Source organism: Meles meles, chromosome 12, assembly GCF_922984935.1.
Source record: "Meles meles chromosome 12, mMelMel3.1 paternal haplotype, whole genome shotgun sequence".
NCBI lineage: Eukaryota > Metazoa > Chordata > Mammalia > Carnivora > Mustelidae > Meles > Meles meles.
In genome coordinates this window covers 72,125,214-72,413,571 of record NC_060077.1, presented here as the reverse complement: position 1 = coordinate 72,413,571, position 288,358 = coordinate 72,125,214, and the positions used below count along the sequence as shown (strand labels likewise).

The window sequence follows — 288,358 nt, the reverse complement described above, 5'->3', positions numbered from 1 at the left end:
TTGAAAAGGAGGTAAGACGTTATCTGGGCCCTCAAAGAACAAAAAGTAAAAAGATAGGAAGAAAAACAAGGTGTATTTTGGTGACCCTGAATTTTCAACAGTCAGGCTATATATTTCAGGGTTTATATGAGAAGATAAGGAGAAGTTGGTTATGGTAGGTTGGGGCCAGATAAGGGACACTCTTGAATGCAAAATTAGGGAATGGGGCCTTTATTCTGTATCCGATGTAGAATCCCTGAAGGCTTTAGGGAAGGAAAGACTCTCTTTAGGAAAGACAGAATGCCAGTGACATGCAGTATATACTGGTGTGTGGAGAAGTAGCTAGGAGGCTCCTGTGGTATGGGGACAAGAAAATCTGAAGGAGAACCCATGGGAAGTTGAAGGGACAATCATGAGACATTGGAATGAGCAAACAGAATTTGATGAGAATCACCTGAGATGTAAGGGGCAAACTGTTCAAGTGCCAGAGCAATCTGGATGACCAAGAAGACACTATCTGCTTGTCCAAGGGAGGGAGGTGAGGGACGGTAGGAGATGGCAATTTCTGGGAAGAGGAAAAGTTTAGTTTAGGATGGTCAACTCTGACTCTGAAAAAGCATTAATTTTCTAGTATCTTCTACATCCGAGCAGTGTAAAAGGTGGGCCGAGCTGGATCACGGAAAGTTTGGACTTTACCCTAGGACAGCAGGGAACCCCAAGAGATTTCAAGCAACAGAAAGACATGATTAAGTGCACCAGTTTTTAAAAGATGAACATGAAGGTAAGGTGGCAATGAAATGGAGAGGAGAAAAACTGGAGGCAGGTTTAGAAGCATCCCAGAGAGAGAGGAGGCTCTGCAGAAAGGCTATGGCAGCGGAAGAGAGGAGATATATCTCTGAGGCATTTAAGTGGTTGTACCATCTGGGTCTGAGGCCTGACGGACTCTGCAGGGGGCTGATGGAGGAGGAGGAAGAGTCAAAGAGTATCAAGAACAAAGTTGTGGCCAGAGTGTAAATGTTGCTGCCATTAATAGAGGCTGGCTAAACAGAAGACGGGCTATTTGCTAAGGAAAGGAATTGTTTCGAACACGAATGTGAAAGAGAAACAGAATGTCTAGATGGAGGATTCTGGATGCTGGCATCAGAGAGAGGCTGGCCTAGAGATGGGTTTTCCTGGCTTTAGGAGTCACATGCCTAGACTCATAGCTTCTGTGACTCACAGAGAAGGGAGCTATGGACTCATCCTCATTTAATAAAAGTGAGCAAGAAGAACCAGTGAAGATGACAAGGACAGAAAGGGGTGAGAGAAAGACCAAGCTAGGAGAGCCTTTTAGGAGTTAAGAGAGAATTTCAAAGATGAAGAAGTAGAAAACCTGATCAGGTGCTGCAGAAGTAGAGAGAGAGGAGGATCCATGGTCAGTGAATCTGAAACGTGAAAGCTGCCCAAGAGTCACAGGAATGGTGGACGTGAGCCCCGTTGTCAAGGGCTGGGAGAGCTCAGCAGTGAGGGTCTGGCAGGAGCGGGGAGTGCAGACTTCCCGCAGGAGGTCAGACAACTCAGGAGAGCAAGGCAGAATGCGAAAGGTCTCACCAGTATCAGCACACCTAAGCAGGCAGGACAGACCCCAAGCTCTCAAAAATGTGTCTCCTTCTATGCATCTTTATCAGAGATCAAGGAAAAACTGTGGTTCCTTTCTTTTATTAATTAAAGATGCTTTCATTTACTCCAACTTAAAAAAAAATACCTGTCAGTAATGGCTTTCATAAACTCATCAATCAGGTCATCATAACGTTGTGATCGATCTCTTTTCTGATATAAGCCCATGTAAAATGGATCTTTTAAGAGTGCCTATAAAATAGACCAAACGTAAAAATAAAATCATTTTGTTACACAGCCAGCTTAAACATATTCTATAAAAAAAATGCAAAATAAAAAAATTACTAAGGTAACTTTTAAAACCTTACTAATTTTTTCAAGAAACTCTTAATAGATTTAATTTACTGTTATTTGTATAAATATTAAAAGCACAGTTTAAGAAAAGACTAACTTTAATCATGAAATTTTCCCATCTTATATTATCTTTGAGAGAAGAATGTCATAAAGTTTTTGTTTTTTAAATATGGGAGGAATATCAAAGGCAGAAAATGGTTTTACTCACTGGATTATCAGTTCCTACATCAATACACACAGGCAGGCATCCATCAGGCCGTATTCCTGCACATGCTGTATACAAACAAAGTTTTCCTACTGGAATTCCCATTCCATAGACACCCAGATCTCCAAGACCCAGAATTCTCTCTCCATCAGTCACCACAACAGCCTTAATTACAAAAAAATATATAAATTAAAAGTTGTCAAAAGTGGGGTACTAAAAAGCATTTGAAAAAAGATTCTCTTTGTGTATTTTCACTCTCACTTTTAAAAATAAAATTATTTCTTGACTAACTTCCAAAGTAAACCAACCAAGCGTATTTAAAATTCTAGGATTTCTAGAATCTAGGTGTGAAACAAAGATGAATTAGATCTGATTTCCCTTTGTCTTTGGTTTAGAAACAGAATGTTTCTGACTCTATCTTCACAAAAACTAAACTGGGGAAAGGCAGGCAAACTTCTGATACAGATTAACCAGAAGAGAAAAACAAGGTTAGAATGGAACGATATGCTATTCCCACATAATAACCTAGGCCAAACAAGAAACACCTTAACAACAGTGGGGGGAAGAAGATCTAAAATAAAAAATATACCTATTTACAAGGTTTAAAGATCATACTAACGGTTTAATTATCTGGCCAAATTTTTTCTAGATTATTAGAGCTCATGATTATTCATCGAAGATTATTTTGGTGAGGAAGACATGTTATAAAGTCAAGTAAGATTACTGCCTATAACAAGCACTAAAGCCTGCCAAAAGATCTTAAGTAAATCACTGGATTTTATTTTATGAAAGACAGTCACATGGACCAAGATTTATATTTATTAAATTCGAAACTCTACAGAGTTTTATATTTGCTTAAGGATCTAAATCCATCTGAGATTTACAAGAAAAAAGTGTCATAAATCCTCTCACCACCCACAAAAATCAAAGTTTTTAATGGCATTTTAATGTGTTTTCTCTACCTAGAATAATATCAAAAAGGAATACAGAGAAGGCGAGAAACACCATGGTATCAACAGTGACAGGTTCACCTTGTGAACTAACTCCCATTTCGTTCCCAGAGTCGAGCTCTGTACTGGTGACCCATTTTGCAATTATTACTGTCATGATCTCCTCAGAGCACTAAATCTGCATGTATGCAAGTGCAAAATAAATCAGAGCAACAATGAAAACTATTCATGGAAATTCAGAGGCAACTTACAAAGAAGGAAAAAAAGTTATGAAGAGGAAGGTTGTGCTATTAGTAGTACCTTAACATGATTTTCTGGCCAGTTATCCACAATTGATCTAACATGACCTCTGTCTGAGATTGAAATAAATAATCCCCTGCAACAGAACAAAAACACCTTTGCATTTCACAACAGTTTTTTGTTTTCTCCTAAGTTTTGTTCATAACTGGAATATTTAGGTATTTTAATAAAACATCAAGACACATTATCATTTCCAAGCAGATTTAGCTAAATCACACTGGATTATTTTCAACTACTCCAAACTGTAACTGCATTGCGCACACAGTAGCTGCAACAAAGATCATTATTAAATGACATGACTGTTTTACCCAAGAAGAAACTCGAAACACCTGCGGTAAAAAGCAGTGTAAAAATAACCTGCCAATGCAGGACAGCATAATAAAGCTATATAAACTACTATTAAAATTCACTAAAACTGAAAATGTGAAATTTGAAGGAGCAGGAAGGGAAAGAAGAAAAGTACAGTAACTTCACACAAAAGAGGATGTCTCTGAAGCATTAGGAAAAAGTGAAGTTATTTTCAACACAGTGCATATTGTTATCCAGCTGAGATAAATCTAGATTTTTAAGAAAGAAGAGAGGAAGGAAGAAGGGGACGGGGTGGGGGAGAAACACAGGTTGTAGAAATGTGTGTAGAAACACAGGGTTAGGTAGGGATGAAGGCCAACAGGCCCCCAGTGCCTTCAAACTGGCTCTTATACTTGACTTTCTCACTAGCGTCTCAGCTTTGGCATTGCTATCCTAACTCGTATCAGTTTGAACAGTTCCTCAACTGTAGCTGCATAACACAATCATCTGATGGGCTTAAAAAAAAAATATGCCAGGGGTCCCAGCAGCAGAGATTCTGATTAAACTGACCTGGAGTTGAGATCAAGATTTACTGACCATCTTCTATGCAAAAAACACAGTATCTGTGTCGCCCCAAAGCCCTGCTCTTTTTGCTTCATGTCGGTTCTGAGAGCGGGGTACACATCAGAACGACACAGGAACTTTTCTGGAACACCTACCCGGGGCCCAGCTCCAGACTGACTGAATCAGAATTTCTACAGGTGGGGCCCAAGCATAAATATATTTTTAGGTTTTTGCTTGTTCTTTAATCTGGATTGAGAACCACTACTCTGAATGAAAAAGAAACTATAAACAAACTAAACAGCCGGGTTAACTTAAGGAGTGTTTAACACACATTAACTGATGGCAGCACATAGGACAGAGACTGTTCTCAAAGTGTCTTCCAGGGAACACCCGCAATACTGTCACCAACCGCGTTCATTAAAATCCAGACCTCCGCATCTTCCTCTTTTTCATTAGAACCTTAGGAACGGGAAGGACAGGAAGGTTGGCTCGGATCAGCACTTTAAGTCCCACAGGTGTTTTGTACACACATTAACATGGGAAAGCCACGAGGCTAGATGAGGGGAGACTGAAGATCGATGCTATCATGCATTGCCGGAAGGTCTCCACCATTTGCATCCATACGTAAGCGGGACATGGGAAAGGGTGAGGACTGTTGAAAATGCTAATAGATTAGAGGAACGCGACAAGAAAACACAAATTAATCGTAAGTTTACAAAGAACTGTTCCCATCAGTTCTTCATCTGACCTTCTCTGCCGCTCTTTAACAGGCACTAGCATCCCTATTTTACGAGAAAACAGATTCAGAGGGAGAAAGTGACTTATGGAAAGACTTAAGTAGATGCCCATTCCCCTACTCTCTCTATTTAAAATATTTGAGGCGCTAGAACTATTTGATGCTAAAATTTGGAGAAGCTCATAAAAAAGAACAAACAATAGAAATTAAAGCCAACAAAAAAAATGAGAATCTTTTAATTTGGGCAGATTGTCAAACTGTTATTAATGATAATTCTGGAGAACCTGCCACCAAAATCAAGAGTAATCCCCTTTTTTTGTACAGAAATGCACGGTTCTTCTACTAATCATAATAACTTGCAGAATTAGAATGTTGCCACTTCTACTACAACAAGATATGAACATGCTGGGCTTTTATTAGCCCCTTCTTGTCCAAATTAAGCTTTGGTGAGGAGGGAACAGTGATTGACATAAGATGGCAATATATAAAAGAGAAATGTAAGAGCTGTTAGGGAGTGCCATTCTTCCCATACAATAATCATTTACAAATTTATGTCTTTAAAAATAAGCCTTACTTAGGTCTCCTAAAGATGTGTCCATATTGGGAGCAGGCAAGACCCACTGTTGGTGTGTATACAATTGGCATCAGACTTTCAATATCATCTTGCAGAATTCTATAAAACAACTTCTCATTTCTTTCTTGTATTCCCATTATATAGATGTATCTGAAATTAAGCACAGTAAATAATGTCCACATCAGTCAGCATTTACACTCAAAGTTTTGGCCTTTAGAATAAGAAGTTATATGTAAACATCTAAAACAGGACTCCCCTCCCTACCAGAAAACAAGACTCGAAATTATCATTATTTAACACCAAGGACAAAAATTAACAAAAATAAAAATGTACTTAAATGGTAGATAATGATAACAAAGAAGAGGGGAAGAAGGAGAACAGCAGAAACAACAGCTAACATTTACTGAGCCCTCACTGTGAGGCAGGCTCTATACCAGGCACTAGAAATGCAAAGACTACCATGACACCACCCTACTCTTTAGAAAATAACATTTGGGTCCTGGGTGGCTCAGTTGGTTAAGCGACTACCTTCTGCTCAGGTCATGATCCCGGGGTCCTGGGATCGAGTCCCACATCAGGCTGTCCCTGCTGTGGGGAGCCTGCTTTTCCTCTCCCTCTGCCTGCTTGTGCATGCTCGCTCTCTCTTTCTGTCAAATAAGTAAATAAAATCTTTTTTTTTTTTAAAGATTTTATTTATTTATTTGACAGACAGAGATCGCAAGTAGGCAGTGAAGCAGGCAGAGAGAGAGGAGGAAGCAGGCTCCCTGCTGAGCAGAGAGCCCGATGCGGGGCTCGATCCCAGGACCCTGAGATCGTGACCTGAGCTGAAGGCAGAGGCTTTAACCCACTGAGCCACCCAGGCGCCCCATAAGTAAATAAAATCTTAAAAAAAAAAAAAAAAAAGAAAAGAACCTTCAAGGTGACTGATATGTAAATACGGAAGCAAAATAAGGTGGCATTCATTCAAATATTTACTAAATACTATGTGCTAGGCACTATTTTGGGCTCCCGGTTGTAAGAATTGACCCCTGTCCTTGTGGAGTTAGAATCCAGTAGGTTTAAGGCATTATAGGGTCTATACAAAGTGCAGAGGTACCACAAAAGCAATGGTCAATTAGCACACATATATAAATAATGGCTTTTCAAGAATGAAGTTTAGAAAACTGGGAAATGTTCACTCGAAAAAACCAGTGACTGGGCACCTGGCTGGCTCAGTCAGAAAAGTATGTGACTCTTGATCTGGGGGTTGTAAGTATGATGTTGGGTAGAGAGATAACTAAAATAAATAAATAAATAAAATAAATCAACTTAAAAATACAAAGCTGTAAGGGGCACCTGGGTGGCTCAGTCTGCTAAGTGCCTGCCTTCAGCTCAGGTCACAATCCCACGGTCCTGGGATCGAGTTCCACACAGGGCTCCCTGCTCAGTGGGAAGCCTGCTTCTCCCACTGCCTGCCACTCCCCCTGCTTCCCTCATGCTATCTCTCTCTGACAAATAAATAAAGCCTTTTTAAAAATAAATAAAAAGCCGGAGGTTATTTTCCTATTAACAAAGAAAAAGAAAAAAAGCCACCAATCATCTTGAATTAAATATGCGTAATATAGACTTATTACTTTTTACTCAAACTTGTCTGTCCTCCTGTTATCATCTGACCCAATTCAAATCTGAGATCCCATTCCTGATTTCTTCCTCGCCCACTCTGTCTTACCCTAGTCTAATAAATCAACAAGACCTACAGTGTCCACCAGCTAAATAGTTTTCATATATATCCCTATATCCCCCTTCTACCTGTCCAAGCCAGCATCATTTCTCACCTGGGCTACCTCAAGAACTTACTTTCTTTTTTTCTTTAGAGGTGGCAGAGGGAGGAGAGAGGATCTTAAGCAGGCTCCACGCCAGCACAGAGCCCAACTCAGGGCTCAATTTCACAACCCTGAGATCATGATCTGAGCTGAAATCAAGAGTTGGGACACTTTACTGACTGAGCCATGTAGGTGCCCCACCTCAAGAACTTTCTAACTAGTTTTTATACACACAATTTTGCCCACCCCCCGCTCGAATTTATTCTTCTCTTAAAAAAGTAACTCTAGGGCGCCTGGGTGGCTCAGTGGATTAAGCCGCTGCCTTCAGCTCAGGTCATGATCCCAGGGTCCTGGGATCGAGCCCCGCATCGGGCTCTCTGCTCCGCAGGGAGCCTGCTTCCTCCTCTCTCTCTGTCTGCCTCTCTGCCTCCTTGTAATCTCTCTCTCTGTCAAATAAATAAATAAAATCTTTAAAAAAAAAAAAAAGTAACTCTAACCATTTCTATTCTCCTTGATTGTCTTCCAAACACCCATTAAATAGGCTTATGCTTCTAAAATAGTTACCAAGATCTCTGCCTACTTCCTAGCTTCATCCTCCTACTGAACTTACTTCAGTTTCTCAAACGCCCCACATCTCTTACCTTGGTGTCGCTATACACCAGACACCCTTTGCCTGGATCACCCTCTACCCAGGTGGCATGCTCTCCCTTTCTGCCCGCTTCCCTCCCCCACCACACATATATACACAGATTTCCCTGTTTTCAGGTCCCTCAACACCCTAGTCCTATTCCTGCAATTCTCAGTCCACTTCCTGACTTTGTCTTCCCCCCAGCCTGGATGATATTATGAGCTAGGGACCACTGCCTTATATAAATCTATTATTTCCAGTAACTACCAAAGTAAATGCAATATAAGTGGTGTGCAAATATTTGGTGAATAAATAGAGAGAAGTGATTCTATTTATAAAAGGAATAATATTTTCTGTGTAGCTACTGCAGGCAGAAATAATGCCAGTAGATAGCAGAGGGAAGGCAATGGCTCCTCGGGCTAGGGAAGAAAACAAACAGTGAAGATGGACCAGCTTTATGAAACAGACAGCAGAGACGTCAAGAACAGATGACTTATCAGGCACGTGTGATTCACTTTCACCTTCCTTTCACTTTGGTCACTCCTCTGAATGCTTCCCACTGGATCTTGTCCTCACCGAGGACTATTACAGCTCAGAAATCCTGAATGGCACGAACGCAGTCCTCTGATTGCAACCCTCCCAGCTTTAGCTGGCTATACAATGCCCTACCTCACAGTTCAGACAGAGAGCCCTGGCTCCTGGATTGCTTCTAACTAGTTCTATTAGTTCTATTGGGCTCCCTGCTGGCATCTCTTCTTCCTCCACTCTGGATCCACGATCAAGCCTCTCACCCTAAACAAATCCTCACCATTGCGGAACACCCCGCACCTTTATCACGGCACTACCCTGCCACGGTGTCTGTCTTTTCCAGCCATGAACTCCCTGAAGGCAAAGGCTGGAATTTCTCATTTTTGTAGTTCTAGAGCTTAAAACAATGCCTGGCACATAGGAGCCCTGAATGAATATTAGCTGAATGAGTTAATGTAGCATCGTTGCCAGCCCAGCAAACCCTAAACCTGAATTACCATTACATTTCATCTTTTCTGAGGAAAAAATAACATTGCTGGGCAGGGTAGCATCACTAAAAATAAGATTATGCTATTAGGCATTCCGGGCCTACCCAGGCCTTTAATCTGTCCTTGTTCAGCTTCACTTTTGGCTAAATGGCTATTCTAAACATTTATCACTCCCCTCACCAATCTGTCTAACCTTGACCCTTACAAATCTTAGCCAAGACCTTCATATTCTACATCATAGAAAATCAAGGTCATCGGGTGGGATGGGATCTCACAAGCTCTGCTCCACCACCTGCGAGGTTTACCCCTACCTGTGCCTGTATTTTATCTTTGCTCTTGCCTCAGAGAATGAGCTTTTCTTTTTTCTTGTTCAAGGCCAGCCTCTACCTCTGCACTTGATCCTATGCCCTCTATCTCTGCCTTTGACTCTATGAGCTCTATTTGCACTTGTCCCTCTGGGATCTTGTTCTATCAGTTACCCTTTCTTCTGGGCTCATTCCTCACAGTGTGAGCACCTTAAACCTCCTGGCCTGAAATATACCCCCCCAAATATAGTCCCCAAGCAGGACTAGAAACCCAGGTCTTGCTTTACTTAGTGCTCAGTGTCCTTCCTATCCCCTTATCTAACTTCTTTTTCTTTTTTTTTAAAGATTTTATTTATTTATTTGACAGACAGAGATCACAGGTAGGCAGAGAGGCAGCCAGAGAGAGAGGAAGGGAAGCAGGCTCCCTGCTGAGCAGAGAGCCTGATGCGGGGCTTGATCCCAGGACCCTGAGATCATGACCTGGGCCGAAGGCAGAGGCTTTAACCCACTGAGCCACCCAGGTGCCTCCCCTTATCTAACTTCTTGAAACAGTCTGGATTTCCTTTCGTCTCAATCATTTCTCAGTCTACTGTTCTCTTCCTTTTGCCCCATCAGATCAAAGAAACTACTCTTACTAGTCATCAAACAATAATCTCCTGTACTTAACAAATCCAAAAGATATATTTTTCAAAGATTTTATTTATATATTTAACAGAGAAAGAGAGTGAGCGAGAGAGGGAACACAAGCAAGGGTGGTGGGAGAGGGAAAAGCAGGCTCCCCACTGAGCAGGGAGCCGTTGTAGTGGGCTAATCCCAGGACCCTGGGGTCATGACCCGAGCTGAAGGCAGACACCTAACAACTGAGTCACCCAGGTGCCGACCCTCAAAAGATATATATTTTTAAAGATTTTATTTACTTATTTGACAGAGAGAAAGATCACAAGTAGGCAGGGAGGCAGGCAGAGAGCCCAATGCGGGGCTCGATCCCAGGCCCCTGAGATCATGACCTGAGCTGAAGGCAGAGGCTCAACCCACTGAGCCACCCAGGCGCTCCCCAAAAGATATTTTTAATTCTGCATTCAGACCGATCTCTCTACGCAGAATACATTGCCCTTCTTTCTCATGTTACCTATCCCTTGTAACGTACTGTTTAGAATTCAGGCATCACTTCCTCTAGGAAGCTTTAATGTACTCTTTAAGCTCGGTTAGTTACTCTTTTAAGTTCAGAATATCCTCTGCATGTACCTTTTCTCTGCTGCACACTGCAGTATAGGGTATGATGATGATCACAGTGTAACTACTGATGAGCTCCTAGAACGCAGGGCTGTGTGCTACTGGGTGGCAATACACTCTGTTTCACCTGGGACAGTTTCAGTTACTTCTCTTTTTCACTCCCCTGGATTGAATGACATATTAACTGATCACCTATCTTTTACTTACTTTACAACCTCAGTGACGAGTATAGTGACACACTCAAAGTAGAGGATTAATAAAAGTTGTTAAAGAGAAAGGGTACAAATCAGATGACAGCTTCTGCGTCTAACATTCCAATCAAGGCTGAAATATTCTGTGATTTTAGGCTTAAAAAAAGAGATTGCTGGGGCGCCTGGGTGGCTCAGTGGGTTAAGCCTCTGCCTTCAGCTCAGGTCATGATTTCAGGATCCTGGGACTGAACCCCCGCATCGGGGGTCTCTGCTTAGCAGGGATCCTGCTTCCCCGCCTCTGCCTGCCTCTCTACCTACTTGTGATTTGTGTCAAATAAATAAATAATAGATTTCTGCTAAATTTTACCATAGTGAATACAAATATTCAGTGAAATAAAGGAAACATAATCATTATAAAAATAAGTTAACTGCCTAAAACACAAACTTCATTATAAGACTGCATATTTCTTATGCAACTATAACCATAATGTTCCCAATTTTTCTGATCAGAGCATCAATAAAGAACTAAAGATTTAATCAACTCTTACTTTTCCAAAGGTCCATTCAATTTCTTTACGTTTCTATGAAATCGTAAAGCTTGAATATCTTGTGTCTCTATTTTGGGAGGTAGAAGTCCTTGAAGACCAAGCATTTGTCGTTCTTGTAATGTAAATGCCATTCCCTAAAAAGGAGAAAAGGATGAAAAATTATTGCTTACTGAGGTTGCAATGGTGCTATCCTACAAAATGTAATTTAAGTGTAAATTTTTAAAAAATCAGTATGATATCACTTTGCCCACACTGTCAACAACCTGTAAGACTGGTCATCTCTAATAATGGTAATCGTGTGGTAAAAGAGTTACTCTCACATACCATTGCTGGAACAATGGTTAAAAGTTAAAAGTTAAAGCTTAAACAGATTTAAGTTTTTTAAAACACACCTTAAAAATATTTTTAAATTTTAATGCACATACACTACATCTAGACAGCCATCTTAGAGAAATATTCATACATAAAATAAAGACAATTATACAAAAAGACTACAGTACTGTTTCTAGTTTTCTTGAGTACTACAAACTAACTAAAAGCCCATCAATTATGGAACAGTTAAGGAACCTATGGTATTTCCATACCATGAAATACCATACACTTAAACACAGATATCCGGTTATGTACAATTACCTCCCAGACACATAGTTAAGGAAAAAAAGCAAGTTGCAAAGCAAACACACTCACTGTTGACTGTTATGTTCAGAAAACCCTCATAAAGTACATATACACAGATACATGCATACATTAGAAATGAAATTAACAGAATACAGCTTGAAAGAACACAGACCAATGATGATAGAGCTACCCTAACTAGAAGGAGAGGCTAAGTTAAAGAGAGCAAAGGAAGCAATGGTACTTAGGAAAGAATTAACCTATGTCATAAGAAAATACTTTCCAATTTCTGATATTCAGTTGTTAAATTCTTTTCATCGAAGTGATGTCAGTGAAAATGCCAGAGCAAGGATTTCACAAATCTTTTCCTCTATAAAAACGGTAAGAACATTGGCCATCAGAATAAACTTCTTTGGAATTCTGGAAACTAATCAAAGGCTTCAGTAATCAGGGAACATTTTATTCAAGAAAAACAGCTGAATTCCCATAAGAACAGCAAGCTTCATGACATTTTTATTTGCCTTATTTCTATGCTTCCCTCCCCAGCTCCACAGTAGCCTAGAAAACAGCAATCATTATAAAACAATAAGCTTTGAAAAACAGAGCCTGGCAGCTACTAAAGAGAGGTTGGAGATAATTCTACAGTCCCATACTCAGGAAATTTGTCATTATTTGACCTGTCTGGTGGTTTAGTGGACAACCCCACTTGCACACCCAGTGTGAACAGGTTTTTCTCCAGAAGAGCTTGTTGAAAATAATCAGAAGTAATTATTTAACATGGCAGCTGCCTAAGGCAGTGGATAACAGCTGAGGGAAACAATAGGCTAACCAAAAAGCTGAAAAGGAAAAGCCGAGGAACAAAATGTCCACAGAGTGGGTGGGAATTTGAAAGCTTCAAATATTCCCAAGAATCTAGATGATCACCAGGAGCTATAGGCAAGTCCCGAAAGACTTGGGAAGGCCCTTAGCTCCCACATCTGGTAATCTTGAGGCTCTGTGCAAGCAGGAGGTGAAGGCTGATGTGTAGTTGTAAGCTGCCTAAGTACTAAAGACATGCCCCCAAATGTACACAGAACCCTTAGGTATTTAAGTCTCTAATTACTAGTTGATGACTAGGCCAACAAAGCAGACTTTAGTGGACATATCAAAATAAGATAAAGATTTTATATAGTTCAAGTATACTTTACACACCTTAAAAGCATTAGTTCATAAATGTCACTAAATAGGCAATAGCAATACAAGAAACCCTGGAAGGAATATCTGGTTTCCAGAGTAGTCACATTATTGAACATGTCCAGTTTTCAACAAAAAATTGAAAGACATGCAAAAAGACAAAGTCTGGCTCATACACAGGAAAAAGAATAGTTAGTTCATAGAAACTGTCCCTGAGGAAGCTCAAACATTATACTAACTAAACAAAGACTTCAGTGATTTTGAATATATTCAAAGACCTAAAGGATACCATATCTAAAGAACTAAAGGAAAGTACAAGAATGATATCCCACTAACTATAGGATATCAATGAAGAGATATAAAAAAAGAACCAAATATAGAAATTCTGGAATTCAAAGTGCAATAACTGAAATAAAAAGATTCAGAGGGACTAAACAGCAGATTTGAGCAGGTGGAAGAAAGGATCGGCAAACATAAAGAAAAGTCAGTTGAGATAATCCAGTCTGAGAAGAGAGAAAAAGCAATAGTAAATATGAACAGAGCCTCAGAGACCTTTGGGACATCATCGTGTGCCAATGTATGCGTAATAGGAGTTCCAGAAGGCAAGAAGAGAAAAGGACAAAAGAATATTTGAATAAGTAATGCCCAAAGGCTTCTCAAATTTGGTGAGAAACATTACCCCTAGAAGAAACCCACATCCTAGAAACTCAACAGCTCCAATGAGGGAAAAAACTCAAAGAGATCTACATCTAGAAATATCATGTTCAAACTATTAAAAGCCAAAAGAAGAAACTTGAAAGCAGAGAGAAGTCACTCAACATGCACAGGTGAGCTTCAAAAAGAGGAGCAGCTAATTTCTTAACAGAAACCACAGAGGCCATAACGCAGTAGGATGACATATTAAAAGTGCTTAAAGGAAAAAAAAAATACTGTCAATGAAGAATTTCTAAATCCTTACAAAATTATCTAAAAATGAAGAAGAAATTCAGATGTTTTCAAATAAAGATAGAGTACTCATTGTTGGCAGGCCAGAAGGAATATCAAAGGGAGTCCTTTAGGGTGAAAGAAAGACACTGGGGAGTAACTCAAATCTACGCAAAGAAATAAAGAACACAGGTAAGATCACCATATAGGTAAATATAAAAGTCAGTATGAATGTATTTTTTTTGTTGTTGTTTGTAGCTCTTTGTCTCTCCCACCTGACTGAAAAGACAACTACATAAAGAAATAATTATAAATCTGTATTGATGATCAAACGATGTATAAACATGTAATTTTTTTTTCCATTTTATTTTTTCAGCGTAACAGTATTCATTCTTTTTGCACAACACCCAGTGCTCCATGCAAAACGTGCCCTCCCCATTACCCACCACCTGTTCCCCAACCTCCCACCCCTGACCCTTCAAAACCCTCAGGTTGTTTTTCAGAGTCCATAGTCTCTTATGGTTCGCCTCCCCTCCCCAATGTCCATAGCCCGCTCCCCCTCTCCCAATCCCACCTCCCCCCAGCAACCCCCAGTTTGTTTTGTGAGATTAAGAGTCATTTATGGTTTGTCTCCCTCCCAATCCCATCTTGTTTCATTTATTCTTCTCCTATCCCCCTACCCCCCCATGTTGCTTCTCCATGTCCTCATATCAGGGAGATCATATGATAGTTGTCTTTCTCCGATTGACTTATTTCACTAAGCATGATACGCTCTAGTTCCATCCACGTCGTCGCAAATGGCAAGATTTCATTTCTTTTGATGGCTGCATAGTATTCCATTGTGTATATATACCACATCTTCTTGATCCATTCATCTGTTGATGGACATCTAGGTTCTTTCCATAGTCTGGCTATTGTAGACATTGCTGCTATAAACATTCGGGTACACGTGCCCCTTCGGATCACTATGTTTGTATCTTTAGGGTAAATACCCAGTAGTGCAATTGCTGGGTCATAGGGTAGTTCTATTTTCAACATTTTGAGGAACCTCCATGCTGTTTTCCAGAGTGGTTGGACCAGCTTGCATTCCCACCAACAGTGGAGGAGGGTTCCCCTTTCTCCACATCCTCTCCAGCATCTGTCATTTCCTGACTTGTTAATTTTAGCCATTCTGACTGGTGTGAGGTGATATCTCATTGTGGTTTTGATTTGTATTTCCCTGATGCCGAGTGACGTGGAGCACTTTTTCATGTAAACATGTAATTTTTATGACAAAGCAGACAAAAGGAAAGGATGGAACTATACGAGAACAGTTTTTATGTACTATTAAAATTAAGTTGGACTCAGTCTGAATTAAATTGTTATGAAAATGGTAATTATCATCCCCAGAGCAAACCACTAAGACAATAATTCAGAAAAAGGCAGTAGAAGAAATGACAAGGGAATTAAAATGGTATACTAGAAAATATAGTTTAACACAAAGGAAGGGAACAATGGAGAAACAGAGGAACAAAGAAAGACAAGACATTTAGAAAACCAACAGCAAAATGACAGACATAACTTATATCTTATCAACCACTATATAATGTAAATGGATAAAAATCTACAATAAAAAGGCATGGATTGGGGCACCAGGGTGGCTCAGAGGGTTAAGCCTCTACCTTTGGTTCAGGTCATGGTCTCGGGGTCCTGAGATCGAGCCCCACATCGGGCTCTCTGCTCAGCAGGGAGCCTGCTTCCCCTCTCTCTCTGCCTCTCTGCCTACTTGTGATCTCTCTCTGTGTGTCAAATAAATAAATAAAATCTTTTTTTTAAAAAAAGGTATGGATTGGCAAGTTGGAGAACACAATCCAATTTTATGCTGTCTACAGGAGACACAGGTTGATTCAAAACACAATTAGGTGGAAAGTAAAAGGATGGAAAAAGATATACCATGTAAATAGTAACCCAAAGAGAGTTGGAATGGCTAAATTAATAACAAACAAGATGATTGTGAAATACACATTGTTCATAGAGAAGGGCATTCTATAATGATAAAAAGGTCAATCTATTAAAAAGATGTAATAATTATAAATATATATGCATCTGTGAAAAAAGCCCAGAATACATGAAACAAAAACTGACAGAATCTAAGGAAAAAAGACAAGTTGGAGACTTCTATACCTCACTTCCAATAATGGAGAAAATAATTACACAGAAAATCAAAAGGAAACAGAAGACCTGAGCAACACTATAAAGCGACTAAACCTGACAGACACGTATGGCATATTTCACGCAATAGCAGCTGGAAACACATCCTTCAAACTGAGTGCCCATGGAATTAAACATAAAACATAGTCTTAAACCATAAAACAAGTCTCAATAAATTTAAAAGGATTTCAATCCAAATATGATCTCCTACCATAATGCAATGAGATTAAAAATCAGTAATAGAAGGAAATTTGGGGAATTCACAAATATGTGGATTTCAAACAACACACTCCAAAATGACCAACTGACCAAAGAAGAAATCACAAAGGAAATTAGAAGATACTTGGAGATGAATTAAAACACACATACCAAAACTTATGGGGATGCAGTGAAAGTAATGCCTACTAGGAAATTCATAGGTATAAATTCCCACACCAAAAAGGTTGAAAGAGCTCAAATCAATAATCTAAACTTATGCGTTAAGAAACTACGAGGAGGGCACCTGGTTGGCTCAATCAGTTAAGTGTCTACCTTCAGCTCAGGTCATTATCCTGGAGTCCCAGGAACGAGTCCGACATTGGGCCCATTGCTCAGCAGGGAGTCTGTTTCTCCCTCTGCCCTTCACCTTGCTCATGCTCTCTCTTACTCTCTCTCTCAAAATAAATAAATAAAAATCTTAAAAAAAAATGGAAGAAAGAAAAGAAACTAGCAGGAGAGAGAAAAGGCAAACTAAACCTGAAGTAAAAAGGAAGGAAATACAAAAGATCAGAGTGAAAATAATTGAAATAGATAACAGAAAAAAACAACTGGAAAAATAAATCAGTGAACCCAAAAGTTGGTTCTTTGAAAGGATGTACAAGATTGACAAACCTTTAGCTATACTAGAAAAAGGAGAAAGGGAGAAGACTGAAATCTCTAAATCTTTGCAACTCATCTTTCTCCTCCTAAGATTTCACCTAAGGCTGGGATATATAAAAGAAGTAATAGTTTTTTTTTTAACATTTTATTTATTTATTTGACAGACAGAGATCACAAGTAGGCAGAGAGACAGGCAGAGAGAGAGAGGAAGGGAAGCAGGCTCCCTGCTGAGCAGAAAGCCCGATGTGGGACTCGATCCCAGGACCCTGGGATCATGACCCGAGCCGAAGGCAGAGGCTTTAACCCACTGAGCCACCCAGGTGCCCTATATAAAAGAAGTAAAACCCAAACTGTCACCCTTACTTCCTTTTCCCACTCTAGTACAAGGCTAAAGTGGAAAAGCTAAACTTTATTTTTTTAAATTAAATTACCCATTTATTTAAGTAAGCTTAAATGCATTGGGTGCTTCAATGCAGGGCATGAACTCATGACCCTGAGATCAAGAGTCACATGGTAAGCCAGCCAGGTACCCCTAAAATTTAGATTTAAATGATTTAAATTAGTTCACTTAACGCTGCCTTACCTACCCTACCGCTAAAGGTAAATGACTTGGCTACACAAGGTGTCACTGCCTATCTCCTATCGAGGTTCAAGGGACACTCAAAAGTTAGGTTGAAGGGACACTCAAAAGTGTATATTTGGGGTGCCTGGGTAGCTCAGTCAGTTGAGTGTGCAATTCTTTAGATTTTATTTATTTCTTTATTGAGAGAGAGAGTGAGTGAGCAGTGGGAGGGACAGGAGAGAGAGAATCTCAAGCAGACTCCAAGCTGAGTACAGAACCCGACATGCGGCTCCACTGCATGACCCTGAGATCATGACCTGAGCAGAAATCAAGAGTCAGATGCTTAACAAACTGAGCCTCTCAGGAGTCCCAGTGTCCAACTCTTGACCTCAGCTTGGGTCTTGATCTCAGAGTCATGAGTTCAAGCCCCACGTTGGGTGAGGAGCCTACTTAAAAAAAAAAAAAAAGTTAAAAAAGAAAGCATTTTATTTATAATGCAGGGTAGAAATTAAAACGATTTAAAAACAGTTTTATATAGTAAGTATTTAAGTTAGTAATTGATCAAATGCTTAAATTTGCTAGCCTGGTATTAACAAATGAAGCAAGCCCACAAAGATGACATTAGCTTCAAATGAACGCCTCGATCAGTTCTTTACCGGTCCATTTTTCCTCCTCCTCCATCTCCCCGGGTCACCTATTTCATCATGTCTGCCCTTTTCTCATCTATGCCACAGCAATGCCGTCCCGTTTAGCAGCGTGGAAGTGTGTCTTCTTTGGCTGATCCTGAAATATCCCCTGAGCTATTTTCCTCTAGACACACTCAATTTCTTCACATAAGCCAATACTGATAAAAATCCATTAACTAGATTTGAATATACAGGTAAACATACTGGGAAGAAAGAAAAAGCCCCTTCTATTTGCTTCCCTAAGTGTTAGAATAAACCTTCAGGAATTAAGAAGTCACCAAATACCTACTTACAAAACTGCTAAATAGTAACTAACGATGCATAATGTCAAGACTGAAAACAGTATTCAACAATAGCATCATGACTAACCAAATTATAAAACATCCCCTGAAGGGAGTAACTCACACTTACATAGAATTTACAGTGCCTAAAGTAGCTTTACAATATTCCTTTTTCTCCACAACAGTTTAGATGAAGAAACTGGGATCTGGGAGGTTGTATCTACACTGAAGATCACGCAGCCTGTAAGGGTCAAGCTGGGTCTCTCTTCGGTCTCTGTGAGTCCAGACCTACCTACTGGACTGTGATGCAGCCATATATAGAAGGCTTATGAGGCATCATAGAGATTATTTATAAAATACTCTTCCCGGTAGGAAAATGGCATGTAAAATTGTATCCTATGATCTTCAAAGTAAATATACTTTTAAGGGGCTTTGGCAAAATAAAAACAGATGATATACTGGGACGGTAGGAATGTGATCTTTCTTTCTTTTATTAGTTGTAATGTAATTGTTACTTACGCAAATAAAAAAAGAAAATTTTGAATTAGTTTACTATTAGAGGTGTAGCCAGGGGAGTTAAAAACAAACAAAAACCCTCACAGAACCAAGAACCATTACGCCAGAGCTCCAGGTACAAACTGGAAAGTGCATACTTCTTACAGGACAGGATGCAGAGATGAGGTTCAAAAAGGTATCTAAAACAGTTACCAAATAAACATGAAGAGAGAAGGGGAAATCCAACCTTCCACACACACAGCCTTTTGAACATTTCAAAATGTATCACCTACATGATTTAAGTGAGAAAACTGAGATCTGGAGAGGTTAAATAAAGACCCAAAGTTTCATGGCTAGTGAATTCAAATGTGCACCAGAACACCTGCATATAACCTGGCACGATGATGTCCAATCCTTTAACGTATAAGGACTTTTTAAAAATGTCATTAAGAATTTCATATTCATACTAGAATTGGCAAATCTATAGGAAGAGAAAACAGATTTGTGGTTGCCAGGGGCTGAGAAGATAGCGGTGGGGGGGGGGACAGGGGGCTGTGACTGTGGAATGGCTTCTGGGTTTCCATTTCAGGTGATGGAGGCACCACACTGAATGTTCTTTTTTTTTTTTTTAATATTTTATTTATTTGATAGAGAGAGATAATACTGTCTAAAATTACTATTCTATTAATCGTAGCAGCAACATATTCTTTTTTTTTCTTTTAAAGATTTTATTTGTTTATTTGACAGACAGAAATCACAAGTAGGCAGAGAAGCAGGCAGAGAGAGAGGAGGAAGCCGGCTCCCCGCAAAGCAGAGAGCCTGATGCAGGACTCGATCCCAGTACCCTGGGATCATGACCTGAGCTGAAGGCAGAGGCTTTTACCCACTGAGCCACCCAGGCGCCCCCTACAGCAATATATTCTTAAAACATTTAGCATACGATGTTTGAAGCACAAACCTGATGTCTTTCAAGTTCCCAAAGATTTCAAGACCCTCAAATCAGGAATTATGTTCCCTCTTAAACACACACAACAAACTCTTCCTGATGTTTAAGGGGTTTCCAAAAATTATCCTTCAGTGAGGTAACCTTACAGATGCCATCCAACTGGCGAGATCTCAGAGGCCCGCAGCATTAGATTTACTATCTTTGCAGAAGTACTGTGATGCATTTTAGACTACCCTCCTCCTTAAAATTAATTTGCCACTTAAACTACTTAAAAAATTTCTCACAATTCCCTCATAGTACGTTTTAAGTAGTTTCTTTAATGATAAAAATAAAGTAAGACCAACATAATTAGCAAATATTTACTATGCCCATGGCATTGTAAAAAAAAACATAAAATTTTGGAAACAAGATGGGATTGGGAGGGAGACAAACCATAAATGACTCTTAATCTCACAAAACAAACTGGGGGTTGCTGGGGGGAGGTGGGATTGGGAGAGGGGGAGGGGGCTATGGACATTGGGGAGGGTATGTGCTATGGTGAGTGCTGTGAAGTGTGTAAACCTGGCGATTCACAGACCTGTACCCCTGGGGATAAAAATACATGATATGTTTATTAAAAAAAAAAAATTTGGAAGGGGAGGCAAACCATAAGAGACTATGGGCTCTGAAAAACAACCTGAGGGTTTTGAAGGGTCAGGGGTGGGAGGTTGGGGGAACAGGTGGTGGGTAATAGAGAGGGCACGTTTTGCATGGAGCACTGGGTGTTGTGCAAAAACAATGAATACTGTTACGCTGAAAAAATAAATAAAATGGAAAAAAAACAAAAAAACAAAACAAAAAAAAAAAACATAAAATTTTGAATAGTCCCTGACCCAAAGGAACCTGAAATACAGGTAAGAAATATAAGTTCATGAAAACGTAAATACCAACAATTACTTCAATGACAACTTAAGGCATGAAAGGAAGCACACAGCAAGACGTTGATTACTTGCTACGGGAACAGGAAAACCTAAACTGCTATAGGGCTTCAGAGAAGGGAGCCAGTATTCCAGTTTATGGCATATGGCATATCACTACAGGAGAACTGGACTTTGAATGAGTTGCATCTTGAAGAGCAAGCAAGATCTGGAGAAGTGAGGCAAAAATGAGAGCATTAGAATACCCTTCAGGGGCGCCTGGGTGGCTCAGTGGGTTAAGCCTCTGCCTTCACCTCAGGTCATGATCTCCAGGTCCTGGGATCGAGCTCTGCATCCGGCTCTCTGCTTGGCAGGCAGCCTGCTTCCCCCTCTCTGCCTGACTCTGCCTACTTGTGATCTCTCTCTCTCTCAAATAAATAAATAAATAAATAAATCTTTAAAAAAAAAAAAAAAGAATATCCTTCATTAAGCTTCATTCAATTCACTACTGCCTGCTGAATTCTCATTCTGTCTAAGGTACCAAAAATGCAAAAATAAGGCAGTCTGGGGGACCCCTGGTCAATTTCCCTTTGTAGGCTTGAAATCCTTCAAAACATATCACACTGTACAACTAGTTATCCTCAACCCCCACCATGGGAAATAAAGAGCATTGGCAAATTTCTGATGACCGTTGTTTTAAAATAAATCATACTTTAATCTGTATGCATTATTCCCAAGAGGTAAATTTCACCCATTACAATGAACTCAGTGTATCCTCTTACAAGCTTTTGGTGAGAAATCTCTTTCTAGAAATACATGTACTTACTAATTACTATCACCACTAGAAAATAGAGAGGGACTTGCCCCCTGAACACAGCTTGGCCATGGAGTAAAGGCAAGACTAGGAATCAATAATGCATCACTTCCACCCCAAGAGTATAAAGAGGGGGCTGGAAGTCTCTCCACCATGAAGCAGTACTGTGAGATTAATGGGCAAAAGAACTTGTGTGCAATGGTCTGTGTCCAAGAAGCTGGGTAGAGGTGCAGACATTAGACAATAGTTCATTTTGTAATTTTAGCCCCATCTTCAAGGGCTCAGTTAGATTTGACTGGGTAAATTTAAGTATCCCCCACTGCCCGAAAGTTCTGGGCAGACGGCTATTCTACGGATATTTCTGAGCTGAAACCAGGAAACAAAGTCAATCTTTTTCTGGTAGTAGAATTAGAGTGGTGAAACAGACCCATCAAGTAGCTGTGATTCTTGCCATGTGGAGAAAAGTGCGAAGTCATACAGAAAGAACAAATACCTCTGAATAGTTTTAGTATAAAACTACAAAATTTAGAAAGTTCATACTTTATCAGCCTAAAATATATCAAACCTTTACCAGGAAGAGAGAAAATGTTATGTTAGTATTAATGTTACTAACCTTGTTTGTTCTTGGGTTCAACATGAGTGTCTTGCCTTTTTCTTTTATGTGCATATGACGACATGCTAGAGTACAGGGAGTAGCAACCATTCTTAACCGGGACAACATCTTTCCTTTCACCTGGGGAAAAGGCATCAGATAACGGATGAGAAACACATTACAGAATGCATGCACATCACGCATCAGTTTTCAAAAGCAGATACAGAAAGCTTAATTTTCCACACTTGACAAAGCTTTACCAAAGCACATTTATGTTTCTACGCGTTGTAACCATTGTAAAAAAGTAACTGGGTGAAGACAACAACTGACTTTTCCTGACAATGCTCTAAGTCCCTGGTTAGTCACCATTGCTATTTTGTATGTACTGTATACTACAGTGTGCTAAACACTTATTCTTTTTCTAAGCCACAAGTGTGGCAAGGTATATATCTCCTGATTGTGAGAGAAAGAAAGAAATCTAGCAATTAAGAAACAAGGTAACATCTAATAAACAAAGGCATGTGGTATGGTCCATTAAATGCTTATGGGAATTTAGGTTGAAGGTGGAAAAGTAAGTTACCAGGAAAGCCTGGAGCATAAACATCCAGAAGAAGAGAAGCCATTCAAACTCTTAATCTAGCCAAATAATTTTAATGTATTAATATAGTCAGTGTTTAAAGGTAATATACTAAATATTTTTTCTTTTCAAAAAACCTGTTACTTAATATAAAAAACATGCAAATTGGCTAGAAAACATGTTTTTGCCTTTTCACGACCATCACAGACACATGGAAATTTTTCAAAATGGAAAACTCCACATAATACATGGCACATTAAATATTTAAAATGAGAAAACAATAGATTCTTCTGCATATCAATTCTCCCACCCAAAATGAACGTGCAAAGCCCATTTATCTTAATCATTACAAATCATTGCAATTATCCCACAATAAGTTTTTTACTGGAATTTTTATTTGCTTAGAAATCAAAGTTTGTATACGGAGTGCAGCAAACCATTACAGTGAGATTTTTTTTAAGTTAATTTTTATGGAAGTGAATTCACACAACAAAACTTGCCATTTCGAAGGGAACAATTGAGAGGGATTAGAAAATCCATAATGTTGTACAACCCACCTCTACCTAGTTCCAAAACATCTTCACCATCCCAGAAGGAAACACTACCCATTTCAGCAGTTATTTCCCTCCTCCAGTGCCCGCAACCAGCAACTTGTTTTCTGTCGTTATGGACTGACCTATTCTGGATATTTCCTATAAATGTGATGCATAAATGTGTCCGCAAAAACAAAAAATCTATATAATTACAAGGACATCAAGAATCATGAGAGATGGGGACTGGGGGTAGGAGGACAGGACAGATGTTTAAAGGTACAAACTTGCAGTGAGAGTCCTAAGAAATAATTACTCCTAAAGATCTAAAGCATAGTATAGTGAATATAGACAACATTATATTATAATCATCAAACTTTTTAAGAGACTAGGTCTTAATTGTTCTAACCACTAAAAAAAAATGATAATTATATAACATGAGAGGTGACAATTATCACTACAATGGCAATCATATTATAATATATAAATATATCTAATTAATGTTATATGCCTTAAACTTATACAATGTCATATGCCAAATATACTTCAGTGATAATAAAAAAGAATTATGAGAGATATACAACAAAATAATTGGGTCACTTTAAAATGTTAGTGAAAGACAGACACTAAGGCACTACTGCAATTTAAAGAAGACTGAACATATGGCAACTAAATGCAAAGCCTGAATCCCCCCTCCCCCCCAAAAAAATGCTATCAAGGACACTTATTGGGACAACTGGCAAAACTAGAAGATATACTGTAGCTTAAATAAAAGTCTGTAAAATTTTAAATTTTCTGTATTTGATAACTATATGGAAGAGATATACTTGTCCTGAAAACCCAGTGAAGTATTAAGGGGCCAAGAAGTATGATATATGCAACCAAACCCTTTCAAACCCTTTCAAAATAAATTTCAAAGACTGAAATCATAGCACTGATTATGTGTTTGTATGGTTCTTCCAGGAGAGATAGCATTATTTGTCAAAATTAAAACTTTGGTACCAAAAAACTGGATTAGTATTCCAGTATATTGGTGAGGTAGGCAAATCTACGATATAGGATAGAATATTTTTTATTTAAATCAAAGACAATCTGAAAAAAAATTATTTTGTCATCAGTACTTGTGGTTTATGACAAGAAATATATCTGGGGGGCTCAGTCAGTTAAATGTCTGACTCCTGATTTCTGCTCAGGTCATGATCTCAGGATCCTGAGGTTGAGCCCCAAGACAGGCTCCAGGGTGGAGTCTGCTTCAGATTCACTGCCTCTCACTCTCCCTCTGCACCCCCCTCCATGAATGAATAAATAAAATCTTTTTTAAAAAAAAAAGAAATATATTTGGTTTTTGTCCCCAGTTTCTGGAACAGAGCTCCTAAAAATCTTTGGAATTTCCTGAATGATAGGAGTATTTTTTGTTACTCATAAGAAGACACTTTTGATCACATCTGAGTTTATGCTTGTGAGGTGACCTATGGTGGACCACTGCAAAGCCTCAGACAGAGCTGGTCACCAGAAACACCAAGTGATTAGAGAGTAGAAATTTATTGCCCCACTCCAGAACCTCCAGAAAGGGAAGTGGACAGGGGCTCTTTTTATTTTTTATTTATTTATTTTTTTTTTTTTTTAAAGATTTTATTCATTTATTTGACAGAGAGAGAGATCACAAGTAGGCAGAGAGGCAGGCAGAGAGAGTGAGAGGGAAGCAGGCTCCCTGCCAAGCAGAGAGCCCGATGCGGGGCTCGATCCCAGGACCCTGAGATCATGACCTGAGCCGAAGGCAGCGGCTTAAACCACTGAGCCACCCAGGCGCCAGGGGCTCTTTTTTTTTTTTTTTTAAAGATTTATTTTTTTGACAGATAGAGATTACAAGTAGGCAGAGAGGCAGGCAGAGAGAGAGAGAGAGGAGGAAGCAGGCTCCCAGCCAAGCAGAGAGCCCGATGCGGGGCTTGATCCCAGGACCCTGGGATCATGACCTGAGCCGAATGCAGAGGCTTTAACCCGCTGAGCCACCCAGGCGCCCCAGGGGCTCTTTTTAACAAGAAGATCTGTTGAGCTTTCATGTTGGTAAACACATCTAGGTGTGGGGGATGGCACACTCAGGTAGGACAAGTAAGCTCTATGCCTCTCCACCCCCACCCCATCAATACGTAGTTCTATGTATCCCTTCCATCTGTTCCTGAGTTGTATCCTTTTATAATGAACCAGCAAATGTAAGTAAGTCTGTGTGCCATTAGAGCAAATCATCAAAACAGAGGGGGTTGTGGGAAGCCTCAATTTATAGAGAGTTGGTCAGAAGTATGGGTCACAACCTGGGATTTAGGATTGGCATCTCAAGTAGGGGCTGTCTTTTGGGACTAAACCCTTAACCTATGGAATCTCAAGCTATCTCCATATGGACAGTGTCAGAATTAAGTTACATTAAAGCAAACCCAATCAGCATCTGCTGAGAATTGGAGAATTGCTGGGTGTGGGGGTGGGGGAGTCCCACATTTAGTGGCCAGAAAAATTGACACTGCGAGTAAGGAAGATTAAAGTTTTTCCTTTCAGTAGTTAAGAGCAGCATTCTAATACATGAAATCTATTTTCAGTTCCTGGTTAAAGTTTTGCTTCTACCTAATACTGAATTTAGTCTGTATAATAAACACCACTTGTCAAATCTACCTTATAGATAATTATGATGATCAAATGAGACTATATGCAAAAAAGTATTATAATTACAGAATGTTTAATCACTAAAATTACTTTGTTAGTGAGTGATAGAGAGTAAAATAAAATGTAAAGGTAATTTTAATAGTGTCTTGAAAACAGCGGTCATAAGTTAAAAAAAGAATTAAGGAAAAAAAATCTGCCAAAACTAAAACCAAGGAGTAAGAGAGAGACAGGGAGGCTTAAATGCCAGTAATGAGAACAATGAGAGGCAACAAGATAAAACATTGTTATGCAGGTGGGCTGGAAGGAGACCTCTGAGAATGAGTGAAGTAAAAGCAGGTACCAAAAGGCAGCATTTCTAATTTTTAATTGACACGTAAAATCAAGCCGCTTGCTTCCTTGACAGCCTCTGGAATACTGAGATCTGCCTCCGGTTTCTCCCCCTGGTGTGTCATTCACAGAGGCTTGCCGGGAAACTTGCTCTCTGCTGTTTACAAGCTGGACCAGGACAGGAACTGCTAGGCCACTGGCTGCTGGAGACGACTCTCCCCGCCCCCTACTTGGGGTTAAAGGAGGTCACTGCAAGGGAGACAGAAATTAGAGGTCGTGACTGTGTGCAATGAGCACAAGCTCAGAATCTGGACTCAGCTCATCACCACTTTGGATGCGGTTGGGTCACTCACCCAGGCACTCCCAAATGGCTTCTGAATTGGTGTTAGCCTGGAACACATTTCTCACTGCTGTGTGGCCAAATGAGAAGAACTGAACAATGCAATATAGTCCTTTATAAAACAAAATTTATTCTCTTTGTTTTCCTATTCTAATTATGATCTTCCTATCTGGTGATAAAAACATCTTTTCCCTTATGAAAAGATGGTGGTGGTGGATGGCAATAGTTCTTAAATGGGTCCTTAACCTTGACAGAATTAAAAGTTGGCAGTGTATGTCTGGTGCCAATTGTCCCCCTACACACACCTGCCCATCAAGTCCAAAAGTCTCAGGACTGCCTTAGAAGTCCCATTTCTCTCATCAATGAAACAAGGGAGGGGGAACGCTGTTTTGCAGAGCTATGTGTAGTAATGATGATATTTACAAAGTATGAAGTAATTAAGAGCTTTATCATCATCATAAAGAGCCTGACTAGTTGACATGAAAGTCTATTCAATAAAAGCCATACCCAGGCAGTTTAGCAGAGTAGTCAAAGGCAAGCTCTGGAATCAAACTATCAGGTTTAAATCCTGCTTTTGCCAATTCTTACTCTGATTTTGAGTAAGTCTGTTGCAGTTTTCTCATCACTCAAATGCGGATAACAGGACCTACTAAACAGTGCCTTTTTAAGATTTTAATTAGATAATCCATGTAAGATGCTTATCACAGTGCCCTCTAAGTGCTCTATAAATGTTAGTTCTTTTTTTTTTTAATATTTTATTTATTTGACAGAGAGAAATCACAACTAGGCAGAGACGCAGGCAGAGAGAGAGGAGGAAGCAGGCTCCCCGCAGAGCAGAGAGCCTGATGCGGGGCTCAATCCCAGCATCCTGGGATTGTGACCTGAGCCGAAGGCAGAGGCTTTAACCCACTGAGCCACCCAGGCGCCCCTATAAATGTTAGTTCTTTAAGCACTATTAGTAGCAGTGACAGACTCTCGTGGTCAGAAGATGTCTTCTGAATGCCTGTTAGTTTCTGCATCAACATCTTCTACTGTGAAATCCTTGAGGCTATAAGGATACTCATGGTTAGCTCTTATTTAAACTATTTCAAATTAAATCTCTAGGTCAGTAATTAGAATTTGTATGGTATACAGAGCCAGGCAACATCAAATGTCATTCTGAACAACATCTACAGAAACAACATAGTATTTTTCATTACTTTTGCAATTTGTATATATTGATCAAAGGAAATATAATATATAGCCATATAATTAAAATGGTGATGTTAAAATAAAAGTTAACTTTTTATAAAATAGATTTTTAGGAAATTAAATATACAATGATTTTGATAGTATGAATTTTGTCCTCCTTCTAAAATTTATCCTCAGTAAACAACTATAGGTTTCAATTATTATTTATGTTTTAAAATATGACTAAATTTGGGGTGCCTGAGTGGCTTTGTCAGTTAAGTATCTATCTTGATTTTAGCTCAGCTTTCAATCTTAGGGTCGTGAATTCAAGCCCCAAGTTGGGTGTGGATCCGACTTAAAAAATAAATAAATAAATGAAATATGACTAAGTTTGTCAAAAATTCACCAACATAAATTAGAATTTATTTTAGTTTAACTTAATATAAAATTTAATATAGTTAAGAATAGCTTTTTTTAAAATAGGAAACTTGATACAAGTTATACATGAGCAGCTTTATAGGAATTCTATAAAGAAATTCTTAAATGGTCAATTAGTTTTTCTTTTATGAATTTTTGACGTATTTCCATAACAAGTGTATTTTAAAAGACAAAAACACCCTGTAAGACTGGAAGCTGTGAGTAGTTCTTTCTCAGAAGTAAGTACTGAGCAAGAGTGTATTTAATTCTCAAGAGAATGAAGAACTTCTACGAAAGCATAGCCCAACATTTCCTTAATATATGATAAAAGTTCTATCAGCATATCTGGGCTCTATGCTTAACTTTTAATTAAGTCTTTATAACTACCATTAGGGAGCCAAACACAGATTGCAAATCAAAGTTCAAAGCTAATTAAAGGTCCAACAGTAGAAGACAAGAGTTAAGCTGTTTTTTCTGTATTTCTGCAAACCATGTAACATAGTATCATGTAACTTAGTTTTAGTAGTTACACAATAGATTATACATACACATACAAATACACACACAGGGGAAGGTGGGGAGAGGAAAGTGCAGGCAAATGTTTCTTCTCTAACTTCCAGGATGCCTGGAAACTAAAGAATAAATTCATGAGTAAAGATTAAGAGTAAAATTAATTAGTACAACATTGCAATTACTTGAACTACATGAACAATGCTTAAGGAGCGACTGAGCTGGAGCTGTTTTGTTAAAATTGCCCGAGTTCAAATCCAGACGCGGCCACCTATAAAATCCGTGATCTTGCGCAAGGTACTTAACCTTCTTAAGCCTTAGTTTCATTTGTTAAGTAGAAGTAACAGTACCAACTTCAAAGAGTTATTTTGAGATGATTCATGTACAGAACAATGTCAGGCCCAGAACTGACAATTAAAACGTGCTTCTATTGTTAGCAATTGCAACACTAAAAGAAACAACAATGCTATTAACTATTCTGCTTAGAAGCGGCTGCCACACGCATTAGGAAAATAAATCAGATAAGGAGATAACGCATTTTGTAAGGAAGCACTACTGCTAAGATGTATCATTTTCATTATGCTTCTCATCAAAAGGCAACATGTTTTCTAAAATTGTTTTTGTAACCACGAAATAAGTCAATTCCTGGACTGCAAATGTATCACCACCACACAAGCAGAGGTGGTCATCACCAGTGTCAAAGAAACATCTGCCAGTTCTGGTCTATTTATGCCATTTCACACGAATGGGCAGAACTGTCCAAACGTAGAACTTTCTAGCTTGTAGCAAACTTCCTTTAAAGCGAGGAACGAACAAACGCGCGCGCGCACACACAGACACACAGACACACACACAGCCTAATTCCTGTCATTAATTCACCCCTGCAGAAGGAGATTTGATAAAAGGTATCAAGCCACAAATCGGTCTTTAAAGGGCGCGGGAGAGAGCGACGCTCGCGGTCTGGAAGCCACAGGACCTCATCCCAGGGCAGCAAGGGCGCCGCCCTGGGACCAGCGGGTCGAGAAACGGGAAAGTCGCGCCCCGAGACCGTGCCCGGGAAAAAGCCGCGGGCGTTCGTATTGGGGACCGCCGCGACCTGACCTCTCCCCCGCCTTCCCCCGGGCTCGGGGAGCCGCTTCCCTTCGCCTCGCCCCGCCCATCCGCCAAGCGGGTCCTTGCCGGCCGCCCGCGAAAAAGCGGGCGGCAGGTCCGCAATCGGGTGGGCGGGCCGGGCGAGAGGAGGCCGCCCCCGCTGCCCTACCGGACCTCCCGCCCCGGCCCCGCCACGCCAGGCCGCCAGCAACCGCGTGCTGCGCGGAGCCTTACCCGAAGTCTCGGCCCGCGACAGGTGGTGCTGCGGCCGGAGAGGCCGCGGCCCTGCCGCCCACACAGGCGATGCTCAGCGGCTGCCGAGTCCGCCCACCTCTTCCCTGAGCTTCGCGGAGCTGGCGCTAGCTCAGATCCCGACAGGCAGGGGCGGCAGACAGCCGGCGAGGTAGCCAGGCAGGCGGCGTAGTGAGCCAGGGAGGCGGGCCGCGGCGGCCCGGGGGAGACTGACGGGCGCGCAGACCAATGCGGAGGCAGAAAATCGTCCCGGGGGGCGGGGCGTCGGCCGCCACTTCGCGGCCAGCGCGCCCGCGTTCCTTCCCCCCCCAACCCCCGGACCTTCCTGGATCTGGTTCTTCGAGGTTACAGTTTAGAGGCCGGCGCGCGTCGGTGGCGACGCGATCTCGAGGAATGCGAGAGGGGCCATGTAGAGTTGAAGGAGTCCGCAGCAGACCCAGATGACGCCCGTTGTTCCACGAAAGGAGCGGGGGCTGGTTTACGGCAGACCCCGCATCCCCCGAGGTGTCGGGGTACTCGAGGGGGGATGGCTACACGTTCGCGCGAGAAGAGGCTCTGCGCAGGCGCGGGCGGGCCCGGGAAATCCGCGGGTACCAGTCTCCCAGCCCCAGGAGGCGAGAGGAAGGCTGGGAGTTTAGGTCCTTCGGGGACAGCGAGCAGAAGCAGGCAGAAGATGGAGAGATTAAGAGCTGGATACAGGTCAGGTGGCTGGAGAAGCTGAATAGGTGGCACCGGGAAATGGGAGGCCTCTGCACTTAAGGAACGCTTTCTGTTTCTGAGCTATTTTCGTTTGTGTGCCTAGGCCTCCATCTTCTGCAGAATTATTTGCCACTCTCCACGCCTGCTGGCACAGTTACCGGCCCGCAGGGGATTTACTAATCTCTATCATCACAGTTACCATAAATACATGTTCAATGTCCTCTCTCAGAAAAGCACTGGAACACTAAATTGTCATCTTGAGAGCAGCGGGGACTGTACCTTCGTACCCCTTGACCCACTCACGGTTATGACATTGGAGGATTTTTCTTCACTCTTGTTTCAGAAAGATCTTATCACCAAAAATTCTTTGCTGTAAATGAGTTTGTGCACTTTAAAAGTATGATAATGATAATTTTATTATTTTTAAAGATTTTATTGTTAAGTAATCTCTACATCCAAAGTGGGGCTCAAACTCACAACCCCGAGATCCTGAGTTGCATGCGCCATGGCCTGAGTCAGCCAGGCGCCCCTGGGCATGATAATCTTAAGGTGAAGATGTAAAGGATGCAAAAAGAGTCAAGGAAGATGGAATAAGAAAACTGAAAGTGATGGAAACGTAAAATAGAAAAAACTGAGTGGAAGGAGAGAATAGTGCATTGTCCCTTCCTAAACACTGACAATTACATAAAATCTGGAGCAACCAGGCCACAGGGAACATCAAAGGGCGGGCATGTTTGGGAACACTGTAGTTAGATGATAAATGATAGGTATGGCTGCTATAGTCAGCACCACAGTAAAAAGGACTGTATATAAGCATCACCTCAAATAACCCTGCTCGCCAGAAATTGTCAAGAACATCAAACTGAGGGAAATTTCAAAAAGTACAAGCATCATAAGTACTTCATTAGGAGTGGTAAAATTGTTTTGTCTTTGAAAGCCAGTTTGTCCTACATTTGAATAACCCTGGTCTGAAGGGTTGTAGAGAGCTATCATGGATGGGACTGATTTTGGTTCAATTCAGGTAATTTCATTCCTTAAATGAAGTATTTGCTACTGTCAAGAAGGCAAACACTGCTATTTGGATGGCCCACCCCAATTCATATATCCTCCTGAGTCATTTTGGTGATTGGCCTGAGGTTTCCTACCCAAGACAGTAACATATGGCTATTGGGCACTTGAAAGGTGGCTTGTCTAAACTGAGGTACAGACTGACTATGAAAAAATACAAAAAAAAAAAAAAAGAATGTAAAATGTGTATCGTGATTTGATTTTTAAAGTATTAGTCACACATCAGAAAAATTTGGGGGTATTTTTGGTTAACTATGTTATTGAAATTAATTTCCTCTCTTTTTGACTTTTTTAAAACATGGCTACTAGGAAATGTAAAATTTTATATGTAGCTCCCAATTGTGGTTTGCATTATATTTCAGCTGGACGGGGTAGTCCAAGAGGAACCTGTTCAAGTCACATTCATTGAAGCTGCTGGGTGGGACTTACAGAAACACTTTAAAAAATGGGCTCAGCTGGTGTGTACTTTGGCTTTTTGCTTCATTCCACTTCTTGGCAGAAGAGTTTGAAGGCATGGCACCCATCATTGGCGCATAAGATGACGAGCAAATGGATGAAGGCATATACTCCAAGGATATTGGCAGAATTAAAGACCTTGGATCCCTGGTAGTATTGTCGAGTCACACTCAGCCTTGGCTCCTAGCCTTATATTTCTTACTTTGTGAAATAAGCCTCTGTATAAACCAACTCAAATAGGGTTTTCTGTTTGGGGCTAAAAATAATTTCTTTTTTTTTTTTTTTTTTAGTTTACCATTTTATTTATTTTTTCAGCGTAACAGTATTCATTGTTTTTGCACAACACCCAGTGCTCCATGCAAAATGTGCCCTCCCCATAATTTCTAACAAATACTGTTAAAATGCACAAAGATCTTGTTCCCTGCCATCATGTCTTAGTTTATACTTCTTTCTTTAGAATAGCTCAGAACTCAAATGGAGGATAGCAAACCTGAAGTAGTAGTAGCAGCAGTAGTAGTAATGATAAGAATAGGTTTTCTACACATCTGTTTTCAGTTATGTGGGAAATTTGCCACCAGTTACAGAGTAACAGCCACGTCATGTAACCTAGGAGCTGTATCCTTCACAGTCGTTCTTACCTGTAGAAACCAGTAGAGGAAACCTTGGGAGGTTTTAGGCTTTATGTCTCTATTAATGATTACTCATGTTTTCCAATTACATTTGTTTTCCTACTCTTGTATTGTCCAGACCAAGAATATAATACACATAAGAGGTCACCAAGTACTTGTTACATGAAAGAACATGTTAATTGCTATATGAACTTTTCCATTTTGTATGTGTGCGTTGAAGAAGAGAACTTTCTTGTTCCAACTAGTTTTAGGTTTTCCATTTTCTGGATGTTCCTTAAGAGAATGAAAGAACTTCTCCTAAAGGCAGGGTTCTCTCCAGTAAACGGAGTTATCTGACAGTCCTTGACTAGAAATATAGCTGAATAAGAAATGTGGCTCCTGGGGTGCCTGGACAGCTCAGTCAGTTAAGCATCTACCTGCCTTAGGCTCAGGTCATGATTCCAGGGTCCTGGGATCCAGCCCCACATCGTTGGGATCCCTGTTCAGTGGGGAGTCTGCTTTTCCCTCTCCCTCTGCCCCTCCTCCCAGCTTGTGCTGTCCTCCTTTCTTTCTGCTCTCTCTCAATTAAATAAATAAATCTCTAAAAAAAAAAAAGAAAGAAAAGAAAAGAAATGTAATTCCAAGCAGAGTACAGATTATCCACCAATTAAATGTCCCCCTTATGGATAACCTGGGAATGACAGAAGGAAGATTGTTGAGATTCCTATGGACCTGTGTCTAGGTAAAGTGGAGTATGTGTACAAATTAGCTGAACAAATGCCTCAGTTCTTCAACAGTTTTTTGCTTTTGTTTTTGGTTTTTGTTTGTTTGCTTCCTTATTTTATTGAAGGAACGAGCACACTTTGGGAGTTTGAAACACTGGAGTTCACGTACTCTTGCACTCTTTTAAAAAGTCACTCCACAGCTTTCTCCTGTCATGTAGGCGCTAGTAAACTTTCTCTACCTATTGCAAAGGTCACTGAAAGGAGGAAGTGTGATAAAAAATATACAACAGCTTTGGGGTGCCTGGGTGCTAGAGTGGCTCGGTCGTTAAATGTCTATGTCCAGCTCAGGTCATGATCTCAGGGTCCTGGGAACAAGTCCTATATGGGCTCCCTGCTCAGTGGGGAGCCTGCTTCTCTCTCTCCTCCCCGTTCCTGTTCTCTCTCGCAATCTGTATCTCTATCAAATAAATAAAATATTTTTTAAAAAAGACTTTAAAAATATACAACAGCTTTGTAAAGTCAAAAGAATACAAATGCAAAGTATTCTCATTCTGGTTCCCTCCCTGCCATATAGATGATGTTCAATAAATAGTATTTAGCATTCATTGAGCCCTTATTTGCTAAACATTATTCTAAACAGTGTTCCTTATTTATACTAAGATCATTTAATTGTCTTTTTTAAATTTTTTTTATTTTTAAAATATTTTATTTATTTAACAGACAGAAATCACAACTAGGCAGAGAGACAGGCATAGAGAGAGGAGGAAGCAGGCTCCCTGCAGGGCAGAGAGCCCAATGTGGGGCTCAATCCCAGGACCCTGGGATCATAACCTGAGCCAAAGGCAGAGGCTTTAACCCACTGAGCCACCCAGGTTCCCCCATTTAATTGTCTTGACAATACTATGATGTAGGTATAATTATTATTCCCATTTTACATATGGGAAATCTGAGGATTTAGAGGTTGATTCGTCTAAGGAAAAAAAGGATACAGGGGCGCCTGCGTGGCTCAGTGGATTAAGCCGCTGCCTTCGGCTCGGGTCCTGATCTCAGGGTCCTGCGATCGAGCCCTGCATCGGGCTCTCTGCTCCGCAGGGAGCCTGCTTCCTCCTCTCTCTCTGCCTGCCTCTCTGCCTACTTGTGATCTCTCTCTCTGTCAAATAAATAAATAAAATCTTAAAAAAAAACAAAGGATACAAACTGTGTTGTACAAACTCTGAATATTTTTGAACATTTTTATGTACAGGTCAATGTCTTGGAAAGACCAGAAAATGCATTTGGAGTTTTATGCCACCACAGCCCCCAGCCTAGGAAGTGGGAAGACCCTTCCCACTTAAGCTGTCTATTAAAATCTTCTTCAGGGGCACCTGGGTGGCTCAGTGGGTTAAAGCCTCTGCCTTCGGCTCAGGTCATGATCCCGGGGTCCTGGGATCGAGCCCCGCATTGGGCTCTCTGCTCAGCAGGGAGTCTGCTTTCCCCCCTCTTTCTGCCTGCCTTTCGGCCTACTTGTGATCTCTGTCTGTCAAATAAATAAATAAATAATAAATAAAAAATCTAAAATCTTCTTCATAACTCAAGGACAAATCCTAATCTCACCTCTTCAGTAAAGCCTGGTGTGATGGTATGTAAATACACATTGGGATTACCTGGGAACACTAAAAAAAAAAAAAAAAAAGCCTATTCTATACTAATTAAATAAAAACTTCTGATATGGGACTCCAGCACTCGTGTTTCTTTTTTTTTTTAAATTTATTTATTTTTATTTGTTTATTTACAGCATAACAGTGCTCATTGTTTTGGCATCACACCCAGTGCTCCATGCAGTACGTGCCCTCCCTATTACCCACCACCTGGTTCCTCAACCTCCCAACCCCCCCACCCCCCCGCCGCCCCTTCATAACCCTCTAGTTGTTTTTCAGAGTCCATAGTCTCTCATGGTTCATCTCCCCTTCCAGTTTCCCTCAACTCCCTCTCCTCTCCATCTCCCCATGTCCTCCATGTTATTTGTTATGCTCCACAAATAAGTGAGACCATATGATACTTGATTCTCTCTGCTTGACTTATTTCGCTCAGCATAATTTCTTCCAGTCCCGTCCATGTTGCTACAAAAGTTGGGTATTCATCCTTTCTGATGGAGGCATAATACTCCATTGTGTATATGGACCACATCTTCCTTATCCATTCATCCGTTGAAGGGCATCTTGGTTCTTTCCACAGTTTGGCGACCGTAGCCATTGCTGCAATAAACATTGGGGTACAGATGGCCCTTCTTTTCACTACATCTGTATCTTTGGGGTAAATACCCAGCAGTGCAATTGCAGGGTCATAGGGAAGCTCTATTTTTAATTTCTTCAGGAATCTCCACACTGTTCTCCAAAGTGGCTGCACTAACTTGCATTCCCACCAACAGTGTAAGAGGGTTCCCCTTTCTCCACATCCTCTCCAACACACGTTGTTTCCTGTCTTGCTAATTTTGGCCATTCTAACTGGTGTTAGGTGGTATCTCAATGTTGTTTTAATTTGAATCTCCCTGATGGCTAGTAATGATGAACATTTTTTCATGTGTCTGATAGCCATTTGTATGTCTTCGTTCGAGAAGTGTCTGTTCATATCTTCTGCCCATTTTTTGATATGATTATCTGTTTTGTGTGTGTTGAGTTTGAGAAGTTCTTTATAGATCCTGGATATCAACCTTTTGTCTGTACTGTCATTTGCAAATATCTTCTCCCATTCCGTGGGTTGCCTCTTTGTTTTGTTGACTGTTTCCTTTGCTGTGCAGAAGCTTTTGATCTTGATGAAGTCCCAAAAGTTCATTTTTGCTTTTGTTTCCTTGGCCTTTGGAGACATATCTTGAAAAAAGTTGCTGTGGCTGATATCGAAGAGGTTACTGCCTATGTTCTCCTCTAGGATTCTGATAGATTCCTGTCTCACGTTGAGCACTCGTGTTTCTTAATAATTCTCCTATATTTCTTTTTAAACTACTCTTATAGTAAAAGTTCCATGAGAGTAGGGGTTTATAAAAATTATAAAAAATTATTTCTCCCTGTATTTCTTTCAAGCCCTCACATATAATTAATAGGCAGGTTTGGAAATGTCAAACATCTTCCTTGTTCCAATGAAGGAATTCTCAGAGTGTGAATCTAGATCACCATCATCATAACCATCACCACCACTACCACCATCATTTGGGAACTTGTTAGAAAGGTGCTACTTGGGCCCTACCCCAGAGCTACCGAATCAGGAATTCTAGGGTAGGGGTCCAGCACTGTGTGTTTTGACAAACCCTCCAGTTGCTCTGGATACACACTCAAGTTTAAGAACCATTGTCTGCTGCCATGCATTGATCCAGAATCTAATTTATGTTTTTGTGTAGCATTTCCTACTGAGAAGAGCTCATTGGGAAACAAGAATGAAAAAGATACAATGCTCGCCCTGGCAGAGTCCACATTATAATATGGAGACAAATTTACTCATGTAAGTGTAATTAAATAAGCAACGAGTTGTTAAGTATTTACAGGTGAGGTGACAAGATCATGATGTCTTGGGTTTGTTTTAAATGATTCTAGGGAAGGTTGGCTGGGTGGCTCAGTCAGTTAAGTGCCAACTTTTGGTTTCGACTCAAGTTGGGATCCAGGATCCTGGGGTATAACCCTGCGTTGGGCTTCAGGTTCAGCACAGGGTCTGCTAAAGATTCTCTCTTCCTCTCCTTCTGCCCCCACCCCGCCACTCACTGCCTCTCTCTCTCTCTGTCTCTCTCCCCCCCCCTCTCTCTAAATGAATAGATCTTTAAAAAAAAAATTATTCTAGCGGTAAAAATGGGAATTGATGAAACAAGACTGGCAAAATGATATTATTGAGGTTTGGTGATATCTTTAAGGGAGTTTATTTTACTATATTCTCCACTTTTTGTATAATCGAACATTTCATTATAAAAGAAAATTTTTTAAAGATTTTATTTATTTATTTGATACACAGAGAGAGATCACAAGTAGGCAGAGAGGCAGGCAGAGAGAGAGAGAGCGGAGGAAGCAGGCTTCCTGCTGAGCAGAGAGCCCGATGCGGCGCTCGATTCCAGGACCCTGAGATCATGACCTGAGCTGAATGCAGCGGCTTAACCCACTGAGCCACCCAGGCGCCCTCATTATAAAAAAATTTTAAGGCGGGGCTCCTTAAGCAGGGAGCCTGCTTCCCCCTCTCTCTCTGCCTGCTGTTCTGCCTACTTGTGATCTCTCTCTGTCAAATAAATAAATAAAAATCTTAAAAAAATGTTTTAAGGCAATATGTGAAAAATAAGCTCAAATTGTTGTAGTAGTTCAAAAGAAGCAACCATTTCTTATACTTGGATTACCTAGAAAGCTCTGTGGACGATATAATATGAGAGCAAGACTTGACTTAGGTAGAAAATTTCCTTAAGTAATGTATTACCTACAACTCCGCAAACTCTTATCCATAATTTTTGTGGTGCCGGAATTTATTTTTTGGCAAATAAGAGTTGTCACAAAGCTATTTATGGTCTATATTTCCCCAATATAATGTAAATATTTGTATTTATGCTACTGTTCTTACCTATTTGTATTTTACATATTCTGTGTAATGACTAATGTTTTTATGAGGCACGCTGCCCAAGATCCCACTGCAGGTAGAATTTAACATACAGTATATGCACCTTTAATGTCTTTTTGAATCCAGAATTTTCCAAGTTCTCAAGTCCAACTGCCTCCAAGGCTTCATCCATTTGTATGATCCAAAAATGCAGTCCTTAGGTACAATAAATTAGTGGAAGGTTATGTATAGTTTTTAACTTCAGTTTTGCTGGAATTAAGCTGATAATTTATAACTTAAATATTGTTTATTATAATTCTCAAGCTAAATTTATTGTGCATTCACAAAGAATGTCATGACATTTTACTTGGTGCCGTGAGCACAAAAACGACTGGGTGAGTTATAAGAACTTAGCTTTTAAGGAGAAATTGTTGACAATGGAGGTCAATAAAGTGGTTAGCTTTAAAGATTTGTTTATTTTAGGGACGCCTGGGTGGCTCAGTGGGTTAATCCTCCGCCTTCAGCTCAGGTCATGATCTCAGGGTCCTGGGATCAAGCCCCGCATCGGGCTCTCTGCTCAGCTGGGAGCCTGCTTCCCCTCCTTCTCTCTCTGCATGGCTCTCTGCCTGCTTGTGATCTCTGTCTGTCAAATAAATAAATAAAAATCTTTAAAAAAAAAAGATTTGCTTATTTTAGAGAGAAAGAGAGCATGAACGGGAGAAGCAGAAGGAGAGAGAGAGAGAATCTCAGGCAAACTCTGCACTAAGCCTGGAGTCCCTCTCGGGCCTTGGTCTCATGACCCTGAAATCATGACCTGAGCAAAAACCAGGAGTCGGACATTCAAATGACTGTGCCACCTAGGTGCCCCAAGAGGTTAGCTTTAATGGGGGAGTTGGGGTTGGCTGAAAAGAAACAAGGGAGCGTCTATATCTCAACCTGCATGATGACTACACAGGTGTACACGTAGCTTAAAGTTCATCACACTTGAATGAGGTGCTTTACACACCTCACTGCGTGAATTTTAGATCTACCCCAACCAACATATAAAATAAACCATTTTCATTGTGCATTGCTATTTCATTTTGAAGTCAATGCCTCTGAACTCAGTTGTGAATCCTATACCCTCATTTTGGGCTTCTTCCTTGGTGTCCTCCACTGGACCCTCTCAGAAAAAGCAGGGGACCATTGCTGGCGGTCCGGAGTGTAGCTCACCAGGCCTTGCAGAGTTGTCAAATGACAGACAACATACAAGCCTGGAAAGAAGGCACCAGCTCTTCCAAGAAAGATAGATTACAAGGCAGGGGATCGGGGAAAACAAGGTGCCAAGACCCAAATTAATGGAAAAGTAGGAGGAGGAAATAGGAATAGGGCTTGGTCACTAAACAAATAGAGAAGGACATGGGTGTGGCTAAGTTTGTGTGAGTCCTGTGGTTTTGGGAGCTGAGGCTGCCATCTCAGGCTTTGTCACCGGTTTGGCTAGTTCACCTGTGAAGTGGGAGGAGCCTTAAAGGGACAGACTTCCAGGAAACACCTGGTCAGGTAACTTCCCTATAAAGCTCTTCAACAGGCAGCTAAAGTGTTATATATGCCAGTTATCTCAAGATGGACACACTTCTGCCCACCTTTCTCAAAATTAAAGGAAGATGCTTGGAAAAACATCAGGACCAATTACCACGAAAATAGAGCAACTTTATCTCATCTAAGCACAAGTGTGTTTTCTTAAGGAAAATCCATATGACTGTTTTCAGAGAGTTACAGAAGGTCATTCTCCTTATAAAGAGAATATATGTGGTAGACGCGTTGGTTTAGGTTGGCACATTGTCTAGAGCAAAAGCAGATAGATTGTACTCATCACATGTTTAGGTTTACACAACTCCATCTGCCTTAGACTAGGAAACATTAATAATGAATGCTGACTGCACCACTGGGAATTATCTTTCAATAAATTAGGGTCATTAAAAATGCAAACTCTTTAAAAATACAAGAGAAAATAAACAGTATATCTGAAGGCATTTATGCCAGACACTGCAGAAACAAGTTTCCAGTCAGCCTAGTTTGGAAGTGACACAAGCATTTGATGCTTAAAAAAAAGAAAGGCATTTGGTATAGGTAAGTACTATCATTAAAAAACAATGATGTTTTAAAATACAATGAAGTACCAATGATAGTAATTACTGCTAAAAAGCAGTACTATTTTTTAAATAATTAAAATAATGTAATTTATCAGGCTGTCTGGTAAAAGAGTTAAACTAACACCATAATAAGCAGTAATTAATACCATAATAAGCAGTCCCTTCATTACCAAAAATATCTTAAGGAAAATTCTAGAAGCTTTTGTGAAGAACAAAGAAGTTACTATCATAGCTTATTAACAATAGAAGGATCTTTACTCCTTAAAGAAAATAACATTTTGGTGTTTATGGATAATATTTTACCTCTTGATTTTCCTCTAGGAATTAGGTAATCAGGAGAGAGTAAAATTTGCTAGTGTCATGTCGTTGTGGAAGTACCTTCTTGCTTTTACGAAGGTAATTCAGTCTTCCTAATGCCCCCTCTAAAATTTTCTAAAGCCATTGGCGCTTGGTGTTAACTTGTTCTAAATCCTAGTCTGGCTCCATCATTAGCTATAAGCTCTTAAGAGAGGACTGGAAGAGCAGCAACATTGGCATCACCAGACTGTTAGAAAAATGAAATCTGGGTCCCACACAGACCTACTGCACCAGAATCAATCCAACACGGCCAGTTGGTTCCATGCACATTAACATTTGAGAAGCACAAAGAACCCCTGAAGTTCTAGATTCTGTGATTTCATGTTGCTGTGAATGAATTTTTATTTCTAGAAACCTATGAAACTTTATCCTCAAGAAGTTCCTGTGCCAAAACAAATGTAGTTGTTCTTTGCTTCCCGTACTGAGAATATGTTATGCTTAAACCACGAGCAGCACAATTTTATTCTTCATTCAATAGACATGTAGTCATGGTCTAGATACCAGGTAGAAATGTGTACCAAATAGAATGTAGGCAAGGTCTCTGTCTGATGTCAGGGGGGAAAAAAAGTCCCAGAAATATTTGCCTTGATCACCCAAATAGCATCCCTGGTATCTTGAGCATTACTGTACATACAGTAATAGACCCTGCACACTTCATAGTTCTTAGACTACATAGGATAAAAATGTACCTCTGAGATTCTATCTCTTGGGGGCAGTACTGGGACATTTTTCTACAAAGTTTTCAAAATTTCTGTGGCCAAGAGAGTAGCTACGGGGCACCTGGGTGGATCAGTCATTAAGCATCTGCTTCGGCTCAAGTCATGATACCAGGGTCCCGGGATTGAGCCCCACATCAGGCTCCCTGCTCTGTGGGAAGCTGCTTCTCCGTCTCCCATTCTCCCAGCTTGTGCTCCCTCTCTTGCTGTGTCTCTCTCTGTCAAATAAATTTTTTAAAAAAGAGAGAGAATAGCTACAATAGATACAGTAATTTAAGAAAGCCATGAATTAATAAATTGGGTTTGATTATCCAATATATTTTTCTACTGAGCAGTAAATGGTGGATTCTTTGGCACAGGGGATATCAGGATCCTAAAAACAGCTTTAATATTGTTTAGTTGAAGATTTCATATCTTTTAGGTCAACAAGGTGTGGTCTAACCATAGATGAAATCTGCCAGGCATGCCTTCCCACCCTTTACTATTTGACTTTAGACCTGCTAGTTTTCTGAAATGTTTCTCAAAGTGAATCATCTCCCCTGCCAGCTGCACTCCTCGGCTGGGAATTCTTCCACGTGTCCTTTCCATGGCCATTGGTTACCTCATGAATGTCTGGGGCCTCCAGGGCCTCCCTGGAGATTTGACTCAGTGCTGATGTTTCACATTAGAACTTGGCCATCTTGGGGTCTGTACCAATTCCAGCTATTAACTGGAGAATTCTGTGTTAATAGGCATCCAAAGGGAAGTAGAATATCTTTTCTTCTTTGCACTTGAACCAAAAGTATACTGCACAGAAGAATAGAGAATAAGGGACACCTGGGTGGCTCAGTCAGTGGAGTGTCTGCCTTCTGCTCAAGTCATGGTCCCAGAGTCTTGGGATCACCCGCAAGTTGGGCTTCCTGCTCAGCAGGGAGCCTACTTCTCCCTCCACCTACCACTCCCCCTGCTTGTGCTCTCTCTTGTACAAATAAATAAATAAAATCTTAAAAATAAAAGAAAGAATATAGAATAAAAGATTAGCCCTAAACAACACAATTTTGGAAAAATTATATCTAGATTCCAGCTTATTAAGGGCACCAAATGGTGCAAACATAATCTCTTGTTCCTATTTTTGTGCCTGCAACTCGAAATGAACCATAAGCTTTATTCATAAAACACCAGATCAGAGTGTCTTCATCTTCTGTTATGCAATGGACATTACCAATAGTCTGGTGAAGCCTAGAGATGCTTCAGAATGTTTTTTTTTTTAATTTATGAAATAAAACATGTAGAATAACCAAAGAATCTAATTACAATAAAATAAGATTATCAAAATATTTTTTAAAGATTGTATTTATTTGAGATAGAGAATGAGAGAGAGAGAGTACGATTTGGGGGCAGAGACAGAGGGAAAAGCAGGCTCCCTGCTAAGCAGGGAGTCCGTCTTGGGGCTCAATCCCATGACCTGAGCTGAAAACAGATGTTTAACCTACTGAGCCACCCAGGCGCCCCCGAAATATTTTTAAATTCTAAATTTCTGATACAATAATGCATGTACTACTTTATAATACATTAAATAAGAATCTAGCAACTAGTAATATAACTAGTAATATAACTAGTCTAGTTATAGACTAGCTATATAGACTAGTCTAATAACTAATAATGATGAGTATAAATGAAATTTGGAAGTATCTGCAATTGTAAGGTGGTATGAAAAATCTGGGGCTTCTGTTAATCCTAGCAGTTTGTTGCTTTCATCTATAATTGAACAAAATGCTAAGTTCCAGTTAGAGATAGTGAAAATAAACACTTTTCTCTCTTTTTTAAAAATTTTATTTTTCATTTATTTGAGAAAGTGAAGGAGAGCGAGAAAGCACAAGTTGTGGGGGGAGGGTAGAGGGAGAACCAGACTCCCTGCTGAGCAGGGAGCCCGATGTGGGGCTCAGCCCCAGGACCCTGGGCCATGACTTGAGCCGAAGGCGGATGCTTAACTGACTGAGCCACTGAGGTGCTCCAACATATTTTTCTCAATCCAATTTCAGCTGCCACCTGTTGTTAGGAAGCCCCTGGAGGGGCGCCTGGGTGGCTCAGTCGTTAAGTGATCTCGGGGTCTTGGAATTGAGCCCCACATAGGACTCCCTGCTCAGGGGGGAGCCTGCTTCTCCCTCTCCCGCGCTCCCTGCTTATTCTCTCTCTCTCTCTTTCTGTCAAATAAATAAATAAAATCCTTAAAAAATTAAAAAAAAAAAAAAACAACGACAAAAGAACCCCCCCCCCCCCCCCCCCCCCCCGCCGTACAGGAGAGTTTTTACTCAAGTTCAGCTAAGAACCTCCTTCTACCTGTCAACAATTTAGGAGTTCAGCTTCTGATACTGGAAAATAATTTCCTGTAGCAGTTTCTTTGGTCAGAGCTCCAGTTTCAAGGATATGCAGAGATATTCCCTGTCAACAGGTCTTTTGTGACAGTGAATTATACAGTAAGTTCTACTCCATTTCAGTTTATTGAGCTATACCTGGGACAGTGCCACCTGGGCTTTCCTGTGGCCCAGTGACTCGCCATTACGACACAAACTCGGATTTACCTGGTTCGCATTGTAGAGGTTGCGAACTTGAACTTGAAAACTGGCCAAATTTCCCAGCCTCCCAGGTTGATAATTTAGGAAACTTCCCTTAGTCATCTTCTGCTCCTCATTAAGAGGAATTTGTTCATGTCTCTCCTTGTGCCAGAGGCACATACTGCTAGACCTGTTAAGAAAGTAATTTACTACTGACATTCTCACTCTTGGAGTAATTGTTCTAGAATACATTTTTGAAAGCCTGCCACGAGGATTTTTTTTAAAGCATTTTACAGTTTTTTTCTTGATAGAAAAATGTATCTTAGCTCCTTTTGTGAAGAAAAATGACTTGTTCATATTTTTTATTTCATTCACATTTTCTGAGTAGACATGAAAAGTAACTATCATCCTTCTGTAAGTTTGGAAAGGGATAGGATTTTATTTCACACCAGCTGTGAAAATAACATTCAAAAAACATTATGTCAACAATGAGAAAAGGGAAACTGAACTATATGGTCATGAATTCAGCCCATTCTGTACTTATTAGGGTGGAAAGGAGAAGTGAGAAGAAAATAAGAGAAGGAACATTCTGGTACACATTTTACTCCACCCAAATGGGGGAGCTTGACTTGTCTCCACAGTATTCAGCCATTTCAACAAAGAGTCTACAGCTGTGCTTGCTCCTATGAAACCAGTCCCTTCCCTTTTTAAAAAGAAATTAAATTCAATTAACATATAATATAGTATTAGCTTCAGAGGTAGAGTTTAGTGATTCATCAGTCTTATAAAATACCTCTTATGGTTTCTCTCCCTCTCTGGTTTCATCTTGTTTTATTTTCCCCTCCCTTCCCCTATGATCCTCTGTTTTGTTTCTTGAATTCCACATATGAGTGAGACCACATGATAATTGTCTTTCTCTGATTTACTTATTTTGCCTAATATAATACCTTCTAGTTCCATCCACATCATTGCAGTTGACAAGATTTCATTTTTTTGATGGCTGAGTGATATTCCATTGTATACATATGCCTCATCTTCTTTACCCATTCATCTGCCAATGGACTTCTAGGCTCTTTCCATAGTCTGGCTATTGTGGACATTGCTGCTATAAACATTGGGGTGCATGTGCCCCTTCAGATCACTACATTTATATCTTTGGGATAAATACCCAGTAGTGCAATTGCTGGGTCATAGAGTAGCTCTATTTTCATCTTTTTGAGGAACCTCCATACTGTTTTCCAGAGTGGCTACACCAGCTTGCATTCCCACCAGCAGTGTAAAAGGGTTCCCCTTTCTCTGCATCCTGGCCAACATCTGTCATTTCCTGACTTCTTAATTTTAGCCATTCTGACTGGTGTGAGGTGGTATCTCATTGTGGAAACCTTCCTTATTGTGTATAGTCTGGCTTCCTTCTCCACAGCTTTATTAAAACTGCAAAACTTGCTCTTTTTGGTGGAATTTAGGCCTTTTTAAAAAGATTTTATATATTTGTTTCTTTAGCGAGACAGAGAGTGGAGGGGGGAGGGCAGGACAAAGCACGGAGCCAACATGGGCCTCAATCCCATGACCCCAAGATCATGACCTGAGCCAAAACTAAGAGGCAGATGCTCCCCCACTGGGTCACCCAGACACACCAAACCCTTTTTTTAATCCTCAACTTCCTTATTCTTTGAGCAAAATTTGCCCCAGCTGGCCCTCCCCTCCTTCTTGAAACGCTTCCTTCGGCATCTGTGGCACAATACTCTCCATCATTGGCCTCATATTTGCCATCTCTTCCTCCTGTTGCCCCATAATGAAGGGTGATCCCCGAGGTCCGATGCTAAACTAATCCATCATGAAGGCTTACGAGTCTGGATCCTCTGCTGCAAATTTTCACCTTTGATCCTGGCCTGTCCTCCCCAAGTTTCTGTTCATTCAGAAAACATTTTTAGAGTGCCTACTTGCTTTCACACAAAAAACTGCCATTTAGGCAGCTTGTGAGTTCCAGGTAGGCAAGAGGAAAGTCTGACTGGACACTGAGGAGGTTGTGAAGTGGACAGGGGAACCGAGTGAAGGCCTGAGCTGGGACAGCGGTACAGACGGAGCAGAGGGGACGGAGGGCACTGCAGAGGTATTTGGGGGGTGAAAGAGCCAGTGAAGTGAGGAGGACCCCCCAGGCTTCTGGAATAGCTCCCTGGCAGAGATGAAGCCACCCGCTGAGACAGGGAACAGAGGAGTAGGAGCAGGCTGATAACAAGCCTGTTTCCTTCAAGAACAACCAGGGTGGAGCTTTCTAGCCTGCAACTGAAGAGACAGCGCGTCTGATGCTCGGTCAGAGGTCGGCATTGGGTGGGCAGATCGGGGTGTCAGCACCCACAGGTGGTGGTCGGAGCTGTAAGAGCTCGATCCCAGGAAACCGAGACCACTCCCGGAAAGGAGACTGAGGGAGAAGAGTGGACCCAGGGTGGAGCCCCGGCTGGTCATTTGTGCCCTGTCACTCAGCTCCCAGTCACCCTCTACGGTGCTCTTAGAGGCCATGGCCAGAGTGGCAAGTGGCTTGCTCCCCAGTCTCCCTTACCAGGTGGATGCCCTCTGGCTTCTGCCCACAGAACCATTAAGGGAAAACAGGAAGGTATGAAGAGGACAGAATGGACTCTCTTCCTGCTTCTAATTGTTGTCATTGTCACTCAAGTCACAGAAGATGGCCACAGTGCCAGCCTCAGGCTTCTTCACTGACTCCCAGCACTGGCCGATCGGAACTACCAGCATCCGCAGGCTAAGCGCCATGCGTGAGGGTCCAAGCACCATGCAGCGGAGCAGGGCTTCCTGAGAGCCTCTCGTCACCAGCGTCAGTGGCGAGGGTCATCCTCACCTCTTCCTTTGTTGCCCAGCCCTGTGGGAGGAGCGGCAGTGACTGACCGCGCAGTCACTGGTTGGGGCTCCCTCAACATCGCCCTTCTTACTCTGTCAGCCTCCCAACATCTACGGAGCCAAGAGCCCACCTAACACCCTCTCTTTGGAAGGTGGTTTCTGTTTTTCTAATTGGATGCTGATGGACACAGACCACTAGGGCAGGCAGAGGGAGACCTTGGAAGGAAGGAAATGGAGAAGGTGGGAGGAGGAAGGCAACAGAAGGAACTGGGAGTGAGAATGAGGACAGTATCTCATGGCAACAGTGTAGCAGAGAGCCTCAGGAAGGAGGAAATGATAAACTTAAAAAAAAAAATGAAGGAGATGATATGATCCAGCAATACTGCTTCTGGGTAAGCATCTGAAAGAATTGAAAACAGGGTCCCGAGGAGGGATTTGTACATGTATGTTCATAGCACACAAGTGTCCATTAACAGATGAGTGGAAACACAGAATGCGACCCATACATACGGTGGGATATGATTCAGCTTTAGCGAGGAAGGACATTCTGACCCATGTGACAGGATGGATGAACCATAAGGACGTTTTGCTGAGTGAAATAAGCCAGTCACAGAAAGACAAAAAGGTACGTAGAGCTGTCAAATTCATAGAAACCAGAAAGTAGAAGATGGTTGCCAGGGGTGGGGAGAATGTGGTACAGAGTCAGTTTTGTAAGGTGGTTACGTAACAGTGTGAATGTACTTAAACTTCTTAAACTGACACTTAAAGATGGTTAAGACTGTAAATTTTATGTGACGTGGATTTTACTGCAATAAAAAAAGTAGAGCAGAGAGCTCCGGGAAAATAAAAATTATACATATCCATTCGTAGGAACGAGACTCTATGACTTAGTGGAGGAGAAAGTCCGATGGCTGCGGGTTGAGAAGCAAGTGTGAGATGAGGAAGTAGAGACTGACTCTTCTGGGAAGTTTGGACAACCAGGGAAAGAGAAGTTGGACAAAGCCTAAGAGGACGGTGAGGCCAAGGGAGGTCAAAGAAGAAAAGGTGGAGAAAGTTTAGGAGCCGAAAGAAAGGGGCCTGCAGAGGAGGAGAGGTGACCTCTGGTGCTATGAGGGAGCAGAGGAAGATGGGGCCCGGCCTGGGGGCCTTGGGCAGAAGGGATGCCTGATTCTCTGTTGTGGGAGGACAAGCAGGGAGGAGGGGGACATCCTGATACATGGATAGATGCAGGGACATGGGGAGAGCATGTGTGATGGTCTGGAGGTTTTCTCTACAACATTGGCAACAGAGAGGGACCGTGGGCAGGTGAGTTTGGGATCACAGGTCTGTAAGTACTCTCTGCAAGGCGGAGAAACTTTTCTCTGGAAACTAGCTAAGCGTGAAGGTGGATGATAATATTGAGCCAAGGTTGGGGTGTTGTCTGAGAGAGGTTACGAAGAGAGGGAGTATAGGGCAATCGGAAGTGCTGGTAAGAGCGGGATTTAGATGATCAGCCACGGAGTCTAGGGTGATTTGGGGAGATGGAGAAACCTGGGAGAACTAATAGAAGGTTGAAAGAAAAGAAAAAGCTCAAGGGACTGATGTTTCCAAAAGGCCAAAGCCATTTGTAATGGGAGTAAGAGACCTGGAAGCTGGGGAGGCTGGGGAGTCACAAGAGAAAGTGGGCTGGGGAGGGCAGAGCATTTGTCTGAGATGGTACCATTGGTGCCACTCAGGGGGACAAACGCACTGGGGGTCACAGGCCCTATTGAGGGGCTGCGTTAAAGAGTTGGGATGGAAGGCAAGACGGAGCCAAGTCAGTAGAGAACATCTGCAACTGGATGGATGTCTCCCTGTGGCTCGTATTTGTGGGTCCACCATCAAGCCCAGCATACTTCCCCTCCATGGGCCACTCCTCTCAACTGTGCCACTTCTCTGTAAATGCCACATCTCTCTAGATCCATCGTGTCATGAAGGAAACATGGGTCTAGGAGTTAGGACAGCTGGATTCACATTCCGCACTTATTAGCCGGAGACCGCAAATGATTCTCTCAACATCTCTTATAGAACTTAGCTCTGCATGGTTGCTCTGAAGACCAAATTAAATGGGCATGTGAAAGCATGCAAGTGTATAATTAGAAATCTGATAAATCCTCAGTAGATAACAATGCAACCTGACTATGATTTTACCTTCACCCCCGACATTGAATGCCTCACCAAGGAAGACCTAGTCCCTACTCTTTACAGTGCCTTCCTTGGCCCTTACGAATTACCTCCCCCACCTTCTCCACCGCCCCCGGACCCCAGCTAACTGGTCATGTTTTTGTCTCCCTCCTCTTCCAATGCTCACCATTCTTACAAATGGCTGCCTAACTTATCTTTCAAAAACAGCACTGATAAAAAAAAAACAAAAAACAAAAAAACAAAAAACAAAAAACAGCACTGATGTCATATCATGCCCCCATGTCAGGTCAGTGGAAGGAAGCAGTCGCCTCCAAATCAAGAGCCTAGCAAACGTTATTTCTCTCATTTAGGTTCTTCATCTGCTGAGATCTGGGGAGGTGCAGTAAGAAACCAGCGCTAGTGAAATGCCAGCATGAATTTGAGGAGCCTGTTAGTCCAGAGGGGGCCTAGAATCTATCCTCTATCCAGATTTGTAGCTGGGACATTATTGTTGGGGGTCCTGAAATATTTTATTTAACTCTGGTGAACCTACTCACTGTCTCTATCTGTCACCCAACTCCTAGAGTACTCACTGTGAGGCTTGATGAGATAAGGGAGGTTCTATAAAATCCAAAGTCTGATGTTCTCTGCCCTCTTCTTCCTCCTGTTATCTCTTTCCTCTGTCAAGGTGAGATTTCACAGCCGGACTCCTCAGACTCTCCACAAGTTGGCTTCATTTTATTCCTTCCCTATTTTATTCCCCAACCTAGATATTAATTTTCTTTTTCAGGTGTGGTAGTCTTTCCCTCCCCATTTGGGCTCCAGGCTCTTTCTCCCCACTTCCCAGGGATGTTACAAAGGCACTCACTCAGTGTGTCTACTCACTGAGTGAATGAATTCCTACAAACCCCAGCCTTAGAGCCAGAAAGAGCCTGTGGTTCCCTAAGTCTGACATCCTTACCATTCTCTGGAGGTGCAGTAAGACTTGGACAAGTGACTAAACGAGTCCCCTGAGGACCCGCAGTGGGCAAGACCAGCTAAAACCCAGCTGTCCTGACTGCTGGTCCAGAACTCTCCCTTCCACTGACCACACTGACAGGCCACGAGCTAGCTGTCTTTGGCATTGTGTGTACAATGCCGGCCAAATCTTACTGTGTATTAATCAGCACCTTCATGGCTGACTCACCAGCTGCTCAGAGAATCCTACCCCAGGGACCCACCCAAATCTTTCCCCCAGCCTTGCAGTGTTCTATATCTAATCTCTGCCCTCATTTACTGGGGATCTTGACTGTGTTCCTCACCCATCTGCTCTCCTTCCCTCCCCTGACGCACGAGGAATACCAAGGAGTTGGTTCTTATGTAGAGGGTTAAGTAGGCGTGACACAGTTATCTGGACTAAAACTCGCTTGGATTTGTAATTAAAGTCCATCCCCATATAGACTAACCTCTGGACTGAGAGTATAATTACATAAGAAATGATTAACATAATTTCCTGATAAAATATACACAAATTCAAAAAGGTGGTAGGTTGAAATTGAAGCTACCTACCTATTAACAAAAGTTGTTAAGTAAATTTTATGAGGAAATGTGTGAGGCATTGAAAGGGATATAAAAATCCATACAGGTCCCTGGAGCTTATGGAGTTTGCATTTCACAGAGGAGATGGAATGCAAACACCAGTTACTGTAGCACTAAGCCTGAGGTGACAAGTGCTGGGAGGAGGTGCATGGGAGTGCCGTGGGCCCACGGAGTACAGGGAGAGCATTCCAGACAGGGAAAAGTTAAGAAGGTTTGCGTAGCAGGCTTCATTTTATCTGAGCCTTCAAAGATAGCTAAAGGTTTTTGTTTGTTTTTAATGGACTATTTTTTTTTTTTTTCAGAGCAATTTTTGAGTGGGTCTGTTGGTTAAGCGTCTGCCTTCGGCTCAGGTTATGGGTCCTGAGAACGAGCCCCACATCTGGCTCCCTGCTTGGCAGGGAAACTGCTTCTCCCTCTTCCCACTTATGCTTTCTCTCACTCTCTTGCTCTCTCTCAAATAATAATATCTTAAAAAAAAAAAGAGCAGTTTTAGGTTCACAGCAAAATTGAGGGGAAGGTACAAAGAGTTCCCATATAAGCCAATCCCTTCACCGGTATAGTCTCCACCATTATCTGCCATTATAAATAACATGAGCACACTTGTTATGATCAGTGAGCCTACATCTGTATAGACACGTGACCAGCACCTGAGGTCCATAGTTTACACTAGGGCTCATGCTTGGTGTGGACTTCCTGTGGACTCAGACAATAAGTAACATGCATCCCCCATCATAGTACCATACAGAGTACCTTTGCTGCTCTAAAAATTCTCTGTGCTCTTGCCTAGTCATCCGCTCACCCCACCCCACCCCGTCTTGGCAACCACTGATCTTTTTATGGTTTCCAAAGTTTTGCCTTCTCCAGGTTGCCATATAGTTGGAATCATACAGCGAGTAGCCTTTTCAGATTGGCTTCTTTCACTGAGGGACATGAGTTTAAGTTTCTTCCATGCCTTTCATGGCTTGATAGCTCGTTTCTTTTTAGCGCTGGATAGTGTTCCATTGTCTGCAGGTACCAGCTTGATCTACCCAGTCGCCTACTGAAGAACATCTTGGTCTCTTCCAAGTTTGGGCAATTATGAAAAAAGCTGCTGTCGACATCCATGTGCAGGTTTTTGTGTAGATGATTGCTAGGGTTTTACTAGGTAGACGTGCATTCCACACAGAGGTGCATTTAAAATCTCGGAGCTTGTTCCATTGGCAGGAATTTAGAGTATGAGAATGTAAGAGTAGACTGGCAGGTTGGGAGCAAATGTGGAAGTTTGACTACCATGCTAAGTAATTTTGTCTCTGCTTTGTGAGTAATAGGCAGTTACTGGAAATTTGGGGGAGGGAGTAAGAGTAGTAACATGACCAAAGGGTGCTTTAGAAGTATCATTCTAGAGTGGTATCAGAATCAGGTGACCAGTTAAGAGGGTAGAGCAAGAGCCTAGACTAGTTAAACCATGAAGAGGGCCAAACCCAGGACAATGGGATGGGAACAGAAAGAAAGGGGTAAAGAAGAGAGCATTACAATTTTGAGAGGAAGAGGAAAGAGTTATTCTAAAGTTTTAAGACTGGTTGGTTTAAAAAAAAAAGGTGTTAAGAAAATGTAAAGTGATCTTCTTTGGGGGGGCGCCTGGGTGGCTCAGTGGGTTAAGCCTCTGCCTTTGGCTCGGGTCATGATCTCAGGGTCCCGGGATCGAGTCCCACATCGGGCTCTCTACTCAGTGGGGAGCCTGCTTCCTCCCCCTTCTCTCTGCCTGCCTCTCTGCCTGCTTGTGATTTCTGTCTGACAAATAAATAAATTAAATCTTTTTTTAAAAAAGGGATCTTGGGCGCCTGGGTGGCTCAGTGGGTTAAGCCACTGCCTTCAGCTCAGGTCATGATCTCAGGGTCTTGGGATCGAGTCCCACATCGGGCTCTCTGCTCAACGGAGAGCCTGCTTCCCTTCCTCTCTCTCTGCCTGCCTCTCTTGTGATTTCTCTCTGTCAAATAAATAAAAATAAAATCTTAAAAAAAAAAAAAAAGGGGATCTTTTTTTCATCAAGCAGAGTCCCAGAAAGAGGAGATTCTTAGAAATACAAACCACGTGCTTGAGAGAGGGCAGCTCTTCTATTCTGTGAGACTTGTACACTCTGGGCTGAAGGTCAGGCCAGAAGAAAGGGGAACGGTGAGGTCTGGGGAGATTTACTTTTGGAAACAGAGACTGAAAGCCCCTTTAGACTATGATCTTTTGAATTCTATAAACTATGTGTTGTTTTCTTACAATGAACTCTTTCCTGTGCCATGGGAGTAGCTATAAAACTCTTCCTAGGAAAAGTCATTCACTTTTCTTTGATTTAATTTTGGCTTTGGTGACAAGCCTGACATGAGGAGGGGAACCCTGCCTCCATCCCTGGAGTTTGCAGCAAAGATGGGAGGAGACTGCAGTCTCTGAGTAAGCCCAGGAAAGAGCGAGCCTTGGGGGCTGGGTAGTAGAAAGATCTGAGGCTTCCTGACCTGGGAAATAGGGATGTTTAGCAAAGACTGAGAAACCAGGAAGAAAAGCATACCTGGTTTGTGAGGAGGTGAAGGGTCATTATGGACAACTTGGGTTTGAGGTGCTGGCTCTACGAGGACAGTCTAGTCATGAGGAGCCAGATCTGGACTAATGGGCTCAGTGGTTGAAACCAAGCTAAGGACAAAGGAAAATAAGCTCTGGGTTGGGAGGGGTGGGCATTGTGTGAGCGACGTGACTTCTCACCCAATCAGAGACAGAGGGTTTGTCTACTGCCCCTGCTGACTCAGGCTAAGTTGATTTGACAAGAGATGTCCTGGGTTGGGGAGGAACAGCCTGGCGTAGGTTTCCTTGATGCAAAAGGAATTTGGCTGAACAAGATGTTCCAGTGATTTCGTTGCAGGAACAAATCTGTGCATTTGCAGTGGAGAAAAGTTTCTGCTTCTGTCAGTTGATTGCTCTCAGAGAGATGACGCTTACATTCTACGGAAGGAATTAATCTTTCTTGTTGGAGTTTAAGCCTGCCTGTGGTTATAGCATCTCGCTACCTCTCACCCCCTTAAGGGCAGCAAGTACCCACTCATCCAGTGGACTTGAGAGCAACAGGTTAGGGAAGAAGGAAAGTCAGGCTATGAAGTATCCCCCATAACGATAACACGTTCCCAGACAGGCCTTCACCCCAACCTCTGCCCCTTTGTTTAGGCGTAATCCCTTTCATTGATGGGTTGGCTTTTAACTCAGATCAGTTTTATTTTCAGTTTCCCTTTGTCTTGAACATTCCCTTAAAGGTGTTTTCCAGTAGGAAGGCCTCTCCTATATAACACAGACTTTTTTTCCTTCTTCCTTTGCTTCCTTTCCTTTTTTTTTTTTTTTTCATTCTTCCCTCAATATACAGGGAATCTGATTCCTTCAGGATACTCTGCTAAATGTGTTTGGCCTTACATGAATATTCAAAGACATAGCTCTTGACACCAAGGACTTTGCAATCAAATAGAGGAAATAAGATTTTTCACATATTTTACCATAACACAAAGGTAGAAGAAACTGGAAAGTAGTACCATAAGACATGGTCAAACACCATGGAGGAAGTTCAAAAGATTGTTTCTGGCAGGAGAGATGGGGAAGACTTCCTGGAGGAGAGGACATTCGTTGAGCCTTAAAAAAACAGAGGCAATTTAAACGTGCAAAAACGGGGCATTTTATCTGTATTATGTCAAACGTATACACTTAACCACTTTCATGTTTCTCAGTCTCATTTCAGAGTGGGTAAACCACTGATAAGGGACTTGTAAAAGGGAAGCTGTTGGTAAATAAGCATTTTAAAGCACAGCACAGAGAGAACTGCCCAGTTGTCAGCAGTCAGTTTGGATAACTGTCTATAGTGGTGTAGTCGAAAGAACATAAATATCTTTCTGATGGATGGCTGGACCCAAGTACCTTTACCTCTGTTTACTATACATCCCAGTGCTGAAATTTTAGACTTTGTCATCCTTGTGGATGATAAAATGGTGGATTTACCCTTATCCCTACGTTGCAGTTGGGGAAGTTGGGTTTATTACAACGTAGGTCACACAGAGGAATCAAAATGGTAAGTCTGGATGTCAACGGATATCAGTCTGTGACAAGGTTGTCGCCAGTCTGTGGCGGAATGAGAAAAATAGGCAGGCTGCAATGAATTTGGTATGAGGCACAAGGATTATCTTTTATGCAGAGATTAAATTGCTGGTCTTAAAATGGCTTGTTAAAATGTCATGATGGTCATAACTGGTAGGATGGAGGTATTAAAACTAAAAAACTTCTTCCTTGTCAAAATAAAAGGCTCTTCGCCTTATGAAGAGTCCACAGAAAATCACGGGAGACAAGAGCATTTTACTGGCCCATGAGATCTTAAGACTAAATGCTCAAAGTAATAAACTTGCTGCTTTAAGGAGCAGAGGGGTTTTCGTTGTTGTCGTCGTTTGCTTGTTTGTTTTCATAGAATAAAATAAGAATTGAAGGGAACATGGGAATCATCTGCTGCGCAACCTCCTCATTTTACACACGAGGAATCTGCGGCTCAGAAACAACCAGTGGCTCGCCCAAAGTCACCTGTCCTGGTATTTTTATGTTTTCAAGTAGCCCTATTTATAGTGTTTCTGATCTCTGTGTAAGTGCTCATGATTTAAAAAAAAAAAAAAAGGTCCATGGGCTCTTATCAGACGGGGTGTTTATAATAACTGCAAATTATATATAGTAAACTTTAAGACATTTTTGACACTGATTCCTCTGAGTCTGTGCTGCTATTTATACATATTCATGAAATAATTGTGCTTTATTGTTCTCACTCAAGAAAGATCTCAAGAGCTTACAAGATGAGGCAAAGCCCTGACCTGTCAGAATGCCCTTCCCATGCCTTCTCACCTGTACAAAAGCAAAACATTCAACCACTCATTAACTACTCTGCCCTAATAATTATTTTGAAATGGGTGATATAACCGGCTCCATGGGCTTCAAAGTGTGTGGGTTCATTTGGCTGGAATTTACTTCCTGCCTCCTCCGTGTTGCACACTGTGCCAGTCCACCATGGGATCAGTAAGACCAGCCTTGTCATCTAGGAAGTGGAAGGCTAACGCAGAAATCTCAGCGGTGGGTTGTAGATGATGTTGGGGATGCCAGAGGGCTGCCATGCTTTGTGTTTGCCCTGAAGAATGACTCAGTGAAGATGGCATTTCAGGGACGCCTGTCTGTGGTGTACGAGGCAGATGGGATGGAGAGGACCCAAGGGTAGGGGTTGTCATAATCAGCATGTGATTACCGAGTCCCTGCCCTGGCTGAGGACAGAAGGGAGGATGTGAGAATTTTCAAGGAAACAGTGCCTATAAATTGATGACTTCGGCGATAAGGGAGATAAGAACAGTGAGTCAAAGATCCCCCAAATTTTGGAATTTTAAGTGATTGAGAACTGGTGATAGCATTAGACAAGACAGAGGAGTTGGGAAGCAAGCCTCCACCTTGCTGCACCCGATTGGGTCCTAGTACAGCTTGCTTCTTTTTGGTGTGAATCTGTCTGTACTTTCAGGATCCTATATGTCAGTGAATTCTTCTGAAAGCCGATACCAGCTCTTAATGGTAGCTTCTTTTTAAATTTTTATTAATTATAGACAATTGCGTCATAGAGAAGCAAAATGATCTGTTGTAAATTTCTGCATTATTCTTTTTGACTGCCTCGGTCAGGAGTCGACAAGGTATGCATTTGTTTTGGCCGGCCAGAGAGGCATAGAGCCTGGGTGGAGGCAGGGAAACTTGCAGCATCCATGTCTCTTTCCAGAATGAGGGTGGCTCGCGTCTCTAGTTCTATTCTTGGACATAAGAGCTGGAAATTTGGGTGTGCACTGCCTTGTCAAGCCAGAAGCCGCATGTATTGGAACAGGGCTATAACAACAACTTTGACCGTGCTCTGACTTTTGACTGAAGAGATGTTGGGCTTGTTTCCAGATTTTAGGCCTGGAAAATCTTCGCACTGCAAAGCAAAGCCGGAGTGTGATGATAGTTCTTTCTCACTGGCCGATATTTGACTCTGATAATTAGGCTTCATTCAGCCTTCGTTCTGTAACCGTTTGATGTGTCTTAAACGCTCTGATATAGTTAAAGAAGGACTAACAAAGCATAGTTGCATTTATGACAATGCAGAATATATTATTCCTAATATTTTTGAGGCCCTTAAATCTAGTAAACTAGGTTCCACAAAAAAAGACATTAGCTTGGTTGAAAGGCACTCACTTTCACTTTTATCAACATTTACCCCACACTGAGCTGTGAACAGCGTTTTCCATATCTCGTAATTTTTGTCCCCTATAATGCTTTCTTTTATGGGAAACCTTACCACCCCAGAAATAATTTTACTAATTTGTTTCATTTGTTTATTTTACAGAACAGTAGTATACTGAGTGGGCGTCTTCAAACCCCACGGTGATAGTGCTTGAAATTTATAGGGCTGGAAGTCTGAAGGTAGCGGCTGACCACTCTGCTTGAAGTTACTTTAGTGAAAGTGAAAGTAAGAGTAACTAAACGTCAAAAGTACCCAACAACTTAGGGACTCACATAACTGGAAGGGAAATCCCCCTCTCCTTGTGTTTTGTTTTTTTCAACCCAAGAACCATATACCCATCACATACTTTGTCTTGACATTTCCCATTGTCTTTTCTAAATAACGTAAATAAAAGAAGTTGGTTTGTCTCTTCCACGTGGGGATATTGTGGAGGCATTTCTGAACAATTGATATCGTAGTTATTTGCTGGCATTCGTGTTAAGAGCTAAACCTTGGGTCTGTGGGTGAAACACGAAAACTTCTGGCTTGGATAACTTCACTCTCTGAGGAGGGCGTTCTGCATCTGTTTCTCGGGGGTAGTAACATTACGCCGGAATATCGGGTAACAAGCTGATGAACTAGAACAGCAGAAGCGCAATTCTAGCAGCTCAGTCATCCAGTTGGTTCAGCCGTGAGATTTATCCACAGATGGGAGCATTCTGGGGGACACTCTTATTTTGACACTTAAAGCTATCCACTCCGTGGTACCTTGTTATGTATGGCAGCCTGCACTGGTTCCTTTTATGCGTCCACTTTGGCTGGACCACAATGCCCTTGTATTTGGTCAAACAGTATCTCGAACATTTCTGGGAAGGTGTTTTTGGGATGAATTAACGTTTGAATCATCGGACTTTGAGTAACCTCCTAATGTGGGTAGGCCTGGTCCAGCGAAGCCCTGCGGAGAACAAAGACGGACCTCCCCTGTGGGAGAAGGAGTTCTGCCAGTAGACTGTCTTTGGGTTGTAATTCTTGCCCGGGTTTCCAGCCTGCTTGTCAACTCTGCAGTTTTCGGACTTGCTCCTCGCAGTCATGTAAGCCAATTCCTGAAAATGAATCAATAATCAATCTCTCTCCCTTTCTACACACGCGCACACGCACACACACCTGTTGTTTCTGTTTCTCTGTGGAGAGCCCTAATATACTGCCCTAGCAAGCTAATACCGTATGTTTATTATATCTCAAGAAAGCTGTTTTAAAAAAATCAGAAGATTACCTCCAAAATGTTAACAAGAATTACTGATCTGGAGAGTTTTCGGTTTATTATTCGGTCAAGCTCACTCGGACTTGTGGATTTTTTGGTGACTGTGTTGTAGAGGCTGCTTTTAGGCAACAGGCTTAACCTATGGAAACTTGAGCAAGGCACAAGGGCCCCCAGCGACCCCCCAGCTGGACACAAATAGGCTCATTAAGTGACCTAACTTGAACTAGCCAGAGGCCCTAACTAACCAATGGGCTACTTACAACCAGACAAAGTTACCACAGAAGGGAAAACTCCATAGGTTCCTCTATTTCCACACTCCACCCTCTAGCTGTGGCCCCTCACCCCTGCCCTGTCACAGACACTCACTCCTTAGTTGTCCTACCTGCTGCTCCCTTGTGGTGTATGCAGTAAACCCGGATCTTCTTTGTTCCGCCTTGGGTATGTTCTACTGCCCGCAGCCCCAGCCGCCACCCGGTCAGTGCGCCCCCGCACACATGTGTTACCGTATAATAATTTAAGAAAAGACTTCCGGTCAGAAGAACGTTTAGAAGCGAGGGTAGATAACACAGAACCCAGAGGACCTACGGATCTGGCGGACCGCCTCAAAATACCACTTGCTACAAAGACTTAGGTAAACAGAAACCAAATTACACCTACTACAGTGAGAAAACCTCAGCATCTAGCAGAGAGCTCACAGGACAATGGCTAAGGTTGCCCCCTGGAACACGAGCAATGGAAGAATTTCATTTTTCCCACCAGCTCTGTTTCTGCCATTTTCAGTTATTCTTTCATTCCACCATCTAACAAGCCTTTACTGGAGACCAATTGTGTCCGAGGGGTACAGGAAATACCAGAGATTGAAAACGAACAAAATAGACTCATTGTATACTCCTGTGGAGGAGACAATGTGGTACAAGGTGATAAGGACTCCCACGGGGTAAGAGAATTGTTGGTGCCCAAGGGAGGTGCTGCCAGCCCTGGAGAGTTGGGAACAAGATGAGGCCTCTTAGAGTTAATGAGAATTACTCTGTTCTGTAGTTGAGTGGATGGAGGCTCAACGAGGTTAAGTAATTCGCCCATATTTCTCAGGAATAAGAAAGGAGTGTGAATTGCATGTTCTTTCCATCATGAATGTTCTATGGCTCTAATGCATTGTCATGTGGACAAGCAAACAAGTAGAACACACAGGAATATCTGAAGTTAGGACCCAGCTCTATATACTCTGTGTCATTTGTCTCAGTCTTAATTACCTTGTCGCACTCTTCCATCGATTCTCGCACGGGCTACGAATACAGCAATAGTTAACATTATTAATTATTAATGTTAATGTTATTAACATTAACAATAGTTAACATGTATTGTTTCCTAAGTGCCCGCTGCTATAGTCAGCGCTTAGCATAGGTCCTCTCAATCAGTCCTCATTACAGCCCAGCGAGGCGGGCTGTGGTCATGTCCCTATTTTATACACAGGGAAACTGAGGCTCCAAGAGTTAGGGAATGTTAAGTGGCAAAGCAGGGATTTGACCCCAGACCAAATTCCAAGGACAAGTTTGTTTTTTGTTTTTTTTTAAGATTTTATTTATTTATTTGACCGAGAAAGACACAGCAAGAGAGGGAACACAAGCAGGGGGAGCTGCAGAGGGAGAGGGAGAAGCAGGCTCCCCGCCCAGCAGGGAGCCCCATGCAGGGCTCAATCCCAGGACCCTGGGATCATGACCTGAGCCGAAGGCAGACGCTAAACAACTGAGTCACCCAGGCGCCCCCTCCAAGGACAAGTTTTTAACCATTTTGCTGTGTGCCCAAAACCAGACAACTGACAGCTTAAAAACTCCTTGCCAGTTGCTGAATTTTTTTAATTAGAAGAAAATTCTCCAGTGATCAAAACTATTCTCTTCAGGTTCTGAAGAAGAGCTCCTTAAGGGAGTTTCAGCGACTCTATTTCATCTAGAATATTTGTGTATTGCTGCATCCACGAGTGGCCCACACAGAGGTTCTAGAACTCGGGGTTGCCCTGAAAGACAGACACCGGCCTGCTGCGATGTTTGGATTTGGAACCAAGGGGACCCACATGGAGCCTCTGCAGATTCTTTCCTGGTAGCAGGCTCGAGCATTCCATTCCACAGAAGCCACCCCTGCTGCTGTTCTCTGCTCTCCTCCCTTGAAGGCCCGGACTCTCCACAGAACAAACCAGGCAACATCACAGTGACGAGCCCCTAGGGGGGAATTGTAAGGGATGGAAGAAAGGGCAAGCTGTGCTTCCTTGGACAGTTCTGGTCCAGCTGCCTGTTGACTGGGATGCTCTTTTCCTGACTCAAGGTCGGAATGAGCTCACATGAGAGGGAAGCACAGAGGTCCCTGGGACTCCAGGGCTCTGGGGCAGTCAAGGCAGAGTGGAGGAAGGAGAACCAGCCCTCCGCCGGTTTTGATTGGGGACGAGGCTGAGATACACCCGTATGGATCCACTAACCTTCATGTAAGGTGGATCTGGTTTAGGACGTAGGAAAAGATGACTTTCAGAGTGTTGATTGTTTACTGTGAAAGCATTCACCCCTTGCCTGTGCACCAGGGGGCCAGAGAGTTCAGGAATGGAACAGTCTAGAGCTAGCTGACTTAAGCTTCAGGGCTTATGGTGATATGACCTTCAAAGGCAGAGTGGGGATGTGATAAGCCCCTGCTCCAGCCAGCGCTCCCACAGGCTGTGGCAGAAGCTGTGAAGCCTTAGAGCCCTGGTCTCTTCTGGTGGGCACAGGTGTGTTCCTCTTTTGGAGGGGGGAGGAAACTGCCGTAGTGGTCACAGCATTCTTTTTTTTTTTTTTAATATTTTATTTATTTGACAGAGAGAAATCACAACTAGGCAGAGAGGCAGGCAGAGAGGGAGGAGGAAGCAGGCTCCCTGCGGAGCAGAGAGCCCGGTGCGGGGCTCGATCCCAGGACCCTGGGATCATGACCTGAGCCGAAGGCAGAGGCTTTATCCCACTGAGCCACCCAGGCGCCCCGGTCACTGCACTCGATGCCTCTGCCACCACTGGGCCTGCTTGTCTGCGGCAGGCGGAGGGCTCACGCACCTGCAGGAGGAATTACCACATGCAAGCAGCGAGACGGAAGAGCCGATCGTGTTGGGCCAGATCTGGCAAGCTCTAGTCTCCTGGGCACAGCACGGGACCCTCTGGGGCTCATCTCGAGCACCGAGAACTGCGATGGCTCTGGACAGCGGGGGCTCTGCCCACAGAGGGACAGTAAGGATGTGGCTTCCAGGAAGAGCAAAGCCTCTGCTGGCAGTGCTGGTGGGCTGGGGAGTCATTATAGCCAGAAAAGGTAAGCACTCGGCACCCAAGACCTGAAAAAGAGCACTGGGGACAGGAATCTGTGAGGTCATCTCTGCCTGGGGCAAGGACACTGTGCAGACCGGCCCCGACTGACCTTGTTTGGACAGATGAGGATCTGAAGGCCGTGTTTCCTAAGGCCATTTGCATCTTCTGTTTTCCAAAGATCTTTTTTGACTATCATTTGGAGACTTTGGGGTCTATTTTGTACAGTAGGTGGGGGTTAAGCCAGGTTAAAGATTCTGAGGCAGTCCTAGTAAAAGGAATAGGGAGCCGTTGCAGGGCTCGAACTCAAGACCTGAACTAAGATCAAGAATCTGATCCTTAACGACTGAGCCACCCAGGTGTCTCCAGTAAAAAGAATAATTTATCCCTGAAAAAGAGCATTTGTAGAATTTTAATGAAATACTAGTCAGGGAATTTGGGGCTTATGAAAGTAATTCATTTGTGCCCAGAATAAAAATATAGTGCCCCCAGATTAATGAAAAAAATACACACAGGTCATCCTTTAAGAATCACTGAAATGTACAGTGAAATAACAAATGACTCACAGAAAAAGGAACTAATGTTTACTGTGTATTGCCACTGGCCTGGCTCTACACCACATGTCTTTACATGTACTCCTCGCAAATCTCACAAGAGGTATTATCTTCTCTGTTTTGTGGATGATAGGCCTGACCTTTACAGCTGTTAAAATAACTGTGGCCCAAGGTCACACAGAAAATTTTAGAGCCAGGAATTAGGCATAGAGAATTATTTTAATGATCTCCAAATGAATAAAATTTTATTTATTTTGCACTAAATTGAAGGGGATCTGAATGAGAGGGAAAAGTTCAGTTAAAAGATACATAAAGGGGGGGGCACCTGGGTGGTTCAGTGGGTTAAGCCCCTGCCTTCGGCTCAGGTCATGATCTCAGGGTCCTGGGATCAAGCCCCGCATCAGGCTCTCTGCACAGCAGGGAGCCTGCTTCTGCCTCCCTCTCTGCCTGCCTCTGCCTACTTGTGATCTCTGTCTTTCAAATAAATAAAATCTTTAAAAAAAAAAAGATACATAAAGGAAATGGATTTGGATTACTTAGAAGTATGTATGGGATACCTCAGTGAAGGTATTAGAAGTCTTAGCAGATTACCTTATTAATCTTGCTTTGATAAATAGATAAGATTTGTTTCTTAATAATACACCAGTTATTTTTTGGTAAACGGTATCCCAGGCATACTTGAAGGTGCTCAAAAAATATTTGAGTTTAAAGATATTTAAACCTCCCCCCATTAAATTTGTTGTGTATTAATTGTTGCTATTTGTCAATAGTAAAAGTCAAACTTCAGATTCTCCATAAGTTCCAAATTATGAGCATCAATTAAGTTTTACTACACACAAAAATATACTGTCTAGATAAAAGGAGCATATCTAAAGTGAAGAGACAGAAGCTAATTAGCTCAGGACACCACAGGAAATCTTTAAAATAGGCTTTCATTCTCTAGAACTGTGTCTTGAACATAAAGCCTTGTTGACTGGTGCCATTGTGATGATGATCTTTAATGAATGAACAATGACAGGGAGGCTGAACCAAACAAATGCCATTAGAGCGATGGTGGGGGGGGGGGGGGGGCTGAGCTGCCCAGAGTAGGAGAAGGTCTGGGGGGAGATGGAATGTATACAGAAAACGGACCATGGAGATAAGGTTGGAGAGATAAAATGGGGCAGAGCCTGGAAAGTTTTGGTCATCAGTATGAGGATCCTGAACTTGATGTTGAAAAGTTCTGGAAGGTTCTGGAGGATTAGTTAGAGTCACACTGCAGGATAATGTGAAGTGCACAGAGAATGAAGTCAGAGAAATTCATTTTGATTTTTGAATCTATAAACTTCTCAAAAGCAGAGGCTTCAACTTTTATCTATATGTTACACATATGTGTATAAATCACATTATGTCCAAGATATGCACTCAAAAACTGTTCCTCAAAATTGTTTATTCAGCCCAAACCAATGAAGTGACAATATTACAAAGAAACACATGCTCAAGGCGAATCACAAGGTGATTCTGGAATTTTTTGCAAACCTTTGTAGGATCTCCAAGAACAAATGAGCAACACTTGGGATGGGTTACTTGGTGGCAGTTGACCTGTACCCGGCAGTTACTCTCAATCTAGTAATTTTGTGATAATCCTAATTTTGGGTTGTGAACCCACTGAGGCAAAGAATAATGGAATGTGTGGTGGCAGAGACAACGTCCAAGCCAGAGGGCGAGCTAGTCTTCTTTCCGTCATTACCAGTCCAAATGAGGGACATCTGTATAGATTCCCCTCATCACCTTCTCTATGGCTCAGGTCTGTATTTAGGGAATCTGAGTCTCAAAAAACTAACCGGCTGGTTGGCTGTCTTGCTTGCTTGATTATTTGGTGTTCCAATCCAACTTTACTAATGGACACTGAAATTTAAGTTTTTTTATAATTTTCATGAGTCATAAAATACTTTTTTTTTCACTACCTTCATCCATTCCTCTCTCTGATTTCTTTTATTCAGCAAAATGGCCCTAAGGTCCATCCACATTGTTGCAAATGGCAAGGTTTCCTTCTTCCTTCAGATAAATACCAAGATGTGAAATTGTTGAATCATGTAGTGGTTCCAATTTTAATTTTTTGAGGAACCACCATACCTTTATAAAGCCCTAAAGTCAAAACTTGGAAGGCAGATAAAATCAATGATTCTTCATTTATATTTCCTTTAACACAACTCCCCCATTAACTAATTTTTTAAAAAATCTCATTGATCTGACAGAATTTCAGTGTTTGCCCAGCTAGCTGTCCAGAAGCCCAGACACTGAGTAGTGAGTTTCTCTTCATTTACCCTCCAGCTACAACATAGCTGCATTTCAAGTCATGTCTCCTCAATGCATGCCGGACTTCCAAGTTTGAAATGTTCCTGGTTGACAGTGTCTGCTTGGATTGCAGTAAAGTCACCACGGACCAGAAAATCCTGCCGCGTTCCACATTTAGCACGTGGAGCTCATTCTGATTTTTACACATCCGAGGTGGAGGGGGTTGACGCCTGCATGTGCAGGGAAGAAGTAGAAGAAACATATCACAAAGGGCTTTGCTAAGACCGTCCAAGAAAGATAAAGGTTCATTCAGTATTTTGAATTTATTTGAAATGTTTTACTGGAGTTGCTATAACGCCAAGCTGCTTTGTGAAATCACACCATGAAGACAAGTCTCATACACCAGGTCCTTTCAGGCAAACAGTAAGAAGAGGGAATGGCTACTCCCTAGTTCCGATGATTGTACAATTTCAAGCTTTGGCCATTCAATCAGTTCCAAGATGGATTTCACAAATGCTCAGGGTGGGGTTGATGGTAGGAGAGTTTTGGTAGATAATCTCTTCCATGGCCTTGTATAAAGCAAATGCCACTGGTAAAATTATGCTAAGTGTCCCAGGACACTCACTCCTCCAGGAGACTCTTGCTGTCATTACGAGTTGCCTGACTTGAACAGGGTCCACAGTGTCAGCGGCTATCAAGCCATTCAGAAGCACTGTTGCCTGAGGAGTGGCTGTGTAAAAGATCTTGTCTGCAGGAAGAGAAAGCCTATTGTCATTACAATTTAACCACAACCTCCTGCCCCCCCCCCCACCTCCCTACATCCCTACACACAAACAAAATTAGCGCTAACCGAAATGTCCATTTACTTAAGCTACTACTGTGCTTAATTAGCTGCTGGGAAATACCCAAAAATGCCCGCCCCCCTTTTTTAAAGCAAACAAACTCATTGTATTTCCTATTTTGCTTTTGTATAGTTAAATTTGAGTATCGTGAGTGTCTCCAACCAATGTTTGCTTTTGTTAAAATAAAAGAAACACTAAAAAATGTGCTGAAGGCTATAAAGATTCAGGTAAATGGGGGAATCGTTTGCTAAAAGCCCACTCGATGGACCGAGTGTGTGTGTTCCCCCCAGAATTCCTATGTTGAAACCCTATGGCTAAATGCCTTTGGGAGGTAATGAAGTCCTGAGAGCCGGGCCCTCGGGAACAGGGTTAGTGCCTTTACAAGAAGACACAGGGGATAGCGCCCTTCCTCTCTGCCCTCTGCCCTGTGAGCACCCAGCCAGAAGACAGCCATCAGCAAACCAGGAAGCAGGCCCTTACCAGACCCTGCATCCCCTAGCGCCTTGACCTTGGACTTCCAGCCTCCAGAACTGTGAGAAATACATGTCTGTTGTTAAGCCCCCCAGTCTGTGTTTGTTTGTTCTAGCGGCCCGCAGGGACTAGGACACCCACCCTGTGTAAACACTGTGCTGGGTGCCTCGGGTTTGGAGGGATATTCCACAAAGACTCACAACCCAGGGGCGGGGCAGGGGGGTTTGGGGAGGTGGGTTCCTATATAATAATTTGAATACTAATGGGCCAGTGATAAAGGTCATAGCAAGAGTACCTGTACGTGGGAAGAAATGGATCAGGTGCTTAGGTCTGGGGCAGACTTTCTGTTGGGGGGTGGGGAGGTGTGTGGGGGGGGAGGGGCTGGGGGGGTTTGAACACGACTAGGAGACTAGGATAGCTTAGAGGGAGAGTTGCATAGCTCTAGGCATAAAAAACAGACCCTGAGGGCAGACATTTTCAGGGAAGTGAAAGGAGCTGAGTTGAAGGCGACCGTGTCAGTGAGTTGGAGGAAGGGCAGCAGAAGAGAAGAGGAGGCCATGTGGGAGGTCAGGTGGCAGGCCAGGGAACTGGCAGGCCAGGACGAGGGGGAAACCAAGAGCCCTGGAGCTCACCATTTGCCGAGGCCCTGCCTCTCAGGCACCCACCTGAGAGGCACCCACCCATTCATCGACATACTCCTGAGAGGGAAAGTCTCCTAAAATTTTGTCCCACGTTTCTCTCCCCTTCCTTTAGCCCAGGTCCGGATTGTACTGAACAAACCTCGTAATGGACATTGGACATAAGAGCCCATGGCCTGGCAGCTTGTGAGCTCTCTGAGCACAGGGGTCATATATTTTTATCTGTATAGTTATCTTTATATTCCCTCATGCCCTAGTGCTGGGCTGAGAGCCTGGCACTGAGGAGACTCTCAATAAATGTTTACTGAATGAATAAATACTTGGTTAGTGACACAGTCAGGGTAACCAAGGCAAATGAGGTAAGCAAACAAACACTGGGGCTCTAAGTTATCAGTCTCCAGACAGAAACTCAGCGAGGTATAGAAGGGTATTTATTACATCAGTAATAAGAGAAGACCTTGCCCGGGAATCAGCTCAGTATTTAAAACCCATTTCCCAACGTGTGGAGGAACAAGAACGTATGCAACTTATCATCAAAATATGCATAACTCGTAATCAGAATCAAGGTCTGGTACCCTTGACACTGGAACAAAGGCGTGATTCAGAATACGAAGCCCCGAAGTAAAAAAATACTCTGTGTAATTTATAACATTCAGAGTGCTCTCCTCCTACATCCGTTCCTGAAAGGAATTTTTTTCTTAAGAAATACAAATAGTTCTTTTTTTTTTTTTAAATATCAAAGTCACTGTACTGTTAGATTTGGGATTGCTATATTACTTAATTATATTAAATGTCATTTCTGCTCATCAAAGACGAAATCTTTCTTTTCAGACTCCTGTTTTTGGAATAATGTATGTGCAGCCTAAATCAATATTCATTTGCGGAAATAGATTTTTTTTTAAGATTTTATTTATTTATTTGACAGAAGGGGAGATCACAAGCAGGCAGAGAGGCAGGAAGAGACAGAGAGGGAAGCAAGCTTCACGCTGAGCAGAGAGCGCGATGTGGAGCTCGATCCCAGGACCCCGAGATCATGACCTGAGCGGAGGGGAGAGGCCCAACCCACTGAGATACCCAGGAGCCCCAAGGAATAGATTCTTTTTTTTTTTTAAAGATTTATTTATTTATTTATTTTACAGAGAGAGAGATCACAAGTAAGCAGAGAGGCAGGCAGAGAGAGAGGAGGAAGCAGGTTCCCCGCTGAGCAGAGAGCCTGATGTGGGGCTCGATCCCAGGACCCTGAGATCATGAAATGAGCTGAAGGCAGAGGCTTAACCCACTGAGCCACCCAGGTGCCCCCCAAGGAATAGATTCTTAACATAAAATTTGTGACAACGAATTAAGCTTTACTTTTATTCTAACATGTTTAAAATTTTAGGAACAAATAGAAAGCTAGAATTTGCTTTTCTCTAGGGATCAAAGCCAAAGAGAAAGACAGCTAATCTCATTATTCTACCCCGTCTTAGTACCATACGATGAAGGAAGCACACAATGAGTAGCTTTCTAACAGACCCCTGGCAACTCTGGACGCCCTGAGTTTACACTCAACTAGACCTGAATCAATAAAAGGTGAGATTCATGATACTCTTGTTCTGTGATTAAATATATTAGTTGTCTAATGGAAACAAATTTCAAACAAGAACTGAAAGGTGGAAGGGCACAGAGAGGGCTCTGCTCTCCTCCTTCTCCTCCTCAGCCCCTTTGGCTAGAAACAAACAAAACCAAACAACAACAAAACCAAAAAAAAAAAAAAAAAAAGAAAGAAAGAAAGAAAAGAAGAAACCACCACCACCACCACCACCAATAAAACAACAAAAAACCCCAAACAACCAAAAGCCAAGAAAACTGCGGTTTATTTTTAAATATATTCTGTTGGGAGATGTGCACAGCAATCAAAAAACATTTTTTTTTAAATAAAATAAGATAAAAACAAAGAGGGAGGCAAACCATAAGACTCTTAAATAGAGAAAACAAACTGAGGTTACTGGAAGGTTAAGGAGGGCACTTGTTGGGATTGTACCTGGTGTTATATGTAAGGGATGAATCACTAAATTCTACTCCAATACTACACTATATGTGAACTAACTTCAATTTTTAAAAGATGTAAAAAAATTTTCTTGGATTTTTTTCATGCTTAAAAGTGCAAGGGAAAAAAAAGATTATTGGTTTATCTCTATTCTTTTTTTTTTTAAAGGTTTTATTTATTTATTTGACAGACAGATCACAAGTAGGCAGAGAGGCAGGCAGAGAGAGAGGAGGGAAGCAGGCTCCCTGATGAAAAGAGAGCCCAATGTGGGGCTCGATCCCAGGAGCCTGGGATCATGACCTGAGCCAAAAGCAGAGGGTTTAATCCACTGAGCCACACAGGCGCCCCTGTTTATCTCTCTTCTGATATCTTTATTCTGATTATCCCTGTTGATTGTTTAAACTGGAAGTAATAAATGTTTTTGGTAAGAAAATTCAAACAATGCAGAAATGTATATAGTTGAAATAAAAGCTTTCTTTCTTGCCAGTTACTCTCCTCCTAGAAGGTTCCTATTAATGATTTCTTGAATGTCTTTTGAGAAAAAATGTCTTTTGAGCAGAAAATTGCTGATAGAGCCAAATTTTCCTCAATAGACATTCACATACATTGAATTATTAATATAGTCTCCTCTGCACCTTACTTTTTTCATTTAATAATACACCTCGAATATTTTTGTATCAGCATACATAGGCCTACTCTGTTTTTTTAATACTGCTCCCTAGTATTCCATTGTATAAAGGTCCCCTACTATATTTATTTAACCTGTCCCCTGAGGATGGACATTTGCAACAATTTTTTGGTATTACAAATAATGGTTCTATGAATACTTTTTACACATATTTAGATGTCATCCTTCATATGTATTCATAAGGAACTGGAGCGAACATATACAGTTGCATTGGTTGTATAATGTACAAAGTACTTCATCTATGTGGGCAACAGTATCTTTGTAGATATCATAACTTTAAATACTTATTATAATAATTTTCTGGCAGATAGCATAAAATGTCTTAAGGAAGGGTATCTTTTCCTGATTTTCACAAAATCACCACAGCACCTGGGGCTAGATGACTATCAACAGAACTACTATGTCAAAGGGCATATCCACAAGGACTTTTGATAGATATTGTCAACTTACCCTATAAAATATTTGTACTAACAGGTATCAGTTTTGACAGAGAGAGCAGTGGATTCTTTTTTTTTTTTCAAGACTTTATTTATTTGACAGAGATCACAAGTAGGCAGAGAGGCATGCGCAGAGAGAGGGAAGCAGGTTCCCTGCCTAGCAGAGAGCCTGATGTGGGGCTCGATCCCAGGACCCTGGGATCACAACCCGAGCTGAAGGCAGAGGCTTTAACCCACTGAGCCATCCAGGCGCCCCTGATAGCAGTGGATTCTAAGGTCAAAAACTTGCTGTGTTGTTTTAAGCCATGATCAATGTTCGTTTACCTGAAATTATAAGAAAGAATGAGAACAGGAATACTCAAAAGCTACCCAAAAGGAGTGCCTGAGTGGCTCGATCTGTTAAGAGTCTTCGGCTCAGGTCATGATCCCAGGGTCCTGGGACTGAGTCCCACATCAGGCTCCCTGCTCAGTGGGAAGTCTGCTTCTCCATCCACCCCTCCCTCCTTCTCATGATGTCTCTCTCTCAAATAAATAAAATCTCTTAAAAAAAAAAAACTACTAAAAAAAAAAATCCCAGTGGGTATTAGGTGATTTGCTTATTACCTACTTTCCGTTCTTCTCTGGAGACAATCTAATGTATAGTCTCTTAAAGGCACAGAGAGATCAGTGGGAGAGAGAAGAAGCTGCTGGAGACCTAAGGCCCACAGAGTTGATTCCTGTCTGTTGATAAAACTGTCTTCTCCTGTTCTTTTCTGGAGGAATTAAATGAGCAATGCCGGGAAAGACACAATCAGCTGTGATGGACTTGCGGTGAGAGGCTGGGATCGCGGGATCAAAGACCGGATTAGGAAGTGGGCCATGTAAAAGACGTCCCAGCACCATAGCCTTCTCCAGTCGCTCAAGGAGGCGTCTGCTATCCCAATCACAGACTGCGTTTCTAATGACAGAAGCACACATTGTCAAGCACTTCTGGACATGGGCGCATTGTTCTGTTGGTAAAATTGTGCCTGAAATCGTGTCGTAAAATGCTGACACATTTGTCACTCAGTGGGATTCTACCGTAAGTGTAAATGCAATCCCGAGACTGTCCAGCTTAAGAAGAAGGACTATACTAAGCAGTGTCCACAACGAACCGAAAATGGACACCAGGAAGGTGGGGCAGAGGGTGGAGAAGAAAGGGATGGGGGAAGGGATAGAAGACCTCCTGGAAGGAAGGCCACAGAGAATAAGAGTGGCCTCTAGAGGTGAGTGGCCAGATCCACGGAGCTGCTAGGTGGTCAAAGCAGGAGAGGAAGCAAAACATGGAGTCTCCAGTCCCACCAACTGGCTTTGAGACTTCCGGCAAGACCCACTCACTCTGCCTGCCTCTCAGTTTCTCTGCTTGTCAAGGAGGCATGAGAATGACCCCCTTTCCCCCCAGGACTGTGAGGACAGCATGACAAATAGCTTAACAATGCCTCGGGCCATTAAGAGCAGGGACAAATTTTGACACTCAGTCTTACTGGTGGAATGGATTTGGCGTCTCATGGTGATGTCTGCTGTTCCGGTTCCCTTCACCAATAGGTACACGTAGCTTTCTCAGGGGGCCCTTGAAAAGTAGGAAACTAACATAAGAATCCTCAAAGTTTGCAAAACAGCAAGGCCCGAAATGTATCTCTAGCAATTATCAGGGGTAGATAGCCTAAAAAGGTCTTATTATGTATTTCCCTCTCGTGATAAAACTCAAACTCATTCTATGTTTCATGTTCAAGGACAAAATGCAGCTTGGCCAGCCCCACGCTTGGTTAGAGGACTGCGATGTTCCTGGGATTGGCTACATTCACCTCTGGTCAGGATGAGGTCTGAGGCAGAAGCCAGCCCCGCGGCCCTGCTCACTGCCTAGCTCAGGTAAGACCACACAGAACATCTCCTGTATTCAACCGATTCCAAACTCTACAGTTCTATGATTGCTATAGATCTATTTATTTGACAGAGAGAGAGATCACAAGTAGGCAGAGAGGCAGGCAGAGAGAGAGGAGGAAGCAGGCTCCCTGCGGAGCAGAAAGCCCAATGCGGGGCTCGATCCCAGGACCCTGAGATCATGACCTGAGCCAAAGGCAGCGGCTTAATCCACTGAGCCACCCAGGCGCCGATTGCTATAGATCTAACCAGTTAGCTTGAAAGATGTTTATGTGCATTTATGATTATTTTTTTGGAAGTCCGGGCATTGGTGATGGTGTGGGTGTAATTCGTGAGTCAGATAGGAAAGGTGTTTGAGCTTGAACTTTTTTTTTAAAACCTTTAGTGGCATTTATCTTATGCTGAATTTACTCCTGGGCCATCAATTTTTGTTTTTCCAGTTAATTCTGGGGTGTCTTTTTCTTTGGCGCAATAATCTGCTCTGTTTCAGTAAGGGTCATTTCAGTGGGCAGAGGAGCTTATGGGGGTTCATCTGACCGTGAGTTCTGAAATCCCGAGGTGCGGCTCTGGGGCCTCATTCATCTAGATGAGTCCAGTGACTGATGAATCAAGGTCTAAATTCTAATTTTTTAAAAGATTTTATTTCTTTATTTGAGAAAGAGAGAGAGAAAATGAGTGGGGGGAGGGAAAGAAGGAGAGGGAGAAGCAGCCTCCCCACGGAGCAGGGAGCCCAATGCGGGGCTCGATCCCAGGACCCTGAGATCATGATCCGAACTGAAGGCAGATGCCTAACCGACTGAGCCACCCAGGCGTCCCTCAACATCTAAACTCTTAAGTTCAGCATTACTCTCTCCATTTTTAAGCATGTGCAGCCAAAACTCAGCCCTCTTTTGGGGCCACTGACCCTATGTCTAGCCCCATTGTTTGGCCTGAGTCCCACACCATTGTAACGATGCAGGGGGCATGCATGGCTTCTGTAATATGACACCTTTCAGAGACTTGGTGGCTTTTCAGAGACGCATACCTTTGATCTTCTGGGCTGTTTCGTGATGTTCTTAAAGTAAACACAGAGATTTGAACCTCTTGATTTGCATGATTGGTTAGGGTTTTTTGGGTTGAGTAGAGAACAATTTTCAGAGATCATCTCAGGCTACGTAGGGAAGAGCTGGAACTTGTTCTCACATTCCGGTACTAATAATGCCTGTCAAGTAATAAAGTTGGGAAAACAGCAGGCAGGACAGCCAGACAGCGGGTAAGACAAGCAAATGGCTGACGGCAAGTTTCTGCTCTTCGAAGCTGTCGGGCTGGAGAATCTCCACTCCACTCCCCCACCTGGTGTCAGGAGGCTTCTGCTTCCCTGTGCGAGGGGGTATTCGAAGCCAAGGAATTAACTTGGTGCTTCTCCCTATGGCATTTACTTATTCAAAGATTTGAGACAAAAAGACCATGGTTTTTATGTGGGGGGGGGGGGGGAGAAAAACCCAGATACATAGTAGAGTGGGAAGTATCCAGTGCTGAAGTTTGAAAAGAGCCTCTCACGGGATAGCTGCTTGCAGCTGGAAGCTCTGGGCTCCAACACTGCTGCGGGTGGCTTCTGGAAGAATCTGAAAAGGTGAGGTTCCCTGGCTCACCTGGTTCATCCATCTGGGCTCCTAAACCTATGCCGCACCAGCCTCCTAGAATGCCTTTCTCTTCTGTCTGCCTCTGCTAATCTCTGTTTTCTGGCAAGCCCTGGGACAGATGCTCCTTCCCTTACAAAGGACATCCTGACGGACTAGGCTTTGACTCTGTGCTCCTTGTCAGCTCCTGTCTACGGCACATACGGATTCCTCCGAACACACCAGACCATGTCTCAACTCCTCTCTCGGTTGGCTCTCCTGGAGAGCACAGTCTGAGTCGTGCCACCTGGAGAGCACCGTGCCGTGTTGAGAGTAGGACCTCCATAAACATATGAAGGATGAACAACGGGCGAATGAGAAGTGGGTATTGCCCATTTGTGACTGAGCAAGCAGCTGATTTTATTTCTTTCTGGAAGTGAAAACCAAGGGGGGAGGGTTGGCCTGAGCTGGAAGGGATTTCCTAAAAGAAGATGAGAGGGAGGAAATGGAAAACCATCCCTTTAAGACAAGCTTCTCACCTAGACGATGCACTGACACAGAAGGAGGGAACTCTGAAAATGCTCACACTGGAGAAAAACCATGAGATCGGTGACGATTTGTCCTCATTTCCCAAGTCTAAAGGGAAAGTGAACTGTTGGTGATTAATTTAGTTCTCCCTGTTGCCCTTTTCATCAGTAATGCAGGCCAAGTAATTATCCTCTTTGATTTTTCAGTTACATCAGCCCCAGTAATGGACTTTTGCTGATAAGGAAATATTAATTGAGAAGGAAAATGGAGTTGTTTAAGCAATAAAATTAAACGATGATGGCGCGGGAAGGACATCGTGTCATCAGTATATCAATATGTTGCAATCAAATTATCAAAGACACTTCCTCTCTCTAATTCCCTTTAGAACGGTGCTGTGTCCTAAGGCCACATTAGGAGAAGCTGAGCTCTGTTGGGTATCACATCCTAATGTGGAGGCTTCCCAGCTTTGTGCTGCGTCTGGAACTCGCTGGGGCTATTAGCTACTCCTATGCCCTTTGTGGAAAGTGTTTAATAGAACTGGAGTTGGATGGTTCTGTTTCTGCCCGTGATCTTCTCTGTGGCTTTAAGCCAAACAGGGAGAACTCGTCTGCCTTTTAATTTTCCCCTTTGGCAGGCAACGAGAACAGTATTTATCTGTCAAATGCTTTAAAACCTGAATAGAAAGCAGACTTTAAATGTAAGGAGTCATGCATTGTATCAGCTGTGCTCCTGTCTGTGCAGTGGGTAAATTTCAGTCCTGGCTCCGGGGGTTTCCCTTCTCCAGCCACCTCCATTGCCTGGTTTAATTTTATCGGCTTTTTGGTCATTCTGAGCACTCTATGGATTAGTTCACCCTAAGAAAATGTCCTCCCAAGTCTTATTCCCACTCCTGGCAGATAACCCAACTCTGGTTTTACTGAAAAGATTAAGGCTCACTTGGAAGAATTAAACTTACTCATCTCTGTGGCTGCCCCCCAATTTTGGATGAAAGGGGGGGCCTCTCTCTCCCTTTTCTCCAGAGCTCACCCTTGCCCCTGTGTCCTGGACTGACCTCCTCTGGGTTTTATGTTGTTTTTGGGGGAGTGTTTTTTGTTGTTGTTGTTTGTTTGTTTTGGTTTGGTTTGGTTTGGTTTTGCCTCTTCCTCTTCCACTTTCCAGTCCTTGCATGAGCCAGGTCTCCCTTGCAGCTGCTTTCAAATGCACCCAGTCTCCATTCTATTCTAAAAAGCACGCACAAACACCAGAAAGCCTTAGCTTGACCTTGCTATCTCTTCCAGTCTATTTATTGCCTTCTTCCTCTACTAAGACATCTCAATTTCCTCTTCCCAGAGGTTAGTGCTATGGCTTCCTTTCTCTGTCGCTATTGAAATTGCATTCTCAGAGGTCACCATGGGTGCCCAGTGGGCCCAGGCCAAAGAGGGTTTTGTGTTAACCTCATCCTTCTTGTTTTCTCAAAAGCATCACTTTTCTTTCCCTCCACTTTTTCTTTCACACTTCCGCTCTGACCTGCTTCTCTGCTTACACTGTGTGTGTGAACTAATTGTGTTTCCTAAAGTTGCCCACCACACAGCATCGTGGCTGAGTCTGAGCTCCGACATTAACCTAAGGTTGAATTCTGACTCTGCCACCAGTTAACTGCATGACATTTGGCAAAGTCATCTCCCAGTGCCTCAGTTTCCCCATCCTTAATATGGGGATCATAATAAGAGTACTTACCTTCGATTTGTGGTAAGAATCAAACAAGATAGTCTACGAAATATTTACCTGAACGGTTGGCACGTAGAAATATCCAATAAACATTTATTAGCATAACAATACACTCCAAGAGCTTTGAAAATGTGACTTCTTTTCTCTCAGGACATATATAGCCTGCCCACTTTTTCCAAACACAAGGCCAGACGATAAATAATTAGTGGTAAATAGATTTATAGGAAGTCCAGGGAGGGAGGAGTGAGGGGAGGAGAGGAAGTCTCCAAATTTGCAAGTACAATTAATTCCCAGTTTTTTTGTTTTGTTTTACCAATAAATCAACAGTTTTGTTGAGTTTAAAATCTGTCCTTCCAGCACCGATGGTGTTTGTAGAGCAGAAGGGGGCGTCAGCGTTAAAGCTGTAGCTGTGGGCTCACCAACCAATCACAGAGAAGCTGCTCCGCCTGGAACACAGTGTCCCATCCTTAGATTAATGCTGCTGGAACTGGGTTAGGGAAGGAGGCTTTGCAGCTGTGCGCGGAGCCTGGAACCCGTCCATTGAGTGATGCTGCCATCTAGTGGTACCATTGGGGAACTGCTCTGGGCAGAGCCCTTCATTTGGTGCAGGGGCAGAGCCTCGGAATTGCAGTCCTTTCTTTACAAAGTGTGAGTGAGACCCGAACGGAGGGAAGAATAAGGGGGAAAAGACAGCAAGGGGAAGGGGGAACGACACCTCAGCACAGTCTGGGAAAGTAAAGGACACAAGTGATGCTTGCAACCACTAAGAGCAATCTCGTCGGTATTCGAGCGCAACTCCCTCCCCCACCGCAATGCGGTCATCTAAACTTTGTTTCCCCCCCTGGGATTCTCAGTTTCCAACACTCGGTGCTGACCCGTTATTCCGAAAAGGTCTTCTTTCACCTTCTCATTCCCCTTCTTCTACGTTAGGAATTCAGAGCTGGGAAAATTGAGCCTAGTCACCCCACCTGGCGACCACAGCGGATCCGACCGGGGCTCCAGCCGCACCTGCCGCAGCTGACCACGTGACCGCCGCCAGGTAAGGGCCCGCGGGGCTTCTGGCAAACGGCCCAGGGGCCGGAGGAGGCCGAGGTCGATCGGGATTTCCCGGGAGGTTTTGGAATGTCACTCGGGTCCCTGACATCAGGGACAGTTGACATTGTCTTTGTAAAACTGAAGTGGGCAATGTTAGCCATAAAGCCAATCTTTCTTCTGTTCGCAAACTGTCAGTCCACCTCTGTCCAATAGGTAGATTATAGGTCATTATATCAAGTCATCAAAGAGCTTTAGGAAGCGGGAGGGGCACTGAAGGCGAGATGCTGGTGCCAACATGTGGACACAGCATGTCCTTCTCCTGAGCACGCAGGGCGCCGTCTGGGGACCGGACATCCGCCTTACACACGGTGATACCCTGCACACGGAAGTACAGGTCATGGTCTCTGCTGTGTCCTTACTAGCGATTTGACCTGAGTTGTTGACCTTGCTCTAAGCATCATTTCCCTCTTTTCTAAAATGGACCTAATTAAACTGACCTCTCAAGATTACTTCGAAGATTAAATCAAGTGCAAGAAAAGCCCCTTATTTGGGAGACTGAACTGGATTGGAGAGAGCTAATGGAAGAGGGTTGTTAAAGCAGAGAATCAGAGAAGGCAATACACGCCTCACATAGTTTACCTTAAAATATAGACTTTCCTGGTCTTTAATGTAGAGCTGTGGTCTTTTCTTTGAATATGGATCCACGAGCTGGTGGCTTTTGAGGCACACACATCATCTGTGAGTTCTGATTTGGGTTTCATTCAGTGGAATGAGATCTGAAAGGCACCTGGGGAGACCTGTATAAAGTCGCTTCCGCACGGTCATTCAGATCCCAGTCATGATTCCAGGAAGACTCCTCTGCAGTGTTTACTGTCCACACCGTTTCTAAGTAACAGCAAGGTTTGCGCAGCTTCCCCTTGTTGGATCTTTCCAAAACATTCCATTTTGCATTCATAGAAACAACTTCCTTTCTCTGTGTATTCATTTTTCATCAGTTTCTTGAATGCTTAAATGCCACAGTTACGATAAGAAGTACAGGTGTCAGAAACTGGTTCTTGGTCAGCGTAAAAGGAGAAGTGAGGAGTGGGCACCATCAGCCACACGCACTGGTTGGTGCAAGTCACGAGGGTATGGAAAATATGGTTCCCCTGGCAAGCTGGCTCAACAGAGGTCAGCTGAAACGGTTTTCCCTGCAGTGTGTACAAAGCGCTAAATAGGGTACCTAGCATACACAGTACCCAATATGTGGTAGCTGTTAATATTATTATGATGATTAATAAGTTCAGTGTTGGGAGGGTTTTTAAGAAATCTACCAGTTTTGGGGAACCTGGGTGGCTCAGTCGGTTAAGCACACGACTCTTGATTTCAGCTCAGGTCATGATCTCAGGGTCCTGAGATCGAGCCCTGCATCAGGCTCAGCATTTGGCGTGGAGCCTGCTGGAGATTCTTTCTCTCCATCTGCCTCTTTTCCTCCCCTCCCCTCCTAAAAAAGAAAAAAGAGAAATCTAACAGTTTCTTCCCCTTGTTTTACAGAAATGATCAAAGTGTTTTATAATTTTGGCCTTCATAATATACCTTTTGGCTTCACTGAATAAAAGGATTATTGACCATAAACCTAATATTTTGAGTCAGAAGGATTTAAAATTACAAAGGCATTTGGGAGTCAGCCTAAAGCACAAAGCAGTTTTCTAGGTCTCCCTAAATCCATGTTTGTTCAGGAAGACCAGGAAAAATCACACCATGGTGATGAAGATAAGCTCCAGGCTCTCAGAAATGGTGAAAACCAGGGCACAAGGCATTAGCACACCCATGGAGGACTTCCTGGAGGAAGCAGAACACGAGGAAGAATGCACACAGGGATGAAGGAAACTATAAGCAGAGCCGTACCTTTGGCTTCATTGTGGCCAGGTGGCCTCCCAGACTCCATCACACTGGCCTGGGCATCTGGGATGACCTGAGAAACCCACCAGAAAAACCTAATCCCTCAAAGCAAAGTGTGGGGGTGAGTGGGCTTTGCAGCTCCAGTTAGAACACTTAAGAAATCTTTGACTCCACAGGCCGTGTTTAAAATCCTCCTCTCTGAGATCCTGCATGACAACAGATGGAAATTGTCCTTTTGTTTGGTTGCATTGGGTCTAAGGGACTTATGGGTTGGAAAGGAGAAGGGAGGAGGACACTGCAGGCAGGAAGGAGGGCCCGTGGGTAGGGGGAGCAGCAAGCTCACAAGCCACGGAACTCCGGGTGAGGGGCTCTGGGACCCCAAGCTAACTTTTATGTTTCTTTTCGCTTTTAAGGGAACTTTTTATTTGGGAATAGTATCCAAGAAGAGGGTACAAATCGTAGCCTGTACAGCTCAATGTAATTTTTATTGTGAAAGAAATTCAAGGAGCTTCACGAACACATGATGTCAATACCGTGTCCTCTGCAAAGACCCTGACACTCTCTCCTCTCTATCCCCTTGGCTGCAGCTGCTCCTCTGACTTCTGGGGTCTCTCCCAAGGTGTGGGGTATGTCAATTCTGGAGTTATTTAAGTTCCACTGTAAAGGCAGAGAAAAAAAAAGAAAGAAAGAAAGAAAGAAAGAAAGAAAGAAAGAAAGAAAGAAAGAAAGAAAGAAAAGGCAGTGCTGGGGTCGGGTCCTGTGCGCTCTGAGATTCTGATCCGGTAACGATGGGGTAGGCCTGGGGTTAATACCCAGCACTGCGGGGGATTCTAATGTCCGAGGCTAGGCTGACACGGTGAGAAATAGCTTTGTTTTTCCTACTCCAGAAATGGAGATGAGCCCTGACAAGCTGTGCTTGTCTCATTTCATCTTGTAATGAGAAGGTAGGGCGGTAGGAAGGGCCTGTTAGCAGAGGTGGTGATCTAGACGCAGAGCCCTGGGCATTTTCCTAACTTCATACCGAACCTACCAAGAACAGCACTCAGCCCTCACGGACTTAGCACTGCGTGAGAGCCTCCCAGCACCTTAAATTTTGACCTGACTATGAAGAAGTGACGGGGCTGGATGCTTGGTCTCTGAAGCCTGGAGCAGACGGTTTGGATGGCTAAACCCCTTATCTGCTCTGCCAGTCCGACAGGAGAAGTCCAGCGTGATGAACAGGGAACCAGCTTTGCTTTCCTTCTCCATGGAGAGAAGCCTCTGGTGTGATTTTCACGCATCATAATGGAGATACCAGCTGTCTTATAAGGAGGCCTCCTTAGTGAGCAGCCCCCAGCTCGACCATTTTGTCTTTTCAGCTCCCCTGCCCACAGCCACGTGCTTGTCAGCTCTGATCAGGAGCATTCAACCCTGTGAGGGGCGGGTTCTACTGAAACAGAAGGTTGTGTGGACAAGAGCCCCAGAAGAAACAGCCAAGCCTGTCCGGCCTCAGTGTGAATTTTTAAATCCCTTCATTCTGGAGAAGACTGGCATAGGAATAGTGTGGTTTCTTTCTCTTAACGCAGTGGTTTTCTTTTTTTTTTTTTTTAAAGATTTTATTTATTTATTTGACAGATAGAGATCACAAGTAGGGAGAGAGGCAGGCAGAGAGAGAGAGAGGAAGAAGCAGGCTCCCCGTCAAGCAGAGAGCCCGATGTGGGGCTCGATCCCAGAACCCTGGGATCATGACCTGAGCGAAAGGCAGAGGCTTTAACCCACTGAGCCACCCAGGCACGTGGTCCCCAAACCAGCAGCACACCGGTATTACCTGGGAGCTTGTTAGAGATGTGGATCTGGGCCCTGCTTCAGATGCACAGAATCAGAAACTCTGGGGATCAGGGCTGGGAATCTGTGTTAGAACAAGTCCTCCGGGTGATTCTAGCCCATGTTCAGGTGTGAGAACCGCTGGCTTCATGGAATGGAGAACTTATGGGAATGCCTTTATTCAAACAAAGAAAATATTGCTGATTGGTGGGGGCGATTTTTTTTCTGGGCTTTTATTTGAGATCCTCATTGTGGTAGTGAGGGGAGCTCTGCTGACCAGAGATGAAGAAGAAAAAGAGCCTAGGGGGTGGAGAGGAAGAGGTGTTTTCATGGATCGCTCCAGCGTCTTCTGACCAAGAGAGCATCATAGGAACCCGCAGGGGGGGAGGAACAAAGAGAGTGGAGAAACCACTCTCTTTGAACCTCCATGTCAAACAGAGTCAAATGTTCCAAGCTGTTTAACGGGGCTGGGTTTTGTCAGCCGCCCGTGTTTAAATAAGTTTGCAATTCAAGTACAGTAAGTCGGGTGGCCAACATGTCCAGGTTTGCCTGACACCTCCCTGGTCTTAGCATGCAAAATCCCACATTCCAGGAACCCCCCCCCGCACCCCCGGGGCCGGGCTCCAGTGTGTGTCTTTCTCTCACACCACCAGTCAAGTCTCCAGTTCTCAGCAGATACCGACAGGGCGTCTCGTAATTCAATTCACTTCTGACACCCGCGGGTGACCAACGACCAACCAGCTAGACTGGATGTTCCCTCGGGTCTCTCCTTGGGTTTGAGGAATTTGCCAGAACGGCTCACAGAAATCAGAGATACATTTTACTTACCGAGTCACCGGCTTATTATAAAAGGATATTACTCAGCAAAAGCCAGGTGGGAGATGCACAGGGTGACGTATGGGGATATATGGGGAAAGGGTATAGAGCTGCCACACCACGGGTGTGCCACTCTCCCGGATCACCACGTGTTCAACTGCCCGGAAGCTCTCTGAACCCCAGCCTTTCAGGCTTCATTTTACCTCTGCACAGTTTATTCAGTCATTGACCAGGGGTTGTCTCCAGTCCCTCTGGCCTCCCAACAGGAGGGGCGGGGACTGAAGTTTCCAGCCCTCCAGTCACAAGGTTCGTCCCCTTGGCAACCAGCTTCACCCTCGGGTAAGAAGAGGCTTTCAGAGAGTCACCTCATTAACATGACAAAGATACCCTGATGGCCGTAATCACTTGGGAAATTCTAACGGGTTTATAGGAGCTCTGTGCCAGAACAGGGACAGAGACCAAGTATATATTTATTATAAGTCCCCATACTGTGGGGCAAACCAAGGTGAATGGTCGGTACTCACCCTCGTTCAGGGACTGCCCATTGGAATTACTGGGTGAGCTATAAGATTACTGATGACTCACCTCCAGAGATGGCAATAGACTTCGTCCCAGGCACCACCAGGACATCTGGGAGATGGAAAGTTCCTCAGGGGACTTCATTGTGACAACCCCTGCTGCTCCTTGCATGTCATTCCTCCCACTAATTCTTTTTTTTTTTTTACCAAAACAAAAGTCCGTGGTTCTGATGAAGCGAGACTCCTACCACATACCACATACAAAAATGGACTCAAAATAGATCAATAATGTAACTACAAGAGCTAAACTCTAAAAAATCTTGGAAGAAAACATAGGGGAAGTCTTCATGACTTTGGATCTGGCGATGGATTCTATTATCCTAGTCCAGACTAGTTGACAGTTGTACCTCAACTCAACCACGGTGGATCGGAAATACTTCGTGAGCTGTATTTACTTATAATACATATTTTAAACAATATATACTAGCAGTGAAATTACAAAACTGTACATATAAAAAAAGAAGTATGAAAAAGAAAGTGTTCTTCTCACCCTGGTTGCTCAGATCTCTACCCCACAGGCAATTTTTGTTAAAATTGCTTGGGCATTCTTCCCTGTTCTATGCACGTGCAAACATATATGTACAAATACGTTTCCCTTTCTCATACTAACAGTAGCATACCGATTTTCACTCAACAGCATGTTTTGGAGATCATTTTAGCATGGGTGGGTCTGCCCAGCATTCTTTTTTTTCCTTCCAAAAAATTATGTTATCCATATAGATTTTTCTTTTTTTCAAGTATGGTTTTAGTGTCCCCCCCCTCCCAGTATTCTTTTCAATGGCGGCATTGTGGTCATCTGTAGTTGTGTAGCTGTGATATATAGGTCTAACTTATTTATATTAAATAATTAGTCACAACCATCAAAGGACATTATAGATCGTTCGTTACAAAGTGGCAGTGCCTATCCTATACATCTGTGTCTGAGTAAATGATGTACCAGTGTCTCTGTGGGGTCCAAGAGTGGCTGAAAGACATGCACATTTCAGAATTGTAGGAGATGAAATCAAGATCCCCTCTAAAACGCAGTACCAATTTACATTCTTGGGGAACTTTTAAAAACACAGAGTTTCAGGCTACTTTTTACTTTCACTCATGAGAATCTGGGTAGGGCCCGAATCTTTGTTTTATTTCCTTGGGGATTCTGATATAAGAAGGCTCCGGGATGGAATGGGAGCCATGGGTGCGGATGGTCTGGGTTCCTCTGCTGCGTTTCCTCCTGCTGTTTTTCTCCTGCTAGGACAGCTGCGTCGCCCCACCAAGGGGACGGGGTCCTAAAGGACAGGCCTCAGGGATATTGCTTCTCTGTGTTCTTACCCTGGCACCGTGTTTTGTATGACACTGCTTGTCGGTGACAAGTCTTGGAAGAGTGTTTGTGGCTCATAGGATGATTCTATTTTCTTCTAGTTCCATGGATCAAACACAGAGAGGAATCCTGGGCCAGCCCGGGCTGGTCCCCACCGCCCAGCCCAAGAAGAAAAGGACATCGGTGATGTCTTTCTTTTCCAAGGTCTGTCACAAAATGTTACGAACAGAGGTCCCTCCCCAGTAACCACCTGTAACAGTGCCTGGTCTGCATCGGCTGTGGTCGCTCCGCTGAGGCGCTTCTAGAAAAAGCTTGATGACGCTTCTTATAACACAGACCGCAGGTTCATAGGGTAACACGAGATAAGCAGGGAGGAATTTAGCTTGCTGCAAACTTAATCATAAAAGTATAGAAAGAGCTACAACGCATGCTGAGAAATAATGATGAGACCTGGTAGTCACCCAAATACCGAATAGGACTGTGGGTCCGGTCTGCAGGCCCTCGCGCCCCAGGACGGTAAGGAGGTGGCTTTTCCTGGATCTCGCCTGGATTGTCTTTGTTCTGACATCAGCGTGTGTTGCTGTGTTGTGTGAGACACAGAACACTGCGGCCTGCCTGGTCTCATAGGCTCACCGCAGAGGGGACCTGGTTCTTGCCCCGCAGTGACAGTTAGTTCCTAATGTGGCTTCCTGTGCTAGCCACATGGTGTTTCCCAACTCGCCCTACTTATGCGTATCTGTTCTGAATCTTAGTTGCTCCGATATATGCATTCTGGGGTGGGGCAGCCTTTAGGTGTCCTGAAATGTTTGTAGGTGTGCTTTGCTAGTCGGGCCAAATGCTGGCAAGAGGTTGAGGAAGACGAGCACTGAGAATTAACCCTTGGATTTAGGCACGTGGAGGTGGGGGGTGGGGGCCACCAATCTGACTGCAGAAGGTTCAAGAGATAAAGGAGAGAGGAATTGTAGAAAACAAGTGTAGACACGTCTTTCAAGGTGGAGCAGGATAGTGGGGAAGAGCTGGAGGAGGACAAAGGGTTGGGAAAATGCTTTTCTTTGAGATGAAATCTGCCCAGCATTTCTCATCCTGTGAAGGATCCCTGGTCTCAGCTCACATCAACTCTCTAAAGCCCCCTTTCTTTTTTTTGTTAATGATTTTCTTTATTTTTTTGACAGAGAGAGAGAGATAGCAAAAGAGAGCACAAATGGTGGGCGGGGAACTCAATGTGGGACTCGATCCCAAGACCTGGGGACCATGACCTGAGCCCAAGGCAGACACTTAACTGACTGAGCCACCCAGGTGCCCCTGAAGCCCCCTTTCTTCTGAGTTCTAGCACACCCTCAGTGATCCTAGAGCACCTGTCCCCATATTTCCCCCAAGCTACCACAACACCTGCATTATTCATCTCTACCTCTCTTCCATCCATTTTCTTCATTATGTAGATCAAACTAATGTATTTCCAGGAAAAACCAGGTGGGTTTTTAAAAAAGATTTTATTTATTTATTTGACAGAGAGACACAGCAAGAGAGGGAACACAAGCAAGGGGAGTGAGGGAGAGAGAAGCAGCCTCCGCCTGAGCAGGGAGCCTGATATGGGGCTCGATCCCAGGACCCTGGAATCATGACCTGAGCCGAAGGCAGTTGATTAATGACTGAGCCATTCAGGCACCCCAGATCAGGTGTCTTTAGGTGGCGAAAGAAGGGCTGAGTTGAGCAGACCACACAGGGTTTTCTTTAGAGGGAGGGGTTGGAGTAGGTATGACTGAACACTCCCCAGATCAATACATTTTTTACTTACTACACAGGTCTCTTGGACACTGAGGTTCCAGAAGCAGGAATCTCTGAAGAAAGTGTTTTCCATCTTGGCAGAAAGAGCCCAGGACCCCAATGCTAAAAAGCGCCACATGGCAATGAGAGGCCTGGGAACCATGGCCTGTGAGACCCCTGACAAGGTAGGAGGGCAAGGTAGCACCCAACTGGCCCTCATGGCCTGGAGTCCCCAGGACTGGGAGACGGTGCTCCATGTATCATTTATTCGCTGCTGTGCGACAGATCACCACAGACCTAGCATTCATCCTCTTGCAGTTCCCTTGGGTCAGGAGTCTAGGTATAGAATAGCTGGGTCCTCTGCCCAGGATCTCACAAGGCTACCACCAAGGTGTGGGTCAGACTGCGTTCCTTTCTGAAGCCTGCGCTACTCTTCCAAGCTTCTGGAAGAATGCGACTCCTTCTAGGTGTAGGACCAAGGTCCCTGCTCTCTTGCTGACTGGCCACCTCAACTCCTTGAGGCTCTTCTCTCACAGCATGTGAGCTTTCTTCTTCAAGTCCAACAGGAAAGCTTGAACTGCTCATGCCTGCTCAGATGGACTCTTACGTAATGTGATACAACCATGGGAATGATATCCCATCCTTGTCGGATTGTAGAGGCTAGAAGCAAAGTCACTGCTTCCTTCCACATTCAATAGAAGGAGATTGGACAAGGGCATGACTCATTTGGGGTTATTTGGGGGATCTTCATACCTCAGTAGTATCAGCCTTGGGAAACAGAGTTGGCAGATGGGATTAACACACACCTGGACATCACCTTCTTGGGTGAATTTAATTTATTTTTGAGTAATTTATGCCTCTGTAGTAAAAGATGTTTTCCCCACCTCTTTTAGCAACTGTCAACTTCAGTGGTCATTTCATCTCACCCCTGATAAAAGTATCTGCTGTGCCCCAGAGGCCTAGATCATCTAGCCCACCGCACTCCTTGATGCTCCCTTCCCGGCCTCATCTGCTCATAGGCCAAGCTCCAGACTGCTCTTCCTGTTGTTCTTCCAAGACTGAGCTGGATCTTGGGTCAGGTTAATGGAAAGCATTTGTATTTCAAAGAGTGTTGTTGCCGTAGTACCTGAAGAAAGCTGTACTCTCAGTCCAAGTCCTAGGTTATTGGAGGATTAGAAGTAGGATTGCTTTTCAACTTGCAGGGAGCAATTTCTGGACTGCTCATGCTCTTCAAACTTGTTAACAGGTGAGAAAGTATAAGAAAATTGTCCTAGACCTGCTGGTGCATGGATTGTATGACCCTGTGAGTGCTGAAGTCATCCACGAGAGCTTGAAGACACTGACCATCATCTTGGGCAAGATCCAGGGAAAAAGTCTGGGCTCTTTCTTCGTAGACATCACTCTCCAGACCAGGACTTTATTAGATGATGTAAGTGAGACAATTCAGAAGAATTCTGGATTATTAAAGTTGAGGTAGGGTGAGATATATATATGAGCCCTGGCTGGTGTGTTGCTCAGAGACCATGGTCTGTATTATTCACTTCTTTATTAAGAAATCATTGAGAGACTAGTATCGTACTGGTGGTTATGCAAGACATATAAAGAAGGAGGAGATTTTGTAGATCTGGAGAAGTGAATATATACGCACCGATGATGAAGATGGTGACGAAGATGATGGTCAAGGTGATGGTAACAGTGCTGACATGTATTGAGTGCTCTGTTAAGGTGTGACGATAACACTAGTTAGCATTTAGCGAGCCAGTACTGTGTGCCAGGCCCAGTGCTAGGCAGTTCTCGTGGGTTATCCCATAGAAGCTTCTCAATAACCCTGTGAGGTAGGCACTATTATTATCTTCACTTTAAAAATGAAGAAACCAAAGCACAGAGAGGTTAGGTGACTTGCCCAAGACTCACAGAACCAGTGAGCAGATATGACCCCAGACTTTCTGACTACAGGACCTGGGCTTTTCACTGCCACTGGACAAGGTGGGCTAAGTAGAAAGTGCACTGATCCGTTGTTTGCTCTGAAACTGTGGGGACTCTGAGATACATTCCTTTCAAGCTGACCAGTTAGCCTGCTGAAGACACACACACACACACACACACACACACACACACACACACACACCCTCTAACAGAGAGATAATACCTGTAGAATAAGAAACAGACCTACAGACCTTTTATTTACTCACAAAGCACCTTGCGTGAGTTCCCCACACCGAATTCTCCAGATGGACCTATGCCACATGAGAGGAACAGAAACCTTGAAATTATGAAACTCAGAGTTTATATAGGAGCTTTCAACCCATTTACCTCTCCTCCTGCTCAGAGAGACAGAAGAGACCTTTGCTCTGGAATGCAAACCAGTCATCTCTGTGGGTAGCTGGGAGTGGAAGGTCTTTACCTCCCTGGAATGTAAACAAATATCTCCAGAGAGATGTCTAAATCTCTCTGCAGGTCCTATCTTAATTTCTAGGGCTTGTTTGCCATGCAATCACTTTTTTATACCCAGATGCACTATAATTTTTGACCAGAAAGCCCTGGGTGTATAGTAACCTGAAGATACTTGTGGAGAGTTGTTTCCTGACAGTGTATATCTAGTGGAGCCTTCTTGACTGCCCACCTCACCCTGTGCTCTCTCATGCATGAGTTCCCTGTCAGATGATTGTCAGGCCCCGAGCAGGCCAGGCACCCATCTTATGTGTCTTGTACCTCTTAGAGCGGTAGGGTAGCAGTGAATTGAATTATGCATACACACACACACACACACACACACACACACACACACAGTGGTAGAACAATGAAGAAAGTGCACCACTAAAGCAATTTGTGTAAGTGTCCCATGTGCTAAAAAATATTTTTCAGTTCTTCATGAAATGGTCAGTGGTCTTTGGTCTTGCTGAGTGTCTGTGACCCCCAGTTCTAGGTGCTTCTTGCCCCTGAAGAGGCCCAGCCCAGCTCAGTTCCTCCTGGTTTGCCTGGAGATTTCATGGGACCAGGAAACACTGATATAAAATCCCTTCGCCAAGAGTCAGGAGACTGGGTGCTACCCTGGTTCTTTGTCACCCAACAGTGAGACTTCCACAAGTCACTGAAATGCCCTGAGCCTTGATCTACTCGTCAGGAAAGGGAGATACTTGGACCAGACCTCTCACCTTGGAGAACAAGAAAGGACTGCACGCACTGAGACGCACTCAGAGACCAATCAGCTAACTAAAAGCAGGGAAAGTTGGCAAGGTGTCAGGGAAGAAACAACTGTTATTTTTACCATAGAAGCGAGAAATTCAGACCAGAAGTGACGGAGATACCCCAGTGGAAACACTGGGAATAATCAAAAGGGGATGGGTCAAATGAATTAAATGCAGCTCCCCTAAATTCCTTCAGGCAGTGACGTGGGAAGAGCTCCCAGAGAGATCATTTGATGAAGAATCAAAGTACATGACAGTGGGGTGGTGTGCTTCTGTTTGCCTAAAAATGTGAGAAAGGACTATATGATACATATTTTATTCTTTTTATTCTTAATTTTTTGGAGGGATACGCACAAAATTTATAACTTTGCTCATTCATGGGAAGGAAATTGAGTGGCAGGCAGAAAGGGGTAGGAAGGAGACTTACTTTTGTTAATAAAATGAATGGATTATTTTGAATTTTGAACCATACAAATGTATTCTATCTCCAAAACTTTGAATAATAAAGAACAGAGTTGGGAAGCTTGGATTAGCACACTGATTCCCCCAGTCTGCTTGCCTTGTCCTCTGGAGAAGACAGTCGGTAAGACTCGGCCGTCTCCTTGCTGTCCCCCACTTCAGCCAATTAAGTGCTTTAGACTGGATCTCGTGATCCACACCCACCCATGCAACAAAACACAATGACTATGATGTCCTCTGATGCAGTGGCCTTTTGGTCATGACCTGGGTTCTGTTGTTTTGTTCACGGGGATCCACAGGAGAACGACAACCTGAGATACTCAGCCTTTGTCTTGTTTGGCCAATTGGCGGCCTTTGCTGGGCGGAAATGGAAGACATTTTTCACCAGCCAGGTCAAGCAGACTCAAGATTCCCTCCTGATACATTTACAGGACAGAAATCCCCAGGTTGCCAAGGTAAGTCTGTGACAGTCCCACCGGCTGCACTAGAGCTCTGGCCATTCCTAAAAGGGGCTGTGGTGGTGCCCTGTTGCGCTGAGCTGCTAGACCTCTTCCTGCCGGTTCCATTAGGGACACTCAGAAGTGTATCCACGTGGGGTGCCTGGGTGGCTCAGTGGGTTAAAGCCTCTGCCTTTGCCTCAGGTCACGATCCCAGAGTCCTGGGATAGACCCCCACGTCGGGCCCTCTGCTCGGCAGGGAGCCTGCTTCCTCCTCTCTCTCTGCCTGCCTCTCTGCCTACTTGTGATCGCTGTCTGTCAAATAAATAAATAAAATCTTTTTTAAAAAAAGGTTAAAAAAATAAATAAATTAGTGCACACAAGAGAGAGAAAGAGACAGAGAGAGAGAGAATTTGGGAATTTAGGAATCCAGAACTACTTTTGATGGGATGATAACCGGTAGTAAACTGTAAAGTGTTGCTCTCCTCACCAGCCCCAACTTATAGACACGGTCATTTTAGAAGCAAAATCCTTTAAGGCTGACGTCTTCAGACTTTCTGGAAGTTACTTTCATGCCCTCAGTGGCTCCCAGACCACAGATCCGCTGCAGTGCTCTTCCTCAGTTGGATTCTAGAACTCTCTAATGTTTTTGACAATAAGATGGTAATATTATTTCTCTCAGGCTTGCAAAACAACATTTCGAGCCTGTTCTCCATATCTGAAAGAAGGAAAGGAAACCGGCTTCCAGACTGAAGAAGATCAAAGGAACCCTAAACTCTGCCGGCAGCTGGTGAGTGAGAGAGGGTGGGAGAGAATTCTCCCGGAGGTCTCTGCCCTCCTGGTGTCAACCCAGAGGGTGGGCAGCCACACTTGGGGGTTACTCCCCATAAAAGAACTCAGGCCAATTGTGTTTCCCTTGTAACTAACCCATCATGCAATGTAAATGACAAAAGGCCGAGGATTACACACAAAATCTATTGGCACTCCTAGCGTAGACCGTAGACCGTTGATGAACACAGGCCACCATCTCCACCTCTGAGAGTCTGAAGACTGATCGTCCTCACGCTCTGCCTTTGACAACTGCCTCGTTGTAGAGTCAAGGAGTTGTGTTGAACCCACCCCTCACGAGCGCTTTTGCTGATTTCTTTCAGAGCCACTATCATCCAGAGCTCCTGCAGTTCTTCTATGCAAATAAGATTCTGTAAACACAGAGCCAGCAGGGAAATTGTTCCAGTGAGCACCTTGCTGGGAGGCTGATAGTCCCCCCTCTTTTAACTCTTCGGATGCTTCTGCTTGCCTCTTGGGATTGTAATAGAAAACGGGATGCTGGGAGAACAATTGATGGCAATTGCATGGAATTGTATGATTCTATCCGAAGTAAATTCTCAGTTGCTTTTATGTATCTTTTTTCCTCCCCATGCAAATTTGATGAGAAGGACCTGCTTTGTTGAAAACATTGAAAGCATATGTAGATTTGGTGGTTATTGTTCTTTTGCTTCTTAAGTTCCTCTCTGTCACCTATCTTGTATTTTTTATTTTATTTTTAGTTTCTGAGGTTTAGGAGAATATTACCTCAAGTGATTTTTTTTTTAAATCTGTCATCAATACTTTGCAATTTGTTATGGATGACTTTATTGGCAGGATCTATTTAAAGTTGGCGAAAGGCCCAAGAAGGGGGTTTAGAGACTACCTTTAGCGTCTCATAATCTTCAATAGTCATTGCTTCCAAGATCATCCCAAACGCAAATTAATAAAGAGAAAAAAAAAAATCTAGAAAGTGTGTGTTGAAAAACCTCAGGCTAACAATAATGTAGGGAATAATAAGTAACATTTATAGAGAATGTTTATTGGACACTAAGCGCTTTGCAAGTATTATTTAATACTTACAACAACCCTATGAGAAAGGTACTATTATTATCCTCATTTTCCAAGTGAGAAAAACTAAGGCACAGGGGAATTAAGTAGCTTGCCCCAGATGACCCGGTGAGAGACGGAGCTGGAATTTAAGCCCGGACAGTCTAACTTCTGGAGCCCATATTCAATCACCATATGATTCTGCCTCAATGTAGAATAATTGACAGATGGCTAGAAACATAAAAAAAAATAAAATAAAATAAAAGACAAGGGGCGCCTGGGTGGCTCAGTGGGTTAAAGCCTCTGCCTTCGGCTCAGGTCATGATCTCAGGGTCCTGGGATCAAGCCCCGCATCAGGCTCTCTGCTCTGCAGGGAGCCTGCTTCCTCCTCTCTCTCTGCCTGCTTCTCTGCCTACTTGTGATTTGTCTGTCAAATAAATAAAATATTTAAAAAACAAAAAAAGACAAAACAAAACAAATTAAAAAAAACACTCAGCTTCTGCTCTATTTAACTCAGTTAACTTTTGCTTTTATATGTACTAAGTACACATCTCTATTAATTTAATTGGTGGTCTAAGTATATATTTTTACTTGTCACCTCTTGGCTAATTATGTCAATTTTTTTGGCAGTCAATTCTAATTCTAGGAGGGATCACATGGCTCATGTAAAAAGTTTCAAGAAAAACCTCAGCCCCTCCTACGTTCCCTCCAACCAGTTTGCCTCCCAAGCTTTTCCTATGGAAATCCTGATATTATCACCAAACTTGGCATTCAGGCCATACAGGACGACTGTGTCCAGTTTGGGAACTGGAAAACACAGGAGGGTCATAAGTGCTGCAGAGGGATCTTAATATTGTTCGGAAAACTAGGAACTTAATCTTCTGCTCTAGCTTTCCAGAGACGGGACTGTGTAACACAGATGAGGGGTGTCTCCTAGGGGAGACAAGAATGTGGCAGATGGCAGAAGGGGAAGCAGGAACCAGGCATGAATGGATTTTCTTCCTTCCTATTTATGAATGGATTTTCTTCCTTCCTATTTTGAGGCTGGGGGACATGACCCAGGGACTTGAGAATGACAAAGACTCTGGAGCAGGTGGGATGGTTCTGAGCTGAGAGCCCTCTCCCTTCCCAGATGTTGGCCTGTTTGAAACTATGTGGCAAGGTCCCAGTAGAATCTGATGCTTTCTACTAAGCGATCAGTGAGTGGCCTGAGAAACAATTGCATCTGGCCAGCATTCGACGAAGCTGGAGGTGGAATGGGCAGGCAGGTTATGTGCACTAGAGCAGAAACATCTACGTACTTAACACCCCTTAGTTGAATAAAATTGTGGAAGATGCTATTGAATTGGCTTTAGGATTTGTGGTGGACTGTTCACTTGGGTGGCCTCCAATGAATCATGTCTCCTCACACTCATGTCCTGTGTAGACCCTTCCTGTTGCCTCTGGGCTGGCTTTGTGGCCCACTTTAACCATGAGAATGTGCTGAAAATACCAGTATGCCAATTTCAGGCTATTCTGTAAGAGCCCTGGCAGCTTCCTTTTTTGTGCTCCAGGTGAAGTCAGCCGCATTGTAAGAAGCCAGATTACCAGGAGCGAAGAAGAATGTCTGAGATCACCATTTTGGAGGGAAGACCAGGCTAACTGCATGGGATGCCACGTGGAGAGCTGAGGAACCCAATCCACAGTGAAGTCTGAGGTCCAGACGCATGACGCGAGTTGGCCATTCCAGTCAGACTCCGGCTGTCCACGTGACCCAGCTGACACCAGCTGTCTCCATGAAGCCCATCCCAAGTTGCAAAATTGTAAGCAAGTGAATCAAATGATTGCTGCTTTAAATCGCTAACTTCTGGGATAGTTTGTCACTCGGCAATAAGTAACCAAAAGAGGTTCCTAATCACTAATTTTGTCATTTGGCCAGTTTTGTTTTGCTCTTAATAAGTCCTCTTTGAGTTTTGGGGCACCTGGGTGGCTCAGTGGGTTAAAGCCTCTGCCTTCGGCTCAGGTCATGATCCCAGGGTTCTGGGATCGAGCCCCGCATCGGGCTCTCTGCTCAGCAGGGAACCTGCTTCCTCCTCTCTCTCTCTGCCTGCCTCTCTGCCTACTTGTAATCTCTGTCTGTCAAATAAATAAATAAAAACCTTTAAAAATAAAAAAAAATAAGTCCTCTTTGAGTTTAAACTATATTTCTAGAAAGTTATGTTACGATGGAATTCTGCGGTGAGAGCAAGAGATGCCTTTTTTGGACCTTGTTGGACCTTCGGATGCCTTGTTCTCCTTTTTCTATCTCACCCTGTGCATCACAGCACCCAGCTCGCAGCAGCTGATCCAGAAACATTTGCTGAATGACTAAATAGTTGCAAATTGCAGCTGGAACAGAGTCCAAACTAGTTTGCTAGTCTGGGCTCTTAGCCATGGGCTCACACTCTTCCTTTCCAGCTTTTTCTTCTGTTACTCTTTTTGCTTTAGCCAAGTTTGGCTCCTCTCTCTTTAAACCCTTCTCGGTCCCTTATGCTCCTTTGCCTTTGCTCAGTGTGCTCCTTTTGCTTTGAATTCCCTCCCCCAGCCATGCATACACACATCTCAGGTGTATATCTTCTCTGTACTCTAAGACTGATCATTGCCCGATCCCCTCGATCAGGAAAGAGCTCGCATCTCTGAATTCCCAGAACATTCTAGCAGTCTTATGCTGCTTGACATGTTTGATCTCTTTGAAAGTTTTTACCTCCATGTCCTTGTCCCCCCTGGTTCAAGTGAAGCTGCTGAAGGAGGGATCCTATCTTGTATAGCTTTGTGTCTGTCACGTGACCTCAAAGGTACTCAGTAAGTGCTTAATAATAAACGTGGATTGGGGAGGAAAAAGTCCGGAAGTCATCTAAAGCTACATCCCCCTTGGGAGAAGCCCATTTTGTCAAATGAAGACCATCATTTCTCTCCTTATAACCCATCTGCCGGTGACTTTTATGCTTGTGTACTTAAGTAACCCTTTCCCTGTGAGATGCCTGTTAATTTGCTAATCTAAAGGTAAGGCTTTGACATTTTTTTTACTTTTAAATACTAGATCTGCAACAGTTGAGTGAATTAAAGAAAGAAAAAGGAATGTTCAGGTGCTACCGTGCTATGTGCTCAGGGTAGAGATCCACATAAAACATGGTCCCTCCTTTCCCGTTGCCCACATGATGGACCTTTCTTAACGGGAAGGAGAAAGGAGAGAAAGACAAAGAAGGAAGTAGAAAATTTAACAAGTAATCAGTACTGGAACTCACTGTGAACAGAATCCAGTGGAATTCCTGTCCATAATGTTGAGTTATACAAAGCACGAGTGTGTTTTACAAGGAGAGAAATAGCAGCTGTGCGGACAGCTAGCAGATAGTGCTAGAAATAAGGCAAATACGTATTTGTGCTTTTCTGCATTTTCCAGGTTTTCAGCAATAAGCATATATTACTTTTGCAATCATAGAACACATGCAGAAATGCTCTTTAAAATAAAAATGGACTGTGTCTTGGTGTGTAAGGGGCGTGCTGCTTATTGGCGTGTAAGGCGGCATGCTTTGGAGAGCCTGGAATGGTTTTCGCTCACTCTCGGTAGCATGTGTTTGCCTTTGTCCTTTTGTGACATTGTCGTTTTAGCCTATTGATGACAAAATGACTTATGGTTGCTTATCAGTGTATTTATGTTTACTGACTTTACATTCTTTTGGTATGACCATAGGAGAATAAATCTTTTGTTCCTATTTTTATTTATGTATTAAACGCTCTTAGAAAAACATTGAGTTCTAGAGAAACTCAGTGCATCCCAGTTTACTGAAGAGAGAGAGTTTGATATTGCAAAGGTCCCTTTAAATTATTGAGTTAAGCAGACTCCCAAGCCTGACACGTAAGATTCTTCATAATGGACACCAACTTATGATTTCCCTTGGCTCTTCCTAATTCCTCCTGACCTGGAATGCTTCACCCTCCATTTGCTTGTTTCTATCCACCATTCACTGGGTGGGGATAGACCATTCCGGGTGTCCTTCTTTTTCAGAGGTAGAGCAGAGCAGTTAGGAAGATGGAAAGATGGGTCCTGATCAGGCCCTCCTCGTTGTGAATCTGGCTTTGCCACTTACTGGTATAAACTTGGTAAGGCAGCCTGCGAAGCCTCAGTTTGCTGATCAGTGAAATGGACATAATAAGCCTACCCATAGTGGTGGCATGCTACAAAGATTCAACTGTACAACGTCAAACACGTTGCATAGTTCTTGAAACATAGAAGATGCTCAGGAAATGTTGGTTAATTTTGCTCCTGACCTCCAACCAGCTCTCCAGTTCCCGTTCCTCCTTTTCTCGATGCTGCCCAGGTCTCCAGCGAGGCCCATCCTGGCTTTCAGTGTGGGATTGGAGTATCATCTTGATCCTCCCCAATGAGTGATGGTAGTCCTAGAGTCAGCTCTGCCTCTTTCTCCTCCCCACGTCATGAGGACGTTGAGCCTTGCCCACCATGGGTGTTCAATAAAGAATATTGAATTTGTGGAGATGCTCATACTGGTGTCTTGCCTGAGCATGAAACTAGCTCCTCGCGGCTGGCTTTACAACGGCCCAATGCATTTTCATAAGAATGAGAATCGTAACTGAACGAGAAGAGCTAGTCGTTTTCTCCCACTGGGCTCTTGTTGGGGTGTCATGTGTGTTCAGAGCAAGAGCAGTGGCTTTTTATGCTCCATGGCCGGCTTCAATAGGCTCTTTTCATTCCGTCTGAACGGCCCTAGTGGCTCTGTTAATAATTCTGTGTTGTATCTTTTGGGCGATCTCTCGTTAATAATTAACACCCCACCTTCTGTTTCTGAGTGTGATTACTGTAATCATGTTCCTTTCAAGCTAATGAATTTCCTGCAGCACTTTGCAAATGTTAACCAGGTAATGGCCCAAATGTCTCCCTGCAAGAAGAAAATGGTTTTCAGAAATGTAGATCAGAGAGTTAAAATGTCATTTCCTGAGCCATGCGGCTAGAGGCACATGCCTCTGCCCGGGCGAAAATGCGATAGGAAATCCAGGGCCTTTCGACATGCTTGCATGGACTGACTACATCAGCAGGCATGGTTTCCTTGGAGAAGGAAAGCAGCTCGGTCCCAAAGGTGATGTCACGTGTGCTGGACGGACACATGAGTTGGTGTCGGGAAACCTGGTCTTGCGCCAGTTACCTTCATCAAGCCACATAACCTCTCAGCGCCTCAGGGTTTTCATCTGTGAAATGGGAGGAAAAACCTACCACCCAAGGTCCCGTGATGGTAAAATGAGATAGTGGGTGGAAATGGTACGGTGTTAGCCCATGATGAGGTGTGCTCCTGGGCACGGTAGCTACTGATCAATGGAGCCTTTTATATAAGGGAATTTGTGGGAAGAAGGAAAGACAGCATTAACAGAGACCCTGATTTAAAAGTAATATGCAGGGGCACCTGGGTGGCTCAGTGGGTTAAGCCGCTGCCTTCGGCTCAGGTCATGATCTCAGGGTCCTGGGATCAAGTCCCGTATTGGGCTCTCTGCTCAGCAGGGAGCCTGCCTCCCTCTCTCTCTCTGCCTGCCTCTCCGCCTACTTGTGATCTATCAAATAAATAAATAAAATCTTTAAAAAAAATAAAAGTAATATGCAATATTAAAAATCTTAAAAATATAAAAACATTAAAATTGGGTATAATATATTGTTCTATATATCAGGGTGCTTCTCCAGATAACAAGTCCCCCTGTCATAATGTGAATTAGGATCAGTTTACAAGTTTAACATGTATCTATTTTATATAATTTAGTTACACCCAAACTTTCTGGATAAGATATAATGACTAACATTCAAAAATTGTGGAAACCCTGGCAACTCTTTCTTTGGACTATTCTAATATTGGGATCAAATTCAATTCAAGATACTTAGGACTCTGTTAGGGAAAAATGAAAATCTTGATCTGTTTGGATTTAAAACTCTCAGAGTGACAGTTTATTTACTAACCCTTTACAAGCCTGAGGAGACTAAACCCAGGGATCTGAGATTTTCCTGACCAGCAAGAAAATCTACACAATGTGCAGAGTCCTGGATTAAATGAACTCAAAGCAAATGAGCTCATTTTCTGACTTTAGTGAGCAGATTCAATTTCATAAACAAAAATTGTATGACTTAAGAGAGCAAACCCAATTTCCTGTATTAAACAGGGGTTACATGTTTAGATGGTTAACCTATCTTATTTGTAAGTGTTGCTTCTCATTAACTCTCAGTAAACAAAGAAAGGATTTTATCATGAAGATAATAGAATATGCACAGTTAAGTCTGTTTAATCTTTTTTTTTAAGATTTTATTTATTTATTTATTTGATAGAATAAGAGAGATCACAAGTAGGCTGAGAGACAGGGGTAAGCAGGCTCCCTGCTGAGCAGAGAGGTGGATGCGGGGCTCGATGCGGGGCTGGATCCCAGGATCCTCCCAGGACCCTGAGATCATGACCTGAGCCAAAGGCAGAGACTTAACCCACTGAGCCACCCAGGCACCCCCAAGTCTGTTTAATCTTAAAGGCCCTTTGACCTACCTAGATCTGTGTTTATACTTCAACATAACTCTTGGTTGACCTCCTTGCTCTTACCTTTCCCAAGAAAAGGAAAGGCAGGCCTCGCATTTTGGATTTCACATGACTTTTTCTTAAATCTGATTTAAACATTTATGTCAATAAATGAAGTCAGCCTGAGAAATCAAAGCCTGGTATCTTTTGGTTTCCCCAGTGTTGGCTCAGGACTGTCCCCACCTGGCTTCAAGGAAAGCCCTTCTCTTCTGACTAGAATGGGGAGGAGTCTGAGGGGGAGGATGGTTTACGTTCTCTCTCAGGGGCATCCAGATCGTATCCTCTCTGCTTCGAAGTGTTCCTAGAGCTGGAGCCTTCGGTGTAAGCAGAGGGAGGCAGCTGAAGGCAGAGGGTTCAGCTTCCGGATGTCTTTCCCCCTCAGAGTTCTTCAGTAAGAGATCATTAACGGTGATCTCTCTCAACTAATGAGAGCAGAGTCAGTAGATTTATTTTTTCATGGCTGGGCAGAAAACAACCATTAAAAATAAACCAACCAACCAACCCAACAAACAAAAAAACACCAGCTGACACCCCCCTTTGCCTCATTTCCGGCTCACGCACCCACTCTCCTTCTGGCCCTCCCCTGGCGGCACTGAGGGAATACATCTAGCTTAGCGAGGTGTGGTATCTTGTAGAAAACCACGGTGGGCAAGGCATCACGTACAGCTTACTGTAAGGCAGGGGTTGGAGACTGTGGGATTTTCCTGCTGGGTATGTGCCGTGAGGTGATGGAAATTATTTCTGGCCTCAAAGCTTAACTGTTCCCTCCCCTTGAGGAACACAGCCGCCCCACCCAGGGCCCCACCAGGCATGCTTCCTTGTTCTTCTAAATGCGGCCCTTTCACTGGAGGCTCGCTCTGTCAGGGAACACTAATCACTCAGCTGAGACTTTGCACTTCTCTGCTGGGTGATTCCCTGTAGCCCGAAACCTCCTGCAGCAGGTTGGAAGGCTGCCTCGAGAACTCCGGATCCCTCCTGCTGCCCTGCCCTTTCTAAAACTATCAAGAAGTGTGGCTGGTATCATCGGGGCCTAGAATCCACAAGGAGGGCAAGTGCGGTCAGTCAGGATCACTGTCCCCGGCCCGTCGCGCCATCGGATGTCATTTCTAACCAGACGGGAGCACATTGCTTTGCTTGACTTCTCAAACACTTCAACACAACCAAACGCCGTTCATTCCAAAAACCTGTGGAGTGTGTGTGTGTGTGTGTGAGTGTGAGTGCACGCATACAAGTATGTTTGGGCAACTGGAGAGAGAAAACCTCTAACAAATACACACTACTTATCAAAGAACCAGGGTTTCAAAGAGGTTGCTGGAAAGTTCGGTGGAGCTGTTTATAAACCACCACCATCCCACCACCACAGAGAGCCCAACATTGCCAGGGTTCCTGTTATTTTATAGATTTTTCCCCTGAGGCACTTGAGATTTTAACCTTTGGGCTCTAAGAATCAATCCCTTCTCTGATCCGTCATTACAGTCTTCAGAATTCAGGGCCCTTAGAGACCCGCCAGGTCCTTTGTGTTCTTTTGATCTCTTCAAGAAGGTGTTCCCTGTTAAGATCTGCCCATCTCTTCCCGGGCCCCGCACTTGGAAGCGCTGCCTGACAGATTCTGCTTCCATACCAGTCTGCTGTAATGGCCTCTGTGGAATGTTCCTGGGAGGAGAGGTGCTCTGTGTGGGATTATGGCTCACGGAGATGTCAGCAGGCAGCCTCAGCTGAACGGGGAGGAAGGCACACGTGAAGTTCTCCTCACTTCTCTGTACGACTCTACGACACCCCTTCTCACTCCCTTCTCCTCAAAGTCCTGCTCACCAGGGGCCCTCCGTCCTGTATAAATACCCTTAGCAGCGCCTTAGCCTGCTGTCCCGGACGGCGGACCCAGGCAGAGAGTTTGTAGTGTGGGTCCCCGGCTCCGCATCAGGTGGTGGCAGCAGCCCCACGGAGTTTGAATTTGCTTTTCTTGTCCTGGCTTGACTCCTCCCTGCTAAGACCAATAACGAATCGTGGCATATCCTATTTTGTGAAAACCCTGTTCTCTCTGACCTTCAAGGGGTCAGAGTTGTTGGAGCAACAATCCCTGAGCCGTGGTTGTGTGGTAATCCTCCTCCCAGGGATACTTGCATTGCGCCCTGGGCCCATCGTATGTGCCATGCAACGTGGTAAGCACCAGCCACATATGACTCCTGAATACTTTAAATACGGTTCATCTGAGGGGCACCCGGGTGGCTCAGGTCATGATCCCGGGCTCCTGGGATCAAGCCTCGCATCTCAGGGATCCTGCTTCTCCCTCTCCCTCTGCTACTCCCCCTGCTCATGCTCTCTTTGTCTCTCTCTCTCACATAAATAAAATCTTAAAAATAAATAAATAAGTGTGATTCATCTGAACTAAGATGTGCTGTACGTGGAAGACATACTGGATTTCAAACACCGCATATGAAAAAAAGAATGTAAACTATCTCATCTCAATGTTTTCTACCGATCACGCCTTCAATGACAATATTTTAGCTATGTTGAGTTAAATAAAAGATACTTTTCGAAATTAATTTCATTTGTTTCTTTTTACTGTCTCTCAGTGTGGCTGCTCGGAAGTTGAAAGTGATCTCTGGGGTTTGCGTTTGTGGCTCACCTTCTCTTTCTCTGGGCCTGCTCCAACTGGGGCTGCTCCAATATACGCTTTCAAAGCCAGGCAGGCCGGGAGATGGTTTTGAGATAGGGATTTCCCTGCAAGCAGATTTTGGGGACGGTCACCTGCGCTCTCTAAGAACAAGGTTGCTCTGATGGGTAGTGAGTGTGTTTGGGTTAATGCAGCAGCCTCTGTACCATAACCTGTGCGGCCGGCAAGAGGAAGGGAGGGACAGAGGGAAGTAAGCCATTGGTAGGGGCACCAATTCCCCAAGCTGGAGGAGATGGTTGTAGTCGAGGCTCATGGTGGCCCTCCTTGACTGAGAGCCAGGGCTGGGAGGCCAAACTCAATTTGTCCCTCTGCTTCTGGGAAATACCAACTAAGTCATTTTGGCACCTGGGTGGTAAAGAGCCAGGCTGGGGCAACACTGCCCCTGACAACAACTCTGTGACTTTGGATGAGTCACTGGGGCTCATTTCGCTGATCTGGAATCAGGGGAGGTGTTAATACAGGACCCCCTCTCGTCCTGCACCCACTATTCTCTTACCCATCACAAGTTCGCCACCTTAGTGGTGTCCCCTAGAGTGACTGATCACCCCGGTCTGCCTGGGATAAAGGGGTTTCCTGGGTCAGAGGACCTTCAGGGTTAACCTGGAACAATCAGGGTCACCCTGCCTGGGAGAGCTCAGCTGGGACTAGAAAGTTAAATAGCTGCTAACTGGCCAGTGTGGGGGAGGGTGGGCGGTGCATGGGAGGCGGTGAGTGGAGGAGTGAGGACGTGGGCAGATGAGACCACACTCCCTGGTGCCTTCCCTCGGCTTCCCCTGGAGCAGCAACTGTCCCTGGGAAGGGACACAGGAGTGGGGAGAGATTGTATTGGTGTTCTGGACAGTGCATTTATTCCCACGCCTCTCTCCGCCCTCAGGCAGCTGGAGGTCGACACCAGAGCTGCTTAGATCCCACTCTGAGGAGGTTACAAGAAACAGAATGTCTGCTCCTGTAACCTCCCTCCCCAAATCGGATCATTTCAGAATCTAGTCTATCACAGGAACTGTGAAAATGATCATTCTCACTCTAAAAAAAAAAAGTTGGAACTTCTCTCAGCTTTCTCTCCTTAAATAGTCTATTTTCCCCATTCTGTTTCCACAGTACCCAGGTGGGACAGCCCCTATGCACGTCAATCCCTGATGTGGGGTCCAGGTGGCATGCTGAGTTCCCACACTCCCCCAGCGGGGCGTGATGTGGGACAGTGCTTCCCAGAGGCTTCTCAGCTCCAGGATGCCTGCTGGGAGTCACTCAGAGTGTTGGTTAAAACAGCATATTCCTGAAAATTCTGAATGAGTTGGTCAGAGGTAGGACCTGGGGGATCTGGGAGCATCTCAGGTGAGTCTGATCTTCGAGCATGTGCAGCCTGGCCGAACATTAGAATCCCCTGAAGCATTTTAAAATGCCAGGTGACCTTGAAGTCGGGCTTCCTAGGGGGAAGACCCAGGCATCAGTGCTTCTTAAAAAGCTCTTCTGGTGCTTTTAAAGATAGAAAAAGGTATTGATGAAAACATTATACAACGTGAAATAAAACAGAAACAAAAAGACAAATAACTGTATCATTGCACTTTCGTGAGGGACCTAGAATAGTCAGTTTCATAAGGGTTGGCTGGGTCTGGGGGGCGAGGGAAATGAGGAGCCATCTTTCCATGGGAAGATGGAAAAGTCCTGGAGATGGATGGTGGTGATATTGCTCAGGAATGTGAATGCGCTTAACGCCATTGAACCATATGCTTAAAAACGGGTAAGATGGTAAATTTTATATTACATGCATTTTACTACAATTTAGAAAAGGAAATATTGAGTAAAATGTGACTTTCTCTTCCTTATCCCCTCATTCTCTTTCCCATAAAAATCATATCATCAGTTTATTGAGTTTCCTTCCAGGCATATTCTGTGCATCTATAAACACATATAAATATATATCTTTATAGATCTACATACTTCCGTTCAAATGGAAACATTACACTGTACGACCCACTACCGTTTTCACCGAACAATAAACCTGGAAGATATTTTCCCATTAGAACATAGTAAAGAGCCTCATTGCCAAAAGAAACTCATGACGTTCTGTTGGTGGTTGTGGTGTGATTTATTTGACCAGTCTCCTAACGATGAACGTCAAGGATCTCCCTCTTCTTCTGTTACGACAAACTGTGTTGCAATACACAGCCTTGTTATCGGATCCACGTACAAGTACATCTGTAGAATAAATACTCGGAACTTGAATTGTTGGGTGAAAGCATCCGTGTATTTAAAATTTTGACAGATAGTGCCTGTTTACTCTTTGTAGCGGCTGTACCAATGAGCACCTTCGTGTGCAACGGATAGGGAAGTGTCTGTGTTTGTCCACTTGCTCAGTGACATGAGGAATTATCAGACTGTTGGATCTGCTCCAGTCTCGTAGTGAAAAATGACATCTCTGAGCAATTTTATTTTGCATTTCTCTTAGTTGTGAGTCGGAGCATCTTTCTGATGGACTCTTCGAGGTCAGCTAGTAAAGGAACTATCTTTGGGTAGGCAAGATAGTGAAGATCTCTCCGGGTACCCTGAGCACACAGCTCTTTAGCTACATGAAGGCCAGGCCGTCTCGGATCCAGAGGGAGGGTGGACATTCTGGTGAACTGGACAGCACACCCCGTTAGGTCTTCATGGAGGAAATTAGACCACCCGAGACAAAGGGACACGTTTTGCCTAGTCCGATCTTTATCACCAGCCTGGGGAGAGGGAATTTCTTGGTGAAGAGTCCATCTGGCCCTGGGATGATTGTAGGATGGGGTGACAGGGTGTTGGAGAGTTCCTTCCTCAGAACCAAAAGCTGGGGTTCCACCCAGCCCAATGTATCACTTGTAAAGGGGGAAGCCAGGCACCCTAAACGGGGAGCATTATATCTTCCCAGGTTCTCCATAGAGATCAGCAATACACATGAAAAAGGGCACGAACTTGTCTTTCAAGCAGTGATTAGAGGAACATGGGTGTCTGTGGAGTCATATGGGAAAGGTGGGCAGGCTGAGACCCAGGAGCCTGCTTTGTGGGCGGATGGAGGGTCCAGGAACGCCGAAGTGCGTGTGGAGCGGGTGAGGACGACAAGGAGGGTGCTAACTTCATGACCCCCGGTAGTTCAGCTCTCAGACGTCTCAGGACCCAGCTCTGCACACCCAGCAAGGCGAGACTGCCCAGCCCGCTCCAGCCTGTGGTTCCTCTCCCCTTAGAGGGAGTAAACCAAAGCCGCTCAGTGACCAGAGGAGGGCGACAACGTCCTGCCTTTGACCCTGTAGGAGCCATTCTCTGGTCAGGGTAAAACATAATTTAGGATTTCCAGGCCATTTAAGAGATTTTGTTCTCCCCCGCAGTCAGGGGAGGGGGAAGGTATCGCTCTTCATAGCGCCGGCAGAAAACATCTTTCTTTCATGTCTCCAGACTTTCAAGAAGAATTTTTTTGAAGACCTTTGACGTACTTGGTTAATAACTATCTGTGGGTCACTCAGCCTTGTTATGTGGGAGCCACACGTGAACCTCTGGACCAATGAGGTACCCCTGCCCTGTGCCTCAACCCCACTCACCGCTCCCAGACCTGGGGCTTTCCCACAGAAACCACCTCTTCCGGGGCACCTGGGTGGCTCAGTAGGTTAAAAGCCTCTGCCTTCAGCTCAGGTCATGATCCCGGGGTCCTGGGATCAAGCCCTGCATTGGGCTCTCTGCTCTGCAGGGAGCCTGCTTCCTCCTCTCTCTCTGCCTGCCTCTCTGCCTAGTTGTGATTTCACTCTGTCAAATAAATAAAATATTAAAAAAAAAAAAAAGGAAACCACCTCTTCCAGTTCTCGGGCTGGCTCCTACCCTCCCTTTGCAGAGCCCCTTCCCCTTTGTCTGCTGGTTTTTTGGTGGTTATATTCATATAATGTGGAACTCACCACTGAGATCATTTTATTTATTTATTATTTTTTTTAAATTAATTTATTTGACAGATAGAGATCACAAGTAGGCAGAGAGGCAGGCAGAGGGAGAAAGAGAGGAGGAAGCAGGCTCCCTGCTGAGCAGAGAGCCCGGTGTGGGGCTCGATCCCAGGACCCCAGGATCATGACCTGAGCTGAAGGCAGAGGCTTTATCCCACTGAGCCACCCAGGTGCCCCCACTGAGATCATTTTAAAGTGTATAGTCCAGTGGCATTCACTACATGCTCCACGTTATAGAATCACCAGAATCTAGCTCCAGAACGTTCTTCCCAGTGATCGAGAGCTTTCTACCCTTTAAGCAGCCTCTCCCGCTTCCCTTCCCTCTCAGCCCCGGGCAACAACTAATCTACATTTTGTCTCTATGGAATCACCTATTCTGGACATTTTATATAAATAGAAATGTGCCATATGCATACACACACATATGGTCTCTTGTGTCTGGCTTCTGCTCAGTGTAGTGTTTTTGAGGTTCATCAATGTAGCATTGTTATGACTTTGTGAAGTTAACCTCTGTTAGGTAGAACCCAGGGTACCCATGGGGAGCCCTGGTTTGACAGACCACATGAGGAATTGAAGTGGAGCCGTTGATGACTCTCAGGTCCTGGAGGAAGGACAAAGCACACCTCCAGGGGCCACACAAGGAGGTCGAGGCAGTGTAGAGAAGGGCACGACCTGAGCCGCAGGCCTCTATTAGGGTCTATGGGTGAAGTGCTTTGGGGTTCCTGAGCTAGGGCTGGATTGCTCAGTTGAACCCTCCAAAGCATGGGTTTGGTAAGCCCCACGGGGATCTCATCTAAGAGATACATAAGTCAAACGGGCACTGGGAGGCGGGAGTGCCTGCTGATCCCAGCGACTGTGGCAGAAATCCTATAGGGAGCTTTCATGTTCTCAAGACTCTGCGGGCTGCTATCAGGTCATGGGCTTGCACGAAGGGGCTGGTGTGGGTTTGAGGTCCCCAAAGGATGCCCGACCAAACAAAATGTATGCCAAGGCCGCAGTACCATGATGTAGTTTAGCTAAACTCTGGACAATCATGCATGAGGTCTTCATACCTTTTTAGGGCTAGGTAGTATTGCATTGCATGGGCATACCATAGTTGGCTTACCATTCATCTCTCTTTTTTTTTTTTTTTTTACTATTCATCTCTTGATGAATGTTTATGTTGTTTCCATCTTTTGGCCATTATGAATAATGCTGCGACGAACACTGGGCAACAAGTAGCTGAGTCCCTGCCTTGGGTATACTCCTAGGAGTGACGTTGCTGAGTTAACCCAGTAACTCTCTGTTTAACTTTTTGAGGAATTTCCCAGCTGTTTTCCATATAGTGGCTCACCATTTTACATTCTTACCAACAATGTATGAGAGTCCCAATTTCTCCACATCTTCACCAACGTTTGTTCTTTTTGTATTATTGTTATTATCTGTAACATTATTACTATATCTGTCCTAGTGGGGGGTGAAGTGGCGTGCTTTTGTGGCTTTGATTACACTTCCTTAATGACGACTGGTGGGGAGCATTATTTCATCTGCTGGTTTCATTTGTTTACGTCTTTAGAAAACTGTCTGGTTAAGTCCTTTGCCCATTTTTAAATTATTGGGTTGGTTGTGTTTTTATGTTGAAGTTTAAGAGTTGTTTATATGTTCTAGATAGTAGAACCTTATTAGATATATGACTTATACATATTTTCTCCTGTTCTGTGGGTTGTCTTTTCATTTCATTGAAAGCTGCATTAAAGTTTTTAATTTTGGTGATACCCAATTTATTTTTTTCTTTTGTTGCTGCTGTTTGGTGTCCCATCTAAGAAACCATTGCTAAATTCAAGGTAATGAAAACATTAGCCCTTATGTTTTCTTTTAGCAGTTTTATAGTTTTAATAATTATAGTCAGGCCTTTGGTCCATTTTTAAAAAGCATTATCCAGGAGCACCTGGGTGGCTCAGTCAGTTAAGCATCCGACTCTTAATTTCGGCTTGGGTCATGATCTCAGGGTTGTAAGATCCAGTCTCATGTTGGGTGTGGAGCCTGCTTAAGATTCTCTCTCTTCTACTCCCTCTGCCTCCCCCGCCGCCCCCAACGCTTGCATGCGCTTGTGTGTGCTCTCTCTCCCTCTCTCTTTAAAGTATAAATAAATTAATTAAATAAAATAGAAGTGTCATGCCTGTGGGTTTTAAAAATCGAGGTATCATTGACATGTAAATTACGTTAATTTGAGATACAGTGTGGTGACTCAATATTTGTATTTTTGATCCATTTCAAGTTAATTTTTATATATGGTGTGAGATAAGGGTTCAACCTTATTCTTTTGTATGTGGTATCCAGTTCTCACAGCACCATCTGCTGAAGAGACCTTCCTTTCCCCCATTGAATGGTTTGGCATCCTCATTGAAAATCAGTTGACGGGGCGCCTGGGTGGCTCAGTGGGTTAAAGCCCAAGATTCTGCAATGTAATTATTTGTGTAGACAACTCTTTTTCTGACCTGATCGCCCAGTTCTCAAGCCTCCTCTCCTGTTGTACTCTTCCCCCACCCGACCACGGCCACCAGCTTTCCACTGCTGTTCCCTTGTCCTTGTCCTCACCCATAACTCCACTCTCCATAACCATAGTTTCAGACATCCCAGACTCCAAAAACCACCTTGTATTTATTAGAGAACTGTAAATTAAAACAGTGAGACACCACTACACACCTATGAGAAAGGTTAACATCCCAAACACCGAAACACCAAATGCCAATGAGGCTGTGGGGCAATAAGAACTTTCATTCATTGATGATCAAAGTGCAAAATGGTTCAACCACTTTGGAAGACACTTTGGCAGTTTCTTACAAAACTAAACATAGTCTTATCATATGACCCATTAATCACCCTCTTCGGTATTTATCCAAATAAGTTGAAAACTTATGTCCCCACAAAAACATGCACAGAAATGTTTATAGAAGTTTTACTCATGATTGCCAAAAATTGGAAGGAACCAAGATGTCCTTTGATAGGTGAATAAACAGTGTTGCCTTCAGACAATAGAATATTATTCAGCAATAAAAAGAAACAAGCTATTAAGCCATGGAAAGGCAGAGAAAGGAATCCTAAATGCATATTACTAAGTTAAAGCAGGCAGTCTGAAAACCCACATCCTGCATGATTCCAAATATAGGACGTTCTGGAAAAGACAAAACTATGGATCAGAAACTTGAGGGGAGGATGGGAGAGATCACTAGGAGGAGCATGGAGTCTTTTCAGGGTCATGGAGGGATTCTGTACGAGACTGTAATGGCGGATACATGTCATTACACATCTGTCAAAACCCAGAGAATGGTACAAAACAAAGAATGTGTCTAATGTAAATTATGGATTTCAGTTAATAATTTGTCAATTTTTGTTCATCGGCTTTAACAAAAGTGCCATAGTAATGTAAGAGGTTAATAATGGGAAAGACTGAAGGAAAGAGAAGTATGTGGGAACTTCAGTTCTTTTGTAAACTTAAAACTGCTCTAAGAAAGAGTTCAATTAAAAAAATTTAAAATCTTGGGCGCCTGGGTGGCTCAGTGGGTTAAAGCCTCTTCCTTCGGCTCAGGTCACGATGCCAGGGTCCTGGGATCAAGCCCCACATCAGGCTTTCTGCTCAGCGGGGAGCCTGCTTCCCTTCCTCTCTCTCTGCCTGCCTCTCTGCCTACTTGTGATCTCTGTCTGTCAAATAAATAAATAAAATCTTTAAAAGAAAAATTTAAAATCTCAATAGCAGGGCACCTGGGCGGCTTAGCTGGTTAAGTGTCAGACTCTTGATTTCAGCTCAGGTCTTGATCTCAGGTTTGTGTTTAAGCCCTGTGCTTGCTCCATGCTGGGCAGGGAGACTGCTTAAAAAATAATTTAAAAAAAACTCAACAGAAAAAAAAAATTTGTTCGAAGATGTTGAAGGTAAGATTAAGCATGTAATTGCCTCATCTCCAGAGTTCTTATAAGAAAATAAATCATTGTGTATTACTTTTAATTAGTTTTCATTTGCCTGCAGTTGAGAACATCCTAATTCATGTATTAATTGTGTACATAGGTAAACTGAGGTCAGGAGAGATTCAGCTACTTATCCAAGAACACAGAGCTAGAAAGTGGAATGGCTGGGCTTCACATCTGGTTTTCCTAACTCCTAATGCTCCATAGTCTTTCAAGCTAATGTGTGCTTTCCTTGAGTGTGGACAGGACATGTGATTTGCTTTTAGCCAATGGAATGTGGCAAAGGTGTTAGAGGAGCTCTCATTGCTGGCTTGATGAAGTGTGTGGCCATGTTGGAGAGGCAAAGAATTGCAGAAGGCCTCTAGATGGTAAGAGTGACCTCCAATGAACACCAAGCAAAAATCTGGGTCTTCAGTCATACAGCTCAACAGCAGAATGAGCATGGAAACAAATTCTTCCAGTTGAACCTCTGTGAGAATGCAGCCCGGTTAATGCATTGATTACAGCCTTGTGATCCCAAGCAGAGGATCCCACTAAGCGGTGTCTGGACACCTGACCCCCAGAAATGGGGAAGTAATAAATGGGTGATGGTCTAAGTTATTAAGTTTTGGTGTATTGTTATGCAGCTATAGAATACTATTAGCCCTACCTATACCTTGCATGAACCGTATATTGATTCTCTATAATTATTTAAATTGTGTTTTACAAATCCTGACATTGATGCAAATGTTAGACTTATGTTTCAGATGGGTAAATCATGATCCTGGAATAAAACAGTTCGCGAGCCAGAGTTCTTTTCTTTTTGTTTTGAATTGCAAGAAAACAAAAAAAGAAATGTGTGGCATTTGAACAGAGCATAATTCAATTGTCTTTCTTGAGACCTTGTGTCAATCTGATTTGCAAGCAAATTGTTTTTTCTTCTGGCTCCCTGGGCGGTAAATATTCTCTATCTTCGAACTCCTTTTTCCAGAAGGGATTTATGTGTGTGTGTGTGTATGTGTGTGTGTGTGTGCGTGTGTGCATGTATGTATTTATGTATGTGTGTGTGTACGTGTGCATGTAAGTTACATTAGTCACCATACAGTGCATCATTAGTTTTTGATGTAGTGTTCCGTGATTCACTGTTTGCATATAACACCCAGTGGTATGCGCAATATGTGCCCTCCTTAATGGGCTCACCCATCCCCTTACCTCCTTCCCCTCTGAAAGCCTCAGTTTGTTTCCTATAGTCCATAGTATCTCATGGTTCATCTCCCCTTTGATTTCCCCCTTCAGTTTTTCCTTCCTTCTTCTAATGTCCTCCCAGCTATTCCTTATGTTCCACATATGAGTGAAATCATATGATAATTGTCTTTCTCTGTTTGACTTACTTCACTTAGCATAATCCCCTCCAGTTCAATCCATGTCGATGCAAATGGTGTGTATTCATCCTTTCTGATGGCTGAGTCATATTCCATTGTGTGTATGGACCATATCTTCTTCATCCATTCATCTGCTGAAGGACGTCTTGACTCCTTCCACAGTTTGGCTATGGTGGACATTGCTGCTCTGAACATTAGGGTGCATGTGCCCCTTCTTTTCACTACATCTGTTTCCTTGGGGGTAAATACCTAGTAGTGCAGTTGCTGGGTCCTGGGGTAGCTCTATTCTTAACATCTTGAGGAACCTCCATACTATTTTCCAGAGTGGTGGCACCAGCTTGCATTCCAACAGTGTAACAGTGTAAGAGGGTTTCCCTTTCTCCACATCTTTGTTAACATTTGTTGTTCCCTGTTTTGTTAGTTTTTGCCATTTTAACTGGTGTAATGTGGTATCTCATTGTGGTTTTGATTTGTGTTTCCCTGATGGCTAATGATGTTCACTTAGAAGGGACTTATTACACAAAATAACAAAGTACTTTCAGATCCAAACAACATGTTTCACATTTCTCTTTTAATGAGAAGCTTATCCCACTTTCAAGATACCCAAGCATCTGATTTTGTACTCTTCTTTCTAAAATAGAGACTTATTTATGCTGATTCCATAAACTTCATACAGGCAACTCCTGTTAATGGTCTTCCACTGGACAAAGGGTAAAGTCTCCTTTATTGTAAAAATGTAAGCTCAGGAGCAAGCCAGAGGGAAGAATTATAATTTCCTAGTCTGGTCACCCCAGTTTGCAGGTTTGACTTACAAAAGTGGGCAGCCTTTGTTTTTATCATTTATTTGTTTGTATTGAACTATAGTTGACACACAGTGTTACATTTGTTTGGAAAGGTGGGCTTTCTTTAAACCTAGGTCCAGGGGGATGAATAGAACATCCAGGACAACTCCAGGCCCAATTCTAGATCATAATATTAAAACTAGCCAAGAACTCTGGTTTTGAGTTATGAGCATGTGGCATTGACTAGAAATGGGCCAGAGGTCTATTACATTTTAAGGAAGCTTTACTGCCAAAGAATCCCAGAGCTGGCAGGCAATCGCTAGATTAGACATCAAGTTGCTCACATAGAATAGGCTGTTGAACCTGCAGGATCCTCAGAAAGGACATTCTTTTACATGCCCACCTGAAAAGTGGTCATGAAAGACAAGCTTCAAGGGAAGTCTTCAGGAAGCAGAACTGAGGGCAGCCAGACTGGGCTGACACCCATGCAGGGAGTCCCTGCTATTTCTGTTCCAGCAGTCCCCATGTTCTTTCTCCCTTTTCCTCATGGGAGTTTGTATGGCAGTTATCCTGTTCTCATTCACCACTGGGTTTGGGCCATGCCTGGATAGATGGCTTATACTTTAGCCTTTGGTCATTGACCTGCTCCACCAAGGTCTCTCAGAGGATTGCTTATCTATCAGAGATCCTGCATTTGGAGGTGGATGAAGCAACTGACTCATTCTTTTGGGGAGGAGCTGAGCAGATAGTATATGACCCGAGCTTATCAGAAACTGTGGCTTATGAGAAGGACATAAATGGAGATCGGGCAGCCAAGGAGTGAGCTACATTGGAAAATTTCTGGTTGTCTCTCTGGCTTCTAGGTCCTACTTCACTCTTCCCAATGGTCTCAATTTCCACTGAGGATCCTCTGGGCTAAGCTCTTCTGAACCTTCCTTCCCACTGACCAGAGGAATTGGTTTTGACCAGCTTAGTCACTGTAATCAGAATGCTTCTCAGGACTTTTGTGGAGAGTCTGGACTTCAATTATTTTTTTTGCTTTCCAAAATGTGGTATACAGATATGAAGCCCAAAATGGTGGCTGCCCTCTTGTTTTCATGAAAGAAGCCAGTCTGCAATGAAACTGACACATCAGGAGCGCCTGGGTGGCTCAGTGATTTAAGCCTCGGCCTTCGGCTCAGGTCATGATCTCAGCGTCCTGGGATCAAGCCCTGCATCAGACTCTCTGCTCAGTGGGCAGCCTGCTTCCCCACCCCTCCGCCCCCTCTGTCTGCCTCTCTGCCTACTTGTGATCTCTCTTTCAAATAAATAAATAAAATCTTTAAAAAAAAAAAAAGAAACTGACACATCAAGAAGAACACGGCTAAGAGAATAACAGATAACTAGAGCCTAATCCTGATCAAACCATGCCTGAAATCCTTCTACCTTGGGGTGTTCTTGTTATAGAAGCTTATAAATTCCCCTAGAGTTTAAGGGAATGTGCATTGCATTTTCAGTTATTTGCAACAAAAAGCATCCTCATTGGCCCAAGATGTCTGGTTGCTACCACAGTTCTGGGAGGAAATTCCAGGATTTTAGAAAACCTACAAAGCTGGAAGGGCAATGTAAGTGGTTTTATAGGTAACAGGTAAGTCTAAGGAAGTCAGGGGAAGCAGGCAGGGCCACACAGGGCCCAGGAGGTCAGGGGTTTGGTTAGAACTCCATTACAGAGAAGTCAGTAAAGGTGTGATTTGCTCTTTCTAGAGACATAGGTTCTACTTTTTTTCCCCCCAAGACTTATTTATTTATTTTAGAGAGAGAGCACAAGCATGAGTGGGGGGATGGCAGAGGGAAGGGGAGAAAATCTCAAGCAGGTTGCCTGCAGAGTACAGAGCCCATAGGGCTCAATCCCATGACCCTGAGGTCATGACCTGAGCCAAAACCAAGAGTTGGAAGCTTAGCCAACTGAGCCACCCAGGTGTCCCTATTCAGGCTCTACTTTAATTGAGAACAACTAGTGGGAGTCTGAGTGAGGGCCCTTGGCTGAGGGGTGGAGCTCTCACCTTGATTGTTGGGGATAGGTGAGAACAGGTGCCACTCATCACCAAATGTGTCACAGCCTTGCTTTCACGGTGGTTCTTCCAATTCTTCATAACCTAGTCTTCATAAAGACCATGGCAAGGCACTACCCTAGCAGTCCCCCACTCCTCTTTTTCCCATCTTCCCCCTTCCTCTGCCTAAGATTATCCCTTTGGACTGTGAGGTGAGTTAATGGGAGTCACAAAGAAATATCTTGCACCATCTTTTGGAGGCTGAAAGTGTCCATGACTATTATAACTAGAACCTGGTCTCTTCCGGTAACAAATGATTTGGCCTGGCTTTCCAGACACTGGAGCACATCACAGGGCTTATAGACACACTGCATGTCCTTGAATGCTTAGCACACTGTCACCTTGGGCTTTTGTACTTGGTGTCCCCTTGGCCTGGAATGTTGTGCCCCACCCGCCCACAGAGCTGTGCCTTCTCTTCCTCAAGATGACCTGATTAGGAAGACAGACTTCTTAAAATAAAATAGCACCTTCCATCACCCATCTCCATCTGCCAGCTCTTCTAAGCTGCACTGTCTTCTTTATTTTTGTCTAATATTTGCCATCTTCGGCATACTACCCTGATGATTGTCTATCTCCCCTCTTTAGAAAGCAGGACTGAGACCTCGTCACTTTTTTTCAGTGTTGTGTCTTGGGTACCCAAATTAGGGCCTGATGTTCAAGAAATACTTGAACAACCTATTCTACAGCTAGGAAAATTGAATTTTTTTAGTTTTATTTCTTTAAGTAATCACTACACTCAACGCTACACTCAACACTCAGTCACTACACTAAACTCATGACCCCGAGATCAAGTGTCATGTGCTCTTCCAACTGAGCCAGCCAGGTGCTCCAGGAACACTGGATTTTTACAAGACACACAAGGGAAAACAAATGTGCATCTTGAAAAGTTGCTTTTTGTTATTTTTTTTATATTGATTGGTTGATTGACGGATTGATTGACTGACTGATCTTTCTGCTCTCAGTGCAGTGATCAGGAATTTTGGCTCAGTCGGGTTCTGGCTCCAACTCTCTTGAATGTGGAACAACCTAAAATGTGGGATAACGGGGTGTAGGAGATATGAGAAGAGACGCTGGAACTTTGTCCTGGCAGAGGTATGGTGAGTGTAACCAGTAGCCAGGAACCCAGTTCCTCTGGAGCACAATGGGAAAATGGCATTGTCATGAGGTGAGTTACCAAGACACAGTGGGGGGCGAGGTGCCAGAAAGAAGAGAGAGAGCCTAAGGAAAAGTCCGCCTACAGAATGGCACAAAATCCAACATTATGGGAAGCACCAGTTAAGAAAGAAATCTTGGAAATAAAACTAAAAATATGTCAAATGATGGGATGATGAAGTTGGAAAGTGTCCTAGAACGTACAGCAACAAAAAGAACAATGAGGAAGTAGAGATAAAATAAAAGACCATTCCAGGAGGCTGACATCTAATAGCCACTCTAGAAAGAGAGATCCAAGAGAACAGGAGGAAGGGACTTAGCCAAAAATGCAACAGTATTGACCAGAAGGGAAGTGAGTAAGTGTCAGATCAAAAGTGTTCAGCAAGAGCCTAGATGATAAATGGGCGGGAAATCCTTATTCAGGCATGCCACTGTGAAATATTGTAACAGCAGGGATAAAAGAAAATCCTATCAACTACCAGGGAGAGAAGGAGAGAAAAATCCAGCAATGACAGTCCAGCTACAGAACGTCACCACACAGACGAACCTGAGACTTTCCTGCAGCTCGAAGCTGCCGGATTCTCCAGAACTTTCTCCTCAAAATTCTGGGAGGAAATTGTTTCCCATCTGGAGTTCTGGTCCCAGACACTATTGATGGAGTATGAAATGCAAGAAAGACATTTTGGGACATACAGATTGTTTTCATGTTATTTTTTAAAAGATTTTATTTATTTATTTGAGATACAGAGAGAGCAAGATTGAGAGAGAAAGAGAGAGAGAGAGCATGAGCAGGGGATAGGACAGAGGGAGAGGGAGAAGCAGGCTTCCCACTGAGCGAGGAGCCCAACGAACCCTGGGATCATGGCCTGAGTCGAAGGCAGATGCTTAACCAACAGAGCCACCCAGGTTCCCCATGCAGATTGTTTTTAAAAAAATTAACCTCCTGCAAAATGTCGTTAGTGCTGTTCATCCAGTATTTCTTCTCCGTTTGGGAACTTCCCCTTTGAGTTACTGTGGCTGTGAAATAGTGTACCTTCTGTAGGTGTCCCACAGTCCTGGGATTTTCTTTTCTTTCCTTTCCTTTCCTTTTTTCTTTCTTTCTTCCTTCCTTCCTTCATTCCTTTCTTTCTTTTTTTCTCAGTCTTTGCTCTCTATGCTTTTTACTTTTGGAGGTTTCTGTTGAGATATCCTCAAGCTCAGAAATTCTTTCCCAGGTTGGTTCCAGTCTACTAACAAGCCCATCAAAGGCATTCTTTTTTCTGCTACGATATTTTTTATCTCTAGTATTTCTTTTTGGGTTCTTTCCCAGGATTTCCTTCTCTCTGCTCACACTGTCCATCTGTTCTTAAATGCTGCCTACTTCAACTTTGAAACCCTTCATACATTCATCATAGTTGTTTCAAATTCCCAGTCCAATAAATCCCACACCCCCGCTGGGTCTGGGGTCAGTAGTATTGGTGCAGAGTGGAGCAAGAGAATGCAGAGCTCCAGGAGGGACCCCAAGGAGAAAATGGACCCGACAAGTTATCTGATAAAATGGTTTGGGGATATAGACATTTTGAATGAGAGCTGTTATACAGAATGGTTGGAGTTTGTGGGGAAACTTACCCACACGTTTAAGAAAATGACTGCATTTTAAAAAGAGACAGTTATTAACTTCCAGAAGAACAAAATCTAAGAAAAGAAATGTAATTGTAGAATACCACTTAGCTCAGTGATAAACACTGTCAGTGATAAATTCTAAATATGGACTTAATTCAAAATCATAATTTCATTGGGGGCGGGTCTTTCACGGGTGGAAGCAGAAAAGGATGTGGTATGAGGTCTTAAATTTTATTTTATTTTATTTATTTTTTTAAATATTTTATTTATTTATTTGACAGAGAGAGAGGTCACAAGTAGGCAGAGAGGCAAGCAGAGAGAGAGGGAGAAACAGGCTCCCCACTGAGCAGAGAGCCTGATGCAGGGCTCGATCCCAGGACCCTGAGATCATGACCTGAGCCGAAGGCAGAGACTTAAACCACTGAGCCACCCAGGTGCCCCTTAAATTTTATTTTTAAAGAGTTTATGTATTTATTTGAGAGAGAGAGCACACGCACGTACACGTGAACAGGGAGGGTGAGGTGGGGCAGAGAGAGAGGGAGAAGCAGACTCCCTACTGAGCAGGGAGCCTCATGCAGGGCTTGATCCCAGGACCCCAAGATCATGACCTGAGCTGAAGGCAGAAACTTAACCCACTGAGCCACTCAGGTACCCCTCAAAATTTTACATATTATAATAAGTCAATAGATAATGTTTGAAGTTGCTAAACCCAGAGAAAGCTGTGGAACTGTATTAGACATGGTCAACAGACAATAAATATTGACTATAATCATCATCATCTCTACCACTAATAGCTGTCTTTATTATAGGAGGTTGTGAAAGTGTTGTCAAGCGGCTTCTCACATCTCTGGTGCTACGTGGCTTCCTTAGTGCTCATGCTCTCCTGGTGGTTGTCCTAGTGTGGCTCAGTGGTCAGTGATGTTGCTGTTGTGATTATCTTCCCATTCACTAAGCATGGTTCGCAGGAAGGGATCCAGACAGTTCAGAAATGATGGGAGTGGTCTCCTCCACATTGTCTCCATGCCTGGGTGTGGCTGGGTTGTAACTTGCAGGGATATGACTTTGGAGTTGTTTCCCAAGTTGAAGGGGATGAACACCCATTATCCTATTTCAAAACCTTGAGATGACTTTCAAGCAGAATAAGTCTTTGGGGGATCACATTTGCTGGGCAGAATTGAAACCAAGGAGTGAACTGACTGTCACCTTCTCGCACCCACATAGGACACTTGAGAGCCACAGGAATGTGCGTGTAGTAACCTAGAAAGGCAAAAGAGAAGCAGCAACATTGAGACTCCTGTAAAGGCATGACGACTTGTAACTCCCACAATTTCTCATGAGTACTTGAGTGAGTCTTGAAAGTGGATAATGCATCAGCCTTGAGCCCGTGGCCAGCTGTCAACAGTAGTAGATTGGAAAGACCAGGAAAAATTGTAAGTTGTGCCAGAGGGGGCAGAATGAGGATGTGATGGAAGGAGTGAGGATAGTTCTGTTGGGTCCAGAACTGCCCCCAGGAGCAGGAGGCTTGGGAGTAGGGGCACTCAGGTAGCCCGAGAGCTGGGTTTGTCTCCTGGGAGGTAAATTGAGTGCTATCTGACTTGAATGGCCAGGAAAGCCTCTGGTGTTTGGAGGATGAATCCCAACTGCTCTTTGAGAAGCCTCCAGAATCAACCAAACTGCCAGGTGGTCTCTGTCAAATTCAAAGATGTGGTTCCCATTCCACGCCTGAAGCCCCGGAGTCTCACAGTCCAGACTACCTCCAGACAGCCCTCAAAGTGCAGGGCCCTGGGCTCCATGCACTGAAGGCAGGCTGGAGGAAGGTGAGGGAAATGACTATATCAGGGGGAGCAAAACCTTCAAGGGAGGCATCGGCTCCCCTCAACCTCCCTGTGCTTTCTTCACCGTATCTTTGTTTGTTCAGAGCCTGCTTCCAAAGAAATCAAGGTTGATTAGCCATCTCGACTGACACCTGCTTAGTTGTCGCCCCTCCATCCAGCCATGGGCATGTATTTCTGGGTGGCACAACTGTCTGTGTCTTGGAAGTGGCCACGTTGCCCCTGCTTGATCTTCCGAAGAGTTTAGATTCCTGTCAGTAAGTAAGAGGTATTTTACTGTTGAAAAATGAGACACAGGCTGGGAGACTTCTCTGCTGGTCAGCCGGCCTGGGGCAGGAGTGGGGGGAGCAGCCCAGGTAATTCAGGCTGTTGTTAGCAATATTTGCCTTGCTCAGCCAGAAGCTAACGTGTGGTTTTTTGCTTCATTACTTCCAGAGACCAGAGAGAGGGTCTTTTGGTTCAAAGTGCTCTAGAGGCAGGGAGCTCTCTGAAGCTTTTAATATAATTTATTCTGATATAATTTAATATATGCTTTCCTTTTAATATAAATAAAACCCAAATACACAATGTTTGCCTACACTGCACTGATTTTCTTTAAGAGGTTTTAAGTATTCCTTGTAAGGATCCAACCTCTTGGTTCATTATTTATTTTTCACCTCATCTGTGATTCAAGTGGATGCTCATCTGATAATATTTCTTCAAGAAGTCGACCTTGGGGGTGCTGGTGGCTTGGTTAAGTGTCCAACTCTTAATTTCTGCTCAGGTCATGATCTCAGGGTTAAGGGATAAGGGTTCAGGATAAAGGTTAAGGATTAAGGGAATCCCCGCATCAGGCTCTGCACTCAGGGAGAAGTCTACTTCTCTTCTCCCCCTCCGTCTGTCCTTCCTCCCTCTTCCTCTGCCCTTCCTCTCTCTCTCTCTCTAAAATAAGTAAATAAATCTTTAAAAAATCTTTTAAAAAAGAAAGAAAGAAATCAACCTCTCTCCTGTCATTTGTATCACCTTAGAGGTTATAACTAGTAAGCTAGGTACACAGTCAGAGAGATCTACAGAATCCAGTTAAATGTCATTTTGATAGGTTCAAATGGATTCATGGATTATAGGGAGACTATGAAAGATTTCATAATAGAATCAGGTAAACAGTCAAATCCCATCAAGTTGCTGTGTCTTAGGTACAGAGTCGTTCAACTGAAGAATGAGGTCATGTGCAACTTGAATTCAAGCAACTTAGTACGATCACCCTGTCAGACTGTGGCTAACGTTAATCTCTTACAACCACTTCACAAATAAATGCATGTTGTTAGAAAAATTATCCCTTTAGCTATATTCCTAAGAATATAGCTATTAAGAATATAGCTGTTAAGAAAACTGGTTCAATCTTTTTGAGTTAGTTTGAGCCAGACAAATAATGTCATAGTGAATTTGTCACCAAGATTGTTGGGAAATGGGCGCCTGGGTGGCTCGGTGGGTTAGGCCGCTGCCTTCGGCTCGGGTCGTGATCTCGGGGTCCTGGGATCGAGTCCCGCGTCGGGCTCTCCGCTCGGTGGAGAGCTTGCTTCCCTTTCTCTCTGCCTGCCTCTCTTGTGATTTCTCTCTGTCAAATAAATAAATAAAATCTTTAAAAAAAAAAAAAAAAAAAAAAAAAAGATTGTTGGGAAATACCAACTTCCTGTGACAAATGTAGCTTATAACTCCAAGTGAACAAACACCATTTTCTATCATAAACATTCTCCCAAATGTAGTTCATGTTAGTCTTAAGATTGTGAGTCAAAATCCTTGAGATATAAGAGTAAAACATTCAGCACTTTCTAGCAAACTGGACAGGATTTTAACTCTGATGACAAGATGCAGAAAGTGGGTAGAATTAGCTTACATTATTTGTTCACAGGTGTGTAAATATTCACTATTATTTCTTCTACCTAATAAGATTTAATGGTTACCTCAAGACTTGTTTATTCAGAGCACCTGTATCAACAATCGGCAATTTTCCCAGAATTCTTCTTTAGCAACAACTAACTGGGTCTTAGAGATTCTGCTGCCTCCCACATTTTCTAGCCAAAGCTGAGTGAAAGAATTTGTGCTGTACGATGTGTTTTACAATCCCATTCAGAACGCATGGACTTGGACTTAGACTCACATTGGCGCCATGATTATAGAAGATGGCTCTGTTTCTCCTTGTCCTGGAGAATGACAGTCCCTGTTCTTGTATCTTCCCACAGTCTCTGGCCAACTTGCAAAATGGCCATCTTTAAGAAAACCTCAGAGTTTGCTTGGAAATCCTCTCATTGATTAGAATTACTTCATTGCTCCCTTAGTGGGTGTTAAGACTGAACTCTATCCTCCAAAAAAAAGATCAATTCAAGGTCTAATTTCTAGTACCTCAGAATATAATCTTATTTGGAATCAGGGTCTTTGCGATGAGGTCATTCTAGTGTACCCTAATCCAATATGAGTTGTAACCTTATAAAAAGGGGAAATTTGGACACAGACACATACAGAAGGAAGATGATGTGAAGACACAGGGAGGCCATGTGAAGGAGGAGGCAAAGATGGAAGAAGGTAGTTATAAGCCAAAGACCTCCAAGCATTGCTAACTGCCACCAGAACCTAGGAAGAGGCAAGGAAAGATTCCACTCAGAGTCTCAGAGGAATGACAGCCCAGCCAACACCTTGACTCTAGACTTCTAGCCTCCAGAAATGGGAGAGGATAAATTTCCACTCAGTTTGTGGGACTTTGTTATGCCAGCTCTAGTGGGTCCTTGAAACCTGAGGAGAACGCACAATTGAGAACAGAGATTAGGAAGCCAACCAAACTCACGGTATGACTATTGTGTGAAATCTGGGAGTAACTTGTATAGCCGGTATCTGTCCTAGCCTGCACTCCCCCCCCTAGAAAGCAGAGCTACAATGATGGCTAGGGGGGTAGGTGGTTTATTTTGACAAGGAATCCCAGGGAATAGAAGTAAAACAATAGAACTGGGCGCAAAAGTGAACTGGTCATTGCCGTGGGTAACTGAGGCTCCATCCTGCTGGCACCTCTGAGGAACATTCTGGAATGCGCCATGGATCTGCCAAGGAACGGTAGAGAAGTGCATCAAAAGAAGCCCTGGTGGGGCGCTCAGTTGTTAAGCGTCTGCCTTTGGCTCAGGTCGGGATCCCAGAGTTCAGGGATCAAGCCTCACGTTGGGAACCCCTGCTCAGCGGGGAGTCTGCTTCTCCCTCTCCCCTCTGCTCTCCCCTACACCTGCTTGTTCTCTCCATCTCCCAAATAAATAAAATCTAAAAAAAAAAAAGAAGCACTGGTGTCTTTTTCCCACTGGATTTCCTCTCCATGTGCGTGTGGGAATGTAGAGTGGCTCCCAGGAGAGATTTGCTCTGGGTCTGAGACAAGGACGAGAAGCAAGAGAGGTGCTCCCCTGAGAGGAGCTGGTGGGCTGCAGTCATGGCTGAGTGTGGCTGAGAGGCTGTGGTTAGGGCATGAGAGTTATCCAAAAGTACTTGGAGATTTTGTCTTATTAGGGTACTGGGCAATTAATTCATTTAGATTTTAAGCTAAAAAGTGCCAAGAGATTTTTGGCCTATAAACAGCACTGGAACACTGAGAAGAGCTTACCCATCATTTTTATAAACTTCATTTATTAGATTTGTAAGAATTGTTGAAGAGCTTGCAAAAGCTGTTTGGTTTGCCAGACAATTGAATTAGTTCAAAAGGGAAATTGAGTGCATTTGATTTATCAACATGGTTAAAATATTTAAAGGAATTTAATTAAGTTACAGAAGTCTCCTTAAAAATTATTGTGAACATTTGCGAAATTTATAAATAGAATTTTTCTCTAAATTGAACTTAAAAACGTAGGGGAAACTAGACCTTTGAATGATTTGAACATTAACCTTCAATCTCAAAGTAGCTCCTGAATATTCTTTTCTATACAAACAAGATACTCCTAAAGACGAAAACAAAAATCATAATTTTATCTTCTAGTGCTATGGAAATCTTTTTTTTTTTTTTTTTTTTTTTTTTTTTTTTTTTTTTTTTTTGCCTATTCTGTTCACCCAAAAAGTGAGTTCTTCAAAAGTGGAATAAATACAAGATAGCCATTCATTTTGCAACTTAAATTTTGTATCATTTGGGGTTCTTTGGCCGCAAACAAGGAAAATCAATTTTGGCAAAGCAAAAGGAATCTACTGAAGGATTCTGGGCAGCTCAGAGAATTAATGAAAAGGCTGAGGTCCAGGCTCTGAAATGGAGGCGTCCAGTCAGCCCTGGGACTCTAAGCAAGTGTGTGGACTCTGTCCTAGGCAGATTCATCTGCAGGTCTCAGAGGCCACTCTGGCTGTTATCTGACAAGGGGACTTAATACTGGGAGTTGGGTGCTAGCCAAATTCATGAAGGCCAGAGGAGTGGGTTGTAGACCACCACCACAAGGCTGACCTCCTCAGGAAGCCCTCATTCTGTCACTGCCAGAAGTCTGAGGATTCTATAAGCCATCCTTCCTCCCCCGCCAGCCTCGCCTTTTGGAGGACCAGAGCATCTAAGTCTCCCACAGGTCTCTCCTGCTGCTAGAATGACCAGAGGTGCAGCCATGTTCTCCCCGCATGCATTGGAGAGTCTTCCTCACCACTTGGGGCCAGCCCAGCAACCTCAGCCCCCGCCCTGACTTGGTTCTGGTTGCTCCATTGCTGTAGAACCACGGCCTGACAACTAGCCGTGTAAGACCACGAGCAGGTCATTATGTCACTGATTCTGTGGGTCAAGAGTACAGATGGCACACAGAGGATAGGGCTGTCTCTGCTCCGTGCGGTCTGGGAACACTCGAACAGCTGGGCTCTGGAGGCCCCGGAAGGCTTCTTGGCTCACATATCAGGGGCCTGACTGAAGGACAGCTCCGCAGGGGCTGCTGACCCGAGCACGTGCATGTTGTCTCCTGGGACGCCATCTTGGGAGGTGGAGTTTCTCACCTGGAGGCTCGGTTCTTCAAGTGCAGGCTCCACTGAGCAAGATGGAAACAACTTGGCCTTTCGTGACCCAGCCTTGGAAGTCACTACAGCATAACTTCCACTCTGGTCAGAGCGGTCAAAGCCTGCTCTGATTCAGGCGGAAGGATGCAGACCCCGCCTCGGCATTGGAGGAGTGTCAAGAAGTGGCAGCGTCATACTCTTCTGAGGTGACACTCGTCGCGAAGAGTGAAGCTCCACTGCCCCACTGGCTGTAGATCAGCCTGTGGTCTTCCGCCTGGAGTGTCCCAGCCAGTGGGCTACTGCAAGTGGGTTACTGCAGCACGAATCTTCAGGGCCCGGGGGTGGGGCGGTGATCCCAGGTCAGCCAGAGAATCTGGGCTAGTCCCCTCTAGCCAGGTGAACCTCATCGTTCACCCTGCTATGCAACATGCATGTTCTCATTTCCTAGGTGTACACGAGGTGGGAAAGTCGGGCTCTACTGCACTAGACCACACACTCCTTGCAGACGAGAGCTTTGTCTGCTTTCTTCATCACTCTATCCCCATGGTGCTTGACCCGGAGGTCCACAAACAGTTGTTGAATGAATGAATGAATGAATGAATGAATTTACTCCGAGGCTCACAACGTGGAAGCAGCATTACAGCTCAGCCTGGCTTGGTCTGTCAGGAAAGAAGGGCTCTTCACAGGTAGTTACCAGGAATTTCCTGAGGTAATGGGGCTGCTCTCCCCCACTGGAGGGCTTTGACTCCACTGGCCGGTCGCTTCCACCCCTTTATCCAAGGGCTCTGCATTCTCCCCATTACTTTGGGTCCCACTAGCAACTGGTGCCTCCTGAGGCTTCAACCAGCTGAGAAAACAGGAAAGAAACAGTCTGAGGAGGAAGAGAGGCAAAGCAGAAGCATGTCAGCTGAAAAGGCGTTCTCTTCAGCTCTCCTCGTTCCTTCTGGGCCCCTCTGCATCCGCATAGGCCCTGACAGGCCCTTCATGGAAATGTAGGCTCTTCCTAGCAGGAAACCCCAAACCCTTCCAGCTTCTACCCTGCACCCAGTTCTAAATCTGCTTCCACATTTTTAGATATTGGTTATGGCAGCCCCCCACTTCGTGGGCCAAATTTTGTTTTATCTTTTTTAAAAAATATTTTGTTTATTTATTTGAGAGAGAGAATGAGAGAGAGATAGTATGAGAGGAGAGAGATCAGGGGGAGAAGCAGACTCCCTGCTGAGCAGGGAGCCTGATGTGGGACTTGATCCCAGGACTCCAGGATCATGACCTGAGCTAGAGGCAATTGCTTAACCAACTGAGCTACCCAGGCGCCCTGGACCAATTTCTGTTTTAGATCGTCCAGGCTGCTCTAAGAGAAATCATAGTCAAGGTGGCTTATAAACAACAAACATTTATGTCCCACAGTTCTGGAGGCTGGCAAGTCCAAGATGAAGGAGCCAGCAGATTCAGTGTCTGGGGAACACGATTCCTCATAGAATGCTGTCTTCACACTGTGTCCTCACATGGCAGAAGGTGTGGAAGCTCTGTGGGATCTCTCTTATAAGAGCACTGATCCCACACCTGAGCACCCATCTTCATGATCTAATCACCTCACAAAGGCCCTACCACCTAACACCGTCACCATCAACGTATGAATGTTGGGGGACTCAAACATCCAGTCTATAGAACTTACCCCCCCAGCCCCATCATAGGCTACCCCTAAATCTCGGACCCGATTCCATACCCCAGTCCAGCCACAGACCCGCTGTGGGGTCATGGCCAGAGCAGGGAAGCTCTGCTCCCTTGGTGTTCCCATCTGGAACTTTCCTGCCTTTCTCCCTGTCTGGGCTGAGGTCATACATGAATGTTCTCTCTGCAAGCTCTGAAGTCTTCTCACAGGGAAGGAGGACATGTGCTTTTGGTTGTTCAAGGACTGTCATTCTTATGTTATCCCAGCCCTTGCCCCAGTCCTTGGGATATAGCAGATCCTCACCCCATGTTTGTTCATTGAAGGAATAATTAAGGTATTTATGTATGTATGTATGTATGTATTTGAGAGAGAGAGAAAGAGAGAGAGAGAGCTCCCGAGAAAGTAAGAGCAGGAGCGGGGGAGGGGAGGGCAGGAGCAGAGGGAGAGAGAAAAGCAGACTCCTGGCTGAACAGGGAGCCCTTGGGGCTCAAAGCCAGGATCCCAGAATCATGACCTGAGCTCAAGGCAGACGCTTAACCAGCAAAGCCACCCAAAGGCCCCTGAAGTAATTTTTAGTTGTCCTGGTTTTGCAGGTCAAGAAACAGAGGCACAGAAGGATGACCTCAGCTCACAGTGGCAGAAAAACTTTCAGACGGCCACTCGCCCAATTGCCAATTACCTCTCCGCCTCCAGATGTCCTCATTTCCTACTGTCTGCGTCAGTTGGAACAACGAGGCCCAAGGATCAGATGGGAACGGCTGCAGCAGGGCACCACCTCTATAAACCCGGCATCGCTTTCTCCGAAACTCAGTCAGTTCCTGCTCATTTAATTTCTTCCCTGATTCTGAGGGTGGTTTGGCTCCAGGTGCTGCGTCTGCAAGTCAGGGTCAAGGAGGCGGAACGGACATTTCTGGCCTCCCAGAGCAGGGAAGAGCAGAGACCAGCGTGCTGGGGGTCAGATGAGCAGTGCCGACTTCTCCGGCAGGAGCCCAGGGCCAACAGCACGCAGGGCTCTCCCACATCTTTCCGCAGTTTTTTATAAGTCGGTTTTCCCGCTTGGTGGGTGTGCTGTGCGTGTGTCTGGATAGATCTCCGTCCTTGGCCTCCAGAAGGGCAGGTCGCGAAGCGTGGAGCCGGCTGGGAGTGTGCCATTAGAGACGAATAGCTCGTGGGGGTAAACACACAAAAACCAAATTGAGTGACATTCTAATTTGCAGGAAAACAAGTCCCTTTGCCGCTCGTGCCAGATGAGGTAAATGGAAAAACATGATGTCACTGTTCGGCAGGAGTCTTTCTGGCGCCCCTCCCTCCCCTTTCCTCTGGGTCTCCTCTTTCCATCATGCCTTACTATCTCCCTCCCTCTCCCTGCTCCTTTCATCTCAGGATCTGCTCCCTTCCTTGTTCTCTTGGGGTCATCTTCTCTCCCTCCCCAGAGCCCTTCTGATAAGACCCAGGCAGGCTCTCTCCAGCTCTTTAAGAGAAACTCATCGACAGTGAGAGGCAAACCACTGATAGGGTACCAAATCCTTTGGTTTCCAAGGGCACTCCATTGGCCTTTGGACAGGTGATAAGCATCTCAAAGCCCCCTCCCCCAGGAAGAAGGGGTCTCTAACAGTGGAGCTTCCTTCTCCACCTTATGAGTGGGTGAGAGGCTCCAGGGGCCCTTTTTTTGGAGTCCTTGAAATCATGTCCTACAGATCCGAACTTCAAGGCTGGCAAATTCCAAATTCTGCTGAGTAGAAGCATTTGGGCAGGTGGGAAAGGAAGCAACAAAGCCAGCTTGGCTCAGAAGCAAGTCTGGCCCACGCGTGGCCCGTGGGACTGTTCACTGCCCCCTCCAGCCAGGAGCAGGTGCTCAGCAGACACAGACAGAACTTCTGCCTTCGCTCAGTCCAGTCAGATCTCATTATCCCCTCCTTTGCCGCAGCTGCTGGCTGCTTTCTCCTCAACTCTCCCCCTCCCCTGCCTGCTGCTCACCCCTCAATTTCTCCCCACACCCACAGTCAATACTCCCTGTACTTCCTGGTAATTCCATCACCAGGCATTTGACCTAATTTGGGGTGCACAGCTTACCAAAATGGCAGATGGAAGGCATCTGAATCCCCAAATGAAGAGCTGGCTCGGCCATTTGCCTGAGTCAGGCGATGCTCGAAGCATAGGAATAGCCACGGTGGGTGCATTTCCCACTCCGCTCGCTGTGCTGCGAGGTCCTTCCGGGCAGGAGTGGGTCGGCTCTGTTCATGCTGCATCCCAAGTGGGCACTTGGCTCACTGTGCCAAGCCCCGTGCCCCGTGGGCATTTTATGGGGCATGTTGTTGCATTAACCACATCTGGTCTCGTCTGGGGCTCCTGTTGTCTTAGAGATTTGCTCCGAAGAAACCTCTTGAAGTTGCCGGAGGCTTCCATCCAGGTGTGTGTCCACCTGAATTCGTCCTTTTTAAGTAATGCTTTCCATTAAACAACCATACGTGTGTACCAGACCGCATAGTATGTTGCCCTTCTGGACCTATCATCTCCTAGGACCATCTTTATTGTGCCATGTGGACAGACAGGGTCCCCATTCCCCATGCTGCAGGCAGGCGGGGGAAGCACCCAGAACTCCTGTCTCCTGGCCTGTCGTCTGCCTGCTACTACGCGTGCATGTACCCCGAGCCTTCTTCCCCACATTTCCACTTCCCTGCAGTCCCTCTCACCTGGAAGGGAATCCACTTTCCTTCCCTCTATCCTGACCAGGCCTTCGGGTTTCAGCCCGGCCCTTCGTCTGATCGCGCTTCTCAACCAGCCCTTGCTTCCCTTGTCCCCGCGGCTCAGGTTCCACGAAGGTGGACCAGCGCCCCTCTCAGTCTCAGCCAGGGTTCCCATCCCTGCTCTCACATCCCTCCCACCACAGCTGAGGCCATCTCGGGGGCTCAGGCCTGAGAATTGTCCTTGCCCTCACACCACCCCCACCTTTTCCCTTAAACACTCATTTTGAGGCTGTTTTCCAGCAACCATTCAGCTTTTTGAGATATCAACTTTTCTCCATACATCATCACCCCCCACCCCCGGCTGGCTAGGAACAAAACAGCAGCAAAGGTAGAAGCCTGTGTTTCCCTTAACAGGGGTTGTTGTGTCTTCCATTCTGCCCTCTCTTCTCCCAACAGAGGGAGCTGGGAGGTGGGGGGCAGTGTTGCTAGAAGGTCAAGGATGCTCTGGGCAGGTGAGTGCACTGTGGGGACAAGGTGCTCCCAGCGGGAGTCTAGAGTGACTGCTCGGGGTGGGGGGAGGGGGCTGCCTCACCCTGCAGTGGTTTGCTGAAGACTTCCCCCTCTCAGTTTTGAAAGAGATAAGAATATGTCTCTCACGAAATATACCACTTGGGCATAAAGATTATTTTGAGCTGAAGGCAATTGAGAATCAAAAGATGCAGAAAGAAACCTTCTCAGAGCTTCCCTTATCTGACTCTAAAAGCAATAAAATCTGGGAAATAAGGCTGCGATAAATTCCTTCTTCAGGCCAGACCTACTCCCAGAAGGGAGGATGTGAATAAAATCTACTCCAATCCCTTCTTCAGGGTGGTTTTAAGGCCCTGACAGAAACAGAAAGTTCACTCATAATTGTTTAGAAAGATGCTATCATGAACATTATCTCTTGAGTGTTCTCCTAAAACCCATTTATTTTCTTCTAAAAGCCTTTTCTTCCCCCACCCTCTCTCCTACTAAATTTGGTGCATAACCTTCAGCGTCAAGTATTTAAAGAGCCAGCTACTTCTTCTGTCAGCTCCCATGTGTATACAAATAAATCTTGTCCTCTCGTTAATCTGTCTCTTGTCAATTTAATTCACAGACCCCAGACACAGAACCTAAGTGGGGAGAGGGAAAGTTTTTCCTCCCCAGCAGTTGCACATCATGACACGGAGAGTGACAGCCAGTGGCTTGGCTTCTGCCTGCTGTTGGCAGATGCTTGGTCTGCAGCAACTTCCAGTCTATGGGCACCTGCTGATGATTTTCACTTAGAAGAATACAATCTGGGGCGCCTGGGTGGCTCAGTGGTTAAGGCCTCTGCCTTTGGCTCGGGTCATGATCCTGGGATCCCATGATCCCAGGATCGAGCCTCGTGCCGGGCTCTCTGCTCAGAGGGGAGCCTGCTTCCCTTCCTCTCTCTCTGCCTGCCTCTCTGACTACTTGTGAGCTCTGTCTGTCAGATAAATAAAATCTTAAAAAAAAGAAGAAGAAGAAGAAGAACACAATCTTCCTTTGCCCATTATCTCAGCCCCCAAACTGAATATATTAGCCTTCCTCTTAAGAGGTATACAGAGGTCATCTCTCTCTGTCAAATAAAAAAAAAAGAGGTATACAGAGGTCAATCTATATACAATTTTTAAAGAACTTTCTGCTATATAATCTCCACACATGACAGCCCTTACTCACACTCATTATTTCTCACAGCATCCCCGAACTGGAAGCATAGCCATTACAATCAAGGCCTCCAGCAAGCAAGGGCTTGTCACCAAGTCCCAGTCTGATGGTTTTTAATTCATCCTTGTTGGATTCCCGTTAAATCTCTACAGTGCTAAAAGTCACACAAACCCAGTTAAAAAGAGGTACGGCGCTCTCCAGGGGAGGTCAGGGGCTGATCCCGCCATAGTGGCTGTAATGGCGTGAGTGGTGGCCTTGGAGAGGGTGAGATGCCGGAGGGGTGGGCGGTCTCTGGAAGACTGTCCTCTGTTACCATCACCCTGGCCTTTGGTCCAAGAATGACACATTCCATTGCAAATCAGGGGCCCCACGGGTGCAACGGTCTCACGGGGTTATTCCAGAGCTAGTTACTCCTAAACAAATCCCCTTAAACGGAAATCCCTTTAGCATATGTGAGTTCACCCCTATGGTAGTCCTCGCTGGTCCCTTCTCTTGTCGCTGACTTGTTACTACAGACAGTGGAAGGTCTGGCATTCTTGGGTGATGTGGCCACATCAGGGCACTAGCCAGAATTTTCCCGGCGGCTCTGAGACCCATTTGACAGAAGATAGGGCTGAGTCCGCACTTGAGGGTAGAGCATTCCGAGCCCAAGTCGGATCTGTCAGCCCAGCCTACTCAAGGAATCCTCTCCTCGTGGAAAAACCCAGATCCTGGGATCCCAGGCCATGAATATTAATGGTCGTTCTGTCATCCTGCTGGTTTGTGCAAACAAAATGTCTCCCCCAGACTGGGCTGAAGCAGGTGGGGGCGTAAATGATGGGGAGACACGGAGGTGATGAATTCTGGCCAGCGGCCCCCACAGAGGAGTGTGAAAAGAGAAAGGAAAACAGACATTGCACAAAGCGATCTGGAGGCTTTCCCGGCAAGCCGCCAGAGGTGTTAACAAGTGAGAGTTGTCCGCTAGGAACCGCTCTGGGCACGGAGGCCAGGATCGTGCTTTGCCTTTCAGAAGCAGAGGGGGAGGCTGGAGGCGGAGGCTGGAGCGGGCGGCCGAGCAGCTGGTGGGCTGCAGGCTAACTGCCCTCACAGCCAGGCTGGGCTCCATAAAACTTTAATAGCGGCTTCACAGAGCCTAATCCTATAACCCTAGCAGGGTTTCCCCCTCCCTCTTTTAAGTCAATAGGATCTCTTTCTGGAAAAGAGGAGCCAAGGGGTAACCTTGCACAGCAGAGACTCTGGCTTGAGCCCCAGAGAGAGGGAGGCTGACTGACGGGGAGGGACCCGCTGGCCGTTGGTTTGCCTCAGGGAACCAAGCCCCTCTCCTTCCCTTAGTCAAAGGGAAGGGAACCTTGACCCAGGAAGAGGCAGCAAAGACAGGGTGGCTATACTTGGAGAATTTATGAGTGCCTCTGGCAGTCCCCGGAAGAGGTTTTGTACGGGTTTCCCCCATAACTTTCCTGCAGTTACCACAGCCCCCGCAGCTGCCACTTGGCCATTAGGTCTGAGGCCTCCATTGCAGTCAGGCCTTGCAGAGCCTGAGCTGATGGGGGAGGACATGGTAGGTGGCAGGCGTGGCCAAGATGGCTTCTTTGGTGCCGATTGTTGGTGGAGAATTTGATGAAGGCTAGAAGTTCTGCATTACCAGGCTAGACTAGAGACAAAGGAAAGCCGTCCTTTTGTTCAAGGCCAGCTTAGCTCTGAGGCCACCAGACATGGGAAATGAGGTAACATAATTTTTAGAGGGAGAAATCTGCTCAGGCTTTGCTACCAAGGAAATATCCACTGTAAGACTTCAGACTGTAACCAGGCCAACCCAGGGAGGCAACATCCGAGCTGCTAAAGGCTCCTGGGGCCGAAAAGGGAAGGTCAAGCTCTGGGGCCTCACAGTGCCCGGGGTTTCCCGTCAGAACACTCCTCCTTCCCCACCTTTACCCATCCACGTGGTCTGCTTCCTGCGAGGTTCCAGCTGACCTTCCCTCTGCTGATGAGGGATTTCAGATTCTCTGTCCAGAAGAAAAAACACTTTCCCCAGTGGGCCCTTCTCCACCTCTCCCTACAGGAAGCTCGCCTCCCCTTCATTCTTTCCTTCCCTGAGTGGTCCAGGATCCTCCCCCCTGGTTTCCATCTCTCTTTCTTGGAAAAGAGATCCTCATGGGGAGGCAAAATGTTACCTCTACCCATTTAGGATTTCAGTGGGGACTCAAACGAAAAGACAGCTTACCAAGAGGGAACAGTTTATTAATACAGTGGTGACATCATGTAGGAGAAACGTAAAATAAGGAGTAACTCGAAGTGGCAGCCAGGGCTACCAGCAGCTTCAGCAAGGAGCACTGCATCGTAAAGAGACGACAGGACAAAGGCAAGGGGTCTCGGGCTTCCAAGGGTGGTGAACCGTGCGAAAGGCGACTGTGTGGGAGGAAACACATGGAGTAGTTTGCAGATTCTTCTGGTGACTTCTCTGGGCCGAGAAGAGTTTGTCTGCAGTCAAAGGGAAAGTTATACCCTGCCTTTAGGCAGAAAGGAGGAAAGGTAGAGAGCGCTCTCCTATGGTTGCTGCTTCCTAAGCGCCTTCCACTCAAAAAGAGGCGTCTTTCGGGCTGGCATAGTTCTGCTACGCTACATTCTGTGGCCGGTTTACACTGTTACTGCCCATCTCAGCCGGCGTCAGGAAGCTCTCTGCCCCTTTCTTCAGGCTGTGCTCTCAGGCTAGGTAAGCTGGTGAAGTCTCTCTGGCTAGGGCAACGTGTTGTTCCTTCCAGGTAACGTGGTTACAGGTACTAGTGAGATGCAGTGGGGGACAGATGTCGGGGCCCTGGGACGGACTTGAGTGGGAGGGCGGGGGAGGCTTCTATCTGTGGACTTTGTTCGTTCCACCTGGGGGGCACCTGCCTTTCTCCGGCAGCTTTTTTTCATCCCACCAGGTCCTGTTAGGTTTTAAGGGATGAGGTTTTGTTCCTACGATCCCCCTCATATGCAGATCTTTGTGACGATGAGTTATCATAAGAGTGTTCCATCCCCTTCGGCCTGATTCTGCAAGCCAGAAGCTCAGCTCCTGGAGAGGGAGGGGGGCTTGCCCTTCATTAGAGCAGTGGCCAGCCTTGGCATAACATCTCCACTTTCGGATTTGGGCCGAAATGTCTTCTGTATGCACAAGGCAGACTCGTCTCATTGTCAAGTCTAATACATAAATCGCAGCTCAGAGCCCCGAGACCCCGATGTAAAATGCAGTGTCTGGCACCACGAGAGATAACTGTATTACCTGTAATCGGGAAAGCGGGTCATCTTGATCCTCCACTCCGCTCTGGTGACTCCAGTGATCGATTTGGCTAAACTCCGATGGAGCAGAAGGACGTGCAGGTGCAGGGCTTCAAGTGAAATGAAAGCGACTGAGCCAAGAGATGAGATCATGAAACTCTTTGCGAAAGGAGGTGAACAGAGGAACTGTGGTTCCTGGCTCCCCAGGGGCTTCTGCTGAGTCCTTCCTGAGCCCTGCTTTGCTTCTTGACTTCAGAACTTGAGAGACGCTGTTCTATCTGTTTAAGAAACACGACTTTTTTTTTGTTTGTTTAGGGCCGTTTAAGTGGGTTTGAAAACCATCTCTGATTTGACCTGAAGGTGATCTGCCCACAAAGGCTGCCTGGGGCCTGGATGACCCAGCGAGATGAAGACCTCGCTGAAGCGAAATATTACCTTTTTAAAAAAAAGATTTTATTTATTTATTCCTCAGAGAGAGAAAGAGAGAGAGCACAAGCAGAGGGAGAAGCAGGCTCCCCACTGAGCAAGGAGCCTGACACGGGGCTCGATCCCAGGACCCGGGGATCATGACCTGAGCTGAAGGCAGAGGCTTTAACTGACTGAACCACCCAGGAAACCCTGAAGTGAAATATTATTATAAAAGGATGAAGGCCAGCATCAGCCCATAGCATTCTAGAACTGTGCTATCCAACAGAATGTGGGGAAGAAAAAAAAAAAGAAGTAGAACGCAGGACACCCACGTAACTTAAAAAGTTTGTATTAGTCAGCCACATTTAAAAAGTAAAAGAGACGAGTAAAGTTAGCCCTAATATATTATATTTAATACAGGATATCAAAACTTACAATTTTAATATGCAATCATATTAAATATAAAAATACGCAGTCAATTAAAAAATATAAGGGTATTTTCCATTCTTTTTTCGATTTGGGGGTCCCAAGTCTTTGAAATCTGGTGTGTATTTGACACAACCGATCTCCACTTCAACCAGTAACCTCTCAAAGGCTCAGCAGCCACATGTGGTCATGGCTACTAGATTGGAGAGCACAGACTGGGACTGTCCACCAACCAGAATTTCAAAAGGGCAGGGCAAGTACATGAGAAGAGAAGAGGAGAGACCTCCGTGAAATAACGGCAGAGAAAGGGATGCTCTTTATCTAGCTCAGTTCTGAGTTCTAAGCGCCGTCTGTTCTAGAGGGGCGGGGCTCCAGGCAGGAGTACAGAATGGAGAGGGTGGTGCTCTGTGGGCTGGACCGGGAACACAGCCTCCTGGGGCTCTTCCCTCACCGGAGCTGCTCCTACCCTCCTCTGAGAAGGAGAAATAGGACCTGAAACCATGAGGGAATGGAGCTTGCCAATGCGCATGTCTCTGTCTTAATCCTCAGCAAATGCCAAAGGTGGGAGACAGGAGCAGGCAGGAAAGCCAGGGAGAAGGACTTGAAAAGGGGGAATGTAGCTAAGTATCTAGCAAAGATCTAAAAAAATTGGCAGCAGAGATGGGATGGCTGGAGAACTGTAGATTAAGGACACAATAAATAATGCAAGAGGGTTTCCCCCGGGGAAGGTTGGGGTGAGAGCCAACACTTGGCTCTTTGTTGAGTCTACCAAAGAGCTCAAACACTCACTGTGGTTTGGAACTCTTTTTTTTCTTAAACAGGACAACTCACTTTTTGGGAAAAGATTTATTTATTTATTTTAGAAGGGGAAAGCATGAGACTGTGGGTGGGGGGGTGGGCAGAGAGAGGGAGACAAGCAGACCTCCCTATTGAGCTGGGAGCCCAATGCTGGACTGGATCCCAGGACCCTGAGATTATGACCCGAGCTGAAACCAAGAGTCGGGTGTTTAACTGACTAAGCTACCCAGGCACTCCAGGTTTGGAACTTTTTGCTGCTCATATGTTCTAGGAAAAGCCAGGTTCTTTGCAATAAAAGGTATAAAGCCATGTAGAAATATGCCCTTGGGGTCAGCCGTTGTGGTCGCAGGCGTGTAAAGAAGTTTGCCAACTGCAGGTTTTAGAGAATGGGACAATAACACTTCACCAAGGATCTACCAAGCTTCGGGAACCCAAACTGCAGCCATTACGGGAACGAGGCAGAACACCATCGTGGAGGAATCAGCAACCTTCAAATAATCCTTATATTCACTGGGATGCCTACTACCACAAGTGAAAGAAAATTGTAACTGAAGACTAACTGGCTCAATCATAAGGATATTTACTGTTTTTTAACTAAAAAAGTCTGAACGTAGGGCCGCCCGGGTGACTCAGTTGGTTAAGCGTCTGCCTTTGGCTCAGATCATGATCTCCGGGTCCTGGCATCAAGCCCCGAGTTGAGCTCGCTGCTCAGTGGAGAATCTGCATCCCCCTCTCCCTCTGTCTATTCCACCCCCGTATTTAAAAAAAAAAAAAAAAGTCTGAATGTAGGCAGTTCTAGGGCTGGTTCTGCAGCTTACTGACATCATCACAGACTTGAGCTCGTTTGATCCGACGTTTTCACCTCCACAGTCTGTTTGACTTTTTGTCCTTTGGTTTGTTGCCTCATAAGTTCAAGATGGCTGCTATAGTTCCAGCATTGCATCCAAATTCAAAAGTAGGAAGCAGAGGGTAAAGGGTTTTCTTCTCAAGATGCCTTTTAACCTAAGTATTGAGAAGCTTCCCAGGAAATATTCCTTTATCTCTCACTGACCAGAACTGGGTCACATGGCCGTGGATCATTTCAAGGAAGTCTTAGGGAGGGAATCAGCTTTTGGATAGCTAACTATAATGAATGCCTCAGGTCCCAAGATAGGCATCATGCTGTAGAAGGAAGAGCAGTACCTTATGAGCCAGGAGCCACCAGCTTGCTATGTGACCTGTCCTTGTCACTTAGTCTCTCTGAACCTACAACCTTATCTCCAGGGTGAAGAATTGGATTCATTAGATGGTCTCTTTCTGCTACAACACTTTTGATTTTATTAAAACTCGTTGAGGGTGTTGAATGAGCTGTCTGGGGTAATATAATTAATTTAATGAGATCCATTTGGTAAAAAACAGCTGTGGCTCTTCTTCCTGTGGTCAGGGCACATTTGTTGGCTGGATAAATTCTCCTGCTCACAGATTTTGATGAAGTTTAATTACACCAACATCTTGGCGTCCTTGGTCTCTCTGAACGCCAGTTCTCAGTAGAAATGTCAGACCCTGTGTGTTGTGCTAAGCCAGAGGGACCTCTCCTGGCCTTGATTGACCTTGATCAGCTCTGCCCAGGTTGGGTCAGCAGAGGAGACCTCCCCTCCCATCTGGCATTCATTGCTCTCTCGAGTTTCTTTTCACCCAGCTCTGGCCTAAATGTGGGCTTTATCTACATCTTTCCCGAAGCCCTTCACATGACAAAACTACTCAGTGCCCTCCCTTTTCTCTAAGCACTGCTTGACGGGAATCACTGTGATGTTATGCTGGTATGAATGGATGCCGAGGGGACAAGGCTGCCCTACACACGGGTCAGGTACGGGGGTTTCCTGCATGGCTCCTGCCGGCCAGGCTGGGGCGGAGAAAGGCAGGCGAGTCAAAGCTCTTCTCAGTGGCCAGTAACAGAGTCCACTCAGAAAAGATGTGGGGAAGCCGTGCGGGATCCGATGAGAACCAGGTGCGGGGGGTACCGTCAGGTCCCTACAAGGGACTGGGATGGGGGGAACTGCCCCGCACCTGGGCAACTTCTGTCTGTCTCCTGCTTTCTTCTTCTCGCTCTGTGGTTAGCAACACTTGATTACCCTGGTCACCCCACAGTTCCCAAGTTGGCTTGCCCTCAGTCCAAGCAACAGTGAAGACAGGCATCTCTGCATCTTTTTTTTTTTTTTTTTTAAGATTTAATTATTTGTTAGAGAGAGAGAGAGCATGAGCATGAGCAGGGAGTGGGGCAGAGGGAGAGGGAGAAGCAGACTCCCCCACTGAGCACAGAGCCTGACACGGGGCTCAATCCAGGACTTTGAGATCATGACCTGAACCAAAGATGCTTAACTGACTGAGCCTCCCAGGCACCTTGGAAATGTTAATCTCATCGGAAAACACTCTCATAGAAAAATCTAGGATAATATTTGACCAAATATCCAGACACCTTGGTCTAATCAGGTTGGAACATAAAAGAAACCATCATCTCCTCTAATTCTACCTAGTAGGCGCCCATATGTGGGGACTCGATCTTTTCTGTCCTTCTCACCTCTAGAGGAACCCCCACCCCTGCCAAAACCCATCTTCTGAAGGTGGGAGCTGGATGTGGCTCAGCCTGACTCTTGACATCCTCATTCCCTGTCTTGCCTCTTGCTTCATGTGGCCAGAGACCTCTCTCGGCGGCAGAACCCGGTGTCCTGAGCTTGGCATTCCAGTACGGCTCCGGGGGAAGCTGGTAACACCTGCTTCCTACAGCAGTCCGTCATGCCTGCAGCGTAATTCCCCCAGTGGAAATCGGCACGTTGACAGAGTGAGTGGTTTGCTAGCTTGCTGATCTGTCAGCAGGCTTGGCTCTTACGAGCAGACCTTGATGTACTAAGAAAAGGGATCTCAGGTGTTAGATTGCCTGACACCGGCCTCAGCAGGCATGCTTCTATTATTACTGTATTTTTTTTTTTTAATTTATTTGACCGAGAGAGAGAGATCGCAAGTAGGCAGAGCAGCAAGCAGAGAGAGAGAGAGAGAGAGAGGAAAGCAGGCTCCTTGCCGAGCAGGGAGCCCGATGTGGGGCTTGATCCCAGGACCCTGAGACCATGACCTGAGCCAAAGGCAGACGCTTAACCGACTGAGCCACCGAGGCGCCCCTTATTACTGTATTTTAATAACGCTGCATATTCTTAAGATCTCCAGGATACAGAGCTCTGTTGCTTCGGCTTTTTGCTGTAAAGTTCACATAAAACAGACTCTCACGCGACTTTAGAATCGCAGGAGGCACAAATCCATCCAATGTGTCACTAATAGACTTACCCTGAAGAAGAGGGTTCACCTCCCAGGTCCTCGTCTCTCAAACCCTGTAAATTCCAAAGCATGGCCTATCTTCAGAAGGACTGGCCCTTGGCCGGCTCCTGGGAGCGATTCTGGAACCTTTGGATTCTCTATTGTACAGCTGAGGCCAAGGCCATGTTTTCCAGCTTGGACCTGGGTCGGGGTGCTGGGCACACAGGAGCTCAACATTAGTCCCACGGTCCTACCCAGCTGAACTGATGCTTAATAAAAATCCTGGGTGCCAAGGCTGGGATGAGACCCACTGGTTGTCACACGTTGTTGCTGGGAGAATTAGCATGTCCCCATGCCACTTCCTTGGGAGAGGACCCCCTGAAATCTTGGTTTCTCCAGGAGTTTGGCTGCCCCTCTTTTCTCTTTGCTGATTTCTTCTGTATCCTTTCACTGTAATAAACCATAAGTGGAAGTGCGACAGCTTTTCTGCGTCCTGTGAGTCCTTCTAGTGAATTATTGAAACGGAGGATGGTCTTGGGAATCCCCCTCCGAACAGTTCTTGGCAGAGGACTCTGTGGTGGGGGGCAGTGGTGGAGAAGTGACTTTGGGGACCGTTAACAGCGGGAAATTAATAACGAAAGGGCTGGAACTGGCCCTGGAGGGCTCCCTGGGGGGCCAACCTTGGCGGTCTCTCATTTCTCCCTCTTTGCCCCCAACGTGCCTAGCACACTGTCCTGCAATGCAGATGGTGCCCTGCCCAGATCCCATTCAGCAGGTGCACCGAGGGGACCCGTTGCCAGCTGCTGTGGGTTTTGGCTGCCAAGTGGCTCCTAGGAGAACTGGCCTTGGCTGAATGGGCTCTTTCCTCCACTCCACCCCAACAGTCTCCAGTCACTAGCTGACATGGGGGCACAAACGCCTCTTTCCTCAACGTGGGATCAAGTCCCTAGTGCCATTCATTCTCCAGAGCTCTGTGCGGTGTCAGGCTGGAGCTGGTCTTTACCCAGACCTTGTGCTGAGCGTTCTTCCCCAGCCTTGACCTGCTTCCTGCCCTCCCCCTCCTCTTAGCGCTTTCCTTCCAACAATCACTCGTGGAGAAGCCCCCTCTCAGGGCCTGATTTGAGGGAACCAATTCGAGACAGTAATGACCCAACCGTCATGGCTGTTGGAACCCCCACGACCATGTTTTATACCATGCCAACGGCCTGAACCAACACAGTGTGGCTCCCAGTGTCCTTGTTTCTGCAAAGGCATTTCTCAGTCATATTTAAAACCCTTATCATCGAGCCCATGAATTACAGTGGAGGAGATGTAAACCACTTGTTAGCAGCTCTGGGAGACCAAAGGGGAAACAATTGCTGAAGAGGAGGTTTGCTCTTGGCCACAGGCTTGTCATTCACACGCTTCCTCCTTCCCACAGTCGTGACTTGCACCGTGACCAGCTTCCTTCCCTTCCCCGTCATTTCCCCATCACTCTAGCTTCTGAGCTCATTCCTCCCACTCCCGAATGACTTGCCCTTGATTTTTTTTTTTTTTTTTTGGTCTCAAGATTTGCCTCTGAAGGAAGATAAGCCAGTGCCCCATCCGACTTTCCTTACTGTATGCATCAGCCCCCAAGCTGGGCAGAAGCTATCTGGAGGGGTGGGACACCACGTCCAATGTCAGAGTACAGAGAACCGGAGAACCGTCTGGCGTGGAAAACTCACAATTGGTGTCACAAGTGTTGTGGGTAGAAACACGCCTTCACAGGAGACAGGATCAGACAATATGTGAATGGACGTACGGTTGACCCCTGAGCATGGGGCTTGGAGGCACCGACCTCCCACAAAGCAGGAAATCTGCATACGGAACTACTGACTCCCCAAAACTTAACTGCTAAGAGCCTACTGTTGGCCAGAGGCCTCACCCATAACATAAAGTTGATCAATACATATTTCGTATGTTATGCGTATTATATGCTACAGTCTTAAAATAAAGTCAGCTGGAGAAAAGAAAATGTTAGAAGAAAATTGCTGAAGAGAAACTACATTGCCAGTCTCGCACCATAAAAAATCCGCGTCCGAGCAGGCCTGGGCAGCTCAAAGCTGGAACACTCAAGGGTTAACCGCAGGCGGCTCCCTTCTTAGTTTTTCTTTCCTTTGGTGTTGTTTGCTCTTGGGGCTTCTCAAACCCTACTTCCCACTACCTACCAGCACCTCAAATTGGGCCTCAAGGTCAATGTAAGATTTCTACCAGGACTCTGGCCCCGCCCCCGGTGCTCTCTTCATCCACCTCTGCCCCGCAGAGATGGCTGCTCTCTGCTGACATTTTGGAGAGAATCCCACAACTCCCTTAACGGGGCTGCTCCTCTTGGCTCAAATGCACCTTACCAGTAGAAAGTTCCTTTAATGCAAGGGCCTTTCAGGGAAGTCCGAATTGACAGAAACACATTTTAAGAACCCCCTCCATTGTCTTATTTTATAGTTGTTGAATAACAAATGAGGTCAGGGCTAATGTCTGGCCGGTCTTACAAAGCGGTGAACTTCAGTTGAGGGGGCTCTCGGGTACCTGTGATGTGTGGCTCAGGGGGCTATTTGTGGGTGTCAGCTCCCCCAAATCTCATGATGTTGGCCCCTTTGGGGCTGGACGAAAGGTTTAGCCTTGCTCAGAAGGATTGGGGTTAACTCCAAGATATGGTTTGAAATCTATAGGACGGACACCAGGCCCGACCCAGGCGGTTCTGGAATCACTCCCCCGACTACCAATCCATATAGATTCTCCGCTCCCCTCCCCTCCGACGGCAAGCCCTCAAAACCCTGCCTTCCGGGGTGCAGGGAGAAGCCAGCCGCACTCCAATGACTCAACCACGGCCCAAGACACGATCAAATAATACATAAATGAATGAGAGCATACTTTGATGAATAAAGGACTCCGTGTTCCAATAAAACTTTATTTGGCCCATCCTGATCAAGTTTAATAGATCTTTTGAAAACATGAGTAGTTATAACAATTCCTCTATAATAACAATTATATATGAACTCTTGGTCAAGGTCAGCAGCTTGTTCCTTTACCAAAAAAGTAAAGCCGCCCTCTGAGGACAAATGGCACATGAGGAGCGGTGTGTCTTATTTAAAAAAAGAAAGAAAGAAAGAAAGAAAGAAAGAAAGAAAGAAAGAAAGAAAGAAACTCAAACACTTCATATTTACATATTTTCCATTAAAAATTATGGTCAGTGTGATTAATTTTGTTTTTAAATATAAGTTTCTAACGTGTTGCAGCTTTCAATGTACAACTCTTATAAGGTTAGCTGATAAGTTTAAGGTGCTGTCAAGGTGAGGGTGAACACAGCCCAAGGCCAACACTGGGGAGTCCTCGGCAGACTGGCTAGACCTCCCATGGCTATCTTTGGGGGTGCTGGGGGAGCAGAATACCAGTGGTGGGAATGGCAGAACATTTCGGGGAATGGACTCTGCTTCCGCAGAGGGCTTGCTGTGCCCGTACACCATCACCCCAGGCTCTGAATGCGAGGACACCTCTGGTGTGCACGCCCCAAACTCAGCCTGAAGCTACGAGGGGCATGGCTGCTTGGAAGCCCTTCCTGTGTCCTGGGGTCTCTACGCTGGTGCCTGACCCCTGAGGACTTTTCCTGTTGGCACCCCGCCTTTCCCATCTTCCCACCTTGCTCCCAAGGCCACTTGCTTTCCATGCATTTCTTTAGGGACCACTCTTTGCCAGGGCTAAATGGATGATCAAAATCAAGGTCAGTATTCACGAAGCATGATCGGTCCCGTGTGAAATCTTCTCTCCTAACACATTTGCTCTATGGTGGGCACCTCATGGCCTTGTTTACTCCAAAGGCGCAATCTATGCCAAGAACATCAGTTCCCAAGGTCGGCTGGGAGAGGAGTTGTGTACGTGTGTGTGTGTGGGTTCCATGTATGTGGCTGGGTGTTGGGCTGCAGGCGTTACTGCAACTGCTGTCTTCAAACTCACCTGTGTATGACACTCCCTGGGGAGCTGAGGCCGTGACCTTGCATCCGTGCATGTGTCAGGAAAGTGCATAGGGAGTTCTGGAGGAGGTGTGTGCCCAGGTCTGGAAGATGAGCTCTTGGACCACAGATCCCCCACTGGTCTGACCTGAGCCAAGGTCTTCAGACCAGACAGGGATGAGGCAAACAGGGGTGTGGCAGGTGGGGATACTGAAGTACTTGAGGAACCAGAAAACATCTGGTTGGTCTGTAGGGTAAAACTAGCTCAGTTTCCCATTTTGGAATATAAAGCAACATTGCTCTGAATAAAAGATGGGATAGGGCAGATGGTGATGGGCAGGGAGGAAACACCTTGGACCAAGGTTTTTGATTGGAAAGCTACAGGGCCCCCAGCAGAGGAAGACAGTTTAGAGTGGACAGACACTGGCCTAGGAGACCGGGCTCCCAGCCTTGCCCTGGGGGTAAGCACTTCACTTGGCTTCTCCTGACCTCACTGTCCTTCCTCTGTCCGTGAGGCTAGACTGGCCAGATGGTTTCAACCACCGGCCAGCAAGATTCCTCTGCACCCGGCGGGGCTTGCAGGCTGCTGTCTAAGACACACTGCTTCCCGGCAAACCGCCACCTAGCAAGTGCCCCCTCTTTGCTGGGAAAGTGATCAACCCCTAAACTAGGCTCCTGTTCAAACCTGCTCCCAGAGGTTAAAGGCTAGTTATTAAGGCAGTTTAAGAAATGGACATTCCTCTCCCTCCTCGGATCCTTCCTGTGTTTTGCTACCCCCAAGGCAGCAGAGAGGGGTGCAGGGGGCGGTGGAGATGCCGGGGAGGAGGGCCAGCCCCTTCTTGCCAGGCCGGGCTTTCCCGGGTGGCCTCCGCTCGGGGGTGCCTGGAGCTCCCCCTCTCCCTCACCACCTTTCTTTGGAGAAGGCCTCGGTCTGCACAAGATCGCCAGGGTGCTCGGGCAGGCACGCACCGTTGAGGTCACCCAGTTTATTGTCCGGCAGGTCCTCGGGCTTGCTGCAGAGCTTCAGGGCGCGGGAGATGAACACGTCCAGGTCGAACTGGGGGCTGGCGCCCCCGTCGATGGGGGCCGGGCGGCCGGGCGGAGAGGCAGACAGGCGGCGCTCAGGGCTGTCGGGGGGCGGGCTGGCGCGCTCCGGGCCTCCTTGCGTGCTCTTGACCCACTGCGCGATCTCCAGGAAGAGGTTGGCCGGCTCGTCCTCGCGTGGCCCGGCGTCCGCGGCCACTGTGGTGCTCGGGGGCGCCCCAGCCGCCTGCTTCCAGTGCGACAGGTCCAGGATGAGCTTGGGCTCGGAGTAGTGATGTGGCTTGCTGTCGCGCCACAGCAGCTTGTCCAGGTAGGAAGGCGAGCCCACCTTGTAGTCGCAGGAGCGCCCGTAGTCGGCCTCGAAGGCGCGCTCCATGGACGAGTGCGAGCGCTCCAGGAAGCGCTCCGAGCTGCTCTGCGAGTCCTTGCGCGGGTCCACCTGCACGTCCTCCGCCAGCGGCGCCGAGCCAGCGCGCGGGTCGCGCTGCACCTCGCTGGCGTCCTGGCACCGGTCCGGCCTCCACTCCAGGTCCGAGGACAGGCTCACAGGGTACCTGCAAGGGTGCAGACAGACGGAATGGTGAGTTGCCTTCTCCGAGGGAGCCAAGGCCCCGCATCCCTGTCTGCCTTTCCATTTCTTTCCTGTCTCTCTGGTCCTGTGACCGCCCCCACCCACACCCCCCAGGGCTCCGGTGGAGGGACTGATTTTTTTTGGCTTAACCTTTGTATTCTTCTGCACTCATTCAATGTCCTATAGATACTTCTTGAGCACATTATTAAGTGCAAGGCACCGGCATTGCCAGGTACAGCAGTGAACCAAACAACAAATTCCCTGGCCTCGTGGAACCTCCTTTCAAATGGACCCACAAGGCAGTACTCCTCAGACACGCATACAAATCCCCTGAGACCCTTGCAAAGTGGCCACTCTTGATCCAGTAGCCCTGAGGCGGGCCAGAGAGTCCGTGGTTCTAACCAGCTCCCAGGTGATGCTGATGCTGCTGGTCCAGGGACCACACTTCGAGTAGCAGAGCCCTAATGAGTGCTCTTGGTCCTGGCTCAGATTAGAATCACCCCACACTCTGATTCTGCAGGTCTCCACTGGGGCTCTGCGTCTGCATGGTTTTAGCACATCCCCAGGGGATGCTAAGGTATGGCCTGGGCTAAGACCTCTTGCCTTAGGGGCTCTGGTTAGATGCCTCCCACCCACAGCACCCTGCGACAATGCAGTGCAGGTGGGATCTCTGGAAAGGTTCTAGACACCTTCCGGAGAGGCCAAAGATCCTTGGAATCCTGCCTTCTGTCAAGTGCCCTGCAGCCACGGAGAGCAAAGTCAGCTAGCCAAGAGCAAATGAAGGGCAGGTGTGCAGGCCATCGGCTCGAGCTGGGCCCTCTCTTCCCCATGCCAGGTGCTCCGTGAAGAACCATGTGGAGGGAAGCAGGGAGCACAGGGAAGGCCGTGGCCCACAGCTGGCTGCTCACAGTACAGGATGCCCAGAGCTCACACAGGAAAAGCCGGCGCACCAAGGACGGGCAGGTTTGGCTGTGAGAGCACAGACACAGAGGAGCGGTCCGCACGATGTGGTTTACGAGACACAGGGAGGCCCCAGGACCGCCGCCCTCTCTCCCAGTGACACCACGAGGGCAGGAGTCCCTCCCAGAGGCGAACACCGCCTCTTTCCACAAGGGTCCTAGAAACCGCCGAGATTTCTAGGAGGAAGAACTTGAGAAGACCCTAATCCCTGGCTGCTACGCACCGGGAGCCAAGCGCCGGTTCTCGGAGGTCTCAGACGAGACCCTGTGGAATCAGCATTATCATGCCACTTTCCCGATGTCCCCATTGGGACATGACGCTGGCGCTCATCCAAGGTTAAGCCATTTGCCCAAAGTAGGAGGGCCTGTAGGAAGGAGTCTGCCATGGATGGCCCATCTCCATTAGGAAGGTGTGGTGGCAAAGTCGGGAGCAGAACTCTGTCAGGCTTAGAAACGGGCAGAGCTGGTGGGCAGTGGCCAAAGAAACCCTGCTAGTTTTCCCCGCCCCAGCCCTGCACTCAGCCGTGATAAGCACGGGGTGGGCCTCCCTGGGCCAGTGCTCTGAGCCCTTGAGCTCTGTGGCGCAGAGGAGGAGGGGCTGCAGGGACCACAGTCAAGGGCGGGAAAGGCATGGGGGTGGCAGAAGGAAGGGTCTTCATTCATCTCTATTTGCTGGCAACTCTTGATAACAACCGACAACAACAAACCCACAAACCTGTCCAAAAATAGCAACGCTGCCCCGGCCCTCCCACTGCCTCCTTACGCTGAAACCTATCATCTGTCAAATGACTGAAAAGGAGAACTTGCTCATCTGTCACTTACGTAACTCACTGTCACATCCCCACAGCAGCGGGGCTCCCACTTAGGCCTCCTCAAAGTCCTAGCTGCTAAGCCCTTGACTTCTATTTCTAAACTGAGCAGCTCTCAGCTCTCCCGACCCCGGATTAGCAGATGGTGACGCCCAGATGTTTAGCTGCCTGAGCTCAACGTCAGAACAGGAAGGGTCCCGAGAAATCATGCCTACACAGAGATTGTTAAAAAATGTGTGTTCTACCCAATGCTGAATCACGGTAGTGACTTCCGGGTACACTGTGTTGGGAGGGATTCGGAGGCTCAGCCCAGTCTGGCAGGCCAGAGTGCTGTCACTGCTCAGCAGTGTCTGACATAGAAGCAGATGCAGGAGGCCCCCCAGGAGGCAGGCGTTAGCTGTGTGGCCTGACGCTAGTCTGTACCCTCTCTGAGCTGTGGCTTCATCATGTGTCACTGGGCAGTAGTGATAACGGCACCCCCCCTTCATGGCACTCTCGGGAGATTTCAATGATGAGGACCATGCGGTCATAAATGTCACAGTGTCTCCTCTCTGTGCGCTGGCGCAGTCTCCTTTTCTAGGGCAGACTCCCAGTCTGCCAGAAGTGAGTTCCAGTGACGGGTACTCCTTAAATGTCGCTGAACCTTGGATTGAGCCCTGGCTCTAGAACATTCAGGGTGGGGAGGACAGGGGTGGTGGCCGTGTTGCACAAAGGAAGGTTCCCGACCCACACATGCTCACCTGCTGGGAGTGCCTGGGGACAGGAGAGAAAGGCAGAAAGCTAAGTGGGGAAAGAACCCCACAGGGTAAAGAGCTTGGGAGGTAGAGGGAAAGGTCACAGAGGATCAGAGGCAAAACAGAAACAGGAGGATGAGAAAGTGGATTCTACACGCCAGAGCCGGAGGCCCCTGGAACCGCACCTGTCCCAGTTGGAGAGCTGGCTCTGGTTGGCAGCCATCAGCAGGATGTCATCGATCTCATCTTCAATGCGGAAGGGGTGCTGCGAGGTGGGCTCGTCCTCCGGGCACGAGTACGGGCTCATGTAGGGGTGCTGCAGCCCCATCTCTGCTGTTAGGCGATCCATGGGGTTAAAGGTCAGGATCTTCTCCAGAAAGTCAATGGCTGCGGGGGGCAAAACAGGACAGGAAAGTCATTCACTGCCCTGCGTAGCAGAGACATTTTTGGTACTTTCCCATTTGTAAAAAGGTTTTCAGCCATTCTCCTTTCTTGTGATCCTCACCACAGTCCAGTGACAAATTCAGAGTAGATAATTGCTTTTCTGATTTCACAAATGAATAAACAGAGGCCCAGCGGGGAAAAGTGACTTGTCCCAGTTGCTGTTGGTTAAGAGCCGGTACAGGGCTAGGAGTCTGCCTTAGGCTGGTGTGGGCTGTAGGCGTGTACGGGGTGACGCTCCCTGGAAGCACTGGCAGGGAAGGGGGCTGTGCGCATGAGCAGGACACCTGGCGCTCAGTCCCATTTGGGGGGGCAGGCATCCTCTAGGAGTCAGCATGGGACACACCTCAGAGGTGGTTCCCTTGTGGGGTCGGGGGGAGCTGCGGTGTCTCTACACCCACTCCCATTGGCTACAGATTGTGTGTTGCTGTGGTGCCCGGGGGAGCCTTGGCTCCCAGGTGCCGGCAGTGACCCATGAGACAGGCCACCGAAAGGTGAGGCAGGTGGGACAGGCCCGATAGCCCAGGGCTCCTGAGCCCTGCCTTCCTACCACGGGCTGCCCCTGGAAGTTTGACAAACAACAGCAGGCGGGCTTGATATTAAAATATTTAAGCACCAAGCTGAAGCCCTCCTGGGGACCAGGGTCCAGATCAAGGGGAGGTCCTAGGCAGCTGGAACCTGGGGACAGGAAGGGACACTCCGAAGCCTTGTACGGTGGCTGGCTGTCCGCCAGCATGAAAGTACATCGAAATTTCAGTAGCCAGTCAGGCGGTGTGGGTACGCAGTGTCCACACACCAGCTCTGCGCACAGGACTGGTGTCCTTTCTCCAGGCGGGGCAGGGGCAGCCATCTGCCTTGTGGGCTCTGCCCTGGCTCATCTCAGCACCAAGGTCTAGCCTGGAGGTTCGCATCACGTCTCAGCGCGGGAGAGCCCACCTGAATTCTGACGGGGCTAATCGGTTACGGCCCACGTGGCAGGGGAGAAACGCTGCAAGCCAGCCACTACTGCCCTGCCCCTCACACCAGCCCTGGGTCTCTCTGCAGGAAAATTCATCAATGATTCAGGAAACTGATGGATCCAGGAGGACGCGGTGCGGCTCCGTTAAGCCCAGACGGCAAGATCAGTAAAGCAGCAGGAATTCCGCCAAGAGCTCCGAGGCTCAGGGGGAGCCTCTGGGTCAGGGCTGGGGACCTGAAAGACCCTCGCAGATGGGTGGGGCCGGGAAGAACGGGGCCCTGCAGCACACAGTCCACTCTGGCCCTGCCTGACTCTGGGCAGGGTGAGCTTCTCCCTCTTTGGGCTGCCGCCCTCCCTCCATCCAGCTGATTACTCTGGACCTTCTGACAAGGACAGGAGAGAGCTGAAGCTCTGGACATGGGCAGGCATCATCACCGGCATCCCTGTTGTTAACAAAGCCCAGCGAACCCTGAAGTGCCCCCCACGGACTCTAGTGCAGATAAGTCTCCTCCTTCCTCTTCCTGACAGCTGGTCTTCCAGCAGGTGCCAGACACTTCCAGAAGCCTAAAGACTAGAAAATCCCTTCTTATCTCTAAGCTAAATCTGCCCCCTTTAACCTCCACCCCCAGGCCTAGCTCTGTCCTCTACGGGTCTCCCATGTCCAGTCCCCTCAGGTTCCAAGGCAGCAGCCAGGTCCTGGGCAAGGCCCCTCTGCCGGGCACACACTGGCCTGGCTCTCCCAGCCGCCCCTGCAGTCTGACGCGGCTGTGGGATGGGAGGCTGGGGGGCGGGGTGGGAGTGACGTGTGCACCCCACTTCCAGGCTGGATGCATGAAAGTCTCCTGTAAGAGTCTCTCGCCTCTCTTCCCCTGGCTTAGGCTGGAAGTGGGTGTCCAGGGGACCCTGAAGGCTGCGTGTTGAAGAGGGCAGACACTTCTCTGACAGTCTGGGTTCCGGGAGAGCCCCAGGCTCCCCCACTCTGTCCAGACTGGAGGCGAGGCGTGTCTACACTGCCAGCAGATCTTCCTGGAGTTTCCGCATGTATCTGCCACGGCACTGGCTTTGTTTTTCTCAATGCAGAAACGAAGCCCTCCCACCCCCCGACTCCTCTTCTCTGGGCTCAACCTCCCCACATTTTCTGAAGGCATTTCGTACCATCTTGTCACCTTTCTGTGGCCCAGTGGACTTCAAACGGGACTTTCCAGAGCCCCCGGGGTTCTGGAAGTATCCTCAGGGGCATCTTTGGTGACTGAGAGGCAGGGGGGCCCTGAGGCCCCAACCCTGCTTCACCCAGAGCGCTCCCAGTAGATCTGTCACTTGTGACACCTCTACTCTGTAGGGTAAGCGGAGCTCAGAACCGATGCTTCCATATGATGGTCCCGGGGTCCGTCTCCCTCGTCCTGCCTTGATGGCTCTGTCAGCCACTGAGGGACAGAGTCACCCAGGCTGCCCTTTGAGCCTCTGTGGGCTACAGCCAGAGAGAGACTCTGCCTCTTCCCAGGCCTGCAGGGCCTCGGATGCACAGAAAAGGGAGGGCCTGCCAGTCACCAGCTGGCTCTCCTAGGTGGGTGCCTTGTTGCTCTCCTCCGACCCCTAGTTCATTCTGGGGACCCCTCATTCTCCTAAAGCCAGAGGTCAGCTGGAGACCTCCTTTCAAGGCCAGCTCTTCAAGGCCAGAGGCGAGGGAGTTTTGGTTGGAGTTGAGTTTTGGCACACAGGGAGAGAGGAGCAAGTCCAGCTTCAGTGAACACTGTTCAGCTACAGGATCAAGTCCAAAGTCATTGGCCTCTCGGCCCTTCTCACCTCTCCAGCCTCGCTTCCTACGTACAGGTCTGTGACTCGTCCTGCTGGTCTGGGCCTCACCATGTCCCCCCCGCCAACTTCCCTGTCCCTCTCCACTCCCTCTCTCTCCACTCTCGTTGGCCCCTTAGGATGTGTTCCTTAGTCTTTGTTCTCCCCTCACGTTTTGGTTCTCACCCTCTTCCCAGCGAGAGTACCTCTCGTGTCTCAGAACTTCCACCCCTGACTGTGGGGGCTTAATGCACGTCGGGGGATGCTGCCGGCGATAATGAGGGGCTTCATCTCCTATCAGGACCAAGTCTGATTTTGTGGAGACACAGCCCACCACTCTGAAAGCCAGGGCACCGAGGGGCTGCTGTGTGTGCGGCTGCTTGGGGGAGGGGACGTGGTGACACGTCCCTGACCCAGAATTCCTGAGAGGTGAATGCCCGTCCCGTCTTGTGGTGGGGTGTCTACAGGGCCCTGGGACTCAAATACAGATGGGCTGAGTCTTAATTTGTGGTGAATGAAATGATCCTTCCTCCCCTTTCATGAAGAGAAAACCGAGGCAGCTTACGATTGAGTGGGGATCATGGCCACGGACATTGTTAGAAGACACTGGTGGTCCAAGTTCTTGGTCTCTTGATGGTCTCATTCGTAATAATGGACAAAAGTGGCGTGGAATAAAACCTATTTCACCACCTCCACCACAGCGAGCTGGGGCCACGGGACTGAGTTCTGGCCAACAAAACGTGAGTGGAGGTGAGGTGTCCAAATTCCTGCTTATGACCTTAAGGGCAAGCAGACCTGCCCCCCTTCCCGACCTTCCTCCAGGTAGTAAGGGCAGCACCCTAAGATGGCTGAACAGCAGGATGGAAGGGGCCTGCGCCCCTGGATGACTTTGCAGCAGGCTCACCGTCTTGGCCCTGGACTGTCTGCTTTGTGATTACTACAGAAGAGAAGAATAAGCTTCCTAACTTCTTTTTCCTTAAATGAGAAAGAAATCTTATGTAAGCCATTAGGAATTTGGGTGTCTCTTCCAATTGGCTGAACCTGTGTCCTACCTAACACAGGTAGGGGTCTCCTCAGGAAGCCTCTGGTAGGTGTGACATCCAGTGATAATGTTAACATTTTATTTAAAGATTTTATTTATTTATCTGAGAGAGAGACAGAGCAGAAGCAGGGAGTGGGGCAGAGGGAGAGGGAGAAGCAGACTGCCCGCCAAGCTTGGAACCTGACACAGGGACTCCATCCCAGGACCCTGAGATCATGACCTGAGCTGAAGGCAGACACTTAGCTGCCTGAGCCACCCAGGCGCCCCTGATGTTAACACTTCAGCTGAGGGAGCAACCCTCCTAGGCCCAGGGCTTTACACATTCTATTTTACTCACCCGTCACGTGTCCCCGTTACACGGATCACTGAACTCATCTTACAATTAAGGAAACAGAGGCAGAGAGGTTAGGAAACTCATTCAAGGCCAAACAGCTACTCCCCAATGGAACTGGGCAATGAGTCTGGGTCTGGGTCTGAAGGTCATAAAACCCACGTTCTCCGCACCACACCATCAAAGGAAACAAGGAAAGGGGAGATGAAGGAGGAGACGGAGGAAGGCAAGTGAGAAAGACGAGAAGGAAAAGGAAGCAAAGACAAGGACAGACTCTGGAGGACGCCAAGCTTTGCCTTGAGGGTCTCCTGGCGGCCGAACTCTGGGGGCCAGTGACGCTCACTCTGGAAGGAACTGGGACAAACTCCTGGTGTAGTGGCATGCCTTGGCCCCTCCGTCTAGGAACTCGGCATGGTCGTTCTGGAAGCTGACCACCTGCCCAGGCCCTGGGAGAAGCCAGAGCGCAGCCTCCCAGAGGCTGGCCTGGCCCCAGGCGGAGGTACCTTCGCTGTTCACTTCGGGGAGCAGTTTGCGCAGCGGCCTCTTCACCTCCCAGCTGCTGCTGACGAACGAAGGCATCACCCTGAGCAGCTCGTCTTTGTCCTCCTCGCGGATCACGGGGATGGTCTCTAGGATGAGCTGCATCTGCTCCAGCTCGTGAGCCCCTGGGGAGCCAAATACCATGTGGTTAAGAGCATTGCCCGAGAGGCTGGGGCAGTGGAAGCCCCAGGGGGGTTCTGGAAGGACGGTGGGAGCAGCACCGGGCTGGCAGCCAGGGGACCCGGGTTCGGGTCTTCACTCGGCCGCTGACTTGCTGTGTGACTGCAGGCAGGTTGCTTGCCATCTCTGAGGCTTGGCTTTGACAAGTGTCTCTGCCTCTGGAATGGACCCGTCTGATACAGACTGAGTCAGCAGAGCTAATGTGACGGGAACAGCTGGGCCCAGTGCTCTGTCCCAGATGCCTCTGTGTGTTCTTTCCTGGGCTGGGCAAAGAAGTGATTTTTAAAACAAGGACTGAGTCTCACCTTTTGGCTATCCAATTAGAAGGACCCTAATGAGGAGGGGGACAATCAGAAATAACCAGCTGGCTCTGGAATGCGGCTTGTGTTCCCTAAGGCAGAGGGGAGGAGGACAGGCTATGCCAGGTGTGTGGGAGAAGGTGCTGGGACAGGACGGAGTCGGGCATTTATTCACGCCTGTGCTCCTTCATCCCTTCACCAAATATCGACTTACTGAGCACCCTCTCCCTGGCAGGCTGGATGCTCGGCCATAAGAAGCTTCAGTCTTTATGAGTCTCCGAAACGCAACTCATCTTTGCCACCCAAGCACTGACGCGCTCTCGGCGCGGCGGCACTGCTGGTAGGGGTCAGGTCTCTCTCCTCGCTGTGCCCCCGACCTCCAGCTGCTCTTACTCCCACTGCTTCCTTTTCCCCTTTTTGCTTGCTAGCCTTTCCACTTACTTCCACCAGTTTAAATCCTTAAACAAGACTTTCTATCTTCAAGAAGTCCCCAGATTTATGTAGCTGCTCTGCGTGCCTATCCCTTACCACCGATTCCAAACTGCCGGAAGCTGGCACCCTATGGTGGGGCTCCTCCGTGTCCCCCAATGACGCCCGGTGCAGCCCTGAGCGGACGGGATTACTGCGATGCTGTCCCAGCAAGGGCCTATGGCTCAGGCGGTTTGGAAGCGGTCCCTTTGGCCTCCCCGTGTGCGGGCTCATGGAGGGTCAGTTCAGGGACCCTGGGAGCCCCCTGCACAGTCCCCTCCCCAAATGAACACTCCAGACTGGCTGGTCACAGTGGCAGGGAGAGAAGAGGAAGAGTCTGAAAATGTAGGATGGGTGTTCCCAGTGGTCAATCCCAAGGTGTCTGAATAGAAGTCGTTACTTGACTTTGAAAGTTCTGCCCTCAAAAGGCTATTTTTCAGCCTCTCTGGTATCTTGCCAGAAATGATAAGGGGCTTCCAAATAGGTCCATAAAGCCATACATGTCATTTTAAAGAGAAAGACTAGGATGCTTTGTGGTTAGCATTTTTTTTTTTGGTCTTATTTTGTTTTGTGTGTGTGTGTGTGTGTGTGTGTGTGTGTGTGGTTTTTCCTTTTTTTCCCCTTTCAATCAGTTCTCCCTTTTTATAGAACATCAGAGAAGGAAGATGGCATGGGCAGTGACTTACCAGCAAAGAGCATTCTCCCCGTGAGCATCTCAGCCAGGATGCAGCCGGCGGCCCACATGTCGATGGCTTTGGTGTAGTTGTTGGGGGAGAGGAGCAGGCGCGGCGAGCGGTACCACTTAGTCACCAACCCTTCCGACAGGTAACCCTGGAAGACAAAACCCCCGGCTCTGAGGAGCAGCCATGTGCTGATATATCCTCTCTCCCCAGCACCTTCTTGTTTCTTTCCACCTGAAGACAGCACCCCGTCCAGGATCCTTCCACTCTGGAGCCTTCCCTGAGGCCCAGCGGTTCTCCACTGTGAGTGGGGAGGCAAGAGACCAACAGTCTGGAAGGAAGGCTTTCCCACCCCAACGTGACATCATCCTGCCAAACAAATCTGCCCTCATCTAGTCAGAAGCTGGGCACCTAGGAGCCAAACTCAAGTTCATTACCATCATCAACACAGTGATGACGAGAACTTGGAATTTCATTGATGCAGCGGCTGAATTTCAGCAATGGCCACACCTCTGAAATCAAGCCAGTTACTTTGGTGCTGAAGGTAAGAATTAATGCAGCTACAGAGCTGGTGAGGCCAAGCCCCTGCTGACAATGGATAAAGCCAGCTCTGTAATGGGTGCAGGTGAAGGGCATACGGAAACACCCTGAACGGAGAGTGGGTGCAGCTTGGGTTGGCCCAGAGGATTCTGGGAGCTCCACAGTGTCCTTTTGAGGGCGTCAATGTACTTGCTGATTTCAGCCACTGCTCAAGGATTTGTGGTCTGGGACAGAAGCCCTCCCTACAAGATGTGGTGGGAAGCTACGTGGTTTTGAACAGAATGGAAAAGATAGATGGGCAACTTGGAAATTGTTCTTTACATGTTGGGCCAGAAAGTTGGCCCAACAGTATGACCTGGGAGGTGTCCATTTGGATGACCCGGAACAGTCTCTAAACTGAGAAGGCAGACCCGTCTGGGGGTTAAGGTGAGACAATTCGGACGGAAGGGATTTGGTGGGAGAGCCTAGGGATGGTCTTGATATCTGCTGATGAAACTCCCCATTCAGCATTTGAACTGCCCTTTTTCCTGATGTAGGAACTCTCACAGACCCAGGCTCACGCAGATGAAAAGTTAAGAAGCCCCAATACCCACTAGGAGCTTTTGCTCAATTAATCCAGAATCTCTCTATTTGCTCAGCAAAGATCTGTTAACCATTTCAAACCTTCTGAGAGCCCTACAGTACGACGGCAGTTCTCTCTCCTCTGTGGTAGGTATTTCTTCAGAGTAGGGACCCAAACAGGTGGAGGGAAGGGGGAAAGAGGAAGCAACCACAGCATACCCTTTCCCTCACCTCAGTGCTCCCACCCAAATGAACTCCTTCGATTCCCTCATGTCCCTGTCATGTCACCCATCCCCCACCCCCTGGCCCCAGCCCCCTAGCGATCACGGTTCTCTGTCCTCTGCTTTTGCTTTGTATGGAATGCCATATACATGGAGTCCTAGCCCCTTTTTGAGTCTCAATTCCCTCACTTAGCAGGATACAGCTGGACTCATCCGTGTTGCTATATGTGCGGTGGTTTGTTAGGGGTTTAAGTGTGATCCTAAAAGTTACAGATAGACTGGGGGGGTCTTGCTGCCTCAGTCCGTGAACATGCGACTCTTGATCTCGGGGTTGTGACTTCAAGCCCCATGTCAGGTGTAGAGCTTACTTAAAAAATAAAATTTTAGGGGCGCCTGGGTGGCTCAGTGGGTTAAAGCCTCTGCCTTCAGGCTCAGGTCATGATCCCAGGGTCCTGGGATGGAGCCCCACATCAAGCTCTCTGCTCAGCAGGGAGCCTGCTTCCCCCTCTCTCTCTGCCTTCCTCTCTGCCTACTTGTGATCTCTGTCTGTCAAATAAATAAATAAAATAAAATAAAATAAAATTTTAGGGGCGCCTGGGTAGCTCAGTCGGTTGAGCGTCTTGATTTCGACTCAGGTCATGATCTCAGGGTCGTAGGAGTCCCTCATGGGTCTCTGTGCTCAGCGGGGAGTCTGCTTGAGATTCTCTCCTCCCTCTGTCCCCACCCCGCTTGCTCTCTCTCTTTAAATAAATAAGATCTTAAAAAAAAAAAAAATTCTTCAAAAAATCACAGCCGCAAGCCAAACTGTAGAAGTTCACTTTTGGGTGGGCAGGTCATCAGTAAAGAATGGTTTGATTGATTTTCCAGTCAGAGGCTGAGGCAGCCAGAGGGGAGTTTTCTCTGAAATGTAAATGAGCAGTCCTCTATGGGATGGAATTTCCTGTCATTAACACCTGCCAATCGGGCAGCACAGCAGCACGCAGGACTGAAGTGGGGACACAGGGAGGCTTCCTTCTGAAACACCTGCCTGGAAAGTAAAATAAAGATGTTTGCATGGGCAAGGCTGCCTCTGAGCCAGAAATGAGGCCCAGCCCATGACCACCGCTGAGAAAGTTCGTCCAACAGCTCTTCCTTACTTCGGAATGAAAACCGAGGTCCTGCTGCTTCCCCACGGTCACTAGTCCCTCAAGCTCTTTTGAAAACAGAGGACATACTGATGTGTTTCAGGAGCCACAGGGCAGAGGAGAATTTGGGAAGCTGCAGTGTCTTCTGTCAGGTGCTGGAGCAAGAGGAGCCCTGCAGAAGGGGGCGCTGGGAACAAGAGGAGGCTCCCTTTCTGGAAGGGGAGGCGGGGCAGGGCAAGGGAGGGCAGACATGGGGAAGGAGGTGGTGGCAGGGGTCCTGCCCTCAGCTCAGATGAGCCCTGCGTGTCCAAGCAAGAGGCTCTGGGGCCCACAACATGATCCCGGTGATCTGAATTCAAGAACATTTCAGCGGAGTGGGTGGGGTGAAAGCCAGAACTTTCTAGAATAAAAAGAGGGTAAAGAATACCCAGGAATGGAGAGTTTCTATCAGAAGGGCTCGCAAAACAGTAAGTAGATGGGCTCAACAGATATTTCTAAATGGCTTTACTGTCAGAGCCTGCAGGGTGTGCAGAGTTTCAGCTCCATCGGGATGTGGAGGAAACCTGTCGTCATACCTGGTCTCCCTGTGGTGCACCACTGTGTGGGGCTCTGAGGAGACGGGACACCAACACTCCCACGATTCTCCATGGCCCCCCCTCAGCACGTAAGAGGCAGGACTGGAGCTGCCCTTTCCCGAGGGTCCCTTTCCTCCTGCCACCCTGTCTGGAGGTGCTCCTGGGAGGCAGCTAGCCAGGATTCCCTGTCTAGACCCTGCCATGGGGGCCTCTGGGCCTTCTTCAGCGATGGCTCCAACCAGCCAGTGTCGCTTCCTTTTAGGGTCCAGTACAGCCAAGGGGAGGCTTTGATTTTAAAAGCACAGGAGGTGTTTGGGAAAGCAGCTAGCAGTGGCTGCCCTCTGGCGAAGGTAATCAGGGACCCCCAACAGATCCAGAGGGAGGGTCTGATTAACGCTCTGAGCATCCCCTGGGCAGAGGGAGCGGGGACACTGCATGCAGTCCCAGCTGCCTGCCAGGGAATCCAGAACAGCCTCGCTCAAACTCACTCCAGAAGGGTGGGCACCGATCCGCGGCAGGCACGGGGTGGGCGGGCTCCAGCTCTGTGCCTCCAGAGCCTGACCCCTTGTGTCTGGGACACAGAAGCTTAGGGAAGAAGCCATGTTCCACCTTCTGGCCCCTCACAGGGACAGGAGAATTGAAACGGGGACACATCCTCTGAAGAATAAAAGCCCAGTTTTGGGGTGTGTGTGTGTGACAAGGTGCGAAGGCTGGTTTCTCCCCTCATACTGAATGGCTGCTTAGGGCTGTCCCCACTTCCGGGCCAGGGTGGTGGGGACTCGGACTGCCTCACCTTCTCTACTGGAAGTCTGTGGCATGTGGTGTCCCTGTGCGGTGGAAATGAAGGTGATGATTAAAACCAGCCCTGTCTTCAAAGATGAAATAGTCAATATGGTTGTCAAAAGATAAGGAAATGACCTAGGTCAACATTTACGTGGGACCTACTCTGTGCTGAGCACTATGTTAGCATTTGACCTTTTTTTAAAGATCTATTTATTTATTTGAGAGAGAGAGAGGGAGTGGGAGGGAGGGGCTGAGGGAAAGGGAGAGAGAGCCTAGAGCAGACTCTGAGCTCAGCACGGAGCCCGCGGGGCACGATCTCATGACCCTGCCATCAGGACCTGAGCTGAAACCAAGAGTCGGACACTTAACAGACGGCGCCCCTGGATTAGCATTTTGCACGCTTTCATTCTGCCATCCTCCTGTCAGCCTCTGGATGCAGGCTCTCCACAGGGCAGTACCGCCCCCTGCCCAAGCTCGTATGACTGGGATGTGGCCTAGGGTGTCCCACTCCGGAGTCCTCTCTCTAACCTGCACATTGCTGGACCACCACCAGCACACGCACCAGAGCCCCCATAAGCAGCAAGGAAGAGGACTGCTTAGAATGCACAGGGACAGGCTTTGTTTGGCGGTGGGTCAGTGAAGGCTTCCTGGAGATGCGGTCCAAGCTGGTCTTGCTGGAGGGGACATCTTGGATAGTTGGGTGGTGACAACGGGCACCAGTGTGAGTCAAGGTAGAGGGTGGGAAGACCTAGAATGTGCTCAGGGGACAGAGAGACATCTGGGCATATGGACAAAGGGGCTGAGGAGAACGACCTTCGTTCTGAAAGTTAGTGGACTCCCAGCAAGGAGAATCAGGAGTGCTGGTGAGAGGTACAGATTGCCCAAAGCTGCTCACCTGGAGCCATTGGTCTTTATCCTGAATGAGCTCCCCAGGGAGCCTGCGTGCCCCTGCCCAGTTTGAGAACACCAGGAAGAACCAAGGCAGCCATGGAGAGTTGTGGAGTGAGGACGGAGGGGTTGTGAGTAGGATGCGAGTTTCATCAGAGGCTGTGAGAGGCTGCTCTGTTCTTCCTGTTCCCCCTGGACAGGTCTGCGTCCTCTGGTAGGGCTCCTACAGGTTCTTACTACCTGGGCAGGGTGTTGATGGAGCAAGGTGGTTACCGGCTCTGCAGTCCCTGTCCCTCGCAGCCTAGAGAGCCTTGCAAGCCTGGCTGGCACCAAGATGCTACTCTCTGGACAGCAGGGGATCCTGGGGCTCAGGAAGGCCCCCGGGGACCACGCGTCCTTGCAGCACACAGAGGCTCCCCTGTCTGAGCTAGAAGAAACTAGTTCAAGGGAAAAAGAAATCAGGCTACGGAGAAGTAAAATTTTTAGCCTTAGGGGTCCGTGCAGGTTGCTGCATGGGTGCTGTAACCCTTACAGGCGCGCTCGTTCCCAGAAGATCTTCCGGGGGGCGTGTGGTGGAAATCAAAGGGATGTCACACAAGGAATGGGAAAGACGCGGGATTTTAGCCTGGAGAACATAAAGGGGGTGCGTGGCATGAGAGCTGCCTTTAAGTGTTTTTTTTATTTATTTGAGAGAGAGAGAGATTGCATGGCCGGGGGAGGGGCAGAGAAAGAGGGAGAGAGAGGAGGATCTTGCAGACTCCATGCTGAGCGCAGAGGCTGACGTGGGGCTCGATCTCACCACCCTGAGATCCTGACCTGAGCTGAAATCAAGAGTCAGATGCTCAAATGACTGAGCCACCAGGGGCCCCAAGAGCTGACTTTAGATGTTTGCAAGGTTGTCATATGGAAGAGTTAAGCTTGTTCCCTGAGGCTCTGGGGACAGACATGAGCCAAAGCAGGAGACAGAAATCTCTGTAATAGGATCATACCAGCTAACATTCACTGAGCTCGTCAAACTGTGCTGCTTCACATGGATTAACACAGTTCATCCTCACAACAACCCAGGGAGACAGGGACTTTCACTGTAGCCATTTTACAGGGAGCAATCTAAGGCACAGAGAGGGTAAGCAATCTCTCTGGGGTCACACAGGCTGTACCGGGCAAGCTGAGATTCCACCGCAGGCTATGCCGCTGGGGTGCCTTCCATCTGACTATGCAGCCCTCCTGCCATTGACATCAGAAAAGCCTCTAAAGCCATCAGGGCTGTCAAAGGCGTCGGGGGTGGGGGGAGAGTGGAATGACGGGGAGAGGACTGGTCTCCTAACAGGGAGCAGTGTCCAGGCACAGCACGGAGAACCCTGACACCACTCCCCTGGTGGACGTCCAGAGCACCGCTTCTCGGACTTTGGCGTGCACTTGGACACTTGGGGACCCGGACTGATTCAGTGCACCCTCAGGTCATCAGGTGGGTGAGGTGATGCTGCGAGGTCAGAGGGCCGCACCTGGGCCAGCAAGGCCCTACTCGTCTTGCATATCACGACCAGCCTTAAGGACTTGTGATCTGCCTCGCTCACAGGCCAGGCAGATTTCCCCATCAGAGCAGCAGGCTGACCTACGATGGGGTTAATTCTTTGTGTTACAGACACTCATCAAAGATCATTTAGAAAAACAACACCTTCCCAGAGGCCCCTCTAAGCAAAGACGTATGGCCTTCCTCCTCCAGTCTTTTCCCTCCTAAGGTATAATTCTTACTTGTGCCAATATCCTCATCAGGCACGTTAGAAGCCTTTTTTAAAAGAAGTAACACCAGAGCCAAAGAGCCTTTCTTATTGCTGACTCCAAACTCATTCTATTAAACTCATTTCCATGAAAATATACAGCAGGGAATCGCTCAAGGCGAGGAAAGAAACACACAGTCTTCGAAGCCCAGTGCACAGCACAGTCGCTGGTAAGTAATGGGGTACGCTGTGCTCATCCAGCTCCGGTGCACACGGCTGAACAAAGAGTAGGGCTCAGTCGGCTGCACAGAGCGGTCATTAACTTCAAGATGCCCTCAACGCTGGTCGGCTGTCCCCGTTCGTCTGGGCTGCTCCTTCCCCACTCTGTCCACAGAGGGGATCCTGGCCATGAAATTCACAATCTCTTCCTAGGTTTCCATGGAAATCAACCAAAGCCCAGTTAAGTGTAAAGGCCTGAAGACTCCATGTGGTTATTTCTCTTTATAGTTAAATAATAATAATAATAATAATAATAAAAAATGATGAACTCATGACCCTGAGATCGAGAGTCGAGTGCTCTATGGATTGAGCCAGCCAGGTGCCCCAAAAGAATCATGGCTCAGTCGTTGGGCATCTGCCTTCAGCTCAGATCGTGATCCCACGTCCTGGGATCAAGCCCCACACTGGGCTCCCTGCTTGGCGGGAGACCGGCTTTTCCCTCCATCACTCTCCCTGCTTGTGTTCCCTCTCTCTGTTAAATAAGTAAGTAAAAATCTTTAAAAAAAAAATTGATTTTCAATTGTGGCAAAACACGCTTAACATAAAATTAGCCACTTTCAAGCGTACAATTAAGTGGCACTGAGTACATTCACGATGTTGTCCAACCATCACCACTGTGTGTTTCGCATAGTGAAAACGGAGTCTGTACCCATTAAACAAGTCCCCAGGCCCCGACTCCAACCTTCCACTTTCCTACCCAAACAAGCGTCATCATGTCCTTTTGTGACTGGCTTGTTTCACTCAGCCCAACGTTCTTCTTCTTCCTTTTACTTTTTATTCATTGATTTTTAAAAAGATTATTTATTTATTTGAGAGAGGGGGCGGGAGCGGGGGAGCAGAGGGGAAGGTAAAGAGTCTGAACAGACTCCAGAAAAGCCCAGAGCCCAACGCGGGGCTCCATTCCACAACCCCGAGATCCTGACCTGAGCCGAAACCGAGAGTTGGCTACTTAACTGCCTGAGCCGCCCGGGGGCCCTTTGCCTCTTACTTTTAAACTGCAGGAAAGTGGGAGCCATGGGGTGGGCTTCTTTTTAAAAAGCGCCTTCTTGAAATGTGGTTGTCTTCTAATAAAATGAGAGCTTCTGCCACAGATAAAAGCTCTGGACGTTGTCCTCCCAGGGTCCAAACCACGAACTCGCAATTCTATCACAGGTCAAAGACATGGCAAAATGTTCTGTTTGTCTGGAGATGTACCAAGATCACCAGCACTATCTGCACTGTCCTCGCCAGGGATGGGCCCCTGAGCTGGTTAGAGAGGTGGATGGAGGGAAGGCTTTGGTTGGGCTGCTTCAGCCTCAGTTTCCCCTCTGTTTGCACTCCTGGTCCTCAAGCATTCCTCTGTGGGGCGTTAGAGTCTTGGGATGGGCACCACAACCGCAACCTTTAAACCTGCTGGGCCCAAGTGACTCATTTTCAGTGGGCTGGTCTGTGAGCAAAGACTCGGATTAGGAAGACCCATTAACTGCCAGGCCCTAATTAGGCATTTGTCTCGCTGACCTTCGAGGGGAAATCTGGTGGCCGCCTGGGGCAGTGGCTCTCAAACCAGTTATGGTGGACTCTCCGGTGGGGGGGCAGGGGCAAGCATCCATCCTTTTTACAGTTCCCCACGTGATCCCACTTTGGAACCATACTTCAGAACCAGTGCCCTACAGATCAACTGCTTGGAAAGGTAAGCAGTATTTTCGAGGCTCCCCAGTTAGGGCAGCTTCTGTTTGTAGCCCCACTGGGGATGAGATGAATCCTTGAGCAGCCACATACGCTCCCCCGGAAGGCTGAGCCGTGGGAAGCAGACCTTGCCTGGAAAGCGACTAGTCGTAGCAATGGCTGCCATTTATTGAAAAACCTAACAATATGCCAGGCTCGGTGCCAAGGGCTGCTTTATTACTAGTGCATTTCATGATCAAAATGACTCTGTGAGAAAAATATAGAGTGGTGAGCAACTTGACCAAGGCCAGGTCGGCTAAAAATGGGCAGTGCTGAGACTCAGTCCCAGCCGTGCAACAGAACAAAGTCCCTGTCATCACGGAGCGCACCTGTTGGCCAGAAGGACAGCGGAACAAGCAAATGGATGATATGTCCCCTGGAGATGGGGCAAGAATAAAAAGCAAGCAGGGTAAGGAGACAGAGAGATGGACTAGGTGGGTGATCCGGAAAGGCCTCTGTGATAAGGGGACATTAGTGATCCTTGTGGCCATGTGGGGAAACATCAAAGACGTCCATCTCTGAGCCCCAAGTCTCCCCTTTCTGTCCCCCAGCCCCACCTCCAAATGAGGGCAGCACTCCAACCTTCTCCCCTCCCCTCGCAAACCCTCCTCTGAGATCTCTCCTTAACAGCCAGGTGCGCATAACAGAGCATCTTCCAGGGGGCGGGGGGGAGGGAGCCACTGCGTGGAGCTACTATGAGGCACCAGGGGTTTCTTGCCTGCATTAGCTCAGCTGAGCTCATGACAACCCTGGAAGAGAAATATTTATTTTTTCATCTCACAGCTGGGGAAATTCCTGCAGGCCCGACCCCCTCTGCCTGGCTTACTGGGCAAGCCTTTGTGTTCCTGGATCCCGTCATCTCTAAATGCACAACTCCGAGGAGCAGGGGAGATCCGGAAGGCAGGGGCCAGACATTCTCTCTCCACCTGCGTTGCTCAGGGGAGATGCTCACGTTCAATGTGGTGAATTAATGGAATGAATGTAATCTGGAGGAATGACCGATAGGCCCATAGCAGAATTTCTGGAAATGACCACGAGCCAATAAATTATTTTGAATTTTGTCGGCCACAAGAAAATCACGAGGCAAGAGCAGCAGCCATGTTTAAGTCCAGCCCTCTGCAATCCCGGGGCTCCTTTCCACCTGACATTATCTTGATGCTGCAACACGGGAGCTGGGCCCCTTGGGCTGCGGATCTTGCTGGGGGGCCAAGGTGGAGGTCAGACTCAGCGCTGTGTTCCAATCCTTCCACCTCCGCTCTCAAAGAGGACGGACCTGCAGGATGGGCACTGTCACTGTCCCGGCTCTGTGGCGGGGAGCTCAACAGCACAGGCCCAACATCGAGTCCCACAGCAGACAGTTCCGTCCCCATTTCTGCCCCTCCTCTCACGGCTGCTCATGTATGGTCCCTTCCCGGAGGGTAAGCCTTCTCTCCCTGTTCAGCTTGCAGGGCATGCTCGGAAGAACCTTCTGGGCTCCCCTTCCTCAGAAGCCTCTGGGGTATACACCACCACCTTTGTGAAAGAAAACTCAGATGGAAGCAGCCTGAGAAAGTGAGAGCTCTGTCATTGCAAGTCTTGCCTTTTCCCGTGGAAGCAGGGTCAGGTGCATGTTAGAAGGGAGAGGCAGATCTTGGAGCCCTGGGGCGACTTGATTATATGGATGGCGATGGGCAGGGACCGATGCTGGGCCCCAGCAGTTTACCTGAAGAGGTTGGAAATCCCTCTCTTGGGAGCCTTTGAAGGGCAGGAGCCTGGGGAAGTTGGCACTGGGCAGGGTAGGACTCCTGCTGGGCCCAGCCTGTTTATAGGAAAGGAAGTCGCTGCCTGTAGAATGGGGGAGAATGAGCCAATAAAGCCCCATTACTTCTGAATTGGGCTACCTCCCTGGTCTGGGGTCGGAAGTCTCCCTTATGGAGTCACTACTTTGAGTTAAGGCAGCGTTTCCCAAAAAGGGCTCACATCCCAAAGAGGCTGATGGGAGGAGCTACAGCGTGTGAACAGACAAACCCTTCAGGCAGGTGGACAACAACCAAGAGCTGTTTAGAGTCTCAGGGTCTCCTAGATGGGGTTCAGAATGCACCACCTGGCACCCCTCTTTGTCTGCATACGCATTATTTTCTAAGCGTGTCTTGGGGACCAACCTTTCTCTGGATACACGTTGGGAAATACTGGGCAAGGTTCTTGTTCACACGCCTACCTGGGAGAGGAAACACTGACCTGTTAGCCATTGTCTTCTGTTCTATTAGCAAGGGCTCCTGTCATTATGGCTCCTGCCAAATGCACTCTGTGTGGACGGAAACTCACACTGCAGCCCTCACTCATCTCTGGGCCGCTGAGGCAGGGACCATTGCACCTGCTGTGCCTGGGGTCTGCAGGTGGAGGAGGCTGAAGGCCCAGGTGACCATGTGTGACAGAAGCAATCAGAAATGTTGGCTGCTCTGAATTCACAGAGGCTCTGGCCTCAAGGGTGCGGAAGGGCAGGCTGCGGGGGGTGAGGGGTGAGGGGTGAGGGGTGGGGGGTGGGGAGGGCTGGCCTGCGGGGTGGTTGCCCTTGTCCCCTTCCCCCAACCACCAGGGAAGAAGCACAGGCTGCAGGGGATGGAGGAAGACCATGGGGTCAGAGAAGAGGGTGGCGGAAAGGCCCTGACACCCACTGTAGCCCTTGTCAACCCCCCGCCCCCACTCCACCAATGTTGGTCCTGTCAGGGTCCAAACCCAGCTCTGGGCTTAGTAACCCTGTCTGAGCTTGATTCAAGAAGGGCCTTCTCTCCTTGGTGGTTGGGCTGCCTGGATCACCTTATCCACCAAGAATCACATCCTCTCTCTGCAGAAATACTTCTCTTCCAAAAACACCTGCAGGCCTCCAGACATGTCCCACTTCTGAAATGCCCCCGCACCCTGAGGGACCACTGGGGTCACCTGCTCCAGGGAATTCCAGTCCCGTTTCAGAGGGGACTGTTTGTTGACAGGCATTTCTTGAGTTTTTCCCATAGGTCTGGCTGTGTGTGAGGCACTCTTGAGTTGGGGGACTGTCCTCAGGGAGCTTACAAGCCAATTCTGTGTAGTGAGTTTTCTGGTTTGACTACAAAGGCCATCATTAAGCCAAAGGACACTCATCCCTGAGTGAGGGAGGGGATAGGGCCTCAGGGTGTGAAGAACGAAACAAAAAGGCGGTTGGGGTAAGTTGTGGGGGCCTCTTAAAAATATAAATTATGTGGGGCGCCTGGGTGGCTCAGTGGGTTAAAGCCTCTGCCTTCAGCTCAGGTCATGATCCCAGGGTCCTGGAATCGAGCCCCACATTGGGCTCTCTGCTCAGCAGGGAGTCTGCTTCCCTTCCTCTCAGCCTACGTGTGATCTCTCTGTCAAATAAATAAATAAAATCTTTAAAAAATATATAAAATTATGAACACAAAATTATGAGAGTGAGTATTTTTCAGTCAGAAAACTGTAGCAAATTAAAAATTATAAAGAGCTGGCAAATACCACAAGCACCACACAATTCACAAAAATAACATCTTGACTAATTAGCTGCTTGGCAAACTGCAGGTAACAAACTTCTGAAACGTACCGCCTCATCTCTGATCATCTCTTGTATGGCAATTTTGTACCGTAATTTTTCACAGTCAGAATTTAAAGACAACTCAGTCTTTGAAAGATAACTGAGGAGCTAACTCAGTCTTCACGATGGCTGATATTTCAGAATGACTGGTTTTTTATAAATTTCTCTCACCTCCAGTACTCGTAGGGTAAGGTCATATATATTTTTAGGATTCTTGTCAAGTTTGGGAAAAACGCTACGAAGCCTTCTTTCATGTATGCGCTGTAAGACTCGGGGGGCATTTCTAGCTTTCTCATGTGGTGACTCAACCTTTATGCTTTGAATTGGTAGCACTCACTGACCAGGCTGTTGTGAACTAGGATGGGCCAGACGTGGCCACACGTTACGAGCTGTAGGTGGGTTCTGCTTCTTCCGTGGGCTGACACCCCATGACTTGATTCAGCAGCCACGGAAGGATCCCTGGGAGCTATTCCCACACCAAGACGACAGGCAATGACTGAACTATATAGAGAAGTAACTGCAAACCGTGTACATACACCCCACTAAACCCAAAGGAAACACACCCCTAGCCCAGCCTCCTCTCAGAGGCTCCAGATGCTGAGCCCTGCCAGCACGACCCAACACAAGGGAAGACATGGTAGGGGGCAAGTCAGAATGGAAACAGGCCCCTTCTTAGCTGATGGCTGCCAAGGCAGCTCAGCTTGCAAATATTACAAAAATATATGACCATGTGAACACATTGTGAGAGGTCCTGAGTTGGGCTTCACCAACTCTGTGGTGAATTCGGCTCTCACCAGGAGGACAAAGGGCCAAAGAAGAGGCAGGGGCTGAGGAGGACAGGGAGGCATGTTGTCAGGATCTTCGAGACAGGAAAGCAGGTACCGACCTAGTCTAGGAACCTTCCCTGAGGTAAATCACAGCAGGGCCTCACTTCTCATAGCCTGAGGCAGACTGTCTAGAGCTCTGGTCCCCCCAGAGGGTCTGTGAAGAGGGAAAGGTTACAGAGAAAGCTAGCGTTGTTTTGAAGGATGTTTCTTTCCCTCCTTACAAAACAAGCTGGTATGATCTTTGGCCACCAGAAAAGGTCTTTGATCTCCTCCCCTTGCCACCCAGCTGCCTTAAATTCCTTGACCAAGAGCCAGGGTTTTACTTTTAGAGGAATAGCTAAAAAAGCAAATTCCATGCCTCCCCGTCCCGCAAAAGAGTATGCAGGGATTTTATTCTCCACACTCAGCAGTGCCTTTGGAAGGTTCCTGGAGAGCTAAGGGAGGTAGGAGATTGCAAGGGCCCTGGACACTTAGAGAAAGCAGGGCTCTGAGGAAGGGAAGGGGCACAGGGGGAGGAGTGGGCCCCAAAGATGAAGTCCAGCCTCTATGCAATTTTCTAGCACCCCACCTGGCGGGTCCAGCAACCCTAGGCGGATGGTTACAAAGAAGGGGGGTGAGCTTTGCTTCAATATTTACGAGAAAGCACTGTGAGGGCATCTGGTCTTCAAAACCGTAGTACGAGCACCAGTTGGTGTGTGAAGCCACAGTTGCTTCTTCTTCACCGCTGTCTAGTATTCCAGGGCATTCAGAGAGGGAGTGTGAACAGGCAGTGGGCATCCTTCCATTGTGATTCACTCTATCAGACTCACTCCCAGCTACTGTTATATAATAAAGAATTTGGTTGGTCTTTACCCCCAGTTCCTGCCAGGATGCCTCTAACCCCTCGGGAATGTCCTGAGTGTCAAGAGGGCGATTGTTACTCACTGTGGGCCTGTGGATAGCTTCAGGATGGGTCTGGCCATGTGAGACCAGAGAGCTGGGTGGGGGGACTGGGGGGCTGCTAGAGCTTGAGTTCGTCCAGGTGGCCAACGATTCAATCAACCATGCTTACATGATGAAAGCCCAGGAAGAACTCTGGACCCTGGACATTGAGTGACTGTCCTTGGTTGGTGACACCCACCTATGTGATCAAAAAACCTTCACGTATGGGATCCTCCTGGGCTTTGCCTTTGGGATTTCTTGCTCTGGCTGGCTGGGACTCGTAACCTTTGTAAGAACACTGTAGTCTGAAGCGTAGGGCTTCAGTTTCCTGAGTTCTGTGAATCATTTAAATGAGGGGGTATGTGGTCCCCTGAATTTGTAGCCAGCAACCATGTGTGCCATGGCCTGAGCTGATGGCCAATGACTGAAGCAAGGGCTGACTTCTGGGGACATGACCTTAACCCACCAAGTATGTTCTAACTCCAGGTCAGAAAGAGGTCACTGCAGGTGTTATTAGTTAAGATGAAGTCAGTAGGATGGACTTCAACCCAGGATGACTCGTCTCCTTATCAAAAGAGGAAATGTGGACGCAAGACACCCGCGTGGGGAAGAAGCCATTGGAAGATGAAGGCCCAGAGGGAGTGAAGCTTCTATGAGCCAAGAAATACTGAAGACTGCCGAAGAAGCCAGGGTCAGGCATGGAAGGGACCTTCCCTCCTAGCACCTAGAGGAACTGACCCTGGCAACTCCCTGAGGTCAGACGTGTGGCACCCAGAACTATGAGGCAAGGGGTTTCTGTTCTGGAGGGCGCTCAGCGTGGGCTGTTTTGACACGGTGGCCCCAGCAAACTAAGGCAAAGCCCAACGAAGTCTTGATTTTCCTCCTGCAATGATGATTTTGATTTGTCTTTTTTAAAGAGCAAAAATCAAACCCCACACAAATCCTTCTGGGCGTCTGCAGGTGCCCTGACTCTCAGGTGCTCTGGCACGGGGAGGCGGGGGGGGGGGGGGACATGGGGCATGGAAGTATCTGGAGGGTTTCTCAGCAGGAGGACCTGGCTCTGGTCTCACTGCAGCCCACACTCCCCTGCCAGACAGAGATGCCTCACAAGTGGCGTATCTGTGCTGGGAACGAGAGCTCTGGACCTCGGTTCGAGTCCTGAGCCAGCAGCTTCCGTGCTGGTGACTTAACAGTGATTTTCTTAACCACCCTGAGGAGAACACTCCCTACGGGGCTGTCAGGATGAAACAGAAAACACATGCGAAGCACACTGCTCTGAATAGTGCCACACGGTCCTTCCTTTCTCAGCTCTATTTCGTTTTCTCAAGAGCGAGACAGTGGGGGTTGGGAGGGCCAGAGGGAGAGGGAAAGAGAATCTTAAGCAGGCTGCACCCCTAGTGTAAGCCCAAAGCGGGGCTCGATCCCATGACCCTGAGCCAAAACCAAGAGTTGGCCACTTAATTGAAGGAGCCGCCCAGATGCTCTTGGCTCCATTTTGAGAGAGGCTTCAAGGGTGCCCCTTTGCTTGTGCCCTAACGCCTCAGCCTGATTTCTCGGGTTCTTACTGCTCTGCCCCCAGCCTTCCACTCCCTGCTCCCCGGGGGGTCAGGCTCTGCTCTCCGTGAGATGTCCGCCCCCTTTCCCTCGCTGGTGCGCTCCCCTGCAACGCAGCCTCTCACTTCCTACCTAGAGCCTGACGACCAGTAAGGCCACCCTCACGCCCACGACCTCAAGACGCACTCTTTCCAAACGAGCTCTAACTTAGAAGGAAAATGGGGTCAGAGACAGGGGGAGGGAAAGTAAAGTTTTCTCCACAAGACCCGTCCGTGTCACTCATTCCACACCAGATATCCCATGCCGCGCCCTGTGCTTGGCTAAGATGTGAGTCTCTGTCCTGTCTTCCCAGTGTCACCACCCATGGCCGCACAGGGCCGGCGAGGTTTGTCAAGCACGCTCAGTTCGGATTGACTTCTTAGAGCGACCCGCTGCAGTCAAGGCACAACTGCCTTCCTACCACACCCAGCACAGACTTCCCACTTTCGGCCTAACCCCAGATGCCCCTCTCACATTCCTTCCCCTTTCTAGGTGAGGGCAGGGTGGGTGCAGAGGGAGGGAGCGGAGCCGGAGGCTGGCAACGAGGCCAGACCTTCCCGGGCGAATTAGTGCCATCTACACGGTGTTACCTAAGCCCTCTCTATGCAAATAACTCTTCCCGGAAGTCCTGTGTCGCGCCTGATTTCCCACCTTTGGAATAAATTATATGGGGTAATAGTCTGGGTGTGCAGGGGGCCACTGTTAAAATGCAGGAGGACACCTGTCACTCCTCCAGTGAGTATCGAGTGTTCACAGCAGGGGAGACACAGGCAGCCGGGAGCCCACTCAGAAGAGGTGACAGCAGGCCTCTGGCGGGGAGTGAGGACACCGTGGGGACAGAGGCTGTAAAAGGCACTGACGGCCCCGAGTGGCTCGAGGACTCTGCCTGCGCAGGGAGGTGGCTGCGGAGAAGGGGAGCCAGGAAGTGCCCATCTAAGGCCAGCCAGCGGATGAGCCCACCTGGGGCAGCTCGCAGGGAACCTGAGTCCCGCAGGACCAGGACACCCTTGGGGTAAGTCATTCAGGCTGGCTGAGATTGCCGGGGAGCAGGTGTGCCCTATATGCACACAGTCCCAAGCCTTTCTTTGGATTTTAATTGGTTTTGGATAGAAATGGTCCCCAACTACCGTTCTCAGTAGCTTCAAAGCTCTCTTTTTCTCTCACTCTCTGTTTTCTTCCAAGCAGCAGGACCTCTTTGATGCTTCCCCATCCAGAGTCTCTGGAGCGAAACACCTAGCACCTCTTGCTGAGTCAGAGGTGGGAGGTCCAGACCTGCCCGAGGGCCTCCCTGCATCCCTGTGGTAGCCCCTGGGGAAGATCCCCCAGGCTCCAAGGAGCACAGTTTGACAACATCCATGTGGGGAAGAGCACTAGACCTCAAGTCGGAAGTCCTGGAGTGAAGCCACATGTACACTCACTAGTTACAGAAGCCTGGGCACTCTCAGCCCCCCTCAGTTTTCGTTTTCCTCATCTATAAAATGGGAGACAGGGCCCTACCTAAACCACAGGATGACCAGGGGACTCCCACGATGACCAATTAATCAAGGGCGCAGCAAATGCGTGGGAGTGCTCATGTTTTTATCGCCATTCACATTACACAACGGGCTTCTGAAAACAGACCGTGACCGGACACTCATTGGCAGGGTCGGGTTTTGAGCAGGACTCAGTCTTCAAATGCTGTGGCTCTCGGACACCAAAGGGAGGCAGGAACCCCTCTCCAGAGCCAGGTGGCTGTGATCTTCCAGTAATTCGGATGTCTGTCTTCATCCTTTGTCTGTTTCCTTACTTGTCAGACCATCAGCTGTCCCTTCTCTCTGCTCTCAGGTGCCCATCTAGTCCCTGGTTCGCTGCCTCTCATCTGCGGGGGGGTCTGAAAACCCGGCCAGGAATCTCAGTGTTATCTTGTGTGAGGTGAGGGTCCAGAGGCCCGGGGGTGGGCACGGGGACCGGGAAGGAGATGGAGAGACGCCGTGGATGGTTGAGGCCCCATCTGTTCAGTGGTTTAGAATCTCTTTACCTTCCATCTTGCCTGGGGCTCAGATAAATGAGGGCTGCAAAACAGAAAGACTGCTGTCCTTGCTCCCAAGTCCAAAATTCATACTGCACCCACCAGCCACCAGCCAGCCCTACTCGGGGCTGCCCCAGCACGAAGACCGGCGGCTTAAAGCTGAATTCACGGAAATGGGTCCTGGCCCAAGCTGTCCTATCCCAGATTGCTCCCTCACACTCTGGCTCTGCTCCATCCGGTAAGAAGCTCGTGTCTACGGAAGACTTCCTCCCTGCCGAGCACTGTGCTAAGCGCTTGGCATTCTTTTTTTTAAAAGATTTTACTTATTTATTTGACAGAGAGAGATCACAAGTAGGCAGAGAGGCAGGCAGAGAGAGAGAGGAGGAAGCAGGCTCCCTGCCAAGCAGAGAGCCCAATGCGGGACTTGATCCCAGGACCCTGAGATCATGACCCGAGCCGAAGGCAGAGGCCCAACCCACTGAGCCACAAAGGCGCCCAGCGCTTGGCATTCTTTATCCAGTTCTTAAAACAACGCTGTGACATGTTATTTTCGTATTGCAGGTAAGAAAATGGAGCTTAGAGGATAAACTCCTTGCTCAAGTCCCACAGTTATTAAGGACTAGGATCAGGGCTTATAGCCTATACTCTGTGGAGTTCTTCCTCCTGGGCATGACAGAGAGTGGATCCAAGGCCCTGCTGAGCACTCGGTGTCCAGATTCTCTCCTACAAAAGCTACACGGGCCTGCCCCATGGGGCTCGCATCTACCACATAGTCCATGGGGAGCAACGAAAGACTTCCTCCAGAGGATCAGGGGGACGCCACCCAGGACTGGGTGAGGCCCTGCACAGAGGCTCCAGGTAAGCAGGCCCAAGGTCTGGGTCACAGGCAGAGAACGGTGAGGTGGTATGATTTCTGGAGCCGCAGGAAGGTCACTTGAGAAATACTGCCTCCACCTGCTGGCTGCTGCCTGAAAATCCTGTTCCCTTTCCCAGTGAAGAGTAAAACTTAAAATATCAATGTTGCCAGGCTGTATGGCTTCGTGCTACGATTCTATGGAAGCGCACATGGCTGACGCGGCTTTCTTTTTAAGATCCACGGGGGGGTTTGAGAGAAGGAGGAAGTACCTGGCGGTGCTCCTGTGGGGACGAGGGAGGGCAGGAAAGAGGACGGGGGACAGCAAACTGTGGACGGAAGCTCTAGTGAGGGGAAAGGATGCGGAGACGGGAGACCAGGAGATGGTCTGGTAGTGGGACCAAACACGGCCTTACTGAGCTCATCCAACAAGCACAGACTCGGAAGGCTGTGGTTTGCTTCAGTCAGGAGTCACCTTGAAGAAGAAAACCCACTGTTGAAAATGAAGCAGAAGGTTGGGTTTCTGTGCTATTTGGAGGCGGGTCAATGTTCTGGCTAAAGGGGTGGTTAAGCAGAAAAGACGTTCTGTTTCAACGCCTGTTCCCGGAAAAATCTCTAAAATGTCCCCATTCAATTTCCTGCCTTGGGACACAGCGCCCAGGGAGCAGAATTCGATTTCTGACGACTGAATGACATCATCAGCTTTCGCGTCTGAGTCTTTGTACATCACGGTGCCCCGCGGCAGGCCGAAGAGTGGAGAACACGGCGTCTTGTTCGCTCGACGTTCAGAGCCAATGTGAAGTGAAACACCAAAGCCAGGGACTTCCTGGAGAGACTTGTTTCTGTTTTCTCTCATTCGTTTGATTCTCAAAGTCAAATTGAGATCCCAGTATCACTTCAGGCAAGTCGCTTTCGGAGAGGCCCCTCTGGGGAATGAGATGAGCTGTTGTCTAAGGTCTAATGTGGCCCTGACGTTGTGTCTCTGAGAACCGAGGTGCTCTAGTTAGCGGACAGGCCCCCCGAATCGGGATTCTGCTCCCCACAGCAAGCACTGTTCCAGGAACTGTTAAGTCACCCAGCCCCAACAAGCCCCAGCAGTCACCTTGAAGGCAGCAGACATGTGTCACTAAAACAACAGAACCCTCCGGGGGGGCTGGATGTCAAGTGTCATCACTACTCAAGGACACTTTTTTAAAACAGGCTGCTTCTCCGGAACACAGTCTGAGGGTGACCCCAACAGAACTGGTCCTCCTGGGGTCTGCTGAGGGTCCAGGGCCAAGACCAGAAGTTCAGGGATGCACGCTGCTCTAACTGCACACATCCTGAACTTTGGAGTCTCTGTCTCAAGATGGACCACAGAAGAAGACACTGGGAGGGGAGTCCTTGAGGGGCTCGGTAAGTATCCCCCGGGTAGTTTTCCGTGGTCATGGCGCCTCCTCACATACGCGGGCACAGTCCTATCTCTATGTTTTTGTCTTTGGACTCTGATTTCCCCCCCCAGTTGGCTGTGGGGGACATGGGCCCATATTCTCTTTCGTTTGATGGGGAGGAAGCTGAGCTTCCCGAGGCGGACTGACTTGTGCAGGTATCATGCCGGAGGCAGGGCTGGGACCCAGGCCTCAGACACTAGCCCACTGGTCTTTGAAATTGTCTTCACTTTGAATTCTGCTTCAGTGCCCCGGGGAGAGAGGAAAAGCAGGCAACCATTGTTTTTGTTTCCAGATGGGGAAACCAAGGCAGAGAGCAGTGATATTCTCTCCCCGTCACTTGAGGAGTTGGGAGTGGCACGGAGGCCAGAAACCACAGCGTCTGAACCTCAGGCCAGCGTCTGTTCCCAAACAAGCAACTTCTTCAGTTTGTGATCCTGGTGAGCTGTGGAAGACCACCGTGAGCCCTGAGCAAGGAGGCCCAGCAGCAGGAAGCCATGAAGGGGCGGTGACAAGAGAAGGAGAGAGGGGGATGGCAGGCGAGCAAAGCTGGGGCCTTGTGTCCTCCTGGGTGCCAAGGCTGCAGAATGAGACGACGCCAGCAGGTCACCTCACACACTCCTTGCAGCTGGCCCTTCAGCCCCAATCCGCACAGGTCTTCCTTGACCTTCCTTCCTAACTCCTGCAACAGCCCCCTCCTTTCCAACTCCCTCCCAGTGCTTTCCGGCCAGTGGCTTTTTAAGAGCCCATTTGTGTGTGTGGTCGGGGGAGGGGCAGTTTCCCCCAGGCCTGCCTTCATCTGAGATAGCGGGAGCCCCGCTAATGGGCTGATCCAGTCCACACCATCACCCCAGTGTGATGCCAAGGGTAAGGTCTCCCCTCTTCCCGATCCATTCAAGGGGATGAAGGGTGTAAAGCTCTTTTTTGTGGCAATAACAAGCCACTCATCAGAGTTTAAGCAAAAAAGATGGGCTTTGCTCCACTGAGATGACAGGGGCCACCAGCCTGACCACTCCCTGTTGGAAAGGGTGGGAACGTGGATGGGGGTCTGTTGCTGAAGGGGGACATCCAGAGAGAGGGGAGAATCCAGTCACTGCTCTGTGGCTATGCTCCATCTCCACACAGCCCTGCCCCCAGGCCACGTTGCCTGCACATCTGGGAGGGAACTTGCCATCTGGGGCTGAAGGAGTTTTATGGGCAAACTGTGGGGCTGTGAAAAAATCTAGTCTATGTAAGCGTCCCACTTGAATATAAACTCCCTGAAGTCAGGGACATCGGCTTGAGTACTGATTTTCAGTCTTGTGTCCTGAGAAGCTGGCTCATAGTTGGCATTTGGAACGCCAAGTATTTTTTTAAAGATTTTATTTATTTATTTGACAGAGAGAGAGATCACAAGTAGGCAGAGTTGGGGGCAGACAGGCTTCCCGCTGAGCAAAGAGCCTATTGCGGGGCTCGATCCCAGGACCCTGAGATCATGACCTGAGCCGAAGGCAGAGGCTTAACCCACTGAGCCACCCAGGCGCCCTGAATAAATATTTATATAAAACAGCTTTATTGAGGTACAAGTAACACACAACTGCACATATTTAAATGCACAATTTTGATATGTTTTGACATACATATGCCAACTGTGAAATCCTCACCAAAGTAATGAACCCATGTGTCACTCCTAGAAGTTTCCATGCCTCTTTGCCTCTCCAACCACTGATTAGTTTACTATTACTGTAGATTACATTTTCTAGAATTCTATATACATGGAATCTTACAGGATCTCATTATTCATTCCTTCCTTCACTCATTTTGGTCTGGCTTCTTTCACTTGGTGTAATTGTTTTGAGATCCATTTCCTATTGTTGCACATGGTCTGTTCCCTGTTATTGCTAAGTATAATTCCACTGTATGGATATACCACAGTTGGTTCAACTGAATGTTGACAGACATTTGGGTAGCTTCCAGTTTATCCTCTATGAAAAAGAAAGCTGCTAGGAACATTTGTACACAAATCTTTGCATGGACATATAGTTTCATGTCTTTTGGGTAAATATATCAAAGTGGAAAGTCTGGATCATATGGCAGATGTAAATTTAACTTTTAAAGAAACTGCCAAATCATTTTCCAAAATGGTTATAACATTGATTTTCAAATATTAAGCCAAACTTGCAGTCCTGAGATAAAACACACTTGGTTAATATGCGTTTTTCTTTGTATATGTCATTAAATTCAATGTGTTAAAATTTCGTTTTGACATTTTACATATATCTTAATGGGAGATATGTTTTCTTTTCTTGTAATGTTTTTGTTAGGCTTTGCTATGACCGCAATGCTTAGAATGAGTTGGGTAGTAGTCCCTTCTCTCCAATTTTCTGAAAGAAATTTGTAAAACTGGTACTATTTCCTCATTAGATATTTGGTAGAATTCCTCTGTAAAGCTATCTGGGCCGAAGTTTTCTTTGTGGAAATGTTTTTAACTACATAGTCATTTTTTAAGTAGAGAGGGATATTCTACTTCTCGAAAAATTTTTTTGAGATACAACTCATATACCATAAAATACACCATTTTAAAATGTACCATCCAGTGGTTTTAAGTGTACTGGCAAGGTTGTACGACCATCATTACTAACTAATTCTAGAACATTTCACCATCCCAACACAAAACCTCATACCCGTGGGAAGTCACCCTCTATTTTTCTCCAACTCCCAGCCCCTGGCACCACTAATTTATTTCTGTCTCCATGAATTTGTCTATCTTGTACAGCTCACAGAAGCAGAATCATACAACAGGTGGTGTTTTGTGCCTGACTATTTTCACTTACCATAATGGTTTCAAAATTCACCCATGGCATAAAGCATGCGTCTTAGCACTTCATTCTGCTTCATGACCCAAAGAGCCAAAACTATCTTGAAAAAGAACAATGTTGGAAGACCCACCTCCTGATTCCAAAACTTACTACCAAACTTCAGTCATCAGGATAGTGGTGTTCTGACATAAGGAGAGACATGAATGAAGCTGGACCTCTCTCTCACACCATCTACAGCAATGACTTCAACATGGATCTAAGACCCAAAGGTAAGACCTGAAACTATAAAACTTTCAGAAATCATAGATGTAAATCTTCACAATCTTGGATTAGAACCCAACTGCAAAAACAACAAAAGAAAACATAAACAGGGTACCATCAAAATTAAAAAAAAAAGTTTGCTTCAGAGGACAACTCCAAAAAGGCGAAAGATAACCCAGAGTGACAGAAATTCAAGTTACTTATCTAAGTGACTTATATCTAGAATATATAAAGAACTTTTACAATTCTATAATAAAACAAAACCCAAATAACCCAATCAAAAATGGGCAAGGGATCTGAACAGACAGCTCCCCAAAGAAGATCGACACATGGCCAACATACACAAAAAGATGCTCGACATCACTGGCCACCAGGGAAATGGAAATCAAAACCACAATGACGCACACCCTCATCCCTCATTCTGGGATGGCCAGAATAAAAACAAACACACAAAACAGAAACTGAGAAGCGTTACTGAGGATTTGGAGAAACCGAATCCTTGTTGCTGGTGAGAATGTAAAATGGTGCCACCAGTTTGGAAAACATTCTGGTAGTTCCTCAAACAGCACCATATGACTCAATAATCCCACCTTAGGTTTATGCCCAAGAGAAATGGAAACCTATGGACCCACAAAAGCTGGTTCATGAGCATTCACAGCAGCATCATTCATGATAGCTGAAAGTGGAAACAATGCCATAAGCCAAGGAACAGAAAGACAAAATGTGGTGTATCCAATTCTGGCATGTCATTTGGCAATAAATAGAAATGAAGCAGTGAGACCCACTACCACATGAATGAAGCTTGAAAATATACCAATCCGGTCACAGAGGACCACATACCACATGATCCTATTTATATAAAATGCCTGGCATAGGCAAATCCATAAAGAAAGAAAGTAGACTTCTTGGTTGCCTAGGACTGGAGAAGGAGGGGATGGAGACCTTGAGGGGTGATGACTCAGGGGGTTGAGGGTTTTGTGGAGGGTAATGAAGATGTTTTAAAACTGATTCTGGGGGGGCGCCTGGGTGGCTCAGTAGGTTAAAGCCTCTGCCTTCAGCTCAGGTCATGATCCCAGAGTCCTAGGATCGAGCCCCGCATCAGGCTCTCTGCTCAGCGGGGAGCCTGCTTCCTCTTCTGTCTTTGCCTGCCTCTCTGCCTACTTGTCTGTCAAATAAGTAAATAAAATCTTAAAAAAAAAAAAAAACTGATTCTGGGGTTACTTAGGTGGGTCAGTTGGTTGAGTGTCCAACTCTTGGTTTCAGCTTTGGTTATGATCTCAGGTTTGTGGGATCAAGCCCCACTTACAGCTGTGCGCTCAGCGTGGAGCCTGCTTGAGGTTCTCTCTCTCTCTTCTCTGTCCCTCCCCCAACTCATGCATGCTCCCTTCCTCTCAAATAAATAAATATTTTTTAAAAATAAAATAAAATAAAACTGATTATGGTGACAGATGCACAACTCTGTGAATATACTAAAAGCCAGTGAAATGTACATTTCAAGTGGGTGAATTGTATAGGATGTCGGTTATGTCTTAAGTTAGTGTAAAAGCCAATATAAATCTCTGTTCTACTGCAAGAAGCGCCCTCACTGGTAGCCTTTTCCCAAATAGCTGCGTGCCGGGGCAGTGAAGCAGGCCGTGGCCCCACTAAGTTTCCAGTGGGGAGAGATGGAAGGAAAGATCCAGTGGGGAGAGGTGGAAGGGAAGAGTGGTGCAGGAGCACTGGGGAGGATGGCAGGTGGATGCAAAGGTGAGAGACTGTGTGGGGCCCCAGAGAGAAGAAGGGGTTTAGGACACAGGGATTGATTTTCCTGTCCATGCCCCACCTTTGCTCACTGTGGGCCCCACGGAAGATGACAAAACTGCTCTGTTCTCCAACTTTCTTCACAGGAAAAGCAGAAGCAAGTGCTCCCCATTTCATGACTCTCCCTTCTTTTCATCACAGAAAGTACCTGGGAGTCTTTGAGTTCTAGAGCCGAGTCCTGTGGCACTAGCTGCTGTCCAGGTCCCTGGAGGCAGGTCTGGTCTAGGCTCTGCTTCCTATTAGCAGTGGGTCTTAGATGAGCCCCAGGGGTCCCCTAGTCCTCACGTATCAAGTAAGGGCAGTAATTAAGCTGGCCTGCCTCCTTCAGAGGAGGATCCAGAGCTACCACGGGTGGGAAAGAACTCCCAGAGTGCATTACTGTGAATTCCAGGAAAAACTTCAGGGTAGATATGATGATATTGATCCCTCAGCTACAGGGGCCATCAGCTGTTCATGCTCTCTCATTAGCATCTGCAAATTGGTTGGGGTCAGGGTTGAGGGCAGCTGGTGACCACAGAATAGAGCTAAGACAAAAGGCCTATAGAGGACCACTAGGGAAATGGGAAAAGGGAAAAATTCATCCCCAAGAAGATGAGTCCCACATTTCACAGCTGCTTAATTGAGCTCACTGCCAGGAGGACACGTGGTTCTGCAGATGGTCATCGTTCTGCATAGAAGATAGTGCAATGCAACCTTCATGACCATACCCTAGGGTCTCCCACACTCTGGAAACCTGCTGTCCAGGTCATCTGGGGTCACAGGAGAGGCCAGCTTGGTGCAGCAGGCAGAACAAGGAATGGCTCCTTCTTTTCTCTGCCTCGGACAACAACAGGATGTTGTCAGGAGTGTGATGGACGGTAGAGGCAAACAGGACATCATGGCAGAGTGGGGAAGGAAGCAAGAATGAGCATTGGGGCAGCTGTGAGACAAAGGCTTGCCTCTTCCCAAACAGCTGTGCCAGGATGGACCTCATGGTTGCTGTTCTGCATGCCTGGATATGGAACTGGAGGTGGACATCTAAGTGAGTACCTCTGGGGAGGACAGGCCTTCCTCTCCAGTTTGTGCATGGGGGAGGGTGGATGGGTAGGGGCGACGGGTGCTCATTGCTGGGATCCATTCTGAGGGGCCATCACCGATGTCTATTCTGATTGGCTGGTTCCCAAGCTTACCGATCGTTAACTATTTTGAATATCAACACTAGTGTATAACCTCGTTACCAGAATCAGTCTTTGGTTAAATTGCAAAAGTGCCAACATTTAGCAGCCTGGTCTACCTTCAGGTTAAACACCCTCTTCCAAGCACAGTGCTTCCTCATCAATCCATTCTGACAACTGATCCCTTAAAGGTTTCTGACTTGTCCCCATTCTTCTTCACTCTTTCCATTTTTATCTAAGATGAGAAACTAAAGCATGGTCAAGTGCCTCAATAATATTTATCATTAGTGCTAGAATTTCCAGTGTGTGAGAACACAGAAATCCTCTCCAATCATGATTCATAATCACAGTGGAGAAGAGCTAATATTTACCGAGTGCTTCCCGATGCCTGACCTGGTGCCATGCACCGCACACACAGCCCTGGGAAGCAGGATCTAGTATGAGGAGGGGATGGGGCCAGCCCGCAGCAGGTGAGGTATCTCATTCTGGGTCACCTGGTACCAATGAGGAGGGTCATCCTGCTTCCCAAGGCGTGATGCACCCAGAAGAGCCTGTCCCATGGCTGGCATGGGGCCAGCAGCCGAGGCAGGACCACCCTTAGGGAGAGGGAGTAAGACTTATGTGACATGTCATGGTCTGCGTGTGCACACTCTTGGCCCAGATGCTGGTGGGCTTTGCCATTCTCTCTCATGGAGGGAGTGATTGGGCTTACCACTCTTTTGTAATAACCATGTTCTTGGCAAGTGGACTCTTGTAACAAAACTTCCCCAACCTCCCACCTGAAAATGTTACTGTGATAAAACCATCCATTTTCCTGCTGCACATTTTTGGGAACTATAGAAAAATGAACAGAAGGGGGGAAATCCCCTTCTTTTTATTTGTTGCATCTAATCCTTGTTAACAGTTTGGAGCTTTTAACCTCTAGCCAATTTCATTTAACCTCTAGCCAATGTCATTCTTTTCTCTGTGTTTCCAGCTGTTACGATCACCATCTATACAATTCTGTATCTTGCTTTTTAAACCTAATCATATTGACATAAACATTTTCTATGCTATTGTGAACTCTTCAAAAACACCAATGAAGATAGTTGTATCCCATGCTATACGATGGGTAAGCCAGTTTACTTAACCATGCCCTAACCTCCAATACGATTTCAAGTTGAGATATTCACGTATGAGGTTCTAAGAGGTGGCGTTTGCCACATCTGAGTTCTGTGTATCTAGGAATTAAAGTGTCGCAGCTGGTCATGCAGTTTGAATTTGGCTTTTTAACTTAAGGATGAGTTTTAAATTGTACTGAGGTGGAAGGACAATGTCCCTGAATCCCAACAAGGCACTTAGCTAAAGATGTCTTAGGACATCTTTGTGGACAGTGAAGAAATACAGATTGGATAACTATATAATTTTGTAAAGACACAACTGGTTGGACAACTAAATCCAAAGATCGTTAGCTCAGGGTCAGTGTCACCCTGGTGAGAAGTGTCTAATCGCCATGAGTCGAGGCATTTCACCTAATCCCTTTATACATTTTAAAACCAGTGAAACCTGTCCTAGAAGACAGGTTTATCAATTATGACGTTGTAAGGGATAAAACTATCAATTATGACGTTGTAAGGGATAAAACAAAGATCCAAAAAGGTCTCATCAGGCTGGAATATTTGTCTGAAGCCAACAAGATGAAGAGCAAGCGTATAAATGTAAAATAGAGAATACCAGGCTTAACTGAACTTGGTTGGCAACAAGCTCAGTATGAGATAAATAGTTGACACGGCTGCCAAAAAAAGCACGGGCAGCAGGAACAGTAAATCATTTATGGAGCAGAGAGGTCACACTCTCACTGACTCTACTGGTGAAATCACACAGTATCTGTTCTGAAAGATACCTCTTAAGAAAGGGTATGACAAGTAGGAGGAGGTCAACGAAAAGACGGAGAGGTAGGGTGAGCTCTGGCAACATTATCATGTGAACAGCCAAAGAGGCAGCTTAGCTCAGTGGCTACAGCGTGACCTCCAAAGCCACTGCTAGGCATTGACACCCAATGCCGCCATTTTCTAGCTGGTGACCTTGGACAAGCTACTCTCTGTGCCGCAGTGTCTCCATCTATAAAATGGGGACAAGAGCAGCACCTATCATCATCATCACCATTATTATTCTTACTACGTTATTAGGCTGTTATAAGGACTAATTAGGTTAACACCTGTCAAGCACTCAGAACAGTACCTGGATATGCAAACAAAGGGCTTCTAGGCTGCAGAGAATTGGAAGGGCATGATGGACGACTTCAAATATTTGAAAGCTGCTCTGAAGGAGAGAACTCGTGCTTTATTCTGAGATGCTCTTGAGGACCGTACTCGATTCAGTGGAAAGGTAAAGCCTTAGCCTCTTCATTTCAATTAGCATTTAATATACATGTATTTTGGGTCAGATACTGTGCCAGGTGCTAGGAATAGAGAGATAAATGAGATACATACTGTTCCCTAAGGGCCCCCATGTCTATGAGGGAAGAGTCAGCCGCGTGAACAGATAATCACCATAGTATGGGAGTAAGTGCATTGGGCAACTGGAGGAAGAGGTGATTAAGTCTCCCTCCGGGAGCTGGGCAAAGCTTTGCAGAGGTGTGGCTTCCGAGCTGAGTCTGCAGGGATAGTAGGAGTTCATGTGGGAGCAGAGGGAACAGTGTGTGGGATCAGAGCTGTCACCAAGTATGGGATTATCCAGTGAACGGTGACAAGTCAGTGATGTTACAGCACAAGGTGGGTGGGGTGGCAGAAGCTAGAGATGGGGCTCAAGGAAGTAGAATACCAATGTACAAGGTTGCCAAGAAATTCAGGATAATCCCAGCAGTACGATCTCCTCCCGCTGCCCAGCCTATTTCTCTACTATTGTCTTTTCAACAGGTAACCCCAGCAAAGGCTGATTAAAGAAACTAAACTCCAGGTGAAAATTGCAAAGGATTTGACTCAATTTTCCAATCATTCTTCTTCAGTGTAAACACAGGGATATTTGTCTATAGAGTAAGACAGTATCATGTTCCTGAGATATTTATATCCTGGGAGTACCCAAGAGGAGGGACTAGAGCAAGGCCTGGAGCAGCTGGGCTCCTCCCCACCAGGACTGAAGGTGCTGTGTGAAAGGGAGTTCCCCTACCTGCACATCCACTCAGGTACAAAGGGAAGGAGGAACAATGCATTATTCTACACTTAGCCCCTAGGCTCTCCACTTGATGCCACTGAATAATATTCATTAAGCATGCTACTGGGATGTAGAGATAAGGAAGTCACTTCCTTCAAGGTGCTTACAATCTAGCATAAAGGGTCATTGGCCACACAAAGCATTACATCACTGAATGTGGGGGTGGGGGCTGCTTCTGGTCATGACGGAGTAGTTATACTAGATTTGCCCTCCTATCTTAAGCAATGACAAAACTGGACAAACATACGCATCAGATGCTTTCAGGCACTGGACAATGGGTTGAGGGAAGGTAAGGAAACACATAAGGTGAATTTCATATTCGCCCTGGCACTCCGCCTGGGTAGATTTCCCAACCACAGCACAGGGAGATGGAGCAAAGCAGAACATGGTTGTCCTACTAATCTGGGGAAGTAACTGGAGTTTGGGGCTGTTGAAACATCCAGAGCTGGCAGGACAAGATGTTGGAGAGGAAGGTTTTTCAATAAGGTGGGGGCCCAGAAGTTTGTTGTGAGGGTGGGGCTCACACGGATCTCTGGCTGAGTGCTATGTTGCTCAGACAGAGGGTGAGATCTGGCATGCGCTGGCAGAGAGCAGCTACTTTGGAACTGAGAGCAAGAATATTAGAGGTTCTAGAGACCTACCACTGGATCCATGGGAGTTCCAGTCTAGCCAGCCAGAGGGGAAGCACCAGGCATTCCAGTGAGACAACAGAAACGGCAGGTCCTAGGAGTAAGGACCATGTTCTAGAGTAAGGGTTACTCTAGTCCTGCCCTCTCAAAGCCTAAAGCCAAGCCTTAACAAAATTAAGAACCATCAGTAAATTAACAGACTGTCAGAACAAAAACCCAAAATTGGGTTTTGAACTCATTAAAGGAAGACAATATAATTCAGACTCCTTTTCAGAGTATCAATTGCAATGTCCACAAAATTATGAGAAATGTGGAGAAGAAAGAAAATGTGACCCAAATTCAGAAGAAAAAAGGAGTCAATATAAAACAACCCGGAGATGTCCCAGATTTGGACTTGGCAAAGACTTTAAAGCAGTTATTTTAAATATTTCATGGATTTAAAAGGGAGAAAAAAAATGATCTCAATGGATGAAGAGGGGGACTCATAGCACATAAAGGGAAACTATAAAAAAGGAACCAAATGGAAATTCTGGAATGGAAAAGCATATTATCTAAAAAGGAAAACTCACCAAATGAGCTTAATGACAAATTAGAGATGGCACAAGAAAGGATTAGTGAAGTTGAAGACGGAACCACAGAACTTATCCATTCTTAAAAAAAGACAGAAGAAAGACTGTACAATCTTTTGGAGCAATAACAACCTAAGTAATACATCTAATCAGAACCCAGAAAGAGAAGAGAGAAAAAGCAGAGCAGGAAAAAAAAAAAAACCTGTTGAAATGTCCCAAATAACCCTACAGAACCAAGAAGCTCAATGAATCCCAAATAAAATAAGCACCAAGAAACACACACCCAGGCACATCCCAGCCAAGCTGCTGAAAGTTTAAGCTCAAGACAAAATCTTGATTGCAGAGGGAAAAAAAAAACCCACATACATATAGGGGAAATGATGTGAATGAAGACCTTCTCTTCAGAAATAACAGGGACAGGAAATAAGGCAATGGCATTTTTAAGGACTGAATGGCAAAAAAGATCGTAGATTCAGAATTTCATATCCAGAGAAAACAAACTTTAAACATAAGAGGAAAATAAAGACACTTTCTAGATAAGGAAAGAACTTGTCAGCAGCAAACCTACTACATGAAATCCGAGCCCCTCTCCAGTAGGCTGGTGGGACAATGACTTCCTGTGGGTGAGCGCCAGGTGAGTAAGGAGGCTGGTGTTGAAAATAAGGAGGAAGCTCCTGATCCCTTTATGCTTTTAATCAACAGCTCACCGCCCCCTCCCAAGAGGCAGACCGGCAGGCACAGGAGAAAGGGTGAGCTTTGTTTCCTAAGATGACCAGGAAGGCAGCAAGCAAGGCAGCAATGCCCTGGAGCGGCGAGGCCAGCAGCAGAATCCTGAAATGCTGTAAACAGGCATTGCTCCAAGCCCCTAATTCCGTCACTCATCACCTTGGCCTCATTCCGAGATGCTCCTTGATCTCTCTAGGATCTGGCAATAAAGGGTCAATTCCTGGCGAGCAGAGCCCCTCCAGGACCCTACCTTGGGTCTCTGGCTGGCTGCCTTTCTGATGGGCAGTACGTGGGCCATGCTAGTTAAAGATTTTTCCTATGGTCCCTGGTTGCTTCCCAGGGAGGGAGGCCGGGGTGTGATGTTCAGGGATGGGGCTGCAGTGGGAAAGGGCAAGGAGGCTCTAAAAGCCAACGAAATTAGCTCTCCAGTGGGCCCGAGTATTCAGGGACACTTGACTCTCTAGTACAACCTCTGTTCTAATCCCCTAGGTCATGTTTTTCCCTTTTAAAAAGGGATATTTCATAGCCTTTTAAATAAATCTTTTCAGCTCCACTGATTTGGAATAACATGCTTAGCAGCTTAAGAACTTCTAGCTGGGCCTTTAGCAAGTTGTCCTTCCACGAGCCCATTTTCTCATGAAACGCTGGCCTCTGGGTCTGGCTGGGCCTCTCCCAGTCCCAGCACTGTGGACCCCAGTCCTATTCCGGGATCCCTGGGAGGGATGCTATTCCTCCCTCCCTGCACGTAGGGAGCTGCTCCTCTTTCCCCGCATCTCCAATACAGAGATCATTCAAAACACAAGCCCACAGAACCCCAAAAGACCACTCTCTTGATCAGGGGCAAAGACCCTATTTCAGGCCCAGGAATGAGCACTCCTCCTCGGAGGTTCCATTTCAAGGGAGTCTGGGCTTTAGGGAGGCTTTCTGTGTGTCTGCCCAGGCAGACAGGAGGAGCTTATATTGGTCTAGACAGAGGAGAAGCCATTGGAAGGCAATGGCCCAGAGAGGAGGAGGTGAGGTTGATCACCACGATTAAACCAGCATGGACACCGCCGACCGAAGCTCCGTGCAGAGCCTTCGGAAGCTGGCTGTGTGTCTTCACCACCACGAACCTTTCTGCCTCCTCCGGCATCTTCAACCACAAGCCTTAATGAACCACGGTCATCTGCCCTCAATCCACACTCGGTCTCACTGATCTATGAAGCCACTGTCTCTCGTCAAGTTACAGGCATCAAGGAGTTTACACCAGAATGAAAAGTACATGTTTTCTAACACTGTGTTCCTATCACCGGACTACCATGAAAGTCACACCCAAACAGAACCAACGCTCCTTTCAGTGGAGATCCCTGGTTTGTGTAGCCTTCTGCCAAACCTGAGCGATGGTGAACAGGCCAGACAGCTTTCCATGTGATGTGATGAAGACCCTGAAAAGTCGTCCTGCCGAAAACAACCCTCCCCATTCCCTGTCACAACATTCCCGCTGTGAATGACCCCATTAGTTAAAGGAGCTGCTTCAAATACAACCCCGTGATCTGGGAGTTCTTAGCCTCCTTCATGGTGCTGTCCATAGACAAGCTGTTCCGTGTCTTCAAATCAGTGGTTCTTCTTTTTTTTTTTTAAAGATTTATTTATTTATTTATTTGACAGACATCACAAGTAGCCAGCAGAGAGGCAGGCAGAGAGGAAGAGAGGAGGAAGCAGGATTCCTGCTGAGCAGAGAGCCCAATCTGGGACTCGATCCCAGGACCCTGGGATCATGACCTGAGCCGAAGGCAGAGGCTTTAACCCACTGAGCCACCCAGGCACCCCAGATCAGTGGTTCTTGAAAGTGAACCAGCATCAGACTCATCGGGAGGCTTGTTACCACCCAGATTGCTGGGCCCCACCCTGAGTTTCCCATAAGGGTAGGCCTGAGACAGAACCAGAGACCCTGCATCTGTAACAAGCCCCAGGGACAAAGTCGATGTTCTGGTCCGGCACCCACTTTGAGAACCAATCACTGTCCTGTTAATTCCTAAGGCATCTTCATGAGATCGGTAGCTATAGTGTGAACGCACTCTGATCGGGAATGACGTATGAAGACAGAGGGCTCTGGAACAGAAAGGGGTCAAGGGCCCAAAGCCAGGCCGGCTGAACAAACTCAGATCTCAACTGATCCACCAAAGCATGAGGGCCGTGGGCTGTCCAGCCACGGCTGCACCTCTGACTCTGGCTTTCCTTCCTGGTGTCTTCTGCCTGCGGCCCCCAGAGGAAAGGTGAGTCTGCTGGCAGCGCGCCGGCAGCCCAGGCGAGGATGGGGTGCTCCTCCCTCAGCCAGGGCGGCCCCTCCAGGAGGAGAGTGAGTTCACACAGCTGAACTGGCTGTCAGCGTGCTGTGGGCTCTTGGGGGCTCCTGACACCACGTAGAATTTACACAGGATTAAACACCATTTCTTTTAGCCTCTTTGGAGACCCTCTGCTTCCTAATAGGATAAATTCAAAGGAAAACATGCTCTGACCCTTCAGCAGCCTCTTGACACAGACAACAAGAAACTCCTTTGCGGGCTGGCTGAGGAGGTGGGCGGGGAGGGCTTCATCACAGGAGCAGAGGCCGGGAAGCCACCCGGTCAGGTGGGGCCTCATGACTCCCCTCCGGCCCAGTCAGGAGCTGGTTCCGTATGTCAGTGGAGAAGGAACCGAGACTTGAATGTCCGCATGGTAACATCAGGGTGTCTACTGGGCAAACAGTTCTGTTAGAGATTTCGCCCTTCGTACCTCTGAAAACACTTTGACATCCTCCATGTGACTCTATCAAGAATCCTGGGAAATCACCAGACTGGGAACAATGACTGTTTGACACAAGACCACTGAGAAGAGAGGCACAGGAAAACCAGTGGGCATGGAGTCAAACCGTGTGTGCTGACCACACACTGTGAGATCCTGAGTGGGTCTCCTCCCCTTCCTAGACCCTGGTTTTGTCATCTGTGAAATTATGGACAAGGTGATCGTGAGGCCTTCTGACAGACATACTCAGAAACAAGCTGCTCAAAGAGCAGGACTGGCCTCACGTCACGCAATCAGTGAGGTGAGTAACAGTGACTCAGAGAGACAAGTGCCCCCCAAGCTGTTGAGAAGGCCCTTAGAGAACCCCCACTGCCACCCACTGCCATCTCCCTGACAGCGTGGGCTAACTGGGAACTCCAGTTGCCTTCTGGACCTGGCAAAGACCGAGACCCCTAAGGGAGGGATGGTAAGGGAAACCCAGAATGCTCTCGGACTGTGTCTTCAAGTCCCAGGAAAGCCAGCTGCTCACTGGAGAAGACAAGGCCATTTCCTTTGGCACCTCCTTCACCAGGTGAACTCAGTGGACACCACCCTGAACGGCAGGCCCCGTGCTAGAGGAGCAGCTGTGGAAGTGAAGGAGACTCGCTGTCTGCCCAGGAGGGAGTCACAGTGAGGAGTGGGAGACCTGGGTGGATGGGGCTCAGTCAAGGGCCAAGTCCAGCCACCAGTCAGGTCACAAAGTCTGTCCCTGGCCCTGGGCTGAATGAGCATGAAAAAAAGGAGCATGAAAAACCACACCTAGGTGCTGGTTGCCGCCCAGGTGAGCACCACCTTCTTCGAGGCGAGTGCAGGAGCCATAAGACTTGAGGAAGGCTCAGGTTCAGAGCAGCTCCCAGGCGGACACCATCCTCCACACACACGGGGGAGAGCAGATGCACATGTCTGACCCCAGCGAATCCCCTGGCTGGAGGAATTACGGGCTTGTTCTCTTTCTGAGATCCAAACCCTCTACACACATGCAATCCGTGGACCCAACTAGCTTCCCACCTGTGATGTGCTGGTAAGTGACCGTTCTCCCACCTGTTTAAGACGGTCAAGAGATCCACTGGGCCCTGTCTCAGGCACAATGATCGGACTCCCTGGGGGAGATAAGGTGGACACGACACGCCCTCAAGACCAAGGGGCTCTCAGCCTCTGGGAGCAGAGAAGAGGCAAATGCAAATACCCACGGGACAGAGAAGAGAATGGGAGATGCTAGAAGGTCCAGGTTATGGGTTGGGGAAGAACCAACGGGGGATTCAGAAGAAGGGAAGGCTAATTCCAACTGGGGACTAATAAGCCTTCCAGAACAAGATAGAGCCTGGAGGGACCATGCCTTAGGATGCGAGAAGGCCCCAGTTCTAGAACCCCTCCTGCCGCAGTCAGCCAAATCATCCCAAGACAGCCGGTTCTCTCCAATTTCAGACGGACCACTTGCCCTAAGTGCCTCACAGCTTTATGAGAACTAAATGAGAGCTGATTTAAATGCACACTGGGTCAATGAAAGCACCAAATATGAAGTTTTTGTCATCACTCGGCTTAGAATGAGGAGGTAACAAGGGAGGCCGAAAGTACACGAGGGAGAAGGGGTGCGAAGGGGTGCGGGGGACACGTGCCACAGGCAGGGCTCACGCGAACACCCACTGGGCTCACATCGGGCTCCAGTGGTTTTTTTTTTAACTCACCCAGATAATTTTATTGAAGAGACTCTAAGAAGATATGTCACAACACCTAAATTCTTCGGCATCAGGAACATGAAAGTCCCAACCAGAGAGGTGTCTCCCAGCCCCAAGGGACAGGAATGCAGCCACTTACAGTTGCCGGCCAGGGAACCAGGGCCGGGGCCCGGGGTGCTCAGCAAACACTCCTTACATAAAGGCACGGGCTCCTTACTGCCTGCCAGTGGGCTTTACATTCATGCTCCATGTTGACTTGTAACCACAAGCCAGCGGGGCAGATGGCATCTACTCTCATCCCTGTCAGAGATGGGGAAACCAGGGCTCCCAGAGGGCAAGTGACTGTCCACATCCCCGGCTAGCACTGCCAGAAGGGAGCCTGGACCCCTGCCTCCTCACCTCCTCACACTATGCACTCTCTAAGAACTGTTATGGGAGCCGATCTTCACCCCAACTCCTTTCCTGACTTTAGAGATGGTCTCCCGCGTGCTGTTCGGAGCACTCTCCCCGGAACACGTCACTCAATCAGACCCTTTCATCAAAGGAGGTCCTGTTCTTACTCCCAAAGGTACTGTTTATTGCAATTCAGAAAGTGGTTTTGTGCATCCCAGAAATGAGTGTCATGGATGCTCTGGTCCTTTCACCAAACAAGAATTGATTTGGGTTAAAACCTTCAGTTTGATTGTTTCAAGTCATTGCTTCTTAGAAGAAAGCGAAGGGTATTAGGAAGACAGAAGGGCATTATTATTATTATGGCTGTTGTTATTTTTTATTATGGATACTCTTTGCCTACAAAGTCAACTGTCCTCTGACGGCCTAACTGCAGGAAGGGGGGACAGGGGACAAGCTCTTGGTTAAGGTGGCACTAAGGAGCTCGAACCAGGTGGGCTGATTTGGGGTCTGAAATCTGGGCTGGAGCCCAAGTTCTAGCCAGTGAGGGTGGAACGGAGAACCCTGCCTCCTCCTCCCCTGGATACCCTCTCACTGTAGCTAAACCATGCAGGTCGGTGCCTTTCTACGAGTCTGTGACTTTCTGGCTACGGCAAATAAGGTAGCAAGGGAGAGCAGAGGAATGGGGCCTCAGAGAGAAAGCTGAAGCATGTTCAAGGTCAGAGCTACCCTCCCCTTTCATGACCTACCTCAGCCCTTTGGCTGACCTACTTCCTAGGGAATGTTTTTATTCTAATAAAAATTAAAATTCATGGTTCAAAGGTTTTGGCAGAAAGCTGGAAATCACACCCACCCCACAGCTCTGTTGAGGGATGTCTGCTGATGTGTGCACGGGCTGAGGGGCTCAGAGGCTCCCCTAAATTGGCAGGAACCAGGGGTGGGGGAATAGAACTTCCAAGGATTCCCAGTTCCTGAAGGGAGCAGTGGCTTAGTTAAGAGGAGGTCGGGGTGCTTAACAATGAGTGTCCACATGTCCATCAGTGTGGCTGGGTCAGCTCTGATCTCTGCAGCTGGAAGAGACACAGGGGGGGTCTCAGGCCTGTCCAGGCACCTACAGTGTTAGTATGACAGCGAGAGGCCAGAGCTCCGTGGGACCTGGGAGAGCTGAGCCATTAGCTAGACACTGTACGCTGAGGATGAGTTTACCAGATTCACTGTTCATGCCCCCTGTCCGTGGACAGAGAGAATGGGACACAGAGTAGCGGGAGGAGGCAAGCTGAACCAGAGCATAAGGCTGGTGTGCTGGGGAGCCTTATGGGGAGCCCTGAGCAGAGAGCAGGGAGAGGGGGTATTAGGCAGATGGCAGAGATAAGAGGATGCTAGAGGCAAATTCACCAACCACAGTCTTAAAGCCATAGGGTTGAGAGCCCGAAGGCATCTTCAAGATCACCTTCTCCAACCCCCTCTTGCGCAGCTAGGAATTCTGGGTCGTGGCCACAGTGTGGAGCCAAGCCTAAGAGCCAGGTCACTGCTCCCACCCCCTGCCCGGCCAACTGCTGCTTGTGAGGCCAGTGGTCTTTCTGGCACCCTCCAGCCTCCCCCAGGTATGGACCCCAGCCCCCCGGCTTCAGTGGAGCTGGGAATACCCTCCTGAGTGACCGTGAGCATCTGGAGGGTTCCGGGAACGACCCCACCAGCCACTCCAGCCAGCCATACCTTGTGTGAATAATGCTGGTCAACGATCCTCGCCAACCCGAAGTCCCCGATCTTGAGCACGAGGTCCTCCGTGCTGATGAAGATGTTGGCGGGCTTCAGGTCCCTGTGCAGCACGTTGGCCGAGTGGATGTACTTGAGCCCTCGGAGCAGCTGGTACATGAACAGCTTCGCGTGCTCCTCCGTCAGCGTGCCCTGCTCCAGCAGGCGCGCCAGGTCCGTCTCCATGTGCTCCTGGACGATGTAAGCCACGCTGAACTTGAACAGCTCACCCTGCAGGTCGGTGCCCTTAGGCCCCAGCACCTCGTACACCTTCACGATGTTGTCGTGGTCCAGGCGGCGGATGATCTTGATCTCCCGGAGGGCGTGCTTCATGCTGCGGGCGTCGCTCAGGACGATCTTCTTGACGGCCACCTTCCGGCAGGCCCTGCTGTCCACGGCCGACAGCACCAGCCCGTTGACGCCAAAGCCCAGGGGCTGGAAGTCAACAAAGCGCCCACCAAGGTCATACCCATAGACACTGGCGATGCAGTCCCCCTTCTCAGCCATTGTCGGCTCAGTGGTCAGGGTCCGCCCGGGCGATGGAGGGGCGGTCAGCGTTGGCCAAGCCCCGGGGAGCAGCTTCCGCGGCACACCTCATTCTGTCGAGTCCCAGAGCTGAGGGTTGCTTTTTCTCGTGGTGATGTCACCGCCACCAGCCCTCTGGAGATAGGAGTGGCATCTGTCCATGCTCGCTGAGCTGCGGAAGGCGAAGGCTCAGACTGTTTTCTTTACCCGCGTCAGGAGGGCTGTCCACCAACTCCTTGGCACCCTGAACTCTCCTTGAAATTTAGAATGGCTCATGCTTTTTTCAAATGTAGCATCTTGGAGAGAAAAACCAGTTTTATGATCTATGTGAATGTGATGTTTTTTACCATAATGAGCCTCAAGGTAAAAGATCCAGAAACTCTCCTCTTTGAATCTTGTGTTAAAAGATGTTCCTTCCAGCTGAAATGCAGAGCTGTGGCTGGGCTGAGCTCCTGCACTTCTGATGGCCCAAAGCTCGGTTTTATCACAGCGTCCAGCAGCCTGGTAGCTCTTCTCTGCGTCCCAAGAAGGATGAATGGATTCTGGAGGACTCCAGGGGCTTCCTTCTACTTCTGCCGGCTCCCCTTTCTAGCAGCTCCCCTTAGATGCTGTGACCCAAACCAGTCTGGTGGGCACTGGTGAAGAAAGCCAGAGAAACCCAACCACCTTTCTCGAGCTCTACACCAAATTACACCAGAAGTCCCCAAGCCGACGGGCACTCAACTGCCACGCCAGGATCCTCCAGAGGCCTCGGACAGGGCTGCGTCCTCGGTCACCCCTTCCTCCACGCCACCTTGCACAAGACCGTGCTGCTGGACTCGGACAGGCTGCAGGAACGCGGCATCTTTCAGACCATGTCTCCTTTCCTGTCAAAGAAATAACGTTGGGTAAATTTCCACACTCTAGCCTCTAACACCTTCCCACTTGCGTGTCCTTTGTTAACCAGCCCAAGTGTTATTTGATCTGTCCAGCCAGCTGAAACACTGCTTGCTCAGGGGATTCCAGGCTCTGCGCTGCCCAGCCGCCCCTCCTGCTGTGCACAGCGCTCCCCTGGAAGGGAGAGAAGATGGATTGATTTGATAAGATAGTCAAATGGTGTGCCTTTGATGTAAATGCCTGCTCCCCAGAGGTTCACACACCCAAATTGTGGGTGGGAATGATCTGCTCTGACTTCTGAGAAATTAACTTGTGATGCTCTCTAAACACATACCTCAGTACTAGCTGGGAAGGTTGAGAGTAAAAAGTAACGTGCTGCAGACAGAAAATAAAGGAGCGATAATTTTGTGCTTCTGCTTGGACCGCTTTGCTTCTCTCTTTTGCAAATGTCTCTGGATATTTTGAGAGAATTTGCCAGGTGCTGATGTTTAATTACATGTGTATCTCTTGCTTTCCAAAGAGGCAGCTTAAGCACACACACAAATAAGAGAACTTTATTACCACCTTATAAAAGGGACTCTCTGCCCAGCAAAGAAGGGCACAGACTTAGCAAGACCCCAGGACTGATGTAGCTCTGCAAAGCAATGGCTCAAATCCTATCCTGACTGCCTCCTGGTGGCTACTGACTCAAATTACAGGCACAGGGCCTAAGGGGGAGGAAAAAAACTGCAAAACAATGTAAAATCAGACCTCTGGAGTAAAGGCAATGTCATAGCTTTTAAGGGAGTGGCAGGTTTTATAAGTTTATTAAGTCCATGGACACTCAGAGAACAAATACTGTACACTGCACAAAGGAGTGAAAATAGCAGAGCTATTTCTTAGTTCTCTTCACCCTGTTGGGTCCTCTGTAGGGATGCTTTCGTATCTGAATTTTGCACAATTTTGCAAATGATAAGTGAGGCAAAACAACAGTTAGCTCAATGTCTGAAATTAAGGGGGGGGCAAATCAGGAGACACAGATGATCTGAAATAGTAAATAATCAGAGCTCCTCTGAAGACTTATGACAGAGATTTGCCAAGGGTCTGGAACATAGTAAATGCTCAGCAGATGTTAGCTATTGACGACTTTGTTAAAAATTCCCTTGCACTTGTGTAAGACGGACCTACTATTCTAATGTTTTGTCAAGATCTTCAGTGATTCTACTCTGCATGTTTTTATTGGTGCCAGCAGCAAAATAACCTTGGTCTTACAGAAATTTCAGACTGGGAAGCAATCATAGCAAACAAGTCTAGTAGTCCTTAACTGGGGATGGTGCTGCCCTGTCTGGTTAATTTGACTAGGAGTCACTACTGGCCTTGGAGAGGCAGGGCCAGATTGGCTAACCATCCTGCCAAGCAGTTCTGTCAGTGAGTAACTGACACCAACCCTCAAATGCCAGGATGTTCGCTGCAAGACCATGATTCTGGTCCAAGTTCTCACTTTGGGACTTTGAGAGCACTGGGGTTCAGAGGAGACCAGCTCAGTGCTTTTAGCATAAACAGGGTCAATAAACATTTGATGAATCGAGAAATGACTACTATTCACTCTGAGGATTCCTTGCCAGTTAGGGACAGTGCTGGACTACCCTCTGTGCCACATTCTGCGGCCCATGCAGTGATGTCCACCTGGATACCTAATTCAAGGGAACCAAAGAGTCACCCCAGTCCCCCATTCTGTTCTCCTCTCTCACCGTGCATTTGGTAACAGAAATGAAACTGGAGCTGCTCTCCCTCTCTATCCATATGCCTGGTCCAGTTCCCAAGGGCACAGCAAACAGGCAATTATATATTTTGCTTTATGAGAAGAGATGCTTAAGCCTTCTTCCCTTGCCAGCTCCCACTGGGTTGTAAACAGACAGGACTGAGCACCTAAGCAGGGAGGAGATGACATCACCAGCAAATGAGAGCAGGATTTGTTCCAGATCAGCTGCAATGCAGATAATCTGTGAATAATTAAGAGGTGCTTTATTTATTTTTAAAACTCTTTCCTCTTCCTCTCACATGGGGCAGGGGCCACCTCCCCTGGGCGAGCGTGGACACATGTGTGCACACGTGTGTGTGCGTGTGTGCCAGTGGTCTCCCTGATGAGCTATCAACTCCAGTGGGCAAGGACAGTGTCCCCTTGGGAAGACTTGATTCCAGCCACTGGGCCCTTCTCATGGGCCTCTAAGTACACTCTTTCAATTCCTGCCTTCCTTCTTTGTTTGCACCTTACTGGTTCCCGAAATGTCCTCCTGCTTCCTCCCCACTTGCTGAAATACTACCCATCACTCAGAATCCAGATGGCATCTCACTTCCACTCCAGAGTTCCCATTCCTGGAGTGTTCCCGGTGACATTCTCCCTGTTATCCACTCCTGCAGTGTTTGTGCGTATGCTGTCTATGACATTTACCATATACGAATCTGGGCTGCTAGGTACCTTTCAATCCATGACCATCTCCCAGCTAGACTTCAAGCTCCTCGGGTTCCAGCACAAAGCTGCCCTTGGACAATGACTGCAGCTTGGGGGTGTCTGAGAACATCCGTCCGTTATGTCTACAAAGTGGTCATGCCCACATTTCCTGCATGGTCAGCCTCCCCTCCCTGTGTCTGCGGCATCAATACAACTTGCTCCAGAAGGTTCTTCTCACGACAAGCCCCAACCACCCAGATACACCGCCATCCTCTTGGGAGCACCTTCTGCTCCAGAATTCCAGCACTAAGCAGGGAGCCCTTGACTGACCATTTCTCTGTTCCTGTGTGAGTTTACTGTTACTCATCCCTTCTCAGTCCTCTTTATTTTCTCAGTTTCTAGAATTCCTCTATAATTTCCCGGGTAAACCTTCTGCCTTTCTCCACAGGTGGGCTGATTACAAAACACTGAGTCCCTAAGAGGTCTTGGATTAGTGGTTCATTGTTTGCGTGACACACCAGGGGGCGTGGGCCCAGGGTCCTGGAGAGGGGCAGACCCAGCATCTGGAGATGTGCCCACCTGGGCAGAGGAGGGATTCTGGCAACTTCTTAGGGCAAAGCACAGCCATTCTCCGTTTGAATTTGGTGGCTCAGAGCTGCTCTGAATCAGGTGTGACTTCCAACCAGGGAGTTGGCATTCACCTTGAAGGAAGGAAAGGTCATGGGCGCAGCTGTGCTCGAATGACAAGGAGCAAGAAGAACACGTGTAACTCCTGCAAGGGCAGCCCGGCCTCCGGTGATTCATGGTGAATGTCGTCATAAAATGCAGGAGTAGAAATATCTATCCCCAGGACTGGATGGAGCTAGCAACGGCGCTTCACCTCTCCACTGATTTCTCCTGGACTCTCCTGCAATACCTTATCTGAGACCAATTAATTATCCTCTCACGCATCCAGCCTTCTAACATGTGGAGGAAAACCAGAGATGAGATGGTGTGTGCCAACTGTCCTTTGCTGGGTTTCCTGGGGATCTGGTTTACAAAGCGGCTTTGGAAAGTCTAAATTTAGACTCCATTCTGCCTGTTCAGATCCTCCCAAGCCTCGTGCTGCCATCGACTTTCAGCAGGAACGATGGATGGCCCCTGAGGAGGTGCTGATATTTCACAGACAGAGCTTTTCTTTTCTGAGCACCCAAAAACTTGCAGAAAATCCTTTTCAGGCGAGGCTGATGTTTACAGTTGAACAGGCTGCGCACTGCAAAAATTCTAGGTGGCACCATTCACATTAGAGTCAAGTCTGTCTGACTCTAAGGTTCATGACCCTAATCACTATAGCCCATGTGAACGAAGTCCTCTAGACTAGAGATCAGCAAATTTTTTTTCTGTAAAGGGCAAGAGGATAAACACCTAAGGCTTTGCAGGACAGACCTTGCATGTTGCAGCTACTCCAGCCTTGCTTTCCAGCACAAAAGCAGACACAGATAATACCCAAACTAAGGGCATGGCTGCATTTAAAAAATGTTTATTTACAAAAAGAGGTGGGAGACTGAATTTGGTGAGGAGGCTGCAGTTTGTTGCCCCTGTTCTAGACGGTGTAGGAACATTCTCTAGCCCGTTCCCGAGGTGGCACTGAAGTGTGCTATGACTCAGACATTTCCCGCTCCCCGTGCATGGTCTCCTCCCTTCTGGCCTCAGTCCTCTAGCTGCCTCTCACGGTGGCCCAACCCCAGGCTTGCCTGCCCTCCCAGGGAGCTACCCTGGGCCGAGTTGAGCTCAGGTTTCCTGGCCTCAGGACCCACAGGCTACCCTCTGCCTCTGTGATTCTCAGGTACTATTGACCGCCTCACTCCTACTTAGCACTAGCCTTTACCAGAGGCTTTCTGGAGAGGCGGAGAAGGTGAGGTGATGAAGACGGGGTAGCCACCCAGACTGAGAGGTCACCATGGGCCAGGAGCTGTGCCTGAGGATTTCAGTTTGTGTCGTGCTCCCACAAAGCCCCCAGAGGGAAATGAATTGTCCAAAGTCACCCCACTAGCAGTCAACGTCTCCAGAGATGACCTCTCAGCACTGTTAACACGTGATCTGAGCCCAAGTGAGTGACCCTCACCATGAACCACCTAGGGCCCCTGTGACTTCCCAGGCCCAAGGAAGGGCAAATCAGTGGACAGGGTACCTGTGGTACTTCCCAAAGGAAAGCAGCCCTGGTGTGGAGACCATGGCTCCTAGCATACTTTATGGAACTAGAAACTGAGAAACAGAACATTAAAATGAGATTAAGAGTTAAGAAAAAAACCAAAACCAAAACAAAAAACTGCAAGCTTAAACAACCATCACACTCCCTTCCAACCAGTTCTTGACCTCTTCTCTCATGTAAGCCTCAGGTACGGCAGAGCCCGGGCGGCAGAGACCGGCCATCCCAGGCATGAACGGAGCTGAGTGTTCTCCCAGCTGCCTGACCTCACAAGGTCCTGGTGCTGACATGGTCCACCAACCAGGAACCATTCCCACTTCCTCCGGGTGAACAGAAACAGGTCTGGGTGAGCCATCAAGCACCAGAGCCCGACCAGGGATAACCCACGATGGTTCCGACCCAGGGTTTCTCAGTCTCGACATGACTGACACCGTGAACCTGGTCATTCTCAGCTGGGGAGCTGACCAAGGCACTCTAGGATTTTGGCAGCGCCCCTACATACCAGAGCACCCCCGAGGTGTGACAACCAAAACGTCTTTAAACACTGAGACCGATCGCTGGTGGAGAAGGCACCCCATCGCTCCCAGCGGAGAACCACTGGTCTAAGGCAGCCGTTTCTAGAACTGGAGAAGAGTTACTTGTTTTATGCAGCTGTAGGGCGCCCTGTTGTCAACAGTTCAGGAACCCTGGTCTCTACTTATTAATGTCTATAGCATTTCTGGTTCCTGTGACAGCCTCACCCACTTCCCAAACCCTGTAAGGCAAGGGGATATCCCACACCAGCCCTGTTGAGGGCCTTGAGTCAAAGGCGTGGTAACCCAGTCCCTCCTTGGCAGCCATTGGCTTGGCTCAGGAAAAGGATTCCTTCCCAGGAAGAAACCACTCTGTCCCTGGATGGCTGCGGGAGAGAAAGTGCTGTTGGTGCTACTGCAACACTTTGAAACCACACAGGGACAAGCCTGGGGCAAGGGCCAGCACAGGAGAGCTGGCAGATGGGGGTGGGGGGGTGCGGACACTGCTGAGTGGTCCAGCCAAACCTGGAAGTGCCCACCTCCAGCTTTCTCGCCCCAGGAGGCTGCCAAGCTCTATTTCTGTCCAAGACATTTTCACCGCCTTTGCCCCCTTTTATTTGAAGGGGACGTGATCTGATAGTAACTTGCCAGGTACACGGTTGATGGGGGCGTGAGAGGAACAGGTGCAGAGCGCAGGGCTCCGGACTTCTAGGAGCTTGTGGTCCTACTGAGAAAGAGGAACCAGCGCAGTGACAATTACAGAAACAACGAAGAGCCCTCAGCACGTGTGGGAGTTAGGAGGCGGCAGACAGAGGACAGACCAGTCCGAGCGGGGTGCGGAGGGTGTGGACGGCAGGTTCTGAGACGGCTCCCAACGACCCCCGCCTCCTGGCTTCAGGCCCTGTGTAATCCCCTCCTCGTAAGAGTGCGCTGGACTGCCTGACCGTCTTCTAAGAAACAGTAAGGCAGAAGTAATGAGATGTCCGTTCTCCGATGAAGTTATAAAGAGGCCATGGCTTCCCTCTTGGGTGATCACTCTCAGGGAAGCCAGGGGAGGCAGCCCTAGGGGGTCATCCACGGTGAGTTCTTTTTCCTTTTATGTAAGATTTTATTTACTTATGTGAGAGAGAGATCAAGAGAATGAGTAGAAGGAGAGGCAGAGGGAGAAGCAGACTCCCTACAGAGCAGAGAGCCCAAAGTGGGACTCCATCCCAGGACCCTAGGATTGTGACCTGAGCCAAAGGCAGACGCCTAACCGACTGAGCCACCCAGGCGCCCTCCCCATGAGTTCTTGCAAGGAGGCCTTCTGACGCCCCCTGGCCACCACAGGGGCAATCTTAGAAGCAGACCTTCCCTGAGGCGAGCTGTGAGAAGACAAAAAGCCCTGGCCACAGCCTGATGAATTCTCACAAGAGATTTTATGTCACAGGCACCCACTAAGCTGTGCCCAGTGTCCTGACCACAGAAACCATGTGACAATAAATGCTGCTCAAGTGGCTGAATTTTCAGATGTTGTTCTACAGCGACAAACCACTGATGCCTCAGAAGGGACTTGGAGATCTGCAGCTCTTGACGCTTCCAAGACAGAGAAGATGCGACGCTGGCCTCTGACTTTGAGAATTCTTGGGCCAGGGGTCCTGGGTCTTACCTGGCTTGGATTTCGTCATATTCCAGAGCCTGACAGAGCCTGGGGTTGGGCGGGGGGGTGGGACGGGACACGTCACCTCTCTCGTTTCACTGATAGAGCCCTAGTGTCTCGTCCTGGGTCCCACATACAATAGGGACTCAAGAAATTGATGCCAGGAAAGCCTACATGCTTTGACGCAGGAAAAATGACGCAGGAAAGCCTACATGTTAGCAGGAAGAGTTTGGTTATGACCAAATACAACCCGAATGGGAAGAGAAATCGAAAATGGGTCCCTGAAGCCCAGATCAGAAAGCTTTTGGAATCCCTCTGGGAGAGCAGGAGGTGAAGGTGGGGGTTCAAGCAGGATGCCACAGGGACCCCAAGAGAGCATAGTGACTGGAAGGCACTTCCTCGCCAAGGAAGGAAGGGCCGGGCCTGAGGCAGTTAGCACTGTGTTATCTCCGATTCTAAGCACAGATGGGTCTTACCCCCACGGCAACAGCAGTGATGCTCCAGCACTTGGGAGAAACAGCTCTTCCTGGCCTTCCAGGCTTTGAAATGAAGTCCCAGCCCTCCAGCCGCCCTCCAGCCGGGAGGTGAGGCAGCTGGGGGAGTTTATGCGAAGTGAGCTGCTGCCTTGCTGGGAGGAGAGGAGGCCTCTCCTCGCTGTGGAAGCCCAGGTCTGCCGCAAATGTTGGCCAGCGATGCCAACTCAGGCCACATTTCCTATCCTGTGCCTCTCGCGTGACCAGCACCACTGCCGACCGAGGGCCTGGGACGTCCCTCTGCACACCAGCCGGCAGGACAGCCCCCAGCCAAGCCAAACACATCCCTATAAATACATCTCAGGCAGGGGAGCAGGCCCCCTGTGAGCATTCTCCACCCCCCACCCCCCGCCCTGCTGGGGTGTGCAAAGGTCTGAATGTTCCTGGAGGCGGTGATGCCACCCACCCTGGCCTGCTTCCCTTATACAGTTTCCTCGAGAATACACGGGGCGGGGGCAGGGGGGATGCGGAGTAAGAAACAGGAGGGGAACCTGTTTTGTCTTCCTCTCTCTGAGAGGGAGCAAGAGGAGAGCTACTGAGGGCAGGAAGAGAAAAGTTAGCAGAGGGAACGTCAGACCTTGGGGTTGTCCCCTCCTCCCCCAAGTGCAACGGTGCAGGAGCGTGCCGCCGTTCAGTCTCTGCTCTGCCTTTTCTCTTGGAAATTACATAAGCAGCCAGGGAGAACAAAGACTTCGCAGGCCTCCCAGAGGCACAGCACGGAGAGAATTCCCGCAGCCTCACTGGAGCGCCAAGCCCACATCAGTGCAAAGCTGGGGAGGGGGACAGGGTGAGTCTCCACATGTGAAGTGTGGGTGCTGGTCCCCAGGGGGGTGGCGCTGGCTGCGGAGGCTGGGAGTCTGACTTTACGATGGATTACACGTGTCTGTGCCACCAATGAATCCTTCTGGTTTTAGACAACTCCTTCACTTGACCTTTGTCGATGCAAGGGGAAACTTCTTAGTTGTTCTTTCTTTTTTTTCAAGGAAAGTAATCTGGGATAGCTGAAGACTTCTTTCAAAATCTAAATCAGGGCAGTTATGATTTCAGTGGCTAAATAAGGTGAGGCCCCTATTTGGGGCCTGCCCTGCTCTAAAGGGCAGACATCCCAGCCAGGGGTAAGCGTCTCAACAGCGGTGTCTGCATGTTTAATTTCTTCCGCATTTGCTTCAGCAGCCGCTGCACGGAGCCCATAGGCGAACGGTGCCTTCCCCGACTTTGGAGATCACTCGCTGTGAGGCAAGATTTAATAAGCCATCGCGGGAAAGCAGAAAGCTGCTGGTCCCTAAGGAACTCCCTGTTCAGACCTCACCTTTCCTACCTAACTTCTGGACCCATGCGTGGGATTCCTTACTCCCTGCCCGCAGGGGGGCCCATGGCAGCGTGGGGAAGATCCCTGGTTTGTAGCTACGGGATTAAGTTGTGCTGCTTTTAGACCAGAAATGGCAAACAGGTATCACTATCAACCCATCTTGAGCCTCTGGCAGCTGTTGGCAATCAGTGATCACCTTCTCTTTCCTGATGGGCCAGGGACACCAGCACCCCTGAGAGCCTCTGCCAACCGCCTGGAGCTGGCTGTCGGAGCAGAGCCCGTGGGCATCCACAGTTCACGCGGCTCTCTCTGGCCTCACGCCACCAATGGTCCCTCTCTTCCCCTGGCTGATTCTGACTCATCCTGTAGGTCTAAGTCTAAATGTCCCTTCATCCAGAAAGCCTTCCCTGATGCTCCTTTCCCTCCCCAGACCAGCCTACCTGTCAGGCTGCATCCCCTGGTTCTGTCCTCATGTCACTCTTCTCCCATTCTGTTTCTGCTTTCATTGCTTGTCTTCCGTGCCTGCCTGGAAGCTTGGTGAGGGCAGGGACTCCATCCTCCGCATCGCCACAGCCCCAGTGCCCCACTCCTAACTGACTCAGTGACGAATCGTAACATTTGGGCAGCACAAAGGCGCCCCGAGACCTCCCTTGCTCCACATCATTTATAAATGCAGATTTGTAATACTCACGCCTCCCTCCCCCTGAGAGACGCCAACCAGACGGGAGGATTTCACGTCTTGTCCGATTCGAATCCTGCATTCAGTCCCTTTAAATCTGACAGAGTTCTTAACTTCTCACCCAGTCCCCTGGCCCGCTACCCAGCGAACGTGCGCACACGCTGCCTCCTATTAGTCCCACGGAGGCTAATCATTTCCAGGGCTTGTGCTCACGGGGACAGAGAAATCATTCATAGAGCAGAAAAAAGTTCCCTCTCCTGGCGACTGCAGCTCCCTGTTCACAAGCGGCAGAAGATGTATTTTGATAGCTCAGGGGACCACAACAATCCCCGGACCACACGGGGCTGTCACAGCTGAGGAGAAAAGTCACGGGACCCGAGTTCGAGTCCTGCGGCTGCCTGTGAGCAATCCAGGAGGAGTGTCAAGTCTGGGAAGTGGGAACAACCCCACTGCACCACTTCCTCACAGGGATAAGGACAAACAGAGTCCAGTGAGCCAAACACACTTTAAAAAGTAGAAACCATATACTGGAGGGAAGTTGTAACTTCCTAACTTCCGCAGGGACACTAGTTGGCTTCCAGGGGGTTTGAGATGTGACCCTTTCTCATTCCCTTCACATGCTCCCAACAGGGAGCGGCCTCCACGTGGGGAGAGACACCGGCCCACCAGCGACTACACACGTGTTTTAAGTCTGGGTGTTTTGGTTTTTGGCAGAGGCAGGTGGCAGGGAACTTTAGGCTAAATTATTCCTATCTTCTCTTATGACCCAGCATGCACTGCGACATCCAGCCCTGAATGGGGTGTCTAGCAATGGATCTACAATGAATCAGACGTGGACTGAACAGACCCTCCCGCCACCCCTCCACCCCTACCAATCCAGGTGTGGAAATCCTAATCCCCAGTGGGATGGTGTCATGAGGCGGGCTCTTCGGGGGGTGATGACATCATAAGGATGGAGCCTTCACGAATGGTGTCAGGGCCCTTCTGAAAGGAACCCCAGAGAGCTCTCTTGTCCCTTCCATCCTAGGAGGACACGGTGAGACATCCGCGGTCCTTATCAGAACCCAACCACGCTAGCAGCCTGATCCCGGACTTCTAGCCTCCATAACCATGAGAAATAAATTTCTGTTATTTATAAGCCACCCAGTCTGTGGTAGAAGAGCCCGAACTGACTGAGACACTCAAAAAGTGCCTCACCAAGTTCATTACGGCAACAGCATCCGCTCTGTTCTAACTTCCTGACCTCTGCCGCCAAGGGTCCAGTGTCCTCTCTTCTGCTCTCCTGGGGATGTCCGCCTTCCCTCGAAGGTGATTAGACCCTCCGAGTCAGAGCCACCTGCCACAGAGATCCCATCACAGGAACAGGCCCTCCTGGAGAAGCAGCATGTGCTGTTGGCTGCCTGCTTTAGGAGGGACCCCAGCGAGAGTCGCTGGTCTCTGAGGAAGAATGAATCCCCTGCAAGCCTATACGAGATACTACACACAGATAAGCCTCTCGGGTCTTAATGGCCAGGATCCCACGGAAGGCCATCCAACCCCACTGGACATGGAAAGGGGAGGATGGCAGTGATCAGCCTTCAGCTCCCTGGAGAAGGGGACAGAGGCTCCTCCTGCCTGCTGGGGAGAGGAGGAAGAACAGAAAAGAAAGCAACAGAGGCAGGAGAGGAGGAGGAAGCTGGGAGGTGGGCGGTGGACCCAGGAACGCACCCCTCCCAGGTGGACCCAGGAACGCATCCCTCCCAGGGCTCCTAAACAAGGCAAAAGAACGGAATCCCTGATGGTGACACCAGGCTTCCCACCAGCTGGCATGTGCATTCTTAGCTGCGTTTCATGTCATCTGGATAAAGGTGGCCGTCCTCACCTCAAGGTGAGGCTCCGCGCCCACTCAGTCCACACTGACCGCAGCAGGAACCAAGACTCCCTCCCCTGCCACGTAAGAAAACTGAGGCCCAGAAAGGGGAAAGGACTCTTCGGTGGTTAGTCAGGGAGGCCTGCAGAGTGCTCCAGCAGCAGATTTGGGGAAGAGGTCCTTCCAGGCATGTCTTGGGCCTCAGAATGACCTTGTGAAGGATCTTCCAGCCAAGATCCTTCTTCCCAAGAATGCGGAAGGGGATCCCGACCCAGCTGACAAAGAGCTCCGCACAATGAAGAACGGCAAGCTGGGAAGGAGCAGCTCTTCCTCCTCCAATTAAGTATAATTAGTGTGTATCAGGGAAACAAAAGTCACATATGGACCGTGTGGCAGCCGCTGTCAGCTCTCCAAGCTGCAATCCTCCCCCTTCCCTGAGAGCAGAGCTGGGAGCCAGGCCACCCTGCAGGATAGAAGGAGGAGGGGATTGTCCATTGGTCCGTGTCCCCACTGAGGACATGCTGGGCTGGTGCCTAGCACGGTGCCTCGCCTCTGGAGCCACGAGCCCATGTGTGGTCATGAGGAGAGTTCCAGGTTGATTTTAGTCTGAGGACAGCTGGGCCCCCAAGGCCAGGAGCCAGAGGTGCCTCTGTCCCTTCCCATATAACCAAGGCAGTGAACATTCACAGGGAAGGGGACGGCCTTATGCTCATTCGCATCCGTGAGAAACCGAGCACTCGGAACCCTGATGCTTCAAGGCAAGGTGTGGGTCTGAGTTGGGGGACCAGGTTTGAAAAGGAGGAACTAGGGAGAGAGAAAGAGAAGGAGGTCAGGGAGGAGGAATGAGAGAGAAAGGAGTGGAGTCAAGGGAAGAAAGAGGGACCCCATGTCCACTCCCAGAGGCAGCCGCCTGCCTTCCTTCTCCATTGCTCGGCTGCTGTGAGCCCTTGGTACACGCGGACCAACCTCACCACCTGGGAGCCTTAGACACACACATCAATAAAGTCCTCAGCATGGAAAATGCAGGAACCTTGACAACAGCGGCAGCATGACCAACACAACACCACGCGTTAGCTGGACAAATGTCATGCTGGTCAGCGGCCAAGAACTCCACAGCTCTCCCAGGTACAGGGAGTCCTGAGCCGCAAACTGGATTTTACCTGCACGGTGCAGTTGGCCGGAAACCCGACCAGGGCCCGCACTGCAGCCAACGCAGCAGGAGTGTGAGGTCAGCAATGAGCTGGACGGTGACGCACTCGCACGTTCCTTTGCTGCCCTTCCCCTGCATACTGCAGATAAACGAACTTCCGGATTTATTGGGTTTTAAAAAGAAATAGCACAAACCAGGCTCTGTCTTCTTGTTGTGACCCAGAGCTCTCATGAGCTGGGAACAAGTCAACGGGTCTCCTGGCCTGGAAAAGGTCTCAGCCACCAGCAGGCTCATATGCAGACCCAACCTCCACGGCACCTGCTAGGAGGAAGGCCAGTTGATAGGTACTACCTTCACCCCAATGTCAAGGGGCCAGGGCAAATTGGGTCTCAACGGAGAGGGAAGGCAGCTGACTTCAGCTACATCGTAGGCAGAGCTGCCCTCCAGAACATGAGGGGGAAGGTAAAGGTTGGGTAGTAAGAAGAGGGGGCCGAATCCGGACAAGGTGGGCTGGAGGAGAGGCCCTTTCAGCACTGGTCCCTCTCGCTTGGAGTAAGCACAGTGAGGCGACTTGCTCACCCCGGCAGTGGGAGGGGACAGAACCCCTACCTTCCAGGGAGAAACTTCTGGATGGGAAGAAGGTTGATTTTAAAGCAATGCTTTATTTTACCAATGACAGAATTATTTTCTTTTTCCAAGCAGCGTTGTAAATTGGCTTTAGTTCTGAATCTGTTTCAACCACCTAAATTGCAAATTAGAATCCCAAATGTAGGCAGACAGTGGTCTTCAAGAGGCCTGGCCTTAGAAGGCCTGAAGAGAAAGACAACGCGGGTTTCAGCAGAATTGAGCCTGTTCTGGACATCCAGAATGGAGGTGGGGGGTCTCGCCTAGCCCCCCACACCCTGCCGTCTGTTCAGTTTTATAAGGCAAGTCTATTTCCTTGAAACCAACCAAAAAGCAGAAAAAACACTGACTTCGATAGTGAGCTCTTTGACTCATCTCCAACCCAACCCCAGAACGGGACTGAGCGCCAGCTTCGACGCAAGGCTCACCCGGGCTCCGAGGACTGCAGATCTGCTCTCATCTCTCCTGGGCTGCTGGAGAAGGTGGCTGGGAGAACCTCGGTGACCCTTCACCCCCTGTGGCTGTGTTCAGGATGCTCTCTCGGCCTGGATGTGCTCTTTGTCTCTCCAGCCACTTCCAAGGCTAAAATACATTTGATCTCTTTAGTCTCCTGGTGCCAAATACTTTTTAACAGCTCTTCAATGCCCAGAGACTAAACCTAAGCACCTCACGCAGCCTTACATCAGACCCCCAACTGTCTTCCCACTTCTGTCCAACTGCCTTCCATAAACCGCACCCCACACTGCAGCCTGGGGCGATCATCCCTGAGTCACCCCATCCCAGGCACACGCGGCCCATCTGCTGATGACACGCTATCATCATTGTGTTCCCAGAACAACCCTACATGTGCCCAAATGTCACCCCGCCCCCTCGGAGTGAACTTCTTCTCGGAGCTCACGGAGCACAAAGCATCTGCCTCCAGCAGCCCTCTCGTGGGGTTCTACTGTCTGGGAGTCTTCCTTCCCACTGGACTGGGAATCCCGGGGGCAAGAGCCCTGTGCCTGGGTCCCCCAGATACTCCTCACCCTGTACGGGTCCTGGCCTACAGTAGGTGCTAAGGAAACAGTTGATGAACCAGCAAGGAGACGATGGATGGGAACGGGGCTAGGGACTTGACAGAGGAGAATGTAAGAGGAGCTTGGCAGAAGAGGTCCATAAAGGCACATGTCCCTGGAGAGTGTGACCTGCTGGTGGAAACACGGCTAGCTCCCCGGGACCCGAGCAGGTGTTTACGTGGAATGATGCAAGCTCTGTACGCCAGGCTGGGCTGCCAGACTACGGTGGGGCAGCACCCAGGACTGTGGCAAGGGTGCAGAGATGGCGAGGCCAGCGGCAGCTGAGCAGAGGTGCAGAGACAGCAAGTAGATCTCCTAGGAGTGTGGGACAGAGTCCAGCGCAGCTGAGTTAAAATGGGATCAGAGAAGGGATTTTGCGGTAGAATCCCGGTGACTGCACATTCCCCTGGGCCTCACCCAAGACTGGGCATCATTGACACGGTGGGAACAGCCTAGCTGCAGCAAACATAAACCCCGAGAGGGACTGCACACCGTTCCCTCCGGCGTTCCTGTTTTTTGCTTCTCTTCCCAGCTTTCAGATCATCGCTGACAAACTCAGGATGCTAAATATGGGTTGTTTACTGGAACTGGCTACGGGCTACCTTCTCAGGCTCACTTGCCTACTTCCCTTCCTTAAGAACAGCCACAGCGAAAAGACGGTGCAGCTGAGACATCTCCTTATAAACTGTTTTGCCGGATTCTACCGGAAGCCTCAGCTGCTGTTGACAGCTCTTCTACTGTTTGGTCGCCCCACGGATAGCAATAAAACCAAGATGAAAACTCATTTGCAAAGCAACTTCCCACTGTCCAAAGCATCTGCATGCAGTGTTATTTAATATTTAATACTTTCATGTAATATTTACTGAGCCTTGCTATGTACCAGGCGGGGGTGACCACGAGGGGGACCCCGCTGCAACTCACAGTCCAGGGGCGGAGGCGCAGAGGGGGCACAAATAATGGCACAAATCATGCCTGTGCGCGATTGAGAACAGTGAGAAATGATGGGAAAGTGCACGACGCCAGGAGCTAGGGGGACGAGGAGACAATTATGTTGGGGAAGTGATGTTTACGTTGAAAGGTGCAGCTCCCCAGGAGGTGGAGTGGGGAGATGCTGAGAATTTCGGGTGGCGTCAGAGCCGTGAAGAGCCTTGAGAGGTGTGATGCTGGAGGGAAAGAGACGGTTGGGGTCGGGGAGGAGGGATCTGCTGGCCCCCCAGGAGGCATGGGGGGAGATGAGGCGGGGGTGGACGGGGAGGCTGACTGTGCGATGAGGAAGCAGCTCTGCCCAGGAGGGAGGTCCCCTGCAGGTGCTCTGACATTCCACGCACAAACCCGCGGCCCCAGGTTCCACCTTGTCTCTGCTCCATGGCTCCAAGCTGGGCGGGGCCCGGGCCTGGTTGAGGCGGCCCACCCTGCTCCGGTCCATGCTCCCAGGGAGACCCCGCCCTCTGGCCAGCCAGCTCCAGGTGTGCTCCCTGGGGCAGAGGACACAGGTGCAGAGCAGAGCAAGGCACTCTCGCCATCAGCAAACAACCAAGGGTAAACGATCCTTGCAGCCCTCTCAATATTTTATGAAGAGCCTCGTGAGATTTGCTGGAAACTCCTGGGATGAGGCAGGGTCTCCCACTGAGGGAGGCTTCTGGGAACTCCGTGCCCTTGGTCGGAAGAAGGAGATCTCGGGGAGAAGGAGCCGGTAAGACGCTGTGGAGCCGGGAAACTCTGGCTGACGAAAGGAACACTGGGTTTGCGTCTGACCTCTGCCACTTACATATGATGTGACCTTGAGCCTCAGTCTCCTCCTCTGTTAACCGGAATATTCTGCCTCCCGTATTTACCCCACAGGGTGTTTGAGAGAATTAAAACCAACAGCCCTGAAGGTAGTGTGGAAGGTAAAAAACCGCCCAGGAGGGACTGCTGAAATCATCACAGCTGTTAGCCCTTCCCTACAGCTACACAATAACAACAGGTGATAATGTGCCTTATGTCATTTAACTTCACAGTGACACTCCTAGGAATGCAGGAGTGTGGCGCATCTTACAAGCCAAGGACAGACTCGCAGTGGAGGAAGCCGGCGCACCCCGCTGGAAGTGGCAGAGCTGGGCTTCGCATGCCAGCAGCGCACCCCCAGACGCCACACGCTCCGCCCAGTAGGCAGTGCTGCCCCTGGGAGCACCCACCACCCCTGCTGGAGCTGTCCCAGCAATCAGACTACGGGGCTGGTGTGCCAAGTGACACCAGTCAGTTGCCATTAGCTGGTCCTGTGCCCCTTGACAAAGGATTGCCTTGGTCCTCCTTCTGCTTCCTTTCGGGACCAGGGACAGCAATCACGACTACTTGTTCCTTTTCTTTCTCTGCAGTGTCCCCTCGACCTTTCAGACACTCATACTCTTCCCCATTAGTGCCTAGATAAGGGCTTGAGGCCAGCCGGGTTCCCTCTCCCAGGAGATCTGTGTTTTAAGCCTTGTCTCTGACCATGGAATATAAACTTGGGCCCTGGTTGGGGAAGGTTGGGAATCACCCTGGCTATTTGGGGGAAGAGTTCCTGGCACCTCAAAAACGACATCATGGAGGTCATTTCCTGGGAGGCCGAGAGAAACGAGAAGAGATGGTCAAGGGGCCCTTCCGAGCACTGGGGGAGAGGACCCTGCCCCCCAAACCACTGCTGTCTGTTCTCCCTGCTCAAACAACTTCCGAGTCTTTTGCTTGCATGACTGAACAAGTTTGGGGCCCTCTGGATACCAATGACAAGCGTGACTTTGTTCCCAGCCGTCTAGCTGACTGATCCTAGCTGCGGAGCGGTTCCAAGCTGGTGATTACCTTCCCTTCTCCCACCTCCTCAGTCCCCCACCACACCAGCTGACAGCAACTCTCCTCTTCTCCCTCAACCTCCCCAGGTGGGATTTACAGTGAGAGGGTTACCAAGGCAACCAAATGCGCACGTAGCTTTACCGCTATCCTACTCTGGTCTTCCCTCCACCCCAGTGCAAAGTTATCTGAGCGAGGTCTCCTGTCCAGTGCAGAAATCCCAAAGCTTCTGGCACTCAGGTCCTGCTGGAGGCAGCTGCAGAGACCGAGGGAGGCAACTGAGATGTGGACCAAGCAGGCATACACCTCCCCTCCCACTCAGAGGGCATTAACATGACAGTAAGGGGGTCTTCGAATCAACATGAACCCATACCAATGAAGGGAATACCAAGTGAGCAACCGGAAGACATTTCTGAAAGGTTGGGAATTTGGAAGTCTCAGCCCAGAACACACAGTTGGGTGGGGGTGGGGGTGGAGGGGGCAGGAGCAGGGAGGGGCAAGTAAGGAGGAGAAGCCTCAGGTTGTAGTCAACAAGCCAGGTGGAAGGGACCCAAACTGTGGAACCGACTGAAAGTTTGCATATGAAATGGGAGCCTGTGGAAAAGCAGGCAGATCCTGCCTCCCTCCCCTTCCCATCCTCTTCTTTAACCCTATGTGCTTTGGCCCCCAAATCTAAGCCCCTCAGTTCAGAGGGGACCCTGCAGAGGTGCAATGGAGAATAAAGGACGGGATGAGTTTGTGAGGACATGTTTTTGGTTTGGTTTGGTTTTGGTTTGTTTGTTTTCACAAATTCATAATGTAAATGCTATTTTCTAGTTCTCAACTTTCAGAATCAATCTACAAGTAAACATGCCACAACACGACAGATGTCCTCAACGTGGACATAGAAAAGATTGAGGGGAAACGCTGTTGGGCAGATGGAAAGGGAGAAGGAAGGAAGGAGAAGAAAGAGAATATTCTTATGCTATGTTGAGAGATCCTGCTGAAAGCAATGGAAAGAGAAATGATAGGTAATGAATATAATCTTGAAGTTAAAGGATAATAAATATGAGCTCTTTAAAAATGATGATTACTATCAAAATCCAATAAAGATGCTGACCACGATGCTTCTTTCTAATGAGGAAGACATTAAGGGTTCATCAACAAAATAAATGTGTAACATAATATCAGATTGTTTAATGGGCAGGCAAGCAGATTTGCCTGCCCTACTTCATTACTCCTTTCTCTTTTTGTTTTTCTTTTTTTATTTTTAAAGAATTTTACTTATTTATTTGATAGAGAGAGAGAGAGATCACAAGTAGGCAGAGAAGCAGGCAGAGAGAGAGGAGGAAGCAGGCTCCCTGCCAAGCAGACAGCCCGATGTGGGGCTCCATCCCAGGACCCTGAGACCATGACCTGAGCGAAAGGCAGAGGCCCAACCCACTGAGCCACCTAGGTGCGCAAAATGAGCCACAAAGACAACAATAAACCACCCAAAAAGTGGGTGAAGTATTTTATTTAGAGATACATAACTCACCAACATTGACAACTAAAAAGAGAAATGTTTGAAAGTTTGGGGTCAGGAATGTCATAGAAGATGACAGCTTTTCATTATAAGCCTCTTTTGAACTTTCTTTAAAAAAAACAAACAAATTAACAAAAAACCATGGCTTGCACTAATTAAAAGTAGAAAGACCAAGGACTCATCTGCTTATTTGCAGCCCCATGGTTCCCAGGCCCAAGAATGCTCCAGAGATGCTGGGAAGGACCCAGTCTCAAGTCTTGCCATTGGAAAAGAAAGAAGGTACCTCTGTGACAGCAGCCTGGGAACCAGCTTTGGCGCATCTGTGCCCCTTGCCAGTGACTGGGCTTTTCCCTCGCCACACACCCCTTCATCATCCTCCCCTTCTTTACGTGCTCTTGACATTTTAACCCACTGATTCTCAAACTCAGATGCACATTAGAACCCATTTAAAGTCCTGAAGCCTCATGAGAATAAGATAACCAACAGACTGGGAGAGAGTATTTGCAGAAGAGATATTGATAAATGACCTGATTTAAAAATGGGCCAAAGACTTTAACAGACACCTCACCAAAGAAGAGATACAGATGGCAAAGAAGTGGATGTAAAGATGTTCTACATCGTAGGTCATTAGGGGAACACAAATTAAAACAATCATTATACACTTATTAGAATGGCCAAAATCTGGAATACTGACATCGAATGCTGGCAAGGACATGGAGCAACAGGACCACTCATAACATGGCTTGTGGCGATGCATCATGGCATAGCCGCTTGGGAAGACGCTTCGGTAGTTTCTTACAAAACTAAACATATTCCTATCCTATGATCCAGCAATCTTGTTTCCTGGCATTTACCCAAAGGAGTGGAAACTTAACAGCCACACAAAAACTTGTGCATGGATGTTTACAGCAGCTGCCAAAATTTGGCGGGAACCAAGATGGCCTTCAGTAAGTAAATGGATGAACAAACTGTGGTACATCCACACAATGGAATATTATTCAGCACCAAAAAAGGAATGAGCCGACATCCCCTTTCCAAAGGCAAAGGGAAGGCTGATTACCAACCACCCCTGGCAGAGTATTGGTCCAGAGAGGCCACCGGAGTTTTAAGCACTGTGTGTTGAACCTATTATGTTCTATGCCGTGTTAGAGCACACACCCAGCATCATGTGACTCCTGGAAAAGAATAAAAGGTAATCAAATGAGGGGCATTTGTTCTTTCCAAGGATACCAGCCTTAAATGGGAATTCCACACAATGCTTCGCTGTATTTTCATCACAGGGTGAAGCTGCTCCTGAAAACAACTTCTTGATAATCATGACTATTTGAGTTTACACAGTTTATCTTGAAGTTTTTTCACTAAATGTGTTGGGTAGTTTTTGTAAAATAAAGGAAGGTGAAATGCATATACCAGCAAAGTTTTTCTAAAGCAAGTCTGAAGTCATTCTTAGTCCCCTGGGGTGGAATTCTTCTGGTGTGTAAGCTAGTCTTTCCAGTCTTCTTCCCAGATACACAATAATGTGCTTCAGCGGACAGCCAAACAGCAGCGAAACAGCGGGAAGAGTAATTAGCAAATTCATTAATTAGGATACGGCCTACATTTCTTCTATAATGGTTACCATTTACTTATTTTATTACTTTAATTCTCTGCCTTTTACTAAAGTCATTAATGGCCATTTATGGTATAATAGTATATACTATTATGTCTGAAGGGTCACAAATATATTTTGCTTTTCATGTAAAAGTGCTATTTATATAGAATATCAAGTCTGAAGCGGTCTCTGAGGTAGTGTTGCAGAATACGTTAAAAACGAATCTTACAGGAAAACAAATACACACAATGGAGAACCGCTAGTAATTACTGAACACTTAAGAAGACAGACAGACACTGGACTATGCTATTTAATTTACTCCATTTTTAGTAAAATTCTAACCATTTAATTATAAAGACCATCAATGAGAACACTGAACTTGATTATTATGTAATACTATCCTGTTTATTTCCTTTTTTTCTTTAAGATTTTATTTATTTATTTGACAGAGAGAGACACAGTGAGAGAGGGAACACAAAGAGGGTGAGTGGGAGAGGGAGAAGCAGGCTTCCCGATGAGCAGGAGCCCGATGAGGGACTCAATCCCAGGACTCTGGGATCGTGACCTGAGCCGAAGGCAGATGCTTAACTGACTGAGTCACCCAGGTGCCCCTATCCAGTTTATTTCTAAATTTTAATTGTATATTATTGAGAAAATTCAGAGTCACAGAGACAAGTTAGGGCAAATGTGTAACAGCTTTTTTTTTTTTTTTAATAGTTCACATTGACAATCTCATGTTATTTTTAAGTTAAAGATGTCAGAAAGAACTTTGAGATGAGCTAAAAATAAGATTAACACATTGAGAGTTTCAATATGTTAAAATTTGAGAAACAACCCATTTGAGCGTGGGTTTTTTTTTTTTTTGCTTATAATTCTTAAAAGAAATTAAAAATATACTTTAAAATAAGTTCAAATCAAATGTCTACGGAATGGCAAAGCACGTTTCAAACATAAGTTAAAAACTACAAATCTGTGTAAACTTCTTTTTACAGATGAGGAAATCAAGGTCCAAAAAAAGGTGGGGAGACTCACCCAAATTCCACACAGGAATGTCATAACAGAGTGAGATTACAACCAATTTCTCTGATAGTATGTCCCCACCACTTTTTATGTTCCATGTTTCAGAGAGGGAATGCTTTAAGGGGATTTTTTTTTTTAAGAGTTTATTTATTTATTTGACAGAGAGAGATACAAGTAGGCAGAGAGGCAGGCAGAGAGAGTGAGAGGGAAGCAGGCTCCCTGCCGAGCAGAGAGTCCGATGCGGGACTCGATCCCAGGACCCCGAGATCATGACCTGAGCCGAAGGCAGCGGCCTAAACCAATGAGCCACCCAGGCGCCCTAAGGGGATTTTTTTAATGCAAGATGCCTCCTCCAGGGTCCTCTGTGAATTCCGGACTAGTGAAAAGGCACGAATGCAGCCTGACTGGACTTCCCACTCAACCAACACTGTTTTTCAGGTGGCAGCTTGTATCCTGCTCCTGAAATTGACAAATAATAATTTGGGGCACCAGCAAAATTAAATAGCAACAATACTGATTTGTGGATTTACAAGTAATGTTCGTTTGCTCCAGGACATTCGCCTTTTTCTTTTCCTTTCCCCCCCCCCCCTTTTTTTTTTTTGAAGACATATTCATAGAAGTTTGCTCCATCAGTCTGGACATAGTCCCTTCTCCTCTTCTCAATGCTCAGCCACTAACACACTGGTGATGGGGAGAGAGAGAGAGAGAGAGAGTGTGTGTATGTGTTTAGGCCAATGGAAGGGCTGAAAGCAGGCACAATTCCGGTTCCTACGGCAAGGTCATTCATATGATTTTTCTGTAAGCAACAAGAATGTCCTGAGAACCAGAATTAATTGAGACTGGGGTTTAAACTCAAGTTACTGTGACACCCCAAGTGCCAGAGAACAGCCCCTGAACGGCCACACTGCTGATGTGGACTCCACGGGGGGGAAAGCTCCCTTTGCAGTGTATCTCTGACTGTCAATTTCCTTCACAACATCTCACTGATACAGGCACGTTGACACTCCCAGCGTGGTGCTCCGGGGCACCTGCCTTTGTGCTCGGACACGGGCGCCTGTGTAAAGATCACGTACGAACATGGATGAATATAAAGAACGTTGGGCTACAGTACCACCATTCCCAAGATGAATCCTCTCCCTCTACTACTCATTTCCAGAACAAAAGGTCTGTGACACATGTGGGCTGCTTCTATTAGGCGCACAGAAGAATGCAAGGTAGCTCTAAGTGCCAGACAGTGAATCTGTTCTGACCACCGTTAGCTGATACCGGAGATACCGAATATCGATACGAAATAGAGATAATTATTACTAGAGGCAATATTATTAACAGAGCGAGCTGTATATAAATAGCATAGATTTCCCAGACTAGACACCCCATTCTGCGGTCGGGAGGTTCCTAATGGGATATCCTACCAGGTATACTCAACCCTCCTGATGCCCCAATGGGAAGGACTAATTAAATTATAGTTCATCACCCAAAGGGGGAGAAAGACATTTAAAGATACTGGAAAATATGCATGATGTAGCAGTAAGTGATCAAAAGTTACTTAATGATGCAAGGTACGATCCCCTTTTTATCTTAAAATTGCACAGAAAAGATATTGGAAAGGTAGTCTTTACATTTTGATGATTATCTGCAAGTGGTAAATCAGAGACATTTTTTTTCCCATTTATAATTTTCTGTTTTCTATGACCATAATTTTACACCCAGAAAAAATTTATAAAGGAACAGTGCTTTGACATTAAGATGACATTGTTCTCCCCATTTCCCTCCGACCTCCCTTAATAGAACACCAAACTCTCGGAGCCCACTCAAACCGACAACTCTGGAATTGAGTCCTTTCGGGGTACAAACTCCACACAGAAAAAGCAGAGGACAAATTCCTATCTCAGCCTTTAGCTGATTCGGCTCCCATGTAAGAAACGTCTGCTTTCCAGGTTCACGCCCATTTCCAGGTGTCAAGCTTGGCACCAGCCCTTAGGAAATAACTTTTGTCTCTTCAGAGCTACTTCTGCCCACAGGCCAAAGCTGAGTGGTGTCTTCCTCCATCCCCAGATATCTGAAGGGGCAAGGTCACTTCAGGTCTGGGCACCAGGGCCCTCTCATCCTCCCCCACTCATTCCCACCCCCATGACACCGCCAGAGCATGCCAAGGCAGCCCCGGTGGGTTTCCTCCTCCACAGAGGTCTGCACATAAGCAGTCCTGGCTTTGGCTGCTGGCTCTGCGGGTTACAAGAGACTTGTTTAGCATCTCGGAGTCTCAGCCCCTCATCCTAAGAAGTGGGCTCTTGAAGCCTTCTCTCCAAGTGGCACCAAGGTTGGAGATCGTGCACCCCAGGAGCTTTGCTTCACGCCTGGCACCTAACAGCCACTCCACTGGCAGCAGCGGCTCTGACCATATATTGTGCTGCGGATCCTCGGTTCTTCTTTCCAGGACTTCACATCTCTCCAAAAAGGCTCCTACATTTCTTCTCTTGCCCACTTCACCATGCCAGGGCACTGTCAGGAACTCAGCGGGAATTATGTAATGTTTCCACGCTCCCGGCTCCTCTCGGGTAGCTCACCTCTCACCTTCTGTGACTTTGGAAAGGTGGGCTCCTGGGAAGGAACAGGAGGCCAGAAGGAAGCACGGGAAGCTTTGGGGGACAGCAGCAGGGCTCCCGTGGTCGGAGCACTATGGAAAGTGCTGTCAGCTGTCCCACTGCAAGGGGAACGGGATGCTGCTCCCTTGGGGCTGAAGGATAAAGTCACATGTGAAAGGGAAGCTAACAGTCTCATATAAAAATCTGTCACGCAAGTTTGAAGGACTGTGATTTGTCATAATATTTTTCTAAGATTTCAAGGCCTCCAGTGTTCACTCAAGGACTATAAACCATGCCACAAACTATCTAAAAGGAGGGAGAGACTTTTTTTTTCCACTCTAGAAATAGCTGCCAAACAGACAGATTCCACCCGGTGCTTCCTCGCCGGTTGCCAACAGCATCACATCTCATCATCACCCAGGAAGAAAGGGGTAGATATGAAGTCAAAAGTGTCAGGGAGGGGAAGGACCCTGAATTAATGGAGTACCTACACAAGGTCAGGCAGTTTACACAACACGACGTCCTTGAGGACACACAAACCTCTCTTGTGATGGGCTGAAGTCTGTCTCCCTCCTCCCCATTCATATGTTCAAGTCCTAATCCTGCAGTACCTCAGAATGTGACTGTATTTGGAGACAGGGTCTTTCAATGGCGATTAAGGGGCCCCTGGGTGGCTCAGTGGGTTAAAGACTCTGCCTTCGGCTCAGGTCATGATCCCAGGGTCCTGGGATCGAGCCCCACATCGGGCTCTCTGCTCAGCAGGGGGACTGCTTCCTCCTCTCTCTCTGCCTGTCTCTCTGCCTACTTATGATCTCTGTCTGTCAAATAAATAAATAAACTCTTTAAAAATAAATAAATAAATGGTGATTGGGTCCCAACCCAGTATGATCTGTGTCCTTATAAAACAAGAGGTTAGGACACAGATGGGCACGAGCACAAAGGAAAAATCGCATGAGCACGTAGCAAGTGGTGGTCTGAAGGCCAGGGAAAGGCTTCAGGAGAAACGGACCCTGCTGACATCTTGACTTTGACCTTGCAGCCTCAAGAACGGTGAGAAAGCATTTTGTTATGGCAGCCCAAGCAAATGGATACATCCTGATGCAGGTATTACTCTTATTTTACATATGGGGAAACAGGTGTATGGAAGTAGCCTGGCTAGAGACAACTGGAAAGAAAGACTAGACCTCTCGTCCTCAGACTAGACCTGTTGGACTCCAAAGCCCAGTCTCAGTCTTCTCCTCTAGCTCGTGAAGAGTGGGGACTCTGGAGCCAGCGTTCCTGGGTTTGAATCCCAGCTCCATCATTTCCTGGCTCTCTGGCTTTGAACGAGTTGCTTAACTTCACTGTGCCTCAGTTTCAACATCTATAAAATGGAACCACAGAAATCCTTACTTTGTATGCTTGTAGAGGGGATGAAAGAATTTTAAAATGAGCTACAAACATATGCAAAATAATAGGAGATAATTACACTCTGCTGGGACTCAGCACCCAGCTCCTGCGAATGTCTGGTCTGTGATCCTAATTCCTGATGTAGAACTCTTAAAACCCTTGTAATTTCCTGCATGACAGGAAATTCTGTTCTGAGGAGGCAACTCTTGGTGGGCTCCTGCATGGGAGCTGGTACCCAGCAAAAGCAAGCCATAATCAGAGGCTTGGAAATTTCAAGCCCCACCCCAACCCTCTCCACTACCTGCCCCCCCACCCCGGATCCCCAGAGAGGGGAGGTGAGCTAACAGTGGAGTTAGTGATGGGTCATGCCTACGTGATGAAGCCTCCATAAAAATCCCCCAAGTGTGGGGTTTGGAGTGTTCCAGGTTGGTGAACAAGAACACGTCCACGTGTGAGGAGGCTGGGCACTGCAAACCCCACAGGCACAGAAGCTCCTGTGTTCAGGATCCTTCTAGACCTCACTCTAGGTACCTTTTCATCTGGCTGTTATTCACACCCTTTAATACCCTTTGTAGTAGCAGAAATCTGGTACTGGTTTCCTGAGTTCTGTGAGCTGGTCTAGAGAATGAATGGAACCCAAGTAGGGAGACGTGGGAACTTCTGACTGAAAGCCAGTGGCTCAGAAGCACAGGTGGCCTGGACTGGGTGTCTGGAGCAGGGGCGGTCTTGTGCAACCGAGCCCTTTACCTGCACAACTAGACCCTAGCTCCGGGTGGATAGTGTCAGAATTGAACTGAATTGTAGAACACGCCACTGGTGTTACAGAATTGGTCCGTATGGGACAAACCCCTTCCCCCGATCCAGCTTCAGAAGTGTTGAGTGACAATAAAGGAAAAACACTGCACTTTTTTCCTAGACAACACAAGATACTTAGCGTCGACATATGGCAAGTGCCCAACAAACATTAGCTAATATGACTACTATCATTATTACCATGATTTTTATTATCATCATAATTGTACTGAGGGATCCTTAATAATCTCATCCAAACTTCACTTTACAAAATCAGGAACGTGAGGCCCAGACATGAGGAACGTCTTAGAAGGTCACAAAACCAGGTAATTGAGATCTTCTCCAATGTTCTGCCCATTGTTTGGTGGAGGCTCAATGAAACAAGTATTTGGCTGCGAGGTTTAGTTTCCAACGGCTTTTACGGTGAGAGCGGGGTGTGCAGCGGAGGAAAGGCAGCCGGGAGGCTGCGGTGGGCGTGGGGACTGTGACCCTCAGCCCCAGACCCTCATCTGCCCACAGGGACCCAACCTCCCCCCTCTGCCTGAGCATTGCTGCGAGGGCACCAACAGGGACACGTGACGGTGACACAGGACACTGAGGCATGGGATTCAAAACCAAAAAAGAGCAATTCCTGGAAGTCCTTGTGGGCCCAAGGGCGGGACAGAAGACACACCTTACCACCAGACGTGAAAAATTAAGGAAGCATCAAAAGATTCTCCTAGAAAAGCAACTGATGGATGTGGCTATTAACAGACCTATAGTCCATTTGCTGAGTGTGCTCAGAAGAGGGCAAAGCAGACACGCCGCATGGAGTGTGCTATGTGACTGCACTGTTCTGAGCCATTACCGGGGGCTCGGGCAGAAGGGGCAGCCCCTGCCGAAGAGAAATCAGCAGTCACATCTGTTCCCAGAGCTCCAGGACCAAAGGAATCTGGGGCTGGTCCGCAAAGGCAGGGACAGACCACGGGGCCTTGTCCACCGGACTGAGGAAGGCGCTCTCCTAATAGCAGCAGTAGGTCACTGAAGGGTTTTCATCAAGAGACCATGAGATCACAGTTGTATTTGGCAGAGACGACTACGGGGTGGAGAATGGATTGCCGGGGAGGGTCTGCGCTCAGGCAGCCCGGCTGGGGAGCTTCTGAAGTTCTGAAGTGCTTCAGGGCCCTGATGCTGGTCGGCTGGATTAGGATGTGCAGCTGAGCAGGGACTCAAAGCAGAGATGAGAGCTACCTAGGATTTCAAGTCACCAAGCGCAGTGAAGGCCTGGCGCAGGAGGGAGGGAAGGCCAGGGACCCCAGATAGACCCAAGTTTCTGGCTTTTGACTGCGGGACAGGGATGCTGATACCGAGACAGGATCCTCGGATGAGGGATGGGCCCCAGGCTCGGTCTGAGAATCACACTGGGGCTACGTGACATCCATGAGGGGATGTGGACAGGAGGCACTGACGTTTGCTGAGTACTCGCCCTGTGCCAAGCGGCCCTGGGCAGCCCTGGCAAAAAACACAAGGAACAAAACTGACTCCCTGCCCTCAAGCGGCTCGTGCTCAGCCTCGGCCACACACTGGAATCACCCGGGAGTCCGGCGACCACAGATGCCCGGATCCTAACTGCCCAAGTCGCAGATAACTGGGTGTTTATGGGCTCCCCTGGTGATTCTAGGGTGCAGTCAGGACTGAGAGCCCCGGAGCTTGCGAGACCCAGGGTGGCCCATGCCTCATCCCACAGAAAGGGGAAGCAGCAAGACTCATGACCTTAGAGCTTAAGGATTTAGAACAGAAAAACTAAAGCATGTGATATCATAGCAATACTATTTTCTGAATATTAAATCAAAATACATGCATTCTTCGTAATTCCCGGTTCCTACTTGTTCCCTGGCTCCCTTATTAAGAGCTGAGCCTCGCTGTCACAGATCACGGACTTTCTTCCACGACACACAGAAACACACATCTTACACCTGCGGGAGAATGAAAACTGGATCACAGATGATCCCTTCTCTAAGAGTTGATGTTCTTAGAACTCTCTAAGAGTTGAGTTCTAAGATAGAACTCAAATATAACAGAAGGCAAGATGTAATCCATGCTAGTAACCAAGGAACAAAATAAATGCCGAGAAACATCAGAGAAGCAAGAGATAGCTGGTGTTTACTCCTCTTTCCAAGTCACGACAACGGACCGCTCAGAGTTCTCCCTACTGGAACTGAACGCACCTTGCCCTTGAACTCAGTCTGAAGAGCACACCTTCCTCAATTTTCCTGGAAAGAAGAGAACCTGACAGCCAGGCCGTAGTTGCCTGTGCCAGGCAAACAACCCTTCAGTAAGTGTGCCAGGGGCACACACCACACCCCATTCAGGAGCAGTGCCCAGCACTGCTCAGAACATTCCCGCTCATCTCCGCTGCAGGCTGCTGGGAAGGGAGCCGCCAAGATCCATTAGGCCTGTTTGGAAAAGAGAGACATGAGGCATCTGGGAGGTAGAAAAAGGCAGATCCGTCTGGGAGTGGCAGGCATCTGACAAAAACAAATCCTGAACTTCAGCCTTGAAAACGACTGTCTTCCCCCCAGCCCTTTCCCCCAACTCGAACTGTATGTTTACTGCCCAAGGTTCTTCCAAATGCCCTTATGTCATTATAAGCACTGCAATGTCCCTGCCGTCAATGTCGTGGGCTGCGCTCCTTAGGATGGAGAAGGAGCTAACAGATGATTCTAGCCTAGCAATTCTCCAGAAGCAACCACAAATAAAATCAAGTCCACTTGTCATTCCACCACAGGCCCATCATCTGTCCCGAGGAGACTCGTGAGGAGCATCCGACCTCAAGGACTTTAGAGTAAGAGCTAAAGAGTTTAGATTTTATCCCTTAGCCAGTGTGAAGCCCCTGAGGATTTCTGAGGGATAGGATCAAGGAGTTTCAGTGAGATTAATCTGGTAGAATCATGCCCAAGTGTCTTGGCCTGAGAAGCCATTAAACATAGGAAGGCCACTGACAAGAATCGAACCCTCAGAAGCCCATGTGTCGTCAAGTGTACTAGAGTGGCACTAGAACATTCTCTGAGCCAGTGTGTGTTATACTACTTAAGTCACTAGGGCATTTGCTTGCTGCTAAAAGGAGGAGGACCTCTATGGACCCTTCTGACTGGGCTCAGTCATGGCTGCCTGAAGCTGTCCCATCCCAGGCAGGCCCCCGTTTCCCATGCAACAACTCCAGACCCATGGAGGTCATTTTCCCCTAAAGATGTCCAGTGAAAGGGACCCCCCCAGTGCCCACAGGACTCGAGGGTCCTCCAGACTCGAGAAGGATTTTCTTGAGTCCTACCCACCCCTCCATGCCACAACCCGCCTCTTCCCTCCCCACAGAATAGAGAAGAGCTGAGCTGATTCTTCTCTGCCACAGAGACGCCTGGGACAGATGAGGAGTGTGAGTTCGACACATCCTTTTCCTTATTGCCCCAGAGACCCTGGTGTAGAACCATGACCCGTTTATACTTCCATCAAATTATTCCATCAGTCTAATAGGTGGTAATAATAATAATAGTAAATCTATGACACCTTGTGTATTATACTCGGTACAGCGGTACATATAAAAAACCAAACTGGACCCAGTCTCTGTGCTCAGGGAATGATGAAAGTCCAGAAGATGCTTAATATTATTCATAAACATCCACAGTGAGACAGAAGATGACAGGATGTGAAAGAATCCCAGAGAAACGGGTGAGGGAAATACCACAGGCACAGGGGACACCAAAGTGACTCGTTCCAAAGGGAAATACTAGGGATGGTAGATTCTGACAAACCAGAGAAAAACCTTGCAGATCTAATTATGTAGAAATCCAACAACAAGAAAAATTTACTTCTCCCGAATGAATACAAGAACACAGGCGGACGTGCTCTGCCGCCGGCCAAGGCAGCCAGTTCTGGCTCTTGAGATTCCCTACAGTATCTGGGCAGGGAAGCCCCCAGCTTTTACTACTCAGGGTCATGTGACACTTGACAGGAAAACAAACGGCCTGTGCCAAGAAGAGAAGCAGTTAGGCTCGAGGGCATCTAACCCAGGGCCATCTGAAGCCTGTCTTCCCTCAGCAGCACAAAGTACTTGGAGGGTTTGACACGATGGGGTCCTGGCTGAAGGTGACAAGCAAGCCCCTCCAAGCCGCACGAGGCCCCACTGGCCTGGAGATGACCAGCAATCCCCACTCTCCCCATCCCCTACCCTACCCCCTGCCCCGATGATCCCTTCTTCACGAGACCACCCACAGATGTCCACGACAAAGAACATCTAACACGGACACGGCACTTCTGAGGTTCACTTTGGGCTTTTACAAACATCACTGAGTCTCACAACACCCCTGACCGGGCAGGCACTCTGAACCCTGTCTTCTGAGACAGGTTCTGTCGTATTATTTCCTACTGCATTCAAGCAATTTCTCCAGCTTTGGCTTTGGTGCACCCTCATCGCCTCCCTCCCCAGGAAGGACACTGTGAGAGACAAAGGTTTGCTGCTCCGAGAGGACTTAACTGCCCATCTAGAGGTCACAGGAGAGTTAAAATAACAACAAAAAGGCATCAGAAGGCAGGGTTTGACGGTGTCTCAAATAAAACAGGCAGACACTGATGCAAAACGAGCTCACGGGACCCCAGAAAGCACGGGGCTGGCTGAAGCAGGAAGCCACCAAGCACCAGAGGGGTTCGAATGATGTCTAGCACTTAGCAGAAACTCCATCTTTTTTTGTGTGTGTGTAGTTGACCCTTAGTATGCCTGCCCTCATAGTCTCTAAAGTCTCCACGAACACTGAATTAGTGATTACAGAACCAGTGCTCCCCAGGGAAATACAGGGTTAAGTTACTTTGAGCTGCTGGTCCAAACAAGGGAGCAGCCTCGCATATACTTGGTGAATTTCCCCTTCCTTTTTCTGGCTGTACCATACCAGTGATTCATTAACAGCAAATTCACAGTCAACAGCACAATGAGGCATGCCTGAAGGAGGCTGTCTCAACATGGATTTTCTCTGTCAGGCACATCACAGCCTTCTCGTGTTTAGGAACACCAGACAGCGCTTCGGCTCTACACTTAGGGCCATTTTAAACAGTGAAATCATCAATAAAAAGCAGAAAAAACACACGAAAGCGCCATTAAGTAGAGTGCAGAAAGAATGCTCATTCACAGTAGGAGAGCTGCACCAGGGAGGCAGGGCGTGGCCTTGCTGGGTCTCAGCTGGGAACACACACATGGGCGACATAAAATTTTTGCCATTCTGTTCTGCACATGTCCACAAACAGCCGTGAAAGCACCATGAGTATAGACTTTGGGGTATAAATATATACAAGTGGGAGGGTCAATGAGCAAATATGGGATCCATGAAAAATGAGGATCAACTGTCCTTTGTTCCAGAAGGGACGTAAAGAGAGGCACTCAGTCCATGTCTGTGGGATGGAATTGAAGCTGCAAAGACAAACAAGGCTCTCAGAGGGAGGAATCACACATGGAGGTCGACGGAATGGGAAAGAGAAGCTGGTTCTGCATAAGGGAGTGACAGGAGGGAGCATGGCCACCAAGGCAGGTATAGTCAGACGCGGGAGGGCTGTGAATATTACCCACAATCACTGAGAACCTGGCAGGTGCAGGACAAGAGAAGGGCAGAATCTCAGGACCTGAGGGGATGATGGGTCAGGAGGGGCCAGATCAGCTCAGCACATACATCCAGAGCACTTCTGGATCTCCAGGGATGGAGATGACTGGCTGCTCTAGAGGGAGTGAGAGAAGGAAAGGGCTCAATGGTACAAGACCTCCAAGTCTCCGTACCCATACAAAAGCAACATAGCCAGGAGCCAGGACCCAGCAGCCAAGAAGACCTTTCCCAAGCCTGCCTCTTGGTCCCTTCTGTGCACTCCCATGGCTTCCCATCACACATCACTGTTACCTGTCTTCTCAAACATTCATTAAAGACCTCCATGTGCCTGGACACTCGCACGTGCCTGATACGGTGCTTAGTCCTCACGACAGAGGTGGCCGTTATTATTACTCAGCCCATCTACAGAACAGGAAACAGACAGGGTTAGGGGGAGCTCTTAAAACTCTCTGAGCTTTCTGGCTTGATGTAATCCCTTTTGTTTATTTTGGCTTTTGCTGTCCTCACCTGAGGAGACTGATCCAAAAAATACTGCTTAGACTGATGTCAAAGAACTTACTGCATCTGTTTTCCTCTAGGAGTTTTATGGTTTCAGCTCTTACATTTAGGTTTTTAATCCATTTCTTAAAAAGATTGTATCTACTTATTTGACAGAGAGAGAGATCACAAGTAGGCAGAGAGGCAGGGGGAAGCAGGCTCCCCGCGGAGCAGAGAGCCCGATGCGGGGCTCGATCCCAGGACCCTGAGATCATGACCCGAGCCGAAGGCAGTGGCTTAACCCACTGAGCCACCCAGGCGTCTCAGATCTTTAATCCATTTTAAGTTTATTTGTCTGTGTAGTGTAAGAAAGTGGTCTAGTTTCACTCTTTGGCATGTGACTGTCCTATTTCCCCAACACCATTTGTTGAAGAAACGGTCTTTTCCTCATAGCATATTCCTGCCTCCTTTGTTGTAGATTAACTGACCATACAGGTGTGGGTTTATTTCTGAACTCTCTAGTCTGTTCCATTGATCTATGTGTCTATTTTTATACCAGCACCATATGGTTTTCATTATGACAGCTTTGTAGTGTATCACGTAGGTGTCTGGGATTGTGGTACCTCCAGCTTTGTTCTTCTTTCTCAAGACTGCTTTGGCAATTTGGGGTCTTTTGTGGCTCCATAAAGATTTTAGGATTCCTTGTTCCAGTTCTGTGAAAAATGTCATTGTTATTTTGATGGGGATTCTACTAAATCTGTAGATTGCCCAGCAAAGGAACCATCAGCAAAACCAAAAGGCAACGCATGTAATGGGAGGAGATACCTGCAAATCATACATACAATTAGGGGTTAATATCCAAACTACATAGAGAACTTACACAACTTAACATAAACAAACAAACAACCAGAGAAGTCTGGAATAGATGTTTCTCCAAAGAAAACCTACAGATGGCCAACAGACACCTGAAGAGACACTCAGCATCACTCCTCAGGGAAAGGCAAATCCAAACCACAACGAGACATCACCTCACACCTGTAAGATTGGCCATTATCAAAAAGATAAAAAATAACAGGTGTTGTGTGTTTCCTCCATGATGTGGAGGAAAGGGGAACCCTCGTACCACTGTTGGTGGGAATGTAAATGGGTGTAGCCACTGTGAAGAACAGTATGGAGGTTCCTTCAAAATTAAACAGAACTATCTTATAGTCCAGCAATTCCACTTCTGGGTATTACCTGAGGACAATGAAAACACCAACTGAAAGAGAACACACCTCTATGTTCACTGTGTCATGATTACAACAGCCAAGATACGGAAGCAACCTAAGTGTCAGATCAATGGATGAAGATGATGTGGTACACACACACACACACACACACACACACACACACACACACCATGGAATATTATTCAGCCACGAAAAAGAATGAGATCTTGCCATTCGTGACAACATGGATAGACCTAGAAGGTATTAAGCTAAGTGAAGTGAGTCAGGCAGAGAAAGGCAAATACTGTATGACTTATATATAAGTCACTTATATATGGAATCTAAAAAACAAACCAAATAAAGCAGAACAGAAACAGGCTCAGAGGCACAGGAAAAAAACTTGGTTACCAGGAAGAAGAGGGCTTATAGGGGATGAAATAGGTGAAGGGGATTAGATGTACAAAGTTCCAGTAAAACAATAAGTAAGTAATGAGGATCAACATACACACAGGGAATATAGCCAATAATATCGTAATAACTTCGTGTGGCGACAGATGGTAACTAGGCTTACCACGGGGATCATTTTGTAATGTATAAAAATATCAAATCACTACGATGTACGCCTGAAACTAATAGGATATTGTATGTCAATTACACTTCAATTAAAAAAACAAACAAAGTCTCTGAGCTGATGGTCTGATGCCAGAGCCCTCGGCCGTAACCAGGGACCCCGCGGCTTTTGCTTGCTCACGGCTGAATCCCAGCAGCTTGGTTTGGAGCTGGGGCATCTGCATGACTCCAGAAATATCAGCTGAATCACGTCCACATCCAGCCTTCCAGGTGAGTGGCGTGTGGTACACACAGACTCTTGCAGCCCGGATCAGGCCCTCCTTCTCCAGCTGCTTCAATCGGGGCCAACGTCAAGGGTGTTTGCCCTGGGCAGTCCCCCAGTCTCCTACCCACACTCAGAAGGACCTTGCATTTGGTTTAACACTCTGTTGTGTTGAAATTCTTAACACTTTTCAAGTAAGGGGCCCGCATCTTTGCTGTGCACTGGGCCCCTCAAATTCCACAGCTGGCCCTGCCCCTGACTCCCCGATCTCCTCTCCCACAGAGGGCTTTGCTGTGGGCCAAACCTGAGGACCAGAGACAAGTCTGTGCAAGCAGCCACTGCTTTGCTGAAAACTTTCCATCCCAAATTAACACGTACATTTCTATTCTGGCTATGGAGCCAACTAACGCGTGTAACTTAATCACACTGTTGTTTGCTCAATCTGGCTATAAACCGTGTAAACTTCATCCTCCCAGGGGCTTTCGCTACCGGTTGGGGAATTAACAACCCACGTCAAGCTCGTTACACGACTCTCTTAGGATTCTGCTCTGATTTCTGCTCTCAAAATCTCTAACCCAAAGCAAGCAGCCTATGGGCCCTGAGCGAAGCCCTCCCCTGAATTACTGAATGGGAGCACCTCCTCTTAGAAAAGTCCCCACGGGTGGGAAAGAACAAGGCGGAACAATGAAAACTCTAATCACGCATTGCTTCTGTCCATCCACACTAGCCTGAAGTTCTGCAATATCCTCACATGAAGGGTTGCCAAAAAAGATAAGGAAAATGGACCTTTTTCTCCTCCCCAATCTAATCTGGATATAAAATGAAATTAAAATCAACAAACAGCTAACTGCCCAAGCCTTAGTTTACTAATCAAACAAATGGGTTGAACAATTTATCTGCATTTAATAACATGGGCCAACAGAACAGCAGGTGGCTGCTAGCCATGACCATCAGGAGACAGGAATACCTAACACTGCTGAGGGGCACAGCAGGGTCCAAAGGAAGGACACGGTGGGAGGAGGAGAGGTTGGAGGGGTCAGAGGAGACCCAGGTTCTGTTACTGATTAGCTCTTGGAGTTGGGTTTATAGCACTGCACTCTCTGGGCCTTGGTTTCCTCCCCTGAAAAATACTGACATAAAAATAATTTGGTGACAGTGACGGGTGCCTGGGTGGCTCAGTTGGTTGGACGGCTGACTTGTAATCTGGACTCAGGTCATGGTCTCTGGGTCCTGGGATCAAGCATCGAGTTGGGCTTTGCTCTTGGCATGGTGTCTGCCTGGGGATTCCCTTCCTCTGCCCCTCCCCTCACTGACCACCCCCTGAAATAAATAAATACATCTTCTTAAAAAAATATTTGGTGACAGTGAGGTTAAATAAGACTGTGGACCCAGAAACCCCTCTGTGAAACCTTTAAGACTTATTCTATTTTTTTAAGTTTTTATTTATTTATTTGAGAGAGAGAGGGAGAATAAGCAAAAGAGAAAGAGAGAGAGTGAGAGAGAGTACCAGCAGGAGGAGAGGGAGAGGGAGAAGCAGACTCCCCATTGAGCAGGGAGACGGAAGTGGGACTCGATCCCAGGACCCTGAGATCATGAGCTGAGCTGAAGACAGACACTTAACTCACTGAGCCACGCAGGTGCCCCCTTTTAAAGTCTTATTCTAAAATAGAAGATGCTACTGGGCCCAGATGTGGCATGTACTTAAAGGGCCTTCAGAAGGTCCAGCAGATCCCAAGGAAACTGCCCTGAAAGGATTTCAAGAAATCCCAGCTGGGGGAGGCAAGATCAAATTCAATGGAAAGAATTCGTACTCCCCGAGGCCTGCCAGCCCTTGGCCTCCTAACGTGATCAGATGCTGGGTTTAGAAACAGTCAACCTGATCGAATTCTTCACACTTCTAATTACTTCATGATTTGTATACACATTTTGGCGGTTGCTTCAAGGCTGTTTTATTAATTCACAGATTTTCACTATTTTTGCTTCTCCTTTTCTTGCCAATTAGCTGAGCTAGCAGCCACTTGGCATCTGGGGAGAGCTGCAGTGGGAACCAGGCCTCCCTGCTCCCCAGCCCCCACACCCAGGAGCCTCACCACAGCCGGAGGGTCAGAAGTCACCACAGGGGACAGATGGGTGGGGGTGGACTGGGGGAAGCCCCGTCCCCAGTGACATCTCTGTTTCCTCTGCCCTGAGAGAACAGCCTGGAGCACCTCTCCTACCATCTCTTGCCAACACCACGCATGCTCCCAGGCCTGTGCTCACACTCAGAATCGAACGCCTGAGGGAGAAGGCCGCCATCACTAGACTCGCGTCACTAACCTCATGAAGATTCTTCCATTACCCCCCAGGAAACTGGGAGAGAGCACCCTATGCACCCAGGTCTCTGGTGTGGCCAGTAAATACCATCCAAACTCATGGCCAAGTGAGACCCTGCCCTTGTATCAGTCCTGGGCAGACAGAACAGGGCATGGGGTCTGATTCAAGTCCTGGCCCTCGTGGGCCTCACCTCACCCCGTTGCCAGGTCACCCTGAGGAAGAGTGTAGAACACCGTGAGTGCTAAATGCAGGCCATTACAAGCAGCTGACTGAGGTATGAATGTACCCTAGTGGTAGGGTGTTTTGGTTCCATTTTAAAATGAGGAGGATTTCAAGGCTGAGACTTGACATGGAGTAGGAAATATGGCTGAAACTTCTCCTTCCTCCAGAGCCCAGGCTGACTGAAGCTGGTGGTGGGAATGTTCCAGAACAAGAAGGAATGTTCCAGAAGGGAGTGCCTGTGGCTTCACTGGGCCATTGTTATCCATTATAAAATGGTAGATTGATTCCTGCTGGGGATAGCCAGGAGGCTGGTTTCCTTACACGATGAAGGACATCGCACACTCAGGCTAGCAAGCAGCCACTTGGGCACTGGGCTGGGGAATGGGAGAAGCCTCCTGGACATCAGGGAGAAGCTGGCACAAGAGAGACACTGCTGACCGGCGCTGTGGCTCTTTTTGAAGATCTCCAGCCGCATTCCACGCCAGCACTTTCACTCTCCCTAAGCATCCCAGGATTCCAGGCACCCAAGGCTCAGTCCCCTGAGGTCTCCTGGGCCAGACCAGGCATGTTCCAGGGCCAGCCTTGGTTCCTCCGGACCTGCACCTCTCCAGCTCCTGCTCCCATGCCGTGGGTCGGCTCAGGGAAGCACGGAGCTGGCCGAGTTTCTAGGGCAGCCTGGGCTTCAGCTTCCCACATGGGTGTGCTGAAGGGAGCGCCAGTCAGCAGGGATGTGAGTTTGTTTCCAGATACTTTTCATCCTCCAGGCACCCCAGAGAGTGAATGAGGATGGGAGGTCAGGGCCGCAGGCTGAGGGAGAAGACAGGGCGCTCCGGCCCAGCTGTGTGCTTTGACAAAACTTACAGCTGACTCAATACCCTTTAAGCACGCCACTGGGTGCTCTCAAGTGTCATTTTCGGAACACACTGAGTTCTCTTTAGACCCGGAGGCGGCCAGAACTTCCCAGGAGGCCGCGCCGGAAGATCACTCCAGACAGGGCCCTCCAGGAGGGACACCTGCGTATATGGAACGGGATGCGTCTTCAGGCAGTATTAACATCAAGAACACCACCACCTCCTCTACAAAACTCCGAAGAGCTTATTGACAAAAAGCAAGTAAACCTAGGTAGAAAAACTTGGATTGAGGCAAAATATGGTGCTCATTCTCTGCTTCACAAAAGGACTCACCACTGCCGTGTTTAAAAAGGAGCAAAAACAATTGCTGCTTTTTAAAAATTACAAATTCACAGGGGTGCCTGGGTGGCTCAGTGGGTTAAGCCTCTGCCTTCGGCTCAGGTCATGATCTTAGGGTCCTGGGATCTGGGCTCTCTGCTCAGCAGGGAGCCTGCTTCCTTCTCTCTCTCTCTCTCTCTGCCTGCCTCTCTGCCTACTTGTGATCTCTCTCTCTGTCAAATAAATAAATAAAATCTTTTTTAAAAATTAAAAAAACAAAAATTACAAATTCACTGCATAAAAATCAGATAATAAAGGTAAGAAAAACAAAAGAATGACCCTAATGCCCCCAGAAAATCCTGCCTCACAACCTTCTAACATTTGCGGTACATATAGGATAACATTTTTTTTTTTTTTAAAGGAAACTACAATCATATGGTATGTGCCATTTTACAAGCAGTATACTATAAAAAATTCTGTGAATGAAGAGACTGGTACATCACTTAACAGCTCTACAGAATCATCAAATAGAGTACTAACATTTACTCGTGTGCTGCTTCCTTTAAATTGTGTACCCTCCTCGAACTTTCAATATTGGCAAATGATAACTTAATGAACAAATCTCTAAGAATATAAGCAGGGAATCGTAATTTCTGATGCTCTTGCATTCTGCTTCCATTTATACAACAGGCGCTAAAGAACCCATACATTCATATATTCATTCATTCTTTTACCATATGCTGATTACAACCCTACTATATTCCCATTATTACGTAAACACTGGGATGTTCCTGCTCCAGTGGAACCTGGACGGCAGTGAGAGAAGACAGACAACACATAACAAAACAGAGATTAAAAAAAAAAATCAATAAGGGCTGTGAAGGAAATCGAGAGGACAAGATAAAACAACATAGCTCAGGAGAGAGGATTATTTTAGCCAGAAGACCTCTCTGAAAAGATCACTGAGTTGGGGCCTGAAAGGTAAGGAGTCAACCCCATGAAGAGTTGGAGGAAGAGGAATCCAGGTAGAGAAAACAACACATGCAAAGGCCCTGAGGCAGAAGCGAGTTTGGTATATGCTGAAGTAAGACAAATGTGGGGAAAGGCTGAAGAGGCAGATCTTCCAGGGTCCTTCGCTGTGAGGAGCTCTAAGTTCATCCTGGTGTACCAGGAAGCCACTAAATACTCCCGTAGGGCAGTGGTATGATCTAATTTGTAAGTTCCCTCCAGCTGGGTCCTGAAATGTGAAGAATGTACTGTGGGGAAGACCGGTAAGGCAGTCTTGGAAGTGGTCCAGGTGGGTGATGATGGGGTCTTGGACTTGATTGTTGGGGTGGAGAGAGACACGAGATTCATTCTGGAGTGAAATGAAGATCTGCTAACACATTAGCTGTGAGAGAAGAGGGTAGGGAGCACTGAAGAAAGATTCCTACTAGTTTTTGCTTGACCAGCCGACTGATGCACCACTGACACAGATGGGAAAGTCTGCAGACAAGCAGATTTGAGAGGAGTCAAAATGAATTTGTAGAGATGTCTATATGGCTGCACAATGTTTATAATGCTTTTGAGATCCTTTCTCTCCCTGGCTCCAGCACTGAGACCTGGCTGGTGTAGGTCCTAGCTCGGAATCAGCCCCTTCCGGACCTGAGACTTCAGGGAACTTACCTCACTCCATGGAGATGTCCCCCATCCGTGACCAAATGAAAAGAATACATGCCCCTTTCTTAATTCCTGCAGCTCTCTTAAAGGCCGAGAAATGATGCCGAAGGAGCTATTTCCACTCCTGGAAAGGAGGCATACTATGTACCGTTAGGTCTCCTTAGCATCTCCCGAACTACCTGTGTGTCTACAGGAGCCCTTTATCATACTCCAAGGGCTCAGCCTCTGAGTGAAAACATCTTTGGGGGACAGAACCTGAAATGATACCATTTATCTGACCCTGTGGGTCACTAATTCCTCCCCAAAGATCCTTCACTGGTGTGGGAACACCTCCATTCACTCTCATTACGGATAAGGTTCTTATTTTAAAGCCCTAAACCCAGACACTTGGCGGTTTGCAGTGCTGCTCCTCAACCACTCACCAGTCTGTCCTGGCCTAGCAAATGATTGCTTTGTAAACACCACAGCTGCAGAGCCCCTGGCCTCTGTCACGGCCGCCAAGTCGGGGACGCAGGGACCCAGGGCCCCCCGGCAGTGCGTGCTCTCACTCAAGTGTTTAGAAGTTGGAGCCACGGACCCTCCAGGTCCCCTCCAGGAACTCAGGCCTTTCTGCTTCAACGAGCGGGTGTCCCCCCTTCCCCACTAAGGGCTGTCTCTGCCCAACAGAGCTGAGGTCACGCTCCCTTCTCCCGGTCCACTGCACCCAGGGGGCAAACTGGCATGAGTGTCTGAACCAACTTGGGCAACTCCGAAGGACCACTCCAGCTGCACTAGACCCGGGGCTAGAGGAGGCCATCACCGGGACAGCCTCCCAGCCCGGTGTGTCCTCGGGAGCCCTCCCCGCAAAAGCCCTTGACGTTTCTCTCTCACAGCCTGCTCCCGGGGAGGAGTGCAGGGCCGCGGCAGGCCCCAGCGGAGATGTGCTTCGACCTTACCCCCTCCCAGGGGCTATGGTCTAGGAAGGGAGACAGACCTGCTCCAGGCACCCTTGCTTCTAGCCTAAGGCCAGGCCATGCTTCCCCAAGCCACTCCCAGGCTTCAGGGCCTTCCCCCCCACCCCCCCACCCCCCGCCCAACTCTTTGGCTCACTTTTCTTCTGTCCTTTGTATTTGAGGCCGACATCGCCCTCGTCATGCCTCTCCTTATAATGAAGTTCACTGAGCCCACAGTACACTCTAAGGGCGGTAAATTGGTATTATGGACATGGCCTGTCTCCCCAGAGAGGCCATAAACACCCCCACAGCAGGGACTTCTCTATCTTCCACGCCAGCACAGCGCAGGACACAAGACGGTAAATGCTGGTTGACGTCCCTGGCATGCAGAGCAATGGCGCGTGCTAAGGTTAACTGCCAAATGAATGCTACACGCAGAAAGTCTTGTGGATACTTGGCGAAGGCAGACATTGAAGAAACTCCAGGGAAAGCGGAAGAAAAACTTTTATAATAACTGACTTACCGGGGACAATGGAGATTTCATTTCTGGGGGAAAATTTTGCTCTTGGGCGCTCTACCCTGAATTATTAAGAGCTCAATTCTCCAGCTCGTCGTCCCTCTTTCCTACCATTTGGGGTCCCAGCTGTGCTGATGAACAGCTCTGCAGAAAATGAAGAGTCAAATCTCAGATCTGTAGCGGCTCTGGCAAAGGGTCTGCTTGGGAGGCGGGCGCAGCAGAAACGCATGCTTCGTGGCAGACTGACGCTCTCTGTGACTTCTCATTTCACTGAGTCACTGGCCCCCCAGTCCTATAATGGCACTCTGCCAGAAGGATAAAGTCCCATTTTCCTCCCTGTTATTCAATGCTTCCAGCTCAAATAGGTATTTCTCTACTCTTACCCACACCAGCATCATGGAGCTTTTCCCACACGTTTTAGAACCTGCTATTTCTGACCTCTGGTTGGGGCTCCTTCCCACACGGAGAGGAGCACCTGAAGGCCAGGTGTCTTCTGTCTTTCGCGGGCACGTCTGGAGAGCAGCAGGTGAGAAAGAGCACACGCTCCAGAGTCGGAGAGTCTGAATCTGTTTTGCTGCTGACTACCCACTTGGCACAAGTTACTTAAGCCTTCCCAAGCCTCAGTTTTCCCATCTGGAAAGGGGATAATAGGACCTCCTTGCCGTGATTAAATGAAAGCGTGTAAATCACTGAACACCATGACCAGTAACGAAGCGAATGTTCGGTAAAATTAAATACTGCTCTTCCTCTTTACAAGTTTCCAAGGGCCCTGTTCCTAGCAAGTTGCATAACAAAAAGGCTTCTTGGCTCAAATGTAGTAAAAATAAGACGACAGAACTGTTGGGTTGATAGTTACCTAAATATATGGATAATCTCTCCAAAGATGGAGGGATAGTTGGCTGAGCTATGGGTGAATTTTTCTTCGTTCTGTAAGTTATGTTAATGTCACTGCATTCTTTGTCCTGTAATTCTTTTTTAAAGATTTTTTTTTAAATTTATTTACTTGAGGGGCGCCTGGGTGGCTCAGTGGGTTAAAGCCTCAGCCTTCGGCTCAGGTCATGATCCCAGGGTCCTGGGATCAAGCCCCACATCGGGCTCTCTGCTCGGCAGGGAGCCTACCTCCTCCTCTCGCTGTGCCTGCCTCTCTGCCTACTTGCGATTTCTGTCTGTCAAATAAATAAATTAATTAATTTAAAAAATTTATTTACTTGAGAGAGAGAGAGCATGAGAGGGGAGAGGGTCAGAGGGAGAAGCAGATTCCCTGCTGAGCAGGGAGCCCGATGCAGGACTCGATCCTGGGACTCCAGGGTCAGGACCTGAGCTGATGGACCTTCCTTATAATGAAGTTCACTGAGCCCACAGTACACTCTAAGGACGGTAAATTGGTATTATGGACATGGCCTGTCTCCCCAGAGAGGCCATAAACACCCCCACGGCAGGGACTTCTCTATCTTCCACGCCAGCACAGCGCAGGACACAAGACGGTAAATGCTGGTTGACGTCCCTGGCATGCAGAGCAACGGCGCGTGCTAAGGTTAACTGCCAAATGAATGCTACATGCAGAAAGTCTTGTGGATACTTGGCGAAGGCAGAGATTGAAGAAACTCCAGGGAAAGCGGAAGCTCAGCCAACTGAACCACCCAGGCGCCCTGTCCTGTAATTTTTTAAATGAGTGATTTTCATATCTAACTGGGCAGCCCACTTCCGTCCCTGGGTGAAAACAAACAAAGTAAACATTGATAAGCTTGGCGCTTGCAGAATCCACGCCAGAGTTTTTCCGGAGGGGACCGAAGAGTCTGCGTCTTCTTAAAAGCACGTTCCTCCAGGCTTAAGTTTGGAGAGTCTAGGAGATTTTGAGAGATTCTAGGAGAAACTCTGGATTTGGGATCAGAAGATCCAAGTTCTAGTCTTCACTCTGCTGCTGTCTTTCAGCCAAAGTCCCGTGTCCTCCTGGGTCCCGTTTTGCTTTCCCCTTCTGCAAGGAGAAGGGGTCAGTCACATTCCCCACTAGGAACCCATGCCAAGGGAGAAAAGCTGGCCGGAGAGCTTAGATTCCTGAAGATAACTAAATAATCTTGGGGACAAATAAATATTCAGCAAGTGATCAGGCCTCGGCAAAAGTGCAACGCGTGAGCACTTCTGCCAACCCAAATAAAGCCGTTGCACAGCCTGCATTTCCTCGGGAGAGCCAGTACTCAGGCCCTGCTTCTCCCGCTCTGCTTCACGGGTGGCAACTCTGCAGCCCAGCCCAGCGCCCTCCTCCTGCCAGTCGACCTACGGACCAGCCCGAGCTTATGCAGAGAGAAAGGACTGTGGAAGGAAAGAGAGAAACATCAATCTGGCTTAAGCTCCCAGCTTTGGTAAAAGAATGGAGCATCTACAAATAATGTCCAAAGGGAGAGTTCCATGAGCCTGAGTGTTGGCCGCACGGAGGAAGAAAGCATTATTGAAAAGATGCGGGAGGGGGCAGTCATCTGTGGTCACTGAGATGTGCTCACCTCCTTGGGGGAGTCAAGGATTCTAAGTCCAGTTTAATGTAAACCCCTGAGGTCTGATGAGACAGTTCATGTGTTGAGTAAATATCACAATGACTCACAGAAAAACGAACCACGGCTGCTCATTTCATTTTTTTCTGACGAAGGAGTAACAGATACCGGATCTGCGGGCTAATCGGTACATCATGGAGGATCTCACGTACCTTGAGCTGGGAATCTCTGGCTGGACGTTAATCCAGGCTCACAGAAATTGGAGTCGACATATGAGATCCTTTCAAGAGATCTTTCTTTTTGCAGGGGAACATCCTAATTAAAATGGTGTATTTTGCACGTATATTCACCTTGTTGTGTAAGAAATGTAATGGCTTTAGCTTCCTTGGGGCATAGAAAGATGTCCTACAGCAAGGCAGTTACCAAAACCAGGAGGCTCAGTCTTGGAGAGACTGGTAACTGAACTAACTGGAGAGGTCAGATGTTGGCATATTGACTTTCCTTACCTTTCTTTTAGCAGGAGAAAAAGAGAGGGATACAGAGAGAATGAATCTTAAACAGACTCCACACGCAGCATGGAGCCTAATGTGCAGCTCAGACCCTGAGATCATGACCTGAGCTGAAATCAAGAGTCAGACATTTAACTGAGCCACCCAGGTGGCCCTGCACGCTGACTTTCAGGCAGTATTTTGTAGGGCACGGTCTTTGCATTTTCTCTCCAGGTTTAGGATTTTTTGATCCATCTCTTCAAACACCTGTTCCACATGGGCTCACTCCATTACGATGATCATACTCTTAAAACCAAGCAAATGCTTTCTCATCAGGCTTGTAAATGGTGTCTAATTGCCTGTGGTCTCTAACACTTCTAAAGATAGAAATAGATTTTAAAAGTACCTTGATACATTTTAGAGATAATTCAAAAACATAAGACAAGGGAAATTTAGCAGGGATAAATAGAAGATATAGCATTTACCCCCAATTTTACTATGAGATCTGAAATGCAGAAATGGCCACTAGAAAAGGCTTTGAGGGTCTCAGAGGACCCCAGATTAACATCTGAATTATGGAAAAAAATTCTTAAAAGCCATCTTACTACAGAAATACATGGAGAAAAATGCAACTTCTGAGACTATGTATCTTCTTCCTCTTATTTTTCCCCAACATTACTTAAACCCTTTTTTGGAGTATTCTGTACAGCTTTAAAAGTGAAATGGGGAGGGGCGCCTGGGTGGCTCAGTCGTGAAGCGTCTGCCTTTGGCTCAGGTCATGATCCCAGGGTCCTGGGATGGAGCCCTGCATCGGGCTCCAGGACCAGCGGAAAGCCTGCTTCTCCCTCTCCCACTCCCCCTGCTTGTGTTCCTTTCTCACTGTCTCTCTCTCTCTCTGTGTCAAATAAATAAAATCTTTAAAAAAAAAAAAAGTGAAATGGGGAAGAAGTGGGGGGGGACAGTAAGAGCAGATGCAGAGGATAATAACTAATTTGGTTTACTCACTTTAATAAGCAACCTTCAACAAAAGCAAAGAAGCCCAGACAGAGATTGATGACCATGTGTTGAGGACTGGGGGCGGGGGGGAGGAGAGGGGAGCTGAACATGTTAAGGCTGGAGATGTAGATGATTTGATCCAGAGGGTAAAAAGGGCTGCCAGGAATGCACATACACATACTTACATATAAATCAGAAAAGACAGTTTTAGACCAAAAGAAGAAAGTCTGCAGATAAGTTGGTGCTCTCCTCCCAAGGGACTGCTGACTCCTAACGAAACTGTGAGTGCCCTGTCATGGGACATGCTGGAGAAGGAGAAGCAGTTATCTGTCAGGATGGTATGAAGACGACTCTGAGGGCACCTGGGTGGCTCAGTGGGTTAAAGCCTCTGCCTTCGGGGCGCCTGGGTGGCTCAGTGGATTAGGCCGCTGCCTTTGGCTCAGGTCATGATCTCGGGGTCCTGGGATCGAGCCCCGCGTTGGGCTCTCTGCTCCGCAGGGAGCCTGCTTCCTCCTCTCTCTCCGCCTGTCTCTCTGCCTACTTGTGATCTCTCTCTCTGTCAAATAAAATAAAAAATAAAATCTTAAAAAAAAAAAAAAAAGCCTCTGCCTTCAGCTCAGGCATGATCTCAGGGTCCTGGGATTGAGACCCGCATTGGGCTCTCTGCTCAGCAGGGAGCCTGCTTCCCCCGTCTCTCTACCTGCCTCTCTGTCTACTTGTGATCTCTGTCAAATAAATAAATAAAATCTTAAAAGAAAAAAAAAAAGACAACTCTGGCACTCGGTGCTACAATTTTAGGGTAATATAAATGTGAATAGTTACCGAGCTGGAAGACGGGATGGACGAGGAGTGGTAAATGGCTTACGATTCCAAGTCAGAGTGAAGATTTAACAGGAATGTTCTAGAGAGGATTTTAAATCGTAAGATGGGCAGGTGGATCAGACGGCCTGTGACATTCCTGCCACTGGATTCTTGGCGTAACATCAGACTGGTCCACAAGGGTAGCTGCGATCAATGACCTCCAAGCCCTCTCTACTCCAGGACCGGCCCATTCTGCACTAAAGCTTCATCATTTCTGCAACAGAGGCTAAAAAGTGGCCCCTCGTGGGGAGCTACTGAGTCGCACGGACTGGAGTCTGTCAAGGGTTTAACAAAGTGGAATAAGCAGGGCTCGAAACTCAAAGGCAGGTTTAATCCCTGGAAAGTCAAGTTTGACAAAAAGTAGTATCATGGGGTTTCCCATGGGCTTCTCTTTCCCTTTCACTATATAAAGTGCTTTTAAAACAAAACAAACAAGCAGAGGGGTTAAAGAGAGAGACAAACCAAGAAACAGACTCTTCACTATAGAGAACAAACTATAGGGTTCCTGGAGGGGAGCTGGGTGGGGGGATGGGGAAACAGGGGAGGGGGATCAAGGAGCGCACTTGTGGGGAGTCACTATACTGTACGCCTGAAACGAATTTGACACCGCCTGTTAACTAACTGGAACTTAAATAAAGGCTTAAAAAAAAAGAAATTAAAACTGAGAACACGCAAAAAGTTAAAAAAGAGTGCTTTTACAACCCTGCACTTTAGTTCCTGCCAGGTGCCACTTTAAAAAATGGAATCATTTTTCTCCTCAATTTAAAAGATCGAACCTGTTTTCTCTGTTTAAAAAGACTACTTCAGCACTGCCTCTGGAATGACAGAACCCAACACTTAACTTATGTTTAAACTGCTTTACCCAGAATGGACTGATGCTAGTGTGCCCCGTTTGAGAAAATCTGCAAAAGCCCAAGACCAAAAGAAAAACCCACGGGTAATTACTCACTTTATAAAAGTGTCCTTCATTTTGCACCACAGCTCCCAGAGACACAAAGCCTTAGAGCCCAAAGTCGAAACCTCAGAGAGGTTGATGATGATGATGATGGTACTAATTCCATTTATTAAATGTGTCCTATAAATAAGCCCTCTCAAATATGGTCACTCACTTAAGCCTCAAGACACCCAGGGCAAGACCACGTTTGTCAGCCACCTGTGGACGGTGGGATGTGTCCAAAATTAATGACTGCAACTTCAGGGTGCGACCCTTAAGAAGAGGGGCCTTCCTTGCTTTTCATCCTTTTTCCTTTCTTCTGGCTAAACTGCACATCCCACGGGAACCATCCTGACCCACGCAGATGAAGGCAACACCTGAGGGACAGGGGAGCGACAAGGACAGAGAAAGCCTGGGTTCTCGGCACTGGGGAGCTGCCACGCCGTCATAGAGTATAATGCTTGCAAGACTGAGTGAAAAGGAAGTAAATTTCTATATTGTTTAAATTATTAATAATAGGAGGAGCGACCCCCCCCCCCCAACTCTGGACTCAGGCAAGAAGGGCATGTGGGCTGGGCCCTGCACTTCAGAAAGTTCCGGGTCTCCCAACACAAACACACACACACACACACACACACACACACACACACACGTCACTCAGGACCACGGACACAGTGTAACTAGTACCTTGAACATCCGCTGGCATGACTAACATCATTCAAGCCCCAGGGACACATTTCTCTGTATCTCTTGCCTTAGTCCTCAAAACAAAAGGCCACTGTGTCCGAATGTTGTGAAGACTGGGGACTTGGCCACTGCCAGCAGCATCAGGAAGAGCCGCAGCTTCAGAGCACAGGGAGAATCTGAGCAGTACCAGCACTGGGTATTAACTCATCAAATCCTTCTTCTCAGAGAGCATCAATGCAACAGATTTCTGCATAATGAAGAAGGGCTGCTTCCCAGCAGGCTGGGAGAGCTACTTTCTTTTCTTTCTTTCTTTCTTTGCTTTTCTTCATCTTCCGATTCTTGGTTCTAGCACGGGCTGGATTCGTGTGATATTTATGAGTCGCATACAAAAGCAGAGGAGTAACGTGCCGTATTAGACAATGCACAGAACTCTGAAATCTGCACACCTCTATGTAGGTCTGAAGTCAACATACGCGATATGTGACCTTGTTTCTTTACACTGACAACCAGACAGACTTTAAAAGCTATAATTACAAAGTTTTATTTTTATTCCTTTAAGATGCCATATTTTTGAAGGTGTTATTTTTATGTAATCTCTACCCCCCCAACATGAGGCTCAAACCCACAACCCCTAGATCAAGAGTCGCACGCTCTACCGACTAAGCCAGCCAGGCATCCTATTTTTAGGAAAATATTTTATAAGCTCTTGAACTAAGGTTCAGGAAATTAAGTAACAATTCAGCCTTTTTAAATTACTTTAAAACGTGACACTTATTTATAATTTGTATTTTTGCTTTTTAATTTTAACAGATTTTTCAATATTTTAGTAAAAATGTTTTTAAAACTTTCATTTAAAATAATTTTAGGGATGTCTGGGTGGCTCAGTCAGTTAAGCATCTACCTTTGGCTCAGGTCATGATCCCAGGGTCCTGGGATACAGGGCTGTGTCTTCTGCTTCTCCCTCTCACTCCTCCTCTGTGGGCTTGCTCGCTCTCTCTCTCTCTCAAATAAGTAAAAATCTTTTTAAAAAATAAAAAATAAATAAGAGGAATACAATAAAACTAATTTTAATTTTTAAATTACTTTAAATTTACATTTTGATGAAAATACATTCAAATTTAACATATTTTATTTTTTAATCCTTTAGATTCTTTTATTTTTTTTACTATTTTATTTATTTATTTGAGAGTGCATGAGTAGGGGGGTTGATGGGGAAGAGGAGGAGAGGAAGAAGCAGACTCCCCACTCAGTGGGGAGCCCAACAAGGGGCTCAATCCCAGGACTTGGAAATCATGACCTGAACTGAAGGCAGAAGCTTAACTGACTGAGCCACCCTTAGGTGCCCTTAAGCCTTTAGGTTCTTATTTGTCAACTGAAAACCAGGTATGATAAACACCATAGTGATTCCTTAAAATGAAGATAAGAAAATACACTATGAAACATATAATTTATGCATTAAATGTCTACCTTATTACTCCAGTCAAACATTTTCCAGCAGCAGAATACCCAAGCATGCAAAATAATAATCAAATTCCGTTATCATTAATATTCTGTCAACTTTCAATGATATAAAGACCATGGCTTTACACGCATTTTCCTATTATGAACGTGTATTTGTCAAAGTAGCAGAACATAGTACATGTAACACTGAGTTGTAACTTTCATTCTTTAGACATATGGTCTGTCATCCATTTGCAGTCTTGCCCGAGGCCTGACAAATGTTAGAAAAGGGGTCTTTCTTAGAGCAACTGAACTTAGGTTCTAAACAGGGTGGTGCCCTTGCTTACTTCTCAGATAAGTCAGAGCCCACAACAGTGTGAAGTAAGAGGCTAAGCGGCGATCATGAAAGGGAGTCGTTGGCTATCTCTACACCCTGTGTACGGCAGAACAGACTCAGAACGTCTGTAGAGCCGCGTGGCACTAAGGGACTGTTCTGACACAGTCAGTGGTGGCAGACAGTGTGTGTTAGTTATCGGCTGCTGTGGAACCAATCGCCGCAAACTCAGGAGCTTGAAGGGCACACATTTATCATCTCACAGTTCTTATAGGTGAACAGTCCAGACACAGCTTAGCTGGATCCTGTGCTCAGAGTCTCGAGCTTAAAACCGAAGTGTCAGATGGGCTGCATTCTCACTGGCAGGCTTGACTGGGGAAGAAGCCAAGCTCATTCAGGCTGTTGGCAAAATTCATTTCCTTGCAGCTGAAGGACTCAGGGCCCAACTTCTTACTGGCTGTTGGCTGGAAGCCACTCAGGTCCTGGAGGCCACCCACAGTTTCTTGCCACATGGCTGTCTTACAACACAATTGTAAGCTTTTTCAAGGTCAACAGGTGACCCTATCTCTCCAACTTGCTAAGGCAGAGACTTACATACCATAATTACGGGAGTGACATCCTATCACCTTTGCCATACTGTGTTGTTTAGAAGCAAGTAATACGTTCTGCCATGCTCAAGAGTATAGATTATAAAAGGATATTATAAAGAGGTTATACCCCTTAGGGGGGTCACCTTGGGATATGTCTGCTTAAGTATGTATTCTTATGCTCTGGCAGAATGATAAGACCTTGAAAAAAATTCCCATGCAGGGGCAACCTGGGTGGCTCAGTCAGTTAAGTCGCTCACTCTTGGTTTCAGCTAAGGTCATGATCTCAGGGTCCTGAGACTGAGCCCCGTGTTGGGCTCCACACTCAGTGAGCAGTGTGCTTGAGATTCTCTCGCTGTCCCTCCCCCTCCTCACATGTGCTCACTCTCTCTCCTTCTCAAATAAATACATAAATAAAATATTTTTTAAAAAAATTCCAGGGTGCCTGGGTGGCTCAGTTAAGCATCTGCCTTCAGCTCGAGTCCTGCATCAGGCTCCCTGCTCCGTTGAAGAGGAGACAAGCCTGTCTCCTCTCCCATTCCCTCTGCTTGTGTTCCCTCTTTTGCTGTGTCTCTGTTAAATAAATAAAATCTTTAAAAAAAAATCCTGCCTACTCAGAGAGGAAAGGTGATAGGCACAATTTTCAGAAATTCATACAGGGTCCTATGTTTACCCTAACTAGAAGATTCCACACCAAGAACTCTACTAAAACTCTTGTTTGCCCTAGATCTTTCTAACTGTCTAATCAAATCAAGATGGCAACCAGTCATTTCTCTGCTCTTTGCCTAGTCAGAATGTTCTCAGTGTACTACTCATGCTCTTAGAGAAGACATTTCTGGTCATGAATTCAGCAAGTTTCCTGAATTTCCTGCTAGATCCATGACCTCAAGGTACTATAAGATATACAAAGAAGATAACCCTAACCTTGTTTCCTTATAGTCTGCAGCGCTATTAGTAAGAAAAGACAAGAAGAATGTCTAAGAATGAAATTCATTCTAAGGTCCTCTCTTCCCTGAGCCCTCCAGTCAAAGCCTCCTCCTCCTCCACCTCTCCCTCCTCCTTATCCTCTCAGAGTCCACATACAAACAGAACTTCCTGTTACAGAGTTCTACACCCTGATTAACCCCCTAAAATCTCTCTCCCATTACACTAGGAGATCTTTGAGGGCAGAGTGATTTACTCATATCTGCATGTCCAGCACCTGGAACCATCCCTGACACAGAGCCATCTCTCCACATGGGTTTGGGTGGATGGATGGATGGATGATAACAGATGAGTTGCGTGATGGGAAACAGTATAGGACCACAGATGTGAAACCCTTGTTTAAGCCACACTGCTTCTCTGAAGTTATTTCTAATTTTCCCATTAGTAAAAAACGGAATTGTACAATATTCAGCAGAAGAACCAGACATAATCGAATATTTTTTCTGTGATTCCATTTAATAGGAAGTTCAAGACCCGACAAAAGTAATTCTTGGGCAGAATGGGAGGGGTAGAAGAACTGCCTGGGAAGGAGGTGAAGAAACCTTTTGCTAGAATCAGTCCACAGCCTTGTCTGGTCACATAGTGTATCCATATCTAAAAGCCCCATCAAGCTGTGTGCACGTAAGATCTGTGAGCTTTACTCTACATAGCATGCTTCAATCTTTAACAATCTAAACTACAAAGAGGATGGGGGGCTGTACCTGGGGGCTCTGTGTACAGAGCACAGTGCCCGTACTTTACTAGGAGTCCCCCAGGGGAAAGTGGTGTGATCACCTCCACGGGACCCAGCGTGAGTCCTCCTCAGATGTTTAACCCTGGGTTCCCAGGACTGGCTGACGTGGCTGACTGGCTGATGTTCCCAGGTGCTGCTGGAGGAATGCTACCATTTCCTCTGGGTCACTTTATCCTTCTCTGGAGACCTGGAAGATCAGGTACTGCTTCATTAAATGATTCCCTAAAGCCTTCCTTGAGGACAAGGAACCCTGTCCCAGCTGTCAGAGAGATGGGCGCCTGTCCCTGGGGCGACATCTGCAACGGGACACTCTGGTCCACGCCTGCCTAAGTAGCTCTGTGACACCTTCCCGCAGAAAGTCCGCTCGCTCATTTGGTGGAGGTGTGCAAGGCCATATCCACAGCTGCTCCCAAGGGGACTTCTCTGGTGTGGGTTTTCTGCAGCCACAACAGGTAACTCTGCTGCTTGTTCTCTTGCTGTCTCCACACTCATCTAAAAAAACCAGGCAGCTGCACACTACTGGGCTCACGATGGGAAGATGACGCTGAGAAGCACAACGTTAGACACCAGGTGACAAAGATGGCAGAACACAGATGTTTGGAGAAATTGTGTCTCAAGGTCAGTACACGGGAGGCTGGTGAGAAACCACTCCCTCCTGAAGCCTGCTTCCAGCAGTGTGGACCCATCTCTCTTCTCTGAACTCAAACCACACCGGCGCCCATCCAAAAAGCCAAAAAGCCGCTGTCTGCTCACCACGCTTATCTCACCCCTACAACAAGACTGTGAGTTCCTTCAAAGCCAAAGCCATGCTTTGTGCATCTCCTCCTTCCCTGGAATCCCTGGCCCAGGGCTAGGTACAGTCTGTGGTCACTGGATACATGGGTACATGTCAAAATCCAGTAATTAAACAATTCAAACATATAACGAACACCCTCCAAGCACTGTCCTTGACCTAGACAAGGAAAAGACATATAAGGCTTCAAGATGTTCATGGCTAAGGGGGAAAGGAAGAAGGGGATGAACTTGATCAGCTGTACCTTTTTGCCATGACGGAAGCCTGGGAGAGAGGTAAGTGGAGCGCCATTCAGCTCCCTGCACACCACACGTTCCAGCCCATCACTTTACAAATCAAGTCTACCTGCCAGGAAGCACCTGTCTCCCAGCTCTGAACCACCTCTCTGTATTCTGCTCAGTGACGCTGGGCCAGAAATGAGCAAAATGCAAGTCACACTGTCTTTGACACCGGTGCCTTGTCAGTTTCCACCAACAGGGGGCTCTAGAGGGAGACTGCAAGCGGGAGAAGGCTGCTCCTGGCTGTTTCCCCCCGCAATGGCCCTTCACAGCACCTGCACCCGGGCAGGGCCACTTCTCCAAGGTCAGAGGCTCAGTCTGAGAGGCCTTCCTCCAAGGCCCCATGATATCCACACCAGTCCAGTGACAGTCCTGCCTCTGCAGTCACCTCTCCTGCTTCGCCCAAGTTCCCTTCACCTTTGCAGGTCTCCCACACTTATTTCACCAACTCCCTCCATTAAACTCTTAAAGTAACTGGCATGGCTCTGCTTTTCTAACTGTGATCCTGCCTGGTACAGGAGGGAGGTGACCTGCCCAGTATCTGTCAGTTACTCAGTGGCACAACCGGCACCAGAAACCAGGCTTCTTGACCCCAAAGCCTAATTTTCCACCCACCACATCCTCCACATCTATAGACCAGCACGATCCAAGACAGTACAGCATAATGACCGACTGGGTTTTAATGCCAAACTACTCAGATTCAAAACCTGCCTCCACCAAATACTAGCTATGGGGTCTACAGCAGGTTACTTCTCTGTGCCTCCAGTTTCCCCACCAGCAAAATAGAAGTGGCCACAGAACCCATCACAGGGATATTGTGACGCGTCAGCGCACATCAAGCACTGAAGAACAGGACTGGCGTGAAGAACGGTTCTGGCATCGCCATCACCGTCGCCATCATCGTCAAGCAGCAGCATGGCAGAAAGAGTGCAGTCCCCAGTCACAACGATCTGTGTGTAAATCTTGGTTCTGTCTCCTACTCACTGCGCGTCCTTAGCAAGTCCCTTCGCCTACTGGAGGTGAAGGCAGATGCCACAGTCCAGAAGAACCACAACAGAACACGTGACATGCTCAATGTTCACCAAGCGGGTATTTAATAAATGTTTCTCCCCTGTTACTAATTTTATCAAGTCTGGATGGACCAAAAGTCTCCTTCTAGATCACTGGGACATGCATGCAGTGAGTTCAGAACAGAGGTGCCCTGAGTTGTTATTATGGAAAAGGAAGTGAAATCTGTGCTTTCAAGCCATCTCGAACCCTCACCACACTCCTGGGCGATATACAAGAACGTCCAACCAGATGATGCCATCAGCGGCTCTCAGTTTGCACTCCGCAGGACTCACTGACTTGCTATCACATGACCACGTGAAGTCTTAACTGGGTAATTTTACATCTTATCTACTTCCAAGAAGGATTTTCAGTTACCTCTCAAAGAATGTTATGGACCCAAAACTTAAGGTCAGAGACAGAGATCTGAGCCCAGAGGCGAAGAGGGAGAAAGATAGGGGTAAAGATAATCTACTCTGAGTCTACCTCAAGATGGTTATTATCTCCAAGTAGCAAAGAAATCCTTTTTCCCAACAGCCAAGGTAAAAAGGAAAACATAACTGTTTATGTAATTCTCATTTTGACTAGGGTAGATATCGTTTTAATGGCAGAAAAATTTCCATGACAGTACATAAAGAAATTTAATTAAGTGAGATTTTAGGTAGAGAACACTGCATAACACAGTGAATCGACTGTTCCACGGTAGCTCTTCAGAACTTAGAGGAACTCATTTTGGGACTTCTTATTACTTGCTCAAACAGAGTTAGGTCATTGCAACACAAGACTGGTAAATTATCTGTAAAAGCTACCAAAGATGACAGTTGTTGCTTGCTCCATGCTTTGCCAGGCCTGGAAGGGGAGTCATACAATTTCTCAAAGCAGTTCCAGAATACAGATTCTTTTTTTCCCTTTGAAGAAAGGCAGGAACCTGGCTGAGAAGGAAGAGACAACAATGTGTCTTTAAGGTGACGGATGGGATGCGCAAACACATGACTGAAGGTGACTCCTGTTATCTGCCCGTCTCCAGCGTGGTCGCCCGCCCCTGTGCGTCTGGGCTGCCAACCCGATGCATCCCTCTGGCTATTTTCATCTACCCGCTCCATTGCTCGGGCCAGGGCTTTTCTCCCTGCCACCAGGGCCACTGTGGGTCATGTCTAAATAGTACACGCCACCAAACGCAGTGATCAGAGGCGAAGGGATAAAAGAAAAAATCATCCGAAGGGCTGAACCTGAGGCAGGATACACAGCAGTTAAGAATCTGGGATTTGGCGTTAGAAGACCCAGGCTCAAGTCCTCGTCCCAACACTGAATCATCTAGGAGACTGTGGGCACCTTAGTTCACCTCCTCCGGAGCCTTTCCCTCCTGTTTCTGGAACAACGGCTAGTACATTACACAGGAGGCATCTCGTTGGAAGGAGTTCTTGGAACAGTTGGTAAAGGCCTCCAGGTAGTGCTACATGTTAGCCATGATGACGGGGACAAAGAGAAGGCCCCCAGTGAGCTTCCCTAGGCAAAGGTGATACGGTATCATCCGGCAGAGACAGCTTATGCTACGGGAAGCAACATCGGCATCTCATCAGCTTCACGCTGCCAAGCGTCTCTCTCCTTCACGCTCAGGGTCCCAGGCCCGCAGAGCTCCATGGTCATGCACACCACAGCTGCGGCCTCTGTCCAGAAGTAGCACTTCCGCTCGCAACACGTTAGTCAGGTGGTCAGCAAACTCCGGCCCGCAGGCCAGCTGCTTGTTTTTCTAAATAAAGTTTTATTGAAACATGGCTGCTTCACAGACAGGCTGCGGCCACTTCCACACCAGGACAGCAGAGCTCAACAGTTGCATGAGAGACTGTGGGGCCTATAAGCTGAAACTATTTCCTGTCTAGTCCTACTGACCCCTGCAATGGTCTAAGGGAGGCACAGCCATACCTAACTTTTTTTTTTATAGTTTTTTTAATTTATTTATTTGACAGAGAGAGATCATGAGTAAGCAGAGAGGCAGGCAGAGAGAGAGGAGGAAGCAGGCTCCCCGCTGAGCAGAGAGCCCGATGTGGGGCTCGATCCCAGGACCCTGAGATCATGACCTGAGCTGAAGGCAGAGGCTTAACCCACTGAGCCACCCAGGTGCCCCGGGCCATACCTAACTTTGAGGCAGACAGGAAATGAATGCAAATGCTACTGTGCTCCCAGAGTGCAGAAAACTAGAGCTCTGCGTTGCGCAAACACTAAAGACAACACGGTGACTGGTACCAGCCCACCAACAGGGCAACCGCTCTGAAAGCTCCTTCTCCAGGGGGAGGCATGGATCTCAATGGAACGTGACACCGCTGGGCTAACGTCACACGAGCACTGTTTCACGGCGTGACATCCCTGCTTGGGAACCTCGAGTGGATCCCTAGCGTAGAAAAGATAAGATTTCAACCCCTCTGCTTGACACTCAAGATCCTCACAAAGCTGGCCCCTTTCCTCCATCCAAGAAAACATTCCACACTGTTCTCTGCCAAGAGCCAGGATTCTTTGTTTCTCTCTGTCTAATCTCCCTCAAAAACGAAGAAAATGCCCACGGTTACAAGGTCAGTGGCAGGTGGTACTCTCCCCATATCTGTCTGCCTCCAGGACACAGAGACTCGACCCTCAGCAGCACTCTTGGTGTTCCCATGACACCTGTTACTTCCCCTCTTTCTTTCTTTTTTTTTTTTTTTTTTTTGGATCCAATGAGAAACATGAGCCCTTATTTCCTGGTGTAGCCCAGAATTCCCTGTGTTCCAAGATGCCTTCAGAACACTGGGAGTCAGCACGGTCTGCCTGTACCTCTCTTCCCCTTTGAGATCATAGCCCAAATCCGTCCTCTCATCTTTCCCTCTGGCCACTGCTTACCTAACAGACAAGAAGATCTGGAAGAACTGTTAGCAGAATAAGGCAATGCACGGAAGCTGCCGCGCTCCCTGAGAAAGCCCAGGGGCAGCCACGTCAGCTGGGAACAGAGGGCCTCTCCCAGGAGGGCACGAATCCTCTTCTGATGGCCTGGCCTCTAGCAGGAAGTCTGAGCTGCCTGTCCTCCACCTCCCCTCCTCCTCCCAGGAGGAATAGCAGCTCAGCTGCCCCTGAGACCCATTCCAAACAAAAACAAGCCTGAACTGAATTTCTAAGAAGATCAGCAATCCAACTGCCCAGTCAGAAGTGACCCTGAAAAAAACCCAGAGTAAGCACATGATGGCCACAGGAGTGGGGTTGTAGAGAGTGTCCCCTGCACGGGGGAGGTTCCTGCTGTTGCTGTGCTTTGTTCTGGCACCTAGAGTGGGGGGCCGACTCCAGGAGAAGTGTTATGACCTGGAAGTGTTTCATCAAGGCTTTGTCCAGATGGATCCATGCCTTTCTTTGTCCCTGACATTTCTCCCTCAGGGCAGTACCTGCCTGCTCCCGGGAGCCCTCTCCTGGCTCTTTCTTCCACACGAAGGTTAGGCTGGTCCGTGGGGGAAGGAGATGGTCTCTGGTGCCCAGCCAAGGGCTCAAGCGTGGCCACTGGGGGCAAGATAGATCTGGATTTCAACTTCAGCTCCCTCTCCAGTTAGCTGTGTAACTTTGGATAGGACACTGAACCTCTCTGAGCCTTGATTTTCTTACTGTATGACGCGCCTGCTCTGTCGGGTAGAGAGCCTCTGAGCGGAAGCGCAGGTATGTGCTTAGGGCCTGGTACAGAGTCTGACAAGTGGGGCGGCAATACCCACTGTCCTTACCATCCTCTCTTCCAATGCACGAAGACGTTCAGTGACTGAGGCTCTGCTTCGTGCCCCAGCATTTGTCCCAGACCTTCAAATCCCTAACCTGTTTACCGGCTTGTGTGTGTCTTTGGAAGATGCAAGTCAGAGTCCACACTGGGTCATGTCTGAGTACCTGGTGGGGCAAAGCCCCTGCTCAGGCCATCTGCCCTCAGGACCGGCCGTGGCTGAAAAGCCAAGGCCAGCTTCCGCACTGTGGCCTGGTGGCAATCTTTGCAGCCCAATGCAAGCCCTTCCACCGGCCTTTCCCAGGTACATCTAAAATGCACCTGTTCCCAACTTAGCAAAATGTGACAGTGCATAAGGCCTTCTAGGGCAAGACAAAGAGCAGATGGTGCAAACAGGGTTAGAAATGAACCGCCTTGGGGCACCTGGGTGGCTTGGAGGGTTAAAGCCTCTGCCTTTGGCTCAGGTCATGATCCCAGAGTCCTGGGATAGAGGCCTGCATCGGGCTCTCTGCTTGGCGGAGAGCCTGCTTCCCCCTCTCTCTGTCTCTGCCTGCCTCTCTGCCTACTTGTGATCTCTGTCAAATAAATAAATAAAATCTTAAAAAATAATAAAATTTTAAAAAAGAAATGAACCGCCTTGGGGCGCCTGGGTGGCTCAGTGGGTTAAGTCTCTGCCTCCAGCTCAGGTCATGATCCCAGGGTCCTGGAATTGAGTCCTGCATCGGGCTCTCTGCTCAGCGGGGAGCCTGCTTCCCCCTCTCTCTCTGCCTGCCTCTGCCTACTTGTGATCTCTCTCTCTGTGAAATAAATAAAATCTTAAAAAAAAAAAAAGAAAAGAAAAAAGAAGGGCGCCTGGGTGGCTCAGTGGGTTAAGCCTCTGCCTTCGGCTCGGGTCATGATCTCAGGGTTCTGGGATCGAGTCCTGCGTCGGGCTCTCTGCTTGGTGGGGAGCCTGCTTCCTCCTCTCTCTCTCTGCCTGCCTCTCTGCCTACTTGTGATCTCACTCTGTCAAATAAATAAATAAAATCTTAAAAAAAAAAAAAGAAGAAGAAGAAAAGAAAAAAAGAAATGAACCACCTTACATACAGGCAGTGGTCTGTTCCTCAGACCCGGAGTCCGGGGTGTCCGTGTGTTCTGACATGAGTGCGTCTGGGAAACTCCAGCGGGAGTCAGGTCTGGGGGCTGCTGCAGGCAGTGGGCTCGCACCTCATGGACGAGGAGGCACTTTACCCACGGGGATTGTGGTAACCGTGTGAACGGATGCCTCATTTACCCAGACGGGGTACCCAGGACGCTCTATCAGCCGCCTTCCCAAATAACGGAGGGATGATTTATCACTCTCAGCATCAAAACTTTAACACTCACCACTTTGTTGGAAGTTCTAAAGCTTATCACATACTTTCCTGCCTCATTAAACAAAGTATGCTGAAAACCATTTCCTCACTTCTCGGTCACTCAGGGCCATCATTGCCAGCATCAACCGCCAGCTTTAGAACAATGACACTATTCATGAACCCACTGAGGTGTGGGATGACTTTTTGGGATGATCCAAATGATCCCAGAATTTAGAATTGCTTTTGTCTGATTTTTGTATTTATACGACTCTTCCTTCACCATCCAAGTCACTTCTTGCCTGACACAAATTCTTTCGAATTTGCCATTTCTGCTCTTCTGTGAGTAGGAAAGCAAATCGTGCTTACTAGAACTTCACGTAAACCAAAAGCAATTAAGCTCTAAGTGAGGGTCAACGGGACTCTTTCCTGAATATTAGCACAAGGTCTTTGTGACATCCGTCTTGGTTAACAGAAGCCTATTACGCCTTCCATGGAGGAATGAGTTCATTTATTCCGTACGGTGTAATGAACCTGCCCATTAAGGTAAAGCTTTGACAATCAGAGACAGACAGACGGAGGGATAGCGGGAAGGATGGAAGGAAGAAAGGAGAGATGACGGGAGGGAGGGAATAATGAACACATGTGAGTGCTTACAAGATGCTGGGCAGTGGGTAAAGTGGGTAAAGTGCCTCCTTTACCCAATCCCCGTGGGTAAAGTGCCTCCTCGTCCATGAGGTGCGAGCCCACTGCCTGCAGCAGCCCCCAGACCTGACTCCCGCTGGAGTTTCCCAGACGCACTCATGTCAGAACACACGGACACCCCGGACTCCGGGTCTGAGGAACAGACCACTGCCTGTATGTAAGGTGGTTCATTTCTTTTTTTCTTTTCTTTTCTTCTTCTTTTTTTTTTTTTAAGATTTTATGATTTTAAGATTTCTAGGGACTTTGCCTGTATGAGCTGGTGTCCCCTACGACAGATCCATAAGGGGGATACCATTATCATACCCATTCTTTAGGTACAGACTCTGAGGCACAGAGAAGATAAGCCTGACCACAGGGGCTGGAAGACTGGGTTCTGGAGGGGTGAGAGTGTGGCATTCACTGGTACAGGAATGGCTCCTACAGGAATCCCAAGCAGGTGGGGGCAGGGAGGAGCTGGAAGATGAGGAGGGCAGGACACTCGGGAACCTCTCTGTGGTGGCCACGAGGAGATGAGGGCGCCCCTCAAGCGAGTGCCTTAGTCGCTCAGAGGTCTCCTTGGGACAGAGGAGAGGAGGGAAATGAAACCATGGAGCTGGCAGAGCTCTGGGGTGACTCTGGTCAACACCACCTCCTGAACACCAGTGGGGATGGGGACAGAGCCCGCTGCCACCACCCGTGGGGAACTGACCCCTTTCTGACAGGCCCAACCATCTGCCAGCTTCCCCGTAACTATTAACAGCCTCTGGCTTAGCTGAGGGCCAAAAAGCCCCTCTCCACAACCCCAGGGCCAGGTAGGCACCACTTAAGCAAGTCTCAGATCAAATTCAGCCAACTGTTTAGTATTCATTAGCAAGCCTGCAGACACAGCCACGTGAACCGCTCCGCAGCTCAAGAAAGTCCCCATCTTGGCCCGCAGCCAGCACCTTACTTCTCGGGAGGCTGCAGAGATAAGCAGGCCAGGCCTGTTCGGGACACAAGCAGCAGGAGGCCCCCATGAGGCAGAGCCTTCAGGACCCCCAAGGCACCCAACTTAGCCTGGGCCTGGGAGACTCTTCCACCCATCATGCAGGAGGCACCGCCTGGACGGTCTTCCTAACCAACCACTGAACTCAATCGCCACAGCAGGACACCAAGGAAAAATCGTTTCTTACACACCTCAGGCTAATGAAGCCCCAGGTGTTGAGTTCAAGGATACCTGGAATGCGGGGTAGCTACCTATGGAATGCTGATTCCTATTAGGATGTTTCAAAGGCGCAGCTCTTACCCCTAGGGTGTGGACTGAAGTTCAACCATGTCTACACTTCTTGCTGCAACCTGCGTAGGGAAATGTTTTAAAGCAAAAGATCACAGCACACTCCGGTGCTACAGGCTCAGGGGAGGGCCGGCCATTCAGACACAAGGGTGGGCCGCCGGGTGTTCAGGTAAGGAACCACCCACCATCCAGTGCAGAGGCTCAGGGGTGCAAAGCTCAACCAGGTTCGGGAGATTCTAAGTTCTACTCCTTGGGGTCCCCCGGATACTGGACAGAGCCTGGGGCTAGGCTGCAGGTGGGGTGAGCAGCAGTAGGGGCCAGTTATGACCCAAATAAGTGACGCAGTTGTCTTCTGTCTTCGCACAGGATCTGGGGGTCTGTAACGGGCTGACACGCATGGTGACTCTGGGCAGAGCCGCAACGTTTCTCAGACGTTCTCAGACGACAGTCTATGGTATCATCTGTCTACAGAGCACGTTAAAGGAACTAGAGGCTGAGAAAGATAATCTGGAAAACGCAGGATTAAAAAATATGAAAGACAAACCATAAGAGACTCTTAATCTCATAAAACAAACTGAGGGTTGTCGGGGGGAGGGGGGAAGGAGCGGGCGGTTGGGTTATGGACATTGGGGAGGGGACGTGCTATGGGGAGTGCTGCGATGTGTAAACCTGGCGATTCACAGACCTGTACCCCTGGGGCTAATAATACATTATATGTTAATTTAAAAATAAAAAAATAATAAAAAATAAAAAATTAATTTAAAAAAATATGGAGGATAAAGTTGGATCACACCATGCTGGGAAATACTGGCCTGTCGGCTAGAGAGAAAACAGAAATGTACTCACTGGGCTAAGGTTTAAGATACCAAAGGAATGGTCTGCTCTTTTGAATGGAGAGAAGACAAACTGAAGTGTCCCTGGAGATGGAGAGAACTTTCCTCGTAGCCCCTTCACAGTGAGCACCTGAGTGGGCAGCAAATACGGCGAAGGACGGTGAGCAGAGGGTAGAAGGTGTGTGGTGATCGAGCCAGTCACGGGAAAAGGGTGAGAAACAAGACACTGGGGCTTGAAGTCCGACTGGTGCCAGCGTGCAGAGCCTTGATAAGGAATAAGACAGTCCTTAGTTGGTGCCAGAAAAGCAGCGAATAGGGTCTCTGAGAACAGTCGGGGGAAGCTCAAGGGCAGACACTGGCGAAGGGGTACGTCCTACCGCCACGACCCGGGCAGGCTAATCCTGCATGTGGGGACAGCCCAGGGGACAAGTGCCCACAGAGGATGGCCAGGAGAAAGGGAAAGAGAAGGGTGCCCCAAAAGAAGGTTGCAAGGCATGGAAATGGAACTCTGGAGGAGAAAGTCAACGTGTGTTTCAAGGGAAGCTAAAACTGAGACCATTTCAGGATCCCAGAACCGACGCCACTGGCATTCTAGAGAAAAAAACAGATCGGGGGCAGGGGGTGAGGTGCAGGGGGGTTGGTGTGGCCGGGTGGCTCAGCTGGTAGGGCACCCAACACTCGATCTCAGCTCAGGTCTTGCTCTTGGGGTCATGAATCCAAAAACTGAAGCCCTCCCTGGATGTGGAGACGCCTTAAAAAACAAAAAACAAAAGAAAAAAAACGCCAAACAGACCAATCTACTGCACTAGAGCTATTTTACTTCATATCCTTGAGCCATAATCAATACCGAAGTTTAAATAACACTTAATGAATACGTTTGTGAAAAAGGCATGGATAGGAATAAAAACTGCATATTCTTTAAATTTTCCTAACTGGTATGAAATTTATCTTCCCAAAGGGACCTAGTATCTCTCACTTCATTTTAATCTCTTCTTCCAAAGAGGCCAAAGAGTTCCTTTGGCACTAAAATCCTTCAAATAAAAATATCTGGCAATTCTGTATCATTCAGGATGCCTTTGGCGGCAAGTAACGAGCCACTTCTCTTGAAGTAGTTGACACGTAAGTACATTTATTTTTCCACAAAACCTGCAGCCACAGCATAGCCCAGGCCCAGCCATTCCCCTGCCCCGCCCCCCTCCCCCCAGCGTCTTGGCTTTGTGCTTCCGCTGGAGTCTGGAGTTAAACTGCTCCTACAACTCCAACCTTCATAGTTATACATGACAGTGTCCTAGGGTAGTGGAACCGCCTCCCTTGCCCTGTAGCTTTTTCGTAAATTGGAAGAAACTTTTATCAGAAGCCCCCAGGGAGCTGTCTCACGGCCGAGCTGGGGTCGCGTGGACATGCTAAGCTCATCAGGACAGCAAGGAGAATGAATGCCCTTCAACCACTCAGATCCACCCTCCGGAGCTAAGGGTGGGTCTGTTTATCCCAAGACGTTGTTGAGAAGGAAGACAGGGTACACCTGAATAAACTGGGATTCTTGGACCGAAGGAGGGAAGCAAACAGACACTGAACAGACCATCAGTAACATTTACTAGGAATGTCACACGCTAGTCGCCGCTGGAGCCAAAGCTGTAAGTCACAGACTGTTCCCTCAAAACATTTTACAGTGTGGCTGGGGGAAAAGCATAAATGCGTATAAATGGAAGATAATTATTGTACACAAGTCAATGTATATTAAGTACCAAATGCAAGGCATTCTACCACCACACAAAATGCAAGACAGATTCATCCTAAACCAAACTCTGTTTTACTGGAAACCAAGTCATAGGTGACTGGAGTTTTATGAGAATGCAGATATTACCTAATTATATATCATAATCGGCTTTGCGCTCCTTAGAGAAAGGCGTTCCATTAGAGGCTGTAATATAATAAACAGATTAAAATCCAAGGCTCTTTTCACAAACATATTCTTTTAAATGACTTAGGATAATGCTCCACAGGAAAGCAGAAAATACAAAGTAAAATGTTTGCAGAAAGTTACCCATGCTGAGGCTCTGTAGATAAGCTCTTTAGAAATACATTCACGGATACAGACGTCCTTGATACGGCCGTGTTCAGCTATATAAATCTCAGCTTACAAGTGAAGTAAAGATTGACGGGTTTTTTGAAAAACTATGCTATTTACAGATCAGTGAAGTGAGAATTAGTGAGATTCTCCTGTAATGTCTAATTAGGATTAATTAGCTAACGTTCTCAAAGCACAGAGCACGGATGAAATTCAGCACAAGGTTGAATTCTACTATAGTAGAGAGACTGAATATTAATTCTGTTCAAAAACACTGAAGAGAATTATATTTGTAGACACTCTGTTTCAGGAGGTGATCCTTAGGGTGTCCTAGACTTAGTGGCCCACTTCCAAAGAGAGAATGGAATGGCTTAAAGAGTCCCTTTATAGTGGAAAAGCCCAGGAAACACCTCTTCAGCCACATGATCAAAGTTAAGGTCATCAACGATGTCTGTAGACATCACATACCCCTTAGACACTGTGATGAGAAGGGTATGTCAACCCACTGCTGTGGGGTTTTTTCCAAAAACCCATAACCCCCATGAGAACAACATGAGGCAAACCCAGACTGGTGCACATGCCACATGGTACTGAGCCAGCAGCACTCCTCTAGACAGCCAAGGTCACGGACAAACAAGGAAAGACTGAGAAACTGTCACAGCCCAGAAGAGACTTGGTGGGGGACGAGGGGAGGACATGACAACTAAGGGGGATGCCATACTCTGGACTGAATCTTGGAACAGAAAAGCAGATGTTAACAGAAAAGCTGGAGAAATCCAGAGAAAGTGTGGCGTTCAGTTAAAAAAACACGTCAGTTTAAGACATAAATTATGAAGATAGAGCTGTATAGACATTTTTAAAATAAAAGCTATCCATGAATTGATAACATAGTACCAAGTTTACTTATGACTCTGTCAAAACACACAGTAATTATTGATTTTTTTTGGTCTTGTCTTAGAAGTTCATGAAAGGATTTGATCTTGGTGAGGCTATCGCTCACTGTAGAGAGGAAGCCTGGGAATTATTTAATGTGTGAAAATGCAACGGCTTGGACAAACAGACACAAACCAGTAAGAAGTGTTGGTTAGTGAATGAAACAGCACACAATCTGGGATTCTCCTCCTGATATAAGTGATGTGACCAAGCTATAAATTCCTTGAGGGCAGGAACGATTTCTTACTCATTTTTATAACCATCACAGTGCTTGGCATGCAGTAGATGTTTAATATTAAAGTCAGCTGACTCAGTTTTAGGAGATCAAGTTTCAAGGTCTAACACTTCTCAGAGGTTTCAGCCTGTGGAGGTGAGGGGTGGTGACGAACGGGGGAGGGGGCCCAGAAGGATGAAGGACTAAGAGTAAAGTTTCAAACACAGAGGGGTTGTTAAGGGTTGTTATATGGTCCCAAACCCCAATCCTGGGTTTTTTTCCTTACCAGCTCAGCTTCTTCAAGGAGCTGTGGTGAAGGCTTTAACAGGCAGTCCTCCCTAATGCCACGCCATTTTCATACATTTTTAGGGCTCTAAAGACTTCATTATCTCATTAACCAATGAACCTGACATAGAGAAAAAGCATTAACCCCAATTTTCAGATGCAGACTTTGGCAGCCCAAATAAGTTAAGTGTGTATACCATGCTGAACCGTGGATGAAGCTGCAGGAAAAAGGCAGGTTTGCCTTCTCAAAACCAGCAGACTTACTAGGCACCTGCCCAATGTGTAGCCTATGTCCTCTTGTGCCTCCTGATCCAACATGTTCTCATGTCTTCTTTCTGTTGGACTTTGAAGCCAATTTGACATAGACTATTACAAAAACAGATCATTAAAATTTCTAAATAAGAATTATAACTCGCCACCTGGAACTAGAGTTAATTAAGTGCTCCATGACAGCTCCCTGGGGGATGCGAAACCAGGACCTACGCTTTGCTCTAGCCAGACTCCCTGGGACCACTGGACTAGAAAGAAGATGAGCAGGACGGAGTTATGATTTTAGTGCAGGTGAGCCTTACCCAGGGCTGGCCATTAGGCACGGACATCAGCTTTTAGTGTTTCTACTTGATAGGACTGGATCCGCCTCTGCAGTGAGTCATCTCCAGCCTAAGCCACCCATTTTTAAGGGACTCTTGCCCTCGGTTCATGGTATGCACAAAGCCTGGTAAAGGTTAGTAAAGAAGAATCCCAGTCTGGTCCAGATAACCTCTTCTCTCTGGATCAAAATAGGCTGTTGGTGAGAGTGAATGGGAAGACTTGCGAGTAAAAGAAGACTTGCGAGGGGGGACAGAAACATTCTCGTATGTCTTGATTGAAGTAGATGGTTATATGGATGCACATAACGTCTTCAAAACTCATTGACCTCAATACTTCAGATCTGTGTAAATTCTACCTCAATTTTAAAATAATGACATCTGAAATTGCACATGCTAAGATTTACTCTAAACAGTGATGAGTGCTTCGGGGCTATTATCCTCATGATCTGAACATAGGAATGTGGCTTGAGACCGAGGTATGAGTGTGCATGTGTGTTTTCAGCAACATCACACTCTTGGCCATTTATGGAACTTGTGACTAATGATAACTGTCAATTATCTCTTCCTTTGAGGAAGGAACTGCTACCAAGCAGTGTTTCCCCAATCTGACTTCGTGCCACTGATGTCTGTCTATTTTGGTGGATACATAGGACAGAAGCATGTACCTCAAGGATAACGGATTCTATTTAAGGAACTCTTTGAGCTCTGGTGTGTGGAGAGAGACCTGGAAGGCTGGACTTGGAATGAGATCTGGCGATCAGGAGAGCTGTTCCCTCACTGGGCCCAGCTGCTCCCTCATAAACAGGGTCTTCCACAGGAGTCCTACAAGACATTCCTGCTCTGGTATGATGCTCCTTATGGGCATCTCCTAGGCTGAGTTATTTGAAGAGGATTAACCAGAGACAGATCAAATCAATTAAGAGTCAAAGCATCAAGCAGAAGCAAACCAGGGATCAGGCATAATCTGTACAGCTCGGGAGCTAAGGGTTCAGATTCTGGCATAGGATCAGACCAGGATTTGAAGTCCAGCTCCATCCCTTACTGACCATATGACCTTGGATAAGTCATTTGACCTCACTGTGCCTCAAATCAGCTCATCTATAAAATGGGGATGATGGCAGTGCCCATCCCATCAAGCTGTTCTGAGAATTATCTTGGTAAATATGTGTAAAGTTCTAGAGGAGTGCTTGGCATTAAGTACTATTTAGTTGTAAGCTATCATTATTATTTATAGCATTACTCTCCTGAAATACCACCTTTGCTTATCTATTCACTCCTTCAAAGGCTACATATAGACCCACTTAAGACAAACAAAGGAAGTATTTCAAAGAGAAGCACTGCTTGGTAGCAATTCACACTTAAAAGGAAGAGAGGCTTGCCAATTTTCATTAGCCACAAATTCCATAAATGGCAAGAGTGTAATGAAGTTCCTGCTTTAAAAAAAAAAAAAAAAAAAAGCTAATGCAACTTCAGGCCACATTAGTAGAACTAGAAAGTTTGAATCATGGGAATAACAGCCCCAAGGCACTTAATACTGTTTAGAATGAATCACAACATATTCAATTTCAGAGATCACTATTATTTTTTAATATTGAGGTAGAATTTACATAGACATTAAGTATTTTATGTAATGAGTTTGGATGGCCATGTCCACACATATGACCCCAATCACGATACCGAACGTTCCTGTTACTCCTGAACGTCTCTGCATGCCCCCTTCCAGGCAACTCCCGTCCATCCTAGACAGAGGCAGCCACTCTCATGATTTCTATCACTGTGTGTTAGTTTTGTCGACTCTTGAACCTTATTTAAATAGAATCATTTAGGAAGTACTTTTTTTTTTTTTTAAGATTTTATTTATTTATTTGACAGACAGAGATCACAAGTAGGCAGAGAGGCAGGCAGAGAGAGAGAGAGAGAGGAGGAAGCAGGCTCCCCGCAGAGCAGAGAGCCAGATGTGGGGCTCGATCCCAGAACCCCAGGATCACGACCCGAGCCAAAGGCAGAGGCCTTAACCCACTGAGTCACCCAGGTACCCCTGGCTTTATTTTTCCACTATTATGTTTTTGAGATTCTATCTCACGTATCTGTATTTCCTTTATTTTTACTGCTGAGTATTATTCCACTTTCCATGATCATATTACAATTTCTTTACCCATCCTCTGCTGATGGCACTTGGGTTGATTCCAAATTGGGACTATCATGAACAAAGCCGCTGTGAACATTCTCATGAGTCTTTCTATGGACATATGCTTTCATTTCTCTTACGTAAGGATCTAAAAGCGAAACAGGTGGGCCATGGAGTAGATGTAGGTCTAACTTTGAGAACTGCCAAAACAGTTCTCCGAGACAGTTCTACCATCTTACACTCCCACCAGCATTGTTCAAACATCCTACATGTTCCATATTCTTGCCAGCATCTCATATTGCCAGTCTTTCTGATTTTAGCTATTTTAGCAGTGATGAATAGTATCTCCTTGTGGTTTTAATTTGCATTTCCCTTACAACAAATGATGTAACCTTCTTACCGCCCATTTGTATATCTTCTTTTGTCAGATATCTTTTCAAGTCTTTTGCCCATGTTTTCCTTTGGATTGTTGGTCTCTTATTGTTGACTTGTGGGAGTTGATTATTACATATTAAGTCTTACTTGTTTATATTTCTTGCAAGAATTTCCTCCCAATCTATAGATTCCCTATTCATATTCTTTTTTTTAATATTTATTTATTTGACAGAGAGATCACAAGTAGGCAGAGAGGCAGACAGAGAGAGGGGGAAGCAGGCTCCCCGCTGAGCAGAGAGCCCAATGTGGGGCTCGATCCCAGGACCCTGAGATCATGACCCAAGCCGAAGGCAGAGGCTTAACCCACTAAGCCACCCAGGCGCCCCCCCATCATATTTTTTTTTAAATTGGGGTTTTTACAATTTTAATATTTTATTTATTTATTTGACAGAGAGAGAGGTCACAAGTAGGCAGAGAGGCAAGCAGAGAGAGAGGGAGAAACAGGCTCCCCACCAAGCAGAGAGCCCGATGCGGGGCTCGATCCCAGGACCCTGAGATCATGACCTGAGCCGAAGGCAGAGGCTTAAACCACGGAGCCACCCAGGCGCCCCCCCCCATTCATATTCTTAATAATGTCTCTTCATGAAAAGAAATAGCTCATTTTGATCAAGTCCAATATATTCTGTTTTTCTCTTGTGATTAGTGTTTTTAATGTCCTAATCTCTGACTAATCTATCCACAACCACAAAGATATTTTCCCATGTTTTCTTAATGTATCTTTTTTTAAGAGAGAGAAGAGAGAGCGAGGAAGGGTAGGGGGAGGGTAAAAAGGGAGAGAGAGAATTCAAAGCAGGCTCCACATTCAGGGCTAAGATGGAAAAAGTGTGCACTCTCACGACCCTAGGATCACAAACCAAAATCAAGAGTTTGATACTCAACCAAATGAGCCACCCAGGCACCCCTCCTATGTTTTCTTATTCAAGTTCTCTGTTTAGCTTCCCCATTAATTCTATGCTCTAACTCATTAGTTTTGATATGTTCAGTGGAGTCAGGGTCAAGGTTCATCTTATTAACAGGGAGATTTTTTTTTTCCAGCACCACCTGTTAAAAAGCCCTTCTTGTTCAACTGACTTCCCACCATTGTCAAAAATCAGTTAATTATAGATCTGTAGTTCTACTGGCAGACTCTATTCTGTTTCATGGATCTGTCTTTCTTTATGCTGGTATCACTATCTTTGTTACCATAGCTTTAGAGTAAGTCTTGAAATCAGGATGAGTCCTCTAACTTTGTTTTTCTTTTTAAATATCATTTTGCCACTATAGATCTTTTTCATTTTCATATACATTTTGAATTAGCTTGTCAGTTTCTTCTAATTTGAAGAATTTGAAAATTAGCCTGCTAAAGTTTCTACTGGGAGTGTGTGAATCTAAAGATCAATTTTGGGGGGAATGAATGTAGTTCACTGTAGCTATACAGTTCCAACAATGAATCAGGGAGTCTAGAATTAGTCCCATTTCACAAGTGCAGGACCCTCTGCTCAGACAGACCAATAAAGTGTCTGCTCAAGGATACATAGCTAGTTAAGTAAGGAGGCTGAGATCTCAAGGCAGGTGGGCCGGACCTTAACCCTCAGGTGCTCTTTGCCAGGCTGTCTAAAATTGGCACGCAACCAGAGGAAGCATCTGGAGCATGGCAATCATTCCACAAGAGAAATTGCCGGAAAAACTAAGGACTGCCAGCCTGGAGAAGAAAAGATAATGAGAAGACATGATGGTTTGTCCGAAAATAATTTAATGAATCGTCATGTGAAAGACCCTGGGGTAGAAACTTCAAGGGGCCAACGCTGGTTCAAAAACACTGAAACGACCAGAAATGTCTTAGAGAGGCAGCAATGCTGGTGGTGAAGTACACAGACTGGGAGACAGGCTGCCTGGGTTCCAGTCCCCTCTCTGTGACTTACTAGCTGTATGGCCATGGGCATTGTCACTTAACACCTTGGGTGCCTCAGTTTTCTTCATCTGAAAAGCAGGGATAAAAATTGTCTTGGATCAGGCGCCAGAGTGGCTCAGTCGGTTAAGTGTCTGCTTTCGGTTCAGGTCGTGATCCCATCATCTTGGGGTCAAGTTCCACATGTGACTCCTTGCTCGGAGGGGCGTCTGCTTCTCTCTCCACCCTTCCCCCTGCTCATGCTCTCTCTCACTGTCTTTCTCTCTTAAATAAGTAAATAAAAAATCTTAAAAAAAAAAAACTGTCTTGGATCAATGGCCTAGTAATCATAAAGGACTCATGCCAGCATCGGGTACACGGCTGCTGCCAAGTACGGGTCAATGGGTAAAAAAATCAAGAAATGGATGGGAGGACCAGCCAAGACATTCTTTCTCAAAGGGTTCCAAAAATGTCTGAATTACCATCTATTCTGATAGCCACAGAAAAGATGCTTGCATTACAGGAAAAGTTGGACTACATAGTCTCTGGGATTCCTTTTTTTCTTTTTTTTTCTGTTCTAAGATCCAATGCCTCTAAGTCAATTCCTTCAAAAGTCATGAAGAGGGGCGCTGGGTGGCTCAGTTGGTTAAGGGTCAGCCTTCAGCTTAGGTCATGATCCCAGGAGCCTGGGATCAAGGCCCACGTCAGGTTCCCTGCTCACAAGGAGTCTGCTTCTGCCTCTGACCTTCCCCCTGGCTCGTGCTCTCTCTCTCTAGCAAATAAATAAAATCTTAAAAAAAAATCTTAAAAAAAAAAAGTTATGAAGACAACAACAGGCATGACCACCCTCTTGCCTTCATCAATCAATACATTCTCTCTTCCTTTCATCAGTTAGTGCCCAGCTTGCCTGGAGACAAAGCCTCTAAGTGATGTAAGGAAATATAACCCACGTTGTGCCCTCAGTCACACACAGGTGACAGAAAACAAAACAGAAGGGAAGAGGAGATGGACACCAAAAGGAGGCAACAGAATTCACTTGCTCACAACACGAGTTGCTAGCTTCTGCCGGTCTAAGGCCCTGCGTCTTTGGCTCACTTGTTGAGATCTAGCAAAGTCCATGGCGAGGGGAAATGGCATTCTTCTGACTCAGAGAGGCTGGGTGTTTTTGTCCTCAGTTCCACGTGGAGGACTGTTTCTTCTCCAGCCCCAGGCTTCAGAGATTTGTATCTATCAAAAACCTGTTGCACCCTTCAAGTACTCCCTTCTCCAAATAATGTCCCTGTGGGAGTCATCTGGCATGACCTTGAACCCTTTCCTGGGCCTCTCTTCATCTTCAACTCTTATGGACCTCTAGCATGGCCCACTTCTTACTCCTGAGAGGCAAGGGGCTCCAAGCCTTTTAAGGCTTTTTTTTTTCCCTAAGTGTTTTTAAACACTCTCATTCCTAAGTGCTTTCCCCTTCTCTCGCTGACTTCTACCCACTGGCTCCACTTAACAACAAGCTGCTTAATTACTTTCCCAGGACATTTCGGTGGATTAAAACCATCCCTGCTCTGGAAGAGGCTGTTACATTTCTCACGACTCTGGCAGTCAGAGACCATACCTGTCCCTCTTCCCAGAGGAGAATCAATCTCAGCATTTTATGAGGCACTCATCATGAGTCCTGTGGCCTCAGAATCAAACCGTCTCTCCCGAGTTTGATGACACACTGGAGAAGCTCCTGGAAATCAGGAACGAGGGGCCAGTGGGGGGTCAGATATCAGAAATATTTGGGGCACCTGGGTGGCTCAGTGGGTTAAAGCCCGTGCCTTCGGCTCAGGTCATGACATCAGGCTCTCTGCTCAGCAGGGAGCCTTCTTCCCTTCCTCTCTCTCTGCCTGCCTCTCTGCCTACTTGTGATCACTGTCTGTCAAATAAATAAATAAAATCTTTAAAAGGAAAAAAATATATATATTTATTTGAGCCCCAAACCACGTGGTGCCGTTTACCAGACATGCCACCTAGAGCAACTCCCTTCTCTCTCCAAGCTGCCTTCCTCCTCTCCCGGGGAAGAATGGTGAGAGCCAAACCTCTAACGCTTACCTGTCCCTTACACTTCCTCTTTGGATGCGTCAAACAGATACTGCAGATAAAATGTTCTGTAAACCATTAATGCCCAAAACAAATACAAGGACTGTTTAAGAGGCTGCCCTTGGCCACTTGGATAAATAAACCAGGAACAGTGCACATGTTGGAGGAGCCAAATTCTCCACTGTCACCTAGGTCAGCACAATACAGCGTCATCAATTTCACTGGGTCCTAAATTTTACTGGGCGCCAGAAGAAATATCTTTTTTTTTTTTAATAGATTTTTATTTATTTATTTGGCAGAGAGAGATCACAAGTAGATAGAGAGGCAGGCAGAGAGAGGGGGGGAAGAAGGCTCCCTGCTGAGCAGAGAGCCCCATGCGGGACTCGATCCCAGGACCCCGAGATCATGACCTGAGCCAAAGGCAGCGGCTTAACCCACTGAGCCACCCAGGCGCCCCCAGAAGAAGTATCTTAAATCGACATGACTCGGCCAGATACAGGAGCATCCACAACAGGCAGGATTAAAGGAAGGACGTAGAACCAAAAGGTTCCAGGTTTTGTGGTATTATTAATTAGCAATGGGAGCTTCTCTTTATCTCTAGTGCCCCAGACTCTCCCACTGAATAGGGTTGCTGTGAGATCAAGTTCTACATTAGAAGTAATTTACTACCTTATAAATTCAGTGGACAATGTTATTAGGGTTATTAGGATGGTTTTACGGATTCACCCATAAAGAACTGGAGACTCATTTCCCTAGGGTTCGACTGAATCCAAAGCCAGCAAAAGTCAGGCCCATTATGGTACCAAGAAGAGTGTGAAAAAGCGGGGCGCCTGGGTGGCTCAGTGGGTTAAGCCACTGCCTTCGGCTCAGGTCATGATCTCAGGGTCCTGGGATCAAGTCCCGCATTGGGCTCTCTGCTCAGCAGGGATCCTGCTTCCCTCTCTCTCTCTCTCTCTGCCTGCCTCTCTATCTACTTGTGATCTCTCTCTGTCAAATAAATAAATAAAATCTTTAAAAAAAAAAAGAGTGTGAAAAAGCATTATCACTTTTATTTATTTATTTTTTATTTGCAGTACAGATAATACACAGCGTTATACTGGGTTCTGGTATACAAAACTATGATTCAACAATCCCATGCACTACTCAGGCTCATGACGGTAAGTGTACTCTTAGTCCGCTTCACCTGTTTCAGCATTATCACTTTTTTAAAAAGTGATTAAGAAAAACTTAATCAAGGAAAGAGCCCTGATTTTGACCTCAAGCATCAAGAAGAATAGGTTCATAAAAAGCAAAATACGCACCGCTTTGATGGTTACACCCGCGCAGAAGTTACTGGCTTGCCAAGGAAGGAAACTGACCCATCCTGGGTGCCCATGATACGCTGAGCTCCATGCTTTGGGGGACCAAACCTACCACCCAAACCTGAACACTTATGAGTAAAGGAGACCCATTAATTACGCAAGCACAACACAGTGTATTGCACCGGCCGTGTCAGATGCATTGTCTTGTCTCCCATTCCCACACAGCTCAGAGCAGAGCTCTGAAGAACTCCAAGGACAAGAAAATCACTAATCCACACTAGAATTTTCCCATATGGTACGACATTATTATTCCATTCCAATGCTCTATCTGTTTACCTTTCAGCTCTAATTTTAGCACAGCAGAAAAGCCCATTAGTTGCTACTGAGCATGTGTCTTCATTAACTCGTGTGAGGTGTTCTGGGCCGGGTCCACAGGGCTGCTGATGGAGCAGGGCTGCTGAACTCTCCCACTTTCTGATCAGCTTTGGCCCAAGTGGGCTTCACAGAAGTACTTCAGCAGCAGATGTGAGAGCTGCCTTTAACCCTCTCTTACGTGCCACTCAGGGCCATGAGTAGATAAGCTCAAATCCCCACCCAGAGAAAGGTACTCTCAGGGTTGGGTAAAAATGTGTTTCCTGCTGGTCCCTCCACTAGCTGCAAAGAGCAAGTTTTTCTGCCACTAGCTGAAATTCAAGTTAAAAACACCTATCTTTGGGGGCGCTTAGATGGCTCAGTCGTTAAGCATCTGCCTTCAGCTCAGGTCATGATCCCAGGGTCCTTGAATCAAGTCCTACACTGGGCTCCCTACTCTGGGGGAAGTCGGTCCTCCCTCTCCCACTCCCACTGCTTGTGTTCCCTCTCTCAATGTGTCTGTCAAAAAAAAAAAAAATAAAATAAAATCTTTAAAAACAAAAACAACAACAAAAAACTACCTTTGTATCTTAACTTCATGACCAACGCCATGATTAAGCTACTAAGAGATGCTCTAATCCCAAAACTGTTCCTTCCTCATCACAGCCGGACATCCTGCCCTGGACATTAGGACAAGCATATCACAGGCTGAAGGTGTGGAAGAGAAAGAAAAACAGTGGAACGGAGAACACAAGCCTGGCTTTGCCATTGCTCTGCCATTCTGGGACTTCAAATCTCCTTCTTTCTACAAGGGAGTAATCTTACTCAGTGTTATCTTAATGGAGTTGCCATATAAATGATATGCAATAATCCATCTAAAAACTCTTGGAAAAGAACAGAAAGTTCTACAGATAAACTGGCAATGCAAATTTGCAGGTGAGAGGACAACCCCGCAGAACCAGAGAAGCGGCAGTTGTGAATTCTCTGTTAATTACAATCTGAGGCCCAATGCCCAATGCTCTCGATGCAATCAGGAGCCAAGAAAAGCTTGCTCAGGAAGCATGGGGTTGGATGAATGGGCCGGAACAAAAAGAGAGGATCGTTTCCCAGCTACGAGCAGCTGGAAAAGTGCAGTGACCATGTTACTTGGACCTGAACAGTCACGTGGGTCCCAAAAGGCTCCGCATGCACCATGATCATGACATGACATTTAGAGTTCATATTCTTCTACCATCTAATGGGCTACCTTTATGATCATTTCTCCAAGTCTTTCCTCTATCCATAAATGTCTGTCTGAATTGAGTTTGGGTTGGATGCATCAAGTAATTTTTAGGACCAAGGCCATGATTCCTGAGTCTATGCGTGGTCCCAGAGAGGAGCCCAATGGGAGCCTGGACTGGCAACCAGCCAGAGGACTCATGTTCTAGGGCTGCTCCTCAACCATATGTTCCTGTTGGGCTATACCTGCTGTTCGTAAACACCTCATGCACACTTGGTATATTTAACCGACATTCTTCCATGTATCTAGGGATGGGACACTGTAGTAAAAATGCTTTGTTTCTCTCAGCAAGTGGACACAGGAATGTTACTGTGCTTGCCAGACCCCTAATCAGCCCACCAACCACTTCTCCCAACATTGTATGTGCATGCTACTCAACCCTCAGAAGGTGGAGTCTCCTTCTCCTCCCTATGAGTCTGGACAGGCCTCGTGACCTTGACCAAAAGGTGGTGGTGGAAATTACGTTGACTCCAGGACTTTTGAGCCCAGGTCCTAAGAGAACTGGAAATTGCTGCTTCTTCCTTCTGCAGAAAGTCTGGCTACCCTGAAACCACCAGGCTGTGAGGAAGCCCAAGCCAGACCCAGAAAGAGACCACATGGAGGAGCACAGAGTAACAAGACAGGCAAGGGAAGCCTTCTCCCACCTTCTGGCCCGGCCCAACACTCTCAGCCAGCAGCTGAGAGCAGCCAATGGAGTGCCAGGTGATGCCACATGGAACAGAAGAATCACCCAGCCAAGCACTGCTCAAATTACACAGTTTTGAGAATAAATCATTGTTGTGTTAAGACGCCAGGTTTTGGGGCTGGGTGGCTCAGTGGGTTAAGCCTCTGCCTTCAGCTCAGGTCATGGTCTCAGGGTCCTGGGATCAAGCCCTGCATTGGGCTCTCTGCTCAGCAGGGAGCCTGCTTCCCCTTCTCTCTCTGCCTGCCTCTCTGCCTACGTGTGATCTCTCTCTGTCAAATAAATAAATAAAATCTTTAAAAAAAAAAAAGATGCCACGTTTTGGGGTGGTTTGTTATAAAGGAGCAAATAAATGAAACAGCAATGTCTCACCATTCCACCACAAAAACAGCACTCAGAAATAATGACATAAATGATATCAGCAACTATCTAGACAGAGAATTCCAAACCCTCTTGCAGCAAACAGCTAAAATCTGTTATTCAGCAGCAGTCTTGAGAAGTTAAATATGCTGAAAGGTTCTGAGGGTAGAGACTTGAAGCCTGAGCTCCAAATCACTCTTGACCTTTTGAATTATTCTGAATTTTGGGCAAGGTACTCACCCTCTGCACCTGTTTCCCATCTATGACATGGAGATAATAACATCGCTCCTGGGATGCCTGAGTGGTACAGTTGGTTAAGCAGGTAAGCATCCGACTCTTGGTTTAGGCTCAGGTCCTCCTCATGGTCATGAGATCAAACCCTGAATCGGGCTCCATGCTCAGTGTGGAGTCCGCTTGAGTTTCTCTCTCCTTCTCCCTCTGCCCCTACCCCTTGCATTCTCTCTCTCTCTCAAACAATAAATAAATCTTAAAAAAAAAAAAAATGGTAACACCTCTCCTATTTACTCTACAGACTTCTTGTAGTAACCAAATGAGGTAGAGTATATTAAACGAGCTTTAAAAGAATGATGAAAATTTTCTACTAGCTGACATTTCGTAACTTTATTTTTTCAGATTGACGTTTTTACAGTAAACATCATGAAAAAGAGAAAGAGAAGGCACAGCCCCCTTCACATGACCTTAGAACAGACTTCCAAGATGGTACCCAATGTATGGCAAACCTCATTCAGGGACAGACAGCAGATGGGATCGGGATAAAAGCAGCTTTGCATGAGCCAGCCAAAGTTTGAACAAAGTCCCCTTGGACATCTGGCCAAATGTTTCTAGCAACTTTGTAGCAAAAAAGTCCTAGCTGGGCATTCATTAGCAAAATGTTTGGGACTGCACTCAGTGAGGCATTCAGATGGCATCTCCTTGGACAGCATTTCTCTTCCTCTGACCAGCAACAAGGGCAAGCATGGACTGTGGGTCACACCCACTCCTTTCTGCTCTCACCTGCCTTCCAGTCTGAGGCAGGTTGCCAGCTTGCCATCCTGCAATCTGTTCTCATATCTACCGTGTTAGTCTGAAGCAGCAAAAGTCACCTTGGAATGGGTGACCTACACTTCTTGATGTCATTATCTCAGAGCACAGACTGCTCACTGACACTGGTCATCAGTCTAGATCCCTGCCTTCCCCAACAGCAGCCCACTCAAGGCTTCTGGGGGAGCCTCTAACTCAGCCAGTGGTGAGACCCGACAGCCTGAGAGGAAGGGGCACAACAAGGGAGACAGAGCCTACACAAATCTCCATCAGTCTCTCTGGGTCATGATGAGACCTGGCGGAATCGATTTCCTCAAGAGCCACTTGTTGGAGATGTATCAATTACGGTGTGATGAAGAGCCCTACGAGAGGAAACCACAAATCAAATTTTCATTACCAGATGAAGTAAGAAGTACCACAAATGAAATCCATCAGTGTTGATTTTTCTCTACGATGGGCCAGGACAGATGAGAACTTGCTCCTGCCAACACCTTTTGCACCCGTGCCTACTAAACAATTAGCCCGCGGCAGCCCTCTTCCACATCCACGACCTCCTTCTGCAGGCACAATGCAGTCACTACCGCGGTTGGCCAGGAGGGGGTCTGCCCTGATTCAGAAACCCCCGGGCCTCCAGAATGCCCAGCACTGGTGCCGTTTTAAGGGTACTATGAATTTAGGAGACTGGCCTGGGTAAGTCCCCAAACTAAAAGCCTGGGAGGTTGGGGGGCTGGCCTGTGACTCAGGTTTGTAATCTGTTCTCAGAGTGGGAGCAGGAGAAGGATGCGTGACTCCCAGGTAGAACCAAGAAAGAAAAAGCCAGAGCTCCCCAGAGATATACAACCCAACCCACTAGGCCGTCATTCAGGCTAAGTAGGCGGGACTGCCCCACTCCCTTCCATGCTGGCCCTTCAGGGCCCTCCTGCTTCAAGGCTGCCCTTGACATTTATTTTAACTTACTTTTCCCTGAGAAACAGTCTAAGTAGGGGGAACATAGAAGGCCTGGGTCCCCATACAAGCATACGCAGGAGATGTTCAAAGAGCCAGTGAAGGCACCTACCGGAAATGGCTCTGAAAAGACAGAAATGCTGAGCAGAGGCCGAGGGTGATGCAAGGACAAGATGACATAGAGGTCACGCCCCTGTGGCCTCCTCACGTCCCAAGGGGACTCCTGTGACAGCCTCCTGGGTCTCCTGCAGATGCACGCTCCCGCCAGGCCGTTTCCCAGCTTGTCGGCAGATCTGATCATGTTACTCTCCTGCGTGAAACCCCCCAGGGAACTGCCTCGCTTTCAGATCAGCCCGGACTCCTCCACGTGGAGGACCAGCCCTGGGATTTGGCCTCTGCCTGCTTATCCAGACTAAGCTCGCTCCCCATCAGTCACCCTAAACTACGTGTGCGCCCCACAGCAGCCTCACTCCTGTGCTCTTGCATCTTTGCCCGCACTGCTTCCGGAACACTGGCCCCCTGCTCCTCCCCTGGCAAACCCCTACTCATGTCCCCCAGGCTCCATCTGCTCCCGGGAGCCACCTCTGAGCCGCACTGCCTCCTCCCCGTGCGATCGACGGAAGCCCCAGGCTGAGAGGCCACTTTAACTCTTCATCCTGTGACCATTAGGTAGATCTGCAGCCACCCAACAATGTCCTTTCCCCAAACACCACAAGTGCCATCTGTGTGCTTCCTTCATAGGGCAGTCCCCAGACCAGCAGTCAGCACCACCCCAGAAGGTGTTAGACGGGCCAATTCTGGGGCCCCACCCCAGTCCTACTGAATCAGAGAATCTGGGTGTCGCCCCAGGAATCCGTAGTTTAACACTTCTCTAAGGGACGCCGATGCACACTCAAGTGCGAAAACCAGTGCCCTGGGAGCCTTCCAAGAGCACAGAAGAGCAGTTCAGGTTCAGCTCCATAAGCAGCTCCCGTGAACTCTCCACCTGGCAAGTTCCCCTCTCCAGGATGGTGGAGCCTCCCCACGGCTGCAAGCAGCTGCACTGGCTGGGGCCAGATGCGGAAATACTTCCCCTCCCTGTACCCCTTGGACTAAACAAGAATCACCTAGGGAACCAAGGAAACCAGGCAACTCTGTGCTTCAGGGAGCTCTCAGGAACCCTGAGCAGTGGGCGGGCTCTCGCAGAGCCTTGCCAATGGGACAGAGTTCACCTCGGGCTACATCCAGGGCTGGAGCACCTTGCTCTTCCAGAAGCCAGTTTCTGGTTGTTTTTCTCCAAAGGACAGTGTGAGACAGACACACCAGGAGTATGACAGGCAGATCAGCCACTCCTATGACAGGTAGAGAAAATGCAGCAGAGCAATCAGGAAGACCCTGGCTGTCAGTTCTGGCTGCAAACTCCACTGGCGAACTGAATTATTGGGTTTTGCTGCCCACTCTACCCCAAATCACTGCATAACACGTCCAAGCCTACAGAAATGTCCAAAGAACCAGAAATGGACTTCTTAGCACTGGCTTCTCTTATAAACCCTCACATCTAGCTTTCATTTCATACTTTATTTTTATTGAACACCTGCTATGCACAAGAGCCAGGTCTCATTCACCCATGGATTGCCACCTCGGCTGCCCGTCAGAATCGCACGAGGAGCTCTGAAAAAATTCTGATGTCTAGTCTAGACCCCAGACCCATTAAACCAGAATCTGGGGAGTCAGACCCAGGCATCAGGATTTTAAAAATTCCCCAGGAGATTCCAATGTGCAGCCAATTTGGGGAACCATGGTTTTAAATCTTGATGTCTGGATCCCACCCCAATCCACATAAATCAGTTTTTAGGACTGGAGCCTGGGCATGTCTGTGTAACACACACACACACACACACACACGGAATTTTCAGAGACATCCATTATTGTGACATCCTTTACAACACTGCCTACAGGAGCTAGTGCCTCCGAGGACTGTATGAATCTGATAGTGGGTGCCACCAAAGGTACACAATTCATAAAGATGGCATTTTCACTAGTGAGTCCGACCCTCAGGGCTCCCATGGTCCCTACTCAGGCTTCCCTACTCAGCGGAGAGACTGCTTCTCCCATTCCTTCTGCCCCTCCCCCTGCTTGTGCTCGCAGGCACACTCTCTCTGTGTCAAATAAGGAAGAAAATAAAACAATACAATCTTTTTTAAAAAATTCTTTTCACAACTTTGATGCTGTGTGCCTTGATTTGCCCAACAAGGGAGGGAGATTTTTACCCTACGGTGAATGAAATATGGTTGGGATATGTTTCATCTAAAGGATTCCTATTATAAATCCTTTTCTGGAAATACTGATGTTTATAGAGCAAGTGTGCTTTAAAAGAGGTAAGCCTGCAAAACCACTCATTAAAACTTGGAAAAATAAGCTCAACACACCTCCTCTTCTTTTTCAGATTACCTCTGCACAGTTGCTGGTTTTAGTGTGACTTTTTTTTTTTTTTTTTTCCACCACTGACCATTCATCTACATGCCTGATGCCCAAGAGAATTATTCTCTGTAATTCCTGTTGCATCAGGAGGAGGGCTGGGCTGGAAGTTAAGATAAGTGGGCTCTGGGTCCCATGTCACCTCGAGTTCCCTAAGTGATCCAGAACAAGTTACTTGACTGTCAGGTTCTTCATTTACAAAACAGGAGAATAAGTCCTCGCAAGGATGGTTTTCTTCCAGTTCAAACATCATGTGGTTCTCATTTGCTTGTGGACAATGACATTAGCCTGCTGGAAATGGCTAAGCTTATTACTTTGTTTTCCTAAAAATGGGTAATTATTTGGGAGAAAGTACCTTGAGTTACCAATTCCATAAAACAAAGATTAACTAATAAACACTCCATAATGTCCTCGATGCCACAAGCCTGTGGAAAGCAGAGAAATGGCCTATGCTGATAATATTAACAAGGAAAACAATTATACATCTAACCATGCTTTCAGAGAAGGAAACAGATGTTATGGCATGAAAACAGAGAGGAGGCAGCTTGGAGCACTTAGGAAAGAATGTCCAGAAGCAACAGAACGGTTCTTTCTATTAAAGTTTCTAGTTAAAAAAAAAAAAAAGTTTCTAGTAAAGTTAGGGTTAAAGGAACAATAAACGTGGCTCCTAGTTCTAAACTTCCCAAGTACTCACAACGTCGCCTAAGACCAGCCACCCATCTTCCCCAAGCTCAAGGCTTCCCATCTGTCAAGTGGGTATCATACAATATGGACGCAATGTCCTGGACAGGCCACTGGGAGGCTCAGAGAAGACACCAGTGCTACACAAAGCCAGGGAAGATCTACTTGAGCCTGTGTCCCTAACGATTTTGATCTAGTGATCTGTAAAAAACAGAATTTCCAACTGAGAAAGGCATCTGGAGATAAAATTCAGAGCTGATGGGATCTCCTACCGTGGCTTCTTTCCTTTCCCTCGCCTTAATTCCCCTTATTTACTTCTCACATAAAAATATGTGCTTATTTTTTAAGCAGTATAAGAAGGTATAAAATAAAAACTCCTTTCCCTTACCTCCTCAATCCCCAGTTGCTTCTTGCTTTACCACTACGAACAATGGCTTCTGTGTCCTTCCAGAAAAAAGCTTGCACGTAGCACACAATCATCACTGTACGTGTACACGGTCCTGTATCTGCCCCGTCTATCTAGAGCTAGACACCTTCTTTTCCAGGTATCTATTACTGGAGAGGAAAGATCTCATTTCAAATAATCTCAGTTTAGGCAATATAGTTTTAGATTACTGAAATTGGACATTGCTTTTAGTGATGATAATTAAATAATAATGCTATTATTATTTCTTACAATAGGAAAGGGGGGAACACAGCAAGTTATTTAATATGTTATGGGAGCCAATTCCTGGATTCAGGGGTGCAGGGCAAAACACTGCATTGTTTGTTGGTTAAATAAGAGAAAAGTCAGCTGTTAAAGGACCGATAAACCTTTGGTTCTACAGATATGCTTCTGAATAAACTGAATAGAGAAGTCAAGGGATTTTTTTTTTTTTTTTACCTCCCTTGTTCCATAAATGCATTTCAGGTTCACTTTCAAAGACAGCTCACAAAAAAGAAAAAAAAAAAAAAAGAGGGGGGCAGGGGGATGGGTTCAGGATTAACAAATTCACTGAATAACTTTTGAAGAATGAAGGCATACACAAAAATTTAAAAACAAGACTTTGAGCTTTTAACTGATGTAGTTTAATAAACCAAAAGCATCTTCACATTGGACGTGTACTTCCTGTCATCCTTCATCCAACGAAATTAATAAGGACCTAAGTCTTTTTATTTGTCTTTACTCTCCATTCAGCTCCAGAATATGGTACAGTATAGAAAAAATGAACACTTATTTAGGCCATGACATGCCCAAGACCATTTACCACACATACACTCACTCATACTGTTAAATAATGGTCTTTCTCCTTACTCTGTACATCCTAAATTTCTCTCTGTCATTTTGATGGCACGCATTTCACTGGCTTTATTACACAGCAGATGGGTGAGTTGTTCAAGCCCTCTTCAGTGTCCCACACAATGGGCATTAAAACTCTGTAATGGGGCACCTGGGTGGCTTAGTGGGTTAAGCCTCTGCCTTCGGCTCAGGTCGTGATCTCAGGGTCCTGGGATCGAGCCCCACATCAGGCTCAGCAGGGAGCCTGCTTCCCCGACCCCCACCTCTCTCTGCCTGCCTCTCTGCCTACTTGTGATCTCTCTCTCTCTCTATCAAATAAATAAATAAAATCTTTTTAAAAAAAAAAACTCTGTAATAACTGGTCAAGACATTTTTCCTTTCTCTCCTCCAATCTGGAAAGCTCAAAGCAGTCCAGTATAGTTCCTCTATTGTTACCTATGTCTTACCTCCCCTTCTTTTTTTTTTTTTTTTTTAATATTTTATTTATTTGACAGAGAGAAATCACAAGTAGGCAGAGAGGCAGGCAGAGAGAGAGGAGGAAGCAGGCTCCCTGCGGAGCAGAGAGCCCAATGTGGGGCTCGATCCCAGGACCCTGGAATCATGACCTGAGCCGAAGGCAGAGGCTTTAACCCACTGAGCCACCCAGGTGCCCCTTACCTCCTCTTCTAAAGAGGTTTACTGCAATTATCTTCCTGATTCTCCTTACAAATAAAATCATTTCAGATTTCTGAATCCCTTTGTCCCTTTTTTTCCTGCTAAAAATGCTGTAACGCTTTATTGTTCTGAATCGTCTAAAAAGTTCTGAATGTTTGGTAAAAAGTGCCATTGCCACCATATAGAGAAGGCAACGTCCTGGTCTGCATGACACGTACAGAGCTTCGCTCGGCTAACTTTGTCTGAACTCCCCATGGTTCTCACATATGTTACTGAAATTGTAGCATATTATCTCTTATTAGCAGACAAAATGGTCTCAAAATGGCCGGAAAAAACCTCAAATTCCAATTAATGGAGAATTTGACCATAGGAATATAGACCTAGACTTGATGGATCTCAAAATAACTATACCTCTTTAGAAAAAACTTTAAGAGCCTACGTTACCGATAAATAAAAGAAATGTGGATGTGTCCCTAAAGTGAATCACACTGCAGGAATTAATTTACTTCATCTCAGCCTGAAGACATTTCAGACATCATAAATTCTTATGGCTGGTGGGCCTTCTAGTAATTTTGCCTCTAAAAATAATCATGGAAGGGTTCATTTTCTGGGAGAATAGAAAACTTTCCTCTTCAAAATTAATTAAGTCATTTATCCTTTCTTCCAAAGGCCCCAGTCACAATCTAAAACTACCTGGCAGTGGAATGATAGCTTCGTTCCTTAAAGGACAGTTATTAAAGCCCAATTGGAGGATTTCTATTTCTAGCTAAGAGTGGACCAAGTTACACATACATACACACACACACACATATACTCTTTCCTGGGTGTGAAATGCTGTAAGAGTAAAATAAAAATAAGCTGGATAAATCATCAGGGGATATAAAAAAAAAATCTCCGTGATCTCCAAAAAGTTGGTGGAGATACCCTCCCACAAAACAAGCCCCTTCTAGAGAGGCAGACCCCTACTGGCCAGACCTTCCTTGCTTTACCCAAATGCTACACACCTGAAGAGTGAGAGCAGACCGTGCTTTCCTGGGCTGATAGCAATTTTCTGAGAGGACAGCTCTGAGGTTCCCAGGGAGCAAGGGACCCCAAAATAAAAATTAGAGCCTCCCTCAAAAAAAGGTAATGGATGCTCTGCTAAGGTAAGCGGAGGAGGGTGGCGGAGAGGGGCTACCCGCCATTCTGTGCCTCTATGCCCAACCTTTTCGAACTCAGAAAATGTATTTTTTTCACTGTAAAATTCTCTGGCTTCAGGAAGGTTGGGGAAAAACATCTATGAGAGTTGGAGCAAAGTAGGGGGAAAATATATTTGGCTGGTGATCCTGAGAACACATGGATAAGCATGTGACTTCTGAAAGCCAGGAAGGATTACGTAAGCTTCTTTGGAAACATAAGATTCAACAAGAGTCCCCTGGAAAGGCCACCCTGACTCCTGAGCCGGGACACAAATAGTTCAGTCTCTACAAGGACTAGACTTGGCCATGGGTGAAATATTCTGCTTTCCATCTAGAAATGCTGGGGACCAGGTCGAATGGAAGAAATGTTACCTAGCTAAAATACAGTCTACTCGTTTTCCTTCTTAATGGTTGCCAGAATAGAAAGCATCTTCTTCCCTTATCATGTCCCTTGGTCCTAAATTCTCATCTTTCTGCAGGCCGCTGTGGACGAGAAGGCAGAAACCAGATGGAGACAGGTGACTGATGGGGCTCCAGATGCCACTCCGGCAACTGCTTTCTCTGCCAGCTTACCTGCCTTATTAGGAAAAGCCTAAGGGATTGGTCTCTTCTATGTAGGGAAACAGATCTACGTTTAGCTGGATGCGGTTTGCAGGAATGTATTCATCCCAACCTCAGCTTTCCAGCTAAGACCAGGATGACATATTGGGAGTGGTGGAGAAAGTTCCCTGGGCATAGGCAGGCCAAGAGCAGCAGGTGCTTTGTGCTCCTCTCCTGTCAGTCTCTAAGCTAGATCAGACTCACTTCTACCTCCTCCAGCTGCAGTGAACTGGGTAATTTGAACCAAACTTCCCTATGAACATAACAAAGAAACCTACAGGAAATATTTTTAAAAATTTTTCCTAAAGCTAACAAGATGAGGAGGGACTTCAGACTTAAGATCTGGGAGAAGGAGGTCCAGAGATGGGGGCCTGGATATGAGGGGCTACTTTCACCGGGTCAGATGGACCGTGAATCCAAAAGAGGAAGTTAGGAGCCGAGCAGCACTTCCGGCGGCCTCACAGTCGGGGGGCCAGGATATCCCTAGGCAACAGGCCTGGTAAACCACTTCACACTTTCGGTTAGGACCCTAGGAGTGAGAGGAAACAAACAATAAACTGGTCTGACTTCAGACATATGAGTGACCTAAAAAAATCTTGAGTCCTCAAACTGATCCAGGATTCCTGGTACCCCAAAAATCCTGAAGAAGCTATTTAAAATCATCTCTAAAACTCCTGTCATTTTTAACCAGGATCACTCAGAGCCTCAAATTATTGCATTTCATCGATCTTAAATATCACTAATTATATGACTGCACTACTATTTTAGGTGCCAGTGAAAAAGAAAAAGAAAAAATGTTAGGTAGCTACTTTAGGTACCAACTATAAATATAAGACCCCATCAAGTGTAAACCACTTGATTAAAGTGTTGGGGGTGGGGGGGAAGTACATCTTAAAATTGATGAGATGATATTTATGCAAATATTTTTTCAAAACAATATCTAGCACACATTCAAAGATAATCAGGCACACAGGGAGATATAACACAAATATGAACCAGCATGATAATCAGAACAAACAACAGAAAGAACAGACGCATAAGTATTCCAGATGGAAAAATTATAACACACAGAATGTAAAACAACAATACTTACTATGGTCATGGAGGTATAAGTTGGGCTTAAACACTTCAAAACAAGGAAACAGGAACTACATAAAAGTAACAGTAAAGACTTGAAAAAGAACTAGAAATTTTAGAATTGAAATTCAGTTACTAAAATTAAGAGTGTCACAGATGGCTTTATCTGCAGATTAGATACAGCTGAAGAGACACAGTGTGATTTAGAAGACAGGTTAGAAGAACTATCAGAATGTCACTAGGAGATATAAAAAGGATGGAAAATATGGAAAAGAGGGTAAGAGACAAAGAAGTTATAGTAAGGAAATTTAAGATAGTAAAATGACCTTACAAAACAAAGTTCTCCCAGAAATAGGCAAGAGAATTCCGAGGAAGTTGCTAATAACCCTAAGCTCAGCTCCTTCAAAGAGCAGTTACACCACTGAGGCAGGTCACCTCACTGAAGACCCCGAGATAGTATAATCCTGGTTAAAAGTTGCAATGCTGTGATTTATGAGAAATATGTATTTGGCCATTCAGATGACCAAAACCTATTCACGTCCATAGTTCCTGGATCACAGCACCCAAACCTAGGAAATCTCCTGAGCAAGAAGAGCAATGGGAACAACTTTTGTCATAATATTTGGTCTTTATCCTCAGATCGTGAAATCACTCCAGAGCCAAAAAAGTGAAATGAGTAGCTTGTTATTCATAAAAAGTCCCACTCCTTACCACAACTGGATTTACGTTAATCAGGTGACTCTTGGAAAGTACCTAAGGAAAGGGCCTGGTTGCCAGGGGAACTAATCATGAAGAGAGAGCAATGGAACTTTCAGCCCTACTCCCTGACTTCCAAGGAGGGGAGAGGAACCAGAGGTTGAATCAGTCACTAAAGGCCAGTGATTTAATCAATCATGCCTCTGTGAAGCAACCTCCATAACAAACCAAAAGGAAGGGGTTCAGAGAGCTCCTGTTTGGGGAACCTGAATGCTTTCACATACCACTGTGCCTGGCCCCAAACTCCATGTGGCAGAAACTCCTTTGTTTGGGACCTCACCCTATGTATCTCTTCATCATGCTGTTGATTCATACTCTTGAATATCCTTTGTAATAAACCAGTAATCTAATGAGTCATCAGGTCTCCTGAGTTCTGAACCACTTTAACAAATTCACTGAACCCACGGAGTAGGAAGTGGGAACCCCTGATTTACGGCCAGTCCGTCAGGAGCAGGGATGACAAGCTTGCAACTGGCTTCTGAGGTGGAGGGTACTCTTGTGAGCTGGAGCCCATAACCAGTGGGATTTCATGCTCTCCAGTAGATAAGACTAGGAATTGAGTTGAATTGCAGGACAATCAGCTGGTGTCCAAGATTTGTCTCAATGCGTGGGAAGAACGGCCCCCTACATTGGAATTGGTGATCAGAACTCTTCTGAAAGAACAGGCGACTATGGTTATTTTACCTTTCAGTGCTTCACTCTCCTCATACATGAACGGATATGGTAAAACACTTCACAAGCTGTGAACGATTGAGAATTAACACCTGTGACGTACTAAGTACTAAGCACTAAGTAAGTGCTCACTATATGCCGGTTGATACCAAGGGGATCAAGCAACCTGTCCACCCAACTTTGTTTTAGGAACCAAAGATGCAGCTCCACCACTATCAGTGGGTTGGGCCGCTGCCTTCGGCTCGGGTCATGGTCTCAGGGTCCTGGGATCGAGTCCCGCGTCGGGCTCTCTGCTCAGCGGAGAGCCTGCTTCCCTTCCTCTCTCTCTGCCTGCCTCTCTGTGATTTCTCTCTGTCAAATAAATAAAAATCTTAAAAAAAAAAAAAAAAAAAAAAAAGAACAAAGAGAATTTAGCCTAAAACACAGCACCTGGTATGTTGGAACTGGGGAACATTAGGGTAGGACAGAATTCTTCATAGAATACCCAGATCAGAAGTTTATTGTCTTTCCTTTTTTTTTTTCTTTTTTAAAAGATTTTATTTATTTATTTATTTATTTGAGAGAGAGAGAGAGAGAGCATGAGAAGTGAGAGGGTCAGGGAGAGAAGCAGACTCCCTGCCGAGCAGGGAGCCCGATGTGGGACTCAATCCCGGGACTCCAGGATCATGACCTGAGCCGAAGGCAGTCATCTAACCAACTGATCCACCCAGGCATTCCTGTCTTTCCTTTTTAAAAAATGGATTTTATACGTGCAGATCAATTTTTTAAGCCACTAACCCCGAATAGAAAAAAAGATAACAAAAGATACAAACAGGTAACAATCCTATTGAGAAATGTTTAGCCATATTGGTAACCAAAATGCAAATGAAAGCAATAGTGGCATATTTTCCACTTACCAAATTATAATTTTTTAGAAATAAAATGCCCTATGGGCACCTGGGAGGCACGGTCAGTTAAGTGTCTGACTCTTGGTTTCATCTAGGTCGTGGTCTCAGGATGGAGCCTCAGGTGGGGTGTGACACCGAGCATGGAGTCGCTTGGGACTCTCTCTGCCCCTCCCCTCTGTGCTTGCATTCTCCCACTCTCTTGTTCTCTCTCTCAAATAAATAAATTAATCTTTAAAAATAAAATAAAATACCCTATGCTATCAATGATTTGGTAAAATCATTTCCATTTTTGGAACGCAATTGGTTAGCATGGTACATTTCCACTCCTGGTTGAGTAATTTCACTACCTGTAAATGTATACCAAGAAAACAATCCAAATTATAGAAAAAGTATGAACACGAAGTTGTTCATTGCAATAATACAGCAGTGAGAAACTGGGAGAAAACAACGTTCACTAACAACAAAATACTGCAATTAACAGGCTTCCAGAGTGTTGAATTGTGTAGCCATTAAAAGTCATGTTTACGGGGGCTCCTGGGTGGCTCAGTCAGTTAAAACCTCTGCCTTCAGCTCAGGTCATGATCCCATGTTCTGAGATTGAACCCCACATCAGGCTCTCTGCTCAGTAGGGAGCTTGCATCCCCCTCTCTCTCTCTGCCTGCCTCTCTGCCTACTTATGATTTCTGTCTGTCAATAAACAAATAAAAAAATCTTTGGGAAAAAGAAAAGTCATGTTTACAAAGAGTCTGTAAAAATACAGAAATTGTTATAATATTAACTGAAAAAATGTATGAATTACAATTATATGTACAGTATGATCTCAAGTGTGTTTAAAAACTGAGCTGAGGAAAAAAAAACACTAAAACAGCAAAATATGATTGGGTCAAAGGATCATGGTAGGACTTAAAAACTTTTTTTGCTACTTCCCATAATGCACATGTAGTACTTCTCTAAATAGGGAAATAAATGTTTTTGTTCTAATTACTTACTGTAAAGATAGTATCAAAGAGCATTAAAGGAAGTTCTTTTTATTTAAAAAAATTCTGAGATCTAATTGACATAAAACATTGTATTAGTTTCAGGTATACAATGTAATGATTCAAAATCTGTATATATTTTGAAACTGTATATATTGTGAAATATAATAAATCTAGTTAACATCCACCACCACACATAGTTACAATATTTTTTTCTTGTGATGAGAACTTTGAAGATCTACTCCCTTGACAACTTTCAAATATACAATCCAGTGTTATTAACCATACTCACCACTCTATGTATAAGAAGTTCTGTAAAATAATCTCATTCCACTAATCCAACTCTTTCCGTTTTTTCCTGGTTCTTTACAATACTATTCATACGCACACACACCTTTGGCACAGGTGTAATCAGTGTGAATTAAAGGTTAGTGCTACCAGGATTCGATGACCTAGAAACTCTTCTCCTGCCTGGACCTCCCTCCACTAATATGTTCTAGCAACCAGGAAGTCAGAACAATATTCCAGTGACAACAAATGCCAAAGGGGATGGGACAAACTCCTGACCCTTCGCCCAGCATTGGCACTAACCTCTGTGTAACCCTGGCAAGCCACCTAACTTCTCAGCCTCAGTTTCCCCATTTATAAAACTGGCCAAAGAGAGATGCTCACTGATCCCCCAAATCCCTTGCAGGTTATAATCTCTGTGCTTGCATGCAGATTTGACCCAAAATCTCCAAACAGATCTTGACTCTTAAAAAACTCTATATATGGGGCGCCTGGGTGGCTTAGTGGGTTAAATAAAGACTCTGCCTTCGGCTCAGGTCATGATCCCAGGGTCCTGGGATCGAGCCCCGCATCGGGCTCTCTGCTCAGCAGGGAGCCTGCTTCCTCTCTCTCTGCCTGCTTCTCTGTCTACTTGTGATCTCTCTCTGTCAAATAAATAAATAAAATCTTAAAAAAAAAACTCTAGGGGCGCCTGGGTGGCTCAGTGGGTTAAGCCACTGCCTTCGGCTCAGGTCATGATCTCAGGGTCCTGGGATCGAGTCCCGCATCGGGCTCTCTGCTCAGCAGGGAGCCTGCTTCCCTCTCTCTCTCTCTGCCTGCCTCTCTGTCTACTTGTGATCTCTCTCTGTCAAATAAATAAATAAAATCTTTAAAAAAAAAAAAAAACAAAAAAAAACTCTATATAGAAATCAAATCCATTTAAACACAAATGGAAAACTAGCTATTTTTTTAAAATCCCTCCTATAATAAATCTTCTCATAGAGAGTCTTTTTATTTTTGTTAAATCTAGACATTGACTTATTGACAGTTCATTTTTACATACAGTCAGTCACATTTAAATACTAAACCAATAATCATAGCACTTTCTCTTCCTCACTGAAGGTAGGCTGATTTAGATTAAGGAAAACGACAGAATGAATGAAAAGTCTGAAATATAGAGATTTTTTTCTAGTTTGTTTTATTATCTTAAGTTTTCAAATACTTTAAATATTTGCCTACCCATGCCCCCAAAAGGCATTTCCTATCTAGCCTGTTGCAATACAAGAAGTCTCATTCCAGTCTTGGGTATAGAAGTATGAATATAATAGATATGAATCAATGAAGTCTTACTGTAAAATTTCCCCATACCATTATAATATGCTGAAAAAGAGTTTCATTCACTTTCTGAATCAATAACTTGGGCACTGGGCCAACCTCGCTTACAATGTGTGTTAAGGTACTTCTATCCACTAGAGGAACTCACACAGCCTCCTGCTAAACTTGAACTAACCTTGCCCCACAAACGTACTGTGGGTGCTGACCTGGAGTTGCTGAAGCTATGAGAGTTTCTTTCCGAGAACAGACAGTAACAGAAGTTCAGGCCACCCTGCACTTAACAATTCTAGCTTGATCCGCGCTAAGTCAAGTCTTGGAGAAGCTTCTCTTAGCTCTTGCCGGTCGATGGATAGAAGAAAGTCTCTACTTTCCTGTTCTTACAGCCACAGCTGTCCGGTCACTCCTCTCCTCTTTCCCAGAGGTAGTTTTACTCGAAGCTAATGAAACGGAAATCCCTCTCGCAGAATCCTTCCAATGCTCTAGCAACAGTTTCACCTGGTCATTCCGTCCTTGGCTTAAAGAGGACCCCTCAATTATATAAGCATCCTGTCCCACCAGAACTAGATCCTCTCCCCACTTCCCTCCCCACTGCTGCCCACCAGTCACTGCCCAAGCAGCAGCCAGGATGACCCTGTGGGCAATGGTGGCTGCCAGTGGTGGCCGGCTCTGTGGCCCACAGGTCTGGTATGTTAATCAGCCACATGCTGGGGGAAGAATTTGAGGGTTTTTTATTTTTTTTTTTTTTTTTGCCTCACAAGACTGACTTGACACCAGGAGCAGATTAGACTATGTGAGAAGACAAAGGATGCTTTGCTGATTTCTGAAATGATTCATATGCGAAGTTCCACAGTTAATTTCACATTTACTAAGTCCCCATTATTTTTTTTCCTAAGTCGCCATTATTGAAAGGAACCAAGTTATGTTAAATAAGGCCTCTCCCAGAAAAGTAAGAAGGTATAGAGAATGGTACATATTCACCAATACCCCTTAAAACAGTGGGTCTCAGTCAGGGGTGATTTTGTTCCCCAGCGGACATCTGGCAACAACTGGAGACATTTCGGATTGTCATGACTTGGGGCGGTGGGGGGGGGGGGGGAGTGGGGGGGACGGGGACACTACTGGCACGGACTGGGTAGAGGCCAGGGATCGTGACAAACACCCTACAACACACAGGACCGCCCCCATGACAAAGTAGTACTCAGCCCACAACATCAGCAGCGCTCAGGTTGAAAATCCTGCCTTATAATAAGGAGCATGTGTAGACGGGTAGAGAAGCAAAGATTCTGTCTGGAAAACGATTAACCTTTAAACACCAGAGCAAGTGCAGGTCGGGTGGACAGGTAGCTCAGGCGGAGCTGCTATGACTTCAGTCACCACACTCAGGTAAAAAGCTCTAGACTCTCAGGACTTCGAGGACCCACCTGGCCAAGAGTGGCTGCATGAGGAGGTGGTGGTGTGATTCCAGGAGCACCAGGACCCCATTCCCTCCAGCACCCACTTGTCTGGGCTTGAAATCTTCTCATGGTGGACAAAACCTTTCATTCCATAATGAGGTTTAAAGTGCAAAGACCCCCAGAAAAATGAACAGTGACCTACATTCATATTCAAGGGAAAGTGACTGATGACAGATTGTTTTTCCCCTGTAGTTCCCCTGTAGTTTTCATACAGTGAAAGGCTCTGAGCAGCTCAAAGGGGTGCACGCGGAGGAAGAGAGGACAGGGAGGGAAAGGGTAAAGAAATGGGCAATACAGCCTTTGGAGAGAAATGTCATCTACAGACCATGCCTGAGCCTGCAGGGAGGTGGGGATGCAGAGAGGAAAAAAAAGTCACATTCTTAGCCTTGAAGAAGATTACAATCAAGTTCAGCTCAGGTGAAAAAACTCCAGGAATGCTTGAAAGAATGGCAGGGATGCAGTGCAGTCCCTGCAGCAAACAGCAGACAAAGGTCCTCACCAGCGCTGGGAGCACAGTGAACCCCAAACTGTGCCGAGCTCTGGATTCCTGAACCCTAGCGAAGTCATGGACACAGTAAAATGCTCAGGCAGCAACTCTGTGAATGAATGAAACTATTCTAGAGGAAGAGCTATCAAATTCTTCGTTGGTTTTCCTTCACACCTTTGCTTACACAATTTTTCTCAATTTGGGAGGAAGCCTTGGTTGGAAGTCTTCTCTGCCCATATGAGTCCTAGTCCATGTCGCAAGGCCAGTTCATGTTATCTCTGTACATTCCTGACTTCACCCTCTGTGGGTTCTTCCTCTGCTCTGAAGTATAGGGCCTCCATGCCATGCACTGAAAGTTTACAACATATTTCCTATGTATCTTTTATAATGGGCCTAATTCCAGAAAGGATTTGAGGGGGCTTTCAAGTTCATAACAAAAAATAAGACAATGTCGTTTAGAAAGAATTTAAGAGGGAAGCTGGAGATAGTCTGAGAAGAAAAAGATCATTGTACCAAAAAGTTGGGATGAAGCAGTTACCAGGAATTACTGGAGGCCAAGATAAGAAGATGAACATACTAGACATATAGAAAGACACCATTTCATGAGTGCAAGATTTTCTTTGCCAAATTCTAGGAGGAATATACTCCTGGCTTTTTTCAAGTTTGCTATGCAAACAGTCAATTTACATGTTGATCTCAAGAACTCTGTTAGGTCCTTTAGGACAGAATACATCTTAGGGTCTACTTCCCTGATAGCAGCCTATATTAAACGTAAGTGCTCAAATATTTGCTAATAGACTAATGACCTGCAGGTTGCTTGCAAGTTTGAATATTCCATTGTGTCTCTGGATCCCAAAAGGATCAGAGTAATAGGAGTCATCAAATCTCTCAGAGGAAGGACTATCTGATTCTCCCGCTGAGTCCCCAGCCCCCCAAATGATGGGATTTTAAAGATAGGCTCACCCCACCTGCTGTGACCAGTTTGAAACTAGGGGCAGGAAGGTCCACACAGACCCTATCTTCGCTATCTTCGTGCCTCCCCCCACCCTGTTCATGGTTTAGCTGATTGGCCTTTTGTCTGTCTTTCTGTCAGCACCGCAGATTCTTATCCCTTTGAGTGTCAAGGCTTTGCCCTATTAACCTTTAATTCACCACATTAACTAGCAGGGTGCTTTGCCCCAAAGAACTGCCTTTTTTTCATTTTTCTTTTGGTCTTTTTCAGTGTAAGAAAAGTGAATTGGAAAGGGGTCCCTGAGCGGGTCTTTTCATTATTCTGCCTTGTTCCCCCTGACCCCTCCACCTGGAGGGCAGAACACCAGCTCCTCCCACACCACATGACAAGCAGTCCAGAAAGGTTAAAATGCAATTTACTACAGGAACAGAAGACTCAAGGGTCCAAGGACACATTCTCTCTCCCTTATTTCCAAATGCCCCCCAAAAGTAGGCTGGAAAATCTTTCAGCAACACACACACACACACACACACACACACACACACACACACGAGGTAACAAAAAAACCTTTGTACACAGAAGGTGCTCAGTAAATATCTATTAAAATAAGGTCACAGCACAACTACCTTGAATACAGTAAACACTCAATAAATACCTGCTAAATTGAAAAGTTTGTCACACATCTACTTTGTACGTAGTAGATGCTCAATATATCTTTTAAATTAAGACGATCGTAGGACTTCTGCCTTGCCCAAGGTAGGCCCCCCGTGAGTGGCTATTAAATCTAACAGTAGTAGACGCTCGCTCAGAGAACCCGGGCAGAGGTGACATCAGTCAAATCCCAGGCAGAGATCCATGAATGGAAATGCGCGTCTGGAGGTAGCGCTTTCGAGAGAGCCAGAGAGGCGCGTGACAGTGCGCGGTCGCGGCGCTCCGCGCGCTTTTTCCAGAGCCACGGACCCACCGCCCGCTGCCGGGCATTGATGAGCGATCGCGACCCAGTCCCCACCCAGGCGCGCGAAACGGCCGCAGCCTCCAAATATCACTTCGGGGCTGCACCTGGAGCTCCCGCCACGGCCTCCTCCCGGGGGTATCCGCCCACTCCGGCTACTCCTCGGATTCCGGAGAGTTTCGGGCAGAACAAAAGCAAACGCCAGCGAGGCTTCCGTTTGCTTCGCCGATGGAGAGCAGCCGGGAACAGGCTGGGGAAGCCGGCCCGGGACCGGGCTGCGTGGTCAAACCCGATCCGCGGCTGGAAGCCGCCTTCCCTCCGCAGCCGGTTCAGGCTCGGGATTGCAGAGCCGGGGAGAGCAACGGGGCTCCCTCCCCGCCCACTCGGGCGCCCGGAGCCCCAGCCCTGGGGCAGCGGGAGGGCAGACTGGGTGCCTCGGTCGGGGGGGGGGGGGAAGCTGTATTAACCCTGAATGAAGCGCGAAGGAGGCTGGAGGGAAAGATGCTAGGGAACTGGGGCAGACCCCACAACCGAGATCCGAATTTGAACTCGCAGTGCGAACCGCCCCTCAGCGCCCCCAGACGCACCGAACAGCCTGCGGGGGTGGGGTCTCCTCCACGGCGTCGGGTCCCTAAAGCCTCCTCCCCTACACACCCCCTGGGGATGCCCAGCGGCCACCTTCCCGTCAGGACCACAGATCCAGCGACAGCCTCACCGCGCGGCTGGCCGAGGAAGGGGTGTTAGGGGGCGGCCGCGTCCGTCTCGCGGGAGACACCCCCGCGCGGAAACTCGCTAGTTTGGTATTTGCCAGGTTTTCCGTTCGGATTTTTTTTTTAAGGTGAGGTGGGGGACCCGGGAGAACGGGGAAGTAGCATTTCTTCCTTTCGCCCGGCTGCTCCGGAGCCCGCTGAACTCCGAGAGGGGCAGGCGGCAGAGGAAGAAAGAAAGCGGAGGGGGAGCCACTTACCCAAAGCAGAGCCCGAGAGCGCGGCGGCCCGGGCGCGAGCGGCGCCTTTGTCTGCGGTCGCGGCGCCGGCGCGCTCGGCCAGGCGGGTCCTAGCCCCGGCGCGTTGCGAGCTCCCGCGGGCGCACGGACAGCCCGGCCCGCGGCTCCGGCTCCCGCTCCGGCTCGGGCTCCGGCTCCGCTCTGGCCCCCGCCCGCACCGCCCCGCGCTCGCCGCCGCCGCCGCCGCCGCGGCTCCGCCCCGAGCCGGGCCCCGCCCCCGGGCCGCCGGGCCCCCACCTGCTGCGGCGGCGGGCGCGGGGGAGCCTGGCCTGGGCCGCCAGGGGCGGTCGCCTCCCTCGCGCGCCGGGCTCCCGCCTCCCCAGCCTCCCGGCCGGGCGCTCGCGAGGCGCACGGCCCCTCTCCCACGCAGCCCCCAGCGGAGGCAGCCGCACCTGAGGAGCCCGGCGCCCGCGTTTTCTGAGTCGAGCCGCCGTCCCGGGGTAGTCTGGCCTTGCCGCCCGGGCGCACGTCCTCAGGAGTCCTCCATCACCTTAGAAGCCCGTCCTCACTTTTGCCCGGGGAAGGGCACCCGTCGGGCTCTGTCCGGGCGGCATGGGGCGGCGGGAAGCCGGGTCCTCCCGAGCCCCGGTCGAAACCGGGCCTCCCAGCCTGGTCAGCCCGGCGCCTCTGCAGCGGCCAGGGGCGGGGGCGCGAGGGGAGACCGAGCCTGCGGCGACCGGGTGGCCGGTTTGGAGCCGTACGGTCGCCCGCCGTCGCCGGGCCAAGGGAGACCCGGATGGGCGGGAGAAGGAACCGGGCGGAGAGTCGAGGGGTCGCGGGGTGCACGTGCACGGGTCCAGAGCCTGCCCTGGATTCAGAGCAGGTCGCCTGGGCTGTGGATCTGTGCTCACTTGCAGGGCCGGGATAAAGGGAACAGAAGGGACCGGGCTTTGGAAGCCAGAGAAAAGGAAAGGAGAGGCCACTAGACATAACGCTGGTAATAACCAGTGTTCAGGTGCCGCCTTCCAGCGAATCCAAAGGGGTCCATACCGATAAGGTGTGTCTCTTAATGCGTTTCGCCCCAGTGGAATGGCTGAGGAGACACTTTTCTAAGCAGAGAAAAAAAATATGATAACCTAAATAGTGTATAATGAGGTCACTAGCGGCTTTAGCGGCCCAAGAGCCCTCCCTTCTCCCAACTCCCAAAGCCTTCCGAACAAGAATAGTACTTTGACACTTCATAGGGTCCGCTGTATCCTATGGTTATTTCTTCTTCACCTCTCCTTTTCTGCTTCCAGGGCCTAGGGCAATTCCAGGTATGTAAGAGGTGCCCAGTAACTGTTGAAAGCATTAACGGTTGATTTATGTAACTGCTAATTATAACGTGGGCAAAACACAAAGATTTTTAATTGTGGGATCATATCAGAAAATGCATCAAGTGGGTAGAACAGTGATGGCCATATGCAGGGTGATAACTACTAGCTCTAATTATTAGGTAGATAGAAATGCTATTAATCACATGTATGCAGGTAATACGTTAAGGTTACTTACCGATTTAAAGAGGGCAGTTATCTGGACCTTCATTAACCTAAAAGAATAGGTAAGGATAAGGAGAGAGTCTGTAACAAGCAAATGTGTGTACATCTGTGGTAACTTTCCTGTGTACGTTTCCCAAAGAGAACATTTTAACATTTGCTTCTTTAATTTTCATTACAAATAAGTATTATCAAGTCAGTGGGTATGCATAAATATGAAATAATCTGTTAATTTATTCATTTTTATAACATCTTTTCTAGGAAGGAGGAATAAGAAGCCCCAAGGATTCTCATTTTGTCCAAAAAAGCTAGAGAGGCAAACGTCCCACCACATTAAGCCCACTAGGCTGAGAGTCTGGTGGGTCTGAATAAGGAGACTGACTCAGGACAATGCCAGCAGAACTCCTAGTCTCCCTCCTGGGTGTTTTAGATCAGTGTCTTGGGTCTGTGAAACTGCTCTTGGGAGCAATGTGGTTGTCCACGTGAGATAATTTATCTCTTCCATTTGGCAACTGGGAAAATGTAATTTTCTCCGTGTGATGAGCATGAGTGAATGGCTCATGCATAGTGAATGGCTGTCCTCCAAATTGTGGGACGAGGGTGTGAAATATGCATTTTAATATCAGAGTCCATTACCGCACAATGCCAGCGGAATGAATAGGAACTGGGATATTTTATCTAGACACCCTCACATCAGAATCACATGGGGTTCTTCTATGGATGCTGTTATTGGGAAACAGTTTATTCCTTATTTTTATCCCCACAGAAGAAACATTTCCCAAAGAAACAGCTGGCCTAGTTAGGGTAAGAAGAAAATAGCCACATAGAGCCCAGGGGCTGGGAAGGTCATCAGGTAGCTTTAAGACTTCTTTTCTTCAAGTGGAGAAAATGTACCAGCATTTCCCCTACTGCCTATGAGTAGATACCCATCAGCTGTACCGGGGTATCTCTGCCAGAGGAGCTGATGTCTTCAGTGATCCTGGAGGATACAGTGGGAGGGGAGTTGCTGCATTGAGCAGGAAAATGCCGTGCCACCTGGCTTAGGGTATTTACAATATGATGTTTTTGAAATATTGTTTCTGTAGGCAGAATACTGTGTATTATATTGCCCCCATGCATCTGTTGAAACCTAATCCCCAACCTGTGGGTGTTTGGAGGTGGAGCCTTGGGTAAGTGATGACGTCAGGAGGGTGGTGCCCTCAGGAATGGGGTTTCTGCCTTGGAAAAAGAGACCCCACCACAGAACTCCCTTCACTCCTTCTGTCATGTGAGGGCACAGTGAGAAGATATCCGTGAGCCAGGAAGTAGACCCTCACTGGATACCAAATCTGTCAGCACCTTGATCTTGGACTCCCCCTGCCCCCAGAACTGGGAGTTTTGCTGTTTATAAGCCACTGGGTTTCTGGTATTCTGTTATAGCACCTGGAATGGACTAAGACAATAGAGTAACCATCCTCAGGAAGGGCTAGTATCTAAAATGAGGTACGAATGACAGTCTTTCTCCATAAAACTACCAATAGGACTTTTTTATTGTGATATATAGTAAGAAATATATTTGCTCTTGGCCCCTGGTTCCTGGCACAGAACTCCTCAAACCCTAGGAATTTTCTGGGTGATTAGAGCGTCTTTTGTCATTCATAAGGGGTGTCAATGATACCTCTTTGAGTTTATTCTAATGAGATGACTTAGGGTGGGCCCCACCTATAACCTCAGGATGAAGCTGGTCACCGGATAAACCTAGTGGTTAGAGGTCTGGAACTTTCTGCCCCACCTACCAACCTCTGGAAAGATGAAACTCTGTACTTGAACAGTAAGACTTGCTGAGTTGCAGGGTTGGTGAACGCAGTCAATAGGGGGGAGGACAGTGAACTCCAGTTCCTTGGGGCCAGAAGCACCTGCGTTGGGACCTTCCGGACCAAGCTCTATGTATCTCTTCATCTGACTGTTCATCTATAACCTTTATGGTATTTTTTATAATATTTTTAAAGGTTATTTTATTTATTTATTTTAAAGATTTTATTTATTCATTTGAGAGAGATACAGAGACTGAGAGGGAGAGAGAGAGAACGCAAGCAGGGGAACCAGTAGAGAGGGAGAAGCAGATTCCCTGCTGAGCTAGGAGCCTGACATGGGACACCATCCTGGGACCTGGAGATCATAACCTGGGCCGAAGGCAGACACTTAACCATCTGGGCCACCGGAGCGTCCCAAGATTATTTATTTTAGAGAGAGAGGGCAGAGGGAGAGAAAGAGATGCAGATTTCCGGCTGAGCACGGAGCCTGCCACCATGGAGCCAGACATGGAACCTGGCGCGGGGCTGGATCTCAGGACACTGGGATCCAGACCAGAGCTGAAATCAAGGGTTAGCGGCTTAACCGACTGACCCAGCCAGGTGCCTTTATAGTTTCTTTTGTAATAAACGATAAACATACATAAATGTTTCTTTGAGTTCTGTGAGCCACTCCAGCAAATTAATGGAACTCGGGGCGGGGGTTGTGGAAATCTAAAGTGGGCAGGGGGTACAGTCTTGTGGGACTAAGCCCTTAACCTGAGGGAACTGATACCATCTCTAGATAGTGTTGGAATTGAATTAAATTGCAGGAAAACCAGTTAGTGTCCACTCAAAACTGAATTGCTTGGTGGCATTGGGAAAAACACACAGTAGATTTATGAAT

The 288,358-nt window shown here is 46.9% G+C and overlaps 3 protein-coding genes across 14 annotated transcripts in view; 1 reads left to right on the top strand and 2 right to left on the bottom strand.

Moving 5' to 3' along the window:
- ME2 (malic enzyme 2) overlaps positions 1–49,738 on the bottom strand; it is a 77,513-nt gene extending 27,775 nt beyond the window's left edge. The window contains exons 1-7 of one of the 2 annotated variants that reach the window (XM_046024483.1): positions 49,588–49,738; positions 22,323–22,442; positions 11,270–11,403; positions 5,547–5,696; positions 3,385–3,460; positions 2,138–2,299; positions 1,724–1,827 (exon numbers count right to left, since the gene is read on the bottom strand). In XM_046024483.1, coding sequence (XP_045880439.1) covers positions 1,724–1,827; positions 2,138–2,299; positions 3,385–3,460; positions 5,547–5,696; positions 11,270–11,403; positions 22,323–22,430 — 734 coding nt within the window. In that variant the 5' untranslated portion in view covers positions 22,431–22,442; positions 49,588–49,738. Of the gene's footprint in view, positions 1–1,723; positions 1,828–2,137; positions 2,300–3,384; positions 3,461–5,546; positions 5,697–11,269; positions 11,404–22,322; positions 22,443–30,150; positions 30,308–49,587 lie in introns of those variants that run through there. The other variant, XM_046024482.1, reaches the window with a different exon arrangement.
- Positions 30,531–92,210, top strand: MRO (maestro). Of its 10 annotated transcripts, none has more exons than XR_006821004.1 (12): positions 30,531–30,867; positions 37,095–37,195; positions 69,992–70,149; positions 71,091–71,226; positions 76,002–76,110; positions 82,589–82,691; positions 84,290–84,436; positions 85,498–85,680; positions 88,198–88,353; positions 89,018–89,125; positions 89,487–89,643; positions 91,743–92,210. XR_006821004.1 is itself a non-coding variant. In XM_046024484.1 (12 exons), the coding sequence occupies exons 6-11, from the start codon at positions 82,593–82,595 to the stop codon at positions 89,538–89,540; spliced, it is 747 nt and encodes a 248-aa protein (XP_045880440.1). In that variant the 5' UTR covers positions 30,531–30,867; positions 37,095–37,195; positions 69,992–70,149; positions 71,091–71,226; positions 76,002–76,110; positions 82,589–82,592; the 3' UTR covers positions 89,541–89,568; positions 91,743–92,210. The 10 variants fall into 10 exon arrangements, 2 of the variants coding, with proteins under 2 accessions (XP_045880440.1, XP_045880442.1); XM_046024484.1 differs by having other exon boundaries at positions 89,487–89,568; XR_006821007.1 differs by lacking the exons at positions 30,531–30,867; positions 37,095–37,195 and adding exons at positions 51,509–51,637; positions 67,655–67,757 and having other exon boundaries at positions 70,098–70,149.
- A 46,045-nt stretch (positions 92,211–138,255) lies between these two features.
- Positions 138,256–284,350, bottom strand: MAPK4 (mitogen-activated protein kinase 4). 2 transcript variants are annotated; one of them, XM_046025983.1, is made up of 7 exons: positions 284,169–284,350; positions 202,238–202,391; positions 187,456–188,885; positions 150,168–150,312; positions 148,498–148,659; positions 143,617–143,818; positions 138,256–140,912 (listed from the first exon to the last, which is right to left on the bottom strand). In XM_046025983.1, the coding sequence occupies exons 3-7, from the start codon at positions 187,999–188,001 to the stop codon at positions 140,216–140,218; spliced, it is 1,752 nt and encodes a 583-aa protein (XP_045881939.1). In that variant the 5' UTR covers positions 188,002–188,885; positions 202,238–202,391; positions 284,169–284,350; the 3' UTR covers positions 138,256–140,215. The 2 variants fall into 2 exon arrangements, with proteins under 2 accessions (XP_045881939.1, XP_045881938.1); XM_046025982.1 differs by lacking the exon at positions 202,238–202,391.
- Positions 284,351–288,358: the final 4,008 nt, after the last annotated feature.

Bases quoted from the DNA above. Each gene is read 5' to 3' on its own strand.
- MAPK4 (XM_046025983.1), bottom strand. From the start codon at position 188,001: ATGGCTGAGAAGGGGGACTGCATCGCCAGTGTCTATGGGTATGACCTT. The intron at 148,660-150,167 runs GTAAGTCACTGC...TTGGCTCCCCAG, and splicing joins GGGGAGAATGCTCTTTGCTG to GGGCTCACGAGCTGGAGCAG. The intron at 143,819-148,497 runs GTACCTCCGCCT...TGCCCCCCGCAG, and splicing joins CCCCGAAGTGAACAGCGAAG to CCATTGACTTTCTGGAGAAG.
- MRO (XM_046024484.1), top strand. From the start codon at position 82,593: ATGGATCAAACACAGAGAGGAATCCTGGGCCAGCCCGGGCTGGTCCCC. The intron at 84,437-85,497 runs GTAGGAGGGCAA...ACTTGTTAACAG, and splicing joins CCTGTGAGACCCCTGACAAG to GTGAGAAAGTATAAGAAAAT. The intron at 88,354-89,017 runs GTAAGTCTGTGA...TATTTCTCTCAG, and splicing joins GAAATCCCCAGGTTGCCAAG to GCTTGCAAAACAACATTTCG.